The sequence below is a fragment of the Rhinolophus ferrumequinum genome, chromosome X, assembly GCF_004115265.2.
Source record: "Rhinolophus ferrumequinum isolate MPI-CBG mRhiFer1 chromosome X, mRhiFer1_v1.p, whole genome shotgun sequence".
Classification (NCBI taxonomy): Eukaryota; Metazoa; Chordata; class Mammalia; order Chiroptera; family Rhinolophidae; genus Rhinolophus; species Rhinolophus ferrumequinum.
In genome coordinates, this window is record NC_046284.1 from 4,032,640 (window position 1) to 4,320,997 (window position 288,358).

A 288,358-nucleotide genomic window follows, 5' to 3' on the forward strand; every position below is an offset into this window, starting at 1 on the left:
AGACAAGGCAGGAAAGAATTGCAGGCTACTTCATCACTTGCAGGGTGGGTGATACAAGATCTGGTGGTGGCTAAGAGATTGGAGGAATGGGAGGCGCAGGAGTGGGCCTGTCCTCAGAAGAGGAGGCTGAGGAAGAATGTGGCTATGAGCATGTGTTCATAGCCCCAGATCTAGGGCTGCATGAAGCAGGATAACCAGACAGGAATCCAAGCTTAGGCACTGGGCAAGCCTGAGGCGAGGGGAAAAAATACTGAAACATAAGGGCTACATGGATGCCTATCTCTCAGTCCTCCACCACTAAGTGTTGGAAAAGTAGACACAATATAGTTACCCTATGTCAGGTGCCAGGTCTGAGGAATGTAACTTCTTTCCAGGCTGCATTGACTGGAGGGGATACAAAATTTAAGATCAAGATCTCTGTCTTGATCAAGATTGTCTGAGGACCTGGGGCAGGGAGAGGTCTGAGAATGAGGTCAAGAGAATGGCATATTTTGGTTGGAAAACTGGGCAGGAGGGAAGACAGAGTTTATACCACCTGGCCCTTCCAACCCATCCTTACACTTCTCTTCACTTCTCTCTATTTCAGCTCTAGGAGCAAGTATCAATCATTCCCAGCATGGTAGAGTAATAAAAGAATGGACTTTGGAATCAGACACAAATCTTAATTCTACATTTTTCTAGTATGCAATTTTAGTAATGCCCTTTTTCCTTCCTGAACCTCACCTCTCAGTTCAGTTTCTTTGTAAAATAGAAATAATAGCTCCTTCCCTTTTTTGGAAGGTTGTAAAAAGTCAATGAAATTATGTGTAATGAAATCAGGTGTTATGTTTGATACATGTGGTTACTCTATAAATATTTGTTGAATTGCAATATTTGAGGCAAACTTTGCGATTTATTTGAGGAAAAGATTGGCTCCAGTATAACTCAAAACTAACTGCATTCTTTAGGTGGTTTTGTACAAGCACCAAGCAGGAGTTGAGGAATTGGCCAGTGCTTAAAAGACAGGACCTAGAGAGCTCAGAGCTTAAGATTAGGGGGGGGGGGGAGAGAGAGAGAGAGAGAGAGAGAGAGAGAGAGAGAGAGAGAGAGATATTGAGGGGGGAGGAGAGTGAAAGAAACTGAACTGAAAGAGAAAAATGGGCCAGTAGAAATAAGAAAGAACAAGAACATCAAAAGAAGGGAAAGCAATGCAGAGATAGAGAAAGAAAAGATGGATAGAAAGAATGAAAGGAGAACAAAGAAACGGGATGAAATGAAAAAGACATAAAGAGCAACTGATGGGGAAAGGGGCAGAGACAGGAAGGAGAAAGTGACAAAGACAGAATGAAAGAAACATTGAGAGAAAGAAAGATAAAGAAAATCAATGAGGGCTTGGAATCAACCAAATTAAGTTGCCGTTTGGACATATCTTACCCTGATGCCTGGAGAAGTGTTGGGTGGAAAGTGAGTCATAAAGGGGATTTTGGCAGAAGGTATATTATATGGTTTTTACCCATCTAGTGACATAATGGGATGGTAGTAATCAAGAGAACATGGTACTGGCATAAGGACAGGCATATAGAGTAATGGAATAGAATTGAGAGTCCAAAAATACCCCAAAACACCTTTATATTAAGTGACAATTGATTTTTGACAAGGGTGCTAAGAAAAATTAATGAGGAAAGTAATAGTCTTTTCAGAAAATAGTGCTAGGACAACCAGATAGCCACATACAAAATAATAAAGTTCGACCTCCATCACGTACCATGTATAAAAATTAACTCAAAATAGATTAAAGACCTAAATGTAACTGCTAACACTGTAAAATCCTTTGAAGAAAATATAGGTATAAATCTTTGTGACCTTGGATTAGGTTTCTTAGATAGGACTCCAAAAGCAAAAGCAACAAAAGAAGCAATAGATAAAGTGAACATTCTCAAAATGAAGAACTTTTGCACTTCAAAGGACACCACCAAGAAAGTGAAAATAAATAGAGGTCTAATAAATGTGGAGTAAGAAATACATACGTGCTGGGGGAGGAGCTAAGATGGCAGAATAGGTGGGCGCTGTGCCAACTGCCTCCCAAGGATCACACCAAAAATTACAAATAATTTATACAACATTGAACCTTGGGATTCATCTGACCACTAGCTAAACGGAACCTCTAAACTAAGGATTTAAAGAAGAGACCACCACGTCGAGACTGATAGGAGGGGCAGAGACAAGAGCCAGGCTGACTCCAGGACCATGGAGAGAGGGCGAACCCCCGCCAGAGACACCTCAGTGGTGAAGGCTTCCTTTGTTGGGGAGGGACCCTCTGGCTCCACACCAGGCTCCCCAGCCCAGAGTTCCTCTGCCGGGAAGGGGAGTTCCATGATAGCTGGCAGTAGAAATCAGTGAGGACTCTCTTTGCTCAACTTGGTGGGGCAGAGGGCGACTAGAGACCCAGTTGCCCTCCTGTGGAGCCGGCACATTGACTTGCTCACTGGTGAGCACTCACCTGGTCCCTGGCGGAGGGAGTGACTTAGCAGGTGGCGGCCCAGGAGCCCGTGGGGAATGACTGAACTGAACACCTGTGGCATGAGAGCTGGAGGTTTTGGGACCATTGTTCCCATAGTGTGGAGCTTACACACGAGTGTTGTACAGGAGGGTGCCATTTACTCAGGGTTAAGCCCTTCCACAGAGGGTCAGGTTCAGGACTGCATTGGTCTGCTGGAATCAGCACAAGCTGCCTTGGGTCGCAGTTCTCCAGACTGGTTGTGGAGCATTGCCATGGACAGGCCTGACTGTCAGGCCCTTTCCTGAGCCACAGGCTGCTGATTGAGACACGGGCTCACGCGCATGCTGCCTTGGGTCCCTGCTCTCCATACTGCATTGGGTTGGGTGGCTAGATGGCTCAGTTCGTTAGAGTGTGAGCTCTCAACAACAAGGTAGCCGGTTCGATTCCTGCATGGGATGGTGGGCTGTGCCCCCTGCAACTAAGATTGAAAATGGCGACTTGACTTGGAGCTGAGCTGTGTCCTCCACAACTAAATTGAAGGACAATGACTTGGAGCTGATGGGCCCTGGAGAAACACACTGTTCCCAATTGAAAAAAAAATTGAAAAAAAAAAGAATATACATTGGGTTAAAGACAGTCTATTCAATAAGTGGTGCTGGGAAATTGGACAGATATGTGCAAAATATTGAAACTGGACCACCTTTTTGCTCCATATACAAAAATAAACTGAAAATGGATTAAAGACTTAAATGTAAGACCTGAAACCATAAAACTCCTAGGAGAAAATAGAGGAAGTTAAACTCTCTGACATTACCCTTAGTAATATTTTTACTGATATATCTCCTCAGGCAAGGGAACAAAAGGAAAAATACACAAATGGGACTACATGAAGCTAAAAGTTTTTGCATAGCAAAGGAAACTATCAACAACATGCAAAAATATCCTACTGAATGGGAGAAGATATTTGACAATGATATATCTGATAACAGGTTAATATCCAAAATTTATAAAGAACTCATACAACTCAACACCAAAAAAACAAACCGTCTAATTAAAAAGTGGGGAAAGGACCAGAAGAAACATTTCTCCAAACAAGGCATACAGATGGCCAATAGACATATGAAAAGATGCTCAACGTCACTAATCATCAGAGAAATGCAAATCAAAACCACAATGAGATATCACCTCACACCTGTCAGAATGGCCATCATCAATAAATCAACAAACAACAAGTGTTGACGAAGGTGTGGAGAAAGGGAACCCATGTGCACTGTTGGTGGAATTGCAAATTGGCGCAGCCACTGTGGAAAACAGTATGGAGGTTACTCAAAATATTAAAAATAGAACTCCCTTATGACCCAGTAATTCCACTCCTGGGTGTTTATATAAAGCAATTCAAAACACTAATTCGAAAAGATATATGCACCCCTATGTTCACTGCAGCACTATTTACAATAGCCAAGATATGGAAACAACCAAAATGTCCTTCAATAGACAATTGGATAAAGAAGATGTGATACATATACACAATGGAATGTTACTCTGCCAGAAAAAAGAATGAAATCTTACCATTTGCGACAACATGGATGGACCTAGAGTATATCATGCTAAGTGAAATAGATCTGACTGAGAAAGACAAATACCATATGATCTCACTTATATGTGGAATCTAACGAACAGAATAAGCAAATAAAACACAAATAGACTCATAGGTATGGAGAACAAACTGATGGTTGCTAGATGGGAGGGTGGTTGGGGGGATGGTTGACAAAGGTGAAGGTATTGAGAAGTACAAATTAGTAGTTACAAAATAGTCACAGGGATGTGAAGTCAAGTAGGGGGAATATAGTCAATAACGTTATAATAACTTTGTATAGTGTCAGATGGGTACTAGACTAATTGGTGTTATCACTTTTTGAGTTATATAAATGTCTAATCACTATGTTGTTCTGTATACCTGAAACTAATAAAAAAAATAAGGAATGTATAAAAATTAAAAATAGAACTACCATATGACTCAGCAATCCCACTTCTGGGTATATATCCTAAGGAAATGAAATCAGTATTCTGAGGAGATATCTGCACCCTCACATTCATCACAGAATTATTCACCGTAGCCAAGACATGGAGACAACCTAAGTGTCCATCAACAGATGAATGGATGAAGAAGTTGTGGTATACATATATGCAATTAAATACCAGGAGTGCCAAAAAAAATGTATACCCATTCTAAGCGATGTTAGCGCTTTGGTCAATGTTGCTCAAGCAGTAGTTGGCCATAATCAGAAGTGTCTGGACACTGATGGTAACCACTTTGAGCACCTCTTGTCATTGCAGAAGTCAAATGTGACCTGTATTCATCTTTTGTGATCCGTATATATTAAACAGTTTTTTTTTCCTTTCTTAAAATGTGTATACATTTTTTGGCACCCCCTTTATTATTCAACCATATATATGACAGAAATCCTGTCATTTGTGACCAAATGGATTATGCTAAATGAAATAAGTCAGACAGAGAAAGACAAATGCTGTATGATCTCACTTATATGTGGAATCTAATAAAACCCCCAAATCCAAAAACAAAACACCAAACTCCTAGAAAAAGTTATCAGATTTGTGGGGACCAGAGGCCAGGTACAGGTGGTGCTGGAATTTGATGGAGGTGTTCAAGAGGTACAAATTTCCAGTTAAAAGATAAATAACTACTGGAGATGTAATGTACAACATGATGACTATAGTTAACACTGCTGTATGGTATATTTAAAAATTGTTAAGAGAGCAGGTCTAAAGACTTCTCATCACAAGGGAAAACATTTTTTTCCGTCTCTTTTGGTATCTGTAGGAGATGATGGACATTAATTAAACTTACTGTGATAATCATTTCACAAAATATGAAGTCAAATAATTAGGCTCTACACTTTAAACTTACACTGTGCTGTATGTGAGCATATCTCAATAAAACTGGGAAAATAAAGCAACTGGATAAAAAGTGAAGTTAATGATTATCTTTATCTCCTTCCTCAACCTAATGACTACTTTTTAAAACTCTAATGACCCCTATCAATATACAAGCTATCAAATTCTATAATTCTATTTTATTTTCTCAAAAATTCAACATTACTACTTGTTTTGTATATAGTCAATGTATGTTTAGATTTACCTACAGGATTTACAGTATCTTGGCTCATTATTACCTCTTGCATCTCAGACCTTCCATCCAAGATCTTTTCTCATGGATATGAAGTACATCGTTTAGCATTTCCTTTATTGAAGGTCTTGTTAAAAATATCTTTATTTTAGCTTGAAAGATAGTTCTGGTGGGCAGAGAATTCTCACAGTACATCAGTTAATTTTACACTGTATTTTGCTGCCATTATTATTATCAATAAGTTAATCTTAAGTGTAATGGCTAGTTCTTTAGATGATCTGTTTTGTTCTTGGTTTTCCCTCTTCACTGGTGGCTTTTATAATATTCATTTTTGGCGTTCTGTAAATTCACTATGATAGATCGAGTGTGGGTTTATTTTATTTGTCTAGCTTGGGATTTGTCAGGATTCTAAGTCTTAAAGATGAGTATCTTTCAACAACGTCGAAAAATTCTCAGCTATTTTGTCTTTGAATATTGCCTCTTTCCTACTCCATGACTGTATTCTGGAAGTCAGGTTAGATATATATTAGATCTTTCTGTTCTACCTTCGTGTCTCTGAACCTCTAATAGTTTTCATTTTATTGTCTTTCTGTGCTACGTTATAAACAATTTTTTGTATGTATCTTAAATTTCCCTCATTCTCTCTTCAGTTGTATATTTTATGTTCTTTAATTTATCAACATATTTAATTATACTACTTTGTTTTCTTAGTTCCGGAGGTTCTATTTTACTCTTTTGGAAGTATGTTTGATTGTTCTTTAGAGTCTCTTTTTCCTTGCCTATATTTCAAACATTTTATAAATCTGGTTAACCATATTTAATGAAGTTAACTTTATAGTGTGTGTATGATGGTTCTACATTCTATATAGTCTGTGGGTTTGATTCTGATAATTGTTGTTTCTGTGGGTTTTTACTCAGGGTGTCTCCTTTCTTTGTGTGTTTTGTAACTTTTGACTGTGAGATGCTCATTTTCTTTGGACCTTTATATATAGGAATTTTTGAGGCCTGGATGAAAGTTGCATTCTTCTATAGAAGATTCACTTTGGACAATCGCATGTGTGGACTCGTGATTTTGGATCTCAGCTTTTAGTTTTTCAGACTTCATAAATATCTTTAATTAGAACTACAAAACTATATGAAGACCACCTATACTTATAAGTTCTCATAAGAAGTTTATTTTTCCCCTCCACCCAGTGCCAAGGTCATGCCAGACAGGTTTCCTTGTTATTTCCTTTTGTGTAACAGATTTAATTCTTCTTCACCCTTACATCGAGGGTATGGCCCTTTAGGGTACCAGCCTTCTGTGTAAGTCTCCTATAAGCCTCCTCATCTTGGGCAGGCTCCCTATTTCCTCATCTCTTAAAATAATTAATGTACAAATTCAATCTCTCAGGGTCTGGTAAAATCCTCAGGGCAAAATTTGGCTTTGTCACTCATTTACTTGCAGAATTCCTGCTTTCACCTCCTTTTTGGCTGTGGATTCTTTGCTATCATACTAGTTCAGCAATAAACTTTATGTTTTTATATTTTACCCTACATTTTATTTGTTTTCATTGGGAGGGTCATTTAGGGTATCTAGTAAGACATACTGCTAGAAATAGAAGTCTCCAGCCAACTTCTAATATAAAAATGCTTCCTTCCTGTCACATATTTAACTGGCATATTAATAATTCCTGCCCTGCTTTTCTTATAGGGTTCCTATGAATCTCCAATGAGATAGTGGATAGCAAAGTGCTATAAAGTACAGAGCACTATTTAAATGGCAGTGGGTTACTAGTATAACTAACTGAAAGCCAAACTAGTTGTTTGGGCTTTGAGGAAGGAAATTCAAAATTGAAAGGCGAGAGAACTCATTTCTAATTAAGGCAATCAGGGAAAACATCTTGGAGTTGGGTTTTGAGTTGAGCCTGAATGGGTAGGAAGGATTTGCCTAAGCAGAAGTGGAGCAGGGCATTTCATAGGAAGGTCACCACATGAACAAAGCCTGGTCGAATGCATTGCCTTATTTCAAAAGGGTGGGCTTTTGTCTGGTTTCTTATCCATTAGTACTTATCCAATCACATTGCCTCTACTCTGGTTCCTGACCTAGACCATTAACAAATTCCATACCACCTCCACTACAGAGACTCCCCAAGCAGCCACAGTTGCCCACATTTATTCTGGATAGGAGATATATCTACCAGGATCTTTGACCCATATCAAAATTGTCCAGGTACAGAACTTCCCGAGGAGCATCAGTAGAAATATACTCCAACCAAGACTGACAGGTGTGTATGGATGGTAGGTAAGATGGCATGCTGTAGGGTGGAAGCTATCGTGGAACAATAAGCAGTGAAATCCTGGGTGTGTTGGCAAGGTGGCTGGTGACCGAATCTTTGCAAGTAGAGAAAACTATCATTAGTCTTTTTTTTTATGATACAGATTATAAAATGTAGGAATAGGATTATAGGCGTTGGAGTGAGATAAAGCCGGAACTTCCCAGATTGACAAAATTCTGGTTTTAGCAAAAGTTTTACAAACTCTAAGAAGACATGTTAGAGGTGGAAGAAACTAGCCTAGTCCTTATCTCCCTTGCTCTATAGATGGGGAGACTAAAGCCCAGAAAAGAGAAGGGGACTGGTAACATTTACCTGTTAGTGGCAGAAGCTGGTACCCTGATTCCTGATTCAATGCTCTTTCTGCCTGCCTGAATTTATAGAGAAATATGATCATAGGTTCTCTGAACACCTGGTGAACTGCTGTATCCTAGGTACTTCTAACTAGAGATAGAAGGAGAGAGCAAGAAACTTGGCAAGACACCTGGGTAAGGCTAGAGAAGACAAGACTTTTTTTATTCTCCCAACAGGACTCATCTGAAATTGGGGGAGGAGGTGGCTGCTCTGTGAAAATCATGGGCTCAAGTAAACCAGACATCACTGTCACTCCTGGAGTGGGTGGTTCTGAAGACAATTCGATTGTGATGTAGTTCCTTCTTTATTCCAGTCTATAATGCTGCCTGTTTTTGAGTTCCTTGGGCCTCTTCGCAAAGACTGAGAAGCTCAACCAGCCTTTCAAAAAGGGAAATGTAGTGCAGTGGTCAAAATTGTAGGCTTTGGCAACAAACATTCTTTAGTTTGAGTTCAGGCTTTCTTACTTAGAAGTAACCTTGGATCTGAGCCAAAAATAATGTTGAACAAAAGCTTCAGTTTCTTTATCTACATAATGGGAGTAACTGTGCTCAAATCATAAAGTTGATGTGAGGATTATGTAACACAATATAAAGAGCTTAACTTTAGTATTTCCTGACACATAGTAAATGCTTACTATATTTTAAAATTATTATTATTATTATTATTATTATTCTCATTATTCCCTTGAATCAACCTCTGTGTCACCCTCTATTATATTCGTATACAATATGTTTTAGCATAGTTTCCATCTCCCAAAACTAATTCTGTTATAGCTTTGTTCAAAAATCCTTAATGATCTCAACTGGTATTCTATAGTCAGTTGTGAGGTATGGCAAGTGACTTGTTGATAATATCTTAAACATTGAAGTTGGTGGATAATTTTCTTAAAATTATGTTATAGGAGGTTCAAACTTTTCCTTTCAACACTGTCAGTCTCTCTCTTTTTTAAGTTTCCTTTTTTTAAATTAAAGTTTATTGGGGCGACAATTGTTAGTGAAGCTACATAGATTTCAGGGGTACAATTCTGTAACACATCGTCTATATCTCACATTGTGTGTTCACTTATATTTGTGTTTGCTTTCTTCCTTTTTTTTTACCATCTTAACCATTTTTAAGGGTACAGTTTGGTGGTATTAAATTTATTCACATTTGTGTGCAATCATCACCACCATCCATCTCCATAGCTCTTTTCATCTTATAAAACTGTAACCGTGTACCCAATAAACAGCTCCCCATTTCCCACTCCCCTCAATTTCTGGCAACCACCATTCTACTTTGTGTCTCTATGATTTTGACTACTTTAAATATGTCATATAAGTGGAATCATATAGTATTTGTCTATTGGTGACTGGCTTATTTTACTTAGCATAATGTCCTCAAGGTTCATCTATGTTGAAGCGTATTGCAGAATTTCCTTCCTTTTTAAGGCTAAATAACATTCCATTGTATGTATATACCACATGATTCTTATTCTTTCATCTGTTGATGGCTACTTGGTTTGCTTCCACATTTGCTTTCTTAAGTAGGGGGTAAACGGATCAAGTGATAGCTGTGTCAGGAATTGCATTTAACTCTGGAGGCTCCCTTGAAAATATGTCACACATGTGGCCATTATCTTTCATGTGTGACAACTGAGAATGACTGGCCTACAGAAGACATTCCACTTCTTAGCAGGACACACAGGCTTTTCACAACGGGCCCTAGTCCAGACTCTTTGCCAACTCTTACTTCCCACTAGTTCCTATTTGCTTTGTACCAAAGTGAAGCCATACTCTTTTGTGCCTCTTGGGCTTTTATCCATGCTGTTCCCTCTGCTTTGATTGCCTGCTCAGCTGCCTTTCACCCCTGTGGAATTTCATCTCATTGTTCAAGGCCGAAGTCTGATGTCATCTCCTCTAGGAAGGTGGAATGTTGTCTCTTCTCCAGCATTTTTTCTGACTTCCTGTTGGGATGAATGAATGAGGCCCCACACCCACAATGCACCAATTTGGCTGGCTTTCCACAGCCTGCACTACTCCTTAAGATGATGCTACTCTTCTCTGGGCTGCCCCGTTTGCCATCTAGGAACCTTGTGCTAGTGAGTGTCACCTTAAGAAGGCCATGGCAGGCACAGGTGGGATAGTAGACAATACTTGCTGTCACCACAGAGACCCTTGAACACATCCCAAGAATTGTACCAGATCCTGAGGTCTGATAGATTGGTCTAACGTGAGAAACCTGAGACTGGAAATCAGGAGATTCAGGGTTTCCAGTTTAGACTTAAGGTTATTAATTATTCAGGAGCTGCCTTTGGGTCACTCACTTCACCATGCTGAGCCTCAGTTTTCTTATCTGCAAAATGGGCTTGATCCCTGACCTGCCTACCTCTTCAGGATGTTATGAAGTTCAGGTGAGATCATGTGTTTGGGAATTTAAATGCTGGCAAGGATTTCTATTGTTCCCCTTTAACCTTGGAATAAAGGCCAAACACTTTAGTATGACACACAGGCCCTCACTGGCTTTGCTTGTGCCTCCTTCTGTACCCTTCTCTCTCACAGCCACACCCTTCTTCAAACATCTCTCTCAGGCTGAACTGTTTGTAGTGTAAAGAATGCCTTTCTCCCCAGTACAGCCCATCTTCATTCAACTTGGGTCACAGCCTAGACTTCTCTAAGAAGTCTTCCTTGATCTTCCCAGTAGACTAGGTGAGGTATCTTTCTTCTGCACCTCAACAAAACCTTGAACTTCCTTTACCAGAGCACCTATTACATTATATTACAATTGTCTGTCTCTTTGTCTCTCTCATTAGACTGGAAGCTCCGTGAGTACAGAGACCATGTCTGTCTTGATCCTGTGTGGGATACACAGTGGTCTCAGAAATAAATAGTTGTTGAATAAATGGAAAAACAAATGAATGAGGGGATGAATGGATATTGTGCCCATATGAAGTGTCCCTGCAGTCTTTTGAAGTAGTGGGGTCTTCCCACAAGATTAGTTCAACCTTGACTTTATCCACTGTTGGCACTGTGTGTAAGCATCAAGAGTGCTTGCTTCCTTTGGGGACAAGTGTCACTGCCCAGGTGGCAGGTGATGTGCCTCTCAGAGAAACTGCCTGCTCTGTTGGCCTGTTTTCTGGTCTGAGATTTGAAGTGACCCAACAGGGATGAGGAGAATGTTTACATAGAGTCTGGCTTAAGTCAGTTTATTTGGTATAGTCTTGCTGGTTGGCAGTCAGATCAAATTCCCCAAATAGTCTTCTCCTTGCTTGAAGCACCCTGGGAAAGAAGTTGAGCAAAGAGGGGAAGTTGTGGTCTGAAAGGAAGACCAACCAACTAACCAACCAACCAACCAAACAAACAAAAAAGGGTGGCAGGCGAATTTGAAGATTTGAATCACATGCACCTGCCTGTTAGCTCAGTTAGGTTTCTATACTTCAGTGTGTCTTTTAAATGTTTTTCATTTCTTCTGCACTCCCTACTCTATCACCCCCCAGTAGTTCTCTCCATCTCTCAACCTCCCTTGCAGTGGAATAAAAAAAAAAGTGAAAAACAGAACCTCTGGGAGTGCGAGGTCAGTGAAGTAGGTGGTGTTCTGAGTAGAGATCCTTGGGCTGTATAATGGAAACCACAGGGGTGAAATGGATGCTCTCTTACCAGGGCTCTGAACCAGTGTGCAAGGGGATGGTAGAATTTCTGTGTACTCTGCCCCTGGGGCATGCTGCCTGTAGGTGCATAGAGGGGCCGTGAGCTGGGTGTTCTAGGGCCAGTCCCTTGCTACAGGTCCTAATTCAACATAACATTGAATAAGTTTTTGGCCTGGCTTCCTCATGTGAAGAATGAGAAGTTTGGGCTAAATAATAAGATCCCTTCTAGTTCTAAAAGGCAGTAATTATACATCAAAGGTTAGCCCAAGATTATCTGCAGGATGGATGTAGGAGGGTTGGGGATGGATGGGATAAGTTGAAGTCCACGAATGGCCTGGCCTAAGGCATTTACTACACTGTAAACTCACTGAAAGCATGGACCGTGACTTATTAAACTCTTATTTATCTCTTCTATTTATGAGAGCATCTAAATGGTAAACAAATTGTTTCACTTTTGCACCTTTTCCCCATCCATCAAGGGGTTGATAGTATCTATTACACAGGACTCAATTGTTGTTTGGACCCCTTGCCCCCCAGGTGTCCAGTAAATTTTCGTAGAGTACAAACCTGGGGATTCTAGTTTCAAAACTACATGTTCTAGGGATAACAAAAGGCCCTTCCTTTTCCCTTGTTGTGGTGATTCAGAAAGGTGTTGCTGTTTGCAGAAACTATGGTGTCCTCATTAGAAGGGGCTCCCCATCTCATCTAGTCCTATTCCATGTCTTCAGACACACTCATTTTATAGATGAGAAAACTAAGGTCCAGGAAAGGGCTTGCCCAGTATCATAGCAGCAGGTCAGAATCGTAGCTACGCACTAGCTATATGGCCCACGCGCAATTCACATACAGGACCTCTGCCTCCAGGCTCTTTTTAATCTACTAGGTGTCCTTGTCTCCCTGATGTGTGTGCTTTGCTATTCCTTAGACAATCTATGGTGGGTGCTATCTACCTTGTCACTTCAGGCGGGAGCTGAGAGGTAAATGAAACCAAGTAAGGTGGCTATTCAGTAAGTTTCTGTGGGTCCAAGAGAGGAGAATCTTAAGTGATGGTGGTCATAGGGACTCTTCGGGAGCCCCACAAATATATATATTCTCTCTCTCTCTCACTGACACACACAAACACATATCCCATGCATCTCTTCTTTCTTCTGCTCATCAAGCACTGTTCTCAGGAAAATTTTGAGAAATGCATGCCCTCTGAGGTGGTCAGTGACAAATGTGGCTCAATGTGGGAAACCTCTTCAGGCTTCTGGCATTCAAACAAGGAGCAAAGCCAGAGAAGTAAGCCCACCAGTTGCATCACATACATTCTTACTGAATCCCCACCCCGCTAGAGTAGAGAGATGCTGTGATAACCCCTATTATAGGTGAGGACACTGAGGCAAAGAGAGCATTCACATTATTCCTTAATGCATCTGTCACACCCCATTGAGGGCCTGTATCTCAAGCCCAGAAATTCATAAGGAGGGGAACTTGCTTGAACTTTTGAAAACCCAGAAGAAGGCTGGCTAGATTTTTACCTGGGTGGTCAAGGACGATACAGCCCCTGAAAAACAGTGAACATGCCCATTCCTTATTGGAAGCTTGACAAGACCTGGGCAGTGAAGCCCCCACCGATTTTATGGTCCCAGAAAGATGAAGATGGACAGCTGGGTTTTTTGTGTGGCCTTCTCCTGGTTGACAAGCTCAGGGTTTTTGATGAGAGGTTGTAACGGGCTGCCAGTGTCCATCTGTGCTTTCCAGCCCAGACCCTTTGATACTTCGGTTGTCCCAGGTCAACCTATGCTAAGGCCAACACAGGTCAAATTTATAACCCTTGTGCAAAGATTCGTAAAAATATATGAAAACCAAAGTAGGATAAAAGGCCACTGGGCATAATACCAACTCTTGACTGCAATAAAGACAGCCAATAAAAATAGCTAATTAAAAGAACTGATGACATTCATCTGAAATTTCAGATTGTTTTATGTTTTAACAAATTAACAACAGTGATAAGAGGACATTAGCAGCTTTTTCTCGAGTCTCTTTGTTAACAATAACTTGAGCCTGCAGCCACAACAGGGGCTGGGGCCAAGTTTGAGCTGGCAGACCAGCAAGCCAATATTTTATACAATGGTTGACATTTCTGAAAGCAGAGACAAGAGACAAACACCGAGTCACACATGTAGGCCAACAAACAAGTTTCTGCCATTTTTAATTATATTTAGAGCAACACAAGATTCCAAGATTACAAAAAGAGAACAGAACACTAGCGCTTGGGGCTGCTCCTGCTGCCCATTGGAGGCCAAGTGCCGCTGTGAGAACTGAAGCCCCATAGTAAGAAGTTTCAAGCAAAATGAATGTTTCTTTTACACAATCTTTATATGATGCTGTTTCTTTCTTTTTCCCTCAATGTCAAAATTAATTCTTACATCTGGTTAGATAGTCTGCTCTCTCCTGCTGCCAAATTAATCTCAAGGACAGCAGAAGGATGTCATGTTCGAGGCACTCCCTCATCAATGTTCCAGTCTAGGGGAAAGCAGAAAGGTGTCAACTGAGTGGCGAGGGGACTCTTTTCTGTCTTGGGCGGTCCCAGTGGTGACTCCTCTCAGCACCTGAATGCTTATGGGATAGGACAACCCCACAGGCACTTCGCTGCTGAACAGTTAGCACCAAGGGCTGAGGTCAGGAGAGACTGGGGACTTGGCATTTCTGCTGTACAGGAAATACAGTCTCCCACGTGAAGCATCAGCCAGGGATGGCACCAGCAGACAAGCAGCAACATTTCAGAATTTTCTTTCCTTTGGGCTTTGTGTATGGTCTAGTCTTCAGTAGCCCGTGGAATCTGCAGCTATATGGCAGCCTTGTTAAGTGTTCATGGGAGGACTGCTTTGGAACACAAGGGCCATCCAGTTCATAGCTTTTCATTTAATTCCATGAAAGGCCGAGAGACATGGGGGATAAGGAAGGGAACCAGCAGCCGTGCTATACTGAATTGGTGCTGGAAACCAATCAATGCCTATTACTTACTGTCTGGCCAAATCAAATGGGGATATATTGCAGCTGAGTCAAAGGGTGTTGTTATATTCTTTACAACTCTACCTGCTAAATTCAAATACCACTCATTCTGGGAGAGTGGGAACATTCCAAATGTTTTGGTACCTCAGTTGAAGTGTCTGAAGAGGAGTGAATAGAGTGGATTTTTCTGCTTTCACTTAGAAATGGTTGAGAGTTGGGAGGCTCTGGGCAACAGACCCCAGTGTCAATCTCTTAATCGAAGAAAAACATCCCTGCCTGTGGGCAGACATGGACCTGTACCTGTAGAGATACTACTTCTAGTACACTGACAAATTTTTAACAGAGAAAAACACATTTTCATTGTCAAAACCTTTACAGAACATATCCAAAATCAGAACTAAAGCACACAGACACCCAGTAGCAAGAGACCTCTATCTCAGGTGAGTTAACTATGTGAAAGATGGAGCTCTTGCTCCAGGTTCCTAAGTGCAGTAAACTACCCTTTTCTCACAAGGATGGTGAAGAACAAAAATGTCCTTCCTTCTTCCAACTGCTCAGGTCCCATTAGGGGGCCACTGGCTAATCATTTGGGTGAGCCTTTGGCCCCAAGTCTGGGCCATCCATATAGTAAATCCCAGTGGGTTCCAATGGGTTTTCACCACCCTTTAAACATTCATCAGTCTCAGGCTAGTAAAGTGCAATAATACATCCTGTACCCTACCGATTTTTCCCCTCTGCTCCTTTGCAAGGCCTGTGAGTCAGGCCCCAGTAGGAGCAGTGATCTCTTAGTTATCTGATCAACCCGGGTGTCTCACGTTCTGAGAGAGCTTCTAAAATGTAAGTGCAGCCTCTCTCACAAGAACATAGTATTAATTATGACTTGGAGCCAAATATAAAGGTGCAGAGAAAGGTAAAGCTATCAAAACACATTACATCTAATCTATCTATCTATCTATCTATCTATCTATCTATCTATCTATCTATCTATACCTATCAGTATATAGATATAGATAGATATAGGTATTATAATTAAATTTTGAAACATGGATACAAATACTCATTTACAGTATATTTCAACCTTCTGCCTTGAACTGCAGAGAACTTTTTGTGTCTTCCAAAGTGGGCAGAAATGAGGATTTCTGCCTGCTGTCCCTCTAGTGCAAAAGCTAGGCCTTCCTCAGCAAGGGCTTCACATCTTCAGCTAAGCTAACGTGGGCACTAGCAAACACAGGGGCCAAGACAGCTCCATGTCCAACCATGCGATGATGGAGCTTCAAAAAGGTGCTCAACAACTACTAGAGAAAAGGAAAGCTAGTTCTGCGTATAAAACCATTCAGTGAAGAACCCATAATCTCATGTTTTGTCAAAATTATCTCCCACTCTTCTATATGTATACTGTGGGGGTGGGGGGAACCCACAAAACTCTTATAAGTTAGTCACCAGTGAAGTCCTTTAGTCTGTCTTTGGATAACTTACCAAAGAGGCACTAATGTTTACTCCCTCCCTGCCCTTAAAAAATTTGGTATCTTAGCAGATACAGTGTAATCTTTGGTTATATAATGTGATGCTCTCATGTCTTTGTCTTTTTAAAAACATCTTTCAAAAATTTCAAAGAGATTAGGTATGAGAATAGAACTGCCTATAAAAGGCAGCAGGGGTAGAAACTTCCTTTTACAAGAAATTGCACATGCTAAATGGCTTATTGTGGCTTTAAGTTTGGGATTTGATTCTGTGCTTTAGCATTCCTGATTCCCATGACTCCCTTTCGGGGGCCGAGCATGAAGGCCACTCCCTTGGCTCAGTGCCCTCTCCTCTGGGCGACTGGCACAAGATAATCACTGGTCAGCCTCTTGTCTTCCGTTTGCCATGCACAGACCATGCGGGGATAGTTACTGAGTTCTCTGGAGAGAGTCTCACGAAGTGCAACGCTGGCACAGGGTCAGGAAGGGTAGAGGGAGTGGCTTGGGCTTGTGCTCCCTGGCAAATATGTAAGGAGAAAAGAGGGCAAGGCCATATCTGTGCTGTGCCTTCAGGAAACAAACAAGCTGCTTCACGCTCAAAGTTACATCATTTGTATAATGTCAGTATCATGTTGCGGATGGGCCTCCTTTCTCTTAAAGTACAAACAGAATTCTCGTTATATATGCATATATGCATTTAGAAATAAACTATGGGCAGAGAGGGACTCTAGTATCAGCAAATTATTTCTCAACCCTCAGCAACTACCAAAAGCACACAAGGACAGAATGAAGCAATTTTTTTCTTTTTTTTTCTTTTTTAGTGACAGTGAACATATATAAAATATATATGTATTACTGATTTTCTATGTGACAGAATCCTTCAAAAGATCCCTTTCTCATTAAAAAAAAAAAATGAACTCTCCGAGGACAATGATATAATCTGTGGCATAGAAAAGCTATGATCAGAGAACCCACTCTCCATTTCAGCTCAGAGGCCAGGCCTGGGTGAGCTGCCCAATGAAACAGAGCCGAAATGGCCACAGGGCTCTTTTCTTTGAGCACAGACTTTGTGATCCTGGCAGCTGTCTGCAGCCCCCACAGATGGGACCTTCTCCCTGGTGCTCCTTCTTTTTCTCTTCCTCACCCTCCATCCCCATCAAACACTGTGGATGCCTTTGGGGATAGCCCCCGTGCCTTGTCTGTCAGTGATGGCCATCTTCCACTTCATAGGTGCACAGGTCGGGTGGCCGATCCTCTATGGGTGAGCACAGTGTATGAGTCACGTCAACTCTGTTTCTAGAGCAGAGTGAAGTGCATGCAAAATGTGACTTCTGTCAATTACATTGGCCGGAACACCCGTGGCCCTTTCATCTGTAGGAGAACAAATCCAAGCTAAAATATTTTTGCTCATAGAAACCCCATTGCAAAAACAGTAGGCCTTGTTTAGGCTGTTTTCTTTCCCCTTGTCTTGTCATTCAGAAATTTGGAGTAATCCAGTTGTTGCTGCTTTCAATTACACTGATTTTTGGCTTTCACAAATGAGAAACATATATATTCATAATGACAGGAGTCACAATTGGGAAATCCATAAAGATGAAAAATGTGATAGTCAGAGAAATGGAAAGGAGAGCCTCTAGTCTTTACAAGGAGGGGTATTAGAATATAATCGAATCCATGTACCACAAAAGACGAAAATCATTTCAAAATGTTTGTAAAGGAACTATTTAAATGTAACCTAGTTTAACTGAAAAAGATGGTGGATTTTTTTTTCTGTTTAAAACAGCTAAAAGTGATCCTATGAGCTTATATAAACCAAATGGTGTCATAACAAAGACAACCAGAATTTATCTATCCTACCCCAGCAAGAGAACCTGTCAGCTTTAGTTTTCTCCAGCAGTCTTGGATTGGTGTATTGCCCAACTTAGGTTCTTGTCTCCCTTGTTATTTAAAGAAGCTGTTTTGCAAGTTCATTTGGCTATTAATATCAACACAGAAATCAGGGGAGGAAACCCATGTAGATCATATCATGTCACTCTGAAAGTTATCTTCTCAACAAGTAAAGTGAACCAAGTGACATGGGCAGCTTGGTGACTGGCTCCTAATTTGTTGAATTCAGCTGATGAATTTAAGAGCTAAGTGAGGAGGCAGTGGCCAAGATGAGAAAATAGGTGGACATCCCCCCTGCACTTGGGATTGGGGGACAATGTCAACAGAACAGAGGTGTGCCAAAGGACTGCATGAAACCAATATCCCAGGAACACACCGTGAGTTTGTGGGTGGCAGCCCATGAGAGACACACCACCCAGACCTTTCCAAAGGAGACCATCGTTCTATAGTGTCAATGTTTCAGCTTCCCTCTGACAGAGAGGCAGCAACCAAGGAACCCAGAATCAGCAGCAGAGGAGGAGTGAGGTCACCAGACAGCACCCGTCTGGCTTTACACTTTGCCTCTGAGGACTTTAATCTGGTCATCAGAGTGTCCCCTTGGTTTCTGCTCTCTAGTTGCCATGACTTCCGCAAGCGGATGTGCTGGGTGGCAAGGAGAGCACTTCCAGGGTTTCTGGTTTGAGTGCCTTCATTCTTCTCAGCCTGGTCATTGAGTTTTCTCTTCAACCATAATCTGGATAGCCCCTTTCACTGCTCTGAAGGAGGAAGTTGGCAATTCTCCACTTGATGGGAAGGTACCATCTCTGGAGGACAAGGGCAAGACGCCCAGCTTGTCCAATCCATTAATACCTTCTTTCCTGTTTCTCTGAGGGCTCCAGGGATCTGCTAGTTGATGAGAGATATTTGGCAAGAAGTCTTTGAGCCTCTGGCATCTGGAAATAGATGCTAAATCTGGTGGCTTGCTAGCCTCCTTGGCGGTGGGGGCTCTTAGCAGAGTCTGTGAACAAGCCTAGAGAAGTGGAAGCTTCACCACCGTAATGCAGTCTGCTGCAGTTCAGGCCCAGAAAACACTGAAGGGAGGGTGGAGGAAACTTGCCGCTGCATGGAGTCAGGTTGAAAACATTCATGTCTTTTAAAGGTAGGTGCAAGAGGAACCCATTCTTCAGTATTCCAAGCACAACAGCCAAGCCATCACTTCCTTTTTCCTCTGATTCCAGCCCTAGGCTCCTCCCTGGTCCACAAATGGGAAAGCTGACCTGCATTCGAATGGGGCCTTCCAAAGGGTCAGATCTCTCCTTGATGGTTTGACTTCAGTGGACAGGGCCAAGTTTTGGCTAAAGGGAACATTCAGTTCCAAGTTCTTAGAAAAGCTATTGAAAGTCAATTTGAGGGTGGAGGCAGAGGGTGAGAGAGAGAGGAGACTGGGGGCAGGGGCATGCATTCACATGCCGACAAGTTTTTAAACAAGAAGCACTTCTGAGCACAATGAATCGCACTGCACTTGAGCAGTCTAGCCCTCAGGAGCCAAGGCTATGGGCAGGTACTGGTCACCCATCTGTCCTCTTTTTCCTCTCTTAAACCTGTCTCTACCACTAACTCAGCTCTGGGGTTACCGTGCCCTCTAATGCCAATAGCCATCGGCAGAAAATAAGTCTCCCGAGTAGGGAGGGTTTGGGCAAAAAGCAGTGACTCCCCATGGGCTTTGTAATGTTCACAGCACAGTGCTATAAACAAGCACAAGTTGACAGTGGGCCACATGAGGATCACCACAGATTTAAAGGGATACAACACCATTCAAAACACAGAGAAGAGCCATGGTGGGAGCAGAGTCTGAAAGTGCCGTGGGAGGGTCAGTGGGGGATGGAAAAGGGGAGGAAGAGAGAGAAAAGCCCAGCAACGAGGACTCAGGAACATCTTCGTGACAGACTGCATTGATAGAGGGAATTCCCCAAGGCACGGCAGAGAAGTTGTGGAGAGTTCTAACAGGCAGAAGATATCTGACAGGGGAGTGGGGTGCGGTGAGGAAATGGGGGCTTCCAAAGCTTCACTGTGTGTGGAAATAGATGGGCTTGACTTTCCCAGAAAGGATCTTGGGCACTTGCACAGAGATGATCTCTGCCATCATTTCTGGAAAGTCCACACTCACCATGTGGGACTTGATTAGCAGGTCAAAGGTGAACTGGTGCAGCTCTCGTGCAATCTGTGGGGGGAAATAAGGGGCAGGAAAGAAGAAAACACATTGACAAGGAGTTGGCTTCTGTCAGGCTCTCCCACCACCTTTGATTTTCTCCTCTTTCCCTCTCCTTGGTCCTCCCAGCGTGTGTGTGTGTGTGTGTGTGTGTGTGTGTGTATGTGTGTACACGCATGCTAAATGGTCTCCAGGGAATCAGTGAGGGCTCCCAAGAGATCTTTTACACCATTGTAAGCTCTCTGACTCAGGAGTAAGTATTCCTCTTCCATAGGGCGGGTGTTTTCTCTCTCTCTCTGTGTCTGTCTGTCTGTCTGTCTGTCTGTCTCTCTCTCTCTCTCTCTCTCTCGGGGTCTCCCTCCCTCCCTCCCGCCCTCTCCCGCTCTCTCTCTCTCTCTGGCTCTCATACACATACACACACAAATGCATGCGCACAGAAACTCACACACACAAGTCTCAAGGAAATGGGGAAAACATCCAGGTCTGTTTTGTCTGTCCACAGAAATTATCTGCTCTAAGGACCTGCCCCGAGTCCCAACTGCTCCGTTCTCAACTCCTCCACCTGCTTCTCAACATCCAGCTGGGACACTGTGACCTGTGTTCCTTTATTCTTCATTGCATTTTCTTCCTGGACCACACTCAGAGCCAGAGGGCAATCGAAGCACCTCCCAACAGGTGGTGCCAGACCCTAGGAGAACATACTATCATTTGGCTCTATCAGGCTGCTCTCCCTGACAAAGTACCCTCCATCATTTGCTTACAGGCTGCACAGAGTCCAGGAGCTTGGTGAGCTGGTAGAAGCGCCTTGAGCAGGATGTGGGATTTTTTCTCTTGCATGCAATGATACGATCAAGTTCCTTGATGTAGTTCATTCGAAGTTCATCAAAGAATTTTTGATTTTTCAGCCCATCCACTGGAACTGATGTGGGATGAAGACAGAATGGGGAGGGAAAGCATGCCCACGAGGGAGCATTAGATAAAGCACCAACTTTTCTGACCACAAACTTGACCCCCACCCCCAGGGAGGGGATCATCTACTTGGTTTCCTGCGGTTAAAGTCTGTATGCCTGAGGCCTCCAGTCTGCCAAGAAGGTCTTAGGGAAACGGCTAGCTGGACCCAGTTTGAAAGGCAGCAAGTAAAGAAAGTCCACTGAGCCTTTCCTTTTTCTAGTCTTCTCATCTACATATTTCTTAGGACCTACGGTTTTATGTTGGCCACAGTCCAGCTCTGATTTAGACAATTAAAACACATGGCTTTCAATATCCAATTTGGCCTCATTTTGCCGTCAGTCACAGAGGCTAAAACAGCACTCTGCTTAGAAGAGACATTAAATAAAGGTCCCTTGGCTGCCAAACAAACCCTGTCTGAATTACTTACATAGACCTTCTCCTGTTGGCAGAAGAGGAAATTCCTTCCGGGAAGCAATCCCTTCTGCCATACAAGAAACATAAGGTGGTCCTTGCCTGTTTCTATGGTAGAAGCTTTGGAAAAATTCAGAGACCTGCTACAATCAGCCAAAGAGGTTTTGTCCCAAAGAGAGACTGGGGGTAGGTGGGAATCCGATGGAGGTCGAGTTTTAGCCAACAGATTGGTCTCTAGCCATGAAATTTGTCCTTGTGAGGAAAAATGATGGGAAGGGAGAGTGGAGCAGCAAGGGTGAAAGAAGAAGGAAATGTCCAGCAGCAGGCTTGTCCCTGAAAACCCTTTAAGGAAAGAAGTAGCTCCTCCAAGCCCCTGTGCCCCTGGGGACACCCCCCACCCCTCCAGCACTCACTAATGCTGAAGAGCAGCAGTGCCTTCATGCACAGGAATTCCTGGGGCGTGATTTGCAACCAGCCAAATTCTTGAGAGAGGTGCCTCATTCGGACACACTGGCTGTACATCCGGGACTTGTGCATGCGGTACCTGAGAAGGAGATGAGTGAGGGAAGGCTTACCGTAAGCCCCAAGAGCACGTCTCTGCTTGCCTTCCCCTCCCAAGATTCTCCAGGAAGAGTTTGCTGTTTCTCTTACGGGTACTTCAGTGACAGGGAACCAGGCTGTTCTCCCCCACCCCCCAAAAAAAATCCTGACATCCTGATAACTACTCATCTTCTCTGGCCAGGATATGGGTTAGCACATGGAATTTCCAGGCCCCTGTGCCCCTTCTGTTTCCTGAGACAGGGACAGGAAAGCCTAACCAAATAAACACACTGAGGCAGGCACGTGGTCTCCCTGAGTACTGTTTTAATATCCCAGACATAGCCAGAGCCAGAACATGTCTTCCAGCCACCCCATCTTGGAGGATTTCTATGCGACAGGCCTTAAAAATCAACTCTTAACATTGGGACACCAGGATTCCCAAGTGACTACAGTAGTTCATCCTCTTAATTCCCCTTCCTGTCGGCTTGAATGCCATTTCCCATACTAGAAATTTAAACACTGCAAGGGAAGGGGATCCCCCCTAATTGTCAATTTCTTCAAAAGAAACTCCAATGCTTATCAAATCATCCAGGAAGTGCATCTGAATATCCGATCTAAGTATCCCCTGCTGAACAGGAGCCTACACCGTCATGTACTGGCTGTTCCTTACCACAGTGGGAGTTATAAACATGTGTCAGCTGCTTTGATTATAGTGACTTATGAGCAGATCGTCACATTATCACCTACAAATTATACAGGTAAGTGGCCAAGGCTTGGATAGCTTCTCAGGGGGAGCAACCTCTCTGTCCTATGACTGGCCATCGCAAGCCTCTAACATACAGCATTCTCCTGCTAATTCCTGGTTGTCAGCAAAGAGACCTCCCAGACTGGGCCTGAAGGCTGTGGTTTAACATTTCGGTTCACAAACCACTAGTGGCGTCCACAGACTGAGCAGGCCTGGTACTGGCTGGATGGAAGCTCAGCACCCCATCTCAGAGAGATCTGGGCTGGTCTGGAGAAAAAGGGAAGGAGGCAGATGGTGTACAAGTACTCAATTCCAGCTGGAGCTCAACTGGCAGGAGGAAGGGTTTATCCCAAGTCAACTGACCAGAAGGGTGTTGCTGCAAATTCTTTCTCCCTAGAGAATTTTTGAGTAAGATATGCTGACTCTGGGGCATGGACCTGCTCCGGTCTCTATTGTACTACCAAGCCTCTATCAATGACAACACTGCAGTCTGTTTAGCACCGAAATCATGGTTCTGACATGGAGAATTATGCTAACACTGCTACAGGCCCCAGGGCCAGAGAGAGTGGGGGAAAGATGGGGAGAAAAGGGAGAAAGGCAGGGAACAAATTCAGAGGGGAAGGGATCAAGAAAGGGGAGAAAGGGCAAAAAGAATAGGGAGAGGGTTAGAAGGAAGGAAAGGGATAAGAGTGGAAGGTAGAAAAAAGGGGCAGGAGGGGATTCAGGAGGAGGAGGTAGGTGGCAGTAAGAGAGAGCAGAAAAGAGGTGAGATGAAAACTGGAGAACACTGAGTGCAGTGCCTGGCACATAGTAAGTGCTAATTAAATGTCACTAGGAAGGTGCCATTATGATACTCTACACCATTCAACAGATGAGGAGATTGAAGTTCAGGGAAGTTAAGTCATTTACTCAAGGTCATACAGCTAGGATTCAAGCTCATTACCTCACAACATGCATTCTCCACAAAGAAGGGAGGAAAAAAGAATGCAGCTCTGATGACAGGGTTTCGTGTTAGAGAGATCAGCAAATAGGTTGGCTCAGAGTCCTTGTCTCTCTCTTTGGGCCTCAGTTTCCCCATCAGGACGCTGAGGAGGCTAGCAACAATTAGTGGCTTTCAACTGGAGAAGTACTGCCTTCCTAGTGGGTGCTATAAATGCATTGGGGCAGTTTGGGTTATCCCGGTGACTGGAATCCTATATGATATTTAGTGGGCAGGCACCAAAGATATCAAACATATTCCAATGAAAAATTAGTCCTCCGAGAATGTCAACAACATCCGTGTTGAGAAACTTTGCTTTAGATGTTTCTAGAGACCCTAAGAGCTCTAACACGGTGGGTTCCTATGAGAAGAAGGGAGTACCTATTGTTTCAGGAACCCTGTGACTTGATGGGTCTAGAACCCTGATTCTGTGGGGAGTTCCTGTGGTACCATTTAATGAGACACCTGAGAATGGGCCAGAAAGCTGAGGTGGAGTACCACATACTTATGCAGAGGCAGAGAAGGAAATGAGGATTTAGAAAATAACCAAAGATCACTTTGCAAAAGTTCAAAGATCTTAGGGTTCTGGATGGGGAGAGTGCTGCAGGGGCCCAGAAAGTTGATTCAGTCACTGGGGGGCAGCAAGAGGGTGGAGGTGAGAGAAGAATAGGAAGGGGGCTTTTTAAAATTTGCCCCAGAAGATGGCATCACGGGTAACTCTCTGGGGATCTGGAAACCACAAAGTAGGTTGTGCCAAAAGCCAAATGGTTATTCTTAGCCTCTGGCTATCGGGGCTGGCTGGGTTGTAAGAGGTCAACTGGGGACACTTATTTTCCCCCACATGGCACTGCTGTACTGGAAGGAACTACTGGCCTGTAGAATTTATTTTAAGGCACTTCTCTGTTGGAGGGCTGGAGGGAAGCGAAGGTCAATTCCTGCCCTGACCAAAGGGATTCTGGGTGGTAAGACTAGCTCAAGGTCCTTAGGAAGATTTTTTTGGTAAGCTCCATTCACAATGCCATCAAGGGACCTTAAACAGCAGACATAGAGATTATCACTATTAGGGAAAAAGAGTATCACAAAGGTACTTCTTTTTCCATGCTTGTCCATTGTGGGCCAGGCATTTCACACCCATTAGTTCCCATTGTAGTCATCATAATAAACCATTTTGAAAAGTTCTATTTTATTAGCAGATGAGGAAACTGAAGGTCAAGGACGTTAAGGGTCTTGTCCATAGACAATGATATAGGAAATAATGGAACAGATTTTAGTTGAGAAAAGTATCATTTCAAAATCTGGGCTCTTGGCCAAATTCATGAAGGATAAATAGAGCTGCTGGTAGGGCAAGCATTAATTAAGCCTGTTTTTAAGAGAAGTTAAGTGGCTGGGCCAAGGTCACATAGCCAGAGAGTGGTGGAGCTGCTTCCCCCTCTACTAACCACCATGACGCAGCATCAGAGCTGGGAATTCCACAGACATTGAATTCCCGTGCCAACATGCACTAGCTGTGTGGCCTTGGTGAGGCACTTTATTTTGTTAAGCTTAATTTTCCTCATCCATTAAAAAAGATTATCTACAAAAAGGGGAAATCAGATTATCATGAGGGCTCAGTGAGAAAGGATTTAGAAAGTATCTAGTATAGTCCTGGCATAAAGGAGTTGCTCAATAAATGGTGACTGGCAGTAGCCCTTGGTGCAGCAAAGGAAGCAAAGGATCTTTAGACGTCACAACTAGAGTCTCTATGCCCATTCCCCATGTTGCTCAGAGTGAAGGGGAGAGACCTGGATGTGAGCTTCTTAAATAAGCTACAAAGCAGGTCAGAAACATGGCCAAAATACCAGAGTTGGGTCTGGGGTGGGAAAGGGATAGCCTCAGTACCAACCTTCCTTACCTCACACCAGTCAACCTTTTGGCTGGCCAAAGCCACCTCAGATTGGGCAGGCTGGCAAGGGCCTCTACTGCCTCACCTATAAGTGAAAAGGGCTCATCACCACTGCTATTACCGTCACCACCACCAACCAGGTCTGGCCAGGATGCTGTGTTTATGTGCGTGCTAGGCCCATGAACACTTACTCATTGAAAACCAGGTCAGGGGCAAAGTAGAGCATCCTGGAGTTGACATTGGTGAAAGACCGCCAGCCCATGGCAAACACCATAAGCCCCATCCAGGAGTATTGGATGACTGCCATCTGGTCGTCCACGTGCAGGTTGCGGAAGCCTGGAGATGGGAAAGAGACAATGGTCAGATGGGGCAGAGATGGGCCAGGCCTCTGCTGTGCTGACAATCTCGGTTCCCAGACAGCCTCTGAGGAGCCCCAAGAACCATCAGTGTTGGGGAGTAGGGGCAAAACAAACTCTATGGTGGGGATAATATTCCTTGCTCTCTCCACTTCACTGAGCCGCTCAAATGAGATGATGACAGAGGCAGCAAGGGCATTGTCAGTTGGAAGAGAATAATAATCTAACAGTGACTGCTTACAATGAATAAACCCTTTTCTAAGCACATTATTTATATCAACTCATTTAATCATCACAACAATGCAATAAAGTAGGCTACTATTATTATTCCCATTCTGTGAATCAGGAAAAGTGAGTCACAGAAAGGTTAGGGAACTTGTCCAAGACCATAAGGGTAGTAACTGGGAGATCAAGTTCCAGAGCCAAATGGTTTGACTCCAAAGCTCTTAATCAACATGCCTTTCTGAAGCTGCAGGGTAATAACCATTTCTCCCACATGCACAGCACCTTTCACTTTACAAAGCTCTTTTCTAGCTGTAACCTTATTTGTTCTTCCTAAGAACCCTGGGAACAGGGTATTATTACATGCCAGCATATGGTGGGATGCTTTGATAGCCACTGCCTTCTCCACACCATGTCAGGCGCCCTCTTTTCTCTGACACCCTTTCTTCGTTTCTCTGCACTATTTCCTGTTCAGCAAGTACCCGAGCCCTGCCAGTTTCCTACTCTGCTGCCAATCCTGCCCTAATGCCATCGTTAGACACAAAAGGTGCCATGTGACCTTCCTCCTTAGACTAGTTTCTTGTCGTTTGTCTTCTCATAATCTGGGATCTAGCTATTCTGAAAAACTTCGTTTATTGAACACACCATGCTTTCTTAGGCCTCTGTATCTCCACACAGGCAGTTGTCTTTGCCTGCAACGTATTCCTCCCTCTCCAGGCTTTCTAGCTGATAAATACCCACTCAGCATCCCAGTCTTCACAGAAAGGCTACTTCCTCTGTGAAGCCTTTTCCAACTCGTCCCAGCAGAAGACTTCATGATTCTTCTCTTGCCTCCTAACAGAACTTTGTATAGCCCCACCTGATCAGAGCACTCATTACACAGGGTAGCATTTTATCTCTGTACACGTCTGTGTCCCCCACCAGACTTGGAGCTTCTAGAAGACGGGACCACCCCTTCTTATTCATCTTTTCCTCCCTAGTACATAGCACAGTGCAAATATTTGAGTAGGCATTTATAAAATATTAACTAAATGGACTAAGGACCTCCAAGTTTTTTCATTTATAAAATGGGATGATCTCCAAATTACCTCCTTTAAGCTCAGTGAACAGTCACCCAGATGCTACTCCACACTACTGCATGGGAAGGACAAATAAAGCTACATTCTCCTGGGGGTCTGTAAACAGGTGGATGCTTAAAGCATTGTCTCAGAGCTCATACCCTACCAGTACCCCATTTCTCTTCTCCCCAACAGATCCCAACTTATCTGAAAATTTGTCTTGCTATATACCTCATTAGGAATGCTTTCATGAGTTTAGATAATGCTCTAACTTTCTTGTTGATGACCTCCTTGGACCTCCACAAGAACCCTAGAGCGTAGGCAATGTGACGCTTATTTTGCCAACAAGGATCCTGAGAGCCAGAGAAGTTGACTGGCTTCCACAAGGTCATACAGTCTCTTTGTGGCCGAACTGGCACTAGTATACAGGTGTTCTAATTCTCCTCTCCAGTGTTCCTCCCACTGTACTGCTAAAGACCTACTGAGGTAACGAGCTTCTCTTAGTTCTAGGCTTGGGCCTAAAGTCTATATTATCCAGACACATTGGTCTGCTTGGTTGGTCCTTATCCACCCATACACCCCACAGCCCCCCCCCCCCTTTTAGGTCCTAAGCCTACCAGGCATTGGGGACTCTGGAGTCCCTTATATCACCATCCTTAGCTGCAATATTAGCTCCCAGATCTGAGCCTCCCATCTTCACTGTAGTGAGGTGCTGACAGATTCATCAGAACCTCAGACCCCCAAGTATTTCCAGCCTGAAGCCCCAGGACACCATGCCTGGTACTGGGTCTTCCAGTAGGAGACAAAAAGCAGGGGCCAAGCATGGAGCATCCAAGGATCTCCTGGGGACGGGGCTTGGGAGCTTGAACACTGAACCTTTGGGGTGGGAGGCAACAGAAAGCAAGGAAAGCCTTGGCTGGTGAGTGTGCAAAGGTGAGGGCACCTATGGGCAGTGAGGATTGAGCTATTCTAGGACCAGGGAAGCTGTCAAAATGAATGTTTTCTTCCCTCCCTGAGATATGAGAGAACTAACAAAGAAAAGAAAAGAAGGGAAGCTTAGTTTGTCTGTAACACTAATTACCGGACCTTACTGAGAGTTGCTGAGCACTCCAGACTATTCACTGTGTACACGTCAGCAACGTAGTAGGCTAATATTCCTGTAGGTCTAATCTGACTACAATACCTAACTCTGTTCTCTAATGTGCAGCATTTAAAGTAGCCTGCTCAGAGAGTCTGGCTCCCAAGGGATGACTTGAAAAAACAGTAGCTTCAGCCTACAGGTTTCCTTCAGCATGCACTCACTCAACCCCTATTTAGCACTGTGTTAGAATGTTCTGGAGAAATGGAGAAGTCATTCTCAGGTTTAGAAACACAACAAACAGGTTAAGGGAGCAGAGGAAGTTTCTCTGAGACTGTTTTCTCAGTAGAATCCAATCAACATCATTTCTTAGCAATATGCAGTGAAAACCAGTATTTTTGTGTCGAGTCCAGGAGCACAAATGCAAAGAAAGGCCTGGTAGGAAATCTTTGCTGCTCTAAAGCACCAGACAGTCAACGTTTTCAAAGAAGATGATACATCCTTTGGACTCATGTAGGCATGAGTTTGTAGGCAAGACTGTTGCTAGCTTAAACTCATTGTAGTGAAACCAGTGGCTTGGCACTCAAGCATCGTTGCAACGACCCACCATCTACTATGTTTCAGCTACTGTACTATGCTGATAATTTGCAAGGTAGAGACTATTTTACCACCTTTAAATGAGGAAACAGAAGCACATGTAGGCATGCGCTTTGCTCAAGGTCACACAACTAGTGTGTAGCTAAGATTCCAAAGCAGATACGTCTGATTATAAATACACTGTGCATACACTATGTCCTCACCTACCCTCAATTTAATAGTTATCATGTATTCACGTACCAGCTACTATACTAGGCAATTTGCATATATCACCACCACCACAGAAAGCTTACAACAAAATTTATCTGGGCACAGGACAGGAACTCAATTTGTTGAATGAGCAAATAACTTGAACTTGTAGGTGATTATTGCTATTATAAACAATAGTTCTTTTGAACATGGTAATTGGCTGTTTTGACGCTATTCTTTTAAACGACTTAGGGTCAGAGATTATTCTCTTGGATGAGCTAGATGGTTAGCTGATATTGACTTGCAGACTTGTTAATGTAAGGAGAGGACGTCCCATTCTGGGGATTGGGCTGAGGAAAGCCAGTGACTCCTCGTCATACAATTTCTGCCCAAATGACGTGCACCATGTTATTGCTAAGACCACCAGAATAGAAAGCAGACAGTGTGAGCCCAAGTTCTGGCTCCACTTGTTAAGTAACCAAATGGAACAAGTTAGTGAACTTTTGTGAGCCTTGTCATTTGAAATGGAAATTATAGTCCCTATGATTCATAGGATTGCTGTGAGGATTAACTGGAATCATATATATGACAAGGTTTCTGTATCCCATAAAATGGAACAATTTAGGTGTTTGGCAACTGCTTGGAAAGATTAAACGGAATCTCTGTTACACACATGACATCAAGACATCCAGCTGAATACATGATAAGAATTCAAACAACTCTCTCTTTTTTCCTTTTCTGTATTTTTTCCTCCCTTTGTGAACCCTCTGTTTTGGCACAGTGCATACTCAGCCAGAGTCCTTGGGCTTTCTTCCCAGTAATCTTACTGGCTAGTCAACCTCAGCTTCCCAAGCCAGAAAGGTGTTAGGAATGGTCTGGTGGCTCTGACTGGGCCTCATGCGTTGGAAAGACAAAACAGGGGCATGATGAGCAACATGCAATTTCACTGAAGGCAGGTATTCCACACTGTGACCCAAATGGCCTCTCACTGTAAAGCCAGGGCTATGGAACTATACCTGAAGCTAATTTTTAAAAGAAGGAAAAATAGGGGAAAAACCCTGCTTTATGGGATTTTTATGAGGATTAAATCAGGTAATACATAGGAAACTGCTCTGTTCACTATAAATTTCCACCTGAATGGCAGTTATTATCAGAAGGCAGGTTGATCTTTGAGTCCACAAGAAGAGGTTTGGTTGTTGATGTTGCAAGACTCTGAATCATAGAGTTTTAGGATTTGAAGAACCCTTACAGAATTTATGCTTCTCTGGTTTCCAAACCGTATTCCCTGGAGTCCTAAGATTCTGCAAGACTGACTTGAGGCTTCTCAGTGAGGGAGAGGCACTGGCTTTAAACCAACCAGCTCCATTTGTATCCGTGTATGATGTTTTCAAGAATTAAAAGGTTTGGCTGCTAAAGGAAAGTTTGTGAATCCTTGGACAGAGGATCTTTGAACTCTGATATTTTAATAATCAGACCTATTCAAACAACAGATGACCTAGGGAGGAAGTGAGTTCTCCATCACTGGAGATATCCAAGTAGAAGTTAGACAAATGCTTTGTATTTCTTTTAGTATCACCAAAAATTTCCTCCCACTATGATGCCGAAAGTATTTTAAAGAGCACTAAGAATTCCTTGAAGCAAAAATCAAAACCCATCAACTTAGTTCAAACCACTCTTCACACATTACACAGATGGAGAAACTGAGAGCCAGAAAGGGATGGGATCACACAATGAATTACCAGCCGAACTAAGGCTAGAATCTAAGGGTTCTGATTCCCAACCCTATGTTCTTCCTACCATACCGTATTATAAGGGTTTCCACAGTCTGGCTCCTAAAGTCAATATTCAAGATGGAATATCAGTCAGGCTCAAAACGATCTTTGGTTTGTCTTGTCAACAAATGAGAAACAAAAACTCATAGACACAGACAATGGTTGAGTCGTTACCAGAGGGTAAAAGGGGTGGGGGGTGGTAGATAAGGGTAAGGGGGATCAAACATATGGTGATGGAAGGAGAACTGACTCTGGGTGGTGAACACACAATAGGATTTATAGATGATGTAATATAGAATTGTACACCTGAAATCTATGTAATTTTACTAACAATTGTCACCCCAATAAACTTTAATTAAAAAAAAACAAAAACAAACAAACAAAAAACAATCTTTGGGGTGAGCCTGTGTGTGCACATGTAGAAGAGCACCTTAAGGCATATAAAGCATATGTCTATGAGATCTGGGATTATGGGGAATTTTCCTCACCACGTCTGAGTTGAACATGGAAACATGACTGCTGCGTGCCATGTGAGGCAGACGGGACACTCTATAGTGCAGCTGTACTCCTTAACTTCTGAGTTTCCTTATTTTAAAAGGGGGGATTGTGCCCTTCTCTCACCCCCTAGGGTAATGGTGAGGACCACACGAGTTAATGGGCAGGAGAGGACCGGGTATGGTGCCTGGCCCATAGGAGCATCCGTGAAATCTTATCTCCCTTACCCTATGCCCCCACTTCCGTCTCCTTACCAGGCAAGGCCTTGGCCCATTTGACCACATGTACAAGCTGTCTTTCACCCAGTTCGTTGAGACTAGACAGCAAGGCCGCAAAGGAGTCGGGCTGGTTATTGTCATGTCCAGCACACACCACGCCTGGCTCAATGGCTTCCAGGACATTCAGAAAGATGGGCTGACACTCGTAGCCTTCAATGTGTGACACTGTCAGCTTCGGGGTTGTCTCCTCAGTGGGGCTGATGGCACTGGCAGCCTCCCCTTCCTCCTGTAGTTTCAGGTTACCGAGTTTCTTCAGCTTCCGTGCTATTGGGAATAAAGAGAAGCTTGGATTTATTATCCGTGGCCAAAAACATGCAGCACAGCTACCCTGTTAGAAAAGTGGCCTGAGCTAAGAAAATGAGGATGTGCATTCTAATTGATCACAGACTCTAAACTCCTTAAGGACAAGTGCTCAGTTTAACACCGGTTGGAATGACTCATCATTCCAAATTCCTACTAAACTCAAACTTTCATATCTTGCTTTCTCCACAGTCCCCTAAAGGCAGCCTTCAGTATTCATACCTCGAACCTTCAATTAACTCATTCACTAATATAGTCATCATTCATTCATTCATTCATTCATTCAACAGAGATTCATTGTTAAGCCTGTTCTTCTGGGTGACACAGGCCCTAACCTAGACTGGTAGAAGAGAAATTAAGATCCACAAAAAGTTCTAGAAAATGTCAAACTGGTAAATGTTACAACAGTGGCATTAAGAAAAGAGAAAGACAATAATCTCTCTGCACAGGTGGGGTCAGGAAATGCTTTACGGTGGCGTTTCACCTGGACCTTGAAGAATTGTCAGAATTTCACCAGGCAGAGATGGGTGGAAAGGGCGTAAACAAAAGCACTGGGAGTGTTTGGGGGAACCAGTTAGAGACTGGTGTGGCTGGAGTGTATATTGCATATGTGGGTAACATGGCAACCTGTGAAGGTGAAAACAACAGTGGGACCTGATTTTAGAAGGATGTGGATATCACATTAAGAAGTTTGGTCTTTATCTTATAGGTGACAGGCAAATACAGAATGTTTTAAATCAAGAAAGTGATGTACTTGTGTCCATGCCTAGAACATCTAACTCATTGCTTGGGAAACAAACTAGAAAGGCAGACCTATTGAAGAACTCGACTTATTTTTTGGCTCCCTAGTGGTACCAAAAAGTACAGCGACTTGGATTTTAATTTTCTCTCTCTCTTTCTCTCTCTCTCTCTCTGCACACACACACACACACACACACACACAGACACACAGACCTTTGATAGATGAAAAGGTTGTCGGGCGCTTATATGTATGTTATTGGAGATGATCAAGCAGAGAAAAGATTCACAATGGTTAAGAATTCAAGCATCAAGCATCAGATGGGAATGAGTTTTTTTAATGGCCTATGAGTGTCCCTTCCCATCCTCACATCACCAAATTATATCATCCCACCTTGTGCTAAAGAAATTGGAGTTTTCTGGTATTGCAGTATTTCACATTGAACACTATAACAGCTCCGATATTGTAAGATATGACACCCATAGTGAATATGGACTGTAACACACATATTGATTTTCTTCTTTAGCAAAGGGGACAGGGGGAAGCTGAAGGGCTAAAATCTCCAATAGTGTCAAGAAATAATAGAATGTCCTTGCCTCTAATCTGTCTGTAAAACAGGAAACATGCTAGGAGGCAGCCACTAAAAAGGATGATGGAAATAATATTATTTAAAACAACAATAACCCAAAACTCAAACCTTAAAAATACCATATAGTCATGGGTATGTAAATTACAGCAGAGGGAATATAGTCAATGGTATTGTAATAGCTCTGTATGGTGTCAGAGGGGTAGTAGACTTGTTGGGGTGATCACTTTGTGGGGTGTGTAAATGTCTAATCACTATGTTGTTTTGTACACCTGAAACTATTAAAAAAACAAACATGCTTTAGAGACTGATAAAAACTAAGATGTGGCTACAGTGTAAAATCTAATATGAATGGCAGTTCCTCCTTACTAGGGAATTGAGTATTTTCACATGACTAAGGAAACTATTTTGGTTCTCCTCTGCCTGAGTTTTCCTCATTCATTTGTCCATTTTGTGTGGTTTGCTGACCATATTCTGTGTTTGAATACTGATACATATCTTAGTTTTCCACACCAACCCATGTTAGATAAATCAGTCTCTCTGTTTGCAAATTGTGTAAAGTTTTAACATTAAAATAAGAAGTCATAATAAAAAAGAACCATCATCCCCCTCCTTGCTTGCATACACACAATTTAGAGGTCCTTGGGCATACTGATGTTTACTTCTCTAGCATTTATATTGGCAGAAATATAAATAATTGAAAAAGTCATAACTCTGAGGCCTAGTATAGGCAGATGCACCAGGCAGACCATAAACCACTTTATCTCTAATCCCTTTAAAATAATAATAAATTTTAAAAGGTATAAAACAAAGAGAGAAATGGATTGCTCAATGTACATGGATAAATACAACAAAACCTGTTGCTGATCTGCTTCTGGCTCCTGCAGAAAAAGACACTTATCTGAAACTGACTTCCAGGTCTAATTAGGGAAACAAGTCCAGTAATGCAAACTCCAATCATGGTGCAGCTCAGTAAATCAATGCAAGCGTGGATCACTTGTTTGGATCCACAACTACAGTCTGGGAGGGAAAATGGTAGGGTTGGTGGTGCAAAAGGAACACAGAGAAGAGCTCAGGGTAAACAAGGGAGTCTGGAAAAGCAACCCAGAGTGTAAGATGACCTTGCCCAGCAATCATTTCTGCAGGGCCTGGGCACAGTCAGTAATAAGGAGATATGTATACCCACTGACAACTCCCACCTCCAACCTCCCACCCAGAGAACAGGCTGGAAAGTATGGTACAGGATAAGCCCATCTTTTCACAGAGCTAGAGGACTGGCCCCACAATATCTTCTCATCTGGTGAACCCACTGTTGACATGAGTCCTCTAGGCGGATCCACAGACTGGTAGTGCTTATTGGATCTGGTCCCCTGGTACAGTTTTGAGAGGTAGACCCCCTTTTCCCCATTACTGGCAATTTCTGGCCTTGAGATCAGGAGTTACCAGACCACACAGCTCCCCTTCAAGCCTGGGAGAGGACAGAGACATAAGTAGCCCTACGTCTGGTTATGAAAAGAAATAAGGGTAACTACTTTTTCAGGGCCTCCTTATGTACTTCACTTCATGAACACATTACATTATTTAATTCCACAATGATCTTATGAGGTTAGGAATATTTCTTATCCCTGTTTTGCAAGTGATTAAACTGAGGTCAACACAGCTAGCAAGAAAGAAAACCCAGTAATCTGAACCTGGTCTGCCGACTACAAAGCCCATGTTCTTTCTACTCTATCATGATGCCACCCCAAGGAGTCTGAAGCCCTTAACCCTACTCCTAGCATTAATAGCAGAGTTGGTGAGTGGGGCAGGGGTTATATTTTTCCTGTCTTCTACCCTCATCCTTTACTTTAAACTTCAGTAACTAGTATCAAATCCAGAATGGCAGAGGCAGGAGGTTGTGAAAATACTCTAGTCATGTGTCCAAAGTACAAATAGGTTTGGGGCACCACAGTGGCCTAAATATTCATAGCATGACAAAACAGGAAGGGTCCTTAGAAATCATCTCATCCAGCGGGTCACAGATTCAATACACCTTCAGGATCTACACAGGTAATACCACGGTGTGTGTGTGTGTGTGTGTGTGTACACATGTGCACTTTGAATCTAAACTGTTCACTTGGGCAGCTGTGCAATTTGCTGTGCCCTACTCATGCTATTGAAAAAGAAGAAAATAATGCTAAGTGAAATAACTCACACAGAAAAAGTCAAAAACCATATGAGGGATATAAAACTGAAAACAACAAGTGAACAAGACAAACAAACAAAACTCACAGACACAGACAACAGTTTAGTGGTTACCAGAGGATAAGGAGGGAGGAGGGTGGGAGATGAGGGTAAGGGGGACAAATATATGGTGATGGAAGGAGAACTGACTCTGGGTGGTGAGCACACAATGGGATTTATAGCTGATGTAATACAGAATTGTACACTTGAAACCTATGTAATTTTACTAACAATTGTCACCCCAATACATTTAATAAATATTAAGAAATCCAAAGAATTTCCCCCAGATGAATCCATGGATTTTTCTAAAAGGTGTAGGGGCCCACAGAGCAGTTGGTGCTGGTGCAGCCAGTGAGGTCCGCTCTGTGAACTTGACACTACCCCCAATGACTCAGATCTCAGTGGGGTGGTGACTTGTAGACCTGAGCAAAATCCTGACAAGCAAGATCAATATGTGCAGAGACTGTGGGGAGAGTCCATCAACATGAAATAAGTCCAGTTCTCTAAGGAGCAGTAATGAGAACGTGGCCGGTATTTTCAAACCCTCCTGCTCCAGACCGATGTGGCAGCTGCCTGAGGAAGAGGAGCTGCATTCCCACTCGCATCTGGGGCCTGGTAATGTGCTGGCCCTGCAGCCAGAGTGGCTCCAGCTGCACCAGGTGTTCTGGCCTCTTGGCCCACAGACAGTGACTGTACTGAGCGTACATGAAGTCAGATTGCATTCATTCCCTCTGTGCAATGCAGCCGGCATGTTGCTGGATGACTTGGAATGCTGGCCAATGGGGCTCGGTTGTTACTCAATTACCAAGGCCTTGTTTTCTTCCATGAAGGCCACCCCTGCACTCTTTCTGCCTCCTGGTCCTGAGCCCCACGTGAGGTACAGGCCTGCAAGCTCCTGAGTTATGGCAGAGACCCGTCGGTTTCCAAAAATTGAGTGAAGTCGGGAAAAAGGAAACAGTAAGGCAGATAGTTCTGATGGTGTGTGAGGTGCTTTGTGTCTATTTCCTGTTGTTCAATCTGAGGTCACAGCAGTGACAAGAGAGGGCCATTGGCAAGGTACTTCCCCGTCCCTACCTTACTCTTAGGGGATGGGAGCTGCTGACATGATGCCTGGATCCCATGAGGAAATCTTGTGTCAGCCTGTTGGCATTAGACTCCTGGGAGGACTGTCTCTCCAGCCCCAGTCCTTGTCACATCAAGATAGAGGCATTATTGTCCATGGGCAAAGGAGAGGCAAGGTGAGCTGAAGTTTCCAAAGTCTTAGAAAGTTTCAGTCCCTCTCCCTAAGGTCCAGGATGTTTCTCTTCCTCATATCTCACCGTGGAATTTGGAACATAACAGAATCACTTTCTGTGGCAGGTAGACTTCTAAGATGACCCCCAAGACTCCCAGCCCCCAGTGTATACATACCTTCTTCCAGTTATTAATCTCAGTGCTGTTGTGAAAGAATTGAGCAGATATAATTAGGGCCACAATTCGGTTGAATGTTAAGGGTGGTGACCTTTGATGGGCCTGGCCTGATCAGGTGAGCCCTTAAGAGGGACTGGGCTCTTTCTGAAAAGACATTCATGGAGTCAGGGGGATTTGACATAAGGAAGACTCTGTGTCGTTGGCTTCGTAAGTGAAGGGGTCCACATGGCAGCGACAAAGGGACTAGGAACCTAAATCCTACAAATGTAAGAAACTGAATCCTGCCCTAATCACATGATTTCCTCTGTATGAGATACTGAGCTGAGGACCCAGTCCCATTCTGTCTGACTGCCTACTTACATAACTGTGAGCTGATAAATGGGTACTCTTTGAAGATGCTAAATTTGTGGTCATTTGTTATGCAGCAATAGAAAAGTAATTCACTTTCTTACAGAAGTGTGGTATAAGATGATTTTGGGTTCAAATCCTAGCTCTGTCAATTACTAGCATGATAGCTTTCAGTCCTGTTACTTAGCTTTTGTGAGATTCAGTTTCCTCATTTGTAAAATGGGGCTGCTACCACCTAGTTCTTAGGATACTTGCAAGAACTAAATAAGAGAGAATGCCCTCAGAATGGTTTCTTTACTCTCCATCCTTTTCTGAAGAGTAGGGAGTGAATGGCTTGCGGGTGACCTAACTCAGGCATGGAGAAGAAGGGACAGCAGAATTCACAGAGAACCAATATAACAGACAAGGGAAGGGAAGAGTAACACATTATGAAATGAAAAACAGTAACAGAATTTCTTCTGCACATAACTGTCTATAAAACTGAATTCAGGTCTTAAGTGTAATTTTAAATACTAGGTAAACATAAAGGTATCTTAGGTACAGGTCTGCAAATTCTTTGTAAAAACAAAGCAGGCTATAATTATGTGAGTGTGAGTGTGTGTGTGTGTGTGTGTGTGTGTGTGTGTGTGTGTGTGCAGGCACTTATATATTGTCATCCTAAAACACAGGGGTCATGAACTCAAATACCTTCATTAGTCAGGCAGAAGTGTAAATGAGTAAAACATAAATAGGGTGGGCTGGGAACAGTAAAGCTGACTGACGCCCTGCCTAGGGGCAGTCCATGTCAATTTTCTAAACAAAGACTCTGCTGGACAAACAGAATTCTGTAAGTGAATTTTGGTCTGGGGAAAGCCATTTTGCGGTTCTGGCTTAAATCACGCCAGCCATCTTTCCAGCCACTAGTATTAGAGTCAGGGGACATCACTGTACAACTTCAGGCTTAGGAGGTCAGAGGAACACTGGATGAGGATGCAGGGGAGCCCAGTGTGCGACCTCAGGAACAGCTCTGTCCTTCTTTGGCTCTTTGTTTCCTCATACGCGCATATATAAAGGGTGGTAGTTAAAAGCAAAGAAGCTGGAATCCAACTGTCTCAGCTGTAAGTCTGGCTCTGTTGCTTACTAGCTGTGTGACTTTGGGTAAGACTTAGCTTCTCTTACCTCAATATCCTCACCTGTAAAATGGGGATGATATTAGTACCAAATAAATAATGTCGTTAACTATAAATATAGACACTGTCATGGTATCTGAGAGTGGAGGGAAGATTCTACACCACCAGGAGGATCGAGGCATAGTGAAAAATGCCCTGAACTTAAGGAGGCAAAATGCAACGATGACATCGAAGTTCTAAAATGTTGTTCACATTAAAGGGTTTGTTATTATTGGTGGTGGTATTTAGAATCTTGTGGGACATGTGACCTTGAACATATCCCTTGATTTCTCCTACACCTCATTTTTCTCCTCTGTATAATGGTGACAATCTGACCTGACCACCGCAGAGGTCTATTATTGGAAGGAAATGTCAGTTCAAATGCTCTGTGTCCTATAGAAGCGTATGCCAGTGGGCAGACTATGATATTTTCCAAGAATTGATCTCTAGCTAGAAAACATTCTGGACAACTGCTCCGGGTGGCAACATATTAGAACAATTACATCCTATCTCAGGCAACTGGTCTCAAGCCAAAAGTGAAGGGCCAACATGACAGGTTTCAGAATGCTAAGATAATAACAGGATCTCACAGAGTTGTATAATTTTCCCTAAGACAATGCATGTAAGGTTCTTGGCACAAAGTAATTTCTGTAGGCCAAGAAATGATGCCCTTACTCTTGCTAGCTGCTTAGCCCCACATCGCTCTACTTCATCCTCTTTTTATCTCAAGTAGGTGAACTTCTTTCTGGAAAAGCCTACTGATGAAACATATCGTTTCCACAGAGATTGAGATCAATTAGGGCAGAGAATCAGAGTTCATTAAACTAGTACAGTAGTAGAGCCACAAGGGTTCTACGAGTTTCTTTAAGGGCCCTTGAGAGGAGACAAAGTGGGCCAAAGCATGTGGCTCCACTAAGCCCACCTTCTTCCAAAGCAGAGCAGTGGTGCTTTATTCTGCATCTACATTTGGGTCTCCACGTCAGATACCGTTTGAAGAAAAGTTTACGTTGCCAAGGAAATATTTGAAGGCCCCAACTCTCGAATGTCCCTGCTCTCCCATCCAAACCAATCCTTATTTGAAAGATGAGTAGACTGAAGGCCAAAGCTAAGTCTGGTCCAACGTCACACAGCTGGGTAGTAGCCGGGCAGGAACTAGAGCCAGGCATCCTGACTGCTAGGGTGGTATTCTTTCCATTTCATCAGGTCAAGTAGCATGTTAATGGGCAAAAGGCTTAGTTGGAGATGAGTGGTGAAGAACTAGAACAGGGACAAGAGACTGGGAAGAGAGAGCCAGTACTTGGCACGCATGGAGTGAGAGATTAGTAGGGGGGCATCCAAGTGTAAGTGCAGACTAATAAGTATAGATCAAATTCTCTCAGGCAAGAGGGCTCTTAGGTCCTTCCACCTACACCCCATTCTCCTCCTCATCCCAATTTGGAGTCGGAGGAATAGCCAGGGAAAAGAATATCAAATTTTATCTTTCAAGGTTTATGTTGGACTATTTAGTCTAATGGTTTTCAGTTCATGGAGGAGTAAATGTAATTAATAATAGAATGATATGCAATGCTCCATATCCTTGCCAAAGCACAGGATCTGGCAGAAAATATCTCCACGTCTCCTCTCTCTGACTACTGAGCCAGAAGAAAGGAGCGCACTGTCCAGATGCCATCCTGGGTGAGGGGCACAAGGTCATTACCAAGAAGCTTGGAAATGCTTTCACATACCAGGCTTTTCCACTGGAAAAAATAACCACACAATTTAGAGCATACATGCTTTTACAATTACATTTAAACTGACATTAAAAACAAATGTGAAACAGTCTAAGCTGAACAGGTCAGGATGACCTGGAAAGCAAACGAGAGGGGAAAAAAATAAGAAAGAAAAAAGAAGAAGATAAAAAGGCCCAATGTTAACAGCATTAATTCTGTCAGTCTGTTGTACGTAAAAAAAAAAAAAAATACCACTGGTGTATTAATGGACTTATTAAAGGAAAATTCACTATCAGAAATATGGAATGTTCAAACAAATAGAAAGCAGTTAAAAAATAAACCACAGTAGCTTTTCAGTTCACATTAGGGAACCTCTTGGTGGTATGGAGATTAAAATTCCGCCCCCAGGAGGGGGAAAGTCCCCTCCCTCCTAAAGTCCTTCCTTGGCTTTTCTCCAGAATGTTGCTTAGTCAGAGGAAGGAGAAAGAACTGTGCGTGTATGTGCATGTGAGTGTGTGCGTGTGTGCTTGTGTGTGTGGCGTGCGTGCGTGCTTGTGTGTGTGTGTGTGTATGTGTGTGTGTGTAGGTGCAGACTGGAAAAGGAAGAGAGTGGAAAATGCAGGCCCCAGGCAAGACAGGAAGTGTGCTTCTGATTCTAGTGTTTGTCTGCCCCAAAGAGCCCACATCCACCAGAGGAAACTGCTTTCAGTATGGAGGCTCTGGGGCAGAGATAGCAAGATAATAGAAACTCTTAAGTGCCTGTCCTCTTACATCAATGCGAAGTTTGAAGCTGGCTGGGGAGAAGTTCAACGCCTTATACCTAATGGAGAGGCAAGCAGATGATGGAGTGAGTAGTGGGGGAGTGTGGGGGCACTAATGCTACAGGTGAGAGATAAAGTCTGATCCCCTTTTCACCATCATCCTAACTTTAATAGGAAACAAGAAAGGTAGACACTGGTTCTTATATTTTGCCTTCCTCACTGTTTATGAAAGGTTCAAGTGTGTGTGTGTTCCTGAAATAGAGTTGCCTTGACTTTGGGTACAGGGAGAAAACAAACTGTCTGACTCTAGTCTCCTGGTCTGTTTGAAGAGGGGCTTCTTGTGGCAGCTCTTCCAGGAGAGGCAGAAATCAGGTCCTTGTTTACTGAACTTTTGTGGGCTGGCTACCACCTTCAGCTCAGTGATGAGGCCTGAGGTTAAGATGTAGGTCATTGAGGAGGTAAGGGGAAACTCACGAATTGCCTAATATCCAAGTGAAAATGGCCACGGGAGCCTCAGACAGGCACAGTGGCTGCTTGTTCAAAGTAGCACTTTGAGTCTCATCAGCAAAGGTTCTTCCCGGCAGCCCACTGTGCAAAGCAAGCAACCTGAGTCAGTGTCTGTCTGCCATCACACACAATCGGCAATAATCAAAAAGCACTGTGCTAAGGCCCAGTGATATTGCAGGAAACAACAATCACAACACGACTCCATAGATGGTAGCTGCTACTACTTCCTGTGAGGTAGGGAAACACCACCAGCCCCATGGCGGAGGGTCATCATGTAAGAGAGTAGCCACCAGCCCCAACGTCAGAGTCTGTGTGCAGGAGCAAGGGCTTAAGCACCTAAGGTTCAGATTCCAGGTGTTTCTGGGCTATCCACTAGCCTCTAGAAGTCTCATTCTGAATGAGACAGATCAGCCTTTCTTCAGTGTCTGGTCATTTTGAGATGTTTGCAGTTGCCAGTTTGGAATTTTTCTAATGTGAAAAACAGACACTATTGAATGTAGCAACTTAAAAATGGGCTTGCACCTAGCAGGCCTAATAATCAGATACCTGAGTCAGGTCTTCTGACATAGGAGGCAGCATGCAAAACTGGGGAGACTGGGTGGCTGCCATTTTGGACTGGGGGTTTCCTTTTCTCTTTTCCTACCAACCTGTAAGACAGAGGTGAGATGAGGTATGGAAAACTCTTTACTTGCAGTTTTTTTCCCCTTCTTTTCTGCTTTATTGACAAATATACTAAAGATCATATATATGTGTTTGTGTGAGCCTCTCTGTACACAGTGAGTGAGAATTAGGGGGGTAGAGGGAGGATGTGGAGGGAAAAAAGGGAGGTGGAATTTAACAGTCTCATTACAGCCACTCAGAACCCAACAAAGACTCCCTATTCGGTCTTCTGAATTTCTTGCAGCAGCCAAACAATCCCATTATATTACAAGCGTTATTACTCAGCTTGGAGATGGGAATGCTTCAAAATTAATGTCTGTGTGCCTAACAGCTCACTAATCAAAGCTTCCATGCCTCATTTTCCACCATGGGGAGAGTCCTCAGTCTCTTTCAGTTTTATTGTGGCCAGCATGACATACCACACTGTGCAGGCTTGGGCTGGTGACCTTTTGTCTTGGCCAAGATCCAGATTTTCTTCTTAGTTCCAACTGCCAGTCCAAGTTTTCTGCAGGTGGTTTCTTCAGGATTGGTGCTTATGTATTTTTTTTTTAATTGCTAACTGCTAGAAGGCTGAAATGTCCCTCAACAATCAATTTTCACTTCAGCCACAGAACCATTGCTCCAATGGGGGTATTAAACAGGAAAAAGAAAGACATTTCTAGGCTTGGCTTAAGAGATCTAAAAAGTGTCGCAAGGATTAACTGGACTGAGGAAAATGGAACCTGATTCCAAAAGAGGTGATCCAGAGTAGTGATGCCATTTCCACTTTACTTGCCTAGGTATATTTTGTCATGGAAATATTATCAATGCTAAACAACCTGATGGCTGTGTATGTCTGGATGGCTGTGTATTTTCCCCTTTAGTCCTACTGCATCCACGCATAATCTCAAAGGATGTGCAGAAGTCTCTATAAAAGTCTCTTGCTCAGGTAAAGTGTCTATGTATGAGTTCAGTACAACAAGAAAATGTTTTAAACACTTTTGTGATCTTAAGGAATACATCCTACAATTTGTAACTACAGGTGGCACTGTTCTTAAATCAAAAGTAAAATGTTTGCAAAGAAGCAGTTATGTTATCAATACAAATTAAATTTTTTTCCCTGAATTCTTATTCTTGGAAAATACTTGCTTTTGTATATCAGACTATTGTGTGCTGCATACTCTTAGCTTTCTGCCTACTACCTTCGAAAAATGTTGCCTATGACATCATCTCACTCTTTCAAGAGCAACTGAGGGATTTTGGAGCATTCACAGCAAAAGTAAACAACAATAAAATCTCTCTGCTGGTATTTCATTTTAAAATTCAAGGACTAAGTAGAAATATTACAAGTGAGATAGTCATTCACGTACATCGTATGGAGTATCATCAATTTTGATGATAAGAAAAGATTACCTCTAACCATAGTTCTCTAAAAGCACACTCTCAGAGACAGACTACAACATATATGTGCTGTCTCAGATAATTTGTTTTGGAGGGATTAAGAGATACAGTCTCTGGTCTCTCCATATACAATTTGACTTGAGAACTACAATTACAGAGAAGTATACCTTTTCCCCTACGATGTGTTACCCATTATGTATGTAACCAACGGGAGGATGGTGGTCTAGGACATGGACAACCGATTTCAAGGTTTGATCACAGGTGAATCAGAGAAGCAAGGAACCAGTACCAAAGGCAACACTATAATAGCAGAGACAGAACAGGTATATTCATTATGACTGTCTATCTCCCCTTGTTTAATTTAATTCATCTGTGCTCCATCAAAATGCCTACACTAGTGTCTGGCACATAGTTGGCACTCAACCAACATTTGTTAAATGGATAAATAGAGGAATGAATCAGTGCAAACATGGAAGGCCTTAGCCAGTTGGTTGGTTGGAAGGATGGATGGATAGATTGATGGATGGGTAAGTGCTGTAAAACTTGTCTCCTAAAGAACCATTTCATGAACAGTACTTCAGCATTGGGGTCACACTCTTTCACACAGGACACGTGATCCAGAAGCAGCAATGCTGGGCTTCCCTTGAGCATGGAGAATGATGAAAGAGCCGGCATTGAAACTGTCTTCAACACTGGAAACCACAAGGATATTCATAGTGTCCATGACAATATCAGACCATGTCCAGGACTCCCTGATACATCCTCCCAAATAGAGAATCATGGAGGTTGTTAAAACTTCCAGATCTGTTAAGTTTTTTAAAAAATTCAATTTATGAGGATGACATGGGTTAGTAACATTATATACGTTTCAAGTGTACAATTCTGTAATACATCATCTGTATATTGCATTATGTGTTCAACACCCAGAGTCAGTTCTCCGTCCATCACCATATATTGGATCCCCTTTACCAACTTCTAAAATCCCCCCTTCCCCTTTACACTCTGGTAACCACTAAACTGTTGTCTGTGTCTATGAGTTTTGTGTCTTCATTTGTCTTGTTCCTTTCTTGTTTTCAGTTTTATATACCACATATTGGTGAAATCATATGGTTTTTGACTTTTTCTGTCTGACTGATTTCACTTAACAAAATAATCTCAAGATCCATCCATGTTGTTGCAAATGGCACTATTTCATCTTTTCTTATGGCAGAATAGTATTCCATTGTGTATATAAACCACATCTTCTTTATCCATTCATCTATCAAAGGACACTTTGGTTGTTTCCATGTCTTGGCCACCAGAAATAATGCTGCAATGAACATCAGAGTACATATATCTTCACAGATAAATGTTTTCAGGTTCTTGGGGTAGATACCCAGAAGAGAGATTGCTGGGTCATACGATAATTTTATTCTTAATTTTTATTTATTTATTATTTTTTTAATTTATTGGGGTGACAATTGTTAGTAAAATTTATTCTTAATTTTTGAGGACTCTCCACACTGCCTTCCATAGCGGCTGCACCAGTTTGCATTCCCACCAGCAGTGTATGAAGGTTCCTTTTTCTCCACAGCCTCTCCAACACTTGTTATTTGTCTTGTTGATGATAGCCATTCTAACAGGCATGAGGTGATACCTCATTGTGGTTTGACTTGCATTTCCCTAATAGCTAGTGAAGTTGAGCATTTTTTCATATATCTGTTGGCCGTTTGAATGTCTTCTTGGGAAAAGTTTCTGTTCCTGTCCTCTGCCCATTTTTTCAATTGGATTGTTTTTTGTTGTTGTTGAATTGTATGAATTCTTTATATATTTTGGATATTAGCCCTTTATTGGAGGCATTATTTGCAAAAATCTTCTCCCATTCAGTTGGTTGCATCTTTGTTTTGTTGATGGTTTCTTTTGCTGCACAGAAGCTTTGTAGTTTCATATAGTCCCATTCACTTATTTTTGCTTTTACTTCTTATGCCTTTGAGGACAAAAATCATAAAGTGCCCTTTGAACTCAAGGTCCATAAATTTAGTACCTATGTTTTCTTCTATGCAGTTTATTGTTTCAGGTATTATGTTTAGTCTTTGATCCATTTTGAGTTAATTTTGGTATATGGTGACAGACAGCAGTCTAGCTTCATTCTTTTTCATGTGGTTTTCCAATTCTCCCAGCACAATTTATTAAAGAGGCTTTTTTTACTTCATTGCATGTTTTTGGCTCTTTTGTCAAAAATTATCTGCCCATATAATGTAGGTTTATTTCTGGGTTCTCAATTCTATTCCATTGGTCTGTGTGTGTTTTTCTGCCAATACCATGCTGTTTGGATTATTGTTACCTTGTAGTATAAATTGAAGTCATGGAGTGTGATTCCTCCAGCCTTATTTTTTATTCTTTGGATTGCTTTGGCTATTTGGGGTCTTTTGTGATTGCATACAAATCTGATGATTTTTTGTTCTATCCCTTTAAAAAATACCATTGGGATTTTGATGAGGATTGCATTAAGTGGAGTTTATGTGGAGTTGAGTCTCCTAGTAGAAAACACACTTCTCAAATATTATAGAGTAACCTCTAAAAAAAAATTGTGCACATCTCAGATTCTCACTTGTTCTGGGACTCCATGTTTCTTCTCTTCTTTTGGGGTTTGGCTGCTACCTGAAATTCTTGAAAGGCCTACAATCTACCATGGTCCAATAGAGGAGGGAGCAGCATGGATCAATGCCATTTATTAAAGGCTGAGAACTCAGGAGTTGCAAGACACACACAAAAATAATGTTTGGGGAGGGATAAGAAGGAAAATGAGGAGGCGACAAGGGTCAGGGAGAAGATGGCAGGTTAAGGGTAATTCTTTCTCATTCAGTCTTGTAAACTGAGAGCACATCCTTGGGAAGTGCAGAGAAAAGTGAGAGATGACTGTGCATTTATTCTAATTATTGGCTGTGAAAAAAAAAACCCACAGCTAATTTAGCAGAGAGAAGGTCCTTCTCTGGACAGTTATATTTATAACTATTTTCTCAAATGAAAAGTAAGCAAGGGGTTTAGATTTTTGAAGCAATTCACAATACATAATTTTTCAAAAGCAACCTGAAATGAACCATGTACAAAGCAAGGCCTATCCTTGTCATGGATGGGCAGCTGAAAGCCTGGAAGTAGTCTTTCAGGGAACCACCCTGAGAATCCAACCACCTCTAGGATCCTTTCAGAAACACCAAGAGCTGATAAGAATAGAAGAAGTGCACAGGTAGATAGGCCTAGACACAGAAAGGAAAAGGCTATGTGTTTTAAGTATCTCTGAGTTGAGGAGATCTCATCACCAAACAGTAGATGGAACACTATAGAGAAAGCCGGATTAGAGATCGTGAAGCTTCTAGACGAAGCAGTCATCCATCAGCCGTAGAGTGCCAACTTCTCTAAGATACAAAGACAGGCCTTCTGCCCTCCACCACCTCAATAATCTATCTATCTAGTCTACTTTTAGACACACAATATATCTTACTTAGGTGCGACTTGACGTAGCGAAAATTACTATGCAGGTCAAAGTACTCAAGTCTAGACTCTCTATATTTCTGGAAGCAGTGGAGAGATAATCCAAAAAAGAGCTCATAAACTTACAATCCTTTCTCTGTCACTTTAGACGTAAAATCACAAAACGGTAGTGCCAGAGACATCCTTGGTGAAGCCCACTATCCCAATTTTATGATGAGAAAAAAGCCTGACAGGGAAGAGGGGACTTACCCAAGGCCACATTCCTAGCTGCCATTTTGGAATATGTTATACAATTTTGAGTTGAGTAATGGGAAAAATAAAACAAAATTATATGAAATCTCCTTCAAGGTGATCAAAATGTTTATGCTGAACCCAGATCTTATGAAAAGGGAAGTCTACTGCTAAAGTATTCAGAAGGCCACTCTGTATTGACGCTTTCTTTCTTTTTTCAATTGTTTGAGTAAAGGTGTGGTATACACTGAATTTGAAAGTTAACAGTCAACTTAATAAGGGCTTGCAGCAGAAAAGCAAGGAATGTGGAAATAAGTTTAGCAAAATGGAAAGGTTTGTTTTTCAAACAATGTTGTCTAAGAGGGTAAACATTTGGGTTCCTAATGACATGGTACTTGAACATAATATATGATTACTTTAATTACTAGAATCGTCTTCTGAAAGGATCTTGATGGCACTTTTGGTTTCAGGTGATCAAGAGTGATTTCTGGAGATGCTCTGTTGGAGCTGTTAAATATTATACGGCATGCCAAATATCTCAGAGTAAAAGCCAACTGGGAAGTGCTGTAAACAGCCTTACGAGCTAAGTTACTAGTAACCTCACTGTCATAATAAACCCTGACCTTTGTCTAGCACTTTATCATTTACCAAGGATGTTCACATTATCATGTCATCTGATCCCCATTATAGCTCTGTGACAGTGATAGCTCTAAAATTACAGATGAAGAAACTGAGGCTTAGAGGGGAGACAGTGAATAATGGAGCCAAGCCTTTAACCTAGGCCTACCTGACTCAAAAGACAAGACCATTTATGTAACATCAGGATTCCTTGTATCCTTTGAACGTTTCTGAAGTTTAGCAGCCTGAAGCTCTATTGCCTAACATGGTACCTTGTACATAGCAGACATACAGTAAATATCATAGAAATGGAACTGAAACCAAAGTCAATGGCAGCATTTTTCAGCTTCTTTTCATCGTGTTGACAAAGCCCAATGTTGAGCACTCTACCCAGTAAGTCAATTTGAAAACTTATTATACCACTCCTCAACAAGAAATTAATTTACAGATTTATGTCCATCTGCTATATGCAGTCGTGAAATTATCTATTATACACAGACTCCTTTTCACAGGGGTTCACTGTCATCATGTCACAGACTGCATTAGAATGCAGGATGTTGGCTGAGACATGAAACTAATGGTAAGATCTGGACATAAATGTCATGAGGACCTTTGTTACATTAAGCTTTACCTGCATCAAAGTGGGCATGTACTTTATATCAGCAGATGAAAAACCAAGGAGTTCTCTACCTGTGAGCCCCTCATCTCTTACACATAATTCACAGAGAGCTAAATAATTGAGAGCTGAGTGTACCAGAACCATCACCATGGGGCCATAACATCCATATGGAGAAAACTTCTTCTTGTCAATCCCTCTGGGTTTCCTTCTGCACTCCCCACCCCAGTCTTATTTCTTACTCCCCACTACAATCGTGGACAACAATTGTAGGTTTTATCTGAAGTATGCCAAGCAAACACAAATAAGATTGATTTTTTTTTCAGATATTTGAGTTTCATTTGATGTGGCTGCCTGGAAAAGCACTCACGGAGTATCTGCCTGTGATGTCTGGGAATGCTAGACACTACTTGAGATGCTTCTCTTGGAACCATCTCAAATTGATCCCAGGTCAATTTATTTGTAGTGCTTTGGTCTGTTTAAAGACTATTACTGGGCTGTGAGAAGGGGAGGATACAGTTATCCACATGAAGACCCACATGTGGTTAGAAAACAAGTTGGTTTTTACAAATATGCACATAGAAAGACAAGGTATTGAACACCTTACAGAAAGCCAGAGATGGACAAATGCTCTAAGTTAACCTTGAGAGAGGCACTGAAGAGGGCAGAATTCTAGGTGTTTGGGTTTTCCAGGCTGATAATGACTAATCAGGTGTGAGGTTACAGTTTTAGGCATTCAGAAACAGGCTTGTTTTTCCTCAGGTTCCACTCCCAAATCTAACTAGACTAATGAGCTTGCTTTTCTCGTGAAAGGTGCATCTTTTTGGAAGTGGCAGGCAGCAGAGAGGACTCTGGTACTGAGCAAATGTAAACATGAAGAAATGAGGAATTTTTTTGGAGGGCAATATAAGCGTCAGCCAAGCCTTTCTGGAATGGTGACAGTGCTCCTGGTGGACAGAGGCAAGGGAACAGAGAGCCTTACAATGGGGGTGCCCTTAAAAGAGCTGGATCTCACCTCTGTCAAGCTACTGTGCTACCAAAAAATGCTTTTGGAAATGATCAATAGAACTGCAAAGAAAAGGAAATGATTAAAAGGCCTACTCATCCCTGGGAGATGTGGGATAGGAAATTGGCTCTGCTTGGCAGCCTAGTTATAGATTCCAAAGAGAAGCAGCTTCTCATTCAGGTAGCCAACCCTACAATGCAGGCACCATTTACCTGAGAGATATTATTGGGTGTTCAAGACCAACCTGTGACTGGGTCATCCTGTATCTGTGATTGTTCTGGATTCCTTAGTTGTCTCATCTGAGCCACCATTTAACAGCATAAAGCCAGTACCACTATGTCCCCTGGGGATCCCCTCAGAGTGCAGTCTACACTCACTCACCCTCTAATAGGTCCTGATCCCTGCTTCACACCTCCTGCTCCTATGCTGAGCCCCAGAGTAGGGTGTGGCATGGTTAAGGATAAAGAAAGGTACCAACTGGATATGAAGGGGTCAGCCTGTATCTGGAGCATGGCTGGCCTCCTTGGAAGCATCAAAGAGGAAAAGCTGGTTTAAAGAGAGAACAAGAGAAAGAGAGAGAGAGAGAGAGAGAGAGAGAGAGAGAGAGAGAGAGAGAGAGAGAGAGAGAGAGAGAGAGAGTAGGAGAAGGAAGAATAAAAGTATCATACCTCCCAGAGTCATCCCTGCTTCATAGCATTTCCGGAGGCGACAAGATGGACAATTTTTCCTTCGGAATTTATCGATGGTGCAATCATTTCTGCTGGCACACAGGTACTTCTGTTTCCCTGGAAGAACAAAAAGTAGACAGCTCTGTTAATATATTTCTGGAGACTCCCTCCTTGAGTATTTGTAGACAGAAAGGGTGTGAAGGTATATCCCACCAGATGAAAGAGGTGGCCAGAGATGGCCCCAAACAGTTTGATCACACAGAATTGAACTATTAAACCAGAGTGGTTTTATTTGATGCTATGTTGTTTGGTTTTCATAGGGATGAATGATTCAGGTCCTAATGGTCCCTCCTTTTTTAAGACATAAGATGCCCTATCTTTACTAAAAGCCAAGAATGCCCCAGAGAAAATGATCCATGGTGGAAATTGTCACTCCTTTAGCATGGCAAAGCAGAGATTTGGGCTCGGGTAATGTTTCCTTCTCCTGTTGGCTGTAATTATGCATAGGATCATACTCAACCTAATAAGATGCTGAGTATTCATAATACGTATACAGGTAAAACTTCTATAAAAGAGAACTCCATGCGGTTTCTAGTTGTTTTTAAATTGCTTGTGATCATACCTGCAGTCCTGCAGGTTATAAAAATCAAACAGAGAAAAGGCCCATTCTTTGTGAGGTGGATCACGGCAAGTGAAAGGAAGTCCTCCCTGAAGAAAAATTATCACTGTCACGTACACCTGCAGTTGTCACAGGTACAAAGAAACATACATACACAGACACACACACATACATGCTGAGACCCAGAGATCTTCAGGAGCACAGCTGTTCAAAGAAAGAAATGGAGTTCCACTCAAAAACATGTATTTCACTCAATATTTTGCCTTCTTGCTGCTAGTATAGGCCAGGCACACAGTAGGTCCTCAATAAGATGTATTTGCAGAGTCTTTCATATAAAGGGCCAAAGTATTACCACTAAGCAAGAAATAACAAAAAATAATGGTCTCTTATCCCTGTAGTCTCTCCTTTTAAGACAATAACTTACTGGAACACTGTCTCTTCTAACTGGAGTCATTGGTTCTCCTGGTTGTTTTCAAAACCCCTTAAAAAAAATCAAGGCTTTTAATACAATGTCAGAGAGGCACTGTTATTGTAAGCCACGTGTACCATATGCATAAACAACATGCTTACGCACATGTGTATATTTATGGATGTGTGAATGCACAGGTGTGTTATGTGTACACACGGGGTTTCTGAATTATCTTCATATATATATATATATATACACATCTTCATATATATACATATACATACATATATACATATATATACACACAGACACACATATATACATATGGCACATGTGTCTTTTCAAGTAGAATAATAACTTTAAATGTTCAAATGACACATAATAGTGACAGAAGTGGTTGAAGTTTCCAAAGACGGATATGAAAGGAATCTCCTAAAAATATGACTGACTCATTTATACAGTTTGGATTAGGAACTGAGACAGGGGATGCAACAAACAGCCTTGAAAGGTTGTTTTCAATCCACTTCTCCCGCCTGAATTACCAACTTCCCCAAATGAGGCATAGCCAATATACAATCACTGGGTTGCTCTTACTTCTTTCCTATTTATTCTACTTCTCCAATATGGCTGAAGTTATCAGGGTTCTTAATAATAACAATGAATGAAAATAAAGTATAAGATAATAACATATATATTACACATATTTATACATTAAATACACAACATATGACAAAATAACAATTAAAACATAATATAAAATATAATAACATACAGTAAAAAATCCTTCCCATTTGATTAGCTTACAAAGGGTAATAACAATCAAGACAAAGTATGGCAGGGATTATTATAATCCCATTATATAGCTGAAGAAAATGATGCTCATTAAGACAAAATTGACCTGCCTGGCACCACATTGCTGGTTTGCTCCAAATCACAGTCCATAAGGCTACGAATCTCATAGATTGGAAGAATTTTCAGTGCTATTTAGTCACACCACACCCACTCCTCCATACAAGACTTGATTCTCCTCAGTAGCATCCCTGCATAGTGGTTGCCCCACCTTTTCTTGAGTTGCAGCCCGCTCCATCTCTGGACTCTGTTATAAGGCTCTTCCTTCCAGAAAACGCAGTATCTGTCTCTTTGCAGCTTGGACCCATTGGGTATAATTAGAAATACATAATCTTTGGGTTCTAAAACACCTTAAAGCCTTTTAATAAAATGCCCCAATATGACGCTTGACTCCTCAGTTATGAAAATGGGCACAAAGCATTGAAATGACGTGCCCCAAGCCACAAGGAGTTGGTGGAAGAGCCAGCACAAAATCTGGCCACTACATCCAGGGGAGATATGTCGGGGGCGGGTGTAGTCTCAAGACAGAGCACTCTGCGGGTGTTAGGTGTCTTTGTTCATTGTCTAGTAACATTGTGAATGTCTTTTCTATATTTAGTTGACAGAAGAAGTGTGTAAGTGGGATCTGGGCCTGCTTCAAGGTGGTCCTAGAAGGTTCTTTGTTCCCATGCTATAGCTTAGGTGACTGGATAATACAGAGACACAAATGCCTATCCACCTCCTCCTTCTCAGATTCTACAAACATTACGCCCAGCTCATCTCATAAAACATGTTATTGTGAAATCTCTGGCAAAAAACAAAAATTCTCCCTCGTGTTGAAGGAGGTGAGTCTACACTCTAGACCTGCACTGTACAGGTAACCCCCATATAACACGGTTACTGGTTCCTAAAAACTGCTGTGTATGCGAATCTGTGTTATACGAAACAAAGAACTAGTACAAAAAAAGAGGGTTAGGTTCAAAAAATTGAAAAAATCATACCATTATATTTTTATAATTAAGAGAAATACTTTATTAAAGCAACTTTCACCAAAAGTATAACATATTAATATGTATTAAGTAATGTTTTTTCATCATCACTACTAAGCACCGTTAACCAAGGGCATTTTCTTTTTGACAAGATATCTTCATCCTCTGAACTTAATACTCCATGAACAAAATGGATTTAAAATACTAATAAATTTTAAAATTCTGCAATCAAATCTGATACGACGTCCACGCTCGAATGAAAAATTTCAAATGAGGTATCTTTTGCTCTTAAAACCTCTTATTATACTCCGTGTTATTTGGGGATTTCCCTAATTTCAAATGAGGTATCTTTTGCTCTTAAAAGCTCTTATTATACTCCGTGTTGTTGGGGGATTTCCCTAGTTTTGAATGCGATATTTTTTTTTGCTCTTGAAAGCTCTTATTATGCTCCATGTTGTTCAGGGATTTCTCTAATCTCAAACCATATTACAGAGAAACCGTGTTATAGAAGTGCCATGTTATACAGGGGTTACCTGCACATTTAAATGCTTAATAATGCTCTTTTTGGAATAGCCCCAAACCCTTGACTACCAAGAATGGTCACATAATAGCCTGGCATGAGGTCTTCAGCATGCCACCTGGCTCTGAAATCCTTGACTGTCTGATGGTGTTCTGCATCTTTATGGTCCTATTCTTCCTCATAAACCTTGAGTATAATTCAAAGCTTTAGGAGGAACAGAGGTTATGAGACAGCCTTCAGATATTTTCTACGCAGACACCCCATTTATATTGTTTTCTGTCAGCCCCATTGGGGGTGCCATACAGTATGAGTAGAGGTCAGTGTCTGATTAGGCTTCTTTCAGTATGTTCATTCTGAGCATCACTCAAATGAGGAGAGTGTTGTTGGGTCATCATCTTCACTATGAACCTACAGAGAAGACTGAAAAATGTAGGACTTCTCATACTTTCTAAATGGAGTATTAATGCAGGGCCTAAATGAACACAACTAAAAAACTTTATTGAGATATGTAAGGAAGACCTGATTAAATGGAAGGATGTACAGTGTTCCTGGATGGGAAGGTGCACTATTACAAGGGTGTCAGTTTTTTCCCAATTAAACCTATATTTAAAACAACACAAACAAAATCTTGACCAAATAATACCAAGTTCATCTGAAGAAATAACAGGTGTGATATTATCAAGACATTTTTGAAAAAAGTAATGAGGCCTTTCCTACCAGATTTTAAGTATTATAATGCCATAATAGTTACAACAGTTTGGTACTGACTCCAGCATAGATTGATCAGTGGAAGATGCTAGAAAATCCAGAAACACACTCTGTGTATGGAATACGTCATTCTAAATAAGTGAAGAAAGGATGATGTACTCACTAAATGGTATCAGAACAAATGATTAATCATTTGGAAAAGACAATAAAGTTAAATTACTGGTTGAAACCAAAATAAATTCCAGATGGATTAAAGATGTCAGTGAAAAAAGCAAATACAAAAGGAAGTCATTGAAGTATTATTGGAAAATATAGGTGAAAGTTTAAAATTTCTTGAAGGTAGAAAAGGGCTTTTTAAAGCATGATAATGAAGAAAACATAAGAGAACATTTTGATAGACTTGACTAGAAAACGTTTAAACTTTCCTACGTGAAATAAACATAATAATAAAATTTAAAGACAACCACAGACTAAGAAAAACATACTAGCATGAAGTACATATAAAATGAGTGCTTGATTTCCATGATATATGAAGATCAACAATACAATAGAAAACTGGGGAACAGGCATGAATACACAGTTAAAAGAAGAAGCACAAATGATCAATAAACATGAAACTGTCCAATTTCAATTTCACTCAAAATCATAGAAGTGCAAATTATTTTCACAAGTCAGATTGGTAAAGGTTAAATACTAAGTATTGGCGAAGAGGTATTGCTGATGGAAGCATAAACTTTTTGGAGAGCAATTTTGCAATATATCAAAAAAATAAAATATATATAAACTTTAACCCGTATTTCCACTTCTTGGAATGTTTCAAAAGAAAATAATCAGTTAAGCACAAAAAAGTTTAACATAGCATAAGTTAAACTGGGAATGTTGGAAAATTTAAATGTCTAACATTAGGGGAATGATTAAATCAAATTATCTCATATTTATGCAAGGGAAGGCTGTGCAGTCAATGTCTTTTTGTTTTTAACTTGAAAGGATGTTCACAGTATACTATTTTGTTAAAACAACTACAAACTAAAAGGTACCAAATGGCATATTTTATTGAATCCCACTTTTAATACTTCAGGCTTTAGAACACATCCATTCAAGTTTTTTTTTTCTTTTGCAGTGGACCTTTGTTTTTTTGCAGGTGAAACACTACATAGAGGCCCCATATATAAAAAAACAGATAAAATTAAACATAATCTGCCAGAAGAAGACACAGGACATTTAGAACTCCTGCTGGACCTCTCCTTTCCACCCTTCTGTGCAGCCTTAGCATTGTGGTACCCCTTAAAGAAACTCTACAGGACTCCCCAGGGTTTGTGGAAAAGTTTAGAGAACTACTAATTTAGTCCAACCCTATTTTACAGGCTAAGAAACTGAGACACAGAGATGGTAGAAACTTGCTTAAGGCCACATCATGAGTGAATGTCAAAATAGGAATAAAATGCAGGTATCTATTATTATTTTTATTCAAATAATAAACTTCTTGAATGTCAGAAGAGTCAAGGATAGTGATCATCTAGTCCAACACTCTCATTTTGCAGTTGGGGGAAACTGAGACCCAGAAAACAGAATGGACCTCATTACCTGATACAGTAATATAACTTACTGATACCAAATCATAGAGCCCAGTTTCAATCCAGGTTGCCATATGGTTTCTACTTAATCACTAACTGAGTGAATATTTTATTTGCCTCTCTCCTGACTTATCTGCCCTGTATGGTTTACATCGACCCACTGCCTCCTCAAAGTGTCAAGGAGGAGGAATACTTGACTTCTCTGGGGAGAGGCTCAGAGAGGCTGAAGGACTCATCCACAGTCACCAGCTAGTAAGTGGCAGAAGCAGGATCAGAAGCCAGGTCTGCATGACCTGTGGTGTAGATGTTGGGCCTTGGTGATGTGGCATCTCTTCTGACATGGGCCCTGACACTATGCTTCCAAGCCCAGCGTTGCAGAAGAGTAAAAGCGTACAGAGCAGAAAGGAGGAAGATGTGAGGAGCACCCTTGCTGTCTCACTGAATCATGTGACCCGGTGCATATTTCCACTTCTCTCTTGGTTTCCTTGATCTGTAACTAGAAGGAAATGTGGGAGGCATGAAGAGAACCATAGCAACCTAAGTGAGGGTTCAGAAGTCTTCTGTTTGTATCCTAATTTCTGCCGGGAGTCTCAGAGTCCACCAGAGTACATCTCAAGGAGGATTGTAGCCAGTGTGCATTTCTATCCTGTTTCTCCAATCTCAACTCTCTCGACTCTGAAGGCTTCCCCTGCAAAATAAATACACTACCCTACAGAAAGGAGTGGCTAAGTGCCTCTTTCCTGAGTGAACTACATAGACAGGAACAAGCCCAAGGCTTGTTTAGGCTCAAGTATCTTATGGACATAACTTTCTCTGGGGTTGAGGCAGCCTAGAACCTTTGCCCTAATCACCAAAGACTCTCTTCTTTGAAAACCAATCCCAAGCATTGTTGATTCCTAGTCAATTTGTTCTCCCAGGATACTGCTCTTGGTCCTGTGGAACAGGCTAGGCAACTCTAGGCACACAGTCTGAACCCTGCCAAATGACAAGTCTTCTGTGAAAAGGACGTATAAAGTAACAGAGTCCCTGTGATTCTGAAAATGTGACCATTCCCGCACCTGTCCCACCCACCCAGAAAGACAGGTGGCAGTTCACCAGTCCCATGGATTGGCCTTCAGCTAATCCTCTACAGGGTGGCTTCTTGCGAGTGGTTATAGACTCATGATCATTCATGTTTCTTTTGACCTTACAATTAGCTCTAGTGAGAGGAAGCAACAATGAATCCTGACTCCTCTTTTTCACTTTCACTACCTTCCATAATCTGACCCAAGCTCCATAAAATAAAATGTAGAGAGCAGTGGACTGGCTGTCCGAAGAGCAGGTGTCAAATCCCAGCTCCAACTGGCCACAGGCAAGTCTGAGCCTTGATTCCTCATATAAAAAATGAGAATGAAAATAAGGGGATTGTCTACTTCATAGAGTTATACAAAAGAAATGATAGAGAATGTATGTGAAAGTGAGCTGGAAAAGGGAAAATATTAGCTACATTAGAAGAACTGTGTAATGTTACCAAGTCTGTCTTGTGTTCTGTTTTCCTTTATCAGCGATCCTCTTTCTACCATGCTGCTTTCTTCACTGGCCCCTGCCCTGTCACAGACACTCCATCCTCTACTCCTTGCCCGCAACACACACACACACACTTCTCTGCTAAAGTGAACCCTACAGTGTTCCGTTCCAGGCCAGCTTCCCAAGCTATTCATATAGGCCTCCTGCTTCAAGAGCACAGAAAGTAGAAGGAGGTAAGGCTGACAAATTAGATGGTGGCTAGGCCACAAACAGCCTTGAATGTTATGCTATGCAGTTTAAACCTTAACACAGTGAAGTATTTGAACCCATCATTGAGCTCAAACATAGAAGATGTTTAATAACTATCTTCTGATGGTTAAAGAATAATCTTTGAGTGTACACCTACTATGTTCCAGGCAATATTCTAAGAAACCAGGGAAACAACAGAGAATAATGCAGTCAAAGACCCTGCCTTCAAGTTGGGTGATCTTTGGGGTGGAAACAGACAAGTAATAAATGATTTTAAAATTTTGTACCATGTGCATGTATAGCCTATTTTCTATATACATTAAAATAGTCACAACTCTGTTATAAACTTCCCCGTGACCTTGAGACAAATCCTTTTCCCTCTCTGGGCTTCCGTATCCCCATCTACAGAAAAAGGGGGCTAGATTACGTCGTATTTCAGAGAGGAGCCAAAAAGGGCTGTTCCAAACACTTTCTAGTTCCCAGTCTATAGAGTCACCATTCACAGCAGGTGGTTGCCTGTTCACCATATGGTGTAATTAGGGAAGCTACTCTGCTAATAGGGTCAGAGAAAGTGTCTCTGCTATTGACAAAAAAGTCAATTAACAAATGCCTACTGAAGTCCCAGGAATCCAGCCCTGTACTGAGCTGTGTGGAGGAGAAAGAGCAGTCATAGTTTTGCCTTTTAGGAGCTTGCAATCTAGTGGGTGATAAAATAAATACACATGAAGCAGTGATAATACAAAAGAGTATAGGAGAATTCTGGAATGGGGCAAGGAGGTATACATAGGTCATGGTTTGACTCTAGTGGCTCACTGTGAGTCTTTGGGCAAGTCACTGCTTTCCTTTGAGCCTTAATTTCTTCATATATATAAAGTTATGGGGGAGCGTGATGAGGAGGAGAATTCAGTAATCTCTCAATAAATTAATATTCAGTCCAGAGATTAAGAGACTATCAGGCATAGACTGTGAAACTGCTATCACTTGTTCTCAGCTATGTAGTCACTGGAAAAGAAGGATGGTGCAGTAGCAGGAGCACAGACTCAGGAGTCAGAGAGACTGCGTTGTGAAGCCCAGCAATTGCAAAGCTTTGTTGTGGCAAATAGTATAACATCCCTGAATCTGTTTCCTCCTTTGTAAAATGGGGGTCATATCATCCACCTTTGCAGAGCCAGGAGAATTCAAAATAACCTATGTGAAACATGCAGCAAAACTGAGGTACTTGGTAAACAAGTGCTGTTTGAATGGTGTGCATTCTGGAATCACGTGGGATGTGGGAAGAGCTGATTAAGGCTGAAGTTACTGCTGAAACTTCTATTGTGCAGCACTGAAGATCTGTACTTAATGTTATGTATTCATCAAGTGCTCCACTTAAGTAAAGAGCTTTAATCAAATTATTCAGATTTTTCTTCCTAAAAAAGGCACCTGAGATCAAACTTGAAAACTGAAATTTAATCTGTGGCTCAAACCCCTGCATTGTGCTCTCCTTCTGGGTGCTGTTCTGATTTCATTTTCCTGAAAATTCAAATGCTACTTATTAAAATGATTATAGTTTAGAACTTACCAAAATTCTTACGTGCTTCTTTACAAGATTAAAGACAGAGAGAGAATGGGGTGGGGGAGAGAGAGCGAGAGAAGTAGAAAAGAGGAGGGGAAGGAATGGAGAAGAAACAAGAGAGAACAGAAGAAGAGGATAAGGAGAAGGAGGAGAGGAAGAAGAGGGTGAGTAGGATGTGACTGAGGTGGGGAGGAGAAGAAAAAAAGAGATGAGAAGAAAAGAAAAAAAGAAAGGTATATAGAAACAGAAACCCAAGCCTGGGTCCCAGTAATGACCTAATGAGATCTGTGACAACTTCAAGGAGAGCTGGGCTCAACAATGCCTATGGTGTCAGTGTCATCTCTCCTGAGGGTGGAAACATTCCTGATTGGAGGAGGAGAGATATGAGCCTGCGTCCCAATTATTTCATAGCCACCTTCTCAAAGTATCTCCCAAGGAAGGACTCTTGAGTGGTTTCTCCTTAGGAAATCACACAGTGATGGACCCAGAACACTAAAGAAGCCAAAATTCCTTTCTGACTCTAGAAAAGCCCCATAAAGGGAACAAAAGTTTGAGATGGGATACACACAAAAGAACCAGTGGAAACTACAGAGAAAGGAGCCAGTATAGTATGGTACAGAAAAAATGGGGCATTGTAGTTTCATATTTTGTATTCAAATCCCTGCCCTGCCTCTTACTAGCTCGAACTTGGAGCAAGTTACTTTACTTCTCTGGACCTCAATTTAGCTCACTGTAAAATACAAATAGTAACCCATATGTCTGGCTGCTTGGATATTTAAATGAAATAATGTGTGTAAAACAACTAGCACAATGTCTGGCCCTCATAGGTGTTCACTAAATATTGAGAGAAAGAGAAACAGAGAGGAGTGAATCACTGAGATTTTAAAAATAGGACCTAGGAGAAAATGTACAGAGAATTGGACAAAGACGGTAACACTTGTTGTATAATGTCATCAGAAGAGAAAACAATAGGATGATAATAATCTGTATAGTAAGAGAAATGCTAACAGCCTGCACACGTTAAGTTAAACTCCTCAGATAAAAGAAAAGTTAGGAGAAGTTGCATTTCACAGAAGGTATAATCTGTATGAAAACACAGAATTGTAGTCAGTGAACAAAGCGCAGCTGGAGCATTCCACACAGAGGGGCAATGTATTTGGAAAGGCACGGAGGTTGGAAAGAGCCCAGATTGGCTCATGAAACAGGCTGTGAAATTAATGATTTGTTGGTCATCAAAAACTCTAAAATAGTCAGTCAGTCTTGACTATGTACACATTGATTCCATCCATGATTCTTTTTCCTTTCTACTGAAAACAAAGGTTTTCTTTTTACAACTACCTTAAGACAGCGAAACAGGTTTGACTGTTACATCCCACCACTTCTGCTTTGGCCTGAATTTTGGTGATTACTACCTGAAAGTCCAATTGCTGGAACTGACCAGTAGGCATGGCCAGGAAAATGACATCTGGAGTCTAGTGGGGCAATAGAAGGAACTGTTGGCATTCTCACTGCTTAGTTAAAGCGCTACTAGGCTTTACTTTCCAACCATCAGAGAGTAAGTCAGGGAGACTGCATCCATTGAGAAAGGTCCACCCATACCATCCATTTGCCATAAAGATAATGCATTTTCCTTCTGTACACTTGAATTCCCCAAAAGAATTCTCACCAAAAATGTTGAAATCAACTGAATTATTAAAAATAAATACCCTGACAAAATGAGAAGTATCTCATTAATCTTAAAATTCTTCTATAATGTAAGACCCAAGAAGAGTAAATAAATTACTCCTTTCCATTTGTGATTTGGAAAGTCACAAAAACTCAGAGGTATATGTTGCTAGGCTTTTCTCGGGGGCGGGGGGGACAAAACAAAACAAAAACAAACAAACAAACAAAATATCCTGGCCAAGTTGAGGAACATCAGCTAACAGATAGATCTAACTTTATCTGTTCTTTTTTCACTGTCCCAAAGGTCCCTAGGTAACTGAGGTTCTATACATTCTCAAGTACATTTTCATCACCAAGGGCACCAGAAATTTTCCTGGAAAACACAACAGTCATCTGTGGCTCTAAAACATCAATAATTCTTAACAATCCAGGGCAAGGAGACTTGTGAATTTCCAGTTTTGAAAGAGGCTCACTCTCCAATATCCAGAACGTAAGATTATCTTCATTTGTTTGTCTTGATCTTTTGTTGTTTTCAGTTTTATATGCCACATATCAGTGAAATCATATGGTTCTTGACTTTTTCTGTCTGACTTATTTCACTTAGCATAATAATCTCAAGATCCATCCATGTTGTCACAAATGGTCCTATTTCATCTTTTCTTATGGTAGAATAGTATTCCATTGTGTATATATATGACATCTTTATCCAATCACCTATCGAAGGACACTTTGGTTGTTTCCATGTCTTGGCCACCGCGAATAATGCTGCAATGAACATAGGGGTACATATATCTTTACGGATAAATGTTTTCAGATTTTGGGGGTAGATACCCAAGAGAGGGATTGCTGGCTCATATGGTAATTCTATTCTTAATTTTTTGAGGAACCAAAGCACTACCTGCCATAGCACCAGTCTGCACCAGTCTGCATTCCCACCAACAACAGTGTATGAGGGTTCCTTTTTCTCCACAGCCTCTCCAACACTTGTTACTATTTGTCTTGTTGATGATAGCCATTCTGACTGGGGTAAGGTGATATGTCATTGTGGTTTTATTTGCATTTCACTGATGACTAGTGATGTTGAACATTTTTTCATATGTCTATTGGCCATTTGTATGTCCTCTTTGGAGAAATGTCTCTTCAGGTACTCTGCCCATTTTTTAATTGAATTGTTTGTTTTTTTGTTGTTGTTGAGTTGTATGAGTTCCTTTTATATATTTTGGATATTAGCCCCTTATTGGAGGTGTTCTTTGCAAAAATCTTCTCCCATTCTGTTGGCTGCCTCTTTATTTTGTCGATGGTTTCTTTTGCTGTGCAGAAGCTTCTTAGTTTGATATAGTCCCATTGACCTATTTTAGCTTTTACTCCCCTTGCACCTGAAATCTATATAACTTTACTAACAATAGTCACCCCAATAAGCTTTAAAAAAAAAAAAAAAGAACGTAAGATTATCTTCAACTAATGACAGGCAATGCCAATGTTATTTGGGCTTAGCCATTCTCACACCGAGTCTCTGTTCCCTAAACACCCACCTGAAAGAATCAGTTCATATGTATTCATCATTGTTCTAAATCATAAACATTTATATTACTTTCACCTTGCATTTGTAGGCAGCTTTACAACTTAAAGATAGGGTTCCCATACATTATCTTCTTTGAGTCTCACAAAACTATATGATCTATTCAGGGCAGCTATTATTACCGTTTTACAAATGATGAAACTGAGGCTTGGAATGGTTAACAGAACCTCATACAGTTAAGAAATTAAATCATTCCTACCAGGTATTCTTACTCTTATTCTTTCCTCCATAGTTTTTCAAATATCAACAAAAATGTTAAATTATAGTCACTCTGTTGTGTTCTGAAAGGCATGCAAAACACTTTACCTATTCCATTAAAAGATATATACAAATATTAAATCTAAACTTTCTGGAGATCAGTTACCTAGGAAAGTTTATTTAAATGAAACATCTCATTTACCTGACAATACCGTATAAATAAAGGGTTGGAAATGGGGCATAATATTCATTATGTCATTCAATGAAAAATTACCAACCACCTATTCAATATCAGAATCTGTGCTAGCCTATAAAGCAGATAAAATATTAAGAGAAATCTGGCCAGAATGAATGAATTAATTATCTATTAAATACCAACTCTGTGCCAGGCAATGTTCCAAGTGCTTGGGATATATCAATGAACAAATTATCAAAAATCCCTATCTTGACTGACATCCATTTTAATGTGTGTGGAGAGGAGGTGCAGGAGGAAAGGAAGCAGACAATAAACAATAAACCTAATAAATTAGAAAATTAAATAGTATGTCAGAAAGAAACAAGTGCTATGGACAAAAAGTATGGTAAAGAGAATGGGAGTGCTGGGAGAGAGTAATTTAAAATTGAGTGGTGAAGGCAGGCTTTATTCAGGTAACATTTTGGCAAAAATCTGAATAAAGTGAGGGAGTTAGCCACACAGATATCTCAGGGTAGAGCATTTAAGGCAGAGGGATCAATTAATGTAAAGGCCCTGATGTGGCAGAATGCCTATCACGTTGGAGAACTGGCATAAAAGCCAGTGCAGCTACAGCAGTGGGAAAAGTGGTAGGAGATGAGATCTGAGAGGTAACGGCAATACAGATTATTTGTGACCTTCTAGGTCATTAACTTACAGGTTGCAGACTTTTATTTTGAGTGGAATGGAGAGACACTGGAGGATTTTGAGTAGAGGGGGAACATGGTCTGGCTTACATTTCTGTAATGAACCACATGCAAAATAACAACAGTTTTCTTCTTGTTTATCAAACAAAAAACAACATTGGTGTGAATGACCGTAGGAATAGCAGAAGGATCCTGAAAAGTCAATTAACTTTCAGGGTAATTTTTCCAGGAGAGTTTAGATATTCACTTTTTTAAAGGTTGGGGTGTGCTCAATCAAAACATCTTAGAGTGGAGTAAAGCCAGAGAAAACGGTGGAGTGAGGAACTCCTAAAATTTTCTCCTCCATAAAAGAAATTAGAAAACTGGCAAAAAGAAAAAAAAAGGCAGAATAAACATTGTCAGAACTCTAAAAATTAACCAAATGCTGTAGCAACCTGGGGAACATTTATTCAAAGCTTTGTGATGTTTAAACTTGCCCTATTGCCCTTCACCCGTCCCCAGCTCCATGGTAACTGTGAAAACCAACAGCCTACAATGATGGTGAAAGCCAGCAGCCTGGTAACCATTGCAGGAGGCAGAATAGTGTTGGAACTCCTTCAAAGCTTCTTTCTCAGAGAATTATCATTATTTGACCTGTTGGGGGTTCCCTGAAAGACTCCACTCTCAAAGTTGTATTTATATAACCTGACTCTGAGCTTGCCCCGTGTGAACAGTTTCCCCTCGACTGGGGGGGAATTTGTAGAAAATAATCAGAGGCAAATGTTGAACACCAAGGCTGGCTGAGTTGGTGGATAAGAATGGTGGCAAACAATAGGCTAATCAGAAAGCTTAAAAAAAGAAGTGGGGAAATGAAATGTCCACAGGACACTTTGAACAGACACAACATGTTCCTGGGAATCTAGAATTATTTAAAAAAAAATTCACTAATCAATCTAACAACAAAACAACAATAAAAAGCAGCAGCAATAAAGCATGAGATTTGGCAGGAGTGAATCCTACCTTCTAAGAAATTATGTTATTAAATGTAAATAGATTAAACACTGCTATTAAAAGAAAGAAACTTGCAGAAGCTTTTTAGTTTGATATAGTCCTATTCATTTATTTTTGGTTTTATTTCCCTTGTCTTTGAGGTCAAATTCATAAAATCCTCTCTGAACCCAAGGTTCATAAGTTTAGTGCCTATGCTTTAATCTATGCAGTTTATTGTTTCAGGTCTTATGTTTAGGTCTTTGATCCATTTTGAGTTAATTTGGGCATATGGTGACAGACAGCAGTCTAGTTTCATTCTTTTGCACGTGGCTATCCAATTCTCCCAGCACCATTTATTGAAGAAGCTTTTTCCCTCCAATGTATGTTTTTGGCTCCTTTGTTGAAAATTATTTGCCCATATACAAGGTGTGATCAAAAGATATGGTGAATGTTTAAATTAAAAAAATATATTACAGTAAAAGACACACTGCCATTAATCCCCTCAAAACACTCCCCCTCGCTTTGAACACACTTATCCCATCGTTCTTGCCACTTTCTGAAGCAGTTCTGCAAGTCCTCTTTCTGAGTGTCTTTACTTCATCTTCCATTATGACAACACTTCATGTCACACATCACTTCTGGTATGGCAATTTCTGTCAAATAAAAGCATTACGGTGTGTCCTCATCCACTTTATTCACTGGATCTGGCACGGTGCAACTTCTGGCTCTTCCCCAAAGTCAAAATGAACATGAAAGGTAAACATTTTGGATTGATTCAGGACATCGAGGCAGCCACGACAGTGCAACTAAAGGCACTCATTAGAGGACTTCCAGAACTGCTTCAGAAAGTGGCAAAAACGATGGGAGGAGTGTGTTCGAAGTGAGAGGAAGTATTTTGAGGGGATTAATGACAATATGTCTTTTACTGTAATAATTTTTTTTTAAATTTAAACATTCACCATGTTTTTTTTAATCACACCTCATATATGTGGTTTTATTTTTGGGTTTTCAATTCTATTCCATTGGTCAAAAGAAATCATCGACAAAACAAAGAGGCAACCAGCCGAGTGGGAGAAGATATTTGCAAACAACACCTCTGATAAGGAGTTAATATCTAAAATATATAAAGAGCTCATACAACTCAACAAGAGAAAAACAGACAATCTAATTAAAAAGTGGGCAAAGGACCTGAACAGACACTTCTCACAAGAAGACATACAAACAGCCAAGAGACATATGAAAAAAAATGCTCACTATCACTAGCTATGAGGGAAATACAAATTAAAACCACAATGAAATATCATCTCACAACTTTTAGAATGGCTATTATCAACAAGACAAGTAATAACAAGTGTTGGAGAGGCTGTGGAGAAAAAGGAACCCTCATACAATGCTGGTGGGAATGCAGATTAGTGCAGTCTCTATGGAAGGCAGTGTGGAGGTTCCTCAAAAAATTAAGGATAGAATTACCATACGATTGAGAAATCCCTCTTCTGGGTATCTACCCCCAAAATCTTAAAACATTTATCCGTAAAGATATATGTGCTCCAATGTTCACTGCAGCTTTATTTATGGTGGCCAAGACATGGAAACAACCAAAATGTTCTTCAATAGATGATTGGATAAAGAAGATGTGGCACATGTATACAATGGAATATTACTTGGCCATAAGAAAAGATGAAGTATTGCTATTGTGACAACATGGATGGATTTTCAGACTATCATACTAAACAAAATAAGTCAGACAGAAAAAGTCAAGAACTATATGACTTTACTCATATGTGGGATATAAAACTGAAAGCAACAAAGGGACAAGACAAAGAAACAAAAAAACAAAAACTCGTAGACAGAGAATACTTTAGTGACTAGCAGAGGGAAGGGAGGAGGGGTTGGTAGAAGAGTGAAAAGGGGGTCAAATATATGGTGATGGAAGGAGAACTGACTCTGGGTTGTGAACACACAATGTGTTATATAGATGATGTATTATAGAGCTGTACACTTGAAACCTACATAATTTGATTAACCAATGTCAGCCCGGTAAATTTAATAATAAAAAAGATACAGAGACTTGCAGAATGGATTAAAAAACAAAAACAAAGATAAAACTACATGCAGCCTACAAGAGACACTTCAGATTCCGAGACAAAAATTGGTTGAAAGTAAATGAATGGAAAAAGATATTCCTTGTGAACAGTAACTAAAGGAGAGACGAAGTAGCTATACTATCAGAAAAAATAGAGGTTAGGATAAAAATTGTCACTAGCGACAAAGACAAACATGTTATTATGGAAACAAGTTGAATCCATGAGGAAGACATGTGAGTATCAATATGCAGCATTGTACTGGATGTTCCAACCAGGGCGATGAGACAATAAAAATAAAAGGCATGCAGATTGGAAAGAAAGATGTAAAACTATCCTTAGTCATCTTCACAGATGACATCATCTCATATGGAGGAAATTTTTAAAAAATACAAAATAAGTATTAGAGGTAATAAATGAATTCAACAAAGATGCAGTATAGTAGATCAACATACAAATATTAATTTTATTTATAGACTAGCAATGAATAATCCAAAATGAAATTAAGAAAACAATTCCATTTACAAAAGCATCAAAAAATAAAAATACTTAAGAATAAATTTAACAAAAGAACTGCAAGACTTGTACATTGAAAACTACATAACAAAACTACGTAATTGAAAGAAATTAAAGAACAATTAAATACTCCCACATTGATCTACAGAGTCAATGTAATCTCTGTCAAAAACCCAGCCGGTCACTGTTCCTGAAATTGACAAATTGGTTCAACATTTCATATGGAAATGCAAGTATTCTAGAATAGCCAAAATAATCTTGAAAATGAAGGACAAATTTGGAGGACTCACCCTTCCCGACTTCAAACTTTAGTTCAAAGTTACAGTAATCAAGATAGTGTGATAGTTGTACAAGGATAGACATAAAGTTCAGTGGAATAGAAAATAAACCTTACATCTGAGTGTCCAGATATAAGCTCTTATATTTATAATTAATAGTTTTCAGCAAGGATACTAACACAAGTCTTTGGAGAAAAAAATATTATTTTCAATAAATTGTGCTGGGACAGCAGTAGATTGACTTGCAAAATAATAAATCTGGACTCACATCTCATATCATATACAAAAATCAACTCAGAATGGATCACAGATCCAAATGTAACAGTTAAAACTACAAAATTCTTTGGAGAAAGCATAGGTATAAATATTGGATTGGGCAATGGATTTTTAGCTATGATAGTAAGACAGAAACAATAAGAAGGAAAAAAATAGATAAATTAGACTTCATCAAAATTGAATACTTTTGTTTAATGGACACCATCAAAAATAAAAGGACAACTTAAAGAATGGGAGAAAATATTTTCAAATCATATATCTCATCAGAAACTTGTATTCAGAAGTCACAAAGAACATATAAAAGTCAATAATAAAAAAGAAATTATCCAATTAAAACATGGGCAAATCATATGAATAGTCATTTATCTATAGATGATATACAAATTCCCAACAACCATATGAACAGACAACATCATTAGCTATTAGTGATATATAATCAAAACCACAGTGAAATACCATTTCATACCCACTAGGATGGGAATAAAAATGTTTTGGCAAAGATGTGGAGAAATTTGAGCCCTCATATGCTGCTGATGGGAATGTAAAATGGTGCAGTCTCTATAAAAAACCCTTTGTCGGTTCCTCAACAAGTTCAGTGTATTGTTACCATATAACCCAGCAATCATTATTCAGCCAGAAAAATGAAGGAAGTACTGATACATACTAACACATGCATGAACCTTGAAAATATTATGCTAAGTGATGCAGACACAAAAGGCCATATATTGTATTATTCCATTCATACAAAATGTCCAAAATTGACAATTTCATAGATACAGAAAGTATATTAGTGGTTGCCAGGGTCTGAAAGGAGGGGAAATTCGGCATAAGAAATTGGGTATCTTCTCAAGATAATAAAAACGCTCTGAATTACATAGTGGTGATATTTGCATAACTTCTTGAACATACTAAAAAACCATGGACTCACACATTTAAAAGGGGTGACTATTGTGGTATCTCCAAAAAAAAAAAATCCTAGCATGCCTTTTGGTGTCAATAATTCTTAGTCTCCAGGAGAAGAGTCAGAAAAGGAAATCAGGATTGCCCTGTAAATTGTACCACACATGATGTAATATAAAACATGCAGAGGTCTTTAAAGACACTCCACGTCATTAATGAAGGCAGGTCTGCCTTTATAAGGTCCTAAGAGCAATCTCATATATTTGTAAGATATGTTAATATTAGCAAATCCCTTCCCGTCCATACTGTCAAACACATCCGGGAAGCTGAAAGGACAAATACCATTTAATGACTTTGCAGTTGCAGAAGCAGAAGTCCAGAAGCTTCAGGAACTTGCCTGGGGTCACACGCTAGCTTTCTTTTTTCTTGTGGTGGTTTTGCTCTGTAGTAATGCAGGCATAAAGTAGACTCTTTTCTAGAAGAAACTAATCTCTAACCCTTCTCAATTTCTCATCTCATTCATTTCATTCTGTCACCCATTTTCTTGCGTCTAGTGACAGCAAGATTCTGTTATCTGCAGTGCCATAGGGTGAGATTTCAAAATGGTCCTTTGAAATTGCAATCCCAGTATTTCAAAATGAAGCCTTGAGAGTGGCCAGCTCCATACTCAGTCCTTCTTCCCTTATCCCCTCTCTACTTTTCAATCATTCCTTTGTGTCATTACCATGTGAATATATCCAGCAGTGTGTGAAATGTAAAAGATTATTATAAAATGAAAGAATGGCTATTTTTCTCATTAGATTGTGAAGGAGACAAAGATAAAGCTTACTCTTTTTTTTTGTAATTCCAGTGTCTGGTACATAGAAAATTCTCAGTATACATTAGTTGAATGTATGAATGAATTAATGAATATTTTAATATTTTGTTGGCCAAGAAATCTCTCTGTAAAGTGCTTCTTCTTAAGAAATCAGCTCCAAACCCAAAAGGTCATAAGGTTTTGATAGTTTCCTGAAGAAGAGTAGTATCTTTCTAGAGTGAAAAGAATCAACAAAGAGAGCACTGTGGTTTTACAAACCCGAAGTCTCAGTCCTTCCCTCCATAATGGCTATTTAAAATCCTGGTTCCCCTTAGTGAGTTTGGTGCTGCTGCTCTGTAGAATGCTGGCTTGGGGCCTCTTGGATGATGGGTAGGACGGGTCAAGGGAGGCCAGAGGACAAAGCTCAGCTTGCTGTCAACTCATTGTTAGCCCACCACAAACACTACTGACCCTGGCAGCTTGGGCCTCGAGAGAAAACAAAGAAAAGGACCTTGGAAGCAATTTTGCAAGGTTCACGGGTTAGGTAGGCAGGAATCCAGGAGCTCAAAGCAGACTTGTGAAAGGCAGGGAGATGGTTCTATTGGGGAAAACAAAGTTTTGTGGGTGACGAAATTAAAAAAAAAACACACATATATTTATAACTTGCAACATGTAAATTCATCTTAATAATATATGGTGATGTAAGGAGAACTGACTCTGGGTGGTGAACACACAGTGTGATATATAGATGATGTAATACAGAATTGTACACCTGAAACCTATATAACTTTACTAACAATTGTCACCCCAATAAACTTTAATAATAAAAAAATTACCTGTCTTCCTCAATTTGCATACAGCAGTTTAGGAAACTGCCCCATTACCAAATGCCAGACCAAAGTCATATCTGCTGGATTAAAAACACTGGACAATGAAACAAGGGCTTGCTCTGGGAGCAAGTATTGCCTTCTCCAGAAACACTCCTCTGCACAGGCTGTTAGTAACCTTGCAACTGAGACCCAAATCTGAGCTGTGATGAGAAGGCACTCCTCGTGGCCTCCCTTGGCCACTTTCTGGCTACCGCTCACTTGCTCGGAGACAGTAATTATCTCTGTAAATGAAATGATATATCTGCCTGCCCTTACATCATGAAAAGCGGTCAGACATGCTGTGAATGAATTTGGTGGTTGTCTTTGCAAATATTCATTTGGAGGGAGGATAAAATTAACTCTGAGGAGCCCTAAGAGGGAGGTGTTTCAAAAAGGTAATTACTCTGGTGTGACTGCAGATTGAGGGACATAGATGTGCCTTACGTATCAATACGCTGTACACAGAAACCAGGTAAATCGTGGAGTAATTTGCAAGTAAAGTTGTTTTCCCTACAGGCAACTATTTGCACAGGGTTCCAGTGTGGTCAGAGGCAAATATTTATTTAATAATAGCCATGACTGTCCTGAATGATGGCAAGAAGATCTCCTAGAAACTATTATTCATATAATAGTTGTGCAATTTATACGGTCTTTTCATAATCATCAATTCCTTTGGCCTTTTAAACCACTATATTATCTCCATTATTAGATGAGGAAACTGAGGCTTAGAGGTCAAATGACTTTCCTAAGGCCCGATCTACCATAGCTCTGAAGCTAATTGGAGGAAGGCTTAGTTGTACATATTCTCATTCTCTGTACATATTCCCCGAGGTGAGTCAGCAATCTCTATAGTTCTATTTCCTAGAAGAGTGAGGGTCTCCTTGAGGTAATATACCAATCACATTTTGCTCCAAAGAGGGGTCAGGTCACTCATTAGTGTTCCTAGAGACATGGATGTCAAATGCTTTTGACCAAGTATTTCCACTGGTGGAAATGAGTCCTAAGGAAATTTTAAAAAGAAAAAAAAAGGAATGTATATAAATGTAACTTAAGTACATATAAACAATCTAAATATCCAACAGTAGAGGTATGAGGAAAGAAAACACTACAACTCTTCAAATTATGCATGCATGAGGGCAAGACCTAAAAGAAAAGACACAGTTTAGTCAGTGGTTGTGTTAAGCTGGTGGGCTTTTTAAAAAGCCATTAGTAAAAAGTATAAGTCTCTGGATAGCTGATGTAATTTCACAGGTTTAAGATTAAAGGGTGAAGCCCACCAGCATAATATAACCCAGAAGAGCTTTCCAACGCATTTAAAATAAAATTATAGCTTTAGCAAAGTGAACCTTCTACCAAGGAGCTCTGTCTAGCAGAGGAAAAAAGATGGGTAAGGACATTACTCAAAGATAAAGCAAGAAGTGGCCAGAACCACAAGAGTGGCACCCCCAAGAGCTGTTGGAGTACAGGAGGAGGTGGGGTGCCTTTCAATGGGGTGGAAGCTTCAAGGAGGAGAAGATATTTGAGCAAGTCCTTGAAGGAAGGTAGGAGTTAAGGATATGGAGATGTGGAGAAAAAGTCCTCCAGGCCAAGGGAGTAGCCTGAGTAAAGGTGAGAAGGTCAACAATGTGTGGGCATGTGATGGGATAACGAAACAGTGCAACTATATTGCTGCGTGGCTTCCCGCAGCATTTTGTTATCCTTGGGTGGGAAAAAATCCTGATAATCCATAGTAGGGGTAGAATGCTAAATGGAAAACAATGAACCAAGCTGGAATAAAATTAGATAACAATTTGAGTGGGTGGGGCGGGGCTTTGATATTCTTTTTTATGTTTATATTGTTCTTTTTTTTTAACAAAACTAAATATTTATTTTAAATTTTTTTCAATTGAAGTTGACTTTCAATATTATTTTATACAGTTTCAGGTGTACACCACAGTGGCTACGGGGATGTAAAGTACAGCATAGGGAATATAGTCAATGATATTATCATGACTATGTATAGTGACAGGTTTGTACTAGACTAGTCAGGGGGATCACTTTGTAAGTTACATAAATGTCTAACCACTATAGGGGGCTTTGGTTTAAATCAATGTTTCTCCATAATTCTTAACAGAATTGTTTCTTTTGGGCTTTGATTTAAACCAATCAGTTGCTGCATAATCTCTGTCCCATTTTGCACTTATCTTTCTTATGATCCTTATCACAGCACTATTTAATCTTTATTTCCACATAGATATCCCCCACTTGGCTTTGAGATCTTTGAGAGCAGGACTGTGTCTCATTCATCACTGAGTTTCCAGAATCGAGCAGAAGGCCAGGAATATACTTGTCTCACTATATGCTTATCTGGGGCTTCTGCTGGAGTGAGACTATGTTTTACTCATCTCTCTCTCCCTGGCACTTAGCACAAAGGCTTTTTTTTTGTTTTGTTTTGTTTTTTTTTTTAAGATTTTATTGGGGAAGGGGAACAGGACTTTATTGGGGAACAGTGTGTACTTCCAGGCCTTTTTTTCCAAGTCAAGTTGTTGTCCTTTCAATCTTAGTTGTGGAGGGCGCAGCTCAGCTCCAGGTCCAGTTGCGGTTTTCTAGTTGCAGGGGGCATAGCCCACCATCCCTTGCGGGAGTCGAACCAGCAACCTTGTGGTTGAGAGGACGCATTCCAAACAACTGAGCCACCCGGGAGCTCAGGGGCAGCTCAGCTCAAGGTGCCGGGTTCAAATTTAGTTGCAGGGGGCGCTGCCCACCATCCCTTGTGGGAGTCAAGGAATCGAACTGGCAACCTTGTGGTTGAGAGCCTGCACTCCAACCAACTGAGCCATCTGGGAGGCAGCTCAGCTCAAGGTGCTGTGTTCAATCTTAGTTGCAGGGGGCAGAGCCCACCATCTGTTGTGGGACTCGAGGAGTTGGACTGGCAACCTTGTGGTTGAGAGCCCACTGGCCCATGGGGGAATCGAACCGGCAGCCTTCGGAGTTAGGAGCATGGAGCTCTAACCGCCTGAGCCACCAGGCCGGCCCAGCACAAAGCCTTTTATATAACAGATGTTGACTGTTTGTTCAACTGAGATGAATTAGTTCCCTTCCTGTTCTCTTAGTCTTTGGTGCCTCAGTTTCCTCATTTGTAAACTAAGGGTAGTAGGAATACCTATGTACTACCTCCTAGGGTTGTTGTGACGATTAAGTAAGCATTTAGTGCCTAACATAGAAAATGTTCAGTAAATATTAGCTGCTATGATTGCCATCATCAGTATTGTTTGTTGTTGATGCTGTTACTAAGACTTCCAGAGCCGATGATGGTGACAAGCACCTCAACCTGTGCTGGATTTGATCAGGGTTGCCATTGGGCCATGGGGAAGAGGAGCTGTGCCTGTAGGTTTCTCTCTCCCCTGTCCCTTCACACTGCCTCCACTGCACTTAGATACTCAGTGCAGTTTTAAAGCTGCAGCTGAACTTCCAGTCTACCCACCAGACAGGAAGCCCTCTGAGGACAGGGTCAACTCACAGTCAACTCTGGGTCCACACAAGGCCTGACACAGTACATACTTGAAAAAAATGAATGGGTGAAAGCTACTCCCCTCCAGCACTTCTTCCCTGCACTAGACTATGAGAATACAAACACTTGTCATCTGGAGTTCCCTCTAACTAGGAGATGGGGCCTAGGGAGCTCCGTGTTGCTCATCATCCCTCTGGACAACTGCTTTTAGACAACTCCTATAGACAACTCTTTGTCGCTGGGAATGAGCACATCTGCATAGCTGAAAAACTGGTATATTCTGAATTATGTCTGAAATACGCCACCTGTCTGTAAATAATTACTATCAAATTATCCATGTAAACAGCAACAGGGAGATTATTTAATTCACACTAGTGTTTCTTCTACAGTGAAATCATGGCACCCCTGGAAACATGCTGTAATTTGATGTGGCGCTGATTTTTCATTCGTGCTCTAGGAGGTACTGCAAACAGTGTTTTCAAAAGTTGGACACTATGCAAGGAAACTTCTAGTTGCCTTATCTCATGTAATCCTTGCAACTTTTCTGGGTTGTGGTTATCATTATCCCTACTTTATAGGTGAGAAAACTAAGGCTCAGGAAGGAGATGTCATTTTCCCGAGGTCACACAGTTAACAAACGTTGGACTCAAATCAAGTCTTTTACCACTATCAATAGGGCTCCTGGGTGGAGAGCACTTTATAATCTTCGCAGGGCTCCGCAGATTGGTGAAAAATCATTCCACGTTTCCACGCTCCTTTCTTTGGTTTCTTACATCTGTCTCTGCTTCCATGGGACCTAAACTTGCTGGCTAGTCCTCATCAAGTTGCAAAAGAGACAAAGAAAATATTTTCCAAGTGACCCGGGTGACAGAGGAATCTTTGGGGAGTCATGGAGGCTATCCAGGTCAGGAGGCAGAAGAGTGGGAAGTTGGAGGCCTTTGGTCATAAGCAACACAAATGAAGGACCAACACTGTCTGTATTCTAAAGCTGAGAAGAGCTAAAGCATCTCAAGGACTGCATAGCTACCTACTGACGGGCCCTGGGGAACCTTGGCAGGGTGCTGACACCCCTCCCCACATAGAGTTTTGGATAAGATCTGAAGGTGATTCGGGTAGCAGTTAGAGATAAGCAGTATATTACATGCTGGTTTGGCTTGGCTGGTTTTAAAAGGTTCAAAATTGAGGGGAGGGTGGGGGTGGAGGGATGTAAAGCCAATCTATGGGAAGCAGAATGAATTTTGGTGTATTGCCAGGGTTTCGTTTTAAATACAGTACAGTCATAGGCCATACCAAGACATGTTTTTGAAAGAAATGTCTGTCCCCACCACACACGTACATGTACACACACACACACACACACACACACAAACAAATCAAAACAATAACACTAACAACCAAATCACATTCCTCCAAAGGGTCCACTAAAAATGTGGGAGACAGCACTCTAGATAAAAGATAATCTGGCTTGGTTTTTAAAAATAACCATCCGGCTTCAGGAAAAGAAGCACAAAAATTTATTTACACAGGTGCTAGCTCAGGTTTCTATTGAATCTGGCCTCAACATACTTTAAGACACGCCTCTGGATGGACAAGGGAAACCAATGGCTGAAGAATGTGGAGGATAATTTATGACCTTTGTTAGCTCTTCTCCTCACCTGTGGCTGTAGACCTGGATTTACCAGGGAGCTCAGACAAATCTTGATGGGGATGAAGATACACAGAGAGCTCTGACACCTTACATTCAAACGCCTAGAATTCAGGAGAGGCAATGAACCCGAGCTTCCTGGGCTGTCTGGGCTGTTGCAACACCCTTGGAGGCAAAGAGGAGGAAGAGACCTTCCTTCCCTATATTCTTATGCAAATGATACTGGCACTCTGATCACTAATTAAGTAACATTGAAGAGAAGTGGTTGTCTGGGAACAGTACACCAAACCAAGGCCTTCTTTAACCAGGGGACTACCACAATATCATCTCTCATCTTTCCTTTCTGCCTACTCAGGGGATACCACAAGTGTGTGTGTGCCAATGACTAAGGCTTCACTCCGGGAGAAAGAATCAAATGTTATTGGTCACCAGGAGCTGCGTTACACATCATTTAGTTCTTACAACAGCCATGTGAGCTATTATATCCTCACAGAGGCACAGAAAAGTTAAGTGACTTGCTCAAGGTCACGTGTCTATTAGGCCCTGGAGCTAAGGATTGAAGTCAGGTGTGCCTGTTTCCCAAGGCTGATACACATAAAATGAACCACTGGACAATGGGCACATCTGGAGATCTATAAAATTTTAGAGATTTATTGTTAAGGATTTAGATAGCTACTAATTTATTCCTAAAACATTCAAGATCATTTAGTCCAACCACTTTATTATTCAGATGGCCTCTGTGAGGTGCAAAGAAGGAACGAGACATGCCTAAGGCACATGGTAAATCAACAGTAGAACTGGAATCCCAGTTGGTGCTCTTGCAATGCCTCTTATTCTACTACCTAGATACCAGCCTGCTTCCAGAAAGCATGGGGGAGGGGTGCAGGCACAAAAGGCTGATTGAGAGCAGTCAGGGGACCTGCTGCACCTCATGCGGCTCCCTTAACCACCTCTGGACTCCACAGTGCTTTCACCGCAGTCTTGCTTTCAGTCAGTTGTGTCCCCTTTCTGCAGTTCCCTTCCTACACTTTTGTATCGGCTAAACTATTATCTCTCAAGGCCTAGGTCAAGCCTTAACTCCTCTGTGAAGCCCTATCAAACTTTCTAGGTAAAACAACTTATTTTCTTAGTTTGTCTGCTCAACAGATTACAGACTTACTTCCAGCACAGTACTTATCTCACTGTTATGTTGGGGACATTGTGTCATACTCACTTCACCAACTAGTTGTATGACTTTGGGAAAGCCATTTTAATGCTTCTGTGCCTCAGCTCCCTCATTTGCAAATTGGGGGGTAATAATACTTACATCATAGTGGTGATGTGAGGACTGAATGAGAAAACATCTATAAAGCAATTAATACATGTTGAGTTCCCAAGAAATAGTTTTTGTTCATCTCTTATCCTAGTGCCTGGTGTAGGTCTGATGTACACAGTAAATAAGCACTGACTCTTAGTTGAATAAATGGATGCCATGGCGGGAAAGTGCCAGTCATCAAATAGCCATTTTGGATATCCCTGTAGTCAGTATACTCTCTTATGAGTCTATAAATTCCTTATCAAAGATTAGACTGGTGGTCTGCAATCTGCTGTGGGTTACAGAACCTATGAGAATCACATGGAAGCTATGAAAACTCTTCCTAAAAAAAAAATCCATATACGTACATACAAACAAAACCTTGCAAGAATTTTCACATCAAAAAAGTACCCCACAGAGCCCTTGCATCACAGATAACCATTATTACTCATTCCCCTACTGGGGAAAGACACACAGATCCAGAAGATGCTCTCACACAGTGGTAGAGGCATAGGGGAGTAACAGGGACTGAGCACCATCTGGGAGCCAAGGACTGTGCTAAAAGTTCATTATCCTGTTTCACATCATCCTTGGTGGTTCCAAGGTAACAATCTCTGTGGCTCTGCTGATTGGCTGTAAGGCAGTAGAACCTATCAGACAAGAAACAAGAAATGGCTGGAAGGCCCTCATTTCTGCCATTTACTTTCCACGAACCCGAGAAAGCCACTATCTCTCTGTGGGCCTCAGTTTCCTCATCCACAAAATGGCTTTGGACAGATTTTTAGATTTCTAAGTTCCCTTCCTTCATATTTTAACAGGTTAGCAATGAAAGATCCTATGATTCCCAGCACTGCAAATCGTTTAAGTATTATCACTAAACAAATGACTGAATCAACTCTCCAGAAAGTAGAAGAACTTATGACCATGTGGCTATAGAAATGTGCTTATCTAATTTATGGAATTGTGAGCGGCCCACAGTCTCCAGAGCCCACATCCAAATACCACAATGAAATCAAGGTCTGTCTATACTATGAAAGACAGGAAGATCAAAATGTTAAAACACTGATGGAGGAGAATGAGACTTTGCCTTTGTAACTCTTTAGATCTGTCCTGGAAGAAAATATTTTCTCGTTTCTGACATTGAAGAGGAGGGAAATGGATTTCTCTTTCTTCTGGCCCCATGGAAAACATTGGATCTATCATTTGTATTCTTACACTCTGTCTCTGAGCGCATCCCTTATGAGGAGCAAAATTCTCGTGAGCACAGATGTTAAACAATGCTTTCTCTTTGGTGATTGTGTGATGAGAGCAAATTTAAGAGCCACCAAGCCTGGCTTCATCGGAGTCAGAACTTTCTGTCTGAAGATTAGGGATTGGTTTAAGGACTATGGCTTACCTGTCCGTGATTCTACTTCGAGAAGAAGAGTTGCTGACGAACCAGCCGCATTTGGGGCTTTCTCAGGAAGACAAGCTCCCTGTGACGTTAGTTCTACTCAGTGGCTCCTTGGTTTCTCCCCACAGCACTTATGTCTTTCTTAAGTTCCTTCTCTAATTTCTGATTCTGTTGTTACTCTTCACTGTCATCTTTGTTTGCCTAGGCATAGAACTTTCTTTCGACTTTGAATTAGTATGTTTATTTATTTGAGGGGCAACTGTGTTGTAACAGAGTGACTGCTACATTTGAACACAGAAGACCTGGGATCAAATTCCAGCTGTTCCAGTTACTACCAGTTGATTAACTGGCAAAACCTCCATTTGCTTACAAGGTAAACGACCAGGATGATCTCACTTTCTGTCCCAGGTGGTTGGGAAGTTCAAATGGAGAGTGGATATGGTGGTCCTTCACCCACTGAAGAGATTTCAAGACGTCCAGGGTCATGATCATAAGCTCCTTGAGGCAGGCTGTGCATCTCGCGTGTGTGAGCCTAACACCCCATGCGGACTAAGCACCCAGTAAGTGTCCACTGCCTGAACGCATGAGTAGGTTACTACCAGGCCTGTTCCTACAAGGTACACAGTGGAGTACAGGCACTGGTTTAGCCAGGGGCTGAGATGATTCCACTGGGGCACTTCAGGGGTCACAGCCAAGACTGGAAGCATAGGGACTGAGAAGTCTAAGACTTGTTTCCTCTCTAAAGAGTCGTTCACCTCCAAATCTATTTGTTCTTCTGCATAGAGGAAGTTTCTTCTTCTGTGAGGGTACAAAGCTCACCTGCCTTCCTTGCAATGCTGAGAGCAGTTGCCCAGCTGTGAAGAAGAGTGTGAACACCTGAATAATAGGTTCCAGGGCATGCACACACGGCTATTATAACTGAAATTAGTACTTTTTGAAATGATGGTATCTCACAGAGTTCAGTCATTTTGAGGGACAGGGTGTTTCTTGCCAAGGGACTAGAGCCCAGAGAAGTTAGAAATACCTCCTACCTCTGAAGAAAAATTGGGTTTAACGGTTACCCTTGCAATAGCAGCCAACTGCAAACATCTATCCCCCAGAGTTTCACAATTACCAAGAGATTGAAAAAGCTTCTGGATGTCATATATGGACGGGCTTTAAAAAATAGAACAGACTGGGGAACAGGAAAGCCAGGCGAAAGGAGGCAATGGACTCAGATCTTGCAGGTGACATAGTAACTTCTTGTTAGTCATTGCTTCATAAAATGCTCATGCTATAAATAAGCAGGCAGCACTATAGAGCAGCAATGGCAAATTCTTGGCATGGTTCCCTTATTGGGCACTAACAAGAGACTTGGGTGGGCATCAACTGCCATGAGTTACAGAGCTGAATGCATGACTCGGCAGGTCTGTGGCCTGGTCTCGTCATGGGGAGGATCCGAATTAAGCCAGCAAATGTGTAGAGACAAGGAATCATGGGGAAATACATGCCAGATCCATAACTCAGCTTGCCACCTGGCCCTATTTCTACGAGACAGAGTTTTTCTATCACACTTAGTATCAGAGTCCCCAAAGCCCTTCTTCTTTAACATCTGGAGTATATGTAGCTTCCAGCAAAACTCATTTGTATATATTTCATAATTATCCACACACTTACAGTACAAAAGCTTAGAAAATGTGTGCAATATTTCCAACTTCTCCTCTGGGTATTGCAAGGGGGAGCGTTCTACTAGATCATCAGAAAAAAGGTATCCTCTTCTAGTATTAATAGGTGTGTTTCTTTTTCTCCTGTGTAGTAAAAAAAAAAAAAAAAATAGCATAGGACATAGAGGCCACCAGGCCAGGCATTTTGGGAAAGCAAGACACGCAAATTTTGACTGGTCAACTCAGACACATGTTTAAAATGAGATAATTTAGGAAGTTACTAAATACCAGGAGAGGAGAAGGAGTGAAATTCACTGTAACGATTTGCAAGCACAGGAGCAACCATCTAAAGCAGGAGTCAACAAACTACAGTCCACAAAGCCAAATCCAGTGTGACACTTGTTTTTGTGTGGCTCAAGAGCTGAGTGTGATTTTTAGATCTCAAATGGTTGAAAAAAATCTAGAGAAAAATAGTATTTAATGGCATGTGAAAATTAAATGAAATTAAAATTTCAGTGCCCATAAAGTTTTATTGGAATATGGCTACTCCTATTAGTTTACATATTGTCTAGGGCTACTTTTGTGCCAAAAAGGCAGTTGAGTAGTGGAGTCAGAGACCACACGGCCCACAAAGCCTAAAGTATTTACTACCTGGCCCTTTCCAGAAAAAGTTTGCCAACCCCCGATCTAAAGTATGGCTATGTATGACATTTAATAAAACCAGAGACAGAGAAAAGATAAGAGGAACTTTGTGAAAAGATCTCTTAGACTCGTGCAATCAAGATCAGTCAACTCCTTGGCCAAAGACACCTGATCAAGGCTCTGTTGAAGCTGCATGTAGACCCTCCCAGAAGAGTTAAATGGCCTCTGAGAAATGTAACCCCAAAAGTCATGGAGTGAAGAGGACACTGATATGTACCAAAACTTCTCTGCAAGACTCCAAACAAGAAGTAACATTCAATTCCACATGAGTTGAGGTGGGAAAGAGTGGATTTAAAGGACAGAAAGAGTTCAATGAGGGTTCACTTACATTTCTTCCCTCACAAAAACGTGGGGCAAGAGAGAGAATCAAAGCCATACTTATATAAAATTTGCCAAGGATACTAAATTAGGACATATTGTAAACATCAGTGAGGATGGTGTAATTCTTTGAGTTCAGAATGTAAACTACAGTTTCAATTTTATGATGTGTACCAAACAGTGCGCCATGTGTACAAAACAAATGGATGTACAATCTCCAATGTTTTACTAGAAAATGTCTGAAAAATAGTAAATTCTTACGCACATAATGCACATGATGAATTAATTAACTCTCTTTGAAACATGATGAGGTAGAGATGGGGATTCACATCCTGATTTTTCCAGATGAGAAAATGGAAAAGAAAGGAAGTTATCCAGCCATGGTCACAATGCTGGGGGAAAAGGGACTCTCAGAGTGCGGAGTTTTCACCCAGTCCATCCACAGTGCTCTCTCTCAGCTGACTATCCCCATCTGGAGATTGATATTTAAGGGAATGGGAGCTAGGATTTGCCATCTCCTAGGAAGGCGTTTAAAACCCAAAGTACATGCAGGCATAAACGCACATGTGTTTGCTGAAATAATAGTGATTATGTTTATGATTTGTAGAATGATCATGAAAAGTTTCAGCTTTTAGAACATTTAAAAAATATCTAGTTTAACTCCTTTACAGACAAGGAAAACAGTGGTCCAAAGGGGGGAATTTCATATCCAAGGTCACAAAACCAAAACCCCTCTGAGCATATTCATATCTCTGTGTATGGGCATAAATTTCCTTGAGCTTCCTGGCCTTTTAGGTAGCATCCAATACGCCTTACCATCTCACCTCTGTGTTCATCTTACCCACCCCACCAGCTAGCTGATTCTCCTCATGCCTGTTTCTCTAACCCACAAACCATCCCCCGAACAGCGTGCATGCGAATGCATGCATGCACACACACACACACACACACACACACACACACACACACACACACACACACACACACTTTCACTCCTTCACTAAGTTTCCATCAACCACATTTTAGTACTTTTACCCCCATGGCATAATACCATTATTTTTTTATCTCAAAATATTCAGATCCTTCCCTGACTGGCCTCACCCTCACCCCAAACTCCCAACATTACTGACAATGAAAAAATGTGGTGTTCTCTCCTCTTCTTTCTCTTCAACAGGAAAACCTGGCTATATTACAATTGACTCTGTGCTGAGCCTTCTACCAATGACAGCATTAAAGCCTCATGCTTTATGAACTACCAAAGCTAGAAATGGATTTCTGGTTGACGTGCCAGGCTTTTAAGTTTTGTACCTGTGCCCAGTCCAGAGATTTTTGAAACCATGAATAAAGTGGTAATTAACACTCTGAATACTCAGTCTGAGTTAACTGACAACGACAAACAAATGAGAAAGAGTTGTGTTCCTACTCTCTCCAAGACAGGTGGAATTCTAAGTTTCAACAAGGCAGATTCAGAATCACCTTCAGAAAGGCCATTTGGGTGATAAAGGTACATTGTAAAAATGGAGAAAAAAACAAATCAATAAATGTTTTGGGAGGGTAATAAGACAGCCCCCTGCCTTCATATAGAGATAATGATGGCAGTACACTCCAGCCACCGAGCTTTACATGTGGGAAGAGAATGAAAACACCAATAATTTTTTTCTTTATTTTGTGTGGGGTTTTTTTAACCATCTTATCCTGTCCCTGAGAGGGGTCAGAACTGAAACCTGGGGTGCATATTCCAAAGGAACCAAGGGGCTTCATAGCTTTGCAAGGAATCCATTGGTGATTTTTCATATTTGAAGCATTCAAGAGCATTTGGTCCCATGAGCTCACAGAGGCTCATTTTCTCAAAGAAAATACAACCAAGTTTCCCTAGCTTAAGGGATTCTAGGGTCAGGAGCATTATGAGACCTGCTGGATTTCCAAGTGCTCTGTAAGTTGAGTGATTACCCTTCCCTCCCTCCTCTCTTCCCTGTTCTCAAATAGCCCAAGATCCACGTCATAGCAGAGTTCCTCCCAGGCAGCCCTGCCAACTGCACTTCTGCCTGTCTCCCTCCTTCAGCCCTAACTTCTGCAGAAAGATTCCATGTGGAATATGTTATGACAGCAAAATCTTCCCTTTCACAATATGGTTGATTATGTCCCAGGTTTTCCAGAAACAACAATATCGTGACCCAGATTTGTAAAACCCAGAAGCAGCATCACATGCAATCTAATCTGTGTATTGAATTTGCTTATTCGCTTGCTTATTTGGACTCTTTTGCCATCTGATATGACTGCTATTACTGTGGTGCCTGGCTTACTGACACACTAGCTGTAGATAGGTGCCTGTTTCATTCTTTGCTCTATAGACAGGGCCTTCTGGATGACGGGGTGTGGGGAAGAAGCAGGTTCACCCTGGGAAAGCAGGGTGATCTGAAGTCTTTGGAGCTGGTCCTCACTTCCTTTTATGACAGCCATCCTCCTATAAAGTACCCTCAAGAAAGGAAGGCACAGCTCTCTGTGTTTCTTTCCAAACTGCCTGGGCCTAGGCACTGGGGCCCTAGACCTCATACCAGCCCAGCCTAAGCAGTAGCAGTGCGCCACTCAGGGCTAAGGGTCAACCATGCAGCATGTTCTCAGTAATACTAAATGCTACCTGTCTCCTTGTTGCTTTGGGGACTGGAAAAAAACAAAATCACAGCTTTCCATTTTACAGGTATTCCGGCCACCTGGCCAAAATGATGAAAAGACAAGCATCATTCCAATTGGTTAGCAGTGGGGATACCAGTCACAGGACACCCACTTTCTAACTTTTCTCTGGATGCCAAGAACTCTCTGGTGCTTCTGCTGTCCTCTAGTGGGTGTCATCACTTTCCTGGTGAAAGGCGTGGCTTTACGTACCTGCCACTTTCAAGACTTTCCTCAGGGTTTGTAGCCCTTACGTAAGGAAAGACTTTCTGTTTCGGTTCTGACTTGGAACTCAACAGTTTTAGGCCAGTGAGAGGGAAGACAAAGGTCTTGGAAGGAAGTACGTCTTTTGTGGAAAGTGGGGGAAGGAGTCGATACTGTGTTTAGCAACTGGGTCTGCTCCCACTGCACAGCATCTCTATCGGCGGTTCATCAATGTTCCTTCGGGAAGGAAGCCATTATTGCAGGATGGGGAGTGAAGTGGACGAATGGCTTAGGCCCAAAGGGACCGGGAAGGAAGGAGGCACTAGCATGTATAGGAGTCCTGGACATGGGAGCTCCTCCTCTAGGATGTAGACTGAGCACCTCTGGGGCTAAGCTGACGTGAACTGTGCTAAGCAAAATAAGACTAAGGAGCCAGGGCTTGAGGTCAAATAGCCCAATATTACAGGCAGTTTAGCTTGGGGCTCCGTACCGATGGGCAGGCCTCGAGGGCAGGTCTCTGGAGGGGAGAATAAAATTGTTTCATCACACTGGGTTCTTATCTACCTGGGAGTTACTGATGCAAAGAGGCCTCCAGGAGGCAGCAGCAGAAGGAAGCAGGTGCAGAGACTGATGGTCTGCTGAACGGCCAGAACCCTTCCTTTCTGGGGCCAAAGCCAGGAAGCCTTCGCTAAGGAACAGTCTCCTATTCACTAAAGAACAGGCTGGAGACTCAGTTGGGGTTTCTCCACTTCTAACCTCTCTAATAAGAACAAATTTTTCTCTCACTAGGCAGCAGAGTGGAGGGAGGAAATTAAACAAGCTGGGAAGAAATTAAATCTTTTCAAATAATTAATTTTCCTTTCGTTCCTAGGACCCACCAAGCTCCAAGCACCAGCTGGGACCACCTTCACTACCTATATTGCCTATACTACCAAGACTGCTGAAGCCAGGGGACCAGCACTATGAAAACGTGCTTCTTTAGGATCTTACGTTCTTTGAGATGGCCCTGCCTGTGACCTTGTCCCTGAGATGATACAATCCTATGCCCTGGAAAATTGGTGCCTGTCTCTAGAAGATAAAGGAGAAAGGGAAATAGAAGTGAGTGTGCAAGAAACGTTACCTTCAGCAGCTCTTTTAAAGAAGACTTTGCAGCTTCCACAAGTGAGAGCTCCATAGTGACAGCCAGAAGCTTCGTCTCCACATATCAGGCATGTCTTCTGGGGTGGAAAGTAATAGTCAATGGGCAGAACATGGTCCCTGGCAGTCTCCAAACTGGAAAGACACAAGAGAAACAATGCGACACACATCAGTGGTTGGCAGAAATTGGAGGGTAGAACTCTGAGGTCTTGAGGAGTAAACTACATGCGTTAACTATTATTGTTCATTGCTTAATACAGTCAGTGAGAAGCTGAATTTTCCTGGGAATTCTCCTAGGGATAATGTTTGTAGGGTTTCCTGTCATGTGGACTTAGAACCTTTATGGATCCTGCTAAGGAATTAGAGCAGTTCTCTGGAATCAGTCAATCTCATGGGTTATGTTGACACGAGGGAAGGATGACGGCAGAAATCTGAGGTTAAAGTATCTAACTTAGGGTGCTGGTCAGGCAACAATTTCGGAACAAGTAAATGGTATGAATCCAGACCTATGACCTTACCTTGTCCAAAGGGAGAGAACCATAATGAAAACAGACTAAACATCAAGCAGTCTGATGGGATTTGCTCTAGTTTTCTGAGCCTCATTCTCATCTGTAAAGAAGAACATCACCCATACTACTGAGCTACTGTTGTCAGTGATGACATAAATTAGACAAAAGATAAAAAGCCCTTGAAAGGAATACACAAGCGAGGGATAGTGATCAGTAGTATCACACCAGGCTTCTTTGATCTTTTCCCCCCATTCTTTCCATTTACTTAGGAGTCTCTCTAAATCACATGGACATGTACCCAGCCCCATTCTGCAACACAAAGCAGCAGATTCCCTATGCCTGAAGCTCTTGTTGAGAAATGATGGACAGTGATGCCGGAAGCCTCTTAGGCTATCATCTCAACACCTGGCCATTCAAATACTCATAGGTTCCTTGGACTAGGATGGAGCTTCAGAAGTTACCTGGTCGAAAACTGCCTTTCTCCAAGAAGATCGGTATCTGAGTCCTTCTGAGTGGTTCTGAAGGAGAGGCTAATACTAAAACCTTAACGTAATGGGTAATTCTCAGTCTCCCACCGCAATGAATTCAAGTTTAAACAATGAAACATGGTTCTCACTACACAAAGATAATTTTCCCCCTCTCCTCTGTCCTATATCTAAGCATTAAACAAAATGTAAGTGACCTGTGGGGTTATTGTGTCTCAAGTAGATGACACTTGCCCATATTCTCAACCACAGGAATGCAGTCACTAGTTTTTATGAATACTTCTTCCTTATTAAGGAAGGAAGGAAAATAAGCCCTAACAGTAGCTTGTTTGCTGTTTGTGGTGATTTCTACACCTCAAAACATCTCTGTGAGACATTTTTTCTTTTTGTATCATAAGGAAAGTCCAACTCAGAGAGGAGAAGGCCAGGACTAGTTGACACCACAGCAGGATTATCTGACTCCAAAGCACACACTGTTTCCATTACCCTATTGTCTTCTCACTACTCATCTATCTTCACTTTTTACTCATGACTCTTTGGTAATAATGCTCAGCATAGTCATCAGAATCAAAAAAAAAAAAAAAAAGAAAGAAAAAGAAAAAGAAAATAAAGAAAAAAGGCATGAAAGGCCATCCTCCCTTCAACCCACCAATGAGCAGTCCTGGCAGGGCAAGAGCAAAAAAAGCTTTCTCTGGCTACACTTGACAAGCACTTTATCTCTAAGATACAAATATTAGCCTTTATTCAACTCCCAAGTACAACTGAAAGCACTCAAAAAGCTCTGCTGACATGCAAACCCAGCAGCTGGCTATGGTGTCCTGTCTGTTCTCGCCACAAGCCTTCCATTTCTGATCATAATTGGAAAGCCAGCACGAGTTTGTCCACCGAACCAGGACTAGCAAGGCCACACATTCCACAGGAAAAGAGCTTCACTTCCCATATACAAATGGGCCAAATGTTAAGAAAGACTGTCATTCCTTTGCCTAAAAACATTATTTCTTTGGGTAAAAATTGGGCCCCCATCCTCATTCATGAAACAAGGAGAAGAAACAGAAGTGTTTTTTTGTTGTTGTTGTTGTTCAAGTGTCTTCATCCTCTTCCCACTTTTTTTCCTACTTCTGTAACTAATACACACAATTCAAATAAAATCAGAGGGACACGCATTGAGGCACTCTATATGCCAGGCCATTTCATATACATACTCTCATTTCATCTTCCCAAACAACCCTGCCAGGTAGCTCTGTATCATCCCGATATTGTAGGAGAGAAAACTTATGCTCAGGAAAATAAAGTAAATTTGCTCCAGATCACTCATCCAGTAAGTGGAAATGCCAGATTCCATCTTAGTTAAGTCTGACTCCAAAGGGTGGACTCGTAACCAATGACTAATCATGTTACAACATTGGAGGCTGACATTAGATTGATTCTACTCAACTCCTAGAACCTAGTGAGCCCTATGACCAAGTATAGGCCTAGGTGCTGGGAATACAGTATTTTTATGGGGGGGGGGTGAGGATATCATGTTGATCAAGATATTATCCTTGCCACCAAGCAACATACTCTCTACTAGAGAAGAAAGACAGGAACTGTAAAATAACATAGTAGATGATATAATAAAGCAGAGTGCAGACTGCTACATGAAAAAGCATCTCAAAGACAGTATTTTTTTAAAAAGCATAAACGTATATATGGGTAAGTGAGATGATGGCAGTTGACAACAATTATTAGGATATGATTGCAAAATAAATATTAGATAAACAAAATGGAAACCCACATAAAGTAAATAAGAGGTCTTTTTGGAAAGAGCCTTTAAAAAATAGAAATTTTCTTCCATACTGTTAATAAAACATAAAATACAGTTCAAATTATTTAAAAGAATATAATCAAATTTATAATCAATGCTGAAAGACAGAAGAAAATCAACATTTTTTATTAGATATCAGTTTAATAAAATACATGTTAAACCAAAATAACTATAAAGGAGGAGAAATAAGGAAGACAATTTTAGAATCTGAACTTTTCCTAACTACCTTGACTAGAGGCCTGCGATATCTCCTGACCTCACCAGGCCAGTTTCCACCTACTTCCCCCTCCTCTCTCTGGCAAAATATTGTAGACAGCACTCCCACTAACCCTGGCCCAGTGTGGACAAAGGGCACACTGCAGTTCTGACTTATGGACTGAACTGTGGGCAGTGGAAATGAGAATTCCAAACTCAGTCCCTCTCTCAGGTTTATATCCTAGAGAAACTCATGCACATTTGTACCAGGAGGCATGTGCGGGAATGGGCAGATCAGCCTTGTCTGTAAAAGCAGAAATTATAAACATCCACTGACAGGAGAGGGGATAAGTAAATCATGGCATGTTCATTCAATAAAATACCATTCAGTAATGACAAGGAACAGAATACAGCTACACGTATAGGAATCTCACAAGCTGATGTTGCATGAAAGACAGAACTCATAATAGCGTACCTACTACATGATTCCATTACATAATGTTCAAAAGGAGCAACAGGAAACAATATATATGTGAATATATGTGTGGAAAAAACATAAAAATGTAAGGGAATAATAAACCCAAATATAGGATAGTTGTTACCTCTGAGGGGAGGCTGGGGGTAATGAATGACATAAGGAATGAGGAATCAAGTTGATTTATGCATTCATTTAAACATATTTATTAAACACCTACTACATACCAAGCACCATTCTCTGTCCTGGGGTTATAGCAATGAACAACAAAAACAAAAACAAAACAAAACAAAAAAAACAAAAAACAAACAAGAAAGAAAGAAATGGCATTAGTGTTCCTTAATTAGGGCTCAGAAGTGTTCATTTTATTATTATGCTATATAACATACGTTACATGTATTATTCCGTATGGCTATAAGGGCACATAATAAAAAGGAAAATTAAAAAGAAAAACTTCAGAAGTTTTTGGCATCCTCCTGAATAACATCCTAACTGCAAATGCAGCAGAGGTTTGCTTTGAGAACACATTAAGTACAGAATTTGCACGAGACATTGTGTTTCTTCCCACCTCCCCTGGGTTACACACTCACCTATTATCCCGACACAGGGCATTCAGTTTTATGAGTCTGAAGCAAAAGCGCTGCCACATAGAATGGAAGTTTTCCAAACCAGAACACCACTTCCTATTCTCCAAGTTTTACAATTAATTAAATAAAAATGTATTACAAATGCCAGTTCCACCATGGGAAAGTTGGGCTCAAACACCACCCCCCACTCTCTCTCTGTCTGTCTCTGACTTGGGGATACCTTAAAGGGTCTGATTTATCTAAGTAAGTCCCCCAGTGATTATGAAACCAGGGCAAAATGCAAAAGTCACAGACCAGTTCTCCTTGTTTGGCTGAGGAATGTCAATTCAGCAGGGCTTTGGAGCCAGCCAGACCTGGCTTGGAATTCTGCCTCCACCACTGAACCTTGAACTCAGTCATTAGGGCTCTCTGAGCTCCATTTGCCTCATCTGGAGAGTGGAGATATTTGCTACCCTAGAGAGCTTTTGTGAGAATTACATTAAATGACATATGTTAAGCCCTTCACTCTGCCTGCCACGTGGTAGCTGCATTGCAAGTCTGGGCTGCCTTCACTTTTTATCTTACCATAAAAAAAGGAACTGTCTAATATCCTTAAAGTAAAAAAAAAAAAAAAAAGAGGACAATCCTTCTTGGCTATGCAATGCTTTTAGGGAAAGGTAAACAGAAGTGGAGAGAGAAGGAAAACAAGACTAGATGTGTAAAAGCACATCTTTTTCATACATACCTCTGCACTTTTAAGACAAGAAGGGATTTAGGAAACCACCAAACATCTTTATAGAGCATCATATTTTTCCTGATGCTTAGTAATTTACCATATTCTTATTAATCACATTTGGAATATAATGACAACTGTACGTGAACTGTTAAGATAAAAATAAGACAGTTCAAAGTTATTCTCTACTCATAGCTCTCTTGTGCCTACTTCTTTGTTGGCACAAGAGATATTTCAGTGGAGAAATTGGCATAAGACTGGTAGCTCCTTTTCCCACTGACAACCTGAGATTTGAAATTTGATGACTGTCTAAGAGAACAGTCATGTTTTCTTTTAAAAGTATTACCTCGTTTTACTTCATAGCTCACCAATTATGTTTAATGATGCCTTTTGTTGATGTGGAATGATATATAGGTAAAAGATCTGATTTTCATGCCCATCTCTGCCACTTTCCAACAGAATGACCTTGAACAAGTCATTTGGCTCCAATTTCTTCACATGTAAAATGAGTAAAAAATATAGAACTCAAAAGACTGTGATGAAGATTCAGTGAGATTTTGGAGGTAAAGTAGCCCCCAATAGTGCTGGCACAGTGCTTAATAAATGGCCATTATTATAACAATTCATGAGAAAATGGTAGGAAGGAGAGATGGAAGAACTGGATACTAAAAAACCACCTCTGAGTTAGGTAGCCTTACTCCTACTGTGAAGATATGCAAACCGACACTTAGATAAGGTAAATGGCTTGTCTGAGTTCATCCAGTTATTAATAGTAAGTGGTGAAACCAGAATTCATACCTGGGATTATTTCTACCTAAATCAATATTTTCCCACTATTATAAACTGCTAAGATAATATAATATTCATGTTATAGCATGGTTTAACTTAATTAGGGTATTTTAACAGGTTTATTGATAAACAGGTTTATTATAAATAAATAACAGGTTTATTTAAATAATTTTAAATAAATAAATTTAAATTATTTAAATAAACAGGTTTATTTATTCACCTACCATAAAATTCTCCTATTTTGACATATTTACCTTTGGTAGAGCAAACTAATTTTACCGCCATTTTCATTACTGCCAAAAGAAACCTATACCCATTAGCAATCATTCCCCATTCCCTCCTGCTCACAGACCCTGGCGACACTAATTTACTTTCTGTCTCTAAAGATCTGCCAGTACGGACTTCCGGTTCAAGATGGCAAATGTAAGAAGATCCTGAATGCACCTCCTCCCACAGACACACTGAGTCTACAGCCACATATGGAATAATTTTCTCTAAAACAAACAAACAAACAACACTGGCTGAGTAACGATTACATGTTTGACAAATGAGAAGAAGGCTGCCTTGAAAGGGTTAGGAGAGACTGGGACACAGTCTCACCATAAACCCCACACTGGCACAATGTTCCATAATTGGGAGGGAATTCTGAACTTGGAGCTTCTCCCTGAGGAGTGCAGAAGGAATCAAATCCAATATCAGGCATCCCAACTTTTAAGATATACATTGAGAGACAAGCCCTCAAAACATCTAAATTTGCAAACCAAAGGGGCTTGCATCCCAAGACCCACAAGGCTCTAGCAATCGGAGAAACTGCTCTTAAAGAGCCTGCATTCTTGGACTTACCCACCTGAGGGCCCAGCTCAGAGGCAGCTGATTATGCCCAGACTTAAAATGAAGGAGGCTCACCTGCTTATATTAAAGCAAAGAATAAGTGAATGAACTAATCGGAAACAGTTTGGGAGACAATGAGGAAAAACTGAGGGTTGCTAGATGGGCGGGAGGGGTGGGGGGTGGGGGGGAGGGTGAGGGGATTGGAGGGCAGTCGGTGACCACAGGATGGCCACGGGGTTTGAAAATTAATCTGGGGAACGTAATTTGGTGGTTACCAGAGCGTAAGGGGGTTGGGGGGGGGATGAGGGTGAGGGGGATCAAATGTATGGTGATGGAAGGGGAGCTGACTCTGGGTGGTGAACACACAGTGTGACTTATGGATGATGTGATACAGAATTGCACACCTGAAATCTATGTAATTATACTAACAATTGTCACCTCAATAAATTAAAAATAAATTAAAAAAAAAAAGAATAAAAAAAAAAGCAGCAGGCATCTAATTTAACATACACGTCTAGGAGTCTGTTGGAACACTTTCTGGGGATGGAGAATTGTGGGTGCCATCTTCGTGCTTTCCCTTTGCTGTGCTCCAAAGCACCAGTATCTCCCGGAAGAGAGCTTTTACATGTGTCTGGTGCCCCGATTTTTGTGGCTACAGCCTAGGGCATGCCTCTTGATTCCCTGGCTCTGGGGACTAGAGGAGCTTGTGTTCCTGGCCCAATGGGGCTATAATAGTTGGTGTTACTCAGAGAGGAGCTTATACTCCTGTCTGGTGCCTTCATTTTTTGTCACTGCTGCCAGGGTACACCTCTACATTGCCTAGTTTGGTGACCAGTGGGTCTTATGCTGGCAGGTCCCACTAGTCTGTAATCAATAGAGAAAGAGCTCTTAAACAGCTACCACCCCAGGGCACAACAAGAGGTAATAGACCCAGGACCTCAGTTTTTCCATAAAGAAGGCCTACTAGCTAATCATCTTGACTTGAATGGGGCAGGCCTCTAATTAAATACACATCTCGGGATTGGTTGCAATCCTTTCCAGAGACCTTGGAGGGTGGGCACTATCCTTGTTCTCACCCTCTTCCACACTCCAGAGAGCCAGTGTCCACTGAAGGGGAGCTTTACACCTGTCTGTTGCCCTAGTTGCTATGCCTGCTGCCTGGTTTTTGTCGCTGATGCCCAGAGGACAGTCCTTAATCATCAGGCTCTGGTGATTGTGGGCTTTGGGGCTTGCATTTCTGGGTCCCACAGGACAGTGGCAATTGGAAAGGCAGTTCTCGACAGGATACTACTCCCAGGGCACTGCATAGACAGCAGACTAAGGCACATTCCTGGTTCTTCTGTGAAGGAGGCCTGTTTGCTTGCCCTGGAGCTTCAGCATGAGGGGAACACTTCAGATTTGGCATCCATTTATTGGCCTATGGAGCTTCCTGCAAGGAATGTAGGCTGTGGACACCATCCTGATTTTCTGCCTTTCTCCAACTTGCTGATATCACCCAGAAAAGAAGTATAAACTCATCTAGAACACCAGTTTCTGTGACTGATGCTCAAGGGACACCTCCACATCACCTGGTTCTGATGGCCAGCAGGGCTGATGCTTGTGGTCCCACAAGAACTGTATATATCTGCATACTTTGAAAAGCTGATGCCCGTGGTCTGGCTTCCAATCATCTTGAATCTAGGTGCTGACTGAGATCCTTCCCTTTGGGACACATAGATGGGTCTTGGCACATACTCAACTACTGAGACCTATAAAATTTATAGTAGGCTGCTTGGACAAGCACAAAGATTTGAGAGACAACCAAGAGTTGAGGCAGGGTTGAATGACAAGGCTCATCTCCTACACAAGGCCACTCTTTCAAAACTGGAAGAGGTGGTTGCTTTATCCACTGTATAGAAAGGAACACAGGGAGTCAAGCAAACAAAAAACAGAGGAATGTGTTCAAAATGAAAGAACAAGATAAAAATCTCAGAGAAAAACCTTAAGAAAAATGAAGACATGTAATTTACTTAATAAAGAGTTCAAAGTATTGGTCATAAAGTTGCTCATCAAATAGGGGAAAAGAATGGATGACACAGTGAGAAGTTCAACAAACAGATGGAAAATATAAGAAAGTACCAAATAGAAGTCACAAAGCTGAAGACTGCAATAACCATACTAAAAATTACACTCAGAGGTTCAACAGGGGATGAAATGAAGTGGAAGGAAAAATTAGTCAACTTGAAGACAAAGCAGTGGAACTTGCCCAATCGGGGCAGCATAAAGAAAAAAGTATGAAAAAGGTGAAGATAGCTTAAAGGACTTATGGGACAGTTTTAAACAGACTAACATTTGAATCATAGAGCTCCCAGGAAGAAGAGAGAAAGAAAGGGGAAGAAATCATATCTGAATAAATAATGACTGAAAACCTCCCTAACCCGGAGAAGGAAACACATCCAGACCCAAGAAGAACTGAGAGTTCCAAATAATAGGAACCCACAGAAATCCATGCCAAGACATTATAATTGAAATGTTAAAATTTATAAACAGAGAATATTAAAGGCAGCAGGAGAAAAACAACTTGTTATGTACAAAGAAACCCCCATAAAACTATTAGCAAATTTTTCAGCAGAAACTTTATAGGTCAGAAGGGAATAGCATGATATATTCAAAGTGCTGAAAGAAAAAAAAATACTTTCAACCAAGAATACATGACTTGGCAAAGTTGTCATTCAGAAAAGAAGACATGAAGGTCCAAGATGGAGGAATAGGTAAACACTATGCCTGCCACCTCCAAGGACCACATAAAGTTATAAGTAAATAATAGAACAATCAACCTGTAGAACCATCTGAAGACTAGCTGAACAGAACCCCTATAAATAAGGATATAAAGAGGCCACATTGAGACCCGTAGGAGGGGTGGAGATGTGAAATGGGCTGACCCCAAACCCACAGGTAGTAGTTGAGCACTGGGAGGGACACCTCAGCAGCAGAGGTCCGCATCCCCCCAAGAATGAGGGGTCCCAGCCCCACATCAGGCTCCCCACCCAGCCCAGGGGTCCTGTGCCAAGAAGAGGAATCCCCACAATATCTGGTAGTTAAAATCAGTGAGGATTCTATCTGCCCATCCCTGTGAGATTGAAGGTGGCTGGAAACCCAGCCGCCCTCTTAAAGGGCCCCATGCACAGAATCACTTGCTCACCAGCACTCACCCTGGGCTCCAGCAGAGGAACAGTGACTCGAGAGGCCCCATAGACATACAGGGAAAGACTGAGTTGTATGGCTATAGGATGAAGGCTAGAGAGACAGCAGCCATTATCCCTGTGTAGAGCCTACCTTATATGTAATCTACAGGAGGGCGCCACCTTTCCTGTGTTAAACCCACACCCAAAGGGCCAAATCTGAGATTACATTGGTTTGGTAAAATCCGTGCATGTGTGCACCACCTTGGTGACTCCCTTGAACCCTGCCCAGCTAGTGTGGCATCACCCGCAGCACCTTCAACTCCTGGGCGGCCAGCCCTAGGCTCCAAGCTGTGGTAAGCTTGTACAGCACTAGAATGCTGCAACAGCCTGGGAAAATTTCAGTGGCAGGCAGTCAGCACTACCATGAGCTGCAGCCCTTCTTGGGCAGCTCTCAGAAATCTGCAAGCCCAAGGTGAGCAGTGGCTGGCTGTGGTATTCTTGGGGTGTTTTATGGAATGACCACAGTCTCTTCACTGGCACAAGAGCTGAATCTGCATTAACTTTGTAAAAACCACTGGCCACACTCTGTGACTCCCTGAGACCTCAACCCACCCAGCTAGCATGGCATTGACAGGGGCACTCTCAGCTCCTGGGAAGCCATCCCTGCCCCACAAACTGCTGGAGGCTTGTACAGCAGTGGGCAGCCTGCAGTGGCCTAAGAAGCTTTTGGTGGTGGGTGGTCAGCTGCAACCCCTTTCTGGGGTTGCTCCCCAGAATTTGCAGGTCCTAGGCAAACAATGGCTGGCCACAGTATTCTCTGAGCATTTTGGAGAGTGGGAATAGGCCCACTACTGGCACAAAAACTGAATCTGCATTAACTTTGTGAAAACCATGAGCCATACCCCATGAATTCCTAGGACCCCATCCCACCCCACTCAGGCAGCACTGCTTGGGGCACTGTCAACACTGGGTCAACCAGCCTGGCCTACACATCTAAAAAGGCTCTTTCAGCTGCTTAGCCTTATAGGCAGCCAGCAGATGGCAACAAGTGTAAGGGGGCCCTGGGCCTTTTGCTAAGCTGCCCCAGGACCAATACTAGTGGCAGACCTCTGTTCACAGCAAGGCCACCCTCACACACCTCCAGGTCCAACACATGCAGCAACCAATTGCATATAGCTTTGTAGCTTTTATGAAGTATCCCCAGGCTGGTCACACACAAGGCTGAAATTGGCCTGCAAGGGAGCACCTCCCAAAAGACACCAGAAACAACACACCCAGAGGCCAGCTTCAGACCACAGCAGGGTATTACCCGGTAAGCCCCACAGGCAGTGTCCCCAAAGGATAGTCTAAAGAGGCACAGGAGCTTACTGGGGTGAATACCCCTCTGAGGGGTCAGCCTCCACAGAGCAGCTCATACATTGTGGGCATAGCCAATCCTCACAGTCAGTCAACCTGAGACTCAATCTCACCCATTGATTCACTAAAAGCAATTAAGGCTCAATTACAACAGGAGAATAGAAACAACACACACAAGGGACACTCCTGGAACACACACATGTAATAAGAGAGATTGCATCACTGAACCACATAGGACACCTCCTACATGAAGCCACCCAGCAAAGAATGGGAGATGTAGCAGATCTACCTAATACATACAAGCAAACACAGAGAGGCATGCAGAATGAGAAAACAAAGAAACAAATCCCAAATAAAGGAACAAGAGAAAATTTGAGAAAAAGAATTAAAGAAATGGAGGCAACCAACATCCCAGAAACAGAGTTTAAAACACTGATTATAAGAATGCTTAAGTAAATTTGTGAGAATTTCAACGAAGAGATAGTAACCATAAAAAATGACAAAGAAACCATAAAAAAATCCAGTCAGAAATGAAGAACACAATAAATGAAATGAAGAATACACTAGAAGGAACCAACAGCAGATTACATGAAGCAGAGAATCAAATAAGCGATTTAGAAGACAAGGTAACAAAAATCACCTAATCAAAACAAAAAGAATAAAAGAAAAAGGACAGTTTAGGACCATTGGGGCAACATCAAGCATAACATTTGCATCATAGGGGTACCAGAAGGAGAAGAGAGGGACCAAGGGATTGAGAACCTATTTGAAGAAATAATGGACAATGACTTCCCTAACTTGGTGAAGGAAATAGACATACAAGCCCAGGAAGTACAGAGTCCCAAACAAGATAAATCCAAACAGGCCCATACAAAGACACGTTATAATTAAAATGGCAAAGGTTAAAGACAAAGAGCGAACCTTAAAAGCAGCAAGAGAAAGACAACTAGTTACTTACAAGGGAGCTCCCATAAGACTATCAGCTCATTTCTCAACAGAAACATCGCCGGTCAGAAGGCAGTGGCAGGAACGTTCAAAGTGACAAAAAACAAGGGCCTACAACCAAGACTACTCTACCCAACAAGGCTATCATTTAAAGCTGAAGGAGCAATAAAGAGCTTCCCAAACAAGAAAAAGCTAAAGGAATTCATTACCACCAAGCCAGTATCACAAGAAATATAAAAGAGGGGGAAAACAAACAAACAAAAGAAGATCAATAACATTAACAATAAAATGGCAATAACTATGTACCTATCAATAATCAGTTTAAATGTAAATGGATTTAATGCTCTAATCAAAAGACATAGGATAAGAAAACAAGACCCATATATATGCTGTCTACAAGAGACCCACCTCAGATTGAAAGACACACATAGACTGAAAGTAAAGGGATGGAAAAAGACATTTCATGCAAATGGAAACAAACAAAAAAGCTGTGGTAGTAATACTTAGATCAGACAAAATAGCCTTTAAAATGAAGACTACAATAAGAGACAAAGAAAGACATTACACAATGATAAAGGGATCAACCCAACAAGAGGACGTAATCCTAGTAAACATCTATGCACCTAACATTGTAGCCCCTAAATACATATAAAAAAAAAATTGACTGACCTAAAGGGGGAGATGGGCAGTAACACAATCATAGTTGGGGACTTTTACACCCCACTGACACCACCAGGCAAATCTTCCAAACAGAAAATCAACAAGGAAAACAGAGGCCTTAAATGACACAATAGACCTGATGGATTTAAGTGATATTTTCAGAGTATTTCACCCCAAAGCAGCAGAATATACATTCTTTTTAAGAGCACATGAAACATTTTCCAGGATAGACCACATGTCAGGCCACAAAGCAAGTCTCAATAAATTTAAGAAGATTGAAATCACATAAAGTGTCTTCCCTGACCACAATGGTATGAAGCTAGAAGTGAATTACAAGAAAAAAAAAAATCTGAAAACACACACATGAAGGCTAAATAACATGCTACTAAACAATGAATGGGCTAACAATGAGATCAGGAAGAAATTCAAAGAGACTTTGAGACAAACAAAAATGAAAACACAATGACCCAAAATCTGTGGAACACAGCGAAAGCAGTCCTAAGAGGGAAATTTATAGCAATGCAGATCTACTTCAAGAAACAAGAGAAATCTCAAATAAGCAATCTAACTTTATACCTAATGCAACTAGAAAAAGAACAACAAATGAAGCACAAAGTGAGTAGAAGGAAGGAAATAGTAAAGATCAGAGTGGAAATAAACAAAAGATAGTCTTCGGTAAGGGGTTAATATAAAAAATTTATAAAAAACTCACTCAACTCAACTCCAAAAATACAAACAACCCAATTGAAAAATGGGCAGAGGACATGAAAAGACATTGTTCTAAAGAGGATGTACAGATAGCAAACAGACATATGAAAAAATGCTCAACCTCACTAATCATTAGAGAAATGCAAATTAAACCCATAATGAGATACCACCTCACCCCAGTCAAAATGGCTATCATCAATAAATCAACAAACAACAAGTGCTGGAGAGGATGTGGAGAAAAGAGAACCCTTGTGCACTGTTGGTGGGACTGCAGATTGGTGCAGCCACTATGGAAATCAGTATCTGAAAAAACTGGAAATGGAATTACCTTATGACCCAGCAATTCCACTCCTAGCTATCTATCCAGAGAAATCCAAAATACTAATTTGAAAAAATTTATGCACCCCTATGTTTATTGCAGCACTATTCACAATAGCCAAGACATGGAAACAACTGAAATGCCCATTGGTAGATGACTAGATCAAGAAACTGTGGTACATTTATACAATGGAGTATTACACAGCCATAAAGAAGAATGAAATCTTACCATTTGCAACAATATGGATGGACCTAGAAAACATTTTGCTAAGTGAAATAAGTCAGACAGAGAAAGACAAATACCATATGATCTCACTTATATGTGGAATCTAAAGAAAAGAATAAATGAATGAACTAATCAGGAACAGTCTCAGAAATATAGAGGAAAAACTGAGGGTTGATAGATGGAAGGGGGTTGGGTATAAGGGGGAAGGTGAGGGGATTAGAAAGCACAATAGGTAACCACAAGATTGCCACGGGGTTACGAAAGTCAATTTGGGGAATGTAATCAATAATGCTGTAAAGATTTTGTAGGGTATCTGATGGACACTTGTCTTATTAGGGAGACCACTTCAGGGATGGTGTAGATTCCTGATCACTGCACTGTACACCTGAAGCTGAAGCTGAATAATAATGAATGTCAACTATATATATATATAGTTGAGAACTGACTGACTCTGGGTGGTGAACACACAATGGGATTTATAATTGATGTAGTACAGAATTGTACACCTGAAATCTATGTAACTTTACTAACACTTGTCACCCCAATAAACTTCAATTTAAAAAAGAAAAAAAAGGTATATACCCCCCAAAAAAACTTTACACCTATTCATCTCAAACTATTCCAAAAAATTAAAGAGCAGAGAAGTCTCCCAAGCTCATTCTACGAGGATATCATTACCCTGATTCCAAAACCTGTCAAAGCCATTACAAAATAATCCCATTTACAATTATATATATATATATATATATATATATATATATATATATATATATATATATATATATACACACACACACACACACATATATGAATAAATTTGACTAAGGAAATAAAAGAACTGTACTGAGAAAATTATAAGACACTGAAGACAGAAATTTAAAAAGATACAAATAAATGGAAACATATACCGTGCTCATGGATGGGAAGAATTAATATAATTAAAATATCCATACTACCCAAAACAACCTGTAAATTCAATGCAGTCCTTATCAAAATACCATGGCATTTTTCACAGAACTAGAACAAATAATCCTAAAATTTATATGGAAGCATAAAAGACCCTGAATAGCCATGGGGATCTTGAGAAAGAACAAAGCTGGAGGTATAACTCTACTTGATATCAAACTATACTACAAGGCCATAACAATCAAAACAGCATGGTATGGCATAAAAACAGACACATAGATTAATGGAACAGAATAGAGAGCCCAGAAATAAATCCGCACCTTTATGATCACTTAATCTACAAGAAATGAAGGAAGCATATACACTGGGGTAAAGACAGTCTATATAATAAACGTTTCTGGGAAAACTGGACAGATATATTCCAAAAAAGGAAACTGGGGCATCTTCTTACTCTGTATACAAGAATAAACTCAAAATGAATTAAAGACTTAAATGTAAGATTTGAAACCATAAAACTCCTAGAAGAAAATATAGGCAGGAAACGCTTAGACATTACTCTTAGTAATGTTGTTACTGATAGATCTCCTCAGGCAAGGGAAACAAAAGAAAAATAAACAAATGAGACTACATGAAACTAAAAAGGTTTTGCACAGCAAAGGAAACCATCAACAAAACTAAAAGATATCCTACTGAGTGGGAGAAGACATTTTCCAATGATATATTTGACAAGGGGTTAATATCCAACAATTGTAAAAAACTCATACAGCTCAGTATCCCCAAAAGAAAAAAAAAAACAATCCAATTAAAAAATGGGCAGAGGACCTGAATAGACATTTCTCCAAAGAGGACGGACAGATGGCCAACAGACATATGAAAAGATGCTCAACATCACTAATCATCAGAGAAATGCAAATTAAAACCATAATGAGATACCACCTCACACCTGTCAGAATGGCCATGATCAATAAATCAACAAACAAGTGTTGACGAGGATGTGGAGAAAAGGGAACCCTTGTGAACTGTTGGTGGAATTGCAGATTGGTGCAGCCCCTATGGAAAACAGTATGGAGTTTCCTCAACAAAATAAAAAAAAGAAATAAAACTATGTTATAACTGAGCAATTCCACTCCTGGGTATTTATCCAAAGATATTCAAAACACTAATTGGAAAATACATATGCACCCTTATGTTCACTGCAGCACTATTTATAACAGCCAAGATACGGAAACAAGTGAAATGCCCGTCAATAGATAACTGCATAAAGAACTTGTGGTGCATGTATACAATGGAATATTACTCTTCCATAAAAAAGAATGAAATCTTACCATTTGCAGCAACATGGATGGACCTAGAGAGTATTATGCTAAGTGAAATAAGTCAGACAGAGAAAGACAAATACCATATGATCTCCCTTATATGTGGAATCTAAAGAACAAAATAAAAAAAATAAAAAATAAAAAAATAAAGAACAAAATAAATGATCAAACAAAACAGAAACAGACCCATAGATACAGAGAACAAACTGATGGTTAGAAGATGGGAGGGTGGTTGGGGGCTGGTTGAGAAAGGTGAAGTGATTAAGAAGTACTAACTGATAGTTACAGGAGATTCACAGGGACAGAAATTACAACATGGGGAATACAGTCAATAGTATTTGCAAAAGCTATGTATGATGTCAGATGGGTGGTAGACTTATTGGGGGGACCACTTCATAAATTATATAGATGTTCGACCATTACACCGCACACCTGAAACTAACATAAAATAATATTGAATGTGAACTATAATTTTAAAAAATAGTCACAGGGATGAGTTGTGCAGCATGGGGAATATACTCAATAATGTTCTAATAACTATGTATAGTATCAGGTGGGTAGTAGACTTTTGGGGGTTATCACTTTTGAGTTATGTAAATGTCCAGTCACTGCATTATTTCTGTATGCCTGAAACTATTAAAACAAAATCAGCCCCTTTCTCCAAAACGCAATTACTCTAATGTAAAAAGAGATTTCCAAACAAATAAAAGCTAAAAAAATTCATCCCCACTAAAGAGGCTTTACAACAAATGTTAAAGGGACTTCTTCAAGCTGAATTGAAAGGGCACTAAGTACGACTAGTAACAATAGTACATGTGAATGTAATTTATAGATGATGTGATACAGAATTGTACACCTGAAATCTATGTAATTTTACTAACAATTGTCACCCCAATAAATTTAAAAAATAAATTAAAAAAAAAAAAGATATCACACCCACCCCGGCAGCCAGCTTTGGAACTGCCACTTCCCTATGTTTAGGCAGTCCACTGTCTTCTGTCAATGTCTATTTGGTTTTTTGCAGTGGTTTTATTGGTGAATTAAATAAAATGTGGTGAGGACGAGTAAAAAAAAAAAGTACATGTGGAAGAATAAATCTCACTGGAAAGGTAAATGCTAGTAAAGGTAGTGGATGAATCACTCATAAAGCTAGTATGAAGGTTAAAAATCAAAAGTAGTAAAACTAACTGTGATTATAACAATTAATTAAGGAATACACAAGATAAAAAGATGTAAAATGAGATATCAAAAACATGAAAAGTGGGCAGACAGCAATAATATAAAGCTTTACAATGGGATTAAACTTATGTTTCTATCAACTTAAAATAATTGTTACAGTTTTTAATTGGATTGTTTGTCTTTTTGTTATTGAGTTGTATGAGTTCCTTATATAGTTTGGATATTAGCCCCTTATCTTGAGATTATTATGCTAAGTGAAATAAGTCAGACAGAAAAAGTCAAGAACCATATGACTTCACACATACGTACGATATAAAACTGAAGGCAACAAAGGAACTACACAAACAAACCAGAGGGTAAGGGGGGAGGAGGAGGGTAGAAGAAGGTAAACGGGATCAAATATGTGGTGACGGAAGGAGAACCGACTCTGGGTGGTGAACACACAATGGGATTTATAGATGATATATTACAGAACTGTACACTTGAAACCTATGTAGCTTTGTTGACCATTGTCACCCCAATAAATTTTAATAAAAAAATGAAAGAAAAATAGACTGCTATAGACATAAGTTGTTATATGTAAGCCTCATGGTAACCACAAAGCAAAATCCTATAGTAAATACAAAATATATATAAAATATAAGCATACCACTAAAGAAAGTCATCAAACCACAAAGGGAGTGAGCAAGAGAAGAAGAAAGGAACAGAGAGGAACTAAAACAAAACAAAACAAAAACAGAAAACAAAATTGCAATAAAGCCATACAATAATTACTTTAAATTTAAATGAAGTAAATTGTCCAATCAAAAGACATAGAGTGGCCTCATGGATTTTTTTTTTTAAAGACCAATCTATATACTGCCTATGAGAGACTCACTTTATTTTATTTTTATTTTTTTTAATTGGGGAATATTGGAGAACAGTGTGTTTTTCTAGGACCCATCAACTCCATGTCAGTCATTGTTTTTCAATCTAATTGTGAAGAGTGCAATTCACTGGCCTATATAGGAATCGAACCGGCGACCTCGGTGTTACGAGCACCACACTCTAAGCACTCTAACCGGCCGGCTCAGCTCCAGGCCTAAGCTGTTGCTTCTCACTGGTCCATGTGGGAATCCAACCGGTGACCTTAGTGTTATGAGCACTGCGCTCTAACCACTGAGCCAACCGGCTGCCCCAAGAAACTCACTTTAGATGTAAGGACACACACAGCCTGAAAGTGAAGGGATGGAATAAGATATTCATGCAAACAGAAACCTAAAGAAAGCTGGAATAGCTATACTTATACCAGAGAAAATAGATTTTTAAAACAAACATAGTAATAAGAGACAAGAAGGGGTGCTACATAATGATAAAGTTGTCAATCCAACAAGAAGATATAACATTTGTAAATATTTATACACCCAAAATAGGAGCACCTAAATATACAAAGCAAATATTAACAGACATAAAGGGGAAAATACAAAGCAAAACAATAATAGTAGGGGACTTTAATATCCCACTTACATCAACGAATAGATCATCCAGACAGAAAAGAAACAGTGGCCTTAATGACACATTAGACTAGATGGACTTAGATATTTACAGAACATTCTATCCAAAGGCAACAGAATACACATCCTTCTCAAGTGCACATGAAACATTTTCCAAGATAGATCATACGTTAGACCACGAAACAAGTCTGGACAAATTTAAGAGGACTAAAACCATATCAAGCATCTTTTCCAAACACAATGGTATAAAACTAGAAATTAATTACAAAAGGAAACTGAAAAATTCACTAATATGTAAAAATTAAACACTATGCTACTAAATAACCAAAGGGTCAATAAAAAAAATAATCAGAAAAATTAAAAAATGCCTTTAGATAAATGAAAGTGAAAATGTAATATACCTACATTTATGGGATGTAGCAAAAGCAGTTCCAAGAGGGAAGTTCATGGTGATAAAGGCCTACCTCAAGAAACAATATAAGTCTCAAATAAGCAATCTAATTTTTCACTTCAAGGAAGCAGAAAAAAGACAAGCAAAGCCCAAAGTACTACAAGGAAGGAAATAACAAAGCTTAGAACAGAAATAAATGAAATAGAGACTAAAAAGGCAATAGAAAACATCAACGGAACTAAGAACTGGTTCTTTGAAAAGATAAACAAAATTCACAAATCTTTAGCTACACTAACCAAGAAAAAAAGAGAGAGGACTCAAATAAATAAAATCAGAAATAAAAGAGGTGATGTTACAACTGACACCATAGAAATTCAAAGGATCATAAGATACTATGAACAATTATATGCAAACCAATTATACAACCTAGAAGAAATGAATAATTCCTAGAAACATACAACCTACCAAGATTGAATCATGATGAAACAGAAAATCTGAACAATCAGTTACTAGCAAGGAGATTGAAACAGTAATCAGAAACCTCCAACAATTAAAAATTCAGACACACAGGGCTTCATTTGTGAATTCTACCAAACAAAGAATTAATACTAATCCTTTCAAACTCTTCCAAAAAACAGAAGAGGAGAAACTCTTACAAACTCATTTTATGAGGCCAGCATTACCCTGATACCAAAACCAGAGAAAGAGGCCACAAGAAAATAAAATTATAAGCCAATATCCCAGATAAACATCGATGCAAAAGACCTCAACAAAATGTTAGCAAACTGAATTAAACAATAAATTAAAAGAATCATACACCATGATTGAGTGGGATTTGTTCCAGGGATGCAAAGATGGTTCATCATCCACAAATCAATCAATATGATACACCACATTAACAAAATGAAATATAAAAATCATGTGGTCATTTCAATAGATGCAGAAAAATAATTTAACACAATTCAACATCCATATATGATAAAACCATTCAACAAAGTTAGAATAAAGAGAATGTGCCTTGCCATAATAAAGGCCATATGTGACAAGCCCACAGCTAACATCATACTCAATGGTGAAAAGCTGAAAGCTTTTTCTCTAAGATCAGGAACAAGACAAGGATGCCCTCTCTCACCACTTTTATTCAACATTGTATTGGAAGTCCTAGACAGAGCAATTAGGCAAGAAAAACAAATAAAAGGCCTCCTAATTGGAAAAGAAGTAAAACTGTCACTATTTGCAGATGATGCACTTATATATCAAAAACCCTAAAGACACCATCAAAACACTGTTAGAACTGATAAACAAATTCAGTAAGGGTAAAAAAATCAATACACAAATCTATTGTGTTTCTATATACTAATAATGAACTATCAGAAAAATAAATTAACAATCCCATTTACAATTGAATTAAAATAATAAATCAATTGGGAATAAAATTAACTAAGGAGATGAAAATCTTATACGTTGAAAACTACAAGACATTAATTTTAAAAAAAGAAAATACAAATAAATGGAAAGATATTCCATATTCATGGCTTGGAAGAATTAATATAGGAAAATGTTCATCCTACCCAAAACAACATACAGATTCAGTGTGACCCCTATTAAGATTCAAATGGCACTTTTCACAGAAAGAGAATAAACAATCCTAAAATTTGTATGGAACTATAAAAGACTCCAAATAACCAAAGCAATCTTGAGAAAGAAGAACAAAGCAACAAAGGTAGAGGCGACATGCTCCTTGATTTCAAACTATACTACAAGGCTATAGTAATTAAAACAGTATGGTACTAGCATAAAAAGACAAATACATCAATGGAACAGTGTAGAGAGCCCAGAAATCAAACCACATATATGTGTTCAATTAATTTATGACTAAGGAGTCAAAAATATACAATAGGAAAAGAACAGTATCTTCAATAAACGGTGTTGGGAGAACTGGACAGCACATGGAAAAGAATGAAACTGGAGCACTCTCTTATATCATACACAAAAATTAACTCAAAATGGATTAAAGATCTGAACACTAGACATGAAACCATAAAACTCCTAGAAGAAAACAAAGGCAGCAAACTACTTGACGAAGGTCTTAGTGATGATATTTTGAATCTGACACTGAAAACCAAAGCAAAAAAAGCGAAAATAAACAAGTGGGACTACATTAAACTAAAAAGCTTCTGCACATCAAAGGAAATCATGAATGAAAAGTAACCTAGTGAACGGGAGGAAATATTGGCAAATCATGTATCTGATAAGGGGCTAATATCTAAAATACATAAAATAAACTCATATAATTCAATAGGAAAATTAACAATCTAATTTAAAAAATGAACAAAGGATCTGAATAGACATTTTCCCAAAGAAGATAGGCAAATGGCCAACAGGTACATGAAAAGATACTCTAAATCATTAATCATCAGGGAAATGCAAACCAAACTACAATGAGATATTACCTCACACCTGCTAGAATAGTGAGTATTAAAAAGACAAGAAATAACAAACATTGGTGGGGATTGAAGGAAAGGCAAGCCTTATGCACTGTTGGTGAAAATGTAAATTGGTGCAGCCACTATGAAAAACAATATGGAGATTTCTCAAAAAATTAAAAATAGAACCTTCATATGATCTAGTCATTCCATTTCTGGGTATTTATATGAATAAAACAAAAACACTAATTTGAAAAGATACATGCACTCCCATCTTCAATGTAGCATTATTTACAATAGCCAAGATATGAAAACAACCTAAGTGTCCATCAGTGGGTGAATGGATAAAGAAATCATATTTCATCATAAAAAATAAAATCTTGCTATTTGCAACAACATGGATGGACCTCCAGCACATTGTGATATGTGGACTCTAAATTATACATGTCTATATATCTGTATATCTATATACCTGTATAACTATACATCTATCTGCCTATATATGGAGATAGAAATATATATATATATATATATATATATATATATATATATGTGTGTGTGTGTGTGTATATGAGAATATATATATATATATGAGAATATATATATATGAGAATATATATATATATATATATATATATATATATATATATATATATGAGACACTCTTCAGTCATTCATTCATCCATTCGAAAATCCATACCTTTCATAAATTATGAAGGGGGAGCTCTGCTAAATGATGAGTATGTAAAGATGAGAAAGACACAGCCCTTGTGCTCACAGTAGTTTTCATAGCCTTGTTTTGGGCTAAGACAAGTGTACAAGTGGTTATTGCAAGTTATAGCAAGAGAAATGCTATAAACTGGGCCAAGGTAACGATTAGTATGGGAAGAAAAAATTGAGTGTTTTGCCTGTGGAGACTAGGGAATAATGCCCACCATGTACTAAATCCTATCACTAACCAAGCGAGGTGTTTTACATACTTGTCAAACATTTACTCTGGAATAGATGAGGTGGGGATGCCCATGGCTCTAATGCATACTCAAGCCTCAACACTGAAATGCAGACACTGCTTTGCACAATATACAAAGATGAAGAGAAAAATTACTTGTCACCATGCATCAGGCAGTTATAGGCCTCTTAGTGATTTCCATTTTCCTGTAATTTATATTACTGACAAACACGCAAAGACAGCTGCAGAGGTGGTAGCAAGACTGTTTTTATCAGTGTGCTCCACCAAAATGACAAAGCTGTCCTTTTCCCCTGGAATCACTCTTGGAAATGAGGATGAACACATAAATCCTTATTACAGTCATGTGCTTGTATCTCCCAAGCCACATCTGTATGCTGTGAGCCAAAATATTTCTAATGGCTCATTAGCCATCATAGCCAATCGGCCACGGAGGAGCTAGCCAGATTCCTTTCTTCAGTATCATCAAATTTGAGGGCTGAGAGCTGTTTCCACACTCTTTGTTTCTGGAATCCATTGCCAAGAAAACAGGAAATGAGAAAACAACTTGATTTTAATTTACGTGTTAAAAATTACTGGACCAATACTTTTCTCACATTCTTTATTTGAATTTCTGATACTGGAAAGACTATTTACTGAGGGCTTACTATGTATTAAGCACAGTCGAAGGTGCTTAATCCCTACAACTACTACTGCAGGGTACGTAGAATATATCTAGTTTACAATGAAGAGCCAGAGGTACAGAGGCATTGAACAATTTCTTGACAATCATACAGTTAGTAAAGTAGTAGAGCCAGGATTTGAATGTATGTCTGGCTAACTCTAAAACCTAGTTTGTCTACCATGCTACATGTCATTGCCTCTCATTGAATGTCAGGGTTGGATCGCCTTCGGAGATCATCTAATCCAGTGTTTCCCACCCTTGGGTACACAGTAAATCACTGGAGGAGCTTTCTTAAAATGCCAATGGCTCTCCCCACATTCCCAATTCTGATTGACTTGCACTAGGATGGGGTCCAGGCATCCAATTTTTCCAAAGTGCCCCAAATGATTTAAATGTCTAATTAGGACTAAAACCCACTCACCTGGCCTAACTCCCTTATTGTTCAGGGAGAAATTTTGGGATTCAGAAAAGGACCAAGAATTGACCAAGAGAAACAGTTTCTCAGAGATAGGCCTGAGACTGGAACCGAAGTGTGATGATTCTTATGACACAGTTCTGTGGTAGAACAATATTTCTAGTCATATTCTGTTTAATAAGTTCTCTCAGGGCCAGGATTTTGGAACAATCAAGCTACGAAAAATCTATATAATGGCCAACATCAGCCACTCAGCTACACTCCAGGATCCCTTGAAAAGATGGTAATATCATAGAGAACTCTAAATATTCCACCAAAACACTATTAGAACTGAAAATGAATTCAGTGAAGCAGCAGGATACAAAGTTAATATTCAGAAATTGGTTGCATTTTTATACATCAATAATGAACTATCAGAAAGAGAAATTAAGAAAATAATTCCACTTACAATTGCATCAAAAAATAAAATATCCAGGAATAAATTTAACCAAGGAAATAAAAGACCTGTACTTGGAAAATTATAAGAAATTGAAGAGAGAAATTAAAGAAGCTACAAATAAATGGAAGAATATACCATGCTCATGGAGAGGAGGAATTAACATTGCTAAAATGTCCATAGTATCCAAAACACTCTATAGATTTAATGCAACCCCTATCAAAATACCAAAGTCATTTTTCACAGTGCTAGAACAAATAATTGTAAAATTCATATGGAACTACAAAAGATCCCAAATAGCCACAGCAATCTTGAGAAAGAACAAAGTTGGAGGTAGCATGCTACCTAATACTAAACTATACTACAGGGCTACAGTAATCAAAACAGCATGGGACTGGCATAACATAGACACATAGATCAATGAGACAGAATAGAGAGCCCAGAAATAAACTCACACCTATATGGGCATTTAATCTATGATAAAGGAGGCAAGGATATACAATGGGGTAAAGACAGTCTATTCAATGAATGGTGTTGGGAAAACTGGACAGATACATGCAAAAAAATGAAATTGGACCACCTTCTTACACCATATACAAGAATAAACTCAAAATGGATTAAAGCCTTAAATGTAAGACCCAAAAGAGTAAAACTCCTATAAGAAAATATAGGCAATAAACTCTCTGATATAGCTCTTACTAATATTTTTTTCTCATATATCTCCTTGGACAAGGAAAACAAAATAAAAAATAAACAAATGGGACTACATCAAACTAAAAAGGTTTTGCACAGCAAAGGAAGCCATCAATAAAACGAACAGATAGCCTACTGAATGGGAGAACATATTCCACCATGATACATCCAATAAAGGGTTAATATTCAAAATTTATAAAGAACTCATACAACTCAACACCAAAAGAACATCACTAATCATCAGAAAAATACAAATTAAAACCTCACTCCTGTCAGAATGGCTATCATCAATAAATCAACAAACAACAAGTGTTGGCAAGGATGTGGAGAAAAGGGAATCCTTGTGCACTGTTGGTGGGATTGCAAATTGGTGCAGCCGCTATGGAAAGCAGTATGGAGGTTCCTCAAAAAATTAAAAATAGAACTACCTTATAACCCAGCAATTGCACTTCTGGGTATTTATCTGAAGAAATCCAAAACACAAATTTGAAAAGATATATGCACCCCTATGTTCACTGCAGCATTATTTACAATAGCCAAGATGTGGACACAACACAAGTGCCCATCAAGATACTGGATAAAGAAGATGTGGTTCATATATACAATGGGATATTACTTGGCCATAAAAAAGAATGAAATCTTACCATTTGCAGCAACATGGATGGACCTAGAGAGTATTACGCTAAGTGAAATAAGTCAGACAGAGAAAGACAAAGACCATATGATCTCATTTAAATCTGGAATCTAAAAAACAAAATAAATGAACAAACAAAACAGAAACAGACTCATAGATGCAGAGAACAAACTGATGGTTTCCAGTGGAGAGGGGGTTGGGGGGCAGGATGAAAAAGGTGAAGGGATTAAGAAATACAAATTGGTAGTTACAAATAGTCACAGGGATGTAAAATACAGCATAGAGCAGGGGTGTCCAAACTGCGGCCCGCGGGCCAACTGCAGCCCATGATCCATTGTTAATTGGCCCGCAGCAAATTCCAAAAATATATTTAGTTTACTTAAATAAACCAGGTGAGGCAATACGTACTTCACCTGGAGTGAGTGGCCCGGCTGTTTGTGTATTTTACCGCATATGGCCCTGGGTGAAAAACGTTGAAAAAGGTTTGGATACCCCTGGCATAGAGAATATAGTGAATAACGTTGCAATAACTATATATGGTGTCAAGTGGGTACTAGACTAATCAGTGGGTCACTGCATAAATTACATAAATGCTTAACCACTATGCTGTACACCTGAAATTAATATAAAATAATATTGAATGTCAACTGTCATTGAAAAACAATAAATAAATAAATTTAAAAGATAATAATATTATAAAAATTATGTATCATGTTAGGTGGGTACTGGATTGATTGGAGGGATTACTTCGTAAATTATATTCATGTCTGACCACTGTGCTGCACCCCTGAAACTAATATAAAATAATGTTGGATGTCAACTGTAATTTAAAAAAAAATATAGTAATATCATTAAATAGTATAGCAGCCACCAAAATGGATCTCATCCATTATGAAACTACTCTTTTGCTGGAAAGAGATCAGTAAATCTTTACTGAGTGCCTTAATATGTGGTGCACACTAGGAGAGTCACTTAGAATAGATTAAGGACACAAAGATACAAATACTGCCATGCCCTATGCTAAGTCTAGTCTGAGGAGATATATTTTGATAAACAACAAAAGTTACAGAGTCCCATTTTACAGATGAGGCAAATGAACCTCCGAGTTAAAGGCATTTTCTAGTAAGTTGCAGTGTCATAACTGGAAAAGAAAAACACAAAGACTTTGGAAGCAGAGAGACTCGGGTTTGAGTCCCCCTAGCCATGTAATGGTGGACACAAGATGAACCTCCCTACCATCAGTTTTGTTATCTACAAAATGGGGAAAATAATATACCAGTCTCAAGGCTTTTGTGAAAAATTCATTAGCTAATACATGGAAAAGGGGCTGGCACACTCAAAATAAATGATCATTTCTTCCCATTTTCCTCTTTCCACCCCGAAGTGCCCTTGGGATTAGAGTCTAGGGCATCTGGCTCCTAGCGCAGTGGGCTCTGCGTATGTCATGCTGCCTCCTCCTCTCAGACACTGCTGGTTAAGGCAGAAAAGTAGCAGCCACTAACATACCTTATGCAAAACGTGTTAAAGCACTGAAGAAATAAAGCAATTCTATCTTTAAAGTCTTGTTGTGAGTGTCTGAGGCAAGGAAAACAAAATGTAGCTTAAGAAATGTGAAAAATGTTCAGCTAAGGGTCTCAGTATTTCAGAAGACCACAGACAGGAGATAGCACCATGTGAACAGACAAAACTTGGGTAGCAATGCTGGAGAGTTTCCAAGCTCAGTCCACAAACAGGATATCCAAGGTCAGACATGTTGACCTGAAGAACCTACAGGAGCTAAGGAAACAGCCTCATTGAGATACTCACCAGCAACAGTACTTACCCTGCTCTCTTCAACACACCAAGAGGAAGGTCTGACTCAAGGCAAAATAAGGCCAGGTATGAACTTGATACTTGGGAAAAGTACTCTGTTTCCCAACATAAAATACTGATTTTGATTGTGGGGAGAGACGTCATTGGCTCAGAATGAAAATCCCCTGCCCCATCTCATTCTGGTACACGTCACAACATATAGCACAATAACAACAGCTAACATTTACTGGGAGTCTATATGTCCCAACTACTGTACTAAACTCAACATACCTTAACCTCATGTACTCTCTACAACAAACGAGTGAAGTATACACTATTATGCCCATTTTATAGATGAGAACACTGAGGTCCAGAAACCTTAAGCATTCTGCCCAAGATTCATAGACTGTAAATGATGGGTGCAGGATTTGAACTCAAGACTGTCTGACTCCAAGATCAACTATTACATGATAGTTTCTATCCCCCGTTGGGGACGGCAGTCCCCAATGACTGAATCCAGAAAACCATGAGTGGTCATGGACTTAATGGAATACATTTCCACAATGTATCCCACCTGTTATCGCCATCCAGTCCATCAGTGAGTAGTAACTGGTATTTTTACTGCCTAAATAGTCCCTCCCACACACACAACCTTAACCCCAAAATAAATGCAACTCACTTATGCAACTTTTCTGCTTCCTGTCTGAGCCTCTCCAATACATCAATCACACAGGACCCCAGAGGAATCATACGTAAAACATTTGCTTCTGTAACTCCTCTCCTTAAGAGCTTTCAATAACTCCCTGTGGTTTACACCAGTGGCCTAACGAACTGATGCATCAGACTCCTCTGGGAACTAATTAGCAATACAGAGACCTGATCCCACCCCTACTTAGGCCAGAGTTTTCTGAATCTGAGGAATAGGTGAGACCAAAACATCTGCATTTTTATTAAATGCCTAAGTGATTTTAGGCAGGTGCTGAAAACCACTCACCTACAAGATACAAATTCAAAGCACTAGCTTGGCATTCCGGGCCTGTATCTAGTTCCTTCTCTCACCACTTCCACAAGCTTTTGGATATGACCTTCGAGTGGCACCATCCTGTTTCGATTCTCCAGTCTAACCCCACTGTTTCATACCTGTGTCTTTGCTTATACCGCCTGTTCCCTACAGCTGGAATTACTTCACCCTGCCTCCAGCCATCTGTCTCCCTTGCCACAATGTCTCATAATTCAGTTCTCAGCCCAAGAAGCCATCACCTCCATGAAGCCCTTCTTGACTGTGCATCCCCGAGAAAGCATATGATCATGCTCCGCACTTGTAAAGTCTTCTTTCAGAGCACTTCTAATGTTTTGTATTACAAATAATCCATGTACGTGTCTGGTTCCCATCCATCATGTGGCATTTACTGATGAATTTCCAGTGTCTAGCGCAGCCTATGCCTCAGCATTTCTCGCTCAATTCTCCTCCCTCTTTTTTTCCTCCTCCACTTACTCTTAAGCCAAAGAACAAAGTTAGGAAACAGCCACTCTGCCTTTTAACTAGCATCCTAATTTGAAGGCTAAGATGGACGCTGAGCAACTTTTGAGTCCTAATTTAGGACACTGTTAAACTATATCAGATAAATGAAAACCTCTCTTAAAAAATACCAAAGATTTCAGTGTCCGTTTGATCACAGTACATCTCACATCCTGGCCATGAATTCTTCCTCGTATCTAACCCACATCACTCAGATTATTTTTTCCTCTGTCTTCAGTAGAAATAGAGAATAATTGCTTGACAAAGTCTTACCTTGCCTTACACAGACTGAACAAAATGTAATCTAGGATAATACCTGAGAAGGAAAATGTGTCATACTTGGCATCTTTTATACTAGGTAAAAGTGAAGCAGTAAGGAGCTGCTGGAACTGTCAATGTTAGGTAAACATAAATCATTCAACTTGATGAACAAGCTCTTTTCACGCTGCAAAGTGATCACATGGTCGCTGGCATGGTACCTTCTTGGTTCCCTGTTGCCATTATAATGAAGAGACAAGTTGCAGCCAGACAGATCCTGCTTTCCCTTAATCTTTGGCCACTGTCAACTTTACTCCCTTGTTTCTGCTCTGGAATCTGCCTCACTAGACTAAGAGTTGGGAGCCTATAAATTCTGACAGTAACTTGCTGCATGACCTGCATGACCAGTTCCCTTTTCTCCTGACCTTCACTTTTCTCATCTTATAAAACCTTTATTTGCAGAGCACTTCAAGTACATGAAGCACATTCACATGCATTTATCTCTTGGGATCTTCATAACTACTCTGTGAAACAAACAGATGAATCAGGGGACGTTTAGGGAGGTTTAGTAACTTGTCTAAAGTGGAACAGCTAGAAAGTAGCAAGGCTGTAATTTGAACTCTAGTTTTAATTCCTAATCGAGAACTCTTTATAACATACCAAACTACCTTCTGATATCAATAAAGCAAGGGGGTTGGATTAGAGACCTTTAATTCCACAACTATTATATGTACAGAATTTCATAAATGTAACAACACCTTCACACTCATTATCATCCGTTATGTCAAAAATCTACTCATATCCAGTACCTACCATAGACCAGGCACCATTGGACTAGGGATGCGATAAACAACTCAGAGAGATGCTCATTACCTTATGGAGTCTTCCATTTTGAGGGAGGTACATGAAGTAAACATAATAAAGACTCAAAAATGCTTTTAGATACTGATAAGTACAGCAGGATAAGGGGACACAGAGTGACCGAGAAATGTCTTATTTAAGCTCCCCAACACCCTGTGATGTAAAGATTTTCATTAACCCCTGTCATGAGGGGTCTCTGGTCCCGCTCCCCACATAAGAACGCAGGATATGGTGAGGCCAAAAAGGAACACCCACGGAGCCATAGATAGGGGAGTCATACCACTATATTCTCACTGGAGGCTGGGCTGGAGACACAGGAAGCAGGCTCCACATGACGCACAATCCGCCGTTTGCTTCTCTGCCTGCCAACCAACCCACCAACCAACCAACAACCAACCCCCTAGCGTAGCCACGGCAGTTATATTAGTGGCTAATGGCTAACAGGTAACAGCTGATGGCCACCCAAGCACAGCTGATTACAGCTGATGACCATCTAATAACCGAGTCAGCACCTTTCCATGTGAGGCCGAGAGCCTGGAAACTGCTCTCTGGGACTCTGTCCCCACAACCCCATTCTCCAGACGAGCAAAAGTAGGCAAAGGAGATAAGTATCTTAACCAGAGTTGGGCCTAGACACAATAACTTCTGACTATATGTTCCGTGCTCATTCCATTCCGATGCCTCACTCCTGGCATTGGTGTTCTAGGATCCCATGATTTATTCTACAAATGATTAACTCTTGAATATTTGGTTCAATAATGCCCTATTTCTGAAGGAGGATTAGACTTAGGCTAAATGCTTTGTGATCATCGATCAGGAGCACCAGACACTTAGCCTTCAAAATAAGTGCTAGGGTGCTTCCTAGTTTACTTGCTTAATCTATCCTTTCCTTGAGAGTAGCAAGAATTCTGTTTTGTTCACTCTTCTATCCCCAACACCTAGCACATGGTTTGGCTCCTAATTAGTGTTTGTTAAATATTTATCGAATCTATGGATGAATGAATGATTGAATGAATGAAAGAATGAACGAAAGAATCAATGAATGAATGAACAAATGAACCAATGAGAAAACAAATTAACACAGCTTGCAGAAAGCTGGGTTAGTATGTTCCTGGCAAAGGGAGCTATACTACCTTCAACTTCTTTCAAGAAGCAAACTTCAGCTGTTCTCCTAGGAACAAACAGGCATGGCAAAGAGACAGGTAGGAGTTGCCATCTGAGGGGGAGGAGAAGGGAACATAACACTACAAGAAGCATAACCAGGCCAATTGAAAATGAAATGCCCCTTCTAAGAAGTTGTTAGGAGAGGACAGTGATTTTTTTCTTCTCTCTGCCCTGGAAAGCTATTCTTTGTTCTCTGTACTTCTTAGGCAATTAGGAAATAGTGGATCTGAAATATGATGGTTCTTGCTTTCCGCACAATTTTGAAGCTGAAAAGGACTGTATTCTATCTAGTGAGGATTAGAGTGGTCTGGGGACCTTTCACGGATCTAAGTAATACTGGGCTTCCCGGGACCCTGTGCTTCACTTTCATTAAATGTCCTAGTCACAATTTGCCTAGATATTTGTGCTATACACACATAAAAACAGAGTGGTCTCTGAACATCTATAAGTGACTTGGATGGAGAGAGGAAAAAATAGCCATGGCAAGGAAGGCAGGTAGTATTTATTTAATACTCACTACATGCCAGCACTGTAATACCTACGGCCACACTTACTGATCAACCAGTTTCCCATCTGTGAAGTGGGGGTATTCACAATATCTAGCTACCTGGCTATTGTGTGCATTAAGTGAGCTAATCCATGTCAGGTGTTCTGCATAGTGCTTGGTGTGTAATATGCCCTAAGTAACAAAATAAGCCACCATCAGTGCTACCACCACCACCACCATCATCTTCACCATCATCATCACTACTATCATCACCACAACCATCATCCTCACCATAACCTATGTTCAGTGTGTGTTTTAGGTGCTTTTATATAAACTATCACAATTTATTGTTTCTACAACATTGCATGGTAGAGATGACAGATGAGTAAATTGAAGCACAGTGAGACATAGTAACTTGCCTAAGGTTTTGGAACTGATAAGAAACAGCAATAAGTAGCGGCCAGATCCACTTGACTATTCCTTCACTGTATCACACAAAGCCAAAATAAAGCCCAGCAGCAGCTAACAACTAGTAGCATGTTCAGAAATCCTGACCGAGTTACAGTAATTTCATCTGCATACCAGTGTTGGAAGCAAATGTAGCTATATCTTGAAACTCCATTTTTACTCCTTGATAAGCGAGGGGTGGAGGCTAAAAGCTGAAAAAAAAACATGAAAAGATGCTGTTTGGAATTTGAAAGGGAAAAAGAGCATACTTCTATAAAAGCATAAATCAAAATTGAGAGTTTTAATATAAGATATACTAATTCTCATGTATGCTAACGGATACGCACATTTTCTACAATGAGCCCCTCTAACCATGGAACAGGTCTCTTTTAGATGTGCATATAGATAACAACATTGCCGCGTTCTGTATTTGCTGCAACTTTATCATAGTCTTCATAATCATTCAAAAGGCAGCAACTGAGTCCTTCTATGGGCCAGGGACCCAGGAAGGAGCAGGCAGCTGACCTTGCCTCTTGAGGCCATCACAGGCAAACAGTTATTGAGAAGAATATAGAGTGGTGAAAACGTGCAGGGGGGTGGGTGGGGGGCAAGGAGGCATAGTTGTTTTAATAGCTTTCTTGAGATGTAATTTACATATCATGAAGTTCACCCATTTAAAGTATACAATTCAATGGTTTTTGGCATATTTATAGAGTTGTGCAGCTATTACCACTATCTAATTCTAGAACATTTTCATCTCCCCCCAAACAAAAGCCTATACCCATTAGCTGTCTGTCACTCCCCATGCTCTCTTCCCCAAAGCGCATTTGAACCTTACCTACTTTCTGTCTCGATGGGCTGGCCTATTCTGGACAGTAAATATAAATGAAATCACACAGTATGTGGCCTTTCATGACTGCTTCCTTCACTTAGCATAGCATTTTCAAGGTCCATCCAAGTTGTCGCAAGTATCAGTACTTCATTCCTATTTATGAGTGAGTAACATTGTATTATATGGAGTTTGGATTTTGCCCCACATTCAGCCAGGGACAAGCATCTCGGAGGTTCTGTCTGGGCACTCTTCAGAGGGTGCAGCTTTGGGCACAGTTTTCCATTCCACTAGAGACAAGCATGACTTTGTCATTAAACCTGGCTTCCTAGAAGTTGCGCCAGGGTCAGAGTAGCATATTGTTTAGACAATGTTTGGTCAAAGATTGTACTTAAGCATCTTCAGCCTTAAGCCTTCTGCATTTCACTGATGCATCTGTGTGTGGCTTAAAGAATGCTTTAGAGTCTAGCCCATAACTTGCTCTCATTTCTCCTTAGTGGGTGCAGCCTAGCACATGTGCACAGTACTCCACAGAGTCAGAAATGAGTGTAACCCATAAGGCCTCTTCTTGGCTGTTCCTTTTCCTTGTTTTCTCTGGCAACCTTCTGGCTGGTCTTGTGTTTTCTTGTTGTTACTAGTCTGATGGAGCTACCAATCGCTTCTTAATTGCTCACCACCAAATCTCCATTGTTTCTGAAAATGCCCTTAGGCATGAACTTCTCCATGCTCTGCTTCAAATAATGTCAGTCCCCTCAGGCAAACCTGTGAAGCTCTCCATCTTAATGGCCTGCCTTCCCCACTTGACAGAACCTCTGTGTCACTGCAGTGTAGTTGGGGGCCAGGGAGCCTGACCTGCTTCTCCAAGAGTGACTCATCTGGACCCTGCGGAGTGATGGCAGCCCCCAGTTCTCTTGGCTTGCCTTTCCCAGTATAGAACCTTCACCCTATGTATGAGCTGGGGAAGGCACAATCAGTGATCATGTATTCTTGGCTTAAAACCACTAGCACAGAGCCTCCCCCACACACGTGGAAACTGGGTGATAGAAGGGATCTCTAGACCCCTCAGCTGTGCCTGCCTAGAATAGTGTATTGTAATACAAGGCTAAGGGGCATCAGAGATGCTGATGGCCTGCTCCTCTGGGTGTGAAACTACTGCCCAAGAGTAGGAGTGGTGGGGGAGAGGATGTCCCATCTTTTTAGCCTCACCTGCCCAAACAACAGCTTCCATCACATGGAGCTAGGGGTGGGGATGAGAGTAGGTCATGGCTCAGATGCCACACACTCCTATTCTTCTTACCAAGATTCAATAGATTTTCTTGAATTAGTTTCTCTCTTTGCTGTATGTCCTTAGGAAATTTCCAGAAATCGTAAATGGCTTTTTTCTTTATAGTTTTACCAGTTAAATGGCTGTTTTGCTGCATAGAGGAGCCACCACGATCCTTGAATTGCCACTCTGGAAGTCCTGCCTTTCGGAACACTTAGTCTTGAAGTGGAAAGATTGGAAAAGGCTTCACAGAAGTAGTAGAAATAATGTTTATTTATATTGCTTTGGCCGGGAAGGCAGATGGGCAGGTAGAAAGTTGCCCCAAATAGGGAAACAGCACGTACAAAAAGAAGTGTAAGGCTGGAAGACTGCATATGGGTGCTAGTGGTCCAATAGCTCCAGTGAGTAAGCTAAGGTAAGCAAGTTGGACCTTATCCTATAGCCATTGAGGATCCATGAGAGGGCTTTAGAATGGAGAATGATCTGGACAGATCTGCATTCTAGACAGGTCACCCTGTCTAAGGTCCCAAACAACTTAAAAGGAATTAGATTTAATCCCAGGCTTTGCCAAAGCCAGGGAAAGGAAGGTAAGAATGCAATTAGCAGCCAAGCCAAGGCTTTTCAGTTCTCCTATCTATCAGAATAAAAGTCTACTTGATTTCTATGAAAATAAACCCACACTTCACACTCATAACTAAAATAATTAAGAAAGCAAAAAAGAAAACAGACATGTCTCATTGGCTAGAATATTTGCACATTTGTTCAGCTAAATATTTAAACACATATATGATTTATGTTTAACAGAACATATGCTGGTATTTCTCTAAGTAAAAATTAATCTGAAAAGTAAAAATAAATCTTTGTTTTAAAATGTGTTATGTACTTCCTTAAAAGTTAACTCCATATTTGAGTTGTTTAAATATGCTTCTTTTTTTTTGAAGGAAAAAAAGAGCTCTTTTTCTGAAACAATCTGGTTAAACAGAATGATCACTAGAATGGGCATCAAGAGCCCAGAGTTCAAGTCTAAATGTTTACCATCAACCTCCTGTGGAACCTTTACAGTTCATTCCCTTTGTTGGGACTAAATTTCTTTTCCTCTGCAAAGGAAAATTCAAAAGATATGACGAGAAAAATATTGAATTATGCAACCGCTGAGATCTTTTCTAGCTCTTAAATCCATAATTGAGCCTTTTGGCAAAAATACTTCCAGTGCATGATTTAAATCAAACCCACCTAGAAAGACTTTTCAAAGCATGACCTCCAAACTCAGCAGCTATAAAAGAAAGAATGATGAATTTAACTATATAATTCAAGACTGCTGGACAGAAAATCACATAAACAAAGTTGAAAGATAAATTGGGAAAACTATTTGTAACACATATAACAAGGAGCCAAATTCCTTTATATACAAAGAGCTCCATAAATCAATAAGAAACAGATGGAAAGCAAACAACAACAAATTAGCAAAAGCCAAGAACAGCTAGTTCACATGGAAAGAAATATAAATGGCCAATAAACATGTGAAACGATGCTCATGCTCACTCATAATTAAAGAGAGACCGAAAATAATGATAAACTGCTTTTTTTACCTCCCATATTTACAAAGATTGAAAAGTTTAGTAATATCTAATATTTGCAGGGTTTTTTTGGCAGGGAAAGGGGTAATATCTACCAGCAGTCAAAATCCATACACTCTTTTATCCAGCTATTTAACAACTAAGAATTTATATTTGCAAAAATATGCTAAAAAGGAATAACATCATTTTAACTAACAATTGTTACATTTTCTATGTGCCTGGCACTTAATGTATAAATACTTCAGTTTTGAATGTGTATTGTTAACTCATTAAATCCTCATAGCAGTACCATGGGGTAGAGACCATTATTATCTCAATATTTTCATGGGAAGGTGCTGAAGCATAGGGAAGTTACGGAATTTGCTCAAGGACGTATAATATGGAGTTGGTGGCACCAATATGAGAACCAAAATAGTCTGGCTCCAGAGCTAGTATTCCCCTTAAGCACTTCATATACTGCCTCTTGAGGATGTTAATTGCAGCGCTACTTTAATATCACAAAAGTTAGGAATAAACAAAATATCCATCAGTATTGGGAAATGACATAATAAATTACAATACATCCATACAAATGAATATTGTGAAGCCTTTAAGAATATACAGAGGGTGCCAAAATAATGTATACACATTTTAAGAAAGGAAAACTGTATTAAAATTGTAATACTCAATATACACCAATAACAAAAGATGAATATAAGTCACGTTATTATTTTTTTTTAAAAAGATTTTATTGGGGAAGGGGAACAGGACTTTACTGGTGAACAGTGTGTACTTCCAGGCCTTTTTTCCAAGTCAAGTTGTTGTCCTTTCAATCTTAGTTGTGGAGGGCGCAGCTGAGCTCCAGGTCCAGTTGCCATTGCTAGTTGCAGGGGGCGCAGCCCACCATCCCTTGCAGGAGGAGTCGAGGAATCGAACTGGCAACCTTGTGGTTGAGAGGACGCGTTCCAACCAACTGAGCCATCCGGGAGCTCAGTGGCAGCTCAGCTCAAGGTGCCATGTTCAATCTTAGTTGCAGGGGGCGGAGCCTACCATCCCTTGCGGGACTCGAGGAATCGAACTGGCAACCTTGTGGTTGAGAGCCCACTGGCCCATGTGAGAATCAAACCGGCAGCCTTCGGAGTTAGGAGCATGGAGCTCTACCCGCCTGAGCCACCAGGCTGGCCCCAAATACAAGTCACGTTTGACTTCTGCAATGACAAGAGGTGCTCAAAGTGGTTACCATCAGTGTCCAGACACTTCTGATTACGGGGAACTACTGCTTGAGCAACGTTGACCAAAGTGTCCATTTGCATACATTTTTTGGCATCCCCAGTATATGTAAGTATATATACAGAAATGGAAAAGTGTATGAGATCTGTTAATTAAGTGAATAAATCAACTTGCAAAACAGTAATTGTAGGGTGCTAGCATTTGTGAAAAAGAATGTGCATGTATTTAACTATATAAATATGTTTTTATATGCAAGGAAAATCTCGGAAATCATACATAAGAAACAGGTCTCTGTGCTTACCCATGAGGAGCAAAACTGAAAGGTGCAGAGAGTAAGGTATGTCATGAGTAGAACTTTGATCACTTCATATTCTTTTGTATTGTTTGATAATTTTGTAAAACTAATATAAAACAATATTGAATGTTAACTATAAAAAATAGTTACGGGGATATATAGTACAGCATAAGGAATATAGTCCATAATATTGTTCTAACTATGTACAGTGTCAGATGGGTAATAGACTTATAGGGGTTATCACTTTGTGAGGTATATAAATGTCTAATCACTATCTAGTTTTGTACACCTGAAACTAATAAACACACACACACACACACACACCCTAATGAAAAAACATCAAGCCAACTTTAAACAGTCTACCAAAAGTTCCTCTTTGCTGTGTTTCCTCCTATCAGGAGAGAGACCTTTCAGAAACTAATTAGTGTGACGTGTGAAATGTTCTAATATTTAGCTGTGATTCCACTGACTTCCCGTTTTAGTCGAGGAGACACCAGGTCCAGGACCTCAAAAGATTCTGGATGCCCTCAGGACTGGCCCCTATGAATTAACAAAAGCACATTCATTTGGGTGGTTGCCTCAAGGTATTCAGATGTGTCTTAGGTAAAGGAGCAACCAGATAAGCCTAAAAATATTTAAGAGCCTGAAGCTGCTAAGTCTCTTTACAGGTTAGGGAGTTGGGAGGCCGTATGAAACGATGAATCCCTCTTTCCTTTCTGGTCTGTAGAAATCTACATGTCTCCTCTGTTTCCCAAGAGTTAAATGCCCGTTGTTGAAAAATGATTTCATTCTCATTGTGTCTTTTTATGATCCTTAAATTAACATTTAAAAGTGGCATACAAACAATCTTAAAATGATTTTCAAACACTTTGGTGCCTAATTAAATGTTTCTAGCATTTTGGAGGATAGATTATGATTATATTGTGTAAGAAAACACAATTTTAAAGGTTATATTGGTGGAAAATTTGATATATGCACTATATCAATTTCCTTATCATTCAAATTTGTAAGGAAAACACTAAGAAATCAAACTATAAATTAAGAAAGATATAAATACACAATTTCATGCAAGAAAAAGTAAAGCTAGGTAGGAAACCACATCGTCACCAATAATAAAAGGAAATGCAAATTCAATCAAACATAAGATATCTTTTAATGAAAACAGGGTAGAATAAAAATTTTAAATTGATAATGTTTAGTGCTGTTTAGATTGCAGTGAAACCGGTATAATCATATGCTGCTCAAAGCACTTTAAGTTAATATAAACCTTTTTGAAAGGATTATGGCAATACACTACAGGGTCCCCCCACCCCCAAATCTGCTTATACTTTTGGACCCAAAAGCTCAGTTTTTGAAATTGATCCTAAGAAATAATTCAACCAAGGCAAATAGCTACATACAGAGGTATATTCACTGTCAAGTTATTCATAATATCTAAAAATGAAAAAGCAATTCGATGCCTAACAACAGAAAAACGGTTTGGTACATTAAGGCACTTTTACTCTATGGCTGTGTTTACCATAGAATTTCTGTGTTTATGGAAATGTTTTATAGGAGCACCATCTAGAACAGTAACCACTGCACTCAGGTGGCTATTGAGCTAGGAAGATCCTTTTGATGAAATAAACAAGGGGACAGAGGGTTTGAAGACTTCTTTATCTTAAAATTTCAGGGTGGGGGTGGGAGATACTCTGACTTCTCACCTTTACCTTCATTTCATTGATACTAAAGGCAGAATTTCCATGTGACTGTGAACTCCACTGGAAATAGCAAACTGTGGCGGGGGTCTGCCTGATAGGGTGTTTACACTGACCACAAGCAATGTGAAACTAGATTTACAGATCACACCAGGTGTCATGGTGATCGCTGGTCTGTGAAAAACCTGCGGCCCTGTTAAGCGCAGAACTTGAAGAAGACTGGTGTGTGTGGCCAATCTGAATGGAAGGAAACTTGGGGTTCCCGTTGGATCTAGGGGCCTGCACCCAAATTCAGTGTGCACTCGGGCAAAGTGACCAGCTGTGAGCACAAGGCTGGTGACAGCTCATGTAGAATGGGTATCTGCTTGTGTCAGTGCCATAGCCAAAATCTGACAGGGAAGAAGTCAATGCATAGAATATTCTTGTCCCACTTGATTTTGTTGTGTGTGGGAATGAAGCCTGTGCAACTTAAATGGAGGTTCTTATGCACAGTCCTGAATGAGTACATGAGTCACAGTGGAGACAGGACATCTGGATGTGGAATGAATTGTTCCCTTTTATTATTTTTACTAATTCTTAACATTTGGGTCACACTTTAAAGCTAACAAAATGCTTTCAGATCCATTATTCCATTTGATGCTCATAACAACTCTGTGAGATAGGCACCATACTCAGTACATTAAGTAACAACAGCTGCCTCAAGAACCAGAATTTGTATAGCATACTGTCTTTCACGCCCATCATTGCAATTGTTCCCCATCACCAGGAAGTAGCTAGAAACTTTCAAGCTCCCATTTAACAGTTGAGGAAACTGAGGCTCAAAGAAGAGCAAGATTCCTATGGATTCACAACTAGTTATGCAGTAGTGCCAGCCCCTGAACGCTCATGGTCTAATTCCCAGCTTCACGTTCTTTCAAAAACCCCAGGCTATCTCTTTGTATTCATATATGTTAATGATATGTACAAAGAGCCGATAGAAGGCCCCAACTCTTTCATTCAAGATTGACATATCGGCAATCCCTAGAACCATCCAATATATATTCTGTCCATCCCTTTTTCCACACTTTAAGCAATTGCCTCCCGAATGGTCTCAGTACCTCTATTTCACCAATTTGCGTATCACTTCCCAAGTCATCATTTGAAAATGCAAATCTTCCAGGTCACACCTTTGCTTAAAATCCTTCTGATGACTTACAAAAGAATAATTGCCAAGCCTCAATGGGGAAAACTAATGTTAGAGAAGAAATTATTCATTTCCTGCACAATTTCTGGTACATAAGAAGTACTCAATATGTAGCAGATTGTTTTTTAAAATCCCTCTAAGACTGTTCACCAGACAAAGCTAAAGTTAAAAACCTTCAGGATGACAATCAAGGCCCTTTGTAACCTAGCATAGAATAGTACCAACTTCCTGTATTCTGCTTGAGCAACACTGGACTATTTGCCGTTTCCTTGAACCCAGCATCCTAGCATGCTCTGTGCTAGTCTCTGCGTCTGCAGTGCCTTCTTCCCTGCACTTGGCCTCCTCGGAAATCATTCCATTATCGCTCTTTTCCCTTAGAATTAGTCACATTTTCAGTACCGTATATTCGCATACACTATGACATTTTTTAAAATAGCAATTTGTTTATATATTTATGTTCCTTGTTAGACTGAGAACACCTAGAGGACAAAAATTTGTATCATCTTTTAAGAGCATGCCTAGCACAGTGGCTGGCATGTGGCAGCATTAACACACACATACTGGATTAACTGGCTTCAGTGAAGGGGTGCCAATGGGCTGCCCATTACATTACCTGAAACACAGAGTATCACAATTGTATCCAGAGTGTCCAGTTTCGGGCAAATACAAACCAGTAATGCTCAGATTTGATGTTCCTGTCCAGTTCCTGAACAGTCTCTGGAGAAATGGAAGGAAATCATATGATTCCCCTGAGTTACCCCTCTGCTGCTTGGCAGCTATGAAGAAGGGAAAAACTGCTTCCCTCAGACAAATAAACAGGCCAGATGCCCATTTCATAGCCTGCGGAGTGGCTGTAAAACAAAATGGTAAACCACTCAACAAATGCTGTCTCATAAAGAACGTTCCAGGTGGAATGAACACATGTGCACATCAAACTGACCCTCCAGAGTCTTCCACAATGAAAGTGGAACCATCCAGGCAAAAAGGGTGAGTCATCCCACAACCACACACACATCTTTTCTCAACACTAACAGGCAGTCCCAACAGTGTCCTCTATAACACAGTCTACTTGGAGAATCCTTCGGGCATGCCTGACGCTGAGACTTTGGTGCCTTCCAATGTACTGAAATCCCTACCAAATTCATTCCCAGAGAAGAAGGTGCTGTCCTCATTATTTGGGGATTTCACTTAACCAGCTCCAAACCATAAGGTTCCCTTTCTTACACTGGTCACTGAGGGATTAAAGTGAAGGAGACTGTTCCGAGGAGGCGGTGACAATCAATCTTGCAAAGAACATTAAAAAAACGTCTTGAGTTACCATCACCAAGTCAAGCCCCCTCCTCTGGAGGCACACAATGGCGGTCGGCAGTGAAAACCATTGTACTACCAGCATAAAAGTTTCACAGAAAAAGGAGAAATGTACAGAAGAATTATTTTAATTTCCTTTAAGGTCAGGACCACCTTTCTTCTGGCAGTGGTTGAATATGCTGATATTAATGTTAACTTGGCGTGATCTTGTCACAGTTACACACAAGCTGTTACAAGTCAAGAGAGATAATTTTCAACAACAGTAGGGAAAGCTACTTTCATTCTTTAAGTACATGGTCCCGATGGGGCATTATCAAACAGGGTGGATGCAGGGGGATATATATCAGAATCTTTGGGAGAAGGTGTCATTCAGAGAAACATATTCAATACCATAACTGCTTTCATCATTCTGGCACAATGACTAACTTATTTGGGGATTTCAAACAGCAAACAAAAATAAATAAAACAAATATTTTTTATGTTTATTGAAAAAAGATCCATGCTTATTACAAACGTCAATTCCTGAACCTCAATCAATAAGTCTCAAGTGGGGCCCAGGAATCTGCATTTGCAACAGGCACCCCAGCGAAATCTATATGGATGATCCTAAGATTGCATGTTACAAATCCTTCCATAAACTATCTGGGAAGCCTCCCAAGCCCCTATCTTGTAAGTGCTACATATTTCCCAATGAAGTAGGCTATGCATGCCAGGGGCCAGAAACAGTGGCAAGCAGAGAGTTAGCAAATCTTTAGAGCAGACGCAGAACAAACTAATGTGGATTCCAAAAGAAACCTTTAGGCGTAGGGAAACGGACTCACCCCATGCTCTCAGAGGACAATGAGTGTGTCAAGTGTGGCAATGCCCAGTGCACGGATCTAGACCGCTAAGGCCTCTCTTTGGAGCAGTAAGTGCTGGTGGCTCACAGACCCCACTGCAATGGCCTTGCCTAATATGCTCCCATTTTCATTCCTAGCAGTAGTGCATGTGCAGCACGTGTATATACACATACACATTTACATCCCACTGCAACTTTTAGCTTGCACTCAAACAGCAGCTGCAGGGTGGGTGGGAGTGCTGCTCCTGTCACACTGCAGATACAGGGGCGCTTTCCCTGATTATTCCTGTTGTCCACCTTCTCAGGAGTGAACGCTAATGGTTAAACAAGAGATCCACAGCCGGACTGTCTAGGTACTAATCCTGACTCCTAGCTGTGTGTCTTCCACCTGTCTCTGCACTTATAAACCTCTTGAACTTTGCTTCCTTAGGTTACTATGTCCACTTTACCCTGGTGACTCCCCTAAAACATTGTCCCTCTTCTGTCCCAAAACCACTCTCCTAAGTCATGTCTTCATCATCTCTCACTTCCTTTCCCTCCTAGTAGGTCTCCCTGTCTCCAGTCTCTGCCTTATCATCCTTCATACTTCACCACCAACCTTTATCCACATGGCTGCCAGAATTTTCTTTTTAAATCACAAATATGATCAGTTCATCCCTCTGTTGAAAAACACATGATAATGTCCAAACTCCTTAACTTAGAAAGAAAGGTCTTTCATGATCTGGCCCCAATCCATTCTTTCAAACTCATTTCCTATTACGCTTATGCAACCTACATTTCAGTGATACTGAGGTACTAGTTATTCCCGTATGTGACCCAGGTTAAAACACCTTTGCTTGTGCTTGTCTCTTGAGTTGGAATGCATTTCCTTCTCTGTCTCCTGCTATTCAAATCCTAACTATTCCTCAAGGCTCAGTTGACAGGCAACCTCCTCTGAACTCTTACCAATCTTTATTTGTTCATCTAAAGGCACTGAGCACTTACTTCCTACCTTGGAGTATAGTTAGTGTGACCCCATATGTTATTTTCTACTACATTATGCATTACTTGAAGGCAAACTCCATGTCTGATTCCTTTCCCCTTTGTACCATCTACAGAGCTTACTACAGTGCTAGGTACAGAGTGAATTCTCAGTGAGTATATGACGCCAATGGACAGTTTTCCAGGTTTCATGTTGTCTCTGCTACGGTAGAATGGCAGGCATATGGCCCGGGTATCCTAATATCACACTGAAGGAAGGTCTACCTAGTGCAAAATTACATTCCTTTACTTTTTTATTTTTGTAGGAAAATGATTTTTTATAGGCCAGGAAGAATCAAAATTGTTATTAGTAACATCACCAAAATTAATAATACACATTTCGTTACTGTGGAAGTCATGTTTCTTTTTTTTTAATATGTCACACTTTTTATTGCAACATGGCCATTTATGTAAGGGTGGGGAGTTTGATCTCAAAAACAACATTCCATTTAAGGCTCTTTTCTACAGAAATCACCATCATGACTGATATTCAAAATACCTTAATGTTGCAAGACTTATATGGCAAACATAGAACTCCTACACTTATTCAGTACCATACACTCAATGGAAAACAAAAAGGGATTAATATCAGCTATTTCTTTCAAGAAGATATGCAGGTAACAGGGATGAACACCGAGGTACTAGGATAAATTGATGACACAAGTTAACACAACTTAACTGTCATTCCTTTCAGGGGTGAAGAGTTCAACTCATTACAAAAAAGAGCTTCCAATGCATAGTGTTATATCCGTGCTTCCATGTCACAAAAATAGACTTGCCAAGGCAGGTGAGGTGTATGAATGCTGGAGCCTCACAGAACTGTAATCGAGTACAACCATAAATAATTCTAAATAAAGTTTACCATCTGACCAGTGGATAATGCTTTCAAGGCATTCAATTAGCTTCCCCTTTCCAGTATTCTAAGCTATTTATACTGACAATCATATACATTGTAGCACTTGCTGCAAAGGAAGCATATAAGCAGTTGTTTTGGCTGAAGTATGATGGGAAGGCATTCCTTGGTAACAGTTTGAAAGAGTCGAATGGCAATCACTGATGAGCTGCTTACATAAATAATATTTCCTTCATTCATTTTGTTGGAATGATCCAGTGGGAGGAGGACAAAAAAACCCTAATACTATTTCAATCGACTGAACTGGAGACACGGAAGCTCCTTAAGATCCAGACAGCATCTGACTGTCATTTTATAAGGATTTTCCTTCAAGTGAAACTACGCCATTTCCTCCCAATTGCTCTCCATGTGTCAAACGGTCCTTTATGTCATCCAAGCCATTTACTTGCCACTCACGTTTAATACTTGTAAAATTTTTTTAATGGAATTCTTAGAGCTAGCATAAATCATCTTGCTTTTTAAAGGAGTACTTTCAGGAGCCCAGAACATAAGTACTAAGTCTTCTTTCTCAGACTCTTCTGCTTTGTATGTGCCATCGTACAAAAAGGATATCGGCAATCATTCAGAGTAGCAACTTCACAAAAGATGTATAGGGGTCCTCCACATTGTCACCAATGTCACCCTCCAAGATATACTTTGCTTCCTCTACAATTTTATTTGTCTGCTGTCATCGCTCAAACAGAAGAGGACTGCTGTCTTCTTTTTTTGATCTCCTCTTGGGTAGAAGATTTCCTTACTTTCACATCATGAAAACCTTTGATGACTCCGTCATGCACTGTAACTCCAGAAGCCACAGTGCCTGCAGCTGTGGCCATCGCAGAGGCTCTGGCTTTGGCTCAGTGACACTGGGAGGAGGAAGAGGGGCAGGCCCCAATTCACAAGTACAATTTCAAAGCAGTATAGGATATTTCCATTAGGACAGGCAAAGGGAAACCAAGGCACAAGACCTTCAATAAATGGTTACCCTTAGATCACATCGTGTATTAGTTTTTTTTTAATTGCTACACAACAAATTATCACCAATTTAGCAACTTAAAATAGCACCCATTTATTATCCCATAGTTCTGTAGGTCAGAAGTCCTAGTGGGTTCAGCTGGCTTCTCTGCTCAAGCTCTCACACAGCCAAAATCAAGGTGTCAACCAGACTGATCTTTCATATGGCGGTTATGGGGCAAGTTCACTGGTTGTTGAGCGAATTCACTGCTGGTTGTCAGCTGGGGTTCACCTCCTAAAGCTGCACTCTCCATGTGGCTCCCTCCATCTTTAAGCCATGGGCACATGAAATCCCTCCAAGCTTCAAATTTCTCTGTTACCAGGTAAATAAAAGTCCCAGCTTTTAAAGGGCGTTTGTGACTAGACCCCTCGTAAAGCCAACCATGCCATACAACATAAGGTAATCATGGGGATGATATCACATTCATAGGTTTTACTCAGACTCAGAGAGGAGGGGATCATATCAGGACAGGGGCACTAGGGCAGTTTTAGAATTCTGCCCACCACAGTGAGATATTAGTGAGGCTAGGATTTTTAACTAGGTGGGACAGATTTTAAACATTCTGGAAAAAATACAAAAATTCAATCTGGGTAAAATATGTTTGTATTAAAATGGACTGGGCAGACATGATTTAGCTTATTATTCTAAAACAGAATGATAAATATGAAATAAGGGTTATCATTTTTAATTACATATTATTTATGGCCATGTAAAAGGTCTACAGGAAATTTTAAAGAGATCACGGCTATTTCAACTTAACTCTATGGACCTCAGTTCACCCATCTGTAAAATGAGGAGGTTGGACTGAATCATTTACAAGCTCCCATTCATTTGAAACAGCTGATGGTTCTAACTCTCGTGTATCACTCTGCACTATTCTTCTGGGTTAAAGGTGAACTTTTCAAGGATCTATATTTAATGACAGGAGCTGAAAAAATGAAACCAATGAAGTAGTCAATCACAGAAACATTGAATCTGAACGAGAATTTTTTTTTTTTTTTTTAGTTTTCTGCAGGTCTGAAAACAAGAAAATAATAAATCTAAAAGTACCTACTATACAGTGAGGTTTTAAAAAAATCTCCTTTTTGAATAATTAAATAACTACACTGTTGAGTGCCTACTCTGTACACTTAGTATTTCCTACTGCAACGGAATTCCAAGCATCAGAAGACAGACTGGACTGAATAGATGGCATGTAAGATTTCTTTCAAACCTGAAATCCTAAGATATAAATACAAGGTACAAGATACATAGCTTTACTATCAATCAGCTTACAACTGTACTAGAAAGACAAGGAATTATTTGGGAAGGAAAAGGGCCCAAAATGTGTTTCTCTCCCCCAGTTTATGAATAAATAACTAGAAAAGGTACAGACTATTAGCTGCTGCATAACCCCCGATCTTGTGGTGATATGTCTGAAGTCGTCCATTTAATTTACATTAAAAGCACACACAATTTGCACTTGAAACTTAAATAACTAAAAATATAAAAATACCTCTTTTTACCAAAAAAAAATCAGATGTGCTGTTAGAAAAATTATAAGAACTAAGCAGAGTTTGTTGAATAATCTTCTTTTTCAAGTGACCATTGCTGAACTGATAGACAAATATGTCCCCAAAATCCCCAATTTAATCAAAGCTGGTTTTCCTCCTAATTACTTTTGTTTCACTTAAAACTTGTAGTGAACTGCTCTATTGCTAGTACCAGAATTTAAAATAATTTTCTGAAAAAATTACAAATGCAATTCATAATCATTGTTGTTTTGAAAAGCAAACAATGCAGGGTGTATAGGGTAAAAATTGAGGCCCAACCCTTCTCCATCTTACTCCCCAGGAGGATCTACTTTTAACAACCTGAGGTACATTCTGCACCAGCTTTTTGTACACACATATAAACACATGTGCTATGCACATCCAAATGTAGTGATTTTCTTTTTACAAAAGTCAGATGATACTAAACATACTGATTTGAAATTTGCTTTCTTCACTCAACAATATAGTATGTCAGTATATGCATAGCTGCCTGATTTAATGGCTTCATAGTATTCCATATTATGAGTTATCATAACTTATTTCACAATTTCTGTAGGCAATAACATGTAAAAATCCTGTTTTGGACAAATAAAGTAAATAAATAAAACCAACTCATCATTCAGATTTGTCATTTAGCTTCACATTTATTTTGAAATACATTAATCAGTACTGTGAAGTCTCTAAAATGAAAATCTACTTGTAGTTCTAAGTAGTAGAAAAATGACTTTAAAATTATATTCACTTGTCAAATAATAAACTTCATGGATTTCTGTTATTTTTATTCTAGAATAAACATTTATTGAGCACATTTTTGGTGCCAGGCCCTGGACTAGGCACAAGGGGGGAGGGACAAGTATAGGTTCAGAGATGAATAAAACACCTATCACCCTTCTCAAGGATCTTCCATTCTAATAACTGGAAGACAGATACAGACTGCAACGTTGAAGCACAGTGTTAGTGATTTACAAATTGCTCAAAGTGGGCTTCCTAAACTAAGTGACCTGAATCCAGTTTCCCAACCAGCCATTTAAATCAAAAGCAGTCTCAGGGTCTAATTTCAGGGGTGAATTCACTATGCCATGAATCTTTCCACTAAGCTCTTGCAGTTCCCATTTAGCTAAAGAACCAAATTATTTCCCACTGTCCTGTACTCTTATGGATGAGTAAGTAATTGTATACAGTCTAAATTTCTAACACGTGATATCTACCTAGCATCATTACCTATATAACTTAGAGATGAGACTGCATCCACCAAAGCCACAAGTAGGTAAAAAGCAGTATATATAGGAACAGGTAATGCCACACACACTACCCACCTCCTTAACTATACAGAGTGTGCCAAAAAAAAAAATGTATACACATTTTAAGAAAGGAAACAACTGTATTAGAATTACACTGATGGTAACCACTTTGAGCACCTCTTGTAATTGCAGAAGTCAAACGTGACTTGTATTCATCTTTTGTTATCGGTATATATTGACTATTACAATTGTAATATAGTTTTCTCCTTTCTTAAAATATGTATACATTTTTTGGGCACCCTCTGTAGATAGCCCTTTTCTCCAATTACTACCATTTCTGGTTTATTTGGCTACCTTCCTGTGGGTATTTCCCTTCATATCCCACTCTATCCCTCACATATTTATTTGAACTAGTGACATTTCATGTTCTCCATAGTCACGTGTGGCTAGTGGCTACATACTGGACAGCATGGATCTAGTCTGAGCTCTCTGAGACCAAGGGTTCTACTGTGTTCATTCCACAGTTAGGCACTCAGGGATGGCTGATACATAAATTACCATCACGTCTGTCTTAGCATCACAAGAGAACATTCTTTGCCTCAAACTTTGCCTTGAGTAGAAAAAAAGTGGAGAAATTGATGCGACAGTGGGAACAGTGCCGAGACTCTAGTTGGAGCCAAATAATACCATATTATTAAAGTAATATTTGAACTAATATAATGTAATATAACATTAGTTCAAATATTGTTTTATTATTTTACCTTATTATAGGTAAACTCAGCAAAGGGCCAAAGGTTACTGTTCTAATCAGAAGAAAAATGAGTTGCTATGAAGTGCTACCAAAAAACAAAAAGCAATAGGAGATGCTCATTTAAGCAGCAGATTTGCCACACTTTGTGTACTGCTGTCCGAATGACACATTTATCTCAGTTTTTTCCCTCTCCTTTACATGTGGCAGTGCTGGGCAATTTCACATCCATTTTCTCCTTCAGTTCTCAGAAGAATCCTGAAAGATAATTAAGATGATTACCCCCTCTCCAAGATGAATGACCAAAGGCTCACAGAGAAATGACTTGCCCAAGGCCGTAAACACTGTGGGTAAGTTGGTAGGAAAAGCATCTTGAACTTGGTCAAATGTGCCTTGCAACAAGCTTCCACTACTAAATGTCTATTTGGTCTGCCAAGATGATTTTTATCCAGAAGGAATCCATGTCCAATTACAAAGTGCTGGTTAGATCATTTTATTTTTCCTCTTCCAGCAAGCCCTGCTCGAACACACGTACCCTAAAAGCAAGGGCTATGTACGGTTTCAATGCCATGACTAGCAGACAGCTCTGTGTTGGAAGAGTAGGGCCCCCAGTCATCTGTCAGGAAGTCACCAGAGCAGTGAGCAGATAGTCATGGGCCACCAGGAGCCAACTGCAGTGCATTCAGCATCAGATACATCTCTGGAAAGCCTGTGTGTCAGCTTCTGTGAAGGGGCCAAAGGTGGGGCTGGGACAGAGCAACTCAGAGCACTGCCCAGGCTATGAGGTAAAAGTTCAGGAGCTTAATTTCTGGTGATCTGAGGATCCCAGTGTTATAAATCTGTTCTTATTACAAGTACTGCAATTGTTTTCAACTTAGCTATGCTCCCAAAGGGTGAAAAGAAGGGCAAATGGAGATATCAAACAAGGTCATGGGACCTTAGGGAATGTTCAGGAGCGGGGGTGGGGTCATTATGGACCAAGCATCAAATGCAGCCCGCTAGCCTTTTTTTTTTTTTTTTCTGGAGAGTTGTACTGGGACACAGGCATACTCATTTGTTTATGTGCTGTCTATAGCTGTTTTTGTGATATAACAGCAAAGTTGAGCAGTTGTGACAGAGACCATATGGCCCAGGAAGCGTAATATTTACTATCTGGGCCACTGCAGAACAAGTTTGTTGACCCCCGATCAAGAGAGGTGCCAGAAGCTTTTCTTACATTTTCATAAAATAATATTTTGAAGAAGTTTACTCCCTGAGCAAACTACTTCCTAGCTACGTAATTTGGGGCAAGTCACTTATCTTTCTATTTCACTGCATAGAACAATGCTTGACTTATGCTACCTAGAGAGAGAACCAGAACGACTGCTCTTAAAGCAATCATTACTTTTCAGCACAAATTGGGGACTGCGTTATTGTTTGAACTGCCTGAGAAAAGATCCCCACACGTGGCTGTTCAATGAGATTTCTGCAGGAATGACACAACCAGTTTCTCCAGAGAAATGGAATGTAATGTATGGTGCTCACTGATCTACGTATGTTCAAAATAAGTATGTGAAAATCATGTAGCATAATAATCCAATTATCCATCTGGCTGGCTTCTTACAGGATTGTGTGGGAAAACTGAATGCACACAGACTGAACACAGGCAGAATCCTTTAAGTAAACAATATGCTTAAAGTATATTTTTTAAATGCATATGGAGCCCAAGGTAGATTTTTAGACTATTGTTAAAATCAGATATTTAAAACAATATAGTTTTGTATAAAATAGATTTTCAAAATGCTTTGTATATATTAATTGAAAAATAAAAATTAATTGAAAAACAAAATAAATACATAACTGGTAGGCTACACAAAGAAAAAAGTGGAGTCATCAAGGAAACTTTCTCCCTGATAGGAAAGAGACCATCATGAGATTTCATGGGTTTATATGATTTGATACTGGAAAATTCTTTAAAGATCATGTAATTCAATCTATCATTTTGCAATGAGAAGACTGAGGCCCGGAGAAGTGTTAAATGATTTGGTGGTTAGTGCCAGACTTGAGACTACATTCCAAGTTTCTTGGATTCCATTGTACAGGGTTACTAAAGCTCTACACTATTGACATTTGGGGCTAGATAACTGTTTGTTGTGGGGGCCTGCTTTGTGCATTATAGGAGGTTAGCAGCATCCTTGGCCTCTACACTAGATACCAGGAGCACTGTCCCACCCAGATGTAACAAAATTATCTCCAGACATAATGAAATGTCCTAGAATTGGGCGTGGGGGCAAACTTGACCTCAGTGAGAACCACTGAGCTTCATTATGCTAGTAGTAACTTCCCCCCAGCTTCATTTTGATATAATTGATGCATACCATTGTGTATGTTTAAGGTATACAACTCAAAGATTTGATACATATATATATTGCAAAACGATTACTACAATAGGGTTACTTAACATCTCCATCACCCCACATAATTACTACATTTTTTTGTGGTGAGAACATTTAAGATCCACTCTCTCAGCAACATTCAAGTAATAATACGGTACTGCGAAATATAGTCACCATGCTGTACATTAGATCCCCCAGGACTTACGCAGCTTACCATGTGACCATCATCACCCCATCTCCCACACATCCAAGCCCCTGGCAACCACCATTCTACTCTCTGTCTCTATAAGTTCACCGTTTTTTATATTCCATGTGTAAGTGAAGTAAATAAGTATTTGTCTTTCTTTGTCTGACTTATGTCACTTATGCTGGTAGTAAGTTAATAGTATTTTAATCCCCTTCTTTATGTTTGGAAGAAAGATAAGACACTTTTTAAATAACCAGAGTACCCAGAGCAAAACAAGGAAAAGAGTGAAGGTATTCTAGATCCCCAGGATTAGTAAAGCACTAGAAAATATAAGATTTTATATACAGTGATTAGAATAAATAGTCTTTCACTGTTTGAATGTAAGTGAATAGATGGAACAGTCACTCTCTGAAATCCATCACCAAATCAGAAATTTCATGACCAATGACGTCAAAAGTCCTTCCCATGCATTTTGTGAATTCCATGGGAAGCATACAAAAAAATAATAATCATAGAGAAAAAAGATAATTTACACTTAAAATAATCTTCATCTGAGTTAGATTCAAATATGAAGATAGCTTTACAAAACTAAGATTATACCTTCCATTGTACAGTATTTATAGATATTATATCTAAATTTATATATACCATCCTATAACCTTTCTAAAAAGTTAAAAAAAATAGTCTTTGGCAGGCCATGCCTCTTTTTCTCAAGCTCATTTTATTGCTAAATTTATCAATATTCGGTATGAGGGTTTTCTAAATCTTGAATTATTAAGGAAGCGTTAGATGTGACACAGCATCCATTAACAGTACTTTACGTGTTCAAGCCAAGTAAGACCTTTCAAGTAATCTGTTTGCTCAGAATGTCTTAACAGTCAGATTTAAGCACTGGCGAGGGTCATTTTACTTCAACAGATATTCTAGTCTAAATGAAAGCCACAACTTGTGCAGATCTGAAATGGTAACTGTCTTCCTTTGGAATCTGTCGAATTCTATACTGGGAAATGATTTAGGAACTGAAAAAGTAGGGAAGTTTTTAATTTCCTAATTATTAATAGATAGGAAGAAGAAGCTAAAGAGTGAATTGGTCGCATAAGCCAATATTTTAAGTTTCTCACACCAATTTGGATGCAAGTTTTTGTAGTAAATTTTTTGTGGTACTTTAAAATAAAAACAACCACCACTACAAGTTCTTTTGTTCGTTTGATTGAATGATTGATTGATAGATTTGGTTTGTTAATGCTAAGCTACAAACACTTGTCTGGTTGAAACATTTATGTTTGTTGTTGAGATAATTCTTTTTCAATTTTTATTAAATAATAGTATTATCAAGACCTGCTTATTCAGGGATCTGTTGTTTACCACATATATTATGGCAAAAACAGCTGCAATTATCCATAATTGGTCCACTGCATTGGAAATGGCTCTCTTCCGAAAGATTAACAAAGATCTAAAATGTCCAAATCATTCTTCAGTTCTCTCTGATTAAAGGCTTTTGATTCCTGGAGTTAAGTGAATAGGCAGACACATTCAACTTTCTTAAAAATTAATATGAAAAAATTAATTAACTACTGCTTTAAATGCATTATGTGCCTTCTAAAATTAAAATCACGTATGTATGTGTTGTAAAATATGTTCAGTGTGATAAAGATATTAATTTACTTTTTAGGGAAAAACATTTATAACTGAGGAAAAATCCATGTGCATTTCCCATTGTTTTATGAAATGGTTTAACATTCTGCTGGCTGTTTAACAAAACAGTCTGGGTCTTTTTTTTAAAAGATCATATTACTAAGAAATCACCTAAAGAAACTTACTAGTGGGACCAATTATAGAAGCCCCAAAGCTACTAGTCTAAGAAGTTCTGAAAATCAAGTAAGGGAAAGAAGCCAGAGAAGAAGCTAAAGATGAAGGTCTATTTCAAAAAAGATGACTTGGGCTCCAACAACAACAACAAAAAAGGTTAAAAAGAAATCAAACGTGAAGGAGTCTGACTAAGGGAATTTAAAATGATGTGCCTTTTAATAACTAGAGTGAAAAGTAAAACAATAGTCTTAACCGTAATGAAACATTGGAACTTTGATTCCTAAATCATCTGGGAATGGACTAAAGTAGACAGAATTAGAGTATCATGATCAAAGTAAAAGAGTTATGCTGTAGACATTTGGGGTAGTTCGATTATATTATTTTTCCTTGGCACTATTTTACTTTTTTTTTTTAATAGAAATGCTTCAGTGGCATTTCCTTGTGCTCTCTTAGTTTTCCATTTATTCACATTGCTATAGTTTGAAAACAAGAGCTATCAAAAATCAGTTGCTAGTAACGACTCAATGAAACACAGTTGGTAGAGGTAACTAACTATTCTTTTTAAGATATGTTCAAAACTCTACAGTGATAAGAATATTACAAAAATCTTTATAAGTAGTTGATTCTGGTATAATTTAAATAGATGCATTTTCACTCTTACCCATCATACCTAGTAGATAAAAAAATTACTTGTCTCTAGGAATATTGCTAAAGCAAGAAATCAACAGGAAACATGATGTGATATGTAATCAATTTTATAATTTCTTAAGCATGTTAAATGTAGGAAAGGAAACGCATTATGTCCATATGTACATGTTCATATTACATGTTACATGTTCATTATTTTACAATTCCTAGCGAGGTAAATGTATAGAAATCAAACCATATTTGAAATGTATTCAGGGAGCTTCCTATTTAAAAGGAATCTTATTTGAAATCTTCCAAGAAAATGAAAATGAGGATAATGGCTCCCTAATTCTTTGTATAAATCTGGATTTCCCTGTATTGTGTTTACACTATTACCTATTGTTTAGCCCGTGTCTCTGCAGTGGTGGGCACAGATCCTCACATGTCCACATGCACCTAAAGTGGCTGATTTCAAGTTCTTTATTAATAAACCGATTATCAGTCACACAGCACAGTAGGGCTTCCAGTGGGCTCCACATCAGCAAAGTGTCACTCCTGAATATATCACCTCAGTTTCCTATTTAGGTATAACATTGTCTTTTAAATTCATATATCACCTCAGTTTCCTATTTGTCTTTTAAATTCATATATCACCTCACTTTCCTATTTAGGTATAATATTGTCTTTTAACATCTCCTAGCTTAACTGTGCCTCTATCTAAATCCTCTACCTCTGTAAAGACTTTGGTTTTCATCGCATGGCTTCGCCCAAGGCATGCCACCAAGCCCCTTTGACAACTTTATGCTTGATTAATCAGTCCTAAGCGATGACTACACTCACGCACCTGCTGCATTGGGAGTCAAAAAGGAATACTTAATTCAAAAACATTTCAGGAGAAATCAAAACCTCCAATTTATTTCTCACATTCGAGCATGTGATAATCCTGTTACTTCTAAAGTCACTTTTCTTTCTATGTGTTTTCTTTTTCACTTTCTTTTACACTCAGCTTTACAGAGACATGTATTCTGACTCAACTCTCTCTATTCTCTTTCATGCAGCCAGCTAGCACAAATTTCCACCAACCCATCCCACACTTACTGGTGTGAACTGTGACAAGCTGACAGGTCACTTTTCCAGGCCCAGAGCTGTGGTCCCAAATTCTGTTTTTAGTAGCATACTTGCTTCTTGCCCACAAGCGTTCACTTTTTCCCCCTCAGACTAATTTATTTCGGGCCTATGGCCCATGCGGATACACATGGAGGGCTTCAAGTTGAATCTGATACCTGGAAGAAACTCCAACATAAAATGCAGAAGCAGAAGGAGAATTCTGAGATAAGTGTGAGATTGCAGAAACAGCAAATCAAGTCACAGTGACCCTTACAGGCTTATTGTTACCCTAAGCAAAAATAGATTTCAGAACCCAGCCAATTTCCTGTCATTTGCATTTTACTATTTATTTGAACAGTGTTCAGACACCAGAACTTTAATGGAGGAGGACCATCTCCGATTACACTTGAAGAGACATTATCAAGACTGATGAATTCCAGATTTCCACTCTGTCTTAAAAGATGATTTTCCAAGTTGGGATAATCTGGAAGGGTGGGAAAAAGCATAGTTTACAAAGTCCTAAACTAGAAGAGAGCTTAAGAAGTTACCCAATCCAACACTATCCAGAATCATCCTAGAGTGATCACTTTAAATGATCCATGCTGTACAAGACACAAGGAAATGGAAGTCTGGGGAGAATAGAGTATGATGGGAAAATAAGGATAGTTTTTTAGATCATAACATCATTTTACTGTTTACAAAATGCTTCCCTGTTTTTTATCTGACTTCACTCTCTCCCTACTGAGTTAGTTGTTACCATCAACCCTGTGAGGTAATAAATATTGTCATCATTTCCACCCCACAGATGAAGAAAACTGAAACTCAAAGAGGTTAAATGCATGCCTGAGATCATTAAAAGCACGCCTGGTATAGCCAGGCCTTGAACCCAGATCTTCCAATGAGAAGATCTGAGCAAATGCTGTTACAGAAAAGAATGGATCTCTGCCAGAGATATACATGACAATTCAAGGTTTTCACTCTGGGTTCTAAGTTCTTCTTTCTGCTTAACCCTGAAAGGAAAGAGCCTTCACCTCCCCCCACACCAACCTAGTCTTTAAGTTATGTATTCTTTAAAGACCTAAATCAAACACCTGGCTCCATTATGGGCCAGGCAGAGCAAGTATGAAGCTCTTGCTTATAATCAAACACCTGCCAAGAGGAAGGAAACAAAACAAGAAAAGAGTAAGAGTGTTGGTAGTTTAGAAACTGTAGTTTTGAAAAGCTCAAAATTCAACTTGAGAGGGCAAAAAGGCCTTTCCTTCAGGCCTCAAGTTTCTCTTCTAAAAATATGAAACTTCAAATGAGGCTGGCAACCCAAATATGTTTGAAGTTTCTCTACTGGAATATCAAATTGTCACCCAGTCAGGACCAGGAACCAGCGGCTTGCTCCAGACTCCAGCTCTTCCCCCAGAAGCTTGGTTCCACCCTCGGCTGTGTAAGCAAGGAAGGAAGAAAAAAAAAGGAGAAACTGGCTGCTTGTATCCCAGCCACCAGGCCACCCAAAACACAGCTGCCATGTCTAAATTTAGGCCGCTTTGCCTTGAGAGCACTGCTATAATTCTCTATTGAGCACGGCTCAGGCAGTGATCTCTGGGACACAGACGGAAAGGCTCAGCCTCCCTTGAAATGTGTATCAATGACAAACTTTCCCGCATGGGACTCCCACGGGACACAGAAGTGAGTACAACAGAAGAGGACTCCATAGGCAATCAGAACAAAAGCCAATGCAACTCTAGTCTCAAATCCAAACCAATGAGAAGGCCTTGAGGGGCAGGGGTAGTTCATTTCATTCTAACATACACTTTGCAAGGTTTTGAGCTAAAATTTGCTCTGGGGGATATGGAAACAACAAGGTAGCCTACAGGTGAGACAGTGGGTGGCTGCTTACAACCAAGGCACGAGTAAGACACTAGCAATGGGGTTCTTAAATACTTATTAGCTTATAGTTAACAAACATATTTGAGGATTTACTATGTGTGCCTGCCAAGTGCCAAAGACAGAGGTGAGCAAGACAGACATAGCCCTTGCCTTCATGAACCTTGGTGGAATAAGAAAGTTGGAAGTAGTTACAAGTGTGTTGAGTGCTACTAAAGGGGAAGAAGTCTGGGGTACAACTGCAGTTTCACCTCCAAATCTGCCCTTTCTGTGAAAGCAATGGTGTGATGGTAGTGAATGAGAAAGGCGGACAGAATAGGGGCACCCTAAAATGACACACTATCCACCCCTTGGCTGACCTCTTCCTGAGAACATTTGGAAGAGGGGAAAAAAAGGAAAACCGGGTGGAAAAAGAACAGAAGTGGGAAAAGGAGGGGGAAGACAAAAACCAATTGTGAGGCCATGCCTACTTGGTTAACGTCCTCAGGCATCACCATGGCATCAGCTTGGCACCATCACTTTCTCATTTGTGACTGAGGCAACTTCGCCTGAGCTGGTTATTCAGGTGAAATTTGAAGAGCCAAAGGCATTTTCATAAAGGGTACATGGGGAAGCTGCCAGCTAACATTCCCTCCCTCTCTGCTCTTATGGAGGCAGAGAGAAATAAAGTGACTTGTCTAAAGTCGGCGAGACAGTAAGTTGCTTTCCCACTGTTTAATAAGTGGTTCTTAGCCCAGGCGATGCGTAAGAATTATTTATGGTCCTTTTTAAAAACATACATGCTCAAGTTCAGACCTGGGGATGGTGAATGAGTAGATTGGCATTGTTTTCAAGTTCCATTAATGATTCTCACAAGCAACCAAGGTAGAGAATTCCTGGCTTACACTTATTCAACTAAGAGTTAGAACATGAACTCTCCCTAATGATTTATTTATTCCACAAATATTTACTGAGCATTTTCTGTGTGCCACGCACTCTGATCATGCTGGGAATGTATACAGCAGTGAACAAAAGACCATGGTTCTCCCCTCATAGAGTTGACAGTTTAATGGGAAAGATGGATAATAAGTAATGAAACAAACAAACTAATTTATAACGAGAAATTGGAATAGGTGCGTCAAAGGAAACAAATAGGATGCTAGGGATTGATGAGAGAGCTAGCTTGAAATAGAGTATTCAAGGAGGGCCCTTTGAACGGGAAGCTTTTAAGCTGAGTCCTAGAGTCAGAAAGACCAACCACGGGAATAGTCAAGCAAAGATGACATCTTTAGATTCAGCAAAAAGTACACTGAACATTCAGGTTATAGATTAGTAATTAGGGAACACACCTCTGTTTTGACCCTGAGAATGAAGGTACCTACTAAGACGGTCTCCTGGCAGCTGATTGGGCTTAAATTTATAAACAGAGCCTAGTAGCCACTGCTGAACAGGGGCCTGTCACTCAAGCTGCGCTTCAGGGAGAAGGCTGCACTGAATTGCCTGCCTCCTGCACTGTGTTCTTGCCACCTGAGCCAGCCTTTACAAAGGAGTTCCAGGAATTATATTTCAACCAATAGGACTGAAACTTTCCCCATCCAATTGGAACTGTGGAGCTACATCCTCATTTGCATCTTCATTGACCAAACTAACCAGAGTAGTTCCATTGTGACCAATCAGGGCAGTGCTTTTTGGACCAATCAAACTGTGGGGATTTGGAGGCCTCATCTGCATGAAAATGGACCAATCAAGGACTAGGGATGGTGACTTCTTTGTATAATGGTCAGTTCCCCTCTGGCTTGGGGAGTGCACTTTCCCTTTCCACTGAAGACTGTATCTCCCCAGCTGGAGCTGTACCACTGAAGCTCTCTAGCTAGACCAGAGTGGAGCAGAGTGGAGTTGTCCTATCTCAGTGGACTGGAGTGGAGCAGTGGTCTCACTGGAGAGGGGCTGAACTTCAACACCAAGGCTGCCTTGTCCCAGGGCCACCGATTTATCCCAGAGGGCCACCAAGTGCCAAGGCTGCCTCATAGCTGTGCTGTTCCACAGCCATGCTATATCATAATTGAGCTGTAAAAATACTGAGCTGCCTCACAGCCATGCTGTTCTACAGCTGAGCTGTATCACGATTGAGCTGTTTGCACTGAATAGAGTCTCCCCCTTCCCTGCACTCAAAACTGGGGATTCCTGTTGGCATTGAGTTGGCACCAATGACCATCGGTTGACACCTACATCCGTTGGCCAGAATAACAGTAACACTTCAGAGGCAATTTTATAAATTTCAAAATTATGGGGTAAAATTATTATAAAATTAATATTCATAAGTGTTCTAAAAGTTTGCATAGTTGAGTAGTTTAAAATAAAGAAACGCAAAGCTCTGTATACTTTTAACAAAAGATACCACTACTTGTTAAAGTCCTTTATTGTGTGCAATATAATCGTTATGATTAGTTATACATCTCCCTTGTAAACACAATAAAACGCAGATGGAAGGAGAGAGCTTTGGTTAGCGTGTAGGAAAAAAAATTCCGTCCGGGCTGTGAGGCACTACATTTTCCCTGGAGAAACATTTTCTTTCCCTTCAGAATCTTTAGGAAAAAGATAGAGAGTCATCTGCTTAAGATGAATTAAGAACTGCTGCGGAGTTGGGGAAGCAGGCTGTAACAAATATGTGTGAGGAATGCTGAGTGGTGACTGAGGAAAGGCAAAAAAAAAAAAAAAGACAAAAAATGGCCATGCCACCTTTGGTGTCAGGGTCATGTGCCAACTGGAAGAAACAGGAGCAAACTGATGACCCATGGCACTACTCACAGAAGGAACTAATCCCACTTTTCCAGTCTCCTGGGGGCTGCCATTTTGTTTTGCAGGGGCTGAACTAACAGGTGAAAATTTACAAATGTTTGCACTGATGACATCTGAATAAAAACAAATGTATTTGTTGCTTTTAAACAAAAAGAGAGTGAGAGTGAGCAAGAGAGCACAAGCTCACAAGCAAGAACGAGTGAGAGCTCTAACCAGAATAAATATGCTTTAATAGCTACACAGAAACCTGAAGTTCATAAATTTTCCTTCATGTGCCTAGGACTACAGAGAATTGCAGATTTATGAGCTTCAGGTTGGAAATCTGTAACAGTATCTTCGACATTATGTAACAGTTGTTGAAATAGCATTCCAAGGACTGCTAGCTGGGTATTAAACAAAGGAATGAAAGATAATCATCTACCATACTTTTTACCTATGCTTACAGTTTCCTTCATTCAAAGTGTCTATTTTGATCTCACAACACTCTTCTGAAATAGTGCTTTTAGGTAATTCAATGTAGCCTTGCAAATAGCTTTAATAGAAAGTCTATCAGCCCTAAAAGTGGTGTGTATGCGCCTAGTATTCTGCAGTCCTTTCCAGATTTCAGTGTTCTTCTGAAGGCAGAGCTATTCACCAGGAGCACCTAGAATATTTAAGATAGTCCATGACAAAGCTTAGGCACACTGACAGACATAGATCTATGAAAAAACTTGCCCAAGGTCACCCACTGAAAGAACCTTCAAGATATCAAGCTGACAAAAGAATGCATTCCCACTACGCGTGATGCGATGGGGAGAAGAGCCATGTTGGGGTATCAGACCTGAGCTCTGGTTTGGACTCCGTCACTGAACTCATGTATGAATTTACACAAGTCACTAACTGTCTCTGGGCCTCAGTTATCACATCTGAAAAATGGAATTGATGCCAACTGCATACCTGCTTCAGAGTCTATTTATGAGTAGACAGTGAAATAAAGGGCAATACATACTTGTAAAGACACAAAACAGTTTGTAACTGTAAGAGATTATTATTATAAAAATGTGCTGCCAGGTAAAATAGTCTATTCAAAAAAATCAGATAATCAGGAGAAGAAACTATAGCTACCAAGCACTTAGCCCTAGATAAAGAACATAAATGCACAAAGTCTTTTTATTTTTCCAGCCCATTCTATGGATTCCTTGGTACTATCCCAGATTACACTACATATTAATGCACAGTTTCCCATGAATAAACCCACTTGTCCCTATCCTCAGATACAACAGTAGTAGCTAGCTTACTGAGCACTTATATGACAGACATTTTATATACATCATCTCATTTAATCCTCACAACACTTTAAGAAGATAGGTTTCTATATTCTTCACCAATGGAGATCACAGAAGAAAAGTAACTTGCACACAGCTCACAAATAGAAAAACAAATAAACAAACAAACAGTATTTGAAACTCAGGTCTGTGGGATTTTAAAACTTGTTGTCCTTACATGGAGTTCCATGATTTTCTACTTTGGGTTATTTTATTATTAAATCACCAATGTAAATTGCTAAAACAAAGTGAGGGCTATTCTTCACGTGTATTATTTCACACACAGTACATAAAGCCCACACATAAAGCAAACATACTTTGGGGTAAGTCTTATTGGTACGTCTAAGTATCCCAGAGCTTGAAATGACGGATTTCTTCAGCCAACTGACCAGTCACACAGGCCAACATGAATATGTTGATTTCAATAAAACTTACTCACTTTTCTATCACAATTTCATGTGGTGCTTTCTCCCCTGTTCCTGCTTAAGTCTGCATAAGGCAAAACAAAAAGAAAAGGTCCCAAATCCCAAATCTAAAGATGGCAAAGTGAAAAACACACACACACACACACAAAACAGAGGCCTTTAAAAAACACTAGATTCTCCTAGTCCCAGATAAGGGACGGGGGTGGAAGACTTAAATGGTAAATTTCTGATACATTTCTGTTCCTGGGCTGAGTTCTCAGCAGGGAAGCCAAGGTCACTCAGATTCTGCTGGCATTCATACCCGGCAAAGAGACTAATAATGCTGCTAAAATATGCAATGCCAGTAGAACTACACAAACACTCACTAGAAAATATCATATAACTATAAAGTATCGTCATTAAAAAAGACAAATATCTCCAAAATGTACTTCAAAATCTTACAATTCAATAGTAAAAAGACAACCCAATTAAAAATGAGCAAAGGATCTGAATAGACAGTTCTTCAAAGAAGATATACGAACAGCCAGTAAGTACATGACGAGATGCTCAATATCATTAGCCATAAAGGAAAATGGAAACCAAAAAGCACAAGAAGATACTGCTGCACACTCACCAGGATAGCTACTACCAAAAAAAACCTAAAAAGGAGAATAATTGGTGTCCTTTAGGATGTGTAGAAACTGAAACTCTCATATACTGCTGGTAGCAATGTAAAATGATGCAGTTGCTTTGGAAAAGTCTGGCAGTTCCTCAAAAGATTAAACATAGAATTATCATATGACCCAGCAATTCCATTCCTAGGAATATACCCAAGAGAAATGAAAACATAATGTACACACAAAAACTGGTACACAAATGTTCAAAGCAGCATTATTTATAATAGCAAAAAAGTAGGAACAACCCAAATGTCCATCAACTAATGAATGGATAAACAAATGTGGTGCATTCATGCAATTAAATATTATTCAGCCATTAAAAGTGATACATGCTACAATGTAGATAAACCTGGAAAACATTATGTTGAGTGAAAGAAGAAAGATGCAGAAGGCCACATACTGCATGATCAAATTTATATGAAAACTCCAGGATAGAGGTTGCCTAGGGTTGAAGGGGATGGACAGAAATAGGATGTGAGTGCTAATAGGTACAGGGTTTCTTTTTAGGTTGATGAAAATATTCTAAATTTGATTTTGGTAATGGTTGCACGACTCTGTGAATATACCAAAAAATACTGAATTGTACACTTTAAAGAGGTGAACTTTATGGTATGTAAATTGTATATCAATAAAGCTATAAAAAAGGCAATATACCTCATATGAATATCTACCATCAATGTTTCCCAGAGAGAAAACAAAAATAGAAAAGGAAATAAGGTTATGCAGCCAGACATTATAAGGAGGAGAGAATGACAGAAGGAGGACTCTGCCGTTTCCACCAGCAACCATTCCTGTTAGCATATCTGCCTGAGTAGAACCCTCGCTACAGGCTCTCAGCACAGCACCTCCAAAAACCAAACTCTGTAAAATAATATTATCCTCCACTGCTGGGGGCCATTCTGCTGAAAACATGACCTGTGAGACTGAGATCAGGGTGTCTGAACTTGGATAAGTATCAGGAGGAGGGTGCTTCCAGCCCGTCTTTCTACCTTTATGCATTTTTCTTTTCAAAGAGAAGTTTATTTTCATTCATTTTTTTTATTAAGTGTAGTTGGTATACAATCTTATGTTGGTTATGCTAGTTTCAGGTGTACAATATAGTGATTCAACATTTTTATACCTTACAGTGTGATCACCCCATTAAGTCTTGTAACCATCTGTCCCCATGCAAACTTATCGCAATATTATTGACTATATTCCCCTTCCCCTTTTCATCAATTCCCTGACTCCCTCCCTTCTGGTATCCATCCGTTTGGTCTCTGTTTCTATAAGTCTGTTTTTGTTTTGTTTTGTTTTGTTTGTTCATTTGCTTTTTTTTTTTAGATTCCACATATAAGTGAAACCATACGGCATTTGTTTTTCTCTGTCTGGCTTATCTCACTAAGCATAATACCCTCTAGGTCCATCCATATCGTAACAAATGGTAAGATTTCATTCTTTTTTATTGCTGTGTAATATCCCACTACACACACACACACACACACACACACACACACACACACACACACATACATCTTTATCCATTCATCTACTGAGGTTTCATTAAGTGAGGGAAATAGCAAGTGTTTGAACTGTAGCCCCCCAGGCACCAGCTAATTATTTAATTCAGGAACACAGTTTCCTGGCCTTTTGGTCCATATACACATTCAATATGGCAGCTCATCACAAGCACACCAAAGATGGATATAATGCCAAGGAAGTTAGGGCTGGATTCAACTGATAGTGAACTCAATTTGTCAACTACACAATGGAACCAAATGGGGGCATGGTTGTCACCGCTCTTAGCATCAACAATGAAAGGAATAAAAGAGAATTTAGGGGACTACTACTGAAGGCATAATTAAAAGCCTGCTCTCACCTGAGATTCTAAACTCCCCGTATTTCAGCTCGCCATGAGGACTTCATGGTCTTCAGTCATGTTGCTGACAGGGAATACAACCATTTCTCTTTCTGAAGAAAGAGCACTTTTTGATACACATCCTAGATCTCCTGACCTCTATGGTTTGGCAACCAGATGACAGAGAATCGCTCTGTGTAATATACATAAAAACCCACAGGTTTCTTGGAAATTTAAAATATGTTTCTTTGATTCTGTTTTTTTTTTTCATTCTGCTTCTGACAAGGTGTTTTTTTCTCTTCCTTTGCCTAAAACTAAACGAAGTTTTAGTTGAAAACTGAGCTGATATTTACTACCCCCTCCCCACACACACACCAGTTTCATATGCAAACCAAACCAAACCACGTGAACAGAATGGTTAGTACCACAGTCCAGCCCAAATGTAAGGGGTCAAGGAGAAAACATCTGAAGTTACTAGCAAGCAAAGATGTTGACAATTACTTTTCTAAGATGCTAATGGGGATATTCATATTCTTTTCAATCTATCTTACAGGAAGGGGAGAGATCGTGGCTCTTCCATATTGTTTCTCCGTAGCCATTAGCCCTTCTCAGCGTCTCAGTATAGCACTTAAAGTTTGAGTTTCTGAAAGTCCTTATTGCCTTCTGTTAGTATGTGATCACAAGCACTTCATTCCTTCTTTTAAACAAAAGCACTATTACTTGTAATGCTATTCCATTTTGATAATCCATGGAGTACTTGGTATAGCCACATATTATGCGATAACTCCAAACAGATCCTAAAGGCACAGTGCAAAACTTCTGACCACAGCCAGATGCAAGCTACCTACAATTATTTCTACATCCACTCAATGTTTTGCAATAGAAAAGAGAACTCTCTGACCTCTACAATTGTCAGGGGGGAAAAAAACAAACAGACACTTATCACTTTTAAGAAGTCAAGGATTTCTAAGGATTTTTGGATCTCTTTCAAGGTTTATTTTCAATGGATGGATAGCTCAGTTTTCCCTTCTCTCCCTCCCTCTCCTTTCAAAAAATAATTTCAAATACTTCCTCACTATCCCCACCCTACCCCGCTCCACTGTCCAGTAAGTTACTTTATGGAGCTTTGAAATTATGTTAATTTGGGCACAATCTTCATACCCTCAGTAGGCCTGTCTTTCTCCTCTACATGTATTCAATGTACTTGAAAGTGGGCTTAGATTCCATAATGACTCTGTGGGTGCAATTAGCAGAGATCATTTGTGCTGTCAACATATTGTAGATTACAAAAACATCTTTCCCTTACCTTTCTCACGAGTCCCTAGTTAAAAATCATCCCCGAAGGAAAAATAAGATCAGTTCTGCTATTTGCGTTTATCTTTATGGTCTCCTTACTTTGCACAATAATGTTTGGTGCCACCAGAAAGTCAGAAACATAAGCTTGTAGTCCTTACCTCACCTTGTGAAGTAAAAAATTCAGCTCTGAATTTTGCTCGTAATCACATGGTCTTAGGCTAATTTTTTGCCAGCAGTTGCCACACCTGTACGAGGAAGGAAAGCCTTTCTTTCCTTTGACATTTCTTCCTATACTTGGATTCCTTGCAGCCACTTCTCTAAGAGAGCTTATCTTCTAAAGGCTGAGAAGCAATCGGGAGGTATCTAGAAACACTACATTTGATTCAAGCTTTTTTAACTCAACACTATTTCCGAGGTTCTGGAGATGAGAGCCTCTGCTGCAAAACCAGTGAAGGAAAGCTGAGAGGCAACAGAGTGAGCTATGATGATGCCATTTCCCTAGGTTCTAGGGCTTGGGGACGTAAAGTCCTTAGCAGGGCCGGGAGTGGGCCTAAGCAAACACTAAGAGCCCAGAGCATGCACACGTCCAAACTAGCCCAATGGATCATTGGGGCACTTAAATATATCTCCATTTTGACAAAGGTGTTTTCAGGAATACAGTCTTGTGGGAAAGTATATCAATGGGCACTGCCTTTCTTGCTTGAGAGGGTAGGTGGAGAAGGGGAACACAAGCCAAATCCAACTCTGAGAAAAATGCTGGAATACATTCATTACCTTCTAGAAGACATGTCAGGAAGGAAAAAACTTAGTCACTAGTATTTTTCTTTTTTGTTTTTCATTAATTCCTTTTTTAATTTAAGTATTGTTGTTATACAATATTACATACTATCAGTTTCAGGTATACAATATAGTGATTCAACATTTATATACCTTACAATGTGATCACCACACTAACTCCAGTAATCGTTTGGATTTTTCAAAATACCCTCTCTGGGTGATGTCCAATAGTCCTTTCACAGCTGAGGTGAAGTAAATCACCACTTAGAAGAATCATATGTCCTTATGTGCTGGCAGGAGCCTCAAAGATCATCCACTCTTATCTTTCCCACACTTCCATCACATTTTACAGATGAGGAAGATAAGACCCAGAGAATGGAAAGGAATTTTATCTTCTTCAATAGCTATAAGACCCAGAGTAATGTTTCCTCCACTGTAAAATATATACGACTAGTGAGGTGATGAGATGAGTTAAGGCTGGAACGGCTATAAATTATTTTTAGTATTTATGAATTTATTTTAATCAGCATTTTAAAAGCATGGGTTTACATAGACTGAGTATTAGATAATATTTGGAGATTATTATTTATTTATTAAGTCTGATGATAATTTTCTGGTTCTGTTAAAAAGAGAAAGTCCTTACCTGTTAGAGACACACACTGAAGTATTTACAGATGAAATATGTATGGAATTAGCTTTAAAACACTGCAGCAAGGGAAAAAAAGTGAATGAGGAATAGATAAAACATGAATTGCAAAATGTTGATAATTGTTGAAGCTAGGGATGGGTACATAAGTGGTACATTTGTTCTAATTTGGTGTATTTTTGAAATTTTCCATAATTTTTTTAATAGGGGAGGAAATTCTGCTTTCTCATGTAAAATACTGATGTGGAAATTTCTTTTGAAAATAAATTATTAAATGCAAAAGGCAAGTCAATGTAAAGAAAAATATTAAGTACAGAGGAGTAGAGGTGGTATGCAGAGAATCAAAAATTGTGAAGGTGAAGTTCATGGGGAATGAGTGAAGTTCAGGAAACACTGTCTTAGATCAACAGTCCCAAGAGGATTATGAAACAGGAAAGTATTATCAACAAGTACTATGGACAATTTTTTCTCCTCGAAGTGCTCCTAGATGACAATAACTAACTCTAACCGAATCTTCAGTCACTAATTGGAGCAATTATATTTCAAGTGCTACTTCTAATTATCCTTTTGAAAATTTTCGCAATAAATGAAAATGCCAGGGATAAAACTACCTATTTTACAAATTCAAAATTAATATTTACTCTGGCAAGAACTGGCTGTGCAGCCATGGGAAAGTGCTGTTGCCACGCGGAACCTTAATTCCCCCCTATACATAGTCAGAGGGTGTTAATAACTCCCTGGAACTGTAGGTCAAAGGGTGGTAGGGCAGGAGTCTCAGTCCACATACCCAGGGGGTCAGCTTGCAGCCTTGTTCTGTTAGTCACAGAGGCAACAGAGATGCTATCACAAACAAAGGTTTGGGATCAGATGATCCTGAGAAAATGTCACCGACTTGAAGGGTTGGGAGGGACTTTTACAAGTCAGTCGGTGCAGCCCTCCATGTGATATCTCAGAAAATCAATCCATCTGTGCCAAATCTGCTCTCCTCAAATGGAGTAACATTACAGGGCTATTCAGAAAAAAATAGGGCTGTTGGCCCAGACTTCAGAAGAGCAAGACAAATAAATACTGATCCAGAGAAGAACTGCTTCCTCCATCTTAGTCCACCTTTCTTACTCAAAGCCAAATTATCTAAGGTTAAATGTTTCACAAGTACTTTCTGAAGGTGTCAGTATTTCAGTTGCCTCTGTTTGCTTTCCCTGAACTTTCGCATTCCTAAAGGCTCTCTGAAAGTGTAGACACTTCATTTGAATGGCCTTCCAGCTCTGCTTTGTAAAATGGTTAACCTCAGAGAGCAGAGACCATGGTTGGGGTGCAGACTTCCATATAACCATAAAACAAATATTTATAGGGAGACGACTATGTACTAGGTTCAAATCCTTGCTCTATCACATTTTAGTGGTAGAGCCCTAACCCAGTTAACTTATGTCTTTGAGTCTCAATTTCTTCCATAAAATGGCATTAAGATTCCTACCTACCTCACTCGGCTGCTGTGAGTATTAAAATGTCAGAGCACTTTACACATATATAATAAGATTACAATAAATGAGATAGGTTGGTCCTGGAAAGCATTTAAGCACAATGGAACAAATCTGAGAATGCTGATTTGGGTGTATAAGCTATTTTTTTTACTACCCATGATATATTGAATTAGCCAAATATACAACAGAGGGGATGGGAGGGACTATGACAAGTCAGTCAGTGCAGATCTACTTAAAAATGGATTTGATAGGCTGGATTGATTCCTTTTGTTCCTCAAGATCAAGGCCTATCTTGTAGTCTAATGATCTTCTTACAACTTGAAATACAGCTTACATCATGCTAGTAAAATCGAAAAAAAAAAATCGAACTGACGTTTCATAGAAAATTTCTGTGATGCCTTTTGTCTTCTAAATACTAGAATTTTTAAGTCTAATACTCTATCAATAAATTGGCCAACATCTAGGACCTCCAGTATTTTAGAGGATATAAAAATAATTATAATATTCATTGTAATGAGATTTTTACCTGATATTCTGGTTTGAATTTCTTTTTTACAGAAGATCAAAAACAAAATAAGGAAGTCCCTACACACCTAAGGTCATAACAGCTGCCACATATATATTTGTTGACTGATAAAATTGGATACTTTATGCCATGTGTATAAAACACAATTTTTACCATTGATGTATTATCTCAGCAAAGTCATGACTCCACCTCAATCCAATACTCACCCTCCTTCCCCTAGAAAGGCAGAATCAAATCTAATCAATATTGTCCCAAACAAAACAGAATGGCCAGGGTTTGCTACAAAAGACAATCTCAGAATATTACTTTAACTGAATAAATTATGTTGCATGAAAAAGCTACCCATTGTGCTTATTTTTCTTATTTTTTCCTAAATAAGTAAAAAGGTCTTATGTAATTATGTGGTAGCTACTGAGACAATTTTGATTATGACCATTATAGATAGATAAGGATATCAAGGTGTATAGTTATCTTAGTTGGCGAGAATGTGAATTCTGTGAACTGATTACAAACATAGACAGTTCTTCCCCAACCTCCATCTTGTACTGAAATCCAGCACCACAGACTCTTCTGTGTTCAAATCAACATAACAAGAAAAACTCAACTGTCTGGATTATAAAATATAGACACATTTTACCTCTTAGTTTTGTTATTTGCATTATTTTACATTCAGTAATTCAAACTAAGTTAAGAGAGTCTATTATAAAGCAGATACAAGGATTTAATCATCTCAATTGTATGTGAAGAGCATGTCTAGGGTGTTTGATAATTTTAAAAAGTATTTTAAATATCTCTCCTATAGTCTTATAGGAAGATTAGATTAAAATACTCAGATAACTGTCTTTACTGATCATAAAGCAGTTCACTTCTAGATAGATGTCCCCTTAGCATAGTACCAAATTAATTTCCTACACCTCTATAACTTCGATGTTTCCACTGCATCCAGTCCTCTATTTGTGACTACTTCCTTCTCAGGGCCTACTGTAATTAAGAAGGAACTGTACTCTTTGGAATTCTGCATGCACACTAAACAAATGAACAAAGGGTGCCATCAGAAAAAAATGTGAAATGCGGTGTTGGGGGAGAACTCTACAGATAGCCTGGACCTCCAGAAAGACAAACAAGTAGGTCCTAGAGTACATTAAGCCTGAAACATCGCTGGAGGCAAAACCACAAAACTAAAGCTGTCCTACTTCAGACCCATGAGGAGAAGGCGGGATTCTTTGGAGAAAACAATAATGCGGGGGTAAATAGAAGGCAGCAGGAAAAGAGGAAGACCAAATACGTATGAGATGGACTGACTCCATAAAAGAAGTCATAGGCATGAGTCTACAGGAGCTGAGCTGTAGACTCAGCTGTGAGGACAGGACACTGTGGACATCATTCACTCATAGGGTCACCAGGAGTCACAGCCAACTCGGTAGCACGTAACACACACACATATAAATGTGAGCCACATCTGGATGTTTCCTTCTTGCAGTAGCAGAACCAGAACCAGAAAAACTACTATATCAAACCAAAAAAGAGAAACTCAGAAATTTTAGTTTTAAACACAGGAGGTAACCTTTCACCAGAAAGAAAAACAACTAGAGTCCTCCTCATCCCTCCCTTCACTGCCTTCCTTGAATAAACCCAGCAGCCCAGGACAAGGAGACATGGGACCCTGCTAAGTTTCTAGCCATGGGCCTCATCTCTCCATGTCCTGTGAACTCCATCTTGAGCTTCCAATTGACTCTGTCCAGATGAAGAATATGTACATTCCTCTGTCGTTTTTCATTCTCCATTGTGTCTGTACTCCTTCTGCTCTAACTCGACTTTGGAGCCATCTGTATTAACTCCTCAAAACCAAAAGCCAAATAAAACCAGAAAAGTAATACCTTCTAACCAAGTAATGAACATCACAAATAAGATGCCACAGTACAAAAAAATGCCTTCTCTACCATCAATATGCTGAGTTTCTCTAAGAGCACATAATATCTTATGCAGCCAGTTCACTTAAATTTAATTCACATGAAAAGGTTTACAATTTAAACACCACACATTTCCCAAAAATTCTCCACATACAAGTATCCTTTTCTTAAAAACACAACATGTATAATTCTTAACTCATTCTTTTGACATCATACAGGAACAATTATGCACACCTAAGTAGCAACAGGAACCTAAGTACCATGGTGGCCAGCAAGCTATAAAATAAGCAGGAAGTTCAAGACATCTTAGGTATCTCAAAAAAGAATCCAGTGGATTCCTCAGAAAGCAGGTATGAGTCTTACAAGAGCAATGGGCAAATACATACAGACATACAGTCCACAACACAGAAACAGGCAGAAGCCAACACAAAGACACAGCTACATAGAAATATCTGATCACAGAGAAAGAGAAAGATACATGGACCGGAACACATACAGTCAGGTACTCATACAGGGACACACACAGGGACAACCAACATAATTAATTTCAAACATAGACAGCTCTTTCCAAAGCTGATGGACACACACTAAAAGGAAGAGATGTGCACAAAAAAAGATGAAGAGGCCAATTCCAATAGATGTACACAAAAACGTAAGCAAGACAAAAATTACAAGGGCCAAGAAAAGCAAGAAACAGGGATACATGGTCAGAGAAACTTGAACTAAAGCAAGTAGACAGATGCATCAAAAATGTATGCACCAAGAAACATGTGGACACCTTGGGCAAAGCAAAAGATGCAGAGAAGCAGACGCACAGAGAATGGCTAATACACAAACCGAACCAGTCACCCCCAAACAGGTTTGCAGAGGCACACAAAGACCCAACCAGACATAGAAATCCATACACCGACAGAAAGAAAGAGTTGTACACATTGACCCACTGACACATGGGCTTGGAGTGACAAATGCCCACAAAGATATAAACATGCCCAAACCCAGGGGGAAGATGCAGAAAAGCACAGAGACACAAGGACAGAAGAATGGATAGAAGAGAAAGGGACATACTGACTTAGTAAGGCATATGATTACAGAGAGACACAGGTACAAAACAGAGACTTGGTCCTGCTAGCAAAGGACAGAGAGTTAGATACTGTTGCTGAGTCTCTGTGCTACAACTGTTCAGAAATGGGTTCACATAAAGAGACACACATGGTCTGGTACACAATCACATACAAACATCAAGCCAGGACACATGTGTAGAAACCTACAGCTCTCCTGTGCAAACAGGCTGAAAACGGAAGAGAACAGATATGTTGTTTGCTGGCCCTAGGGGTCCTGCAGGCAGGTCAATGTGTGTGAACAAAGCACATTGGCATAGGAGAGTGAGTGCTTTTTTTCATGTTAATAGTAATGAATTGCTCAAGGCTCCCACCACAATCCCCCACCCACCCTGTAGTCTGCCCCAAACCACTCAACACTAAAATCGCTTTAGCAAGCAAGCTTATATACATGCCTAATACATAATGCTATGGCTGCATCCTATAAGTCAGTCCAAACCTTCCAACACTAACCACTGAGTTCTCAATTTTAAGTCAAAGCACCTGCGACCTGTGAGGCCAGAGTGTCGTGGGGAAAGGTGACAAGGAATGTCAGGGGCATTCTGAATTCATTATTTCCCTGGTGCCTGGCAAAAAGTCCCGTTCAAAGCAGGCCTCCAGCACGATGGGGGCAGGCTTTTGCTTAGGCAGGAAGATGAAGGAGATGACCTCTGAGGAACTGCTCTGCTTTCCGCGCCTACAGAAGATCAGCTTGGCCAATCAGAGCTGCGAACCTTACTGCTGTACATAGTAGAGGGAGGGAAGAGGGCAGATAAGCAAATGTGCCCTCCCCATGCTAACCATTTCTTTGTTACTGAACACAATTCACAAATGCGATTTTAATGACAGTTGCGAAACTAGTACATGGGATATTCACACTCCCTCCATCTGCAGGTCCCTGAAAAAAACAAAGCAGAGGGCAGGGCACATATTCCCACTTTGGTCAGAGGTGGGTTCTCAGATCCCATTGTCCCCAGTGAATAGTAGAAAGGGTCAAAATCATGGAGATCACAGAGCCTCTGAGCTAGAAAGGGCCTAAAAGAGCATCTAGTATGACCTGGCAGCAAAAGCCCTTGATTTCCAATCTGAATGTGCCCAGACGAGTTTTATAAACTTGGTCTAATCCCTTTTCCTGTCTGGTTTCAGTTGCCCAATCTGTACAAAAGGGGGCTGACCTCCACGGTTCTCTCTAAATTCTGACCATCTCTGATTCTTTGGTATAAGCTTGCCCCCTTTCAACTCACTGTTTTGAATTCATGTCTAGTGGAGAAGTACAATTAGTCCTTGGAAATAGAAAAGAGAGTAACGTTTTTCAACCAAGTCAACAAACCCTTGTTGTATACAAAGAAGGGAAATAAGCCTAGCCAGACACAGACATGCCTACTTGAATCAAGCTTCAAATGCTAAGTCTGAATAAATAAGAGGGGCTTTGGAAGGGTGAAAGGGGGACTTGGAAGGTCTGCTCTGCCTGCCATCTGTGGAACCCTCAATGTGTAACCCTCTTTTCATATTGGCTCAATGCATATTAAGCAGTCCACTCCCCTCAGCCCAGTTATTACAATTGCAATGCAGCTGGTACAGGGACCAAGATCCACCCCTTAAGCCACACATGTTCAGGCTTTTAGGAAACACAGGACAGAGTTTCATCACTGAAGCATAGCATTTATTTTGTGATCATAAAAAAGCAACACTTTAAATCTATAAGCCCTTTCTGAGTTTACAAAACACTTTTAGACTTATCCTTTCATCTATAAAATTAGAATTTATGTTCTAATTTACAGATGAGGAAATTCTGACTCACAATTGTTAACTTGTCCAAGGTTACACAGATAGAAACCAACAAAGTCTGGACACAAACCCTGGTATTTTAAGCATACGTTCACTGTACTTTCATGTACCCTCGTCTTTTTCAGTCATAGTCCCTCCTGGTAGTCATTCAACTTATCCTCCCACTTTGGTCCAGCCGGAGGGAAAGAAAGCCCTGGCATAAACTCAGGGCTGAAAGGAACTCATGTCTAGCTCCCACCTCCATGTCTGTGCAGAAAACAGGGAAGCAGGAGTGGGTGTGGCACTTGGCTGAAGGGCTCTTGGAAAGGAAGGGAAGGAAGCCTTTCTCTCCCATCATTACTCCTAGTTCTCAGGGAACATTGTGGGTAAGTTTATGAAGCTAAGGAAGTAAAATATAGATGACAAGTTGCCCAGGAAATTCACATCCCAAACTCATTTTTCCTGAATTAGCTGTGACTTTGATTTTCCATTTTACAGTTAACCAAGGCACTTAAGAGCCTGGATTAAGGCTCTGGGCCCCAGTACCCATGAAGGTTGTAAAACCTTTTCTGAGGATTACTTAAGAACATACTAGCGAAGAATAATGTTGAAGGGAGGCAAGAAGCTTTGGCTAATGGAGGGGAGATTTAATGGGCTCTGTGAAAGGTAAAGCTGAAGTGGTGGAGAACAATGAAAACAGCAGTGAGGCCAGAGGCCAAAAAGTTGCAAATCGAAATTCAAAGTTCAGATCCATGAAGTTACTCACCGTAAGACCTTGAACAAGTCTACCTCTCTGAAGTTCAGTGTCTCTTCTATAAGGTGGAACTAATAAGAACTGCCTAGGACCAGATTAAAGATTAAACAATAAAAGACCTTGACAACATCTAACACCGCTCCTAGAACTGAGCAGTAGATGCTCAAAAAAATCTAATATTTGATCGGAATCAGTTTACCCATGTTAGAAAAGAGCCTTGAGTGTTAGGTTTTCAGAGCAAGCGGAATGATGATGTTGTAAGTCTGCTGGCCATTCATTTGGGAAAATATCTAAGATCAGCTCTTATACAAGAGTCCTTGTAACCCCAATCCTCTTTACAATACATATACAGAGGGTTGGAACTCATGGAGAAAACCTAAGTCTTCCATATCTCTTACTGCACAATCCCCCAGCTCCCATCTACCTTCACATACACCTCTCTTTCTCTCTCTTTCACACACACACAGGCTGAAACATTTCACTTCTGCTTTAGGAACACAGGATTAGATCCAAAGAAATCCAAAACACTAATTTGGAAAGATACATGCACACCCTATGTTCATTGCACCATTATTTACAATAGCCAAGAAATGGAAGCAACTCAAGTGCCCATCAATAGATGATTGGATAAAGAAGAGGTGGTACATGTATAAAATGGAATATTAGTTGGCCATAACAAAGAATGAAATCTAACCATTTGTGAAAACGTGGATCAACCTAGAGGGTATTATGCTAACTAAAGTCAGACTGAGAAAGACAAATACCATATGATCTCACTTATACGTGGAGTCTAAAGAACAAAATAAATGAGCAAACAAAGCAGAAACAGACTCATAGATGCAGAGAACAAACTGATGGTTGCTAGACGGGAGGGGGGTTGGGGGCTGAGTGATAAAGGTGAAGGGATTAGAAAGTATAAACTGGTAGTCACAAAATAGTCACGGGGATGTGAAATACAGTATGGGGAACATAATGAATAATGTAAATGTTATGTAGGGTGTCAGATGGGCACTGGAGTTATCAGGGGGATCACTTCTTAGATTGTGTAGATGCCTGATCACTACACTGTACACCTGAAACTAATATAAAATAATATTGAATGTCAACTATAATATATATAGATATATCTAGATATCTAGATATCTAGATAGATAGATAGATAGATAGATAGATAGATAGATAGATATAGACATATATAGATATTGTCACGGGATGTAAAGTGCAGCACAGGGAATATAGTCAATGGTATTGTAACATCTATGTATGGTGTCAGATGGATAGTAGAGTTCGGGGGGGTGATCACTTTGTGAGGGCTGTAAATGTCTAATTATTATATTGTTTTGTACACCTAGAACTATTAATAAAAATAATAATAATATTGTAATAACTATGTATGGTGTAGATGAGTACTAGATTTATTGGGGTGATACATGGGAGGGGGTTAGAGGGCAGAGTGAGTAAGGTGAAGGGATTAAGAAGTACAAATTGGAAGTTACATAATAGTCATGGGGATGTGAAACAAAGCATAAGAAACATAGTTAATAATATTGTAATAACTATGCATGATGCCAGGTGGGTACTAGAGTTATAAAGGGGATCACATCGCAAATTGTGTGAATGTCTGACCACTATGCTGCACACCTGAAACTAATATAAACTAATATTGATGTCAACTGAAACTGAAAAAAATAGTTTTTAAAAAGGAAATTACTTATAAGGCTTCATATTCATGTACCCAAAATAAAAGACTTCTCCATTTTCCGGAGGCCCATATGCACGGTGCAAGAGGGATATGATTGGAGATTTTGGTGATGGCGTTTCCTCAACAGCTGCTCTTGTGTTTACTACTGAGGTGTCAGTACCCGTCCTGTCTCCGAGACCTTTGAGATGTGAGACAAGGATTTATTTCCCTTTCACCCTCAGAATCCAGAGCAGGGACTGGTACAAAGTTGGCACTCAGGAAATGCACAAATGAATAAAAGAATGAATTACTGAATGAATAAATGAAATGTTTATCATTTCACCAAATTGATATTGTTGAGAATTAAAATGATGCTCCACAAAGGGTGGAGTAAATCCTTAACCCAAAGTTGGCAATAATGTTTCCAAATCAAATATGTACTCATTCACTTGTCTATTCGGTAACAAATCTGTGCAGCGAGCTTGAAGAAAAACTTGTCCTGTAATAAAAAAATTCATGGTCCGAATTCTGGTTCCTCCACTTACTGTCTAAGTGACCATGAAATGTTCCATAATTACCTCCAGTCTCAGTTTCCTCATCTATGAATTGGGGATGTTGACCCATCCTGTGCCTACCTCCAACTTGGTTTGAGAAGCAAAGGAGATGATGTGCCTGAGAGCACCTGGTGAACTTTCAAGAATTTTACATTTCCCAGGAATTCGAATCATTTAGTCTCAAACATGTCCAATGGCTCACTCCCATTTTCCAGTCCTCCTCCATTTCTCATTATCTATCAATTGGCTGTAACAAAGCCAGCCACCATATCCTCTGCAAACCATCTAAGAACTGAATGCAAAGGGGAAATGATAAATAAATATTGAATCATTATGCTATACACTTGAAACTAATATAATGTTATATGTTCATTATACCTCAATAAAGAGATGGGGAGGTAAAGGACTAGGTGCCCTGCCAGCTTCAAGCAACTTCTGGCTTACCTGATTTGTTCTAGGTCTTGGATATGGCTGTCTGAGCAAGTCACTGGGGCCACTGATAAGAGATCTTAATACCAATATTTTAAAGTTATCCAAGAATCATCCTTTTTGGATATACACTGGCTCCTCTGTCCAGAGGTGCTTTCAGCAAAGTGAGGAGCTCTGAGGAAGATTTTGATGAGAGGGAGATGGCATGGTGGAAATGGAGTGGGAGGCTGTGCCAGTCAAGGGAGACAGATTGAGGAAGCAGAGAGTGCAAAGGTAAACAAAGGAAGGCAGCAACTATCAAAGAGGAGAGCAGTTACCTTGGAAGAGAAAGGGGCTTGAAATCTGAGGAACAGAAACAAGGAGAAGTTCAGGATCTTGTCCAATTTCAGGACTACAGGTTTACAGTGTGAAAAGTAGGAGGACAACTGGCTCTCAGGAAGCCCCAATCTGTACCTACAATGAACACTTGCTAGCTTCCCCACTAACAAATTCAGAAGTGCAGTGAGAATAAAATAGAAATAAATATGTATCATTTCCAGCAACTGGCACGTGATCAATGCACGTGATCAAAAACTGAAAAGGACAGAGGAAAATGAACACATCAAGCTGACTCTTGGCTACCAACTGCAGGAGCATTACAACTCCAGACAGCTGACCCACTGGTAGGCATGCTCCCTCCCGCTCACCCTTACTCTTTGATAAACTCAGAAGGAAACCAAAAGTGACTGAATAAGAAGTCTTAATAGATGCTCTCTACTGTGCTGGGGGCTAGAAGTGGGTCACCTTTCTGTCCCCATGGGAGGAAGTCAAATAAATTTCAACTTACTCCTCCATAGACTGGGGTATACTCCTTGCCTCTTGAGATCTGCCAGCCTGCTCTTCAATGACTCAGCAGATCTTTAAATATACCAGGCAAGGAGCTGCTCTGAGGCAAAGTGAAAAAAAAAAGTTATAATTTGTTTGGTGTGTTAAGAGGTGGTCAGGAAGGTCCTTTGTTAACATGAGCTTCCCACGCAAATTCAGCACTATGGTGAGAGTCTCTCTCTGTGCTAAGAGACTTGTTTTTGTTCAGCTGTCTGCCGTTTTCCAGCTGTGTGGAGCACAAGGATGAGAAGGGGGATGGTTCCAGGCCATGGAAGGAGTCAAGGAAATTCCTGCCCATTGATTGTATGGGGGAAGAGGACCGACTTGCACAGTGGAGTGACTGGTTTCAGTGTAGGGACTGCAAACCCAGCCGGAGCCCAGACTTTGGACTGGGTCATTCTGTTCCCTGTGGAGGACCATGACCTCTGGCTGAGAGGATGTGTCTTCTCACTCTCTCTTGTCTCAGACCAGCTCAGTCTTGCACTTTGAAGCAAGTATCAACTAGTAAAAGATTTCAGCTGGGCTGAGGGAAGTAACTTAATAACTCGCATTACGAAAGCAAATCATACTCCCTGTTATCTGCAGTGACCTCACATGTACATTCCAGCCAAAGCATTTTGGACACTTGGAGCTTTGTGGAGGGGAGGGACAGGCAGGCACAATGATCTGGGGACAAGTCCACACACTTCAGTCAGAGTCTAGCTGTGCGTTTTCCCAAGTCTGTCTGTCTTGTCTAATAATAATAATAGTAATAATAGTAGTAGTAATAGTAGTAGGGAAGAGGAGGAGGAAGTGGAGGAGGGGAAGGAGAAAGAGAAGGAGAAGGAGAAGATTTATTAAGCTTTGATTCTGGGCCAGACACTGGTCAAGATGTTTTAATATTTATTATCTCACTTAGCTTCACAGGAAACTAATTAGGGAAATATTAGTGTCTACAATTTTAAAATGAGGAAACTAAAACTAGGAAAGATTAAGTGGCCCAGAACATCCAGTTAGTAATTGTCAGAGCCAGGATTTAAACCAAAATCCGTCAGTTGTCAAACTCTATGCCTGAACCTCAACACATTACACTTTAGCCCTGACCCCAACTTCTTTCCCAAGAGTCTTCAGCCTCTCTGTTGTTTGTTTAAAATCCCAAACTCTGCAAGGTATGCCTAAAATCATCCAGAAGGAGTAATTTATAGACTTTGAAATTGTTAGGGACCAACTGTGGAAATCATCTATTGTGAGTGCAAACCTCTGCCTTTACTGAGGGTGAATTTACTACTTATGTGACACAGAAATGTCCTACAATGGACACAAAGGGAATGATGAATAAGAAGGGAACTTACTATTATTAAGAGTAATATTAATTAATATTTCAGCATCTACTAAGTGGCATGCCCGTTACCTAAGTTGCTTTATTTACAATAACACTGTGAGGAGAGTGTTCTACAGATGAAGAAGCTGAGGCTCAGAGAGGTCAAGTTACTCACCCAAGGTCGTACCATTGGTAAAAGGCTATGTCAGAACTGAAAGCCAGGTTGGATCTGATTGCAAGGTCCCTTGTATTTTATTTTAGTTCCTCCTATATGGGCAGTGAGGAAGGCTCTCAAGATTTGCCTAGGTTCCTGATATGGCAGGAATGGCAAATTCAAATGCCTAGAAGAGTCAAGCAAGTAACTTAAGTGAATAAAGCAGGTAGCTGGTTCCTGGGCCAGCTGAGAAATGCAGGCCCTGGACTTCAGCTGGTGATTGCCATGCGGGAATGTAGGCCCAGTAATGCCAGATCTTCATCCTGAAGCTGGAAATCTGAATTTTTATCTGAAATGTTAGCAACTAATTTGATACACGCACACACACACACACACACACACACACGGACACGCATATGCACATGCACACACATGTGTGCACATGCACAAACAAAACTTATCTGGCCCATGTTGGTAATTTCAGATGTGGGTGAAACCACTCTGAGAAAATATTTTCCTTTTACTGAACTGCAATGTATTCTCATTGGTTTTACCCTTTGGGGTTCTACAGAAAACTATCTAACTCCTTTATTCAATCACAGTCCTTCAGATATAAGACAATGTTTATGCCCACGGCTCCCCGCCTCTGTTCCCATACTCAGCCCAGTATCTCAGCTCTCCATGCTTTACAAGAAGAGATTCCGTATCAATACTGCGGCTTGAACACCACTTTGCAAATATGGTCTCACCAGAATTTCACAGAGCAAGACTATCACTTCCTTTATTCTGAATCCCATCTTTCTATAAATGGAAATCAGCTGGTTTGGGCAGTCACTTAATAGTGTTGACTCAGAATCACTTAATAAAGTAATACTTATGGAATACCTACTATGTGCCAAGCTCTAAACTATGTGTTTTGTATGTCTTACACAAATATATTCATGAATCAATCTTTGCCCTGAAAGAAGGTGCAATTTAGAAGGACATATAAGACATGCATACAAATACTTACAGTTTAACAAACTCAGCACCATATTGATGGAGAAGGAAAATGGGATAAATCCAAAAGGTATTAAGGACTGACCTCTTACCTGTACCTAACATCCAGCATGTCATCTGATCCTCTCACCCCCAAATCTTACAAGCTAGAGATTTCTAGCCCTAGTTTACATATGAGGAAGTTGAAGCTTACATTCTTTCAACCACACCACGTCATAGAGAAACCATGTCATGTCATGGAGACCACTTCTCAATGGGTTAGGGGATGAGAAATTTCATCTTGTAGGAGACTGTATTAAAGCTAAGCTTAGAATAATGGATATGATTTTAATTGGGATAGCCTTCATAGCCAAAAGAATAATAGGAAAAGCAACAAGTTCAAAGAATAAAGGAGTGAGGATGGTTTAAGGTGACTGTGATTAGATCCATTTGGCTGGAGTTTAAGATTTTTGTAAGGGAATTATAGGTAATGAGGCTGGAAAAATTAGCCAGATTAGGAAAAGCTTTGAACACAAGACTTACAGAATTTGGACTTTCCACTCTACTCTTAAGAGTACTATCTAGCTCATGATCTTGTGAATATGTAAAAGTGTTCTGGAAATTATTCCATCATTTCTATTCCTAACAGTAATACTTGCCAATATAGAATTTGGAAAATATGGGAAATTTAAAGAAAATTGAACTTATTCATGATCCTACTATAAAGACATACACACTAATGCTCACTTGTATGTACAATGTATGCATGTTATTGGCAATATTAATTTTCCAAATGTCACTGTTATATATCCTTTTCTTTATTATTATCATGTTTCCCCTATGTCATTAAATATTCTTTGAAATATGAAAAAGAAAAAAAAAAGAATTTGGACTTTAACCTATAAGCAAATGCGAGGAGCTGCAATTTCAAACATGCCTACATAACTGCTCAGCAAGGCTTCCTCTGTACTAAGCATGAAGAATAGAGAGATAAATCAGACAGAGTTCCAACCCTCAAGGAGCTTATAGACTAACGAATGTTTCAAGGAGGATACGAACAATATTGTACCTGAACTTTGGGAAGGTTAAAATGGTGCGATGATTACCATATGAATCAGAGAGTAGTAAAGAGGACTAGAGAAAGCAAGCATGAGGTCACTGCACTAGTCCAGGCGAGAGGTGATGAGGATCTGAACTCAGGTGGAGGGAATGACTGAGAAGGCTTCAGGAAAGAGCACATCGTTTCACTACTCTAATTCCCAAAGCATTCAGAGCAGCTTTTCCAGGACATTGTGAGGTCATCTCTGATGGAAAACTCTGAACCTGGAAGAGTAGAGATGTCCCCAGAGAAGAGCCCACCCTATTGAATTCCACATATGACTTGCTATATTTGGAGTCAATCCAGCACCTCAGCCAGGCCCAGCAAATGTCCAAAGCAAATGACACATAATCAGAAAATATGAGCATGCTTAAAATTTTTGGTCTATTATTAGGTAGTTGGAGACTGAACTATCTCAGTCTAATTTGGTGTTTTTTATTTAAAAGGCTGATAAAACGGGTTTTTCAAATGAACAATTGGAAACTCCCACAGACTACACACTTGCTAACCTTTGTATTTTTAAACAAAGATGAAAGGAAAGGCGGGGTAGGCAGAATAGACAACCAAAATATGTTTTGGAATCTTTTCTGCACCCAAACATCAAACATCAGGGTTTCCATCTTTACTCCAGACTCTCGGTTGATGTGACCTCTTCATCTACTTAGAGGTTGGATAATGCTTTATAGAGGTGGCCCAATATGACAAGTTTGGAAAGATGCTTTTTCTTATGCACTGCCAATTTTCAAAAGAAATGCCTAAGCAGTTGTTTTTATATGAGTGGCAAGATTGCACCCTTTAAAAATAAATCTGGAGAGAGGCAGACTTTCCTAGTAGTCTGCTTCCATTCCCGCAGTAAAAAAAGTGTCACCTGACAACCACATTCATGACTTCCTATGGGATCCTGCACAACCAATTGGGGCCTAGAATGACAGAGGTAGCATCTTGTCATACTGGGACGTTCCCTTTCTTATTTAGGGCAAATACCTTGTGCTGACATTTTTTACTGACATTTTTGTTCATTTTGTCCAATGTCTGGAAGAAGATGGATTTTCTGATCATTCTCCCCATTCTATGTCCAATCTTGCTGATGAAGAAAGTTAATTAAAAAAAAAAAGTTAGGGGCAGAGCAGTGTAGAAGGAGGAATAGAGAGAGACATGTCAGTGTGAGATGGGAGCCAGAGTGATAGAATGAAAAGAGGCCTAACAGTTTGGAGTCTCAAGTTCAAGCTCTGATTCTGATAATTACTCCCCATGTGACTTAAAACTGGGATAGGTACTTGTTTAAGTACCTTTCCTAGGAAGAGAACTGAAATGAAGCTGGTGTGGGAGATCCAAGATGGCAGACTAAACACTGTGCGTGCCTCATCCAGTGAGCACGTTAAAATTATAATTAACTTATAGAACAATCAATGTGGAGAAACATTTGAAGTATAGCTGAACAGTTTTATAACTAAGGATGTAAAGAAGAAGCCACATTGAGACTGGTAGGAGGGGCAGAGACGAGAAAAAGGCTAACTCCAAACCTCTGTGTGGCCGATGAAAATTGGGAGAGATATGTTGGCCACAAAGGTTCTCCACAGAGGAGCAAGGGACCCCAGCTCCACACCATGTTCCCCAGCCTGGAGTACTGGTGCTGGAAAGAAGAGCCCAAGATATCTGGCTGCGAAAAACAGTGGGAATTCTGACCGTCTGGGTGGGCCAGAGGCTGTGGGGAACTCAGGCATCCTCTTAAACGGCCCGTGCACAGACTCGCTCGCAGGCACTCATCTTGGGCTCCAGCGGAGGGACAGTGACTCAGGGGGCATCAGAAACATACAGGGATTGACTGAGGTATATGGCTTAGGGCGAAAGCTGAAAGATAGTCACCATTTCCCCTGTGTGGAGTCCTTCACCCATGCAGCCAGCACGCGGGTGCCATCTTTCCTGTGTTGTGCCCCGCCCCCACCGCCATGCCTACCACCAAATCTACATCTGAATTGGTCTGCTGAGCTCTGCTTGCTCCACCCTGCTGACTCACTGAGACCCAGCCATACACAACAAGGCTTTATCAGCAGCTGAACCTTACAGGAGCTGGCAGGTGGCAGCAGGCCTCGGAGTGTCCTGGCTTTTTGCAGAGCTATCCCAGACCCGGTACTGGTGGCAGCCATCCTCAGTTCGCAGCATGGCCTCTCCCACATACCTCTAGGTCCAGCACAGGTAGACACCCCCACCCCCTGCCCGCCGATCACACGCAGTGGCTGACCTGGGCTTGCAGCAGAGCCCCTCACAAGAGGCCCCAGAACCAACATACTTGGAGGTTGGCTTCAGACCACAGCAGAGCATCACCGAATTAGCCCCACAGGTGGCACACCCAAAGGGTGGTCTCAACAGGCACCAGAGCCCACTGTGGGGAATTCCACTCCATGTAGTAAGCCCCCCACACAGCAGCCCATAAGCTATGGACGTGACCAAACCCCACAGTCAGTCAGCCTGAGGGTCAATCACAGCCACTGACATGCAAGCAGCAACCAAGGCTCAATCATAACAGGAGAGCACAAACAACCCACACAAGGGACCCTTCTCGAGCTCCCAGCAGAGATGTCCAGAGAGACTGTGCCACTGGTCCCCACAGGGCACCTACTACACCACCTGGCAAGACGGGGAGACATAGCAGATCTACTTAATACATAGAAACAAACACAGGTGGCCAAAATGAAGAAACAAAGAAATACATCCCAAATGAAAGAACGGGAATCCTCCAAAAAAAGAACTAAATAAAATGGAGGCAAGCAACCTACCAGATAGAGAGTTCAAAACACTATAAAAATGCTCAAGGAACTTAGTGAGGACTTCAACAAAGAGATAGCAAGCACAAAAATGGACGTAGAAACCATAGAACAGAACCAGTCAGAAGTGAAGAATACAGTAACTGAAATGAAGAATGCACTAGAAGGAATCACCAGCAGACTAGATGAAGCAGAGGATCAAATCAGCGATTTGGAAGACAAAGTAGCAGAAAACACCCAGTCAGAACAGTGGTACATATATACAATGGAATATTGCTTGGCCAGGCATGGGAACGGGTTCTAGCCATCTGTGGCAGCATGGAGGGTGTTGTGCTGACTGAAGTATGTCACACAAAGAAAGACCGACGCAAAGTGATTCTGCTTATATGTGGAATCTGGAGAACAAAATAAATAAAACAGAAAGAAACTCATAGATACAGAAAACATTTTGATGGTTGCCAGATGGGAGGGAATTTGGGGGTATGGGTGAAAAAAGGGGAAGGGATTAAGAAGTACAAATTGGTTGTTACAAAGTAGTCATGGGGATGTAGGGCATGGCATAAGGAATATAGTCAATAATATTGTAATAACTAGGTATGGTGTCAGATGGGTACTAGAGTTGTTGGGGTGATAGATGGGAGGAGTTTGAAGGACAGCATGAAAAAAGGGAAGGGATTAAGAAGTATCATCAATTGGTAGTTACAAAATAGTCATGAGAATGTAAAGTGAAGCATAGAGAATATAGTCAGTAATATGGTAATAACTATGTATAGTGCTAAGTGTGTACTAGACTAGTCAGGGGGGTCACCTCTTAAATTATACAAATGTTATATGCTGTACACCTGAAATTAATATAAAATAACACTGAACATCAATAGTGATTGAAAATTTTAAAAAGGGACAAAGGTGAGGGGGAATAAGAGGCGCAAATTTCCAGGTATAAGTCATGGGATGCAACATATAGCGTGAAGAATACAGTCAATAGTATTGTGATAGTGTGGTACAGTGTCAGATGGTTGCTGGAGTTACGGTGACCACTTCTTTAGGTATACGAATGCTGAACAACTATGGTGTGCCCCTGAAACTGATATAATGTTGTATGCTAGCTCTATTTTTTAATAAAAAATCTTTTTTTCAAAAAAGCTGGTGTATGTTAAGGATAAGAGTTGCTCAATGTTGAAGTTCAGGCACAATGTTTTTGTACTAAAAATCTGTAAAAAGAGTAGCACTCCTTTCCCTAAAATGTAGTGGGAAAGAATATAAGTTGTGGAGCTGGACTGCCTAGATACTAATATAGTATGCTCCTTCACTTACTTGTTCTAGAACCTTGGGAATGTTACTTAATTGTTCTGTGCCTGCTTCCTCACCAGTAACACGGGAATGATAATAGTACCTACTTCAAGAGTTATTTTGAGGATTAATGAATTAACATATGTAAAGCATATAAAAGAGTCCCTAATTCCATAAAATCAACTGTTTTCTTTTTCTTACCTTGGTAGCTTTCCTATTTAAGCAGGCATCAGATTGCCCAGGTTTGTACTGGACTTTGAAATTTCAAATACCTTGAGATCTCTAGGCCTTTTTAAGTAATTTCCATAGTTCTGTTTTCCAATCCTATTGTAAATGATCAACTTCTTTCCACCACCCCCTTTGTGTCCCTCCACCTCTGCTTTAATCCCCAGGCACTCAGCTATTTGGTGAGGTTCAGCAGACTATAATGAGGGTAGTGTATAATGAGGTCACCACAGTCACCACTCTTTTGGGATGGAAGAGGTAAATGGCTGGCTAATCCGAAAAGCTGCTGATATTATACAGTGGTTAGAACCTCCTACTTACAATTCAGATTTCTTGGGCATGCATGCAAGCTCTGCTACGTCCTATCTGTAACTTGACTAACTTTGGTCAAGTTACTTAACCTCTGTGGGTTACCTATTTATCAAGGTTGTTGTGAGAATTAAATGAGTTAATCCATGTAAGACACCAAAATTTGGCACACAATAAGTACTATCATTATTATTGCTATTATTATAATTATTTGTTCTGAGTGGGGAATCACTTTCTCAACATAGATTTTTTTCAAGGAAGCAACAGACAGCTAACTCCCAGAACAGGCTCTGCCCAAAAGGCACTAGCTTTCTGTGTGACGTTGGTCAAGTTCCTTACCATCTCTGTGCCTCAGGCACCACATCCATAAAATGATCTAACTGGACAAGGTGGTCTCCCAGGTTCCGTGAACTCTAATATCCTACAATCTCAGGCCATTTCTGTTCAGATTCTCAGTAGATTCCAGAATTGATCAAAGTTTAATGACCTTTAAAATAAAAGTCTACTTACTATGTTTTTCATGGATAAATTATTTTGGTATGTGGTTCAGTAAAAACATAAAAATAATAATATTGGTTTGATTGGAGGCAATAGCCAATTTGTGTGTTGTTCCAGTTTTTTTTTTTAATTCACTAATTAGTTTACTTACCTGGCTGAAGGTTTGTGCAAGAAGAGACTTACTCTATCCCCCAAATGAGGTCTGAGAATAACACTGAGAAAAGCAGAACCACGTTCCAGGAGAACTGAGTTTGTACTCTAGTTCTGTTGCCAACTTGCTGTTTTATCCTGGACAAGACACTACCCTTTCTAGGCCACTATAAAGTGAAAGGGGAGAGGGGAGAGGGTACCAAAAACCTAGGTGGTCTCTAAGGTCGCTTTTAATGATCTTTGAAGAGCAGAAAAGCTGAGGACACTGCATGAAAACTGAGAAAAAGCAATCAGGATGCTCATCAGATAACTCAAACTTTATACATCCCAAATCAAACTCCTTGTTTCCTAACCCCCCACACATATTTGTTTTACCTATAATCTTCACCATTTCAGTAAATGGTAATCAAATTTTTCAAATTGCTCAGATCTGAAGCTTGACAATCAGCCTTGACTCCTCTCTTTTTCTCACAGCAAATATCTAATCTGTCAGTAAATGTTGTCAGGTCTACCATCAAAATACATCCAGAATCAAGGCACGCCTCATCTCCTCCATCGATACCATCGTGGTCTAAACTACCATCATCTCTCACCTGGATCGCTGCAGCAGCCTCATCTCCCTGCTTGCTCCACACAGACAATAAGTAAACAACCAAATGTATAAAATATCAGAGTGGCAGATATTATGAAGAAGGATCCTGCTAACATATAAGTCAGATCATGTTACTCCTCTGCTCAAAACCTTCCAACGGCCATTGGATCCCCATATCAAGGGAAAAACCAAAGTCCTTACAAAAACCAGTGAATTCTCATTAACTCTGATCTCACCTTTTATCACTTTCTACTTACTTAAAACAGACATACAGGACTCCCTGTTGTCTTTCATCACACCACGTTTATTCCTGCCTCAGGTCTTTTGTACTTGAGGTGGCCTGTGTCTGGAATATTCTAACCCCAGATATTCCTATGGCTCACTTCCTCATTTCCTTCAGGTCTCTGCTCAAATATCACTTTGTCAGTAAAGCCTTCCCTGACCAATAATTGTAAAACGGTCCCTCCCACTATCAATCTGTGTCCCTCACACTGTGCTAAGTTATTCTTCATGACACATATCAACCTTTAATATATCCACACATCTCCTCTCATAAACTGTAAACCCCACGAAGGGAGGAACTTTTTTCTGCCTTGTTCATTGCTATATCATCGGTGCCTCATATACAATTTGGTATGTACCAAATGCTCAATAAGTATTTGTTGAATAAGTTAGACAATAAAGTAGGATGGCAAGGTTACTGGTACCCAGAACTCCCACATAACCCATCTGTCAATCTGGTGAGTGGATAAGAGACCTAGATGCCGTAAGAGCTGCACCAGTTTCTCTTATCGATACCAGTTAATGTTTCTGTGCCTCTCTGAATCTCCTGTTTATATGTACTGGGGTGCCAAAAAAATGTATAACAGTGGACACTTTGGTCAACGTTGCTCAAGCAGTAGTTTGCCGTCATCAGAAGTGTCTGGACACTGATGGTAACTACTTTGAGCCCCTCTTGTAATCACAGAAGTCACACGTGACTTGTACTCATCTTTTGTGATCGGTATAGATTGAGTATTACAATTTTAATACGGTTTTTCTTTCTTAAAACGTGTATATACATTTTTTGCCACCCTCTGTATATGATGTGAGATAGCTGTGTAATAAAAGAAAGAGGAACACTTGATTTAAGGAAGAAAGAGTGGGGCCAAAATCCCAGCTCTGCCACTTTGAAGCTGTTTGACTTTAGACATGTCACCTAACTTTTCTGAACATAAAATTTACAGTGCAAATAACAGTATTATAATAGTATGAAGAATATTATAATTCCGTGAAGCCTGGCTACTTGTGTAAGGTAGAAATGAGGATGAAATACAATAACGGAATATGAAACTGCTCTGTAAAGTGCTACAGAATGTCCAATGTTACTATTCCCTGCACCACATTGGGAAAAAGGTATCAAGGAGTCAAGCAACGTTACTAAAAATGTTTTGCTCTTTGGGAAAGAACATTCCAGATAAAATAGTAAGTACCACAGTAGCTTATTTATTGTCTGGTACTAGGTGCTTCTGGGTCAAGTTAGCCTGTGATGTGTTGAATCCACCAAAGGAGGCCAACCATTCCCAGGGAAATCTTGCTGCAGGACTCTTTCAGTCCCCCTAGTGGCCAGACAGTGGGACAACAGTTCCATAAGCAAAGAATTCAACCTGAGAAAACAGAGCCCATGATTAGGGGATGTGCCATTTCAGAAAGCTACATTGTCTAATTCAGCAACACCATTACATATGTATAAAAAGTTTTCATACGCCCCTTAGTCCCACAATTGTTTGATTTGTTCTTCTCACTTCTCTCACTTAACCAACAGCCTGCAAACCCATTTATACAGAACTTCAAAGCAAGCCACCATGTTCAAAATAATCCTTGAGAGCAGAACAATAATTCTTCATCTCTCATGCCAAATTGAGACCCATTAATCCCTTCAATTTTAATTCATTCCTCATATGTTGCAGATTTTTATAGTCAAAGACATCAAAACATGTTCCCAGCAAGGGCAATGATATAGTCAAAGGAACATACGAAGAAACTAGTAACTAACTTGACTGAGATGGCACTGTTGAAAAAGCAGAAATAGATTTCAAGCCCTTAGTCAAATTCACTCTTCATTGTCTTTCCAGAGATACCACCCGGTGGTGTTTGAAATATCCATCAAGAACTATTGCTTGAGTTTAATCATGTCCCAATTAATCCATAAAGGATAACAGGCAGCCACAGGTGATATTGCTAACCATTTCAGCCTACATTAATTCATTTGTTTTTTGAAGGCATACATTTAAAAAATCCATACCATACAATCCAGCATCTCATCACACTGACACCATCGTTTTGCCATTTTCTTTTTTATAAGCTATAAGCTCATTGAGGGTAGTGAACTCAAGATTCTCCCTGAATTGTGTCCTTTTGCCCCGATCTCCTCTTAGCACACAGTTAGGAATATAGCACGTGCTTAATGAAAAGTAGTTGATTAATGGATACCTTTTTATTGACTTTTTAAATTAAATTTATTAGAGTGACATTGGTTAGTAAAATTATATAGTTTCAAGTGTACATTTCTGTAATGCATCATCTATATATTGCATTCTGTGTTCACCACCTAGAGTCAGTTCCCTTTCCATCACTATATATTTGACCCCCTTTACCCTCTTCTACTACCCTTTGCCCCCCTTACCCTCTGGTAACTACTAAACTGTTGTCTGTGTCTATGAGTTTTTGTTTGTTTGTCTTGTTCATTTGTTGCTTTCAGTTTTATAACCCACATATGAGTGAAGTCATATGGTTTTCGACTTTTTCTACCTGATTTATTTCCCTTAGCATGATAATGTCAAGATCCATCCATGTTGTTGTAAATGGCAGTATTTCATCTTATAGCCAAGTAATATTCCATTGTGTATATAGACCACATCTTCTTTAGCCAATCATCTATCGAAAGACACTTTGGTTGTTTTGGCCACCGTGAATAATGCTGCAATGAACACAGGGGTATATACATCTTTACGGATAAATGTTTTCAGATTTTTTTGGTAGATGCCCAGGAGAGGGATTGCTGGGTCGTATGGTAATTCTATTCGTAATTTTTTGAGGAAGCTCCACACTGCCTTCCATAGCGGCTGCACCAATCTGCATTCCCACCAACAGTGTATGAGGGTTCCTTTTTCTCCGCAGCCTTTCCAACACTTGTTATTACTTGCCTTGTTGGTGATAGCCATTCTTAAAAGACAATTTTATTAGGGTCATCTCTAAAGACAGCTAGGTCACAATAGGACATTTTATTCAGAGCCTACAGTTCACTCACCATTACCAGGACATAATAGCTATGACTAATTAGATATGCCCTTAGCCTACTGTTAATGAGGCCAGAGTTCAGTTTTTTTATAGGTGAATTTTCTCTCTGCTTCATGGTTATGGAGTGCATCCCTGAAAAGAAACCCAAGTTATATGAGAGTAAATGAACCATTTCCTCATCTAGAAATACACACCAGAAGGAGTGGTGGCATTTACTTTATCCAAAGGACAACATATAAAAACAAAATTATGACTCCAGCTGCTTACACAAACCTAAACATAAGCCAAATGTAGCTAGTGATTTCTTTGGCCTAGTTTGCATTTCTTATCTCTTCGTGTCAGTTTTCTGTATAGAAATGATTATTCTTTATCCCCTTGCTAATAGTTCCCAAATCCAAATACTAGAAAGAGTACTGTTAACTGCATAAACCTTGTTAGGTTTCTTTCCTACTGTTCTGTAAAGACCTGAAAATTTTAGGGGCTCATCCAGAAAGGGGCTGTCATTACCAATTCTAATTCACAACTGAGGCAAACTGAGAACAGTATCCTTAACAGCATTCATACAGAATGAAATGAAGTATACTTTAACTTACAGCACGGCAGTGAAAACTTTCAGCCTTGTAAGTCCCCGAGGTGTTCAAAAGCCAGATACTTTCAGCAAGGTTGCAAGATACAAGGTCAATATACAAAAATAAATTATATTTCTATATACCAGCATTGAACAATTTAAAAAGGATATTAAGAAAACAATTCCATTCAGAATAGCATTGGAAAATTAAAATATTTAGAAATTAATTTAACAAAAGAAATGCAAAATTTACACTCTTGTTGAAAAAAGTGAAGAAGACATAAATATGTGGAAAGGCATCACATGGTCATGGTTCAGAAGACTTAACGTTGTTAAAGATGGCAATACTCCCCAAATTGATCTATAGATTCATTGCAAACTCAATCAGAACCCCAACTGGCTTCTTTGTAGAAATTTACAAGCTGATCCTAAACTTCATACAGAGATTCAAGGGACCCAGAATAATGAAAAAAAATCTTAAAAAAAAAAAAAAGAACATATTTGGAGGACTCACTTCCCCTTTTCAAAACTTACTAAAACCCTACAGTAATTAAGACAGTTTGGTATTAGTATAGGATTAATGGAATATAGTTTAGAGTCCAGAATAAACCCTCACATTTGCTTACACTCAACAGATTTTACCCAAAGGCTGCTAAGATAGTTAAGTGGGGGAACGATTCAACAAATGGTGCTGTGATGATTGGATATCTACATGCAAAAGAAGTCGGACCCCCTACTCACATTTTATGAGTTACATAAAAATGAACTCAAAATCGATAAAACTCTTAGAAGAAAACCTAAGTGTATATCTTTGTAACCTTGGATTAGGCAGAGCCTTTTTAGATATGACATGAAAATCACAAGCAACATAAAAAAATAGATTGGACTTTATCCAAATTAAAATGTTTGTGCTTCAATGGATACCATCAAGAAAGAGATAAGACACCTCACAAAATGTGATAAAATATTCACAAGTCATAATTTCTTACAGGACTTGTATCCAGAATATATTTTAAAAACTCTTACAATTCAGTAATAAAAAGGCAAATAACCTAATTAAAAATGAACAAAGGGTGTGAATAGACATTTCTCCAAAGAAGATATACAAACCTCCAATAAGCACGTGAAAAGATGCTTTGTAGTCATTAGGGAAATGCAAATCAAAACCATTTTAAGATACTACTTTATGCCCACTAGGATGGCTATAATTAAAAAGACAGAGAATAATAAGTATTGGTGGGATGTAGAAAAACTAGAACATTCATATATTGCTGGTGGGATTGTAAAACTGTGCAGCTAATTTTATTTTATTTTTATTATTAGTTTCAGATGTATAAAACAACACAATGACTAAACATTTACAGCCCTCACAAAGTTATAACCCCAACGAGTCTAGTACCCATTTAACACTGTATATAGCTAATACAATACCACTGACTATATTCCCTATACTGTACTTTACATTCCATGACTATATATTTTATAATTACAGTTGACATTCAATATTATTTTATATTAGTTTCGGGTGTACAGCATAGTGGTTAGGCATTTACATAATCCAAAATGCCCATCAATAGATGATTGGATAAAGAAATTATGGTACATCTATACAATGGAATATTACTTTGCCATAAAAAAGAATGAAATCTTACCATTTGCAACAACATGGATGAACCTAGAGGGTATTATGCTAAGTAAAATAAGTCACACAGAGAAAGACAAAGACCACATGACCTCACTTATATGTGGAATCTAAAGAACAGAATAAATGAAGAAACAAAACAGACATAGACTCAAAGATACAGAGAAAAACTGATGGCTGCTAGAAGGGAAGGGGGGTAGCGGGATAGGTGAGAAAGGTGAAGGGATTAGGAAGTACAAATAGGTAGTTACAAAATAGTCACAGGGATGTGAAATACAGTATGGGGAATATATAAATAGAGTTGAAAAGACTATGTAGGGTGTCAGATGGGTACTAGACTTATTGGAGGGATCACTTAATAAATTATATAAATGATGCAGCTACTTTTGAAAATAGTTTGGGAATTCCTCAAAAGGTTAAATAGAGTTATCATATGATCCAGAAACTCCACTTCTAGGTATGTACCCAAAAGAATTGAAAGCATATGTTCACACACACACGAAAAATTCCTGTACATCAATGTTTATAGCAGTATTCTTTATACCAGCCAAAAGAAGGAAAAAACTCATATGTCCATCAACTGTGGTGCATAAAATGTGGTTCATCCATATAATGAAACATTATTTGGTTATAAAAAAGAATGAAGTACTGAAATATGCTTCAACATGGATGAACACTGAAAATATTATTCTACATGAAAGAAGCTAGTCACAAAAGACCATATATTGCATGATTCCATTAATATGAACTGTTAGAATAAACAAATCCATCGAGACCAAAAATAGGTTGGTGGTTGATAATTGCTGAGTATTGGGGGGTGGGGGCTGCTAAATGATTAAAATGTTCTAAAATTGATTGTAGTGATGGTCACCCAACTCTGAATATACTAAGAATCATTAACTGTACATTTTAAATGGCTGAATTATATATATTGTGAATTATGTCTCAATAAAGCTGTTATTAAAAATAAAACTCAGGTACTGCATGATTTAAATTGGCAGCATTGTCACCCAAGCACCACTTTAGAGCTAAAAGCTTCTCTAGATGAGCTACTGTCAACCGTGCTGTGGCCTTCAGGTGGCAGCAGGAATTGGCGTGAGAGAGAAAGAAGGGGTGGCAGCCCCCGTGAGTCTGTGCAGCAGCCACTGAAAGTAGCCCTTACTGAGCAACACTGTAAAACATGACCTGTCAGGTGGGAAGCTTGGAGAGAAAAAGCTAGAAACACTGCTCTATAGAGCTTCATCCATGTGGTAAACAAATGATATAGAAAATGCAACTCTTTCTACTCCTTCAACTAGCAGAGGGGTACTCACTAAGCACCTTCCTGACCTCCTCAAACCTACCTGAGTGCAAGGGAATCAATTGAAAGACATTGGGTCTTTTCTTTGAAAAGGGTCCAATCCAAATATGAGATTTTATAATGCTCTTCAATATGACGAATGCCAATCAATACTGGTAACTGTACAGAACTTGACAAACAATGAGCAAAAAAACAGCCAGCTTTGTGCTTAGGATGAGGATAATTTACTCTGAACTCAACATCTTAGAACTTGATACAATGCTGGCTGGGGTAGTCTGAGGTAGGATAACTTCTTTTAATATTTTTCTTTGTTTTCTAGTGATTAATTTACATTAGGCATCAGCGTGTAAGCTCAGCCAGACACTTCCAGCAAGCACCCTGCCATGCACACTAGGTCCAACTTATGAAAGTGCTATGGTGATCTGATCCAGACAGAGCTGACTCAGAGGGGAGAGGGTCCTGTTATTCTCAGGCTTTGAGAAAAGGTGGCCAAATTATAATTAAATATATGTGTGTATATACAGAGGGTGCAAAAAACGTATACAGATTTTCAGAAAGAAAAAAACTGTATTAACATTGTAATACTCAATATATACCGATAACAAAAGATGAATACAAGTCACGTTTGATTTCTGCAAAGGCAAGAGGTGCTCCAAGTGGTTACCATAAGTGTCCAGACACTTCCGATGATGGTGAACTACTGCTCGAGCAACGTTGACCAAAGTGTCCACATGCATACATTTTTTTGGCACCCCCAGCATATATTTCACAGGATGTGAAGTGCAGCAGAGGGAATATAGTCAATGGTATTGTAATAGCTATGTACGGTGTCAGATGGGTAGTAAACTTGGGGGCGGGTGGTTATCACTTTGTGAGGGGTGTAAATGTCTAATCACTATGTTGTTTTGTACACCTGAAACTAATTTTAAAAATAGCAAAGATAAAGAGAGAGAGAGAGAGGTTGCCAAAATGACCAGTAGACAGAGTGAGACAGAGATCAAGAGAGGCAGAAACAGCAGGCGGCAAAATACCTCATGAAATTGCCAACTCCTTAAGCCCTCTAGTTCAGCTCCCTCAGCAAGAGTTGAATCAGGTTCCATCTTCAAGGTAAAAAAAGGCCAGCTATTCATTTTGTTATCCCCTCAAGTCATCTAGTCTTAAAAGAAGGGTTCTGGGGTTGATCTGATTTGTTACTCTCCAGATTTAACAAAAAACAATCTTTAGGAGCATGCCACAGGTGTAATGACATAAGAATCCTGAAAAGTAGGGAGAAGAATTTATGTTTCGATGCCAAAATCATTAAAGACGTGGAAAGAAAGGAAATCAGGGACAGGCAACACTTGAGGAAGCAGCAGACAAAGAGAAAATGGTGAAGGTACGGGATGGAGAGAGGTTTCCTTCTTCCTCTCTGACCAACCTCATAAAACTTGACTTTTGTTTGCTTTTGCTTTTTCAGAATCATGATTTCAGATTTGCTTATAAAATAAGTCTCTTGCTTGCCACACACAGCCAGCAACATTCTGCTCCCTGCTGGAGCAGAGTTCTGTATGAAACTAGTGGTGTCGATATCACCATGACAATAATAGTAATAACAACAATAATGACAATAATAATAATAATAATAAATTGTCCATGCCCCTAACTCCAACTCACATAATTTCACCAACAGCAGCCACAGGACAAGTAAAAGTAAGGATGCCAAAGAATTATTTGTTTTAAATGCAAATATGTATACCAAATGAGAAAATTACTACGAGAGGAAAAACACTTAAAAAATAAAATTAAATGTGCCAGCAAATTCAATATATCATGTTAAAGTTTACAGCTCAAAGAATGGAAGTCTGATGAGGTAAAATTAGCACCGGCAAGAAAGCACCCCAAAGTGACCCTATAATTGGAAGGTTGAAAGCTTCTTTGAAAATATCTCTCACTGATGTTAACCTTTGGCTAAGCTGAGAGAGATATTCTGTGGAACAAGAGGAGGAGCCCTCCATCGCTACATCTTGCACGTATTTCAAAATGGGGTACGAGCCAGCGTGGCTATGTGGTCCTCAGGTTCTCACTGTTGGTACCCAGACCGAATTCACCAGCTATTGGCTGACCATGGAGAAAGGATGCTTTTTTCCAACATACTTATCCCGAATGCCTGTGGACAGAGTGTCAGTCTATCTTGATCTCAATGCAAAATTCTGCTTTACAAAACAAACTGCTCTGTAAAAAACTGTCATGCAAAGCAGCTGGATAACTGAGGAGGGAAAGGAGATGGAAAGATAAATTAATCAAATGTCTTATTTTGAAATAACTAATAGAGAAGGGCAGGATTTGCCAATTTCAAAGCACTAATCAAATACTAGTTATTATGAAGACCCCAACAAAATACCAAAAGAAAAATTAAAACGTTCTTTTTGCATCTAGATAACTTATCTAAACCCCAACTGTAATTCCAGCACAGAATCCATGGGCCTTCACTCCCAAGAATAAATATTTGTCATATTATTGTGTTGTTTGCTGGTATACAAAGTGCCCTACTTCTCTCAATTGGGACAGTGGTCAATTAACAAAGTTGTAGTCTTGTTTGATCTCTGAAAGAAGACAGCTCCATAAAATATCAGCAGGGTTACACACAAGCCCCATCACTTTTTATGATTCCTCCTGTTCAAACCACATGGTAAATTAAGTAAAAGCAAAAACAAAAACAAAAACATAAAAAAACACCTTCAGCCGCTTATCTCCCAGCAGAAATGTAGATGCGTAAGAACACAGATTTATTCCAGAAATTACTGAAGTTTAAAAATTCTCACCCCTACAATTAACTAATGTGTATAAACACACACACAATTGGAAAAGGGAAGAATCCAAAGCTTATTGGAGGCATCTAGAATTTTGAGATCTTTAACTTAAAGTTGGCAGATAACACATGCAATACAGAGAAGGCGAAAGCTGTGTCTGGCTTTAAAAAAATCCCTTGTCTTTCTCCAAATTGTGCCCCTACAAAGTGAGGGAAAGAAAGAGAAAGTAAGAAAATATTTTTAGATTGGGATTGGTTGAATTCTGATGAAATTTTCAAAAACTTGACTCAAGTATTTTCTATATCCTAGAAATGAAAATTCTTTGTCAACCCACAAGTCAGGAACACCAGTTTTCCCTTTAACTAAACTCCCATGACCAAGGCAGCAATCACAAACCAAGAAAGAGGAAGTAATCTTGTACTTTCTTGAGGTACTGCAAAATTCTCCCTAGTTCAGGTCACTAATTTAAGCAGGTCTTTATAATAGAGACGTTTTTCCATTAAGGCCTTGGATAAAATCACCTAGCTTATTGCACACCTGATAGTAAAAACTTTTTTGCTCTCTATAGCCACTTCCTGAAAATTTCAGGTTATGTCTTCAAAGATAGACAACCCGTAACTAATATGTGGAATAATTCATTTCATCCCTTTTAACTGAATTAGTTGGAGGGGGCATGCAGAAGAAGGAAGCTTCCAGTGACTGGGTTTAGCATCATAGTAGGTCAACAAGCCCCTTTGACATCCCCCTACCCTGGAAAAGTTTACAGTAGAAGAGGGTTCTGTTGACTGGCGATAGCCCTGTGAAACAAACAAACAAACAAACAAACAAAACCAATTAACCAAGTTCTTATAAAATGAAAAAGACCTTTTATCTCATAGTATAACAACCTGGCAAAAATAACAAAAACAAACCAACCAAAACACTCCAAATTATCTGGAAAAGTCTTTGGCCCTATAAATGAACCCTTTGAAAATACTGTAAGCCGAACCTTAAAAAACTAATAGGATGTAAAGTCTGGTAAGACGCTCTTTCTTCAATAACCCAGAAAATATTTTATGAAATCCTATCCTCTTTCTTTTCTAACACTATGTTATCAACCTTCCAAGAACAGAAGCATCAGTGAAAAGAGGCAAATTGTTGAATTTAAGTCATGAAAGATGTTAAGGCTAACAAAGACATTTCAGAAAAGTCACAGATAAAAGAAAATAACTACAGAAACACAGAACGATACGCAATTCCATGGGTATATCAGTACCCAGCAGACCTGAGGAGTTAGTTTGCCAGTCAATATTCCCTCCCTGACTGAGATAAACTAATATCTTTGTTTGCTGGGGAAACAAATCGTCAACATGGTCTCCAAGGAGCTCAACAACTGCATTAAAGAAGAATTTTTAATAAGCAAGACGAAATTGACCGCCACTTTTCTCATTTTCTAATTAAAACTTTTGGGCAAGATTATGGCTCATAGGTCCCTAACAGGTCTTACTCAGTTTGTTAGAAGTAACAGCTCATGTTTTTAAACGTCCTTAAAATGAAAGAACATGTTGAAGAGCCGTACTCTTCCCTCCCCAAAGAAGATTTCTGAGCACACTGGAATAGTAGGAAATCCTTTAAAATTTATTTTCAAACACTTTTATAAGCCAGGCTCAAATCTGGTTAAATTCTTCATTAAAAGAACATTCTCCTCTTTATAGACCAATGCAAACTTGAAGTAGGGGACTGTGCTGTTACAATCCACAGAGAAAATAAACACTTTACAAGAAAAAAACTGACCCAAGCAGCTACTTCCAACACAGTCAACCTGTGAGGGCAAATCCTGCCCAGTGTTTACTAAGGAAGTTGTCCTTTGGTTTTCCAATACGTTTGCCTGCTCTAATCCTGCCTGGTTGAATTCTCTGTACTGACCTCCAACCCTAGGACAAGTAAGCAAATGTTGCCAGGAAAAGAACTTCACCCCTTCTCCTTAGAATCCAGAGACCACCTTCTTCCCCTGATCCCGCACTCCATTTTATTGCTTTGAAGGAAGCCGGCTGAGAAAGGCTTGGGCCAGTCTTTTCGCCTCTAACCTGCCAGCACCCACCACAGGCTGGAGGGCAAACTCTAATACACCCTAAGCGGAGAAACTGCCCATCCTTCTTGTCCAGGTTCACAGATTTGGGGAAGAGGAGGAGAAAAAGTAGTGGAGGGCTTCAAGACTTTATTTCCGAAGGTGGCCCTTGCAACTGGACTTCAGTTTGAAGCCCTTGGGACATGGAGTAGCATGAGGCAGCGAAGATTTTAGGAGGCTGGGAGTGGAAAGTTGTCAAGGAATCTGCGAGGACACGCACCAGCACTCAGGGCTCTCAGCCGTAGTGATTTTGGCAAACAGGGGAGGTTTGGAACTGTAAGGTCAAATCTTCACAGGCCTGGAGTCCTTGTTAGTCCTGATTTGGGGAGGCCTTTTCTAGGGGTCCCTTTGGAGCTCTCCCAGGGGCAGACTGTTCACGTGGGGAGGAGAAGATGTCACCTAGAATGCAGACTGACTCGGCTGAAAGATATTTCTAAAAGGAGAAACTTACCGAATGTCACCGTAAGTTCCGGAGTAAGTCTCCATCCAGGGGCCCATCTCGCTTTTGACACAACTGGGACTTGGATAGGGCACTCTGCTCACCACACCGCCAGGATACCACACATCAGGTGGGGGGAAGTCGCCGTCCTGTCCCGCCAGCCCTTGAGGTGGCCGAGTGTAGCCATAGGGGGCTATGGCCCCCGCCTCACCCGCGCTGCCACCAACGCTACCACCACAGGGCCCATACATCTGCCCTTCCTCGGCTGTGAAGAGAGTGTGCCAGGAAGAGGAGGCGGCGGCGGCTGCGGGCGAGCTGGAGCCGGGTCCCGCTGCACCCCCGCCGTGCAGGCTCCCCAGATCCCCGTAGCGGCATTGCGCCGCCGCGGCTGCCCAGGCACTGCCGTAGTCCAGCGGGTTCTCCAGCTTGATGCGGGCGTGGGGATGGGGAGGCGGCGGAGGGGGCAGCGGTCCCGCCAGGGCTAGCGGAAAGTTGTAGTAGTCGCGACTCTGATAAGCCGCTGCCTCTTCCAGTGCTCCAGACTTGTAGAGAGACAGGGTGGATGGCAGCTCAAGTGTCCCAGAGACCTCTGCTTCGCCGCTGCCAGAGCAGCCCAGGCTGTCGCCGTCCAGCCCTTTGGTGTAACCTGCCTTGAAAGGGGAATACTGAGAAGTCTCTTCGGCGCCCTTACTTGGGCCATCATCCAGCAGAGAACCTTTGCATTCCGCCAGCTGGGCGCAAGGAGTGGGACGCACAGTGGGTGGACCTCCCAGGAGCGGAGCATACATGCAATCCCCCCGAAGCGGTTCCCCTGGACTCAGATGCTCCAAGGACTCCACACCCAAGCCCATGGACACCGACACTGCCTTACACAACTCCTTGGCGCTGTCCGAGATGGTTGAACTGCCCGCTAGGTAACTGTCCTTGGAGGACGTGGGAGCCACAGCGGCCTCCCTCGCTCTCCCGCTGCAGCTGCCTTCGGATACCGCCTGCTGCTGCTGCTGCGGCTGCGGCTGCGGCTGCTGCTGCTCGAGGAGTTGCATGGCGCCGGCCTCACTCAGGATGTCTTTAAGATCCGCAGAACAGCTACTTAATACCGGGAAAGTGGGGCCCAGCAGGGACAACGTGGATGGGGCAGCTGAGTCATCTTCGTCCGGAGGTGCTGGCGGCTGCTGCTGCAGCCCCTTGCCGGCGGCCGAGGCAGCTCCGGGCTCTGAGAGGCAGCCGCTCTCCGTGTGGCCCTCGGGGGCTGAGTGAGGTGGAGGCTGCTGTTCATCCTCCAGGGCCAGGAAGCCTGTGGGGCACCTGCTCTGGCTTTGAGGAGAGCCATCCTCACCCTGCTGTTGCTGCTGCTGACCGGGACTGGTCTCCTGCTGCTGCAGCAAACGGGCGCCGGGAGGTGCTGCACTCGCGGCGGCCTCAGGGTGCCGGGGACCGGGGGTCTGGATCACTTCGCGGACGCTCTGGAACAGGTTCTGGAAAGCTCCTCGATAGGTCTTGGACGGCGGCCGGGGGTACATCCTCCCCAGCCCTAACTGCACCTCCATCCTTGAGCTCGGCTGAATCTTCCACCGAATTCCTTTATCCCACTTCCCTTTCTGTTGCTGAGAAGAGTTCAACAGGCTTCGATGCGGTAGTCACTGCAGCTAGCTGCCCACCTGCGGGGCGCTCCTGAGAAAGAAACTTGCCGGAATAACCATACAAGAGCGCTCTGACAGCCCCCAAGTCTCCTGCAGACGAAAACACGCTAGGCTCACAGTCTGTTCCCGAATACTTGGACGGCAGATTCTAAAGATGCTCAAATCTTGAAGAAAAAAAGGGGGAGGGGGCTCTCCACCTTACAGATTCAGTGTTCAGTGAAGCAGGTGCAATAGGAACCGGGCTATTTTTCTTCCTTTCTTTTTTGGTTTTGTTTTCGTTTGAATGTTTTCTTTTTGTTTGTTTTGGTTCGTTTCGGGGTTTTTTTGGTTGTTGTTGCTGTTGTTTTTTTGGCTACTGGAGACCTGATTGCCTTTTCATCCTTTGATCTTTGGTCCCACAAACTGGCGGAGTGTGCATGCAGGGGAAGGTGGAGAGGGAGCTAGGGGAACCTGGGGGCCCAGCTCGCGTGCAGCCAGATTCTGACTGAGGTGCTGAAGGAACTCCGCGGGCGTCTGGCTACCCAGATCCGTCTCTGCAACGCGCAGCTAGCTCGCCCGCTCACAGCCAAAGGGAGTTACCTCTCTGCAAACTCAGCCGGGCCGGCTGGGCCGACGGGGGCGCGGGGGGGGGGGGGGTGGGTGGTTGTAAAGGGGCAGCAAAGAGGAGCTGGCGCAGGCAGCAGCAGGAGAGAAGACCGGTGGGGGGGGGGCGGGGAGGAAGACAAAGGCAACCGTCAGTCCTACCCTGCACTTTCCTCGCTTCCTCCGAGTCTCTAGCAGCTTTTAAAAACTTCACCGAAGAGGAAAGGGGAGCTCCGGGGCGGCGCCTTCGAAGCCGCTGCGCGGCAAGAGGCGTTGTCTGTCGCCCGAGCCCGGCTGGGGTTGACGCGGTGCGTCCCTTCGGCTCCTGCCCCGCACTGGAGCGGCTAGCTTGGTCTCTTTCCCTCCGTCGCCTCCTCTGCCTCCAGGCTTGCTCGGGACCCTCTGGCTCTCCCAGCACGTTGGCTCCCCAGGATCTCCGAGGGGCGCTGGGAGGTGGAGAGCGAATGCAACAGTTTGCGAGTCGGGTCCCGCCCCCGCCTGGCCGGCCTCCTCGCCCTCCCACCCCCTTTCTCCCTCCCCTCTGGGTTCCTTTTCTCCCCTCCCCTCCGCGCGCGCAAAAGCTGAGTGGCTTTGGAGAAACAAGTGCTGGCGCAGCGTGGGTGAGCGCAGGAGACGACCGCTCTAGCCCAGGAAGACGCCAGCTCCCCGAATACCTCCTGCGTTCCCGGATCAGGTTTTAGGCGGCAGGACTGAAGCCTTAACCTGGAGCTTTATTTTGAGGACAGGGCTACCGGAGCTCCCAGAGGCCAACACTTACCAGATTTGGTTCCGAAGTCCAATCTCCAAACAGACACTGTACGTGCGTGTGGTGTGAGGAGTGGGAAGGGGCGATAGGATCGTTAGCTCCTTCGGCTAGGGACTTTGTTCAGGGTAGACGGAAAGCTGCAGATGGGAGGGTCTCCTACAAAACTGAGGACAAGCTATGGCCAAGCCAAGAGATACTTGTTAAAACCTTTCAGATTTCTCCATAGGGGTACATTGGGCCTCCTGGCATGGTATCAGCTACTCTAGGAACCCTCTGCCTGGGAACCAGAGGTCATCTCTACCCTCGTTTCTTCCCTTTTCCCTGTCTGGAATTGCCTCTAACCACATGCTTCTCACCTATCCAGATGTGCAAAGGCAAAATCACCCAGACAAGCAGGTAAACACCCAAACACCAGAAACACTTGTCACGTACACAGGGACCTCGATTTTGTCCAGCGTTTTGCAGACGTTTGCTTACATACAGGCACTTCCTTTTCTATGTTGCTTTTGCATACTTTAAGCTTGCAAACTGCACTATTCAAGGACTGGAACTTACACAGAACCGCTTTTCTTCCTCTTGGTGGACAGCCAGGAATGGAGGGTGACATGGGATACTGCAATTGCCGTTCTGTGGAGGGGGTCCCACAGTCTCTGTGTAAAAATGGAGAAGCAGGTGGGAATTAAATAGAAGAAATGGAAGGGTAGACATATAGGCAAGAATGTTTTCCTTTGTGTCAACGGGGCCCTGTGCCTCCCTAGCTTTGAAATTCTTTAGCCCTTTGGATCTGGGCGGGGTCTCTCTGTCCCAAAAGGCTTGTGCAGATTTTCATCTGGGCCTCTTCTACTTTTTACAGGCTTCTGCAAAGTCTTACCTTGTTCACAGGCAAACATCACGGGCATTTACTTGCTTTAATCCTAAAGTGGGCATGATCAGCTCTATTTTCCAGATAAAGGAACTGAAGCAATGACATAATTTGTTTTATGTCACACATTACTAGAACCTAAACTAGTCTTCCATCTCATTGCTACTTTAGCTAGACTCATCAATGTCCAGGGCACTTAGGAAAGGGCTAGAAATGAACTTTACTGAACCCAAAGTCCTGAGGAACTTTTCACATGGGAAGGTGAAAAATCATCCCCTGGGATTTCAGTGGCCTCAGCCTTACTTGGATGTATCCCAAATGTAACCGCTTTGTTGGTGAGGAATCTCACCAATCACCCCTATGATTAAAGAAGCAGCCTGTTCAGAGAAATGTCAAATTGTAACAAGGCTAATTCTAAACTCCCTATTGTAATGGGAACATTAGAATATGTGATTGAAATGCACAGATACTTTGAACACCCTATTTGAATGGTCATCAGGACCTCTAGTTCCACCAAACTAGGGTTGCTCAGAAGGAATTGAGTCACCTGGGCTGGCAGGAAAGTAGAGTGTAAATAACATAGGTCTCCCGCAGAACTGTTTGTGTGCAGATTGCCAAGGAATCTTCATTTCCCTCAGCTTCAGCTTCCTGTTTTGTGAGATGGGGACAGGAGGAGGCAGAGGTTGGATCACATGGTCTTTCTAACACTGACAACTTAGCATGCTGTGACTGACTTGAGTTTTCTTATTTAGATCCAGCAAAGGGTGGGTACATGGGGTGAGGGGACAAAGTTGATTGTAGTGAAATGACCAATGGCCGGGTGTGAGGAGGGTAGTAATAAGCAAAGAAGCCTGAAAATAATTAAGATGAGAAATAATTCTCTGAATAATTGCCTATTGAATAAATGGCAGCCCAACAGACATTCAAACCCAGGTCCGAGTTATTCCAAAGTTCATGTTGCTTCCACAGCGCCAAAATTGTTTTCACATCAGAAATTGTGGCCAGTAATATCTAGTCTCAAAAGGCTGACGTGATAATTAAAGGAGATCATATATATGGAACAACTTTGTAAACATGAAAACATTCTTCAAATCTGAAGGGTCACTTTGTTATGTTTTATTTTTAAAGGTGGTGCTATTAACATTTATATCATTGTCAGGAAAGGGTAACTACTGTGAATGTAATAGGAACACATACTTTATTTTGAATTTTGAACTCTGATCTCCCATCTCAAATCTTATTTTCCTGCCATTGCTTTTAAGATGAAGAGACACTACTGAAGAATATTACATAAATTATGTGCTTGTACCATCTTTCTTCATCTCCTCATTCTTTTCTTTCTTCTTTACATTTATTTTTTAGCAAGTAATAGCTAGCAATGTCCTCTCAGGACATTTACATTGAGGGTAAGTTTTTGCCATGAGCTTCCTCTGCAATTTCAAGGAGTTTTACTAATGGATTTTTCCCTGGCTCCTTGCTCTGTAAATCCAGGATGAGCTGAGCTTTGGAAAATGGTGAACATTCTCCACATCCTGTGGGTTTTATTTCCTATATGTCTCACACAACTGCCCATGTCTCTTCATCTCTGCTACTGCCAACCTCATTCGAGGTACTAGCCTTTCTCATTTGGACCACTATAAATGGTCTTCCTCTTCCACTCTTAATATCTAGAGTCAGCTCTGCATTGAGCAGCCAGAGGGATTTTGAAAAATTAAGACTGAAATTTTTAGAGCAGTTTAAGGTTCACAGCAAAATTGGAGTAAGGCACAAAGGTTTCCCATATACTCTCTGGCCCCACACATGCATGGGCTCCCCCATTATCAACATCCCCCAACAGAGCAATGCATTTGCAACAATTGGGGAACCTGCATCGATACATCATAATACCTTAAGTCCATAATTTACATTAGGGTTCCTTTTGGAAATGTATATTCTATGGGTTTGGACAAATGTATGTGACATGTATCCATCATTATGTTATTGTACAAAGTATGAGTATTTTCACTTCTTTAAAAATCCTCAACACTCTGCATTTTAATCCCCAATTCCACTCACTGGCAACCACTATTCTTTTTACTGTCTCCATAGTTTTATCTTTTCCAGGATGTCATATAGTTGGAATCATACAATATGTAGCCTTTCAGATTGGCTTCTTTCACTTACTAATATGCATTTAAGTTTCCTCCGTGTCTTTTCATGACTTGATAGCTCATTTCTTTATAGCATTGAATAATATTCCATTGTCTAGATGGACCACAGTTTATTTATCCATTCATCCAATGGAGGACATCTTGGTTGCTTCCAAGTTTTGGCAGTTGTGAATAAAGCTGCTATAAATACATCCATGTTAAGGTTTCTGTGGGGACATAAGTTTTCAACTCCTTTGGGTAAACACCAAGAACCACAATTGCTGTATTGTATAGTAAGAGTATGTTTGTTTTTGTAAGACATTACCAAGTTGTCTTCCAAAGTGGCTGCACTGTTTTACTTTCCCACCAGCACTGAATGAGAGTTCCTGTTGCTCCACATCCTTGCCAGCATTTGGTGGTGTCAGAGTTCTAGATTTTGGCCATTCTGGTAGTGGTATCTCATTTTTCTTAATTTGCATTACCCTGATGACATACGCATATGATGTGGAACATCTTTTCAAATACATATTTGCCATCTGAATATTTTCTTTGGCGAGGTGTCTGTTAGAATCTTTGGCCCATTTTTTAATCAGGTTGTTTTCTTATTGTTGAGTTTTAAGAGTTCTTTGAATATTTTGGATAACAGTCCTTTATTGACGTGTCTTGCAAATATTTTCTCCCAGTTTGTAGCTTGTCTTCTCATTCTCTTGGCATTGTCTTTTGCAAAGCAGAAGTTTTTAATTTTAATATAGTCCAGTTTATTAATTCTTTCTTTCATAGATCATGCCTTTGCTGTTGCATCTAAAAAGTCATCACCACACCCAAGGTCATCTAGGTTTTCTCCTGTGTTGTCTTCTAATTTCTAGGAGTTTTATAGTTTTTGCATTTTACATTTAGGTCTGTGATTCACTTTGAATTAATTTTTGTGATTGGTGTAAAGTCTGTGTCCAGAGTCACTTTTCTTTTTTCTTTTTTCTTTTCTTTTCTTTTTTTTTTTTTTTTGGCATATGGCTGTCCTGTTGTTCCAGCACCATCTGTTGAAAAGACTATCTTTGCTCCATTGTATTGCCTTTGCTTATTTGTCAATGATCAGTTGAATATATTGATGTGGGTCTATTTCTGGGCTTTCTATTCCAGAGGGATTAGAAAATAAAAGCCTTATTAAGATATTATTGAGATACAATAAACTACATATATTTAAAGTTGTACAAAATGATAAATTTTGACATATGTATATACTCATTAAACAATCACCCAGTCAAGATAGTGAAAATTTCTCTCACCCCAAAAGTTTCTTTTGTGCCCTTTTTTACTCCCTCTCTCCACCTTTCCCTACACTTCCCTTCTGGCAGTCAATGATCTGTACTTTGTCACTATGGATTAGTTTTCATTTTCTAAAATTTCTTTTTTATTTATTTTTTTATTTGGGTTTCTTTTCCAATTAAATTTGTTGGGGTGACAATGGTTAGTAAAATTACATAGGTTTCAAGCTTACAATTTTATAACATGTCATTCATATATTGCATTGTGTGTTCATCACCCAGAGTCAGTTCTCCTTCCATCACCATATATTTGACCCCCTTTTACCCTCATCGATCACCCCCTGCCCCCTTACCTCTGGTAACCACTAAACTATTGCCTGTGTCTAAGGGTTTTTGTTTCTATATTTGTTTGTCTTCTTCCTTTGTTGCTTTCAGTTTTATATCCCACATATGAGTGAAGTCGTATGGTTCTCTACTTTTCTGTCTGACTTATTTTGCTCAGCATAATAATCTCAAGATACAGGGCTAATATCCAAAATAGATAAGGAACTCATACAACTCAACAACAAACAAACAAACAATTCAATTAAAACATGGGCAGAGGACCCGAAGAGACATTTCTCCAAAGAGGACATATAAATGGCAAATAGACATATGAAAAAATGCTCAACATCACTAATCATCAGAGAAATGCAAATAAAATCCACAATGAGATATCACCTCTCCCCAGTCAGAATGGCTATCATCAACAAGACAAATAGTAACAAGTATTGGAGAGGCTGTGGAGAAAAAGGAACCCTCATACACTGTTGGTGGGAATGCAGACTGGTGCAGCCGTTATGGAAGGCAGTGTGGAGGTTCCTCAAAAAATTACGAATAGAATTACCATATGACCCAGCAATCCCTCTCCTGGATATCTACCCCCAAAAATCTAAAAGCATTTATCCGTAAAGATATATGTGCTCCAATGTTCATTGCAGCTTTATTTACGGTGGCCAAGACATGGAAACAGCCAAAATGTCCTTCGATAGATGATTGGATAAAGAAGATGTGGTATATATACACAATGGAATACTATTCGGTGGTAAGAAAAGATGAAATAGTATCATTTGCTACAACATGGATGGATCTTGAGATTATTATGTTAAGCAAAATAAGTCAGAAAAAGTCAAGAACCATATGATTTAACTAATATGTGGGATACAACACTGAAAACAACAAAGGAACAAGACAAACAAATGAAGATACAAAACTCATAGACACAGACAACAGTTTAGTGGTTACCAGAGGGTAGAGGGGGGTGGTGGTAGATGAGGGTAAAGGGATCAAATATATGGTGATGGAAGGAGAACTGACTCTGGGTGGTGAACACACAATGTGATTTATAGATGATGTAATGCAGAACTGTACACCTGAAATCTATGTAATTTTACTAACAAATGTCACCCTACTAAACTTTAATTAAAAAAAAAAAGAATGTAATAAACGTTTTCTCTACCTACAGGTAAAGTAGAGAATCCCTCCAATTCATGCATTGAATGTGTATTTATTAAGCACATACTGCTTGCCAGACTTTATGCGAGGCACTGGGGATTCACTGATGAATAGAACACTGTGGACTCTACCTCTAAGTAACTCATCCACAGTCTAGAAAGGAGAGTGAAGAATCATTTAAATAACTACATTTTAGTTGGGCTGGAAATGAAGGCTGAAGCTTATGAATAAATCCTCAGAATTCTCTCCTCTTTCGATTTGTGAATGTTAGCTATTTCCTTCACTTAGAGGATTATAAAGAATATTGTTATATTTCATATTTTCTTCCTGCCACTCAATGTTGGAGTCTCCATCTTATCCTTTCCCACAGCTCTAGCCCTAACTTCTCCCCCTGAACATCCTCTTCCAGGCTATCTTCAACAGAATCAAAATCAAAGGGTTCTTTCTAAAGAGATAACTCTGACAGTATCGTTCCTGTGCTCTGCAACTTTCAGTTGCCTTTGCCTATACCAGAGGTTTCAAACCCCAATACCTCCTAAGTAACAAAAGTGAGGGAACAGAATCTGGCATTAGAGAAACAAAAGAGTATGAAAGGGGAGGCTGTGGCCAACTAGAGAGCGGATGCTCCCTCTAAAGGGGCAGCCACCATTCAACTCCAACAGGTTCTGTTGCCAGGCAGAAATACACCCTCAGTATTCCAGATGTTCTGCTATTTTTTAAGAATGGTATTCCGGACTTGAATGTGAAATCTCCTGAGTTTTTAAAAAAGTTGAAAATGAACTCAATTGGTTTAAAAACATCATGCAGGCCAACGCTTTTTAGATAAAAACAAAATAAAATAAAATGAAAATTGAAAAAAATATCTATATCTATATCTATCTATCTATGAAAGTAGTTCATGGGCTGCCAATCTACAATCTTTGGTCTTCAGGTTCAAGTCAGTGTTCTATTGCCTAACCGTTACTGTCTATAACTGTTAGGCCCTAGTCTCTCTCTGCAGTCTCTTCTCCTATCTTGTTCTCCTGCCAACCACACACCTCTTTAGCCACATCAGACTTCCTGGGCTCCCTCTGAACATATCCTGCACTCTTAGGCTTGCCTACCTTTGGGTCATGCTGTTTGGTTTTATTGAAATGTTATTCCCTCCCTTCCCTCATGAGCAAATTCAACTTATCTTTCAAAACAGCTGAAATATTGAGGTCTCTGGGAAGAGTTTCTGGATTTAGTAATCATTATTATATAACTCTTAGTTCTTATCTCTTTTGAAACACTTGTCACAACCTGGTGTCTGTCTATCTATCTATCTACCCATCCATCTTTTGATCTATCTACTATGTATCTATCATTTATCCATCTATCATCTATTTATCCATCTATCTATCATTCTATCATATATATGTATATATGTGTGTGTGTGTATATATATATATATATATATATATACACACACACACATATGTACAATCTTTATATATATCATATAAAATCTTTCTCCTCCACCTGGAAGAATCCCCCACTTTGTGTATTGCCAGTCATTCATTTTTTATTTGTTCAACAAATGTGTGAAACTGTAGTAGGCACTGTGACTAAAAGCTCTAAATGTTCCATTTAACCAAAATATAGGTATAAAATGATAAATGCAAGCAGATTACGAAAGTGGTATGAGAAAGAGAGAGTTCTGTCCTCATGTCTGCTATTTGACTGCTAACAGTGATAACTCACTAGGAATCTACCATGATACACTGGCATTATAGGACTTTGATAATCATTTACTTTTCTATAAGAAACCAGGTGAGTACAGGTTATCTCTATTTTGTAAAGGAGAAAATTGAAACTCAGAAATATTAACCAATTTGTCCAAAGTCAGACAGTTAATAGGAGACAGGGCCACTACTATGAACCTAGATGTTATATCATGGAACTACTGACCTCGTATCACTATGCCTCAGCTGCCTCTCTGATGCTCTGGCGAATGTGTATTGAATGTGTATTTATTAAGCACATACTGCTTGCCAGACTTTATGCGGTGCCCTGTCCATCCATAGCACAGAGACCAGACATTAGATGAGCAGAGGCAGTATTGAATCTATGGCATAGCAAGGCATTTTGGAACAGGTTTTACCATTACATTTGATGAAAATTAAAAGAAATACTTCCCACTCCTATTTATAAGCTATGTGACCTCTGGCTAATCTCCCATTTTGGGCCTCCTGTTACTTTCTTGTAAACTGGAGGTAATAAAAATTTCCTTCTTGACAATTTGTTGAAATCAAAAATGAAAAAGAATGCAAAGGAAATGTGTAATAAGGGTTATCATAAAAATTTGTCTATCATGTGCCAAAATGTGTTTTGTTTGTAATGCTTCAACAACTCCCCAAGGGAAGCATTATTGGTATTATTTCCATTTTAAAGATGATAATGTTGAGGCACAGCTAGAACTTGAAGCCTGCTCTGTTTGACCCAATACAGAATGTCATATTGCGTCTCAGGCATTAGGCAACAGTTAATTGCTGATATCTCTGTATAGTGCTGTTTATTTTTCAATATGCCTAAGGATATTTGACCCTAAGTTCAGCTGCCAGGGATAACATTTGGGATTCAAAGTTTAAACTCCACATTTAAAAGATTTCAAAATATGTGAAGCACAGGTCAACAGTTGGAAATCATTACAGCAAGAACCCTCTTCCTCCTCACCCACATCTCACCCTTCCCCATCAAAAAGACCCTTTCCCATTAGACTCTGGAAATGCCCTTGGCAGCACTCATTGCTGAAAAACACGTTTGAAGATGACAACATACAGAGAATATTGGCTCCTATTTGTTGTGGCTTTAGCAGGTACTGAGGAAGGAATCAGTAGCTGCCAAAATGGAAAAGGACCATTAATCAGAGAACATGTTACCTACAGACCTTAAGAATGGAGTGTTCTGGGGAAATCAGACTGAAGACAAAAGGTGCACCTGTAATCATGCCTACATTTCATAATAGCAGAGCCTCCCTGAAGAGTTCAAAGCTAGTGGTTCACTGAATCACTGAATGACTGCCATCACATCCATGTTATTTCTCTGGATTAACAAAAAGCGGGGTGTCTTCACCCTATCTCTGTGGTTTGTCTGCAGCTTCAGACCCTGACCACAGTGACCTTTGCATAGAACAATGCAGTTCAAAAAGGATATTTGCATATAATACCTCAGTTTTTATAGCAACTTTTGAAGTTGTGCAGAGTATGCACAATTGGCTCTATTACGCAAAAGAGGAACCTGCCCTCTGAACCCAGAGTGACTTGCCCAAGGTCATTCAGCTATTCAGATGCAAAGAAATATGGGGCCAGAATTTTCACTTGTCAGAGTTCTTTTTTCCATAGTAGAGTTTTCAGTGATTACTCGCCCCCAACAAGTTATCCTCTGTCCCCAGAGACACACATTATTTGCAGCTAACTGAAATTTTGGTTAAGCTTGGACTACTCTATCTTTAAACTGGTACAAATCCTCTGGAGTACACTTCCCTGGCAGCTTCTGAGCATGGGTGACAGTGAAATCTCAAGGAGGTATAGCTGAGGATGTATTATAGGTGGAGTCGTATAATCCTTTGCTACTACCTTCCTCTGATCGGTATGACCTATCTCACAAGTCCCTGAGAAAATGCCTGCACTCTTTAAGTTCCATTCTTACCCAGAGCAGCTAACTCATTAGACTATCCTGAGTCAGTCTGTGAACATCAAAACTTTCCTTAATTTTTGGCTAAGTTGAAGTGTAAATCAGTGTAAAGAAGGGACATCATGCTCTCATACCTGGGAAAGAGGAGAGATTAGTAAGAATTCTTACACTTTACGAATAAATCACAAATAGTATTCTGATATTCTTAGTTGAAAATCTGTTACTTTAGTTAGACAGATAATTCAAGGCTGTTCATACTAGAATTATGAATTGTGCTCAAAGCAATAGAAAAAAGCAAACAGTATTTTCCATCAGACCAAAACCGATTACATTCTCATAGAATTGCAAAGGATACCAATTCTGGTTGTTTTGCTTTCTGAATCAACTTAAACCTGGGACTAAAGCGGATTCAAATACAATGATCAAATACTAGCTTATCAGCAGTAACCACTTTGTCTCCCATCCAACATGGCCGTTCCTTAGTCACCTGCTTTCCCACGCCAGCCAAAATGCAATTGCATATACTATAGCAGTGCCTGGAAACTCATCTGCACAGCTGTTAAAGGCAGTCCCTGTCATATAGCAAACCAGGACAGAGATATGAACACAAAGGTAATACAGTATTGAGAGAGCATTTGGATTGTGTGATAAGATTGAAATGAAAGCACCTCGTGTAGGAATAACTAGGTTGAGGTTCCCTTATCACCAGAGTCTATGCAATGCACTATAATAACAGGTAGTATTTATTACACACTTATTATGTGCTAGTCATCCTTTTAAGAGCTTTACATGAACTAACTCATTTAATACTAGGAGTATTTACTCTGTGCTCAGCTATTGTTCTAACAGCCTTTTGTAAATTAACTAATTTAATCCTCACAACAGTCCTATGAGAAAAGTACTATTATTACTCAGAGAAATACAGAAACTTGTCCAAGGTCATACAGTTAGCAAGAGATAGTCATGTTTGGAACTCCTGAAACCTGTCTCTATAGCTTATGTTATCCTAATTAAAAAATGACATTTGCATATCATATGCATGGTCCTTTTCTCATTGGCAAAATGCCAGAAATTCTCAAGGAGTAACTGAGCTTTTCTCTGCAACTACCACCTACTAGGCAAAACCTCCAGAAGTTCACAATAGAAAAAGAACCAAGTCTATCATTTTCAATGTTAGTAGAATGAACCCTTATTTTGTTAAAAAAAATCAGAACAATTAGGATATGTTGAACATTTTAGAGCTTTCAAAGCCTTCCCCCTCATCTAATCCTAACAACAAGTCTATGAGTTCAGCTAGGAACGTATTTTTATTCTCATTTCACAGATGAGAAAACTGAAGCTCAGAGAGTTTAAGTTACTTCCTCAAGACCACACAGTTTGAAAGTTATAGAGACACGATTCAAAGATTCAAACATCTTCTGACCCTAAACTTGTGCTCTCTTAACTATTGCACGTCATACTGCATGAAATGAATGTCTCAGCCACCTTGGACTCAGAATGAATACGCTCGAATGCTGTAACAATGGCTTTAGGCTTATAGGTTCTATCACTCACATGGTTAGAGGAAACATTTTGGCTTTTTTAACCTGGCATCGCTATCAGTAAAAATCACTAGTACAAAGCCAAGGATCCCCATTTTGGGCTGAGACAATGAAGTTCATGAATAATCCCAAATCACAACACCTTGATATGTGTTCTAACTCCGATATTGACTCTTGATAAGTCTTTGCCTTGCTTTGTGCCTAAGTTTCTATTGCAAATAGAAACCATGCAAATAAGCACCTGCCCTACAAGCTCTGTCACGAAAAAAATAATCTGTGATCAAGTAATAATATAAATAAAAACAGAAAATACTTGCTCAATGGTAGGATTGTATGTATATAAAAGCTCACTAATGATTCCCTTTGGTTTTGATAAGCATTGGGCTTTACTAGTTAAGAGTTATAATCGCAAGTAATAGAAACCCAGTTGAGCTTACTAAGGGAAAAAGAGAAACTAAATAACTTAGCTTACAGAGCTATTCATAATGAAGCTTATAAGGGTGTCTCACAGAACCATAATTCTGCCGGGCCTCAGAAACAATAGAAAAAGGGACTCCAGGCTCTCAGCACTCTCTCTCCCTATAGGTCTCTGCTTCTCTTTGCATGTCTTCTCCTCCTCCTCTCTCTGCAGACCACTTTCTCCATTCTAAGTCCACACATGAGGATATGGCCACTGATAACCTCTCTGCAGTTTAAGTTAGGAGCCGAACTGGGCTGGAATCTCTTGGTTCGAAAGCACAGATGAGGATTCTGATTGCACAGGCTTGAGTCACATGCCCATGTTTTGGCCAATTAATTGTTACCAGGGAGCAGGATCACATTGGAGGAATACTGTAGCGCTCAGTAATCATGTGAATAGGGGGATTCCTTCTGGAAAAAGTGAACACCAGTTCCCTTCAAAGCAGGGTTCTCGAAAGTCAATCAAATAACTAGGTTTCTTCTACAGAGACAAAGAGTATACATGTTTGCCAACTAATGCAGCCTGAGGACCTTACTAGTGAGATTTGGAGATGGGTTTCTCTGCCTGTACAAACAGATCTGTGTCCTCCCCCAGTCCTAACAATGATTCATAAAATATCCAGGGATATTAGCCATCACTTCTCCATCCTGTTCCATTTTAGAAGAATAGATGGATGACTAGTGGTTTAGTGAACAGACTTTGAAAAGCCTTTTAGCTCTGACATTTTATGGTTCTATTATTATTAAGTCTCCTATATTTGGACCAGTCTTCAACCACATGGTATGATTTCAGAAGAACCTGAGTTTTACTGATATTCCCCAGACTTCTACCATTAAATTATCAGATTTCTGACATTCCCCCAAATTCTATTTCTTTGTCTTAAGGCTAAGCCCCAATTCAATGCCACTTCCTTGGAAGTGGTCATTCATGAAGTCTTTTCAGTCACTGGTGCATTGATATGAATGCTTTTTCCAGATAATTTCCTTAGAGTAGATTCACTTAGAGGTGGGAGAAGGAAAAATGTTGGAAGGCAATGGGAATATGGGCTTCCTGGCGGGCAAGGGGGTTGATTACAAGAAGGAATGATTAGAGGCCCAAGACAATTGCTTTCTTCTTCAATATTACAGACAGCCAGAACTCCCTGGGTACCTCCAGCAGCTGGCCCTTGATGTTAATGACATTTTCATTTTTAATCAAGCCTGGTCAGGCTTCTAGTCAGGAATCTGTGATAGTATGCTCTCTTGTATGTACAGTTAGCAACTATTGCTTCTTAACCCGTCTTCCTATCAAAAAGAATCACAACTATTAATAATCTCATCAGTACAATAACTTACAGTTCACAAGAATACTTCAAAGTGCATTATCTAATAAGATTCTCACAACTTCCTGATAAAGTGTGTCGGACAATGACTATTATCAGTTTGCTCCACTGAGCAAACTGAGGTTCAGTGGATTAAGTATGCAACAATTAAGTTCACGAACACATCCTTGAGAAAGTGCTGAATATCACTACAGTCACCTTTGAAGTACTCCCCTTGGAAAGCTATGCACAGACGCCAGTGCCTAGTCCACCATCAAAGCAATTTTGGAACTCTTTTTCTGGAATGGCCATCAGAGCTGTCATCGTATTACCCTTGATGTCCTGAATATCATCCAAATGTCTCCCTTTCAATATTTCCTTTATCTTCGGGTAAAGAAAGAAGTCACTGGGGGCCAGATCAGGTGAGTAGGGAGGGTGTTCCAATATAGTTATCTGTTTACTGGATAAAAACTCCCTCACAGACAGTGCCCTGTGAGCTGGTACATTGTTGTGATGCAAGAGCCATGAACTGTTGGTGAAAAGTTCACGTCATCTAACTTTTTCATGCAGCCTTTTCAGCACTTCCAAATAGTAAACTTGGTTCACTGTCCAGTTGGTACAAATTCATAATGAATAATCCCTCTGATATCAAAAAAAAGGTTAGCAGCATCGTTGCAACAAGTTCCCGAACTTAATTGTCAGACCTCATATTACAGGTGCACAGTTAATATATGGAAAAAGCCCTGGCCTGTACACTTTAAAAAAAATAAAGATGTTGGGTTTCTTTTGCTCTCTGCTCTATGTCAGGCCCGTAGCACCGAGCCTGACACTTCAGAGGAACTCCAGTGCAATTTGTTAAATGAATTTCCTTCACTTGGGTCCATATCTTGTGACTCTCAAACCTATGCTCTATAATGCCGGGGAACCAAACAAGAACTGATATTTGAGGAACACTCCAGGTCCTGTATATACATATTTTATTCAATCCTCATGAGACTTCTGCAAAGTAGGGATGTTTCTTTCTTTCTGAGCCTCAGAGAGTTCTTGCAAGTAGAAAGTGACCAAGCTGGCATTTGAACTTAATAATCTTGGCTCCACAGCCATCAAGATTGCCTCCATAGAATTATAATATCCGTTCTCCTCATTTCTCAGAGTCAGAGTGAGAAGATGAATCTATGCAAGACCGAAGAGATCAAAGTGCCGGACAAAGTGAGAGGTGATCATTAGTGTTGCTGGCTCATTCTGTCAAACTTTACTCATTTTTCTTTCATAAAAAGTCGCTTTCCCCAAAGCCCATTTCCTCTGAGAAGCTCACTTGAAATGTAAAGGACTAATAGTGCCTGAAGCCACCCACTTGCTGCCTTACGTTCTCCTGAACTTCTAATAAACTCATATCAATGTGAGAAGAAAGAAAGTTTCCAATTTGCATATTTTCTTTCCTTGCCTTTCTTGGCAAGGGTTATTTTTTTGACTGATTTATAGAACTGGACACACTCAGTGATAATTAAATCGAACTACTTACTGCAGTAGAATTACTTACTGCAGTAGAATAACTAATAATAACAGTAATACTTTTAATCATTTCTCTATGCATTGTACTTTACAGTTTGTACTGTTTTGTCACTTCCACTAACTTATTTCAGGGCTTTGGTCTCCCTCTCTCGCACCTCTCTTTTTTAAATTAAATTTTATTGGGGTGACAATGGTTAGTAAAGTTACATAGGTTTCAAGTGTCCAATTCTGTAATACGTCATCTATATATAACATTGTGTGCTCACCACCCAGAGTCAGTTCTCCTTCCGTCACCATATATGTGATCCCCCTTACCCTCATCTCCCAGCCCCCACCCCCCCTTACCCTCTGGTAACCACTAAACTATTGTCTGTATCTATGAGTTTTTGTTTGTTTGTTTGTTTTGTTCCTTTGTTGTTTTCAGTTCATACCTCTTTATCACTTTCTTTTAATTCTCAAAATCATCTGGGTTTTCACTTATTACAGTTTGCTCAAAAGTTTGTTTCTTATTATTGGTACAAACCAATGATGCCCAACCTGGCCATACAACACCTTAGGAAGTTTTTGCTCACATTATTTCCTCTCCTTGAAATGTCTTTCCTCCTGTCCCTTCTCTCTTTATCAAAATCTTACTTATCTTCCAAGGCTCGGCTCAAAGATTTCCTTCAAAGTCTTCCAGGCCCACCCCAACTCACAGAGTTCTTGTCTTTCTCAGAAGGCCTGGGACACTTCTGCCATTCGCTTGAAACTTAACAGAGCATGCCTGATGTTATTAATTTCTTATGTATACATCAAAACTGTGTATGCTGCATATACAGCTAGCAAACTATTGGTGCCCAACAAATGCTTCTTGATCGCATTATTAATGCCCCCAATAATATATCATGAATTTTCCCAAATGTATAAAAGTAAAAACTATTTTATTAAGAAATATTGAATGCTTACTCTAGGGGAGAGATAATGTACAACAGAAAGGACCTTGGATACAGAATGACAAGCCTGACTTGGAGCTCTAGGTCTGTCATTATTCAGCTGTGTGAACTTGAATAATTCCCTTTACCTCAGACATTTTTCATTTTCCTCGTCTGTAAAAAGAATCTAGAAATACCTTCTCTCCACAGTGCCTGGCAGGTAGCAGATTCTTAATAAATCTTTAGTGAAATAGGGACTCAATATTTATTTCATAGGGTGAGTGTGACCATCAAATGGAATCATATATTCAGAAGTGCCTTGCCAACTATCTCTGTAAAGAAAATAATCAGTGATTACAATTATATAAATGAAGACAGCTTTATATGGGGGTCTGCCAACCAAGTTGCTTACAAATTCCTCCAGGGAGATGAAACCAACATGTAACAACTAGAAAAGCACTAGATGATTTTTATGTCACATGAGCAGAGTGGGGTGGAGAGCAGGCCTCAACATAATGAAAAGGTTTGATGGCATGTTGCAGATGGTATGGATGGATTATAGAGTGTGCCGTGGGCACCCTGGCTAAAGAAAAATGTGTGTAAAGTAGGGATGAGAGAAACAGTTGGCTGGATGTGACAGGGACAGATTATGGAGGGTCTTTTAGTGGTTTGGGCAGAATAATGTGAAATTCATATGGGAAAACACAGGAAGATTTTATATATTTTTGAGTTGTGGAGTGATGTCATGCAGTGATCTTTAGGTAGATATCTTACACAAAAATGAAAGACACAGGAAAACTGGAGTCAATGAGACCATTTAGACGGATCTTGATTTGGTGTAGGGCTCAGGTCTTTATATTTTAACCATAAAACACTATATTCTAATTGTTGGTTTTCTGGTGTCATGAAAAAGGGTCTTAGATACCAAAAGTATGATGTATTGGGCTTGGTATTGAAACAAGCAACCTAAGTCCCCAATAAAGAGCATTGTCACCCAACAACTTCCACCAGCTCCCATCAAGTGGCTTTCTGTTCATTAATTCCACCACAAATTAGATGTTGATAGTCAACCATTAGCTGCCAAAATCCGGAGGCCATCACACTCTGTTAGTTGTCAACTATAAGGAATAGTAAAGTAAGTACCTGTGTTTCTGAAATCTTATGGTTTCCTCATCAGCAAAATTAGACATCATAGTATAGTGGAAGAATACCCATTTTGTAATCAAGGAGAACTGGACTTAAATTCAGATTTCTGATTTCTAGTTGTATGACCTTCGGTAAGTTATTTAACCACTTTGAATTTCATCTGTGGAGATGAGAACAATAATGCCTTTCTTCAATAAATAGTAATTATGCACCTAATATGTGTCTGGCCCTGTGCTAGGTCCTGGAGATACAAAGGAGAATGTATTAGGGTAAAACAGCTAGTATAACAAACAAACCCCCTGCTCAGAGTTCTGTGGCTTAACATTAAGTTTATTTCTTGCTCACACGACCTGCTTTTTAAATGTGTTGCCTCCAGAATTGGCACACATCACTTCTGTTTATATTGCATAAGTAAGAAGTGGTTATATTGTCATCTTTCTCTTTCCTGAAATGTTAAGGAGGATGAGAAAACTGGACAGCCACTTCTCAACAAAAATTTTCTGTTATAGAGATATAATCAAATCCTCATGTCCACTCATGTAAAATTGCAATTATGACAAGAGAAACAAAGAAAGGTACAAGCGTCATGAGTGTGTAAATGAGAAAGTTGGCATGGACAGTGAAGTCAGGGAAGTTTACTTTGATAAAGTGATCATTGAGCTGAGATCAGAAGCATTAGTAGAACTAAGCAAAAATAGGTGGCAAGAACTGTCCAAACAAAGAGAAAAGCATGTGCAAAGGCCCTGAGGCTTACTAAAGCATGATTATTATGAGACTCAGTTTAGATGATTTATGCAAGTGAGGACTTTAACAGTAAAGAATGATGCAAATGCCATCATTTTAAATTATCATTATTATTTATTTTGATACTCTGTCCTGGAACTCTGACAATCATTTCTCTGGGCTCAGCCAAAACAACTTTATCTAACCTCGGAAGGACAAATGGACCAGAGTTACAGAACTTTGGAAATAAGTAGTGATAAAAGAGTCAGAAAAGAACCTGTGTTCTCTTTTCACATTAAATGAAAAACAGATAAATGAAATACTCACTGCCATATTCTATTAGACATCATTTTGTAGATGTTGTTAAGCTATTCCCTTTGCCATGTAGCCAGGTAACTTCCTGTTAATATGTTTAATTCCTTTTGTTTTTCTTACCTGGCTTGTGCTATGGTGGCTTTGGTTTCACAGCAAAATCCAGACAAACACCTACCATTTTTAGACTGGAATATCAGACAGCAGATATTTTGGGGTGTGAAAACTGCAAATGAATGATTGCATACTTTATGGAATTTAACTTACAAGGTTCACTTTGTGGAATCTTTTGTATGGGCTTTCATGGCATACTGAAGCTAGGCAAAGTCAAGGCCAAGCAACTGCAACTCTAAATGCCACTGTGCCCCGTTCTTTAGATATGATAATGTCAGGGAAGGAGAGAGGGAAGAATAGAGGGAGGGAGGGAGGAAGAGAGAGAAAGCTGTTTTCACTCTGAGTGAGGACTTCAGCAGTGTCTCTTAGCTACCTTTCCCAGTATTCATGTATCACAGGGACTTTGCATTTTTTTCCCTTTAGACCCAAGTGTTTTCTTATCCCCTTGCCATAGTCTCTGTATCCCTGTAGGAGAGAGAAATGTGGCCCTATGAATAACAAATTCCTAGACAATTAGATCTGGGATGGGAGAGACCTTGATAATCTTTTAGGAGATCAGTTGGACTAATAATATATAGCTCAGGACACTGAGGCCCAGAGATAGGGATAGATGACTGTCCTTGGTCAATGGCAGGGCATTGACTGGAATCTCAAGCCCTGTCTCACCCTCACTCCTCACCTCTGATGGGTGCTGTTTCTACTGCATTTCACGAATAAACTCTTCCAGTGCCCAAATGACTAGACTGGTCTGTTTTTTTTCTTTTTTTTTCAATTACAGTTGACATTCAATATTAGTTTACTTTAGTGTCAGGTGTGCAGCAGAGTGGTTAAATATTTATATAATCTATGCAGTGATCCCCCTGATTAGTTTAGTATCCACCTGACACCATATGTAGTAGTTGCAACATTATTGACTATTATTTTCTCTGCTGGATTTTACATCCCTGGTGGTTGGGGAGCTGGGTGCAAAAAGTGAAGGAATTAAGAAATACAAATTGGTCTTTTTTTTAACCTTCTATTTCAACCAGTTGATCCTTAGATTCCTTCAACCAACATTTATTGAGTTCTGACTATGTGAGGTGCTGGGAATGCAGAAATAAAAAAGGCATCTTCTTTGTTTTCAAGCAGCAGCTCATGCCAAGTGAGGAATACTCAGGGAAACAGAGACCTTACAAGACTGTGTGATCAAAGCTATGAGGCACGAAATAGGGTGTTATCAGGAGACAGAGGAGAAATAGAGTAACTAAAGCTCAGGGAAGGCTTCTGAGAGAAAATAATAATTGACCTTGCTCTCAAAGAATTATTATGAATTCACCAAAGAAGGGAAGGAGAAAGGAACCAGTTAGGACTAGGGAATAGCGTGAGCTTTAAATGAGTGGAGAATGGGGAATTTCATGTGGCTAGGAAACAGAGTGAGTTGAGAATAGAAGTTTATTAGAGCAGCTTGAAGAGAACCAAACCAATGAATTTGGGCTTTACCCTGTCTACTTCTGGGAAAGCATAGCACATTTTAAAGGTGTGACATAAATTGGTTTATTCATTCATCCAAGTGACCTTCTAATTGACAATTCTTCCCCGCTTAAAACTCTGTACTGGCTCCCTGTTGCCTTTAGGATATAAGCTAAGCTTCTAAATGTGCCATCCAGGCTTCCCATGACTATGTCCCTTTCCACTCTCATTGCTCACCACTTCAGCTTTTGTATTTTAATTTTAATTTTCCTGACTTTTCATAGCTCCCTGACAAGGGAGTGCTGAAATTCCTTTGCCTTTGCTCCTGTTGTTCATTCTTTGACAATTATTTCTCACTGTTTTCTCCCTAACTTCTTTGAACCCTACCTGTAGGCCCCGCCTACAGGAAGTCTTCCCTGATGCCCCTAGGCTGGGTTGGGTGCTCCTCCTCAGTGTTTTCAACACATCAAGTTCTCATCTCTTGCCTATCATTAATCACATTATATTGAAATCATCTGTTTGCTCCTCTGGCTTTGCAAACAGGCTGTGAACTCCTGAAGGGCAGGTATTAGGCCTCAGTTCACTGTGTAACCCCTAGTTCTTAGTACTGGCCTGTCACACTGATTTGCTCCATGAGTGCATGTTGAACTGGACTGAGAGTTGGCTAATCACAAGCCTTTAGTAGCCTATCTAGGTTTCCTTGACTCTGAAATCAATTCAGGTCTCCAATGCCACAGAGCCAAGGGCCAGTGTCAATAGAGTACCTTAAGCTATGCCTGAGGGACTTCTGAAATCAGATTATTTTAAGAGAGTCAACTGGTTTTTTTGTTGTTTGTTTATTTTTGTTAACTAAAGGCCACACTTTATTTAGATTTCCTCACTTTTTTTCTAATGTTCTTTTTCTGTTCCAAGATCCCATCTAGGATACACATTACAGTTAGTAGTTGTATATAGTTATTTATTTACTTATTTTAAGATTTTATTAAAATATAGCTAGCATGTAATACTATATTAGTTTCAGGGGTACATCATAGTTAGGAGGCAGGATGAAAAAGGTGACAGAATTAAGAAGTACAAATTGGTAGTTACAAAACAGTCTTTAGTTACAAAACGTCTAGCTAGGGCCTCCACAGCACCAGAATGACAGGATACAAAATAACAAAATCAGTTAAATCAGTTATTTAGTCCTAGAAACCAATGTATGTGTAAAACTATTGTGATTGTTATTTTCCACCTGTGTCTGTTTGTTTTTTCCAGATTTCAGTCAAACCGGTTTCTGTGTGTAGACAAAGTCTAAATGCCAGGCCACAGGCAAGGTATTGCTAAGTATGCTTCCCTTAATAATATGAAGCTGTTCCCTGCTAAGAACCATCTTCAAGGTGTGGGGTGTGTGGGGAGGTAGGGAGAAGGTACGAGGGCGAGAGACAAAACAGCCAACACCTCTCATCTAAAGCAACCCAAGCATTCAATGTTGGAGCAGGGCAAAATCCTACCAGATGTTACAGCCCCTTTAATTGACTTTTGCTATTTCACCAAAAGAAAAGAAAGTCCAGCCACTCAGCTCCCACAAATCTGTCAAAGATCACATCTGTAGCAGTTTTGAGAAGATGCCCAGCCCCTGCAACTCCCTGTTCTATCAAAGTTCAGCAAAACCCACCGAGGTTTCCATCTTCAAATAATTTTTTATATAAATATTGACTCATGACGGCTCCAATACATTGAGTGAGATGAGAACAGCAGTCATGTGGTCCCGTGAATAGATGTGGAATGGCAAAGAACCAAGATACGTTGTGAATTTTGGTCAAAAGCGATCCTGGACTTTGTCAGGGAAGGTCCATGAGGGTCACAGAAAGAGTATCCTTTTAAAAGATTGATAAAAGTTCATTAAGTCAATTCCTCTGTTTTTAGGAAGTCGTCATCTGAACTAGTGAAGTCTTGAATGCTTCTTTAGCATCATTAAGAGACTTTTCTCTTCCTGTAGCATTCCACAATGTAATCATCACACAGGGGATTAGAGTTTAATAACCATCAAACCTGTCAGATTGTCTGTCAAGGGACAGTTTGAATTTGAGAATTGCAGTGTGTTCTGGTCTCTGTGTAAACAGGGAACTGGGATGGCTTCATGAGCATGTGACCTGTGCAGTCACACACAGCCCCGTAATTAGAGGGATCTGGGCTTGGTTTAATGATCTGCTATCCCCATCCTGAAATTTTAATAATTTTAACAAGGGGTCTCATGTTTTCGTTTTCTACTGGGCTCTGCACATGACATAGCCTGTCCTGGCAGGTTCACATCCTCCTGACCCCTCGAATGCCTGCATTTCTGAAAACAGGCACTGCCAATTCGGAGCCCATCTAGCATGGAAAATACAGGAAGTGGCATTATGAAACTTCAAAGACATGTCTGTGGACATTGCAAATCTGAAACTCCTCTCCCAAATTGCATGCTGTAGAGCAAACAGGTGTTGGGGATTTCAATTTAGATACAACTAAGGAAAGTTATGGCCAGAAATGAGGATCTGTAAAAAAACAAAACAAAACAAATAAAACAAAACAAAACTATCCAGTGCCTCATATTTAACCTCTAGCCATTCCCAGTTTGAATCTACTCAGGGTACATGTTCAAACAAGGAGAAGTACCTAATTGCCAAGCTTCCAGGCTCTGCCAGGCTTGTGAAAAGCACACACGAGACTCTTTCCCCTTTGTACTTTCATTGGTGGGAAAGGTTCTAGAAACTGGTGTTGGCAGAGCTTTGGAGTGGTGCAGGAGGCAGAATCCAATCCAACTCACTCTTTTCACAGCTGTCCTGGCCCTGACAACTGCAAAAATTACTTTGTCAAGTATGCAGCTTTGACTCCAAACAGGCATCAGAAGAAACAAGGCCCTGGGAAACCAACCATAAGCTTTCTTGATAGTTTATGTTCTTCATCAGAGAAGGTTTTTTTCTGAACTTGATAATGAAACTAGTGCTGCTTGGCTTGTTCCCTAAGGTAGCAAAGCAGCAACACGAGAACCTCGGGGGCAAGATGCACTGAACGCCTGTGGAGGTTTCAAGGCCTTTTCCCCTTGGAGTATACCATAAAGGCTTTATAGTCCATGTGCAGGAAACATGGAGGACAGTCGACCAGCACATTGACCACTTTCATTTTTTATGGGTCAGAATTCAGTTTTTCTATTTACAAACTTGTTCTAGATAACCTTGAGCGTCTCTTCTGGCCGTGCAACCCTGATACTTGTTGTAGACGGTAATCCTGAGCAAATGCAACTTGGCTTAACAGGCCCCTGCGTCCACACCCACGCTCTTCTGTTTGGGTTTCAGGCCATACTTCCAGCATTTTAGGAGACGTTGTGTGTGTTCAGGGCTCTGGGAGAATCTTGACAGTGGTTATGTTGAAGAGAGAAACCTTATTTCTGTTCATTTTCCAGATAGAGCAAAAGGGAAAAACAGAAGGCAAGGCTTGCATTGGATTAAACTCTAATCCCCTGTGTGATGGTTACATTGTGGAATGCTGCAGGAAAAGAAAAGTCTCCTAAACATGCTGAAGAACCATTCAAAGTCTTCACTAATGCAGATGACGACTTCCTAAAGATGGAGAAATTGACTTAATGAACTTTTATCAATCTTTTAAAAGGATACATTTTCTGTGATCCTCATGGACCTTTCTTTGACAAAGTCCAGGATCTCTTTTGACCAAAATTAATAACCCATAGTAAACATGGGACCCTTCACCTCTTAAAACCACAACTTTATTATCTGTCAAATGGGAATGATGATTCTTGTTCTACCTACCAAATCAGTTGTTGTGAAGATCAAATACTGTCATTAATTTTTAAATAAATATTCATATCTGGTTATACAAGATACTAGCTTAGAACTAAATGGGCTAAGGCTAAAGAATTATACAAAGAGCTATGAGGCGTCACAGGAGGGAGAGCTTACTTTCAGCTGCAGGGATCTTGGAAGGTTTCATGAGCAGGGGCATGTAAGCTGAGAGTATGACATTGAAAAATGGTCAAATTTACCCAGGGGGAGATGGGGGAAATTGGGGACTGTGAGAACAGGCCTAGCATCAGTAAAACAAAAGCTTCAGGAAAGCATAGATTGTGTGTGTGTGTGTGTGTGTGTGTGTGTGTGTGTGTGTGTGTGTGAAAGAGAGAGAGAGAGAGAGAGAGAGAGAGAGAGAGAGAGAGAGAGAGAGAGAGAGAGAAAACAGTTCCAAAGTTCCAGCTGAGGTCAGACCCACTCAAAGTCCCAAAGCAAATATGTCAGAGACTCTGCAAGAGCCCAGTTGTTTTCTGTCTTGCTATCTGTATCCCTGGATTTAGGGAAAATATGAAGCAGCAGTAATCTGGGACCATCCCATGTCCTATTGTCATGAGGCCTTCCCTTGTCTGTTTTACTCAGACAAGGAGAAGCTGCCTGGAAACCACCTGTTTCTTGCTACTATACACACAAGGAGGCACAAGAAGCCAGGTTGGGTGGTAAGATCTATAGTTTCTTAACATCAAATGAAAAACGGACATTCACTTGTGAATATGAAGGGTCTCAGAGAGCCACTGGTTTTGTCTCAGCAGGCTTAGATCAAATGTCATCTTTTGACATTCTCTGCAGATGTTAGTTTAGCACTGTGCAGTTAGCCCCAACTCTGCCTCTAATTAACTGTGAGATCTTGGATAGGATACTTTGCCTTTCCTTTTCTTTTCTTATCTGGAAACCAAGAGTGCTACAAAAGGAAGAGAATGCTTAAGCAAGGAATTCCATTGACATCTAAATGCAACGAATCTGTCAGTACAGAAGAATGTGTACCCACAACAGACTTGAGGCAGCAGCAATTGGAATGTGGGTCTCAATTCAGTCCTAGTCCCTTGTTGTTGGGTCTTGAACAAGTCCCTTTCCCTCTATGCGACTCATTATCCCCACTGTAACATTGGAGTGGGGCTGGGCTGGGGTTGAACTAGAGAATCTCTAAGTACCTCTAAGCACTTACGTTGTATGAATTTGTCCAGGAACGTTACATGAAGAAAGCAGATTATAGTGGTTACCAGAGGAGAAGGGAGGAGGAGGGAAATAGAAGAGGGTGAAGGGGGTCAAACATATGGTGACAGAGAGATTTGACTTTGGATGGTGAACACACAATATAAGGTATAAATGATGTACTACAGAATTGTACACTTGAAACCTATGTAATTTTACTAACCATTCTCACTCCAATAAATTTAGTTTTAAAAAAGAAAGAAAGCAGATTATAAGATTCATGTGCATGAATAATTCTGTAAAGGTGTTATGTGTGAGCACTGCCTAGAATCGGAGGAGAACCCAAACTGACTTAAATAACTACGTTAAAAGTATTTGAGATGACGTCATAGGAATGGCGGCAGCGGGGCGCACTTTCTGAGTTCTCCTCCGGATCTTATTACAAACGGGGCCTATAACCCATCAAAGAACTCTTTGCTCATCACACTGAACAGCTAAGAGACTCGTGGAAGGATGACGTGAAGGTGCGCTAATTGGGCAAGCAGGGGAAGGAAGGAAGGAAGCCGAGTGAAAACCCGCAGGCCCGTAGCGGGGTCCCGGCCGGCAGCAGCGGCGGCGGCAGCAAAAACCGAGGTGGCATCCGCAGTTCCGGGCACGCACGGGATCCCAGGGCAGAACGGAGAGCATGGAGACCAGGAGGTGGGCTATTTCCCTGCGTCCCACGGCTGATTTCTCCTGCCGGGAGGGCGGCTAGTGGGCCCTAGGGCGGACAAAGAACACAGACTCCATACCTGGCCCCCCCCCGCCCCCCGCCCTTTCAATCCTACACCCGCCCTTCCAGAGACTTAAACTGACCCCTGAACTGAGGAGTAGTGTCAGATTACAGAAGAGCCGTAGTAGTGCTCAGGCTCTGGGAAGACTGACAGGCAGCCCTGACCCAGGGAACAGGCTGGGAAGAGTGTGATTTTGGCTGGGCTAGGAGAGAAGAGACTCTTCCACCACGAGCCACCACCTTTTCTGGCCTGCGGGAAGAGGGTGACACGCAGCTGGGCTGGGAGAGAGAAGACCCCTCCATCCCCAGCCCCCACCCTTTCTGGCCTGCCTAGGGCGGGAAAAGTGCAACTGCAGAGACACTCCCAGGGATCAGCAGTAAATGGCAGACGCAGCTCTGGGCTTTCAGCAGCTCAGAAATCTCCCGCCCGCACCCCCCCATACACACACACACAAACTGAGGAAGTGCCCTAAGACTCAGGAGTACTGGGCACGGGGCTGGTGGTGCCACTCTCAGTGTGCATATGTGCAGGCAAGGGCAGAAGCTGCACTGACTTTGTAAAAACTATCATCCAGACCCCTCAGGCCCACGCATTTAAATCTACAGTCCCAAAGTCACTCTGGGCACCAGGTGACTGGCTCTGCTTGCGCAATAAGCAGGGGGCTCTTTGGTACAGCAGAGGACAACCTGGACATTACTTGGTGGGCTTAAGCCAAGACTGGCACTGCTTTTTGTTTTGCTTTGTTTTGTTTTGTTTTGCTTTGTCTTTATATCTTTGATATCTTTGCCTGTGTTGAGTGGGGTTTATCGGGTGTTTTTACATGTGAATGTATTTGATTTTTTCTTTGTTGTTGTTGTTGTTGTTGTGCTTGGTGACTTGCTTTGTTCTGAAACTGCCCTACCAGGGTCCAGCTTAAGAGGCACAAGATTCAACATATCCAGAGACCACCTCCAGACCAAACCAGAGCACTACTGGGTTTGACCTACAAGTCACACACCCAGAGGGAATTCTCTGCAGGCACTAGAGCCCATAGAGGCCAAACCACATTTAAGTGGTCAGCCCTCACGCAGCAGAACGCCCTGTGGTGGGCAGAGCCAAGTCTCACAACGAGTCAGCCTAGGAGTTTACCCCACCTACTCACAAGCAAAAAGCAATTAAAGATCTTCTTGAACAGGACAATATACACAACACAACAGTCACCTTTGGAGCACACGCAGAGAAGAACGACGTAGTGCAAGTCAAATATGAACAACACATACTACAGAAGATAACCTAGCAGGAACTAAGAACTCTAGGGGATCTACCTAATACATCAAAGCAAACACAGAGAGTCAGCCAGAATGGGGAAACAAAGATACACGTCCCAAATAAAAGAGCAGAAGAAACCTCCACAACTGGAACCAAATGAAGCAGAGGTAACCAACCTTTCAGAGACAGAGTTCAGAACACTGGTGATAAGAATATTTAAGGAGCTTAGAGAAGACATAAAGAAGGATGTAGAAATCATAACGAACAACCAGTTAGAACTAAAGAACACAATTACCGAAATTAAGAACTCACTTGAAGGAATGACCAGCAGGTTAGATGAAGCAGAGGATCGAATCAGCGACTTAGAAGAAAAGGTAGCAGAGATCACCCAAACGGAACAACAGAAAGAAAAAAGAATAAAAAACAGTGAGGATGGCTTAAGAGACCTCTGGGATAACATCAAGCGCAACAACATGCGCATCATAGGAATACCAGAAGGTGAAGAGAGGAAGCAAGAGATTGAGAACATATTTGAAGTAATAATGTCAGAAAACTTCCCCAACCTGATGAAGTAAACCAACATACAAGCCCAGGAAGTGCAGAGAGTTCCAACCAGGATAAACCCAAACAGGTCCATACCAAGACACATTATAGTTAAAATGGCAAAGCTTAAAGACAAAGAGGGAATCCTAAAAGCAGCAAGAGAAAGACAGAGGGTTACATACAAGGGAACTCCCATAAGACTATCAAATGACTTTTCTACAGAAACATTGAAGGCCAGGAGGGAGTGGCAGGAGATACTCAAATTGATGGAAAACAAAGGCCTACAACCTAGATTGCTTTATCCAGCAAGGCTATCATTTAAAGTTGATGGAGAGATAAAGAGCTTTCCAGAAAAAAATAAGCTAAAGGAATTTATTACCACCAAGCCAGCATTGCAAGAAATACTAAAAGGACTTCTGTAAATAGAAGAAAGATCAAAACAACCTAACTACAAATTTAAAAATGGCAATAACTATGTACCTATCAATAATCACTTTAAATGTAAACGGATTGAATGCTCCAATCAAGAGACATAGGGTAGCTGACTGGATAAGAAAGCAAGACCCTTGTATATGCTGTATACAAGAGACTCACCTCAGAACAAAAGACACACACAGGCTGAAAGTGAAGGGTTGGAGTAAGATATTTCATGCAAATGGAAATGAGAAAAAAGCTGGAGTTGCAATACTTATATCTGACAAAATAGACTTTAAAATGAAGAACATATTAAAAGATAAAGATGGGAAGTATATAATAATAAAGGGATCGATCCAACAAGAGGACATAACCCTAGTAAACATCTATGCACCCAACATAGGAGCACCTAAATATATAAAACAGGTACTGACTGACATAAAGACAGAGATCAACAGTAACACTATCATAGTAGGGGACTTCAACAAACCTCTGACAACAAGGGACAGGTCTTCCAGACAGAAAGTCAATATAGAAACAACAGCCTTAAATGATACATTGGACTACTTGGATCTAATCGATATTTTCAGAACATTTCACCAAAATGCTGCAAAATACACGTTTTTCTTAAGCGCACATGGAACATTTTCCAAGATAGACCATATGTTAGGCCACAAAACAAGTCTTGATAAATTTAAGAAAATTGAAATCATACCAATTGTCTTCTCTGATCACAGTGCTATGAAATTAGAAATGAACTACAGGAAAAAAACTGGAAGACACACCAATTCACGGAGGCTGAATAACTTATTAGTAAATAATGAATGGGTCAAGCAGGAGATCAAGGAAGAAATCAAAAGATATCTGGAGACAAACGAAAATGAAAACACGATGACCCAAAATCTATGGGATGCTGCGAAAGCAGTCCTAAGAGGGCAATTCATAGCTTTGCAGGCCTACCTAAAGAAACAAGAAACATCACTAATCAACAGTTTATCTTCACACTTAAGGGATCTGGAAAAAGAACAGCAAAATAAGCCCAAAAGGAGCACAAGGCAGGAGATAATAAAGATCAGAGCAGAAATAAATGAAATAGAAACCAGAAAAACAATACAAAAGATCAATGAATCCAAGAGTTGGTTCTTAGAGAAGATAAACAAAATTGACTAACCTTTAGCCAGACTCATTAAAAAAAAAAGAGAGAGAGGACCCAAATTAATAAAATCAGAAATGAAAGAGGAGAAGTGACAACGGACACCGCAGAAATACAAAAAGTTTTAAGAAATTACTATGAGCAACTATATGCCAACAAATTTGACAATCTGGAAGAAATGGACAATTTTCTAGAGTCGTACAACCTTCCAAGGCTAACTCAAGAGGAAACAGAAAACCTGAATAGACTGATTACCACCAGGGAAGTTGAATCAGTAATCAACAATCTCCCAACAAACAAAAGCCCTGGACCAGATGGCTTTACAGGTGAATTTTACAAAACGTTCAAAAAAGAATTATCACTGATTCTCCTCAAGCTCTTTCAAAAAATCCAGAAGCAGGGAAGACTCCCAAACACTTTTTACGAAGCCGCTATCACCCTGATCCCCAAATCAGACAAATACACCAGAAAAAAAGAAAACTACAGGCCGCTATCTCTAATGAACATAGATGCAAAAATCCTCAACAAAATATTAGCGAACAGAATTCAGCAATACATTAAAAAGATCATACACCATGATCAAGTGGGATTCATCCCTGGTATGCAAGGGTGGTTCAATATCTGCAAATCAATTAATGTGATACACCACATTAACAAAATGAAAAATAAAAATCACATGATCATGTCAATAGATGCAGAAAAATCATTTGATAAAATCCAACAGCCATTTATGATAAAAACCCTTAAGAAAGTGGGAATAGAGGGATCATATCTCAACATAATAAAGGCCATATATGACAAACCCACAGCTAACATAATACTCAATGGGGAAAAGCTAAAACCATTCCCCCTAAGATCAGGAACAAGGCAAGGTTGCCCACTATCTCTGCTTCTATTCAACATAGTGCTGGAAGTTCTAGCCACAGAAATCAGACAAGAAAAAGAAATAAAAGGCATCCAAATTGGTAAGGAGGAAGTAAAATTATCATTATATGCAGATGATATGATACTATATATAGAGAACCCTAAAGACTCCACCAAGAAGCTATTAGAGCTGATAGATGAATTTAGTAAAGTGGCAGGATACAAAATTAATATTCAGAAATCAGTTGCACTTGTATATACCAATAATAAAACATCAGAAGGAGAAATTAAAAAAGCAATCCCATTTACAATTCCTCCAAAGACTATAAAATACCTGGGAATAAATTTAACCAAAGAAGTAAAAGATCTGTACTCAGAAAATTATAAGACACTGAAGAAAGGAATGAAAGAAGATATAAATAGGTGGAAGCACATATCATGTTCATGGATAGGAAGCATTACTATAGTTAAAATGTCCATACTGCCTAAAGCAATATACATATTCAACACAATTCCTATCAAACTACCAACGACGTTTTTCACAGAAATAGAACATATAATCCTAAAATTTATATGGGACCATGAAAGACCCCGTATAGCCTCAGCAATCTTGAGAAATAAGAACAAAGTGGGAGGTATAACAATACCTGACTTCAAATTATACTACAAGGCTACAGTAATCAAAACAGCATGGTACTGGCATTAAAACAGACACATAGATCAATGGAACAGAATAGAGAGCCCAGAAATAAATCCATGCCTATATGGCCATTTAATCTATGACAATGGAAACAAGAATGTACGATGGGGTAAAGACAGTCTATTCAATAAATGGTGCTGGGAAACCTGGACAGACACATGCAAAAAAATGAAGCTGGACCACATCTTTACACCATATACAAAAATAAATTCAAAATGGCTTAAAGACTTAAATGTAAGATCTGAAACCATAAAATACCTAGAAGAAAATATAGGAAGAAACATCACAGACATTACCCGGAGTATGATTTTTACTGATATATCCCCTCGCGTGAGGGAAGTAAGAGAAAAAATAAACATGTGGGATTATATCAAACTAAAAAGTTTTTTCACAGCAAAGGAAACTATCAATAAAACAAAAAGGGATCCTACTGAATGGGAAAATATATTTGCCAATGATATATCTGATAAGGGATTAATATCACAAATCTATAAAAAAAACTCACTCAACTCAACTCCAAAAAAACAAACGACCCAATTAAAAAATGGGCAGAGGACTTGAAGAGACATTTTTCTGAAAAGGACATACAGATGGCAAACAGACATATGAAGAAATGCTCAACCTCACTAACCATCAGAGAAATGCAAATAAAAACCACAATGCGATACCACCTCACCCCAGTCAAAATGGCTATCATCAATAAGTCAACAAACAACAAGTGCTGACGCGGATGTGGAGAAAAGGGAACGCTTGTGCACTGTTGGTAGGATTGCAGATTGGTGCAGCCACTATGGAAAACAGTATGGAGGTATCTCAAAAATCTGAAAATGGAACTACCCTATGATCCAGTAATTCCACTCCTAGGTATCTATCCGGAGAAATCCAAAACTCCAATTCAAAAATCTTTATGCACTCCTATGTTTATTGCAGCACTATGTACAATAGCCAAGACATGGAAACAACCGAAATGCCCATCGGTAGATGACTGGATTAAGAAACTGGTACATTTATACAATGGAGTATTACACAGCCATAATGAAGAAAGAAATCTTACCATTTGCAACAACATGGATGGACCTAGAGAACATTATGTTAAGTGAAATAAGTCAGACAGAGAAAGATAAGTACCATATGATCTCACTTATATGCGGAATCTAAAGAAAAGAATAAGTGAATGAACTAATCAGAAACAGTTTTGGAGACAAAGAGGAAAAACTGAGGGTTGCTAGATGGGCGGGGGGGTGGGGGTAAGGGGGAAGGTGAGGGGATTAGAAAACAGTCAGTAACCACAAGATGGCCACGGAGTTTTGAAAATTAATCTGGGGAACGTAATTTAGTGGTTACCAGAGGGTAAGGGGGGTGGGGGGGGGTGGGAGATGAGGGTAAGGGGGATCAAATATATGGTGATGGAAGGAGAACTGACTCTGGATGGTGAACACACAATGTAATTTATAGATGATGTGATACAGAATTGTACACCTGAAATCTATGTAATTTTACTAACAATTGTCACCCCAATAAATTAAAAAAATAAATAAATAAAGTATTTGAGACTTTTTCCCTACTAAGTGTACAACAATATTTTTAAATAATAAAATTGAATATTTATGGACCGATATCTCAAGGTTCACCCAGTTCTGATATTCTAGGACTTAATCTTATAAAACTTTTTTCAGTAAAAAAATAAGTTGTCAGTATGTATATCTCCTGATAAGTTTTTAAATGCATCTTCTACTTTGAACCCCTTTTAGTGTTAGATTTATAATAAAACTTTTCATAAAGTAGTCCATGGGGTTGGCAAACTTTTTCTGTAAAGGGCTCAGTGATAAATATTTTAGGCTTTGTGGGCTATTCAGTCTCTGTTTCAACGACTCAGCTCTGCCAATGTAGCTCAAAAGCAGCCAGAGCCAATATGTAAAGAAATGAGAGTGGCTGTGTTGCAATGAAAGTTCATGGACAAAAACAGGCAGTGACTGGAGGTTGCTAAGCCCTGAAATAGTTGATAATAAAATCCAAAAATATGGAAGAGTTAGCAAAATGTTCAATATTCACAAGTACCATCAATGTCTTTGAGTTTTAAACATTGAAAAGAGAAAATATTCTAAAAGTATAGTTTTATAGACAACTCCACATTGTAATCAAGTTCTGTGCTGACAAATTTCCTAACAGCTACAGGGCATAATTCGTAGTAAAGTTTGCACACCCAGATCTGGTCTTGCCTGGTGTGTCATGATACTTCAGCTACTGCAGGCTCTGGAATATGTGAGTTACACAGAATGCCCAGTGGAAACAGAAGAAAAAAAAATCATTTTTAAAAAGTCCTTCACATTTTCTGATGCCCATTCAGGCAAAATAGCAATACTATATGTTTCCTGATAAAAGACTCACCTGGGTCAATCCAAGAAGTGACTTGTGATTTTTATCCCCAAAATAGTCAAAATGGGATTATTAATGTATTTCGGCATATATGTGTCATCAGAATTCTGTGCCACTTTGGTTGTAGAGAAAGAGTTGATATGTAGTTTGGGAGACGTGGTTTGGATGTAAAATGTTTGAATTTCTGTCACACTTCAGGTTCACAGAGACATCAGGACAGATTATTTGCAATAAGGATTATCCTGAATCCCAGTAACCTAGTGACACTGTGTCTTTAGGTGTTGTTTAATATATGTTTGTCTTTTTTCCTCTAGTAGGCTACAGGATCTTTGAAGGCAAAAATGATGTCTAATGCTTCTTTTATCTATAATGTATTGATTAGCATTATACAAAGGACATAGTTGGAACTCAATTTATTTTGGAGTTATGGGACACCCACACTATTCCAGTGCTTGACACATAGTTTGGGGAAGTTTAGAGAGATAGTAGATAGAAAAGTGTATAGACACAAAAGCCTTGTCTGTGTTTTAATATTAACTCTATTATTTCTTAGCTGCGTGACTTTACATGAGTTATATAACGTCTCTCTTGTACCCAATTTTTTTTAATCTTTATAAAGGGGATGATAATAGTACCTGTCTCATAATGTTGTTGTAAGAAATAAATGAGTTAATTTGTGTGAAGTCCACAGGATGTTGTCTGGGACATAGTAGGTGCTGTATGTGTTAGCTATTATCGTTAATATTTGTTACATAAATAAAGGATGAATAAATGAAGTCTCTGGTACTTATGGACTTAACCTCAACCCTACGGAGATTCATTACATCTTAAAGGGTGTGGACTTGAATAACATTTCTGTTTATCAATGAGAAAGATCCTTTAGCCAAAGGATTCCTCAAGACTGACTTACATTTCCAAAACCTGAGCTGTGGCCTGTTGAGAAACCACAGGCCAAATTAGGGGAAAGTGAAAGTGTGTGTGTGTGTGTGTGTGTGTGTGTGTGTGTGTGTGTGTGTGAGAGAGAGAGAGAGAGAGAGAGAGAGAGAGAGAGAGAGAGAGAGAGAGAGAGAGATTCTTGGATCCAAGGCCTGTAGTAGTGCAACTGTTGAAAATGTATGCTGTGAATTACTGTGGCTGGAGACTAAAAGGTAATCTTCCCATATGCTAAAAAGACAACAAACTTCCTTGTAGCTCAACAGACATCTTGTTCACTCATGAAAGACACTTATTCTTGAAAGTGCTGTATTATTTTTTCATTTGAAGGATGAAGGATAGGGGAATATATTCTCTTCTCTTTATCCTAATAGATTTCTAAATGACTATTTTTATATTTTCCTGGGGGACAGTGTGGTTTAATGGAAAGGCCATGGGCTCTGGAATTGAGTTTGAATCCCAGAGCTGTCACTTACTGTCACTTTCCAGAGAGCCCTTGTGGTTTTTGATCTGCAGTTTTATCACAGGTAAAATGACAATAATAAGATGCATTTCACAGATGTACTGTGACAACTGAATGTGATGTGACAATTAAATACTATGATGTGTATGTATTACACAGGAGAGTAGTTAATAACTTTAGAGTCAGAGAGCAAAGCACTGGGAAAAGTTTTATGTATGTTATCTCATTTAATACTCATTGCAACCATATGAGGGAGTGCTATTATTATTGCTAAATTACAGAAAAGAAAAGAATATGAAAATCTTGTAAAAGTAAAGAATTAAGGAGTGATTATTTGCTTTCCAAAATAAGTCTATCTTTATGAAGAACTGTAGCCATGACTACCCTCACAATCACGTGATTTCCTTCTTAGAAGGTGGGGCCCAGAACTAAGCATAACATTGTCATGGACAGATTAGCATGGAAGACGCAGCTGTCAGTTTCCTCTTTCTGAATACTCAGTTTCAATTGAAATGGCCTAACATTATCAGAGGTGTTATTTGAAAACACCTATTAGAATGGCTATTGTCAAGAAGAGAAGTAATAACAAGTGTTGGAGAGACTGTAGAGAAAAAGGAACACTTATACAATGTTGGTGGGAATGTAAATAGGTGCAGCCGGTATGGGAAACAGTATGGAGATTCCTCAAAAATTAAGAACAGGACTATCTTAAGACCCAGCAATTCCAATTCTGGGTATCTACCCCAAAAATTTGAAAATATTTATCCATAAAGATATATGTACCCCTATGTTTACTCGAGCATTATTCATGGCAGCCAAGACATGGAAACAACCAAAGTGTCCTATGATAGATGTTGGATAAAAAAGATGTGGTGTATATACACAATGGAATATTAGTAGGCCATAAACTACTGCCATTTATGACAACATGGATGGATCTTGAGATTATCATGCTAAGCGAAATAAATTAGACCGAAAAAGTAGAGAACCATACGCCTTCACTCATACGTGGGATATAAAACTGAAAGCAACAAATGAACAAGACAAAGAAACAAAAACTCATAGACATAGACAACAGTTTAGTGGTTACCAGAGGGTAAGGGGGCAGGGGGGTGGTAGATGAGGGTAAAGAGGATCAAATATATGGTGATGGAAGGAGAACTGACTCTGGGTAGTGAACACACAGTGTGACACATGGATGATGTACTACAGAATTGTACACTTGTAACCTATATAATTTTACTAACCAATGCTAGTAAAAATAGAGTAGGAGAAAACTAGAAGTAGAGACATCATTTAGGAGGCAGGGACAAGATCCAGGTGAAAGCTGATCAGGACTGGGACTAAGGACATACCAGTGGGAATGAAGAGATGAGGCTAGATTTGACAGATATTTAAGAGGTAGAAATGGTGGAAAGAACTTAAGAACTAAGTTATTTAGTGTGTGTGTGTGTGTGTGTGTGTGTGTGTGTGTGAGTGTTTATCAGTGATCAAGGGAGTCATGAGAGAGAGGAAGAAATTAAGGGTAATATCAAAGTTTTTGCTTTGAATAACTGGGTACATGGGAAGGCCATTCACTAAGAAAAGACAACCATGATGGAGAAGCAAATTCATAAGAAAATGAGATGAGGAGTTCTGTTTATTGAGTTCTTAATATGTGCTAGGTATCATGTTATGCACTTTATATCCATCATCTTCCTCAATATTTAGCAGCCCTGTGAAATTGTTATTTGACATTAACAATTTTCAGATTAGGAAATCAAGGTTTAGAGAGGTTAAATAACTTTCTCAAGATCACACAGTTAAGAAAATGGCAGAATTGGGATGTGAACGAAGGTCTGTCTGACCCTTAAGCCCATGTTCTCTCCACACTTCCCCATAGTCTCAGAGAATGAGTTGGATCAGCCTATTTAACTCCAACCAGCACCAAATGCCTGGCCTCTTCCTTGTCTTATTTCTCAACATCTGCCTGAATGACTAAAAGAAAAGTCCTTAATGTAAGTAAACTGTCCAAGATTATTAAGTCAGCTCTGATTTTGCAACCTAGAAAGAGGCGGGTCGGGGGACCGGAGAAACCAAAGTAATATCTTCTCTAAGCAGAGAACTCAATACAAATAGCTTTCCTTCCATCTAACAGTGCCCTGCCACTGCCAGCAAAGTACATATTCTTGCCGGCATTCCTGTGTTCTGGTTCAGTCCCTCCATAGAACTGCTGGTACAATCACGTTCCTTAAGAATGATGGTATTTTCCTAATCCTGAACTGGCACACAGTTTGGCAAAGGGATTTGGTGCTGTGTCCAGTTGTAAAAGGAAGTCTGGTAGATGTATTTTGCACCCCTAAATGGGGATTTCTGGAACATTTTTACCATTTTGGTGGTGTTTGGGGACACTGGGACAAAATATCTGAAATCACGGCCATCCTTAAAAAATCCAGGTCATTTGTTTCTCATCCCTATTTCCGTGAACTAAAAATTAAACCAGTGTGTCTTCTCAATTTTCATGCACATCTTTGATCAACGAGTGAATGGGACAGAGCCAAGTCTTTTTAGCCAGGTTCATGTCAGTGTGTTTCTTAATTACTCATCACCTTCAGGGTTGGCCCTCAGCTGTGAACCCTTACAGCATTTCTCTAGCCTTTATGTAAAAAGATTAGCATGAGAGAGCTTGCCAAACACCTCACTGAAGTCCAATACTCTATTCTCCTGCATGGGTACCTTGTTAGAAACACAAACGAAACCAAACTCGGTTGGTTTGTCATCACTTGTTCTTAGGAGTGCATGTTGCCTTCAAGTATACACTTTTTCTATTTCTGAGTCCTCAAGGATCATTCCTTGAACAAGTCATTCTTTGAATCTCACTTGAAATCAAGAAGTTCATCTATGGTTTATTGAAAGCACCCTCTTCCCCTTTCTGATAATGTTTACTCTGTTGAATTATCTTCAGTTTTCAAGCTTCTTTGCCATCCTCCAGGGCTGCTTAATACCCAGTGGTTTGACCTTTACTCACAATTTCTTGGTATGTGATTTTTGTGATTCAGGGCTCTTGAACTCAGTTAAAGTAATGACATCCTCTTTTACAGTCTCCTCATGTTATTTATATTTTGAGTACTTGAAACCAAGGTTCATTTCACTGTGTTTAGGCCTGAGGACTGTTTCCTTTGTCACTCTATTTAACACTGGTAGTAGGAATTAATTTATCAGATTAGCTAGTTGTCTCCCAGAAGAGAGCAGTGCCCTTGGTGGTAAGATAGTGTAACAAGTCTGTGAATGTTCTGAGAATTGTCTGTACTCGTAATGGTTCATCAGCAAAGCAGCTGCTAGTTCATGCTGCAACTTTGTGTGAATTAGCAAAAGCCATTCTCATACTCTCCCCGAACTTCCACAACCAAAAGTGTCCCAGCTCTGTAAGTGAATGGTTTCATGAGTGGACTATGACTTTCTGAAAATTGGCAACATGTGCCCTTTTTGGGGGGAGATACAGCTTGAAAGCAGGGCACATAGGACAAATGGAATGGGGACTGAATGTCAGCCCTCACTTGTGCTGTCCACCAGGCCCCCTTGTTCAGTGAATAACCTGCAAAACTGCATATCTGCATATGGTAGATCCTGTCTGTGAGGGTAGAAAGAGGCACAAATAGATAGGACAAGGCCACTGTCAAAACTCCCCTACATCAATGTTGCTAAGTTGGCTGAGGGTACAAAATTCAGCTCCCATCTTAATTTCTTGAAATTATAACTGTGCTTCCAAAGAAGTTTCTCTATGAAGGATTTCTATCAAGGGAATTTACAGATATATTAATTTCACGCAAAATACATAAACTGATTTTGATTTTGAAACAATGATCCAGAAAATGTCCTTCCAACATTAACAAAAACAAAAAATATTACTTTACTTAAAGGGACCAGACTGTCCTGTTTGATCAAGACATCTCCTGTAATTTCTCTGGCAAATGCTTGGAATAGAAGAGAGGTCCCTTCTAGTGGGTTCAGGGGTTCAAACCATTGGCTCTTGAGTCAAACTACCGGGGTTCATAACCTGTCCCTGCCATCTACTATGAGAGTTAACTGTGCAACATTGAGCAAGTCATCTGATCTCTGTGTCTCAGGGTCCTTCCAAGTCAAATGAGAATCATAATAGTACCCATTTCATAGATTTGTTGTGAGTATGAAATGAGATGATATATGTAAAGTGTTGAGTATAATGAATGGCACATGGTGAGCATGTAATAACTATACTTATTAATATTAGGTAGCAGTTTTCATAAAAGTACAGACTGTTAGAACTGAAGCAGAACTCAGAAGATTTTAGTCTATTTTCCTGTGTGTGTATGGAATAGAATTCCAGAGAACCAGAATCTCTGAACCAGAAAAACTCCAATTGCATAGAAAACTGAGTCCAATCAATCAAGAGATTTAGCCTAGGTCACACAGAATGTTAATGTGAGTAGAACTAAGCTGTCCTGCCTCCTAACCCACTGTGTCCACCACTGCATAGTTCTGAACTGGTCTGCAGATTTGGAGGGCAGATGGAAGTGATTATTTACAAACTGTAAAACAAGAAGCCTGTTCTTTCTCTCCAATGCTCCTCACAGACCTTACTTCAGTCCCTGAAGGAAACCATGACTACTAATAACTTAGTGGTTTTACTGACCCAAAGGTGACCAGCGAAGTGGTATATATATTCAATGACATATCACTCAGTCATACGATGTCACTTATATGTGGCATCTAAAGAACAAAATAAATGAACGAACAAAACAAAACACAAAAGGAGAACAAGGGATTTGATATCCAATCTTGAATTCTAATCCTGATTCTGCCACTTAACTAGCTGTGTGACATTGGGGCAAGTCACCCACTTGGAGTTTCAGGACCCTCACATACAAAATGTGGATAAAAATAGCTGTCTTGCTTTCTTGACAGAGTTCTTGGAAAACTGAATGCAATCATGTATATGTATGCTAAGTGTCATCCAAATGTTGATTGATATTTTTATTGATCATATCATGTTAATACTGGTTTATGACATTTCGCAGGATGTGTTAGTTGAAGTGCCTTCATAGGGTGGAAGGGGGAGGTGGTTGGTTTGCTTTTCCAAGTCTACAAACATCTTTCTTATTCTTAACTTGGAGGAACTGTGTCTGATTTCCCCACTGGCTGTATCAGTCAGTAAAGATGTGTGTTCCCAGTGTTTGGAAGGGATCACCATAGTTTCTCTTTGTATAGTCTTCATAAAAATTTTGGATTCTGGACCTCAGGGATCCAAAACTTGTGTTACAAATATATACAAAACCATTTCTCACATATAACCACTGTTAACAGTTTGGAATATTTTCTTTATATTATATTATAATATAATATATATATATGTATATATACATATATAGCTATTTATGCAAATATATACATATACACATATTTGCATAAATAGCATTTTGTTTTTATAAGAATGGGATTTTACCATTGTAATGTTTTGTCATTTCCTTTATCCACTTAATGAATTTTAAATGCATTTCCATTTGAGTTAAAAAGATTGGCTTTATTCTTTTTAACAGTGACATGGTATTCCATTTTATCAGTCACTTACTGATTTATACTTAGGTTGTTTTCAACTTCTCACCATGTCAAACACTTCTGCAATAAGAGATTACTCTATGTTCCTCCCTTACCTGTATGTGTATGTGTGTCTTTCTGCAATTATCTAGATATTTCTGTAGGATAAACTCCTATACAGTTTTTTGGGAGTAAGTGTGTGAACATATCAAATTCTGATAGACTAGCATGTTGTCCAATTTACACTCCAGCTCTCAGTCAATGGGACAACTGGATTCCACACATTCTTTAATCTATGCATCTGACAGGTGAAAAATATTATCACTTTTTTTTTTTAAAGATTTTATTGGGGACGGGAAGCAGGACTTTATTGGGGGAACAGTGTGTACTTCCAGGACTTTTTTTTTTTCCAAGTCAAGTTGTTGTCTTTTCAATCTTAGTTGTGGAGGGTGCCATTCAGCTTCAAGTTGTTGTCCTTTCAGTCTTAGTTGTGGAGGGTACAGCTCAGCTCCAGGTCCAGTTGCCGTTGCTAGTTCAGGGGGCCCAGCCCACCATCCCTTGTGGGACTCGAGGAATCGAACTGGCAACCTTGTGGTTGAGAGCCCACTGGCCCATGTGGGAAACGAACCGGCAGCCTTCGGAGTTAGGAGCATGGAGCTCTAACCGCCTAAGCCACCGGGCTGGCCCTATTATCACTATTTTACTTTTAAATTAAATATATGATCTGAGCATCTCTTCAGGTATGACAAGTTTGTGAACTCATCCTAGAAAAAGTACTACATACCTCATTGCTGAATATCACCATGGTCACCTTCAAAGTACACCCCTTGGGAAGCTATGCACCGACACCAGCACCCTTCAAAGCAATTTTGCAACTCTTTTTCTGGAATGGCTATCAGAGTTGTCATCATATTACCTTTGATGTCCTGAATGCCATCAAAATATATTCCTTTCAATATTGCCTTTATCTTCAGGTAAAGAAAGAAGTCATTGAGGGCCAGATCAGCTGAGTAGGGAGTGTATTCCGATACAGTTATTTGTTTACTGTCTAAAAACTCCCTCACAGACAGTGCGGTGTGAGCTGGTGCATTGTCATGATGCAAGAGCCATGAATTGTTGGAGAAAAGTTCAGGTCGTTTTCGTATAACTTTTTCATGCACACTTTTCAGCATTTACAAATAGAATCTTGGTTAACTGTTTGTCCAGTTGGTACGAATTCATAATGAATAATCTCTCTGATATCAAAAAAGGTTAGCAACATCATTGCAACAAGTTTGCAAACTTAATTGTCACACTTCATATATTTAATGTCTATTTCTATTTCTTCTGTCAAGTTCCTGTTTCCATCCTTTGTCCATTTATCTTTTTTTATTTAAGTATAGTTGGAAGTTCTAGTCAAGATGGCAGAGTAGGTAAATGCTGTGTTTGCCTCCTCCCATGACCACACCAAAATTACAACTAAATACAGAACAACCACCATGGAGAATCACCTGATGTCTAGCTGAAAAAAAGTCCTATAAATAAAGATATACAGAAGAAGCCATGTTGAGACTGATAGGTGGGGTGGAGATGTAGAACAGGCTGGACCCACACCCATGTATAGCAGTTAAAAATTGGGAGGGATATCGGCTATGGAGATCCTAGCCCCACATCACGCTCCCCAGCCCAGAGTTCAAGGGCTGGGGAGAGAAGTAACCATAACTTCTGGCTGTCAAACCAGTGGTGATTGTGGATGAGTGGGATTGATGGCTGAAGGAATCCCATGTGTTCCTCTTACAGGGTCCGCTCATTGACTTACTCACTGACAGACTCATGTGCTCTGAGCTCCAGCACTGGGGCAGCAACTTGAAAGGTACCAGGGACATATGGGGAGAAACTGAGTTATCTGGTTTCAGTGTGAGGGCCGGAGGGGCAGCTTTCCCTTAGACATAAGTGGTGGCAGAAGCCACTGTTCTTTTGTTGAGCCCTCTCACACCCAACCAGTACAAACTCAGGTCGGTGCCATAGCTGAGTCTCCAACAACCTAGCTAACACTGTTTACCCTTCACTGGTGATTCCCTGAGACCCCACCCAACTTGGGGGCCCACCCAAGCCACTTCCATTGGCTTTTCCAACAAATGGCCTATCTTGGCTCATGCTCTGGACTTTCCTAAAATCTCTTAAAGGGCCACACACCCCAAACAGGCAACATCTGGACTTGGCATGCCCTGTACCTTTTGCTAAGCAGCCACAAGTCCAGCACTAGTGGCAGCCAGCCTCAGTTCACAACTTAATCTCTCCCAGGGACCTCCAAGCCCAGCTCAAGTGGCAATCACCTTCAAATCACTTTTTAGCTCATACTAAGTGGACCTGGGCAGTGCACAGGCAGTGGCTGAACTTGGCCTGCAACAGAGACTCATCCAAGAGGCTCCAGAACCAACAAACCCAGTGGCCAGCTTCAGACCACACCAGAGCACCACCCAACCACCTCCACAAATGACACACCCAAAGGGCAGACTGGGCAGGCACAAGAGCCCTGCTAAAGAAAGTCCTCCTCTGTATGGTAAGCCCCTGCACAACAGCTCTGCCACTGTAGTCAAAACCAGTCCTCACAATAATTCAGCCTGAGGGTCAATCCCTCCCTTTGATGTGCCAACAGCAATCAAGGCTCAACTACAAAAAGACGGCACACAGAATCCACACAGCTCAAATAACCAGGGACACTATGCCTTGGGACCCACAAGACACCTTCTACATAAGACCACACTACTAAAACAGGGAGACATAGCATCTCTACCTAATACATAGAAACAAACACAGGAAGGCAGCCAAAATGGGGAAACAAACATGTCCCAGAGGAAAGAACAGAACAAAGCTCTAGAAAAAGAAGTAAACAAAATGGAAACAAACAATCTATTAGATGCAGAGTATAAAACACTGGTTACTAGGATGCTCAGTGATCTCAGGAGAACTTCAAAAAAGAGATAGGAAATATAAAAATAGCGATAGAAAAGAAAACAGTCAGAAATGAAGAATACATTAGAGGGAATTAACAGTCAGTTAGATGAAACAGAGGATCGAATCAATGCTTTGGGAAATAAGGTAGCAAAAAAACAGAAGAGCAAAAAGAAAAAAAAAAATCCAAAAAAATGAGGATACTTTAAGGAACTATGGGGACAACATCAAGTGTACCAATATTCGCATCATAGGGGTACCAGAAGAAGAAGAGAGAGACCAAGGATTTGAAAACCTATTTGAAGAAATAATGACTGAAAACTTCCCTAACCTGGTGAAGGAAATAGACAGAGAAGCCTAGGAAGTGCAGAGTCACAAACAAGATGAACCCAAAGAGGCCCACACCAAGACACATTATAATTAACATACCAAAGATTAAACACAAAGGGAGAATCTTAAATGCAGCTAGAGAAAAGCAGTTAGTTACCTACAAAGGAGCTCCCATAAGACTGTCAGCTGATTTCTTAATAGAAAATTTGCAGGCCAGAAGAGATTGGCAGGAAATATTCAGTGATGAAAAGCAAGGACTTACAACCAAGATTACTCTACCCAGCAAAGCTATCATTTAGAATCGAAGGACAGATGAAAAGCTTTCCAGACAAGAGAAAGCTAAAGGAGTTCATCACCACCAAACCAGTATTACAAGAAATGCTAAAGTGACTTCAGAAGAAAAAGAAGAAGAAGAAGAAGAAGAAGGAGAAGGAGAAGGAGAAGGAGAAGGAGAAGGAGAAGGAGAAGGAGAAGGAGAAGGAGAGGGAGAAGGAGAAAAGGAAGAAGAAGGATGGTCAACAATATGAATAATAAAATGGTAATAGCTATATATCTATCAACAATTACTTTAAATGTAAATGGATTAAATTTTCCAATCAAAAGACATTGAGTGGCTGAATGGATAAGTAAACATATGCTCCCTTACATATGCTGCCTATGAGAGACTCACTTCAGATTGAAAGACACACAGACACACAATGGGATTTATAGATGATGTAATACAGAATTGTACACCTGAAATCTATGTAATTTCACTAACAATTGTCACCCCAATAAATTTTAAAAAAATTAAAAAAACAAAGATACACAGAGAATAAAAGGGATGGATAAAAGATATTTCAAGACGTCATAAAAATGGCAGCGTCAGATGAGCCTCTGTAAAGCTCCCCTGGAATTTACAACTAATTGAACAACAATAACTCCACAAAGGACTCCAGGCACAGCAGACAGGCAAGACGAAGAGGCCCACTACTGAATTCACCTCAAGGTGGGTGAATCGTGCGAGCGGGGGAGGAGGGAAGGGAGAAGTGCGGAGACAGAGTCACGCGGGCTCAGGACACACGGAAGTAGCTCAGTGCTCCAAGCTCACTGTATCCCTGACCTACCGCAACTGCGGGAGAGGGAAGAACTTGGACTCCTAGGGCTCCGCTTATGGCCCACAGGGCTGAGGGGGCACCATATAACACGGCTGAACCCAACACTCATGGCAGAGACCTCGGAGAAAAGACTGAGGGAAGAAGGCTGAAAACGGTGGATTAACCTCTCAATGCCAAGCAGAGAACAGAAGCCTTAGGCACTGAGACTAGCCGCTCCCTTTCTACCCTCCCAGAGCTCACCCCGCCCCCACCTACCCGGTGCTAGAAGCGGAAGAGTAGCAGTGTCAGATCAAAAAACAGAATATTTGCTGTTCTGAGAACTCTGGACCGCAGACACAGATTCGCAGCCCAACTAGTTTCGCCAAAGGGGAGGGAGCTGTGGAAGCAGGACCGGCTCTGGTGGTGGTCGCTGCCATTGCTCTGGGCCACCTCTCACAACTCACCGCGCCCCTGCCCCACCTATCTCGGCAGATCCCTGCAGGAGTAAACAGAACTGCTGAAATATACAGGCTCTGAATCTGGTGCAGGAAGAGCTTTGGAACTTCAAAAGCTCTCCCCATACCCACATGGACACTGTGCCCTGTGACCCAGGAGAACTATTAACAGAGGAGAAGCCCTTCTCCCAGGGAATGCCCCCATTGAGTGAGAAGCTGGAATAGTGCAGAGAAAACATAGCACTACCGTGTGAGAGAGAAAACAAGGCTGCAGTCGGAGAGAAAATAAAACATTCTACCAACAAGTACTGCAAAACAAAAAGAAAGACCTCTTCCTATCAACCTGTTGCAGAAATCACTCCTGTAGATGTCTAGGAAGAGATATAATAAATCAGCAATTGCCATGAATAACCAAGGCAACAAGACAGCTCAGAAAGAAAGTGAAAAGTTTCCAGAAAAGGAACTTAAAGATATGGAAATATGTGACTTAAACGACAGAGAATTCAAGATTGCGGTTCTGAAAAAACTCAACGAGATGCAAGAAAACACAGAAAGGCAGTTTAATGAACTCAGAAACACAATCAAAGAACAACACGAGCATTTTATGAAAGAGATTGAAATTTTAAAAAAGAACTAAATAGAATTTCTGGAGATTAAGAACTCAATAGAAGAAATGAAGAATGAAATAACCAGCGTAGGTAGTAGAGTTGACCAGATGAAGGAAAGAATCAGTGCCATCAAAGATAGAAACCTGGAAATGACACGGATGGAAGAAGAGACTTGAGACTTAAAAGAAATGAAAGAACTCTACAAGAACTATCTGACTCCATCAGAAAGAGCAATATAAGAACAATGGGCATACCAGAAGGAGAAGAAAGAGAGAAGGGAACAGAGAATATATTGAAACAAATTGTTGATGAGAACTTCCCAAACTTGTGGACAGAACTGGATCCTTGAATCCAAGAAGCAAATAGAACACCTAATTACCTCAATCCCAACAGGCCTTCTCCAAGGCACATTGTATTGAAGCTGTCTAAAATCAACGACAAAGAAAGAATCCTCAAAGCAGTCAGGGAAAAGAAGACGGTAACCTACAAAGGAAAGCCCATTAGATTATCATCAGATTTTTCAGCAGAAACTCTACAAGCAAGGAGGGAGTGAAACCAAATATTCAAACTATTGAAAGAGAGAAATTATGAGCCAAGAATAATGTATCCAGCAAAGATATCCTTTAGATATGAAGGAGGAATAAAGACCTTTCCAGACATACAGAAGCTGAGGGAATTTTCTAATACACAACCTGCACTACAAGAAATATAAAGGAAGCTATTCGACCACTATCAACAAGGACAGTTTGCGGCAATCAAAAGATAAAAAGGGGGAGAGTAAAGGCCTGAACCGGAATATAGGAATGGAGAAAGTAAGCGTGCTGAAGAAAATGGAATACTCTAAATATCAAACTTTCTTTTACATAAACTTAAGGGTAAACACTCAAACAAAATCCAGAACTGAACTACATACTGTAATAAAAGAAGAAACAGAGGGAAACATCATAGAATACCACCATACAGAAATAATAGACAACAACAAAAAGGCAAAGAGACAATGGAGAGCAGCCGCACCAGAAAACAAAGGATAGAATGACAGGAAATCCTCACATATCAATAATCACCCTAAATGTAAATGGACTGAACTCACCAATAAAAAAGCAGAGTAGCAGATTGGATCAAAAAACTAAACCCAACCATATGCTGTCTCCAAGACACACATCTCGGCTACAAGGACAAGCATAGACTCAAAGTGAAAGGGTGGAAATTGACACTCCAAGCAAATGGTACCCAGAGAAAATCAGGTGTAGCCATAACGATATCAGATGAAACAGATTTCAGGGTGAAAAAGATAACAAGAGACAAAGATGGACATTTCATAATGGTAAAGGGGACTATACAATAAGAAGACATAACAGTCATCAATATTTATGCCCCCAATCAGGGAGCACTGAAATATACCAAGCAACTACTAACAGAACTAAAGGGAGAAATTGACCAACACACAATTATACTAGGGGACCTAAATACATCTCTGACAGCTATGGATAGATCATCGAAACAGAAAATAAATAACGAAACAGCAGCCCTAAATGACACATTAGATGAAATGGACATAATTGACATATATAGAGCACTTCATCCTAAAACATCAGACTATACATTCTTTTCTAGTGTACATGGAACATTCTCAAGGATAGACCATATATTGGGACATAAAATTGGCCTCAGCAAATTTAAGAAGATTGAAATCATACCAAGCATATTCTCTGATCACAATTGGATATCAACTGCAAAAAGAAAGCAGGAAAAGAAACAAATACATGGAGATTAAACAACATACTTTTAAAGAACGACTGGGTCAAAGAAGAAATTAGAGGAGAGATCAAAAGATACATAGAAACAAATGACAATGAAAATACATCCTCCCAAAACTTTTGGGATGCAGCAAAAGCACTTTTAAGAGGGAAATTTATATCATTACAGGGCTATCTCAAGAAACAAGAAAAATCCTCAATAAATAACCTCTTGTTACACCTTAAAGAACTAGAAAAAAGAAGAACAAGTGAAACCCAACGTCAGCAGCAGTAAGGAAATAACAAAAATCAGAGCAGAACTAAAACTAAATGAAATAGAGAAATGAAAAATACAATAAAAAAATTAATGTGACAAAGAGCTGGTTCTTTGAAAAGCTTAACAAAATTGACAAACCCTTGGCTAGACTCACTAAGATAAAAAGAGAGAAGACACTAATTAACAAAATCAGAAATGAAAAAGGGGAAGTTATCACGGACACCACAGAAAACAAAGGATCATCCAAGAATACTATGAAGGACTATTGCCACCAAATTCAATAACCTAGAAAAAATGGACAAGGTCTGAGAAACATATAGCCTTCCAAGGCTGAACCATGAAGAACTGGAAAATCTAAACAGACCAATCACCAGTAATGAAATTGAATCAGTCATCCAAAACCTTCCCAAAAGCAAAAGTCTGGGACCAGATGGCTTCAGTAGTGAATTCCACCAAACCTTCAAAGAGGATCTAATACCAATCCTGCTCAATCTCTTCCAAAATTTGAAGAAGAGACAGTAATCCCTAACTCATTTTATGAGGCCAACATTACCCTGATACCAAAACCTGGTAAGGACAACACAAAAAAAGAAAACTACAGACCAATATCTCTGATGAATACAGATGCAAAAATCCTAAACAAAAATCTAGCAAATTGAATACAACAATGCATTAAAAAGATCATTCATCACGACCAAGTGGGGTTCATCCCCAGGGCACAAGGATGGTTCAACATCTGCAAATCCATCAATATGGTACATCACATAAACAAAATAAAGGACAAAAATCATATAATTATATCAATTGATGCAGAAAAAGCATTTGAAAAGATACAACATCCATTTATGATCAAAACACTTAATAAAATAGGTATAGAAGGAAATTACCTTAACATAATAAAGGCCATATATGAGAAGCCCTCAGCTAATTTCATAATTAATGGTGAAAAACTGAAGCCCTTTGCTCTACATTCAGGAACACGACAGGGCTGTCCCCTATCACCTCTGCTTTTCAACATAGTGTTGGAAGTCCTTGCCAGAGCAATCAGGCAAGAGAAAGAAATCAAAGGCATCTACATTGGGAATGAAGAAGTTAAATTATCACTCTTTGCAGATGACATGATGCTATATATAGAAAACCCTAAAGACTCCACCAAAAAGCTATTAGAAACAATCAACGAATACAGTGAAGTTGCTGGCTACAAAATCAACGTATAAAAGTCCATTGCATTCCTATATACTAACAATGAAATCTCAGAAAAAGAATTAAAAAAACAATTCCTTTTGCAATTGCAGCAAAAAGAATAAAATACCTAGGAATAAACTTAACCAAGGATGTGAAAGACCTATATGCTGAAAACTATAAGACATTTTTGAAAGAAATTGAAGAAGACACATAGAAATGGAAAGACATTCCGTGCTCATGGATTGGAAGAATCAACATAGTTAAAATGGCCATATTACCCAAAGCAATATACAGATTTAATGCAATCCCCATCAAAATCCCAATGGCATTTTTTAAAGAAATAGAACAAAAAATCATCAGATTTGTTTGGAACCACAAAAGACCCCGAATAGTCAAAGCAATCTTAAGAAAAAAGAACAATACTGGAGGTATCCCACTCCCTGACTTTAGCTTATACTACAGGGCTACAGTAATCAATTCAGCATGGTATTGGCAGAATAACAGACACATAGACCAATGGAATAGAATTGAGAACCCAGAAATAAAACCACACAAATATGGAAGGATAATTTTTGACAAAGAAACTAAAAACATACAATGGAGGAACGACAGCCTCTTCAATAAATGGTGCTGGGAGAATTGGAAAGCCACGTGCAAAAGATGAAACTGGACTGCTATCTGTTACCACGTACCAAAATTAATTCAAAATGGATCAAAGACTTAAGCATAAGACCTGACACAATAAACTGCATAGAAGAAAACATAGGTACTAAACTTATGGACTTTGGGTTCAAAGAGCATTTTATGAATTTGACTCCAAAGGCAATGGAAGTAATAGCTGAAATAAATGAATGGGACTATATGAAACTTAAAAGCTTCTACACAGCAAAAGAAACCATCGACAAAATAAAGAGGCAACCAACTGAATGGGAGAAGATATTTGCAAACAGAGCCTCCGATAAGGTATTTGCAAACAGTGCCTTGGCTAATATCCAAAATATACAAGGAACTCATGAAACTCAACAACAAAATAAGAAACAACCCAATTGCAAAATGGGCAGAGGACCTGAAGAGACATTTCTCTAAAGAGGACATACAAATGGCAAATAGACATATGAAAAAATGCTCAACATCATTAATCATCAGAGAAATGCAAATAAAAAACACAATGAGATATCACCTCACCCCAGTCAGAATGGCTATCATCAACAAGACAAATAGTAACAAGTGTTGGAGAGGCTGTGGAGAAAAAGGAACCCTCATACACTGTTGGTGGGAATGCAGACTGGTGCAGCCGTTATGGAAGGCAGTGTGGAGGTTCCTCAAAAAGTTAGAATAGAATTACCATATGACCCAGCAATCCCTCTGCTGGGTATCTACCCCAAAAATCTGAAAACATCTACACATAAAGACACGTGTGCTCCAAGGTTCATTGCACCTTTGTTTACGGTGGCCAAGCAGTGGAAACAACCAAAATGTCCTTCGATAGATGAATGGATAAAGAAGTTGTGGTATATATACACAATGGAATATTATTTGGCAGTAAGAAAAGATGATATAGGAACATTTGTGACAACATGGATGGATCTTGAGAGTACAATGCTAAGCAAAATAAGTCAGACAGAAAAAGCAGAGAACCATATGATTTCACTGATATGTGGTATATAAACCAAAAACAAGAAAAGAACAAGACAAACAAATGAGAAACAAGAACTCATAGACACAGACAATAGGTAGTGGTTACCAGAGGGTAAGGGGGGTGGGGGGTGGAAGATGAGGGTAAGGGGGATTAAATATATGGTGATGGAAGGAGAACTGAGTCTGGGTGGTGAACACACAATGGGATTTATAGATGATGTAATACAGAATTGTACACCTGAAATCTATGTAATTTTACTAACAATTGTCATCCCAATAAATTAAAAAAAAAAAGTATGTTGTTTAATTCTACTTGTATGTGTGTTTTTTCCTGCTTTCTTTTTGCAGCTGATATCCAATTTCAAAGCCTTGTGTTAAGAGAATATGCTTAGTATGATTTAAATCTTCTTAAATTTACTGAGGCTGATTTTATGTCCCAATATATGGTCTATCCTTGAGAATGGTCCATGTACACTAGAAAAGAATGTATAGTCTGATGTTTTAGGATGAAGTGCTCTATATATGTCAATTATGTCCATTTCATCTAATGTGTCATTTAGGGCTGCTGTTTCGTTATTTATTTTCTGTTTCGATGATCTATCCATAGCTGTCAATGATGTATTGAAATCCCCTAGCATAATTGTGTTTTGGTCAATTTCTCCCTTTAGTTCTGTTAGTAGTTGCTTGGTATATTTCGGTGCTCCCTGATTGGGGGCATAAGTATTGGTGACTGTTATGTCTTCTTGTTGTATAGTCCCCTTTACCATTATGAAATGTCCATCTTTGTCTCTTGTTATCATTTTCACAATGAAGTCTGTTTCATCTGATATCGTTATGGCTACACCTGATTTTCTCTGGGTACCATTTGCTTGGAGTGTCAATTTCCACCCTTTCACTTTGAGTCTATGCTTGTCCTTGTAGCTGAGATGTGTCTCTTGGAGACAGCATACGGTTGGGTTTAGTTTTTTGATCCAATCTGCTACTCTGTGCGTTTTTATTGGTGAGTTCAGTCCATTTACATTTAGGGTGATTATCGATATGTGAGGATTTCCTGTCATTCTATTTTTAGTTTTCTGGTGAGGCTGTGTCTCCATTGTCTCTTTGCCTTTTTGTTGTTGTCTATTATTTCTGTATGGTGGTATTCTATGATGTTTCCCTCTGTTTCTTCGTTTATTACAGTATGTAGTTCAGTTCTGGATTTTGTTTGAGTGCTTACCCTTAAGTTTATGTAAAAGAAAGTTTGATATGTAGAGTTTTCCATTTTCTTCAGCACGCTTACTTTCTCCATTCCTATATTCCGGTTCAGGCCTTTACTCTCCCCCTTTTTATGTTTTGGTTGCCACAAATTGTCCCTGTTGATGGTGGTCGAATAGCCTCCTTTAGTATTTCTTGTAGTGCAGGTTGTGTATTAGAAAATTCCCTCAGCTTCTGTATGTGTGGAAAGGTCTTTATTCCTCCTTCATATCTAAAGGATATCTTTGCTGGATACATTATTCTTGGCTCATAATTTCTCTCTTTCAACAGTTTGAATATTTGGTTCCACTCCCTTCTTGCTTGTAGAGTTTCTGCTGAAAAATCTGATGATAATCTAATGGGCTTTCCTTTGTAGGTTACCATCTTCTTTTCCCTGACTGCTTTGAGGATTCTTGTCGTTGATTTTAGACAGCTTCAATACAATGTGCCTTGGAGAAGGCCTGTTGGGATTGAGGTAATTAGGTGTACTTCTTGGATTCGAGGATCAAGTTCTGTCCACAATTTTGGGAAGTTCTCATCAAATATTTGTTTGAAGGTATTCTCTGTTCCCTTCTCTCTTTCTTCTTCTGGTATGCCCATTATTGCTCCTTTCTGATGGAGTCAGAAAGTTCTTGTAGAGTTCTTTCATTTCTTTTAAGTCTCAAGTCTCTTTCTTCTTCCATCTGTGTAATTTCCAGGTTTCTGTCTTCGATGTCACTGATTCTTTCCTCCATCTGGTCAACTCTACTACCTAAGCTGGTGATTTCATTCTTCATTTCTTCTATTGAGTTCTTAATCTCCAGAAATTCTATTTGGTTCTTTTTTAAAATTTCAATCTCTTTCATAAAATGCTCACGTTGTTCTTTGATTGTGTTTCTGAGTTCATTAAACTGCCTTTCTGTGTTTTCTTGCATCTCGTTTAGTTTTTTCAGAACTGCAATCTTGAATTCTCTGTCGTTTAAGTCACATATTTCCATATCTTCAAATTCCTTTTCTGGAGACTTTTCACTTTCTTTCTGAGCTGTCTTGTTGCCTTGGTTATTCATGGCAATTGCTGATTTATTATTTCTCTTCCTAGACAAATACAGGAGTGGTTTCTGCAACAGGTTGATAGGAAGAGATCTTTCTTTTGTTTTGCAGTACTTGTTGGTAGAATGTTTTATTTTCTCTCCTACTGCAGCCTTTTTTTTCTCTCTCACACGGTAGTGCTATGTTTTCTCTGCACTATTCCAGCTTCTCACACAATGGGGGGATTCCCTGGGAGAAGGGCTTCTCCTCTTAATAGTTCTCCTGGGTCGCAGGGCGCAGTGTCCATGTGGGTATGGGGAGAGCTTTTGAAGTTCCAAAGCTCTTCCTGCACCAGATTCAGAGCCTGTATGTTTCAGCAGTTCTGTTTACTCCTGCAGGGATCCGCCCAGATAGGTGGGGGCAGGGGCGGGGTGAGTTGTGAGAGGTGGCCCAGAGCAATGGCAGCGACCACCACCAGAGCTGGTCCTGCTTCCACAGCTCCCTCCCCTTTGACGGAACTAGTTGGGCTGCGAATCTGTGTCTGCGGTCCAGAGTTCTCAGAACAGCAAATATTCTGTTTTTTTGATCTGACACTGCTACTCTTCCGCTTCTAGCACCGGGTAGGTGGGGGCGGGGTGAGCTCTGGGAGGGTAGGGAGGAGCCGGCTAGTCTCAGTGCCTAAGGCTTCTGTTCTCTGCTCCGCAGTGGGGGCTTAAACCACCATTTTCAGCCTTCTTCCCTCAGTCTTTTCTCCAAGGTCTCTGCCGTGAGCGTTGGGTTCAGCCATGTTATATGGTGCCCTCTCAACCCTGTAGGCCATAAGCGGAGCCCTAGGAGTCCAAGTACTTCCCTCTCCCGCAGTTGCGGTAGTTCCGGGATGCAGTGAGCTCGAGCACTGAGCTAGGTCTGCGTCCTGTACCCTCGAGGCTCTGTCTCCGCACTTCTCCTTTCCCTCCTCCCCTGCTCGCGCGATTCGGCCACTTTTAGGTCAATTCAGTGGTGGGCCTCTTTGTCTTGCCTGTCTGATGTGCAGGGAGTCCTTTGTGGAGTTATTGTTGTTCGATTAGTTGTAAATTCCAGGGCAGCTTTACAGAGGCTCACCTCACGCCACCATTTTGATGAGGTCTCTGACATTAACTTTTTAAGATGTGTTTCTTCCAGGAAAGATTGTATCCTTCATCTGGTTTCCTCAAATGTCCACATATTACAGAACTATAGTATTAATGTCAAAACCAATATTTTTTACATTGGTAGAATGTATATAGGTCTGTTGTTTTATTGCATGTGTATATTTGTGCAACCATCATTGCAATCAAGATGCAGAAATACTCCATTATCAAAAAATCTCCTCTGTGTTGTTCCTTTATAGTTATGTCTTGCCCTTCCCTCACCCTGCTATCCCTAACCCCTTGCAATCACTAATCTTTTTCTCATCTCTGTATTTTGTTATTTCAACCTGTTATGTAAATGGGTAATAGAGTAACCATGTGAAACTGAACATTCCTTTGAAACTCACTGATATTTTTATATACTCATCTAAGTTTTTGTGTATTATCAATAGTTCATTATTTTTTTATTGCTGTGTGGTATTCCACTTTATGGATGTACTATAGTTGTTTATTTACTCATACATTGAAGGACAAACTATACATTAACTGCTCCAGTCTATTCAGAATTAATATTTTACCACTTGGCAAAGTAGAAACCTTACCAGTATATATGTTCCTTTACCCCTTCTTTCTATGGTTTAGTTATCAAATATATTAGATCTACATACATTGAAAACTCCACCACGGAGTGTTATTGTTTTTGCTTTCAACCATCATGTATACTTTAAGGAAGTTAAAAAGAGGAAAAAGTAGTCTGTTGTATTTACAGATATTTATCTTTTTGTTGCTCTTTCTTCATTGCTGATGTTCTAAGTTACTCCCTGAGATCATTTTCTTTCCATTTCAAGAACTTCCTTTACCATTTCTTTTAGAGCACATCAGCTGATGACGAATTTTTTTATTTTTCATTCATCTAAAAATGTCTTTATTCCTAAAAGTTGTTTTTTACTGTATACAGAATTCAGGTTGGTAGTTGCTTGAGAACTTCAATGGTGCTTGAGCACTCTTCTGACTCCATGAGTTGTGATGAAAAATTTGCAGTAATTCGAATCTTTGTTTCACCATATGAAATGCATTGGCTTTCTCTGATTTAAAGATTATTTTGGGGGGAAGGGTTAACTTTGATTTTTAGAAGTTTGATTATGATGTATCTAGACGTGGATTTGTTTGAGTTTAATCCATTTGAAATAAGTCAGACAGAAAAAGTCGAGAACCACATGATTTCACTGATATGTGGTATATAAAACTGAAAACAACAAAGGAATAAGACAAACAAATGAAGAAACAAAAACTCATAGACACAGACAATAGTTTAGTGGTTACCAGAGTGGGAGGAGAGAGGTGGTAAATAAGGGTGAAATGGATCAATTATATGGTGATGGAAGGAGAACTGACTCTGGTGAACACACAATGTGATATGTAGGTGATGTATTACAGAATTGTACACCTGAAACCAACGTAACTTTACTAACAATTGTCAGCCCAGTAAACTTTAATTAAAAAAAAAATTGGCTGGGTTTCTTGAATCCATAAGTTTATTTCTTTCACCAGTTTTGGGATGTTTGCAGCCATTATTACTTCAACATCTTTTTTTTTCTCTCTCTCCATAGCACTCTTTCTCTTTCCGTTTTGGGACTCTGATACTAAACCTCTTTTCTTTTTTTCTTCTTCTTCTTTCCTCAGAGTGGATAATTTGTATTTTCCTGTCTTCAGGTTCACTATTTCTTTCCTCTGTTATCTCAAATTTGTAACTGAGTGCTTTCATTTCTAAAATTTCCATTTCTTATTTATTTATTTATTTATATTAGTTTCAGGTGTACAAAACAACATAAAGATTTGACATTTACACCCCTCACAAAGTGATAACCCCCCCAAGTCTTCTACCCCTCTGAGATCATATATAGCTGTTACAATACTATTGACTATATTCTCTATGCTGTACTTTACATTCCGTGAATATATATGTTAGGAAAATCTCAGCATACTGGATTTATCAGGGAGATCACTTCATAGATTGTGTAGATGCCTGACCACTGTGCTTTACACCTGAAGTTGAAGTAGAATAATATTGAATGTCTGGGACCCAGGTAGTAGTCTACTCTGTAGTTCAGTGCTCAATGCTTTTCTTGTGCTTTTTAGGGTCTAGTTCTTCACATATACAGCTTAGAGGTAACCCCACAAATTCATAAACAACTTTATGGCTTCCCTTTCCTAAACACTCTCTTCTTTTTGATCACTCTGACACAGACCCCCTTCTTGGTCCTCTGGCTAAAATTCCAGGGCTTTTTAGTCTTCACTATGCCACACATTTCCTGCCTCTGAGTTAATCCATGGCCAGATAAAGAGAAAAGGCAATAGAATTTTTTCCCACATTCTTTAGACCACAATTCTTTTGCTCAAAGAAAAGGAGTCCCCTGGCATCAGAGAGAAATAAAAATGAAACAATGACTTCTTCCACTCTCTCTTTAGGTCTTATCATTTCTGGTTCTTGGATCAAGAAATGATGGCTTTTCTTGGAGTTCTTTCTGTCTATACATGTTGTGCAGTTCTGGACTTCATTACTTGGAGACCAGAATAGGGGATACAGGAGGAAAAAATACAGGAAATTCACTGGTGAATTGGTTCTACTTTGATTTATTTTTTCCTGTCACAGCTACCCTGCTATCATGTACTTTGCATTGTTTCAAATGGTTCCTCCATGCCCTCTGTACAGGAAATTTAGTTGCATTCACTGGGAAAGACTGATTGGTGCGTGTTTCTTTATGTTAACAAGAAAAGAAAACCCTCAATTTTTTGGTTACCTATTTACTATTGATAGTAAAAAAGCCAGAAACAACCTAAATATCCAACCTACATAACATTTGGCGTAGCAATTCCAACAATTACAATATTAATTAGGAAAACTTGCAACACTATGGGTAAATGTTTCTGATACGTCATTAGAACTTAAAAAAACACAAAATTACATATACACTAAAATTACAACCCTGTAAAATAGATAGAGACACAAAAGGTAAAATTTGCTCAATGGGGTCATGGGATTATGATTTTTAAAAAATCATTTCATGTTTTTATAATGACAAAATTATTTTTGCTAAGTCATAAACTATATCATAATATATCATGAACTATATTTATTTTAAAAGTTCTTTTTTAGATCATTATGAGAACAAGATGAATTCAGTTGTTAGCTCCATATGGAACTTTAGAAAAATTATATTCATTTATTGTTTTCTAAACTCAAATTTGTTTGTTTGATTTTGCAAATAGTCTTACCGTAAGTGACCAAATTCATTCTGTAAATTCTGAAGCAAACCATGTACATTTTGTCAATCTATTCCTTTTCTTCTTCATTCTTCCTTGTCAGTCTAAATAAGGAGGTTTGTGAATTCAGCTGAGGGCTCTTCAGAATCAAGCCTGCTGAGTAATACATGTAGCTTGGTTTAGGATACTGGAGGATTTCTCTTACTTGGTTGTTACTATTCTCTCTGAGTGTCAGGAAGGACAACTGAGTCTCCTAGGTAGAACAGAGAACCAGGATCCAGGGTGTTCATCTCTGGCCAGATGATTCTCAACCTTGATAGTTTACTTAAAGGAGACCACAGCCACCTCTTTCCAAGACCTTGGTAATTGAATTCCACACACATATGCTGCTGACATTGGGCATTTTATGTTGTGGATGCCAATTGTTATTCACTGTTTTAAGTATACTTGTTTTTTTCCCTCCCCTCAAAAACATCCATTTAAAGAGTATTGCTTTGACAATTAAGAAGACTATGACAAAAGGTACAAATAGCTGTTCTAGAAATATGCTATAGTCCCTTTGCAAGAAAACATTTCTGACTTAATTTTTGCTCTTCCAAAGAGAAGTTTTTGTTAGTTTTATTTACTTTATCTTGTCTTGTATTGTTTTGTTTTAATAGGTATCAGTTATTTAGTTATTTTCCCCTTGTCCAAGATGCTACCCTTATTCTGGTTTCTTGAGATACAGAGATTTTAAATTCAGTATATCTCAAACTGCTTTCACATTCTCTTTCAAACACGGGGGCATCCAGTTTGTCATAATCTGTTTTATATTATGTTTATCATGCTTCTACTTCATTTTATTGAAAGCTTCTTTAGGATAGGTTCTGTACCTTATTGCCTTCAGAAACCCCAGGTGCATCATACATGTTTACATAAGGAGGATTCATTTGTGGGTTTAGGTTAACTTAATTTTTAAAATAGACTTTACCTTCAAAGAATTTAATAGACTTTATATTCTAGAGCAGTTTTAGGTTTATAGCAAGATTGAGCCGAAGGTACAGAGATTTTCCATATACTTCCTGCCTTCACTAGAATTGACTTTTAAAACTGTTTTAGATTTACTGAAAAAATGAGACTATAGAAAGTTCCTTGCTACATACCGTGTACCCAGTTTCCCCTATTGTAAATATCTCACATTAGTATGGTACATTTGTTATAATTAATGATCCAATACTAAACATTTTTATTAACTGAAGTCCACAGTTTATTCAGATACCCTTAGATTTTATATAATATCCTTTTCTGTCACAGGATCCCATCTAGGATGCCACATTGCACTTAATGTTTTGTCTCCTTAAGCTGGCTGTTACAGAGTTTCAGAATTTCTTTGTTTTTTATGACCTTGATGATTTTAACTGTATCAGTTGGATATTTTATAGAATGTTCCTCAATTTAGATTTGAAAAACCATCCTGTTTTTCATGATCAAACTGGGGTATGACTTTTGTAAGGAAGAGCACAGAAATGAAGTGCATTTGCAGCAAATCATATCAATGGTCCCTACTATCAACTAATTATGTTAACTGTGATCACCTGGTGGAGGTAATGTTCCTTATGTCTCCATGTCACTTTTTAGCTCTTTACTTGAGGTCCTCTTTGGAAGGAAGTCAGAATGTGCAGCCCATACTTAAGGAGTAGGAAGTTAGATTCAATCTCTTTGAGGGGAGAATTTTAACCCATCGAATAAACTAAACATCCATTAATCATTACTGATATAAATAAATAATTGGAAAAATAAGTAAACAAAAGAGAAGGAACAGCTCCTCCTTACAGTAAAATTTCAATTAATACATATAGAAAGAAAGAGAGAAATCAAACATCACCATTTGGAAAGGACCACAGTAATAAATGTTGTAGAAAAGATCCACTGATGGATGCTAAAATTAGCAGGTGTATATTTGAAAAGAACCAGGATTTTCATAGGTTTCAAAGTATTTTCCCAAGATATTTATCAACAGTATATCAAAGGGAAACATAGTAACTCTATAATGGAAAAACCCTACAGACATCACTTAACAAAGTGATCAAGTAAACATCACCAGCAATAAGACATAGTGACATCATGAACCTCTTGATATGATGCACTGAGAAGGAATTCTTTAAACTATTACTTATTTTTAAGAATCTTTGGGATTTTTCTACAAAGATAATAATGTCATCTGAAAAGACAGTTTTATTTCTTCCTCCCAAATCTGTATACATTTTATTTCCTTTTCTCATACTATTGTGCTAGCTAGGACAGGCAGCACAATGTTGAATAGGAATGATGAGAGTACACATCCTTGCCTTGTACCTAATCTTAGGGGAAAATCATTCAGTTTCTCACCATTAAGTAGGATGTTAGCTGTAGGTTTTCTTTAGATGTTCTTAATTAAGTTGAAGAAGTTCCTAGTTTGCTGAGAGGCTTTTTGTTTGTTTGTTTGTTTTTAGTTTCAGGTGCACAAAACAATGTAATAGTTAGACATTTATCATTTATATCCCTCACACAGTGTCAACCCCCCTCCCCCCATCCACTACCCCTCTGACATCACACACAGCCATTACATTTCCAGTGTTTCTATTCCTAATGCTGTACTCTGCTTCTTGTAAATACACTATATATATATATATATATATATATATATATATATATATATACACATATATAATTGTAGTTGACATTCATTATTGTTCAGCTTCAGCTTCAGGTGTACAGTGCAGTGATCAGGCATCTACATCTTACCTGAGGTGGTCTACCTAACGAGACAAGTGTCCATCAGATACCCTACAGAATCTTTACAACATTATTGATTACATTCCCCAAATTGACTTTCGTAAGTCAGACAGAGAAAGACAAATACCATATGATCTCATTTATATGTGGAATCTAAATAAAAGAATAAATGAATGAACTAATCAGAAACAGTCTCAGAGACATAGAGGAAAAATTGAGGATTGCCAGATGGGAGGGGAGTGGGGATGAAGGGGGAAGGTGAGGGGATTAGAAAGCAGTCAGTAACCACAAGATTGCCACGGGGTTACTGAGAGGTTTTTTATGTTGCTGTTTTCATGAATGAGTGTCGGATTTTATCAGATTTTTTTCTGCGTTAATTCAAATGATCGTAGGATTTTTAAATTCAGCCTGTTTGTATGATGGAATACATTGAATGATCTTCAAATGCTGAACCAGCCATATATACTCGTAATAAATCTCACTTGGTTGTGGTGTATAATTCTTTCTATACATCGTTGAATTCAATCTTGATAATATTTAGTTGAGAATTTTTGTATCTACATTCATGAGAGTTATTGGCCTGTAGCTTTTCTTTCTTGCAATGTATTTATCTGGATTTAGTATTAGAGCAATTCTGGCTTCATTGAATGAGTAAGGAAGTATTTCCTCTGCTTCTATTTTCTGAAAGAAATTGTAGAATGCAGGGATCCTTTCTTTCTTCCTTACATATTTGGTAGAATTAACTAATAAAACCATCCAGGCCTTGTGCTTTCTTTTTTGGAAGGTTATTATTATTCATTCAATTTATTTAATACATACATTCCTATACAGATTACTTCTTTAATAGATATAAGCCTATTTCAGATATTGGCCTATTTGGAGTTTTTGTTATTTTTGTCTTTCAAAGAATTTGTTCACTTGACCTGTATTATCAAATTTGTGGGCATAAAATTATTGCATAATATTTCTTCATTATCTTTTTAATATTCATGGAACCAGTAGTGATGATCCTTTTTCAATTTATCATATCAATGTATTCTCTCTTTTTCCTTGGTTAGCCTGGCTAGAAGTTGGCATATTTTTTTCTCCAGATTTTCCTATTTTCAATTCTATTTGTTTTCCTCTGCTTGCATTATGCTTAAATTGCTCTTATGTCTCTAGTTTCATAGGTGAAAACTTAGATTGTTGATTTTAGATTGCTTTCTTTCTGAATCTATGAAGTAAATAGTGTAAATTTTCCTCTAAACACTTTCTGATGGCATCCCTCAAATTTTCGTAAGTTGTATTTTCATTTTTATTTAGTTCAAAATATTTTTAAAATTCTTTGGAGACTTCTTTCTTCTTTGACTATTTGGAAGTGTGTTGTTTCATCTCCAAATATTTTGGAATTTTCCAGCTCTGTTTCTGTTACTGATTTGTAGTGGCATTCCTTTGTGGTTTGAAAACATAATTCGTGTGATTTCTATTCTTTTACATCTGTAAAGGTGCGTTTTATAGCTCAGATTGTGATCTGTCTTGATGAATGTTCCATGTGAGCTTGAGAAGAATGTATATTCTGCTGTTGTTGGATGAAGTATTTTATGTATGCCAATAAGATCCAGTTGATTGATAGGGCTGTTGAGCTTAACTATATCCTTACTGATTTTTTTGCTTGCTTGCTTTGTCAATCACTGAACGAGGAGTGTTGAAGTCTTGACTTATAATAGTGGCTTTGTATATTTCTCTTTGCAATTCTATCAGTTTTTGTCTCAAATATTTTAATGCTCTTTTGGGTGGTGCATACACATGAAGGATTTTTATGTGTTTTGAAGAATTGACCCTGTTAGCATTCTGTAATACTTCTCTCAATCCCTTATAATTTTCCTCGTTCTGAAGATAGCTTTGTCTGGAATTACTCCAGCTACTCCAGCTTTCCTTTAATCAGTGTGAGCTTGTATCTTCCTGCATCCCTTACCTTTTATTTTTATTATAGCCATATACTTGCAACATAAAATTTACCATTTGAACCATTTTAAAATGCACAATTCGGTGGCATCTAGTACACTGAAAATATTGTACAACCATCATAACTGTCAAGTCCCAGAATATTTTCTTTGCTCCAAAAAGAGACTCCACACTCATTAAGTAATCACTTCCCATTACCCCCACCTCCTGGCCTCTGGAAACAACTAATCTACTTTCTGTCTCTATGGATTTGCCTATTCTGAATCTTTCATATAAATGGAATCATCCAATATGTGGTCTTTTGTATCTGGTTTCTTGCACTTAGCATGTTACCAAGATTCATCCATGTTGGAGCAAGTGTCATGATTTCATTACTTCATTTCTTGTTATTGTCAAATATTAGTCTATTGCATGGATATACCACATTTTATTTGTCTATTCATCTGTTGACAAACATTTGGGCTGTTTCTATCTTATGGTGATTGTGAATAATGTTACTATGAACATTTGTGTATAAGGTTTTGCTTGAACACTTGTTTTAATTCTTTTGGATACATACCTAAGAGTGAAATTTCTAAGTCATATGCTGAGTTTATCACTTTGAAGAACCACCAAACTGTTTTCTACAGCAGCTGCATCATTTTCTATTTTCACCAGGTATGTATGAGGGTTACAGTTTCTTCAGACCCTTGCCAACATTTGCTATTTTCAACTTAAAATATATATATGTGTGTGTATATATATATATATAGATAGATAGATAGATATATACATATATATATAGATATATGTGTATATATATATACACACACATATATATATACACACACACATATATATATATATATATGCACACATATATATATGTGTGTGTATATATATATACATACACTCCACATATATACATATAGATATATGTATCTATCTATCTATCTATCTATCTATCTATCTATCTATCTATCTATCTATCTATCTATCTATATCCATCCTAGTATATGTGAAGTGGCATCTTATGGTGGTTTTGATTTGCATTTCCCTCATGACTAATGATGAACATTTTATGATGCGCTTGTTGGCCATTTGGAACTTTTTACTGGAGAAATGTCAATTCAAGTCCTTTGCCTGTTTTTAAATTGGGTTGCTCTTCTTTATGTTGTTGATTTGTAAGAGTTATTTATATGTGTTGTACACTACACCCTTGTCAGATATATAATTTGAAAACATTTTTTCCCATTATGTAAGTTGTCTTATACCTTTCTTGGTAGTGTCCTCCATTGCACAAAAGTTTTTTTTTGTTTTGCTTTTTGTGTTTTTGTTTTTTTAAATTTTGAGGAAGCCCAGTTTATCTATTTTTCCATTGTTGAATGCTCATTTTTTGTCATATGTAAGAAACGATTGCCAAATCCAAATTCACAAAACATACTCCCATGTTTTCTTCTAAAAGTTTTATATATCTTTGATACATGCTTTGAAGTTCTTTTTCTTTCTTTTTCTTTTTCTTTTTAAGTTTATTGGGGTGACAATTGTTAGTAAAATTACATAGATTTCAGGTGTACAATTCTGTATTACATCATCTATAAATCCCATTGTGTGTTCACCACCCAGAGTCAGTTCTCCTTCCATCACCATATATTTGATCCCCCTTACTCTGGTCTCCCACCCCCCTCCCCCCTTACTCTGTGGTAACCACTAAACTATTGTCTGTGTCTATGAGTTTTTATTTCTCATTTGTTTGCCTTGTTCTTTTGTTGTTTCTGGTTTATATACCACATATCAGTGAAATCATATGCTTCTCTGCTTTTTCTGTCTGACTTATTTCACTTAGCATTATACTCTCAAGATCCATCCATGTTGTCACAAATGGTCCTATTTCATCTTTTCTTACCGCCGAATAGTATTCCATTGTGTATATATACCACAACTTCTTATCCATTCATATATCAAAGGACATTTTGGTTGTTTCCATGTCTTGGCCACTGTAAATAAAGCTTCAATGAACATTGGAGCACACGTGTCTTTATGGATAAATGCTTTCAGTTTTTTTGGGTAGATAGCCAGGAGAGGGATTGCTGGGTCATATGGTAATTCTATTCATAATTTTTTGAGGAACCTCCACACTGCCTTCCATAACGGCTGCACCAGTCTGCATTCCCACCAACAGTGTATCAGGGTTCCTTTTTCTCCACAGCCTCTCCAACACTCATTACTATTTGTCTTGTTGATGATAGCCATTCTGACTGGGGCAAGGTGATATCTCATTGTGGTTTTTATTTGCATTTCTCTGATGATTAGTGACGTTGAGCACTTTTTCATGTCTATTTGCCATTTGTATGTCCTCTTTGGAGAAATGTCTCTTCAGGTCGTCTGCCCATTTTTCAATTGGGTTGTTTGTTTTTTTGTTGATGAGTTGCATGAGTTCCTTGTATATTTTGGATATTAGCCCCGTATCGGAAGGACTGTTTGCAAAAATCTTCTCCCATTCAGGTGGTTGCCTCTTTATTTTGTCGGTGGTATCTTTTGCTGTGCAGAAGCTTTTAAGTTTTGTATAGTCCCATTCATTTATTTTAGCTTTTACTTCCATCGCCTTTGGAGTCAATTTCATAAAATGCTCTTTGAAACCAAGGTCCATAAGTTTAGTACCTATAAACTTTCTTCTATGCAGTTTATTGTTTCAGGTCTTATGCTTAAGTCTTTGATCCATTTTGAATTAATTTTGGTACATGGTGACAGTTAGCAGTCCAGTTTCATTCTTTTGCACGTGGCTATCCAATTCTCCCAGCACCATTTATTGAAGAGGTTGTCTTTTCTCCATTGTATGTTTTTTGTATCTTTGTCAAAAATTATCTGTCCATATTTACGTGGTTTCATTTCTGTGTTCTCAATTCTATTCCATTGGTCTATGTGTCTGTTTTTCTGTCAATACCATAATGTTTCGATTATTGTAACCCTGAGTACAAGCTAAAGTCAGGGAGCATGATACCTCCAGTATTGTTCTTTTTTCTTAAGATTGCTTTGGCTATTCAGGGTCTTTTGTGGTTTCAGCAAATCTGATGATTTTTTGTTCTATTTCTTTAAAAAATGCCATTGGGATTTTGATGGGGATTGCATTAAATCTGTATATTACTTTGGGTAATATGGCCATTTTAACTATGTTGATTCTTCCAATCCATGAGCACGGAATGTCTTTCCATTTCTATGTGTCTTCTTTAATTTCTTTTAAAAATGTCTTATAGTTTTCAGCATATGGGTCTTTCACATCGTTGGTTAAGTTTATTCCTAGGTATTTTATTCTTTTTGCTGCAATTGCAAAAGGAATTGTTTTTTTAATTCTTTTTCTGAGATTTCATTGTTAGTATATAGGAATGCAATGGACTTTTGTACGTGGATTTTGTAGCCAGCAACTTTACTGTATTCGTTCATTGTTTCTAATAGCTTTTTGGTGGAGTCTATAGGGTTTTCTATATACAGCATCATGTCATCTGCAAAGCGTGACAGTTTAGCTTCTTCATTCCCAATGTGGATGCCTTTTATTTCTTTCTCTTGCCTGATTGCTCTGGCAAGGACTTCCAACACTCTGTTGAAAAGCAGAGGTGATAGGGGACAGCCCTGTCATGTTCCTGAACGTAGAGCAAAGGGCTTCAGTTTTCACCATTAATTATGAGATTAGCTGAGGGCTTGTCATATATGGCCTTTATTATGTTAAGGTATTTTCCTTCTATACCTATTTTATTAAGTGTTTTGATCATAAATGGATGTTGTATCTTTTCAAATGCTTTTTCTGCATCAATTGATATAATTATATGATTTCTGTCCTTTATTTTGTTTATGTGATGTATCACATTGATGGATTTGCGGATGTTGAACCATTCTTGTGCCCCGGGGATGAACCCCATTTAGTCATTATGAATAAACTTTTTGATGCATTGTTGTATTCGATTTGCTAGAATTTTGTTTAGGATTTTTGCATCTGTATTCATCAGAGATATTGGTCTGTAGTTTTCTTTTTTTGTGTTGTGCTTACCAGGTTTTGGTATCAGGGTAATGTTGGCCTCATAAAATGAATTAGGGAGTACTGTCTCTTCTTCAATTTTTTGGAAGAGTTTGAGCAGGATTGGTATTAGATCCTCTGAAGGTTTGGTAGAATTCACTAGTGAAGCCATCCGGTCCCGGACTTTTGCTTTTGGGAAGGTTTCAGATGACTGATTGAATTTTTTTACTGGTGGTCGGCCTGTTTAGATTTTCCAATTCTTCCTGATTCAGCCTAGGAAGGCTATATGTTTCTAAGACCTTGTCCATTTCTTCTAGGTTATTGAATTTGGTGGCATATAGTCCTTCATAGTATTCTTGGATGATCCTTTGTATTTCTGTGGTGTCCGTGATAACTTCCCCTTTTTCATTTCTGATTTTGTTTATTAGTGTTTTTTTTCTCTTTTTATCTTAGTGAATCTAGCCAAGGGTCTGTCAATTTTATTAATCTTTTCAAAGAACCAGCTCATTGTTGCATTAATTTTTTCTATTGTCTTTTTGTTGTCTATTTTATTTAGTTCTGCTCTGATATTTATTATTTCCTTCCTTCTGCTGACTTTGGGTTTCATTTGTTCTTCTTTTTCTAGTTCTTTAAGATGTAACGTGAGGTTATTTATCTGGGATTTTTCTTGTTTCTTGAGATAGGCCTGTAATGATATAAATTTCCCTCTTAAACCTGCTTTTGCTGCATCCCAAAAATTTCGGTAGGATGTATTTTCATTGTCATTTGTTTCTATGTATCTTTGATCTCTCCTCTTATTTCTCCTTTGACAATCCAGTCGTTTATTGAAAGTATGTTGTTTAATCTCCACATATTTGTGGGTTTTCCTGCTTTCTTTTTGCAATTGATATCCAATTTCAAAGCCTTGTGATCAGGGAATATTCTTGGTATGATTTCAATCTTCTTAAATTTGCTGAGGCTGATTTTATGTCCCAATATATGGTCTATCCTTGAGAATGTTCCATGTACACTAGACAGGAATGTATAGTTTGATGTTCTAGGATGAAGTGCTCTATAAATGTCAATTATGTCCATTTCATCTAATGTGTCATTTAGGGCTGCTATTTCTTTATGTATTTTCCTTTTGGATGATCTTTGCACAGTTGTCAATGATGTATTTAGGTCCCCTGCTATAATTGTGTTTTGGTCAATTTCTCCCTTTAATTCTCTTAGTGGTTGCTTGGTATATTTCAGTGCTCCCTGACCGGGGGCATAAATATTCATGACTGCTATGTCTTCTTGTTGTATAGTCCCCTTTATCATCATGAAATGCTCATCTTTGTCTCTTGTTACCCTTTTTATTGTGAAGTCTATTTCATCTGATATCAGTATGGCTACACCTACTTTTCTCTGAATACCATTTGGTTTGTATGTTAATTTCCACCCTTTCACTTTAAGTCTATATTTGTCTTTGTAGCTCAGATGTGTAACTATATTTCTTAGTTGCTATTTTACGTTTTCTAACTCTTTTCAAGAGAATCTGTAATTGCTTTTTGAAGCATTTTTGATGGCTTATTTTATTTTATCTTATTTTATCTTTAATGAGGTTTATGGCAGTGACAATTGTTAGCAAAGTTACATGGATTTCAGGTGTACAATTCTATAATACATCATCTGTATATAATACTGTGTGTTCACCACTCAGATTCAGTTCTCTTTCTTTCACCTCCATTCCCCCTTACCCTCTGGTAACATGATGCCTGATTTTTAAATCCTGGTTTGGTCACTAGAACATCTGATGCTGTCAGTGTTGGTGGCAGTTGATTTTTTTTTTTTTTTGGCATTCAAGTTTTAATTTTCCTGCTTCTTGTTATAATGGGTGATTTTTAAATTATATTATCCTGGATATTTTGATTATTATGTTAGGAGACTCTGGATCTTACATAAATATTTTATTTTAGAGCCATTCACTCTGTTCATGTTTAGCACACAGGTCCTTGCCCATTTTTGTGCGCTGCAGTCCAATGGCATTCTAGTTTTCTGAGCCTTTATGGTGGTATTTTGGTTTGTGTGGTTAATCTCATAGTTGCAGGGCTCCCACTGGTTCCTGCTGATTTTGTTTGATGGGATGGGAGGAGATTTCACACACTTATGCTTGTAGGTGTGGGAAAGATATCTCCTTTCTTTGAGAATAAAGCATACTTTCCAGGCTGGACAATTACTGTTGTGGCTACCTACTGCATTTTGGGAACAGAAAGCTTTCCCTGAGTTAGGGCCACTTTTTTGGCATGATCTCTCTGGAAGATGACTCCCCACCCCCAACACCAGTGTCTGTGCATAGATGAGAGGAGTTAGGCTTGGTCAGGAAAGAGGGAACTTCCATGGCTGAGCCTGCTTTTTGTGCCATTACATCCTGTGCTTTTGCCCTTAGTCATGCAGTGTCTCTAAGTGGGGGAGGGAAATATCAGGATCTGCAGGAAAGTAGAACATTTTCTGGGTTGGCACTTGTGGTGGGATCACCCCTGTTGGTGTCCACAGCCTCCAGGAGCTCTTCATATGGATGAGGAGTCTTTGTGTGTTTTTGGGAAGGGGAGGTATAGCTCAGGCAGTTCCAGCCGGTAGAGAGTACACTTCCTTATTCTTAGCAAGGAGAATACTTACTTTAAAAAATAAAAAGTAAAAAAAACTAAGAATTAGCTTTTTTTATTTTAGAAAATATTAGTCTCTTAAATCATGTAGAAAACAAACAGTGGAGTTATAGACCATTGTTACAATAATAGTAGATTTTATAATAGCCTGTATATGTGCATTTACTGAGTTCTTTATAAGAGAACACTTTCTTACTGTAGCAGGGCTTGCAATTGATTCTTCTTGCCTGGCTTATTAGAGAAGTATCCCGTTAGATCTGGGGGAGGGATATACCAACCTGGGCCACTTTCTGTTGTTAGGATTGGTGTAGAGAAATGCTAGTCCTGGGCCACCATCTTCTGTTGGGAGGGGCTAGTAAAATAACCTACTGATGTGTTTTCCTCTAGTCCTAGGATCCATAACCAGTTCTCCTTCCTCTTTCCACCTTTTAGCATTCTCTTTTCATTGTCTTCTGAGTCATTTCATGGATTTACAGTGGTACTTAGTGGAAAAGATCAGGGAGAGACAAGTTTATGCCATCTTGTCTGGATCAGAATTCTCAGTTCTATCGGTTTTGGCAATTATATAGAGCTAGGTGTCTACTATGACAGTTCCATAAAGAACAGTTCCATCTCCGTAAAAATGGTCTCATGTTGCACCTTTGAAGTCAGCCTCTCCTTCCATCCTAACCTCTGACAACCACTGATTAGTTTTCCAACCCGATAATTATATCTTTTCTAGAATGACATATAATGGAATCTTCCAATATGTAGCCTTTGGATCTAGTGTTTTTCACTTAGCAAAAGGAGTTCAGTATTCATTAAATTTTGGATAGTATTCCATTATAAGGATGTGCCATAGTTTATTTCTACATTTCAGATTAACTGTATTATTGTTGGGCTTTTATGGTCAGTTCTTGGGAATAACATATTGTTTGGGTATTTATGCTGCTTTTAAAGTCATGATTTAGACATTGTGGCATTATTCTGAGTCCTTCAGGTAGGCAAAGCTCCCTTCCAATCCATTGGCAGGGCAGGAGCAATTAGCTTGACTTTGCAATTGAGGAAATTGTAGCCAAAAGATTAAATAACCTGCCCATAGCAACATAGAAAGTTATTGGTAGTGCGAGGAGTTAAATCCCAGATTTTCTTATTTCCAGTCTAGTACTAGAAAGCATACAAGGGAGAAGAATTAATATGACAAAAAGGCTGGAAAATAGGCCCTTAGGGAGACTAAATCTTGAAGTATTTGGCCTGAAAAAGAGAGAGTTTAGAAAAGAGTTTGCAAACTTGCTTTGATCATATAAAGAATTTACAACTGAGGTTAAAAGAAGACCAGATAGTTTTTAAAGAGCAGTAGGAGAGTGTTCAATTAGACCTAAGATGTAAAATGGGAGGCCTAGGGTTATACTGCCTTTTAAAGTAGGTTAGGGAAAACCAAGAATATGTTATAGAAACCCACCTGCTTCCAGGCTATGGACTCCTAAGGATCTATCTATGCTTTTATGTCTCAACATCTCCGGTTTACTGAGAATGTTATAGAAGAGAAATGAATGTTTTCACTGACCCACAACCATGTGGAAAATCATTGGTGCCTAGAATGTGAGGGCTAGAAGGAATCTTAAAGATAATGTAGTCTAACCTCCATATTTTAAGAATGAGGAAACTGAGGCTAAGTGAAGGAAAATGACTGAAACAAGGTGAAATAGGAAAAGTGGAAGAAAGATCTCCTAACTTTCAAGTATTCATATTGATGTGTTTTGAAGTTCATCATCTGTAGACCTATCCATGTGTTAATCACTTCATTAAACAAATGTTTACTGGCCAATATCTGCCAGGGCCTGAATTTCTTTAGGCTTCACCAACTTGTGGTATTATATATGGGCACATGAAGAATATGGGAATGTTATGTATTTCACTGGTTCTTGGACCCACATAACTAATTAAAGACCCAAACTTCTGGCAGTCTATCTTTTAAATAATTATTATGCTAAGCAAAATAAGTCAGACAGAACAAGTTGAGAACCATATGATTTCACTCATATGTGGGATATAAAACTGAAAACAACAAAGGAACAAGACAAAAACAAAGAAACAAAAACTGAGAGCCATAGACAATAGTTTAGTGGTTACCAGAGGGTAAGGGAGGAGGAGGGTGATAGATGAGGATAAAAGGGATCAAATGTATGGTGATGGAAGGAGAACTGACTCTGGGTGGTGAACACACAATGTGATCTATAGATGATGTAATACAGAATTGTACACCTGAAATCTATGTAAGTTTACTAACAATTGTCACCCCAATAAATTTTAATAAAAAAAGAAAAATATATATATTTCCAGGTCTCTCACGTGTTTCACATGTATTTATTTTCACTCTTTCTCTTCGTTACCTCTGTTTTGCTTAGTCCTGCAGATTCTCCTGTGAAGCACCACTGGAGCCCTCATTATGCCAAAGTTACCAGGAGGCCTATGGTAAGGAAAATGATTTTCCTCCTTTTGAACTCTGCCTTGTCAGAAATGTCCCTAATCAATACTAATGTCCTCTTAATCATTCAGAGTTTTCAGCAAAGGGCTCTTTCACAAGCTCCTCAAACCTTCCATCTTCTTCCTTAAGAATGAGTCTGATTCCAGGAGGCTCCTTGACCCTTTTGTATATAGGCCTATAGCAGGACTGTCCAGACATGCTCCAACTGTCTGTTTACCAGACATGCTACAACTGTCTGAATTCAAATTTAGATTCAAACTGGAAACTCCCTGATTTCCCTTTACCTCTCTTCCTTCCCCAGAGTCAAACAACTAGTACCTAAATGAAGACATCAGCTACCCTAGGCTTCCTGTGAGTTCAAATGGCTAGCACATTTCATTGCATTTTGGTATGCCTTTAGATCAGTGGTTCTTAATGGGGCAATTTCACCCCCACAGAGAACATTTGGCAATGCCAAATTTTCTTGGCATTTTTTTGATTGTCATACTGGGGGAAGGAGTGTTAGTAGCATCTAGTGAATATGGAGCAGAGATACTACTAAACATCCTGCAATACACAGGACAATCCTCCCAACCCCTACCCACTCATACACAAGAATGAATCATATGGCCCAAAATGTCAATAGTGCTAAGATTTAAAAAAAAAAAAAATAAAAGATTTCCATCTCTATCAATCCAATGGATTTTGCTCATATTGTTCCTTAATATTTCCTAAGCACCTAGAACAGTGCCTGGCACAAAGTAGTTACTTAATAAATATTTGTTCAATGAATCAGTGCTGACTTATGAGGCTTTATTTTGCTAATTCATGACATGGTTTGAACACTTTGCCTTGCAATGCTTCTTTCCACTGACTTCTCTGACAATGTATTTTGTAGATTTTTCCTATGCCTTTCTGACTGCTCCCTCCTGGCTCCAGTATTGATTTATCCTCTTCTAGTAACATTTATAGTAGACAGCCAGGGCTGTGCTCCATGGATTTTTTTTTTTTTTTTTTTTTTACTCTACACATTCTCCCTGGTGACCTCATCCATGGCCATGGTTTTTACAAGATGATTCCTTTCCAATCAATTCCTCAAACTCAGAACTTTGTGTTGTGTTCCAAACCAGTATAACTACCTGCCTTCTTAGCATCATCACAAATGTTCTACAGTCACCTTAAATTTAATATGTTTAAAATTGAAATCTTCCAATTTATCACCCACCCCAAAATAAAGACATCTATGTCATCTGTAATGCATCTACTTTGGTAAATACCACTTCTATCTTCCCAGGTGCTCAATACAGAAATCTGGCTACTCTTTGCACTTAAAATTAAATTAAAATCCAACAACACAATCTCAGCCAGGAGACCAACATCAACTTAATCAGTAATGAGTTGTATTGATAGTATGTATTTCTGACATGATGCATTGAAAATAGCACTTTTTGTCTGTGATCTTCCTCCCAAAATCTCATAACCCCTATCTCATCATGAGAAAAACTTATCAAACAAATTGTAATAGAGGAACATTCTACAAAATACCTGACCAGCATTTCTCAAAACTGTCAAAGTCATCAAAATGAGTCTGAGAGAACTGTGACAGCCAAGAGGATCCTAAGAATACATGACAATTAAATATCTCTTGCCTCTGCACCTACAGTATGCTCACTGCCCCATTTCAATGGGAAAACTTATACTCACTTTTTAGGTATCAGCAGCAATTGTCCCAGTATGGAGCCTGCCTCACATGTAGCCTACAGTAGGGTGATATCTTTTCTATGTTGAACCCTTCCCCAAAGTGCCAAATCTGAGACCACATTAGTCTGGTAAAATCTGTGCCAGTGTACCACCTGGGTGACACCCTGAGTCCCCACCCCACATAACTAGTACTGCATTGCTGGAGGCCCTCTCAGCTCCTGGATGCCGACCCCACCCCACAAGCTGCAGAAGCCATTTATAGCAGCAGATGTCCCGCAGCTTCCTGGAGAACTTTGGTGGTGGGCAGTGAACCACAACTTGTGCTGAAGCCTCTTTACAGTGGTTCTTGGGATCTGCAGGCCCGAGGTGAGTGGTGGCTGGCTGCAATGTTTTCAGGGTATTTTGCAAAGTAGTCACAGGCCAGGCACTGATGCAAGAACTGAATCTGCATTAACCTTGTGAAAACCACCAGCCATGCCTTGTGACTCCCTGGGACCCTGCCTCACCCAGCTAGTGCTGCATTGCTGGAGGAATTCTCAACACTGGGTCAACCAGCCCAGCCCACACATCTAAGGAGTCTCTTTCAACGGCTGAGACTTACGGGCAGCCAGCAGGTGGCAACAGGTCTAGGAGGCCCTGGGCCTTTTGCTAAGCTGCCCCAGGACCAATAAGGGTGGCAGCCAGTCTCGGGTCATAGTGAGGCTACCCCCACATGCTATCAAGTCTAGCACAAGCAACAACCAACCACATATAGCTTTGTAGCTCCTACCAAGTAGCCCCAGGCCAGTCGCACGCAAGCCTGAAATTGGCCTGCATGGGAGCCCCTCCCAAGAGACAACAGAACCAACACATGCAGGGTCTAGCTTCAGACCAAACCAGAGCACTACCTAGTTAGGCCCACAAGTGGCATACTCAAAGGGTGGTCTAAATAGCCACAAAAGCCCATGAGATTCAATCCCCCTCTGAGGGGTCAACCCCACAGAACCAAACACAAAGATGCAGACAGAATGAGGAAACAAAGAAACATGTCCCAAATAAAAGAACAGGAGAAACCTCCAGAAATGGAACTAAATGAAATGGATGCAACCAACTTAAGAGACAGAATTTAAAACATTGTTTATAAGAATGCTTAAGGAACTTAGTGAGGATATCAACAAGAGACAGCATGCATAAAGAAGGACATAGAAACTAAAAATGAACCAGTCAGAAATAAAGACTACAATAACTGAAATGAAGGATACACTAGAAAGAATCAACAGCAGATTAGATGAAGCAGAGGATTCTAAATCAGCGATTTAGATGACAAAGTAGCAGGAAACACCCAATTGGAACAACAAAAAGAAAAAAAGAATAAAAAACAAAACAAAAACAAAGATAGGTTAAGGGACCTTTTGGAAAACATTGGCATAACAACATTGGTGTCATAAGAGTACCAGAAAGAGAAGAAAGGGAGAAAGGGATTGAGAATCTATTTGAAGAAATAATGACTGAAAATTTCTAACCTGGTGAAGGAAGTCCAGGAAATGCAGAGCGTCCCAAACAAGACAAACCAAAAGAGGCCCACACTAAGACACATCATAATTAAAATGCCAAAGGTTAAAGACAAAGAACGAGTTTGAAAAGCAGCAAGAGAAAATTACTTAGTTATCTACAGGGGAGCTCCCACAAGACTGTCAGCTGATTTTTCAACAGAAATTTTCCAGGCTAGAAGGGATTGACACAAAATATTCAAAGTCATGAAAAGCATGGACCCACAACCAAGATTACTCTACCCAGCAAGGAGAGATACAGAGCTTCCCTGACATGAAAAAGCTAAAGGAGTTCATCACCACCAAACCAGCATTAGAAGCAGTGCAAGGAAGAGAACATAAATGAGAATAATAAAACGGCAATAACTATGTACCTATTAATAATCCCTTTAAATGTAAATGGATTAAATGTTCCAATCAAAAGATATAGTGTAGCTGAATGGATGAGAAAACAAGACCCATACAAATGCTATGACAACAGACCCACTTCAGATCGAAAGACATACAGACTGAAAAAAATCAGGAATGGAAAAATATATTCCATACAAATGGAAATGAAAAAAAGGTGTAGTGGCAGTAATTATATCAGAAAAAATAGAGATTTAAAAAGGCTATGATAAGAGAAAAGAAGGACGTGACATAATGATAAAGGGGATCAATCCAACAGGAGGATATAACCCTCATAAATATATATACACCCTGCACAGGAGAACCTAAATATATAAAGCAAATATTGATTGACACAAAGGAAGGGATTGACAATAATCCAGTCATAGTTGGGGACATTAACACCCACTGACACCAATGGACAGATTTTCCAGACAGAAAATCAAAAAGGAAACAGTGGCCATAAATGACGCATTAGACCAGATAAATTTAATTGATACTTTTAGAGCATTTCACCCCAAAGCAACAAAATATACATTCTTTTCAAGTGCACACAGAACATTTTCCAAGATAGACCACTTGATAGGTCACAAAACAAGTCTCAATAAATTTAAGAGGACTGAGGGATGTCATAGAAATGGCAGAGTGAGGTAAGCCTCTTGAAATCTCTCCTGGAATTTACAACAAACTGAACAACTATAATTCCACAAAGGACTCCCTGCACAGCAGACAAAGACTAAGAGACGTGCAACTGAAATCATCTAAAGGTGGGCAAATTGGGTGAGTGTTGGAGGAGGGAAGAAGGTGCAGAAGGCAGACCTGGCTCGGAACTCCAAGCTCCCTGCATTCCAGAGCTACTGCAGCCCCTGGAGACAGAAGAATTCGGAACACTAATGCTCCCCGTATGGCCCACAGTCCCGCCTGACGGATCAGCATATAATACAGCTGAACCCAATGCTCATGGCAGAGACCTCGGAGCAAAGATTCAGGGAAGAAGTGTGAAAACGGCACTTTAAGCCCTCACTGCCAAGCAGAGGGTGGGAGGCTTAGGCATGGAGCCTAGCTGACCCCTCCCACACTCCCAGAGCTCCCCCCAACCCTCACCAGCCCAGTGCTAGAAGTAGAACAGTAGCAGTGTCAGATCAGATCAAAAGAACAGAATATTTGCAGTTCTGAGAACTGTGGCCCACAGCCATGGACTCGCAGCCCAACTACTTCCAGCAAAGAGGAGGGAGCCCTGGGGGCTGTGCTGGTGGTTGCCCACATTGCTCACAGCCAACTCTCACAGTCCAACCTGACCCTGCTCTCACATATCTGGGTGGATCCCTGCAGGGGTAAACAGAGCCTCTAAAACACATAGGCACTGAATCTGGTGCAGGAAAAGCTTCAGAACTTAAGAAGCTTTCCACATCCCCCAAACGATGCAGTGCCCTGAGAGCCAGGCAAACTGCCCACAGAGGACAAGCCCACCTTCCATGGAATCGCCCCATTGTGTGAGAAGCTGGAACAGTGCAGAGAAAATATAACACAACAACCTGAGAGAGAATTAAAGGCTGCAGTTGGAAAGAAAATAAAGCATTCTACCAACACATACTGGAAAGCAAAGGAAACACCTCTTCATACCAACCTGTTGCAAAACACACTCCTGTAGATGCCTAGAAAGAGAAATAATAGTTCACTAATTGCCATGAATAACCAAGGCAACAAGGCAGCTCAGAAAGAACATAAAAATCTTCAGAAAATGAACTTAAAAGACATGGAAATATGTGACTTAAATGACAGAGAATTCAAGACTGCAGTTCTGAAAAAACTGAACAACATGCAAGAAAACATAGACAGGTAATTTAATGAACTGAGAAACACAATCAAAGAACAAAAGGAACATTTTACCAAAGAGATTGAAATTTAAAAAAAAGAACTAAATGGAATTTCTGGAGATGAAGAACTCAATAGAAGAAATGAAGAATGAAACAGTCAGGTTAGGTAATAGAGCTGACCAGATGGAGGAAAGAATCCATGACATCAAAGATAGAAATCTGGAAATGACACAGATGGAAGAAGAGAGACACTTGAGACTTAAAAGAAATGAAAAAAACTCTACAAGAACTCTCTGACTCCATCAGAAAAAAGCATATAAGAATAATGGGCATACCAGAAGGAGAAGAAAGGGAGAAGGGAACAGAGAATATAGTCAAACAAATAAAAAGTGAGAATGTCCTAAACTTGTGGAAAGAACTGAATCCTCGAATCTAATACGCAAACAGAAAACCTAATTACCTCAACCCCAACAGGCCTATTCCAAGGCATATTGTATTGAAGCTGTAAAAATTAACAACAAAGAAAGAATCCTCAAGACAGCCAGGGAAAAGAAGACTGTAACCTACCTACAAAGGAAAACCATTAGATTATCATCAGATTTTTTCAGCAGAAACTAGAAGCCAGGAGGGAGTGGTACCAAATATTCAAACTATTGAAAGAGAGAAATTATGAGCCAAGAATAATTTATGCAGCAAAGATATCCCTTAGATATGAGGAAGAAAAAAGACCTTCCCAGAAATACAGAAGCTGAGGAAATTTTCTAACACACGACCTACACTACAAGAAATACGGAAGGAGGCTATTCAACCAGCATAAATAGGGATACTTTGACAACAAAAACATAAAAGGGGAGAGAGTAATACTGGTCTGGACCAGCATAAGGGAATGAAGAAAGTAAGCGTGCTGAAGAAAATGGAATACTCTAAATATGAAACTTTCTTTTACATAAACTTAATGGTAACCACTCAAAAACAAAACAAAACAAACAAACAAAAAAAAAAAAGAAAAAACCCCAGAACTGAAATATATAATATTAAGAAAGAAGAAATAGAGGGGAAAATCATAGAATACCACCACACTGAAATAATAGAAAGCAAAAAAAAAAAAAAAAAAAAAAGGCAAAGAAACAATGGAGATAGAGTCCTACCAGAAAACCAGAGATATAATGATAGGAAGTCCTCATATGTCAGTAATCACCCTAAATATAAATGGACTGCATTCACTAATCAAAAGGCACAAAATAGCAGATTGGATCAAAAAACTAAACCCAACCGTATGCTACATCCAAGAGACACATCTCAGCTACAAGGACAAATATAGACTCAGTGAAAAGTGAAAGGGTAGAAATTGACACTCCAAACAACTGATATTCAGAGAAAATCAGGTGTATGTATATTGATATCAGATGAAACAGACTTCAGGATAAAAAAGGTAACAAGAGGCAAAGGTGGACATTTCATAGTGATAAAGGGGATTATGCAACAAGAAGACATAGCAGAAATCAATATTTATGCCCCCAATCAGGGAGCACTGAAATATACCTAGGAACCACTAACAGAATTAAAGGGAGAAATTGACCAAAACACAATTATAGCAGGGGACCTAAATACATCATTGACAGCTATGAATAGATCATCCAAAAAGAAAAAAAAGAAACAGCAGCCCTAAATGACACATTAGATGGAATGGACATAATTGACATTTATAGAGCACTTCATCCTAAAACATCAGACTATGCATTCTTTTCTAACATACACGGAACATTCTCAAGGATAGAGCATATATTGGGACATAAAACTAGCCTCAGTAAATTTAAGAAGATTGAAGTCATACCAAGCATATTCTCTGATCACAAGGCTTTGAAATTGGACATCAACTGCAAAAAGAAAGCAAAAAAACCCACAAATATGTGGAGATTAAACAACATACTTTCAAAAAACGACCGGGTCAAAGAAGAAATAAGAGGAGAGATCAAAAGATACATAGAAACAAATGAGAATTAAAATACATCCTACCGAAATATTGGGATGCAGCAAAAGCAGTTTTAAGAGGGCAATTTATATCATTACAGGGCTATCTCAAGAAAAAAGAAAAATCCCAGATAAACAACCTCACATTACACCTTAAAAGACTAGAAAAAGAAAAATGAATGAAACCCAAAGTCAGCAGAAGGAAAGAAGTAATAAAAATCAGAGCAGAACTAAATAGAAAAGAAAAAGACAATAGAAAAAATTAGTGCAACACTGAGTAGGTTCTTTGAAAAGATTAATAAAATTGACAAATCCTTGGCTAGACTCACTAAGAAAAAAAGAGAAAAGACACAAATAAACAAAATCAGAAACAAAAGAGAGGAAGTTGTCACGGATGCCACAGAAATACAAAGGATCATCCAAGAATATTATGAAGGACTATATGCCACCAAATTTAATAACCTAGAAGAAATGGACAAGTTCTTAGAAACATATACCCTTCCTAGCCTGAATCATGAAGAATTGGAAAATCTAAATAGACCGATTACCACTAAGCATGTTGAATCAGTCATCTGAAACTTTCCCAAAAGCAAAAGTCCGGGACCAGATGGCTTCACTAGTGAATTCTACCAAACCTTCAGAGAGGATCTAATACCAATCCTGCTCAAACTCTTCCAAAAAATTGAAGAAGAGACAGTACTCCCTAACTTATTTTATGAGGCCAACATTACCCTGATACCACAACCTGGTAAGGATAACACAAAAAAGAAAATGACAGACTAATATTTCAGATGAATACAGATGCAAAAATCCTAAACAGAATTCTAGCAAATCAAATGCAGCAATCATTAAAGAAATTATACATCACGATCAATTGAGGTTCATCTCATGGGCACAGGGATGGTTCAACATACACAAATCCATCAATGTGATCACATTACATAAACAAAATAAAGGACTAAAATCATGTGATTATGTCAATTGATGCAGAAAAAGGATTTGACAAGATACAACACACATTTATGATTAAAACACTTAATAAAATAGGTATAGAAGGAAAATACCTTAACATCATAAAGGTAATACATGACAAACCCTGAGCTAATTTCATAATTAACACTGAAAAACTGAAGTCCTTTGCTCTACGTTCAGGAACACGACAGGGCTGTCCTCTATCACCTCTGCTTTTCAACATAATGTTGGAAGTCCTAGCCAGAGCAATCAGGCAAGAGAAAGAAATAAAAAGCATCCAAATTGGGAATGAAGGAGTTAAATTGTTACTTTTTTCAGATGACATGATGCTATATATAGAAAACCCTAAGGACTACACCAAAAAGCTATTAGAAACAATCAACGAATACAGTAATGTGGCCGGTTACAAAATCAACGTACAAAAGTCTATTGTATTCCTATATAGTAACAATGTAATCTCAGAAAAAGAAATAAAAGAAAAACAATTCCTTTTGCAGCAAAAAGAATAAAATGCTTAGGAATAAACTTAACCAAGGATGTGAAAGACCTATATACTGAAAACTATAAGATATTTTCGAAAGAAATTGAAGAAGACATAAAGGGATGGAAGAGACGTTTCATGCTCACAGATTGGAAGAAGCAACATAGTTAAAATGGCCATATTACTCAAAGCAATATACAGATTTAATGCAATCCCCATCAAAATCTCAATGGCATTTTTTAAATAAATAGAACAAAAAATCAGCAGATTTGTATGGAACCAAAACAGATCCTGAATAGCCAAAGCAATCCCAAGAAAAAGAACAATGCTGGAGGTATCACACTCCTGACTTTAGCTTGTACTATAGGGCTACAATAATCAAAACAGCATGGTATTGGCAGAAAAACAGACACAAAGACCAATGGATTAGAATTGAGAACCCAGAAATAAACCCACATAAATATGGACAGATAATTTTTGACAAAGAAGCCAAAAACATACAATGGAGAAAGACAACCTCTTCAATAAATGGTTCTGGGAGAATTGGAAAGCCACATACAGAAGAATGAAACTAGACTGCTATCTGTCACCATGTACCAAAATTAACTCAAAATGGATCAAAGACCTAAACATAAGACCTGAAAGAAAATGTATAGAAGAAAACATAGGTACTAAACTTATGGACCTTGGGTTCAAAGAACATTTTGTGAATTTGACTCCAAAGGCAATGGAAGTAAAAACTAAAATAAATGAATGAGACCATATCAAACTAAAAAGCTCTGCACAGCAAAAGAAACCATCGACAAAATAAAGAGACAACCAACCGAATGGGAGAAGATTTTTGCAAAATCCGCCTCCTATAAGGAGATAATATCCAAAATATATAAGGAACTCATACAACTGAACAACAACAACAAAACAAACAATCCAATTAAAAAAATGGGTAGAGGACCTGAAGAGACATTTCTCTAAAGTGGACATACAAATGGCCAATAGATATATGAAAAAATGCTCAACATCACTAATTATCAGAGAAATGCAAATAAAAACCACAATGAGATATCACCTCACCCCAGTCAGAATGGCTATCATCAACAAGACAAATAGTAACAAGTGTTGGAGAGGCTGTGGAGAAAAAGGAACCCTCATACACTGTTGGTGGGAATGCAACTGGTGCAGCTGCTAAGCAAGGCAGTGTGGAGATTCCTCAGAAAATTAAGAATAGAATTACCATATCAGCCAGCAACCCCTCCCTTGGATATCTACCCAAAAAATCTGAAAACATTTATCCATAAAGATATATGTGCTCCAATATTCATTGCAGCTTTATTTACAGTGGCCAAGATATGGAAACAACCAAAGTGTCCTTTGATAGATGAATGGATAAAGAAGTTGTGGTATATATACACAATGGAATACTATTCTGCCATAAGAAAAGATGAAATAGTACCATTTGCGACAACATGGATTAATCTTGAGAGTATAATGCTAAGCGAAATAAGTCAGACAGAAAAAGTTGAGAACCATATGATTTCACTGATATGTGGTATATAAACCAAAAACAACAAAGGAACAAGACAAACAAATGAAGAAACAAAAACTCATAGACACAGACAATAGCTTAGTGGTTACCAGAGGGCAAAGGGGGAGGGGGTTCATAGATGATGGTAAAGGGGATCAAGTATATGGTGATGGGAGGAGAACTGACTCTGGGTGGTGAACACACAGTATGATATATAGACAGTGTATTACAGAATTGTACACCTGAAATCTATATAATTTACTAACAATTATCACCCCAATAAACTTTAATTTAAAAAAATTTAAGAAGATTGAAATATCAAACATTTTCTCCAATAACAATGCTATAAAAACTGAAATCAATTATGAAAAAAATTGAAAAACACACAAACATTAGAGGCTAAATTACGTGCTATTAAACAATGAATGTGTTATAAATGAGATCAAGGAATGCATCAAAAGTGACTTTGAGACAAATGAAAATGAAAGGACTATGATCCAAAATCTACGGGGACAGAGAACGTAATCCTAATAGGGAAATTCACAGCAATATAGGCCTATGCCAAGAACAAGAAATATCTCAAACAAACAATCTAACTTTATAATTAAAGGAACCAGAAAAAGAAGAATACACCAAGCCCAAAGTGAGTAGAAGGAAGGAAATAAGAACAAAGCAGAAATAAATGAAATAGAGTCTAAATTAAATTACAAAAGATCAATGTACCAAGAGGTGGTGGTTCTTTGGAAAGTTAAAAAAAAAAAAAAAAGATGAACCTTTAACTAGACTCATCAAGGAAAAAAGAGACAGGACCCAAATAAATAAAATCAGAAGTGAAAGAGGAGAAATGACAATTGATACCACAGAAATACAAAGGATAAAATACTATGAAAAGTCATATGCCAACAAATTGGATAATCTGGAATAAATGCATAAAAACATACAATCTTCCAAGACTGAATTAATAAGAAACAGAAAATTTGAACAGACAGCTTAATCTAAGGAAATTCAATCAGTAATCAAGAAACTCCCAAGAAACAGAAGTGCTGGACCAGATGGCTTCACAGTAAATTTTACCATACATTCAAAAAAGGATTAACAACTATCCTTCTCAAACTATTCCAAGAAATTGAAGAGGAGCAAAAGCTCCCAAGCTCATTTTATGAGGGTAACATTACCCTTATTCCAAAACCAGACAAAGGTATTACAAAAAAAGGATTATAGGCCATTATCCCTGATGAACATAGATGCAAAATTCCTCAACAAAATATAAGCAAACAAAATTCAACAGTACATTTGAAAAAAATCATACACCACGATAAAGTGGGATTTATTCCTGGAATGCAAGGTTGGTTCAACATCCACAAATCAATTTGTGTGTTATACCACATAAACAAAATGAAGGATAAAGAGCATATAATCATATCAAAGCATGCAGAAAAAGCATTTGAAAAAATCCAGCATCCATTTATAATAATAATCCATGTATAATAAGAAACTCTCAGCAAAGTGGGAATAGAGGGAACATACTTCAACATGATTGAGGCCACATATGACAAATCCACAGCCAACATTATACTCAATGGGGAAAATCTAAAAGTGTTTTCCTTAAGATCAGGAACAAGACATGAATGTCCTCTGTCACCACTTTTATTCAACATGGTATTGGAAGCCCTAGCCACAGCAATCAGAGAAAAAAAAGAGATAAAGTGCACCCAAATTGGAAAGGAAGAAGTAAAACTGTCATTATTTGCAGGTGACATGATATGGTACATAGAGAACCCAAAATATTCCACCAAAAAAAAACCTATTAGAACTGACAAATGAATTCAGTAAAGTAGCAGGACATAATATTAAGATTCAGAAATCAGTTGCATTTTTCTACACCAATAACAAAATAATATAAAAAGAAATAAAGAAAAGAATCCCACTTACAGTAGCGCATACACACACGGAAAAGAACAAACAAACAAATGAAAAAACACTCTTAGGAATAAATTTAATCAAGGAGGTAAAAGACCTGTACTCAGATAATTATAAGACATTAAAGAAAAAAATTAAAGACAATACAAATAAATGGAAGCATATACCATTCTCATGGATAGAAAGAATTATCATTGTTAAAATGTCCATACTACCCAAGGCAATCTACAGATTTAATGCAATCCCTATCAAAATACCAATGGCATTTTTCACAGAACTAGAACAAATAATCCTAAGATTTACATGGAACCATGAAAGATCCTAAATAGCCACAGCAATCCTGAGAAAAAAGAACAAAGCTGGCGTTATCACACCTCCTGATATCAAACTGTAGTACAAGGCTATAGTAATCAAAACAGCATGGCACTGGAGTAAAAACAGACATATACATCAATGGAACAAAACAGACAGCCCAGAAATAATTCCATGCCTATAGAGTCAATTAATCTATGACAAAGGAACTAAGAATATATATGAGGGTAAAGACAGTCTTTTCAATAAACTGTGTTGGGAAAATAGGATAGATACCTGCAAAAAATGAATCTGGACCACCTTCTTATACCATATACAAGAATAAACTCAAAATGGATCAAAGAGTTAAGTGTAAGACCCAAAACCATAAAACTCCTGAAAGAAAACACAGTCAGTAAACTCCCTGACGTTGTTCTTAGTAATATTTTTTCTGATATAGCTCCTTGGGCAAGGGAAACAGAACAAAACAAAACAAAATAAACAAATGGGACTACATCAAACTAAAAAGTTTCTGCACAGCAAAGGAAACCATCAATAAAACGAAAAGACAGCCTAATGAATGGGAGAACATATTCCACAATGATACATACAGTAAGGGGTTAATACCCAAAATTTATAAAGAACTCATACAACTCAACACCAAAAAACAAACAGTCCAATTAAAAAGTGGGGAAATTCCAGTGGCACTGGAATTGCAATGGAATTGCCATTGCTCCATTGCTCCAAAAAGGACATACAGATGGCCAATAGACGTATGAAAAGATGCTCAACGTCATGAATCATCAGAGAAATGCAAATAAAAACCACAATGAGAAATCATCTCACACCTGTCAGAGTAGCTATCATCAATAAATTAACAAATAACAAGTGTTGGTGAGGATGTGGAGAAAAGGGAACCCTTGTGCACCGTTGGTGGGATTGCAATTTGGTGCAGCCACTATGGAAAGCAGTTTGGAGTTTCCTAAAAAAAAAAATTACAAATAGAAGTATCATTTGATCCAGCAATTCCACTTCTGGTTCCTGGGGGCAAGGGAGTGGTGGGAGTGGCTGCCCATGGCACGGGGTTCTTCGGAGGTGGGGGAGGGGTGATCACATGGCCTGGAGTTACAAATAAGTGGTTGTATAACCTCGCTATGGGGAGACACTAGGTTGTACTCCTAAAAGGTCAGCTTTTATGGTATGTGAATTGTTACTCAATAAAGCTGTTATTACAAAAAGAGGAAGGTGGGTTAGTGCTGCGTGGACCAGCCCCGCTGTGCGCCCAGCTCCAGGCGACCAGAGGCAGTTTCTCCCTCTCCTGCAGCACAAACACTGCTGTTCTCCAGTCCTAACAAAGCCCTTCCCTTTGTCCGATTTCCCTTCCCAGCCTATTGCATTTGGCTCACTCTTGCAGCAAAACTCTTAGGAAGAGCGGTCCATTTGTCTGGGCCTCACTGTCTTTCTCCACTACACCTGCAGCCACCCATCGCCCAGGGGGCGTGCGTGGTTCTCTGTCCAGTCTCCTGTCCCAAACCGCCCAAACGACCTGCCCACCGCCCTCATCTCAGCTTATGGGCAGATGTCCCCTTCTTCCATTCGGGCCAATAACCTTGGAGTCCTCCACACCCCCGCTTCCTCTCACCCAACATCCATTCAATGCAGACAGCCCCACTTTCAGAAAGTGCTCAGAATATGAGCATTTCCCAGCACCCCAGTGTCACCATCCCCTCAGCGAGTCCCCAACTCTGCCCTGTGCCCCTGGAGTTCATTCACCATGCAGGCGCCAGGGTTCCTTAGAGCCTAAGGTCAGATCACGTGACGCTTTCGCCACGTCACCCAGAGAAAACAGAATCCTTCCACACTCCCCACAGGACTTTCCTGACTCCAAAAGGTGGTTCTTTGAAAGGATCTATAAAATTGATGAGCTTCTCGCTGGACTGATCAATAACACAAGAAGAAGCAGATGCCTAGTGACAGGGTGACAAGGACATCACTACGTGTCCTGCAGACATTAAAAATAATAGAAGGCAGCATGGAGAACTCCCCTAGCAAAGTCTAGCACATCCAATGCTGCGTGACCTGTGACACAGCTGTGTGGGTGGGCTCATCTAAGGAGTGAGAGCTTTGTTTAACAATTCAAATCAATCAGTGCAATCTGAAAATCAACAGAATAAAGCAGTAAAAACATACGGGAGTTTCATTAGCTGGGGAAAAAAGCACTTTTGACAAAATGCAACATCCACTCAGGATAATAACTTAGGAAATAAATGAACTTCCTCAACCTGATGACCAACAACTACGAAAACCTGCAGCCAACGTATTCCTTAACAGTGAAGGGCGATGGTCCACCTGAGATTGTTACGACCAGCTCATCCCTCACCCTCCTACTCAGCATCACTGGAGGCACCCACTGCTACAAGGGAAGAAAAGGAAATGAATGGCATAGAGAGTAGGAGAAGCAAGACTCTATCTGCAGTCTGTCCATAGAGAATGTTTTAAAATTTAACAAGAAGATTCTAGAACTAATCAGTTAGTTCAGTAAGGTCACCAGATACAAGATCAATACACAAAATCAATTGTATCTCTATGTTACCATATGGGAACAATTGTAAAGTTAAATTTTAAAATTATGTTTACAATAGCCTTAAAAATCATGACATGCCGGACCACTGCAGTGTACACCTGAAGCTGAAGCTGAATAATACTGTATGTCAACTATAATTTAATATATATGTAGTCACGGGATGTGGAGTACAGCAGAGGGAATAGAGTCAATAGAATTGTAATAGATACATACGATGTCAGAGGGGTAGACTTGGGAGGTGGTTATTATTTTGTAAGGGGTGAAATGTCTAACTATTACATGGTTTTGTATACCCGAAACTAATAAAAACCACAGCCAAACAAAAACAAAGCAAAATCATGACATACTTAGGGTTAAATTAACAAGATATCTGCAAACTATGTACACTGAAAAATACAAAGTATAGATGATAGCAAAGTATAGCACTAAAGGGGTTCTAGACATGGAGACACGTTAGTGCTCATAGACTGGAGGACTCAATGTTGTCAAGATTTTAAAGTCCCTGTTACAGACTCAGTTGTACCCCTGCCCCAAACTTATTGAAGCCCTAACTGCTACCTCCATGTGACTGTATTTGGATGTAACTAAGGTTAAATATATATATAATTTCTTCTTTATCCAATTGTCTACTGATGGGTACCTAGGTTAATATATATAATATTCATATATTATATATTCATATATACTACTCGGCCATAAAAAAAGAATGAAATCTTACCATTTATGACAACATGGATGGACCAAGAGTGCATTATTTTAAGTGAAATAACTCAGAGAAAGAGAAATGCCATATGATCTCATATGTTGAATATAGACAACAAAATAAATGAAGAAATTAAGCCGAAAACGACTCATTGATGCAGAGAACAAATTGATGGTTGCCAGATGGGAAAGGGTTTGGGGGGTTGAGTGAAAAAGGTGAAGGGATTAAGAGGTACAAGTTAGTGTTTGGAAAATAGTCATAGGGATGTAAAATACAGCATAAGGAATATAGTTAATATTATTGTGATAACTATATATAGTGTCAGGTGGGTACTAGGCTAATCAGGGGATCACTTTGTAAATTATATAAATGTCTAACCACTATGTTATACACCTGAAACTAATATAAAATAATACTTTGTCTTATATATGGTTTTGCTACCCCAGTTTTCTTTTTGTTTGTTTCCAGTTGCATGAAATATCTTTTTCCATCCCTTTATTTTCAGTCTGTGTCTGTCTTTCAATCAAGTGGTTCTCTTGTAAGACATTATATGTATAAGTCATGTCAATTTTGATAATTTGTCTGTTTCCTTGGAATTTCTATGTGGACAGTTATATAGTCTGTAAATAAAATTTTTTTCTTACTTTGCTATTCTTATTATTATTTTTTCCTTTGTTTCTTGTTTTGTGGTTCTGGCGAGGACTTTCTTAACAAGAAGGAAATGGTAATGCTAGTTTCCCTTGTCTTCCCCTAATTTTAAAAGACATGCTTTTAATGTTTATAATTGAAAATGGTGGTAATTCTGTAAAAAAAAATTTACTGTCATATTTTCTGTATGATAGTTATGTTAGGTTCATAAAATGAGTTAATGAATATGCCTTCTTTTTAATTATGTTTTATTAACATTTAAGTATAATTGGTATACAATCTTATGTTGGTTATAGTAGTTCAGGTATACAATACAATGATTGGATGTTTTTATACCTTACAATGTGATCACCCCTTTAACTCTAGTAATAATCGTTCACCATATAAACTTGTCACAATATTGTTGACTATATTCCCCTTCCCATTTTCACCCATCTGCCCATCCTTTTCCATATTGTAATCAGCCCTATGGTCACTGTTTCTATGAGCCTGTTATTTTTAAAAGATTCCACATATAAGTGAAACCATATAATTGTCTTTCTCTGCCTGACTTATTCCATTTAGCATAATACCTTCTAGATTCATCCATATTGTTGCAAATGGAAAGATTTCATTCTTTTTTATTGCTGTGTCTGGCTAGGTCTTATTTTCAGGGAAACATTGCATATACAACAGAATATTACTTGCGACAACATGGATGGATCTTGAGATTATCATGCGAAGCGAAATAAGTCAGATGGAAAAATTGAAGAAACTTGTGAGTTCACTCATATGTGGAGTATAAAACTGAAAGCAACAAATGAACAAGACAAACAAAAACTCATAGATACAGACAACACTTTACTGGTGACCAGAGGGTAAGGGGGAAAGAGGGATGGTAGAAGATTGTAAAGGGGGTCAAATATATGGTGACGGAAGGAGATTTGACTTTGGGTAGTGAACACACAATGCAATATACAGATGTTATATTATAGAATTATACACTTGAAACCTATATAATTTTACTAACCAATGTCACCCCAATAAATTTAATAAAGATTTAAAAAAAGAAACATCAAAAAAAGAAGAAAGAATGCAATACTGCCATATGTGACAACATGGATGTATCTTGAGAGTATCATGTTAAGTGAAATAAGTCATACGGAAAAGGACAAGAACCATATGATTTCACTCAAATGTGGGATATAAAACAGAAAGCAACAAAGTCATAGACAGGGACAATATGATGTTGGTTATGAGAGGGAAAGGTGGGTGGAAAGAGATTCAAGAGGGCACAGGGGGTAAAATATATGGTGACAGAGACTAGACTTTGGGTGGTGAGCACACAATGCAATATACAGATGATGTATTATAGAATTGTACACTTGAAACCTATATAATATTATTAATGTCACTCCAATAAATTTAATAAAAAATAAAAAATACCCCCTCTCAAGACAAATGTACTTTGAAAAGAACATTGTAGAAAGAGAAGAAAATAGGAGGGGAATTACCCCAATTCCATTACCTCATTATGGCTACTGTTATCATAGCGATGTATTTTCTCCAAACCTTTTTGTATCTGAGTATTTTCACACAGTTTCAATCATAGATATCATTTTGTTTCCCAGTTTTAGTAAATTCAACATTGTATTTTCCCATTTTGATACATAGTTTTCATATTCATAATATTAATAGCTGAAGAACATTTCAACAAAAGATTGTAGTAGAATTTTTAAACCTTTTTCCCTTTTGTTTATCAGCCTCATTTGCTGTACAGATCCAGATAATGAAGCTCAGAAAGGTGAAACAACGTGCCAAGGGTCACATAGTTAGTGACAAGGTCACAACACAAAGCTAGATGTTTGTTTCAAATATTGCTTTCTTTTCACTATTTCTCTCTGCCTCTTTTTCACACAAAATCAAGGGATTAGAAAGTTAAGATATCTGCATATTATCCTCTATGAAAGGACAGAGGAAAGTTGTAAAAGGGAAAGGTTGGGGACAGAACAATATGCAAAGTACCCATGAGACCAAAGGCCCTGGATTTGCGTTTATAGGAGGAGCCTGTCTTCTCATTAACATGCCAAAATATTTCCTTTCATATCATTCTATCTATCCTCTGGTGTGATGGACATGGTTTGAAAAATAGCATTAAATCCAATTTGCATACCAAGGGCACTTTTGTTTTCCCTTCTTTTATGAAAACATGGTTATATTCTTGTCCTCTGACATTCAGTCCTCAGTCCCACTGAACATCCATCGTTATACCAGGCTTGTCCATTAAATGCCATGAAGCAGTTGCATGATGTTTTGGAATGGATAGAATTTGAGGGTAGCAGAGCCCTAGGATTTTAAAACTCTTGTTCATTCTGAGGGTAGGAATTCAGGAAAGTGCAAAAAATGTCCAGGCTCTGGATCCCACTTACTGGGTAGAACCCATTTAGAAGAAGTGGGGAGTTTGCTCAAGGTGCAGTTGCTCTGGCTGGTCTAGGCCAGGCCACTCCTCTTTTCCCAGGGGCAGTGGGAATTAGGCAGAGAAAAAATCTTGGTTCAATCACCTCCTGCTTTGTTTTTAGCAAATACAATACAGCTTTGCAAATAACTCCTCGTCCTTTGCCCAGCCAATAGAAAAGTGTTCCCAGCCTAGGGTAAATAAGGAACAAACTTTACATTCTTCCCACTGGAAATCCTTTAACATCAATGCTTACAGAGCTCTCTGAAACCATAGTTTTTACCCTTCATGTTACATATGGGGAGACTGAGGAAAAGACAGATAAATCATTTGCCTAACATCATAGAATGAGTTAGTCACAGAGTTAAGAATAAAATTTGAATGTCTTGAATCCTGTTCCAGTGCTTTTTACATTATTCCATAGGTCCATTCTTGAAGGATCTAAGTGGAGTAGGTGGATAGTTAAGAAAGAAGCAGACTTTGTCCATACGATACTTGCATCTTTGCATATATGATCTCCTCTTGTTGCCACAAATTATCATTTTTTAACAGAATGATAATAATATCTACTTGAGAGTTATTGTCAGGAATATATGACTTAATATTTGAAAAGCACTAAGAAGAAAGTTTGGAGCATTGATTGGGCAGCTCACCTGTGCCAGTGAGGAGGTCCAGGATAACTGAAAGCATGTTAACTTGTCCCTGATATCCCAGAGCTACCCCCTGGGAGCTCTACTTGCCCTGGACCTGACTGGTTCTATTTTGCAGAAGAGGAAACTGAGGACAAAGTCAGGAAACAATCTGGGATCCATAGAGAAATTTTATGTGATGCAATGAATTCAAGGATTCAAACCCTCAACAATGGATCAGTATGCAAATACTTTCAAAACTTTACATAAGAATGGTGATAGCTGGAGGGCAAAAGAGGGGAATGGGATGAATTGTATGTTAGTGGTTGCTAAATAGACTTACTGCCTAATGCTTACAAATTTCAAATCCTAATGCTGTCCACTTGAAATCCATGTAATCTCGGACACCCATTTTCCCACAGTCACAATAAAATCATACGTATGTTTTACAAGAATGGAGAGAAAAAGCATGATGGATAGTGCTAGAAAATAAAATATTTTAAACTAACTTTTTTAAGAAAACATTTTAGAAAAGCCAAGGCAAAGACCCTTCCTCAAATAAAGAAAAAAAAAAAGGAGGAGAGATTGTAGAATGATCTCAGCAAAATAGTACACTAGGAAGCTCTAAATTCTTGTCCCCCTTCACAAAACTTGGAAAAACAAAACAAACAAACAAACAAACAAAAAACAACCAGAGCTGTCTGAATCAATTTTAAAGGAGATCTGAAAAACAGAAAAAGTGCTACACTAACCAAGCAAACACCCAATTAAGAAAAAGTCATCTTCAATATGATAGGAAAGCTTAGTGGTGTTTTTTTTACTTACCCTTTTCCAAGGCTCTCCCTAGTGTAGTAATCTTGGTCTTCATCAGGTGGAAACTGGGTTCGCAATCTCCTCTCTGGAACCAGAGAACACAGAGTGGACTTTAATCATCCTGGGGTATAACAAAGGAATAATGTAAGGTGCTTATCTCTGCTTTGCAAAACTTAGAAAATAGTAGGAAAAGTTGCAGGCAATGCTGTTAAAAGACACAAGTCAGGCTACAAACTCACAGATGGGTGAGATATTACAGTGGGAGACTTACAATGGATCACCTAACACATGAAGGAAAAGCTGGGATAAAGTTCTTTGGGTAATTAGGACATTTAAAAGCAACCATATATATGGGGCAATTTTAAAAATCATGAGGACACTGAGACAATATGCATGCTTAAAAAAATGTCCTGAGAAGACCTTAAGTTTTTCCTCAGGCTGATTCCTAGGCTCAGAGAAAGCTCAGTTAAGTGTTGAAGAAGTGCACTAGCTAAAATCTGTAAAGTCGGGGAGAGGTGGTTGTTACCTCCATTTTGTCTTTTGTTTCATTTCCCTGGATTTCAAGGAAATTTATGTCAAAACAGTACCTGAAATGAGCTAAAGGAACAGAGACTTCAGTAATCACACATGACAAGGAATAATCTTTGCAAATATTGTTTGGAACAATATCAAAACAAATGGACCACTACAGCTATTAACAATTAAAAAAAAAAACAGCAAACAGTGGGGAAGCATGGAAAATTGGTTTCCATTGCTACTACATTATAATAGTCAAATGCCCAATTTCAAAAATAACATAAATTACAAGGTACACAAAGAAACAGGAAAACATGGTTCATTCAAAGGAACAAATAAATCCATAGAAGATATTCCTGAGAAAACCAAAACAGCAAATTTAGTAGAAAAGACCATTTAAAATTTTCCTTAATTATGCTCAAATTGCTAAGGAAAAGCATGGACAGAGAACTAAAAGACACCATGAAAATAATATGTGAACAAAATGAGAATATCAGTGAAGAGATAGAAATTATAACAAAGAAAGAAGGAATTTTGGAGATGAAAAATACATAAAGTGAAATTAAAATAAAAACAAAAAACAAGACTTCCACAGAAAGGCTCAGCAGCAGATTTGAGCAAAGAAAAGAATCATAAACTTACATAGGAGAATTGAAATTATTGAGTCAGAGGGGAAAAAAAGAGAAAAACGGAAGAAGAAGAAAAGTGAACAGACCCTAAGGGATTTATGGGAAACCCTGAAGAAACCAACATATGCATTATGAAAGTCCCATAAGGAGAAGAGAAAGAGAACAGGGCAAAAAGGTTATCTGAAGAAATGGTAATTAAAGACTTTCCAAATTTGTTGAAGCACATGAATCAACAAGTTTAAGAGGTTCAAAAAACTCCAAGTAGGAAAATTCTAAAACACAGCCATACTGAGGCACATTATAATCAAACTGACAAAAGACAAAGTCAAAGAAATATGGAAAGCAGCAAGAGAGAAATGACTCATCCTGTATAAGGGGTCCTCGATACAATTATCATCCAACTTCTCATCATAAACTTTGGAAGCAAGAAGGCAAGAGAACTATATATATATTTACCAGGGGTGCCAAAAAATATATACACAAGTAGACACTTTGGTCAACGTTGCTGAAGCAGTAGTTTGCCATAATCAGAAGTGTCTGGAAATTGATGGCAACCACTTTGAGCACCTCTTATAATTGCAGAAGTCAAATGTGACTTGTATTCATCTTTTGTTATCAGTGTACAAGGTTGGACAATTAAGTTTGCAAACTCATCCTAGAAAAAGTGCTACATACCTCATTGCTGAATATCACTATGGTCACCTTTGAAGTACTCCCCTTGGGAAGCTATGCACAAACATCTGTGCCTAGTCCACCCTTCAAAGCAATTTTGGAACTCTTTCTGGAATGGCCATCAGAGCTGTCCTGAATGTCATCAAAATGTTTCCTTTCAATATTTCCTTTATCTTTGGGTAAAGAAAGAAGTTACTGGGGGCCAGATCAGGTTATTTGTTTACTGGCTAAAAATTCCCTCACAGGCAGTGCCTTGTGAGCTGGTGCATTGTTGTGATGCAAGAGCTATGAACTAAAGTACTGTCTGCGTCTATAAGTTTTTGTTTCTTCATTTGTTTGTCTTGTTCTTTTGTTATTTTCAGTTTTATATAACACATATCAGTGAAATCATATGTTTCTTGACTTTTTCTTTCTGACTTATTTTGCTTAGCATTATAATCCCAAGATCCCAAGATCCCAAGATCCCAAGATCCACCCATGAGGGTAGGGGGGCAGGGGTTGGTAGATGAGGGTAAAAGGGATCTAATATATGGTGACGGAAGGAGAACTGACTCTGGGTGGTGAACACACAATGTGATATACAGATGATGTATTACAGAATTGTACACCTGAAACATATATAAATTTACTAACAATTGTCACCCCAATAAACTTTAATTAAAAACAAAAAAGAGCCAAGAACTGTTGGTGAAAAGTTCAGGTAAGTCTTTTCAGCACTGCTAAATAGCAAACTTGTTTAACTATCCAGTTGGTACAAATTCATAATGAATAAACCCTTTGATATCGAAAAAAGGTTAGCAACAGCATTGCAACAAGTTCGTGAACTTAATTGTCAGACTTCGTGTGTGTGTGTGTGTGTGTGTGTGTGTGTGTGTGTGTGTGTTAGATATACAGATAGAGACTTAGAGATAGATAGATAGATAGATAGACAGATAGATGTGTGTATATATATATATATATATGTTTAATGCTGAAAGAAAAAAACTGTCAACTAAGAAATCTACATACAAAAGACAAACTCTTCTTCAGAAATGATGGAGAAATTATGACAATTCCAAATAAGACCTGATGAAGTTCAATACAATTTGACCTACCCTATGAGAAATGCTACAGGGAGTATTTCAGATTGAAATAAAAGAATCCTAGACAGAAACTCAAAGCTGTAGGAAGACAAAAATATTGCTGGTAAAGGTAAATATATGGGCAGATATAAAAGTCAATGTTAATGTAATTTTCTTTGTAACTCACTTTTTATTTTCTATATGGTTTAAAAGATAGATGCATACAAATAGTTATAAATATAAGTTATTGTTCACAAAACATATAAAGATATAATTGGTGACATTAATAACTAAAAAAGGAGGATAGAGATCTTTAGGAGTATAGTTTTTTTTAAATAACTGAAGTTAAGTGGATATCAATTCAAATTAAATTGTTATCACTCTAGCATGTTATATATAATCTCAGATGGAACAACAAAGAACATTCATAGAATAAACACAAAATAAATCAGAAGGGAATCAAAATGCATCACTATAAAATCATCAAATAACAAAGAAAGCAGTAACCGAAGAAGAAATGAGGTACATAAAAAGCTACAAGACAGAGAAAAAAATTGCAAAATGGCAGTATTAAATCCTGCCATTATCAGTAATTACTCTAAATGTAAACGGAGTTAACTTCGAATTAAAAGGTATTGGTGGGATGTCATCAAAATGGTGGCATGAGGTGAGCCTTTGTAAAGCACCACTGGAATTTACAACTAATCAAACAACAATAACTCCACAAAGGACTCCCTGCACAGCAGACAGGCAAGACAAAGAGGCCCACTACTGAATTCACCTAAAGGTGGGGGAATTGTGCGAGCGGGGGAGGAGGGAAGGGAGAAGTGCGGAGACGAAGCCGCGTGGGCGAAGGACGCAGACCTAGATCAGTGCTCCGAGCTCGCTGCATCCCGCAACTACTGCAGCTGCGGGAGAGGGAAGAACTTGGTCTGCTAGGGCTCCACTTATGGCCCACAGGGCTCAGGGGGCAGCATATAACACGGCTGAACCCAACGCTCACGGCAGAGACCTTGGAGAAAAGAGTGAGGGAAGAAGGCTGAAAACGGTGATTAAAGCCCTCACTGCCGAACAGAGAATGGAAGCCTTAGGGACTGAGGCCATCCTCCCCTTCCCTACCCTACCAGAACTCGCCCCGCACCCACCTGCCTAATGCTAGAAGGGGAACAGTAGCAGTGTCAGATCAGAAGAACAAAATATTTGTTGATCTGAGAACTGTGGACCGCAGACACAGATTCGCAACCCAACTAGTTCCGGAGAAGGGAAGGGAGCTGTGGAAGCAGGACCGGCTATGGTGGTGGTCGTTGCCATTGCTCTGGGCCACCTCTCAAAACTCACCCCACCCCTGGCCCCACCTATCTGGGTGGATCTCTGCAGGAGTAAACAGAACTGCTGAAACATATGGGCCCTGAATATGGTGCAGGAAGAGCTTTGGAACTTCAAAAGCTCTCTGCATACCTACACGGACACTGCGCACCGTGAACCAGGTGAACTGTTAACACAGGAGAAGCCCATCTCCCAGAGAATCTCCCCATTGTGTGAGAAGCTGGAATAGTGCAGAGAAAACAAAGCAATACCATGTGAGAGAGAAAAAAGGCTGCAGTCAGAAAAATAAAGCATTGCACCAACAACTACTGCAAAACCAAAGAAAGACCTCTTCCTATCAACCTGTTGCAGAAGCCACTCCTGTAGATGTCTAGGAAGAGAAATAATAAATCAGCAATTGCCATGAATAACTAAGGCAACAAGACAGCTCAGAAAGAAAGTGAAAAGTCTCCAGAAAAGGAATTTGAAGATATGGAAATATGTGACTTAAATGACAGACAATTCAAGATTGCGGTTCTGAAAAAACTAAACGAGATGCAAGAAAACACAGAAAGGCAGTTTAATGAACTCAGAAACACAATCAAAGGACAACATGAGCATTTTACGAAAGAGATTGAAATTTTAAAAAAGAACTAAATAGAATTGCTGGAGACTAACAACTCAATAGAAGAAATGAAGAATGAAATAACCAGCTTAGGTAATAGAGTTGACCAGATGGAGGAAAGAATCAGTGACATCGAAGACAGAAACCTGGAAATTACACAGATGGAAGAAGAAAGAGACTTGAGACTTAAAAGAAATGAAACAACTCTACAAGAACTTTCTGAGTCCATCAGAAAGGAGCAATAATGGGCATACCAGAAGGAGAAGAAAGAGAGAAGGGAACAGAGAATATCTTCAAACAAATATTTAATGAGAACTTCCCAAAATTGTGGACAGAACTTGATCCTCGAATCCAAGAAGTACACCTAATTACCTCAATCCCAACAGGCCTTCTCCAAGGCACATTGTATTGAAGCTGTCTAAAATCAACGACAAAGAAAGAATCCTCAAAGCAGTCAGGGAAAAGAAGACGGTGACCTACAAAGGAAAGCCCATTAGATTATCATCAGATTTTTCAGCAGAAACTCTACAAGACAGGAGGGAGTGGAACCAAATATTCAAACTATTGAAAGAGAGAAATTATGAGCCAAGAATAATGTATCCAGCAAAGATATTCTTTAGATATGAAGGAGGAATGAAGGCCTTTCCAGACATACAGAAGCTGAGGAAATTTTCTAATACATGACCTGCACTACAAGAAATACTAAAGGAGGCTATTCGACCACCATCAACAGGGACAATTTGTGGCAACCAAAACATAAAAAGGGGGAGAGTAAAGGCCTGAACCGGAATATAGGAATGGAGAAAGTAAGCATGCTGAAGAAAATGGAAAACTCTACATATCAAACTTTCTTTTACATAAACTTAACGGTGAGCACTCAAATAAAATCCAGAACTGAACTACATACTGTAATAAACGAAGAAACAGAGGGAAACATCATAGAATACCACCATACAGAAATAATAGACAACAACAAAAAGGCAAAGAGACAATGGAGACACAGCCTCACCAGAAAACTAAAAATAGAATGACAGGAAATCCTCACATATCAATAATCACCCTAAATGTAAATGGACTGAACTCACCAATAAAAAGTCACAGAGTAGCAGATTGGATCAAAAAACTAAACCCAACCATATGCTGTCTCCAAGAGACACATCTCAGCTACAAGGACAAGCATAGACTCAAAGTGAAAGGCTGGAAATTGACACTCCAAGCAAATGGTACCCAGAGAAAATCAGGTGTAGCCATAATGCTATCAGATGAAACAGACTTCATTGTGAAAAAGATAACAAGAGACAAAGATGGACATTTCATAATGGTAAAGGGGACTATACAACAAGAAGACATAACAGTCACCAATACTTATGCCCCCAATCAGGGAGCACCGAAATATACCAAGCAACTACTAACAGAACTAAAGGGAGAAATTGACCAAAACTGACAGCTATGGATCGATCATCCAAACAGAAAATAAATAACAAAATAGCAGCCCTAAATGACACATTAGATAAAATGGACATAATTGACATATATAGAGCACTTCATCCTAAAACATCAGACTATACATTCTTTTCTAGTGTACATGGAACATTCTCAAGGATAGACTATATATTGGGACATAAAATCAGCCTCAGCAAATTTAAGAAGATTTAAATCATACCAAGCATATTCTCTGATCACAAGGCTTTGAAATTGGATATCAACTGCAAAAAGAAAGTAGGAAAAAACACAAATATGTGGAGATTAAACAACATACTTTCAAAAAATGACCCGGTCAAAGAAGAAATTAGAGAAGAGATCAAAAGATATATAGAAACAAATGACAATGAAAATACATCCTACCAAAATTTTTGGGATGCAGCGAAAGCACATTTAAGAGGAAAATTTATATCGTTACAGGCCTATCTCAAGAAACAAGAAAAATCCCAAATAAATAACGTCATGTTACACCTTAAAGAATTAGAAAAAGAAGAACAAGTGAAAGCCAAGGTCAGCAGCAGAAAGGAAATAACAAAAATCAGAGCAGAATTAAATGAAATAGGGAACAAAAAGACAATAGAAAAAATTAATGTGACAAAGAGCTGGTTCTTTGAAAAGCTTAACAAAATTGACAAACACTTGGCTAGACTCACTAAGATAAAAAGAGAGAAGACACTAATTAACAAAATCAGAAATGAAAAAGGGGAAGTTATCAGGGACACCACAGAAATACAAAGGATCATCCAAGAATACTATGAAGGGAAGATTGACATCATAGGAATGGCGGCAGTGGGGCACACTTCCTGAGTTCTCCTCCTGATCATATTACAAAGGGGACCTATAATCCATCAAAGAACTCTTTGCTCATCACACTGAACAGCTAAGAGACTCGTGGAAGGATTACTTGAAGGTGGGCTAATTGGGCGAGCAGGGGAAGGAAGGAAGGGAACCGAGTGAAAACGCCCGGACCCACGGTGGGGTCCCGGCCGGCAGCGGCGGCAGCGAAAACCGTGGTGGCACCCGCAGTTCTGGGCACACACGGGATCCCAGGGCAGAACGGAGAGCACAGAGACCAGTAGGTGGGCTCTTTTCCTGCGTCCCACGGCTGATTTCTCCCGCCGGGAGGGCGGCTAGTGGGCCCTAGGGCGGACAAAGAACACAGACTGCATACCTGGGTCCCTCCCCCCCGCCCTTCCAATCCTACCCCCGCCCTTCCAGAGACTTAAACTGGCCCCTGAACTGAGGAGTAGTGTCAGATTATAGAGGAGCCATAGTAGTGCTCAGGCTCTGGGAAGACTGACAGGCAGCCCTGACCCAGGGAAGAGGCTGGGAAGAGTGTGATTTTGGCTGGGCTAGGAGAGAAGAGACTCCTCCACCACGAGCCACCACCTTTTCTGGCCTGCGGGAAGAGGGTGACGTGCGGCTGGGCTGGGAGAGAGAAGACCCCTCCATCCCCAGCCCCCACCCTTTCTGGCCTGCCTAGGTCAGGGCAAGTGCAACTGCAGAGACACTCCCAGGGATCAGCAGTAAGGCAGACGCAGCTCTGGGCTTTCAGCAGCTCAGAAATCTCCTGCCTGCACTCCCCATACACACACACACTGAGGAAGTGCCCTAAGACTCAGGAGTACTGGACACGGGGCTGGTGGTGCTACTCTCAGTGTGCATATGTGCAGGCAAGGGCAGAAGCTGCACTGACTTTGTAAAAACTATCATCCAGACCCCTCAGGCCCACGCATTTAAATCTACAGTCCCAAAGTCACTCTGGGCGCCAGGTAACCGGCTCTGCCTGCACAATAAGCAGGGGGCTCTTTGGTAAAGCAGAGGACAACCTGGACATTACTTGGTGGGCTTAAGCCAAGACTGGCGCTGCTTTTTGTTTTGCTTTGTTTTGTTTTGTTTTGCTTTATCTTTATATCTTTGATATCTTTACCTGTGTCGAGTGGGGGTTATTGGGTGTTTTTACATGTGAATGTATTTTATTTTTTTCTTTGTTGTTGTTGTTGTTGTTGTGCTTGGTCATTTGCTTTGTTCTGAAACTGCCCTACCAGGGCCCAGCTTAAGAGGTACAAGATTCAACATATCCAGAGGCCAACTCCAGACCAAACCAGAGTACTACTGGGTTTGACCTACAAGTCACACACCCAGAGGGAATTCTCTGCAGGCACTAGAGCCCATAGAGGCCAAACCACATTTAAGTGGTCAACCCTCACGCAGCAGAACGCCCTGTGGTGGGCAGAGCCAAGTCTCACAACGAGTCAGCCTAGGAGTTAACCCCACCTACTCACAAGCAAAAAGCAATTAAAGATCTTCTTGAACAGGACAATATACACAACACAAGAGTCACCTTTGGAGCACACGCAGAGAAGAACGACGTAGTGCAAGTCAAATATAAACGACACATACTACAGAAGATAACCAAGCAAGAACTAAGAACTCTAGGGGATCTACCTAATACATCAAAGCAAACACAGAGAGTCAGCCAGAATGGGGAAACAAAGATACACGTCCCAAATACAAGAACAGAAGAAACCTCCACAACTGGAACCAAATGAAGCAGACGTAACCAACCTTTCAGAGACAGAGTTCAGAACACTGGTGATAAGAATGTTTAAGGAGCTTAGAGAAGACATAAAGAAGGATGTAGAAATCATAACGAAAAACCAGTTAGAACTAAAGAACACAATTACCGAAATTAAGAACTCACTTGAAGGAATTACCAGCAGGTTAGATGAAGCAGAGGATCGAATCAGCGACTTAGAAGACAAGGTAGCAGAGATCACCCAAACGGAACAACAGAAAGAAAAAATAATAAAAAACAATGAGGATGGCTTAAGAGACCTCTGGGATAACATCAAGCGCAACAACATGCACATCATAGGAATACCAGAAGGTGAAGAGAGGAAGCAAGAGATTGAGAACATATTTGAAGTAATAATGTCAGAAAACTTCCCCAACCTGATGAAGGAAACCAACATACAAGTCCAGGAAGTGCAGAGAGTTCCAACCAGGATAAACCCAAACAGGTCCATACCAAGACACATTATAGTTAAAATGGCAAAGCTTAAAGACAAAGAGGGAATCCTAAAAGCAGCAAGAGAAAGACAGAGGGTTACATACAAGGGAACTCCCATAAGACTATCAAATGACTTTTCTACAGAAACATTGAAGGCCAGGAGGAAGTGGCAGGAGATACTCAAAGTGATGGAAAACAAAGGCCTACAACCTAGATTGCTTTATCCAGCAAGGCTATCATTTAAAGTTGATGGAGAGATAAAGAGCTCTCCAGAAAAAAATAAGCTAAAGGAATTTATTCCACCAAGCCAGCATTGCAAGAAATACTAAAAGGACTTCTGTAAATAAAAGAAAGATCAAAACAACCTAACTACAAATTTAAAAATGGCAATAACTATGTACCTATCAATAATCACTTTAAATGTAAACGGATTAAATGCTCCAAGCAAGAGACATAGGGTGGCTGACTGGATAAGAAAGCAAGACCCTTGTATATGCTGTATACAAGAGACTCACCTCAGAACAAAAGACACACACAGGCTGAAAGTGAAGGGTTGGAGTAAGATATTTCATGCAAATGGAAATGAGAAAAAAACTGGAGTTGTAATACTTATATCTGACAAAATAGACTTTAAAATGAAGAACATATTAAAAGATAAAGATGGACACTATATAATAATAAAGGGATCGATCCGACAAGAGGACATAACCCTAGTAAACATCTATGCACCCAACATAGGAGCACCTAAATATATAAAACAGATACTGACTGACATAAAGACAGAGACCAACAGTAACACTATCATAGTAGGGGACTTCAACACACCTCTGACAACAAGGGACAGGTCTTCCAGACAGAAAGTCAATATGGAAACAACAGCCTTAAATGATACATTGGACCACTTGGATCTAATCGATATTTTCAGAACATTTCACCAAAATGCTGCAAAATACACGTTTTTCTCAAATGCACATGGAACATTTTCCAAGATAGACCATATGTTAGGCCACAAAACAAGTCTTGATAAATTTAAGAAAATTGAAATCATACCAATTGTCTTCTCTGATCACAGTGCTATGAAATTAGAAATGAACTACAGGAAAAAAACTGGAAGACACACCAATTCATGGAGGCTGAATAACTTATTAGTAAATAATGAATGGGTCAAGCAGGAGATCAAGGAAGAAATCAAAAGATATCTGGAGACAAACGAAAATAAAAACACGATGACCCAAAATCTATGGGATGCTGCGAAAGCAGTCCTAAGAGGGCAATTCATAGCTTTGCAGGCCTACCTAAAGAAACAAGAAACGTCACTAATCAACAGTTTATCTTCACACTTAAGGGATCTGGAAAAAGAACAGCAAAATAAGCCCAAAAGGAGCACAAGGAAGGAGATAATAAAGATCAGAGCAGAAATAAATGAAATAGAAACCAGAAAAACAATACAAAAGATCAATGAATCAAAGAGTTGGTTCTTAGAGAAGATAAACAAAATTGACAAACCTTTAGCCAGACTCATTAAAAAAAAAAAGAGAGAGAGAACCCAAATTAATAAAATCAGAAATGAAAGAGGAGAAGTGACAATGGACACCGCAGAAATACAAAAAGTTTTAAGAAATTACTATGAGCAACTATATGCCAACAAATTTGACAATCTGGAAGAAATGGACAATTTTCTAGAGTCGTACAACCTTCCAAGGCTAACTCAAGAGGAAACAGAAAACCTGAATAGACTGATTACCACCAGGGAAGTTGAATCAGTAATCAACAATCGCCCAACAAACAAAAGCCCTGGACCAGATGGCTTTACAGGTGAATTTTACAAAACGTTCAAAAAAGAATTATCACCGATTCTCCTCAAGCTCTTTCAAAAAATCCAGAAGCAGGGAAGACTCCCAAACACTTTTTACGAAGCCGCTATCACCCTGATCCCAAAATCAGACAAAGACACCACAAAAAAAGAAAACTACAGGCCGATATCTCTAATGAACATAGATGCAATAATCCTCAACAAAATATTAGTGAACAGAATTCAACAATACATTAAAAAGATCATACACAATGATCAAGTGGGATTCATCCCTGGTATGCAAGGGTGGTTCAATATCCGCAAATCAATTAATGTGATACACCACATTAACAAAATGAAAAATAAAAATCACATGATCATGTCAATAGATGCAGAAAAAGCATTTGATAAAATCCAACAGCCATTTATGATAAAAACCCTTAAAAAAGTGGGAATAGAGGGATCATATCTCAACATAATAAAGGCCATATATGACAAACCCACAACTAACATCATACTCAATGGGGAAAAGCTAAAACCATTCCCCCTAAGATCAGGAACAAGGCAAGGTTGCCCACTATCTCTGCTTCTATTCAACATAGTGCTGGAAGTTCTTGCCACAGCAATCAGACAAGAAAAAGAAATAAAAGGCATCCAAATCGGTAAGGAGGAAGTAAAATTATCATTATATGCAGACGATATGATACTATATATAGAGAACCCTAAAGACTCCACCAAGAAGCTATTAGAGCTGATAGATGAATTTAGTAAAGTGGCAGGATACAAAATTAATATTCAGAAATCAGTTGCACTTGTATATACCAATAATAAAACATCAGAAGGAGAAA

General features: G+C 39.7%; 1 protein-coding gene and 1 pseudogene across 1 annotated transcript; both read right to left on the reverse strand.

Annotated features, from left to right (window-relative positions):
- Positions 1-13,800: 13,800 nt before the first annotated feature.
- Positions 13,801-185,804, reverse strand: AR (androgen receptor). The gene is made up of 8 exons (XM_033113987.1): positions 183,561-185,804; positions 84,827-84,978; positions 50,385-50,501; positions 31,980-32,267; positions 26,150-26,294; positions 22,226-22,356; positions 21,212-21,369; positions 13,801-20,462 (listed from the first exon to the last, which is right to left on the reverse strand). Exons 1-8 carry the CDS (start codon positions 185,093-185,095, stop codon positions 20,307-20,309), a joined length of 2,682 nt encoding a protein of 893 aa, XP_032969878.1. The 5' UTR covers positions 185,096-185,804; the 3' UTR covers positions 13,801-20,306.
- Positions 129,080-129,602, reverse strand: LOC117024445 (cofilin-2-like; annotated as a pseudogene).
- Positions 185,805-288,358: the final 102,554 nt, after the last annotated feature.

What these genes read in the sequence shown, in the direction of transcription:
- AR (XM_033113987.1), bottom strand. Translation starts at nt 185,095, where the DNA reads ATGGAGGTGCAGTTAGGGCTGGGGAGGATGTACCCCCGGCCGCCGTCC. An exon ending in CTTTAAAAGAGCTGCTGAAG is followed by an intron (nt 50,502 to 84,826) that starts GTAACGTTTCTT and finishes TTGTTCTTCCAG; the next exon opens with GGAAACAGAAGTACCTGTGT. An exon ending in TCCTGGACTCTGTGCAGCCT is followed by an intron (nt 20,463 to 21,211) that starts GTAAGCAAATGA and finishes TTCCCCCCACAG; the next exon opens with ATTGCACGAGAGCTGCACCA.